This window comes from Macaca fascicularis, chromosome 4 (genome assembly GCF_037993035.2).
Source record: "Macaca fascicularis isolate 582-1 chromosome 4, T2T-MFA8v1.1".
NCBI lineage: Eukaryota > Metazoa > Chordata > Mammalia > Primates > Cercopithecidae > Macaca > Macaca fascicularis.
The window spans coordinates 155,335,776-155,624,133 of record NC_088378.1 but is presented as its reverse complement, the minus strand read 5'-3'; the positions used below and the strand labels follow the sequence as shown (position 1 = coordinate 155,624,133).

At 42.4% G+C, this 288,358-nt stretch overlaps 2 protein-coding genes and 1 pseudogene across 5 annotated transcripts in view; 2 read left to right on the top strand and 1 right to left on the bottom strand.

The window, feature by feature from the left end:
* The window catches only part of RBM24 (RNA binding motif protein 24), a 13,241-nt gene extending 12,175 nt beyond the window's left edge, over nt 1-1,066 (top strand). For all 3 annotated transcript variants that reach the window (XM_005553966.5, XM_074038822.1, XM_074038821.1), the window contains one exon: nt 1-1,066. This exon is cut by the window's left edge and continues 1,050 nt beyond it. The gene's annotated coding sequence lies outside the window, so the exon portion shown is untranslated.
* A 120,234-nt stretch (nt 1,067-121,300) lies between these two features.
* Nucleotides 121,301-287,900, top strand: CAP2 (cyclase associated actin cytoskeleton regulatory protein 2). Of its 2 annotated transcripts, XM_005553965.4 has the most exons (13): nt 121,301-121,452; nt 151,176-151,297; nt 156,238-156,338; nt 191,800-191,877; nt 237,567-237,710; nt 238,032-238,117; nt 244,474-244,579; nt 270,065-270,254; nt 271,778-271,953; nt 273,671-273,794; nt 273,898-273,980; nt 281,552-281,692; nt 286,481-287,900. In XM_005553965.4, exons 2-13 carry the CDS (start codon nt 151,177-151,179, stop codon nt 286,562-286,564), a joined length of 1,434 nt encoding a protein of 477 aa, XP_005554022.3. In that variant the 5' UTR covers nt 121,301-121,452; nt 151,176; the 3' UTR covers nt 286,565-287,900. The 2 variants fall into 2 exon arrangements, with proteins under 2 accessions (XP_005554022.3, XP_045246477.2); XM_045390542.2 differs by lacking the exon at nt 191,800-191,877.
* On the bottom strand, nt 262,407-263,322 carry LOC107129619 (large ribosomal subunit protein uL30 pseudogene; annotated as a pseudogene).
* Nucleotides 287,901-288,358: the final 458 nt, after the last annotated feature.

The window sequence follows — 288,358 nt, the reverse complement described above, 5'->3', positions numbered from 1 at the left end:
AATAACACACAGTTCTGGAAAGAACACATCACTTGTGCTTGTTTGATGAGCTTGTCACATTCTAATCCCTCTCCCCATCCTGTTTCAATTTTGGGAAACTTGTATCTGCTGGTGTCAGCAACTCTGATTCTGAAATAGGATCCGGCTTTTACTACAACAGCCTTCTCTTTCTATTTATTGTGTCGACTCGTGGCTTATGAATAAAGGCAGGCAAAGTTTGCAGAACTGTCTTAAGGACATTTATTTTTTTTCCCTTTTTAAGTAATTTTACACTTTTTAGTATCTATTTCAGAGTCATATTTAAAACTATTTATTAGTGACTACAGTACATGAGACAACAAGGTTACTGAGATTACAATTCTTCAAAGGTTAATGATAATGTGGTTTATACTGTGCCTTAATAGTAATGCTATTTAAGATATTTATTTTTAAGTTTTACTATGCTGCACTCTAAAGAAAGGAACTTTAGATGTGACACTGTAAAATTATGTATTCATCTCATGGCATAAATTATTTAGTAGGTCTAGATGTAGCGTATTAAATATTAACCTATTCAACTAAAGATGTTGACTTGGATTTATTTAAATTCATATGTGCACTGTATAAGAGAGTACTCTTACATTAACACATTTTAGTTTAGTTTTTAGATTTTTTTTCAAACAGTATATATTGCTAGTTTCATGCTTCCTCCTCTGATTTTGCCTGTGTAGATCTCATTTATCGGTAATTCATTAGTTTAACACTATTCTTACATAGTCTTTAAATGCTGCTTTACATTTTTCTTCTGAAACTGCAATACTTGCAATTTTTATTCTTAAACTAAATTGAATACTATTTTACACTGTATTGGATTTTTATACTTGAACAATTTCATACAAGGGAAGACAGGTTAGCATTTTTATGGACTTTCTCCATTATCACTGGATTTACTTTAAGTATTCCCATACTAGACAGTGTTATGTAGACATGACTCTCCTGTGCAAATTATTTATTCGTTGTGTATATTGCTTTATAACATTTCAGATCTTCTAATCTATTCACTTGTATTAAATATAATTTTTAAAAACTTCTGTTGCATTGGCTGTTTCTAATTCTGTAGTAAAGGTGAATGATTTCTCTTTTGAACTTGAATTAATAGCCATGATTGATATGTAACATTTTCAGTGAGCATAATCCTCTCCTCAATGTCCTGGTTTTGTGCCTTTAAAGTAAGTTTCACTAACTCAATTATCTACCTTATACTTAGCAAATGATATAGGTCATCCCCTATCCCACCAGGGGAGACCTAAGGGACTTCATGTCACTGAAAACTGGTTAGCTGAAAGACGCCTTGGAAGGCGTGGGCCAGTAGTAGAGAAGACTAGTCAGAAGCGGGACCAGCCCAGTGGTGCTGGGGTCAGGTAAACTGAGATTTGAGCTGGACTCCCACTTTTCAGCAGTGCGAGTGAAGCCAATTGCTCTTTGAAATTCACTTGTTTTTGAGACGGAGTCACCCTCTGTTGCCCAGGCTGGAGTGCAGTTGGTGCAATCTTGGCTCACTGCAACCTTCACCTCCTGGATTTACGCCATTCCCCTGCCTCAGCCTCCCGAGTAGCTGGGACTACAGGCACCCGCCACCATGCCCGGCTAATTTTTTGTATTTTTAGTAGAGACCGGGTTTCACCGTGTTAGCCAGGATGGTCTCGATCTCCTGACCTCGTGATCTGCCTGCCTCAGCCCCCCAAAGTGCTGGAATTATAGGCGTGAGCCACCGCACCCGGTCTGTAATTCACTTTTTAAATGCATTCCTCATCTATAATAATGTGACAATAATACTTGTCTTGCATGGTTATTTAAATATTAAATTTAAAAAGCATACCAACTGCTTGCCACAGCGCCAGATATATATAGTAAGTAAATATGTAATAGTGGCTGGGCGTGGTGGCTCACGCCTGTAATACCAGCACTTTGGGAGACCAAGATGGGCGGATCATGAGATCAGGAGATTGAGACCATCCTCGCTAACACGGTGAAACCCCATCTCTACTAAAACTACAAAAAATTAGCTGGGCGTGGTGGCACGCGCCTGTAGTCCCAGCTACTCGGGAGGCTGGGGCAGGAGAATCGCTTGAACTCAGGAGGCAGAGGTTGTAGTGAGTAGAGATCGTGCCACACTGCACTCCAGCCTGGGCGACAGAGCAAGACTCTGTCTCAAAAAAATATATACATATATATATATATGTATATATATGTATATGTAGTAGCAATTGTTGTGAGGCCCAGGAGTAGTAGCTAACCAGAGGAAGTCACCTATTGGGATGTTTTAATTTATATCCACAATGATGTGGTAATATCTGATGAGGTATGTGTTAGAACATCAAATGAGTGTCATATTGACTGTCTGGAGGTGTATGTTACACTAATTATGGAGTGGATTGGGGTTGGGTTTTCGGGGGGTTTTGTTTTGTTTCGTTTGTCTTAAGACGGAGTCTTGCTGTGTCACCCCAGCTGGAGTGCAGTGGCATGATCTCGGCTCACTGCAAGCTCTGCCTTCCAGGTTCAAGTGACTCTCATGCCTCAGCCTCTCAAATAGCTGGATTACAGGCACCTGCCACCACGCCCAACTAATTTTTGTGTTTTCAATAGAGATAGGGTTTCACCATGTTGGCCAGGCTGGTCTCAAACTCCTGACCTCAGGGATATGCCGGCCTCAGCCTCCCAAAGTGTTGGAATTACAGGTGTGAACCACCGCACCCATCCTGGAAAGGATTGCTTATTGATTTCTTGGTCCTGATATTTCCCAAATCCATGAAACCTTTTCTTGAACTCTCATTAATTTTCAATAATTATAAGCAAGAGACAGCAGTAATAACAGATTCCATATCATAGTTTCCATTTCACATCATAACTGTTAGCCTATTTAGACCTATCAGCAACCTTAAACTTTTAATTTTCCAAGGAAAAATAGTTACCAGCCTGTCTCCAGGGACAGAGATGACTGTACCCCAAGGTAGTATCTAGGACCACTAAAATAATTTCTAAGCTACTGAATTCAGTCAATGCATCAATGGCTATTTCATTCCAAAAGATGTGCTTTAATTTTTCAGATTTGTGGAAGGTCACTTTTGTCCTCAATGAGCTGTCTATTGCTGAACTTGAAAATGAAGCAGTTTTGATTTATTGATAAAAAAAATAGGTCAGGCAGTTCTGGGAAGAGCTTGTCAAAAATAGGCGACTCAGAAAAGCCAAAAGTCCACCTACCCCAGGCTGTACCTTTCTTCCTGATCTGCAGCAGTAGCAATATTAGCAGTTATAGAGAGCAAGATTTTTACTTGATAATGCTAACGCTAAAGCATACATTTTCTTTATTTTCTTTTTTTCTCTTTTTAAGATGGTCTCGCTTTGTTACCCAGGCTGGAGTGCAGTGTCATGATCGTGGCTCTCTGCAGCCTCAACATCTCAGGCTCAAGGAATCCTCCTACTTCAGCCTCCCAAGTAGCTGGGGGTACAGGTGTGCACCCACATGCCCAGCTCATTTTTTATTTTATATTATTTATTTATTTATTTATTTTGAGACAAAGTCTTGCTCTGTTATCCAGGCTGGAATGCAATGGTGAGATCTCGGCTCACTGCAACCTCCACCTCCTGGATTCAAGCAATTCTCCTGCCTCAGCCTCCTGAGAAGCTGGGACTACAGGCGCCCGCCACCACGCCTGACTAATTTTTGTATTTTTAGTAGATTCGGGGTTTCACCATGTTGGTCAGGCTGGTCTTGAACTCCTGACCTTGTGATCCGCCCGCCTTGTCCTCCCAAAGCACTGGGATTACAGGCATGAGCCACCGCACCCGGCCCATTTTTTATTTTTTGTAGAGACAGGTTCTCATGACACTGTCCAGGCTGGTCTTGAACTCCTGGATTCAAGCGATCCTCCCACTTTAGAAACCTTCCAAAGTGCTGGGATTATATGCCCAGCCAAGAATACATTTCTAAAAAGAAACAAATGGAATTTTTTAATATCTAATAGGAAGGAGAGAATAGCCGTGACATAATGATCGGTCAGGCACGCTACTTGTAGAGTTAGAGAAAGTAATGGGGCTGAAATCCAAAGTGCTGGGTGAGTCCTGGCTTCATTACTTATCATCAGGATGATCTTAAACCCTTCTAAACTGATAAAATGTGGGTTGATAGTAGTCAGCATAGTTGTTCCATCTACTTCTCAGGTTATACTCATTGAATAAATTAAGGGAGATGAGAGCATTTTAGAAGTTCTAAAGCATTGAGCAAGCATTATTATACCAAGGAAATATGTACAATATTAATTTGGTAACTGATCTCAATTGTCTCATTAAATGACCTTTCCAAAAGAGGACAAAATCATATCTCATGTTATCTTTATTCTATTCCAACCAAGGAACAGCTAAACTGACTGTACAATAAAAGCAGCACAAAAATAACGTTGAAAGATGGAGAGATTACCCAGATAAGGGAAAGAGAAGTAGATGAGATTATGGAATACATTTCTCTCACAAGGGAACTATATTTAGTTCTTTCCTCACTCCTGTCAAATATTGTTCTTCTTAATTCCCTCTGAGGCTTGAAAGCGTTCATTAAGATGACAGCTTGAGGTTTGGAGGGGCAGAGGTGAAGAGGAACCAAAAAATAAATAAATGCGTTTTCATGCTTACTTTTGTCCTCTCTTCTACTTCCAGAGTTCCAGGCTGTTTCCATGGAAATTCTAACTTTGTTTTGCTTAAGCACTTGGTACAGAAGAGGTTTCATTTTGAGTATTTGTTCTGAGTTGAATTTTAGAAGTTCAATCATGATTTTAGCTAAATCATTTACATTTCAAGCTTTGAAGTCCCAATTGTAAATCAAACCAAGAAATGAGACAATGCCTATATAAGCCCTTTAGAACTTGTAGGTAGGCGCGGTGGCTCAAGCCTGTAATCCCAGCACTTTGGGAGGCCGAGACGAGCGGATCACGAAGTCAGGAGATCGAGACCATCCTGGCTAACACGGTGAAACCCCGTCTCTATTAAAAAATACAAAAAACTAGCCGGGCGAGGTGGCGGGCACCTGTAGTCCCAGCTACTCAGGAGGCTGAGGCAGGAGAATGGCATAAACCCGGGAGGCGGAGCTTGCAGTGAGCTGAGATCCGGCCACTGCACTCCCGCCTGGGCGACAGAGCGAGACTCCATCTCAAAAAAAAAAAAAAAAAAAGAATTTGTAGGTAAGAAAAATGATACAGATTTACAACTTTGATATAAAATAATTCTATCTTATTACACAGTATTTGGTCCTTCTTGATCAACTTCTTCAGAGAGAAAGTCTATGAAGTCCCTGTGTCTTCTGTCATTTGTCCCCTGGAAGCCAAATACCATTCCTTTTTTATATCCAAGAGGCTACCACTAAGCTATTAATATATGTTAAGTGAGTTGGAGGGTACACATTGTTTTCCATTCCGCCACTATTAGAGGTAATTCCAATTACATTATAACATGGATTGAGTACAAATCGTTACTTCTTTTCATTTAATACCTCAGATAATGTGTTCATAAAAGGGCAAATATCAAACTGACTTCCAAAATGAGTTCTAAATGCAAAAACATAGTTTTGCCAAGTAGGAAATTACCTTTTAGCTCTATTTTTAAATGATGGTTATCTGACAGTCCCAACCAGGTATGAACTTACTTTTTAAATACTCCTGGCTCTGCCGCCTGTCCTGCAGATGCCTCAAGGTGAGGCAAAAAAGATACAGTGGATGCTGCATGGAGAGTCTTAGGACAGGCATTTTTCGTTCTGCATTCACTTGCGTTCATTTTGAAATTTGAGGAAAAGGTAGTGTGAAAAGTATGTAGAAGAAAATCATTTAAAAAGGGAGAGCAAAAATCAAAAGCATCTCCTAAAAATAGGCAAAAGAAGGTGAGACGAAGAAGTGAGAGTCACGTGGGCTGGATCACGTGAGGCCAGGACTTGCCACTGAGGGGATCATGTAGGGAAGCAAGGGGTGGTCATTTGCTGAGTGGCAGGAGACTTCATCTGATGATGGGGGGTGGAGGATCACTCAAAGGACAGTAAATAGATACAGTGTTTCCTTCTGTTTTCTAATAAAATAGGAAGGTAACAACTGAGTTCTTTTTTTAATTTTATTTTTAATTGACAAATAATAATTGCATATATTTATGGGGTATGATGTGATGTTTCTGTACATGTGTACATTGTGGTATGATCAAATCAGGCTAATGAACATAGCCCTCACCTCACATACTTATCATTTCTTTGTGGTGAGAGCATTTCATTTATTTTATTTTTTATTTTATTTTTGAGACAGGGCCTTGCTCTGTCACCCAGGCTGGACTGCCGTGTCACCATTATGGCTCACCGCAGCCTCAACTTTCTGGGTTCAAGCGATCTTCTCACCTTAGCCTTCAGACTAGCTGGGACTACCGGCACACAGCACCATGCCCGGATAATTTTTTTTCTTTTTGTATTTTTTGTAGAGACAGGGTTTCACCATGTTGCCCAGGCTTGTCTTGAACTCCTGGGTTCAGGTAATCCACCTGTCTTGGCCTCCCAAAGTGCTAGGATTACAGGTGGCGTTCACCACCATGCCCGGCCAGATGAGAACATTAAAAATCCACCCTTAGCAATTTAGAAATATACAACACATTACTATTAATCGTAACCATATTGCTATGCAATAGATCACCAGAACATATTCCTCCTGTTCAACTGCAACTTTGTACTCTTTAACCAGCATTTTCTATTTTTCCATCCAACCCCCTCCCACCCTACTCCGCAGCATCTGGTAACCACTATTCTACTTTCTACTTCTGTAAGTTAAACTGTTTTAGATTCCAGATATAGGTAAGATCATGTGACATTTGTCTTTCTGTACCTGGCTTATTTTACTGAGCATAATATCCTCTATATTCGTCCATGTTGCTGCAAAAGACAGAATTTCCCCTTTTTAAAGGCTGAATAGTATTCGTGTGTGTGTGTGTGTGTATGTGTGGACACACACACTATTTTTTAAATCCACTCATCCATTGATGGGCACTTAGGTTGTTTCCATGTCCTGGCTGTTGTGAATAATGCAATGAACATGAAGTCACAGATATCTTTTCAACATTTCAATGCCTTTGACTATATATCCAAAAGCAGGATTGCTGGATCACATGGTAGTTCTATTTTTAGTTACCAGTTGAGTTCTCCAACCATGCTTATAAAGGTTTAGGCTTTTTTTAATGGAGTGTATTCTTTGTAACTGAAAACTTTTAGAAACCATTATGGCACCTCTAGTAGGTTAAGCTAGAGCTCAGTAATGGACATTGGGCCTCCAGGGACAGGCAACGTTGGCATTCTTTTATCTATTGTCACTTCCCATTTCAAGCAGGCAAGTGAGTGGAAAGAGAGGGGAAAGATTAAAGAAAAGGTGTGCACCTTGCTCTCCGGTATACTTTGAATCAATGTATTAAAGGCATTTGTGGCTGGGAAACTCGAGCCCTTCACATCTGTATTTGCCCTGCTGTGCTGCCTCTGACTTGATACTGGCCTACTCCTGTCAGTGGGCTTTGGGAGAAATGGAAAGTGCAATGGGATGTAAAAAAGAGGCCTGCGCCTCTAACCACCTACCTTGTGCCAGGTACTTGTATTTAATCCTCATGATAGTGGTCGGTAGGTAATAGTATCCCCCATTTTTCAAAGAAAAAAAGCCTGCCCACTGTCACAGTGTCAGTATGGTGCAGAACCTGGATTTCAAGATGGTGTGCTGTTAGTCCTTTTGTGTGGTTATAAAGGGATACCTGAGACTGAGTAATTTATAAAGAAAGGAGGTTTATGGCCGGGCACGGTGGCTCATGCCTGTAATCCCAGCACTTTGGGAGGCTGAGGCAGGCGGATCACGATGTCAGGAGATCGAGACCATCCTTGCTAACACAGTGAAAGCCTGTCTCTACTAAACATACAAAAGCAAAATTAGCCGGGCATGGTGGCAGGTGCCCATAGTCCCAGCTACTCAGGAGGCTGAGGCAGGAGAATAGCTTGAACCTGAGAGGTGGAGCTTGCAGTGAGCTGAGATCACGCCACTGCACTCCAGCCTAGGCAACAAAGCGAGACTCTGTCTCAAAAAAAAAAAAAAAGAATTTATTTGGCTCATGGTTCTGCAAGCTGTACATGAAGTACAGTGCAGATATCTGCTTCCAGTGAGGGCATCAGGAAGCTTCCAATTGTGGTGGAAGACATAGGGGGAGCCAGTGCATCCCACGGCAAGAGTGGGTGTAAGAGGAGTGTGGGGAGGTGCCAGGCCCTTATAAACAACCAGATCTCGCGTGAGCTCATAAGGTGAGAACTCACTCATTACCATGAGGACAGCACCACCATTCATGAGGGACCAGCCCCTATGATATAATTACCTCCCACTAGGCCCACCAACATTGGAGGTCATATTTCAACATGAGATTTGGAGGGGACAAGCATCCAAACCATATCAGGTGACCTGAAACCAAATCCCACATGCACACCACCTCACTGCACTGCTTTTGACCACTCCTTTTTCTAGTAAATTCTATGAGTTTCCATTGCTGTTCCTTAAGTAGAGCCATTGGTTCTCTGTCTTCAGCCTCCTGTTACACATGAGCAGGCAATGCTGATTTAGTGGAGAGAAAATGCCTACTTGTAGGTTGGAATTTTGGGAGAGGATGGAGACAGAAGATTCCAGGGGAGCTGAAGCAGCCTTCAGGATTGCCCTAAACACATTTGATTTATTCTCGATCACAGTTGAATCTATCCTTTTGACCTTCAGCCTAACTTCTAACTACTTTTGTGCCCACTTATCACTGGGTAATTATATTTTAAAAAACATTATTCCAATGCAAATTTTCCACACCATGTCTTCTTCATCAATAGTACTTTGTTTCTTTCTTTCTTTCTTTTTTTTTTTTTTCTTTTTTTTGAGATGGAGTCTTGCTCTGTCTTCCAGGCTGGAGTGCAGTGGCGCAATCTCAGCTCACTGCAAGCTCCGCCTCCCAGGTTCACGCCATTCTCCTGCCTCAGCCTCCCAAGTAGCTGGGACTACAGGCACCCAACACCATGCCCGGCTAATTTTTTGTATTTTTAGTAGAGACGGGGTTTCACCATGTTAGTCAGGATGGTCTTGATCTCCTGACCTCATGATCCACCTGCCTCAGCCTCCCAAAGTTCTGGGATTACAGGTGTGAGCCACCACGCCCGGCCTCAAATTTGTATTTTTTTTTAGAGACAGAGTCTCACTATATTGCCCAGGCTGGTCTCAAACTCCTGGGCTCAAGCTATCTTCCTGCCTTGGCCTCCCAAAATCCTGGGATTACAGGTGGGAGCCAGCACATCCAGCCTTGCTTTCATTTTGAAAGAGTCATTCTGTGTTATAGATCAATATTTGAGACGGAATATTAGTTGTAATAACATCAGTTGAACACCCTTCTCTCTCTCTTTTTTTTTTTTTTTTAACCATTGTTACTCCTTTACTTTAAATATCCTGACTTTTGGCTACCATTTACTGAGAACCCATTTGTGCCAGACGCCGAATGCACTGGCTTACATCCCCTTACAGCCTCACAGCAGGCCTGGAATTGTCATCTTCATTTTACAGAGTTAATGTAATTTGCCCAAAGTCACAACTCAAGATGGTAGAAATGTGAGTTGAAATGGGGATCTGTCTGATGGCAAAGAGTAACTGCCCCTGGATTATTTTAGTGTCTTTTTCTACGTCACTAGGAATTGTCCTAGAAATTCTAAGGAAAGCTAAATAAACATGCCTTCAATTCTGGGGTCAAGACCAAATCTAAGGACTGTGTGGCGAATTGTAGACATGATCAAAACCGTTAATAAGGATCACAGAACAGAAACATCTCCATGCTCATTTTCTCTCATTTCTGTTGGCAACATTTGATCAGTGATAATACTAAGGATCGTTATGAGTAGTTGTCTTGGCCTCAATCCACTTGTGCCTTTGTGGGGAAAATATACTAATACTGTGATTTACTATGACGAACTCCTATAAAATTGAATAAGAGTATATCAGTTTATGTCAAAGAATATCAAGTAATCATAAACTTTTAATAAACATCGACTATTTTAATAATAACAACTTTGGATTTAAATAGACAATATAGTTACTACAGATGTATGGTTCAAGTCATCTACCACTAATTGCTTGCTTGACTCCTTTAAAACTCAGAGGAAGAGAAAATGTACATACACACAGTGAAATGCTGTTCAAGCTGGGTGCTGAGGCTCACGTCTGAAATCAGCACTTTGGGAGGCCGAGGCGGGCAGATCATGAGGTCAAGAGATTGAGACCATCCTAAAAATTAGCTGGGCGTGGTGGCGCGTGCCTGTTGTAGTCCCAGCTACTTGGGAGGCTGAGGCAGGAGAATTGTTTGAACCTGGGAGGCGGAGGTTTCAGTAAGCTGAGATTGCGCCACTGTACTCCAGCCTGGCGACAGAGTGAGACTCCGTGTCAAAAAAAAAAAATTAGCTGGGAGTGGTGGCATGTGCCTGGAGTCCCAGTTACTTGGGAGGCTGAGGTGAGAGGATCACTTGAGCCCTGGAGGCGAAGGTTGCAGTGAGCCAAGATCATGCCACTGAACTCCAGCCTGGGCAGCAGAGCCAGATCCCATCTCAAAAAGGGAAATAAAAGGACAGGAAAGGAGAGAGGAGGGGAGGGGAGGAGGGGACAGAGGGGGGATGGGGGAGGGAGGAGGTAGCGAGGGAGAGGGCAGGGGAGAAAGGAGAAGGTAAGGAGAAAGTAAAGGAAAGGAGAAAGGGAAGGGGAAAGGAAAAAGGGAAAGGGAAGGGAAAAGGGAAGGAGAAGGGAAAAGGGAAGGCGAAGGAAAAAGGGAAGGAGAAGGGAAAAGGGAGGGAAAGGAATGCTATTCAGCCATAACAAAAATGAAATCCTGTAATTTGCTGCAACATGGATGGAACTGGAGATCGCTATGTTAAGTGAAATAAGCCAAGCAAAGAAAGACAAATATTGCATGTTCTCATTCATATATGGGAGCTTAAAAAGTTGGTTTCATGGAGGTGGAGCATAAAATGATAGTTATCAGCGGCTGGGAAGGGTGTAGGGGGATGAAAAGAAGTTGATTAATGGGTACAAACATATAGTTAGATAGAAGGAATAAGTCCCAGCGTTCCATAGCACAGTAGGGTGACTATCATTAACAATTTATTGTATATTTCAAAATAGCTAGAAAAGAAGATGTGAAATGTTCCCAATACAAAGAAATGATGAATGTTGCAGGTGATGAATATGCTGAGAAGCCACCGTAGAAAAATACCCTGATTTGATCATTACACATTGTATGCAGGTATCAAAGTATAACATGTACCCCATAAATAGGTACAATTACTATATAGCAATAAAAAAATTTAGTCTGGGCACAGTGGTTCACTCTTATAATCCCAGCACTTTAGGAGGCCAAGGTGGGAGGATTGTTTGAGCCCAGGGGTTAGAGACCAGTCTGGGCCACATAGAAGGTCTCGTTTACAAAACATTTTAAAAATTAGCCAGGCATGGTTACGCCCACCTGTAGTCCCAGTTACTCAGGAGGCTGAGGCGAGAGGATCACTTGAGCTTGGGAAGTCGAGGCTGCAGTGAACTGTGATCGTGCCACTGCACTCCAGCCTGGGCGACGCAGCAAGACCTTTCCTCAAAATTAAATTAAAAACAAATTTTTAAGATTTTTTTTTTTTTTTTTTTTTGAGATGTAGTCTTGCTCTATCACCAGGCTGGAGTGCAGTGGCACGATCTCAGCTCACTACAACCTCCGCCTCTCGGGTTCAAGCAATTCCCTTGCCTCAGCCTCCCTAGTAGCTGGGACTACAGGCACACGCCCCCACACCCAGCTAATTTTTTGTATTTTACTAGAGGCGGGGTTTCACCATGTTATCCAGGATGGTCTCGATCTTCTGACCTCGTGATTCGCCCGCCTTAGCCTCCCAAAGTGCTGGGATTACAGGTGTGAGCCACTGCACCTGGCCAGAAATTGTTTTTAAACCGAGAGAAGATGAAGGAGAAAAGGAGATTTGAATTCGTAATGGCAGAAGCAGGACCCATCGTGGCTTAGGAATGACCAAGTGAGAGCCTGGCACAGTATCCTAACTCCTAAGAGAGTTTGAGGAGTAAAACTGCCTGGTAAAAGGAGTCCTTTTACCAGGACTTGTCCTTTAAGTGCACATATTGAACGTCTATGTCCGGCGCATACCGAGAATCTTGATCATTCACACTTTCGTAACAGCTGCATTTCTTATCATCTTTGGCATAGTTCTTCAGCGTGCACAAAGCTTCTTATCTCGCCCACAGTCCCTCTCTAGACCAGTGTCTCTTTCAGCTGCTTAGAGGCCACGTCCCTTAAATCTCCCAGCTGTCTTTCTTACCTCTTAGCCCTTGCTTCCTTTATCTGTATTTTTAAAAAATTCTTTCCCAGCTGCCACTTTTGGCACAGTGGTGGTCTCTCAGTTCTCTCAGAATGAGACATTTCGGCAAGATGATGTGGAGAAGAAACATAACCATTATAACAATGCATTTTCAAAATTAGCCCTGAAGTTCTATCAAGAAAAAAATGTCATCCCAGCTTTCTTACAACCTGTGCATGAATCAACCTCATGCATTTCTGAAAGGATGAGACATCCCGGAGGCTTGTGCACAGAAATGCAAGCAAGAACCACAAGACAGCCGGGCGCGGTGGCTCACGCCTGTAATCCCAGCACTTTGGGAGGCCGAGGCGGGCGGATCACAAGGTCAGGAGATCGAGACCACGGTGAAACCCCGTCTCTACTAAAAATACAAAAAATTAGCCGGGCGCGGTTGTGGGCGCCTGTAGTCCCAGCTACTCGGGAGGCTGAGGCAGGAGAATGGCGTGAACCCGGGAGGCGGAGCTTGCAGTAAGCCGAGATCGCGCCACTGCACTCCAGCCTGGGCGACAGAGCGAGACTCCGTCTCAAAAAAAAAAAAAAAAAGAACCACAAGACACTGAATTGTCCAAAATAAGAGATTTTTCTCCTTAGAAATGCAGATTCTCTGTGGCTACAGCCTCACTGAGTTTCTGTAACGCTCTCAGTTGGACCCAATGCTAACCAGCATCCCCACTGTGCACAGATATGTAAATGCTAGAAGCTGGAGAAAAAATTCATTCTATTGGAAACTATTTGGCTTCACTTGGCTACTGCCAATAATACCTCTAGTGGATTCCAAGCTTCTGTACTAAATGTTATTGTCACTGCACAGGGTAATTGTTTGTTTGTTTGTTTGTTTGTTTGTTTTGAGACAGAGTGTCGCCCTGCTGCCCAGGTTGGAGTGCAATGGCGCGATCTTGGCTCACTGCAACCTCCACCTCCTGGATTCAAGCGATTCTCCTGCCTCAGACTCCCCAGTAGCTGGATTACAGGTGTGCACTAGCATGCCCAGCTAATTTTTGTATTTTTAGTAGAGACAGGGTTTCGCCCTGTTGGCCAGGCTGGTCTTGAACTCCTGACCTAAGGTGATCTGCCTGCTTCAGCTTCCCAAAGTGCTGGGATTATAGGCGTGAGCCACTGCACCCAGCCAAGCCCAAGGTAATTCTTACAAGAGAATTTCGGTGGTTCTGCAGCGTTACCAGTTTTTCTTTTTTTTTTTTTTTTTTTTTTTTTTTTTGAGACGGAGTCTCACTCTGTCGCCCAGGCTGGAGTGCAGTGGCACAATCTCGGCTCACTGCAAGCTCCACCTCCCAGGTTCATGCCGTTCTCCCTCCTCAACCTCCCAAGTAGCTGGGACTATAGGTGCCCACCACCACGCCTGGCTAATTTTTTGTATTTTTAGTAAAGACCAGGTTTCACCACGTTAGCCAGGATGGTGTCGATCTCCTGACCTCATTATCTGCCCGCCTCGGCCTCCCAAAGTGCTGGGATTACAGGCGTGTGCCACCACGCCCAGACTAGATTTTCTTAATGTGATGAGTTCTGAGTGATTAAGAGATATAGTATATCAGTATTTGAGGATTTTTATAACTATGCAGTAAGTCTTGAGGATCTCTGCAAAGCAGAGAGGGGGAATTTGGAATGGCACACTGCCAGGCACTGCAAAGAGTTTTTGGCTTAGTAATCGTCACTCCTTCATTCCCATTCAAGAAAATGCTCAAAAAAATACACATGTCTTGGGTAATATACTTGCTCCCTTTGGGGTTGACCAATCTTGCGCTTTCCATATTAATCCAGGAAATTTGAACAAATTTGTTGAAATATCTTCGTGTTGCCAGTATACCATTAAGACAAATTATTCTCCCAAAGAATGATATCAACCAATGTTAAAGGTAAATCTCTTCATTGTACAGAAATACATACCCACCATGCTATAAAGTAAGTTGAAACTTTTTTTTTTTTTTTGAGACAGAGTTTCGCTCTTGTTGCCCAGGCTAACGTGCAATGGAGCGATCTCCGATCACTACAACCTCCGCCTTCCAGGTTCAAGCAATTATCCTGTCTCAGCCTCCCAAGCAGCTGGGACTATAGGCGCTGGCCACCATGCCTGGCTAATTTTTGTATTTTTTAGTAGAGATGGGGTTTCATCATGTTGGCCAGGCTGGTCCTGAACTCCTGACCTCAGGTAATCCATCCGCCTTGGCCTCCCAAAGTGCTGGGATTACAGGTGTGAGCCACCGCGCCTGGCAGAAAGTTTTTATATATTCAATGAAGTCCAGGTTCTTGGGGTAAAGGGAAAATCAGCAGCTAAGATCTATCTAAGCTGTGTTTAGTCATTGGGAGCATCTTCTCAAGCAAAATCAATCACCACATCTGAACTTATTCTGAAGAAATCTGCATTGATTATAGTCTACCTAAAGGAGCAGCTGAACTGACACACAGCATATGCATCTCCAAGTTGCAACGGGAAAATTCAAATCTTAGTATTGCTAATTAGATAACAGTTCAGCTCCTGATAGAAATAGCTTGTATTAAAAGCCTAGAGGTTCTGTAACTGTAAAAGATAAACTGGTGTTGGGCTGGGCATGGTGGTTCACGCCTGTAATCCCAACACTTCGGGAGGCCAAGGCAGGCGGATCACCGGAGGTTGGCAGTTGAGAACAACCTGACCAACATGGAGAAACCCAGTCTCTACTAAAAATACAAAATTAGCTGGGCGTGGTGGTGTACGCCTGTAATCCCAGCTACTCCCGAGGCTGAGGCAGGAGAATTGCTTGAATCTGGGAGGCAGAGGTTGCAGTGAGCCGAGATCGCGCTGTTGCACTCCAGCCTGGGAAACAAGAGCGAAACTCCGTCTCAAGAAAACAAAAAAAGATAAACTGGTGTCATATTTGAGATCCTCTGATTCCAGAAGTTTGTAATCTAACTGATTTGGCTCAGACCTTCATAGCCCTGGGGCAGACAAATGATACCGTGAGTACAGTCTACAAATTAAAATTTTTAAATGAAAATTGCTATAATTTCTCATTTCTAGAATCGTGCTTTGTCTTTTTGTCATAATAGTGTTCTCCCTTCCTGTTCTAATACAAAGATATCAATACTAAAATCTAGCCTTTGCTGGGCACTGCCGGGCATTTCCTCTGTATAAAAAGCACAGTGCACATTGCTGGGATTTTGCTTCTGTGGAATAGCCAGTCTGCAACTCCTAACATGTCGTTGACGTTCTTAATTTTTACTAGGTCTTTGAATAACTGAGTTTTTCAAATCTCTGTTAGAATAAAGTAGGAGTAACTAAAATGGTGGAAGCTGGTTTTCTTTTTTTTTCTGAGACGGAGTCTTGCTCTGTCACCCGGGCTCTGTCACCCAGGCTGAGATTGTGCCACTGCAGTGGCAGCTCACTGAAAGCTCTGCCTCCCAGATTCACGCCATTCTCCTGCCTCAGCCTCCTGAGTAGCTGGGACTATAGGCGCCCGCCACCGCACCCGGCTACTTTTTTTTTTTTTTTTTTTTGTATTTTTAGTAGAGATGGGGTTTCACCTTGTTAAACAGGATGGTCTCAATCTCCTGACCTCGTGATCCGCCCGCCTCAGCCTCCCAAAGTGCTGGGATTACAGCTGTGAGCTACTGCGCCCAGCTGAAGCTGGTTTCTTAAAATTAAAATTTTCACTATTTTATAGATCACTTATCTTTCTTATTATCATCCCAGACGAATTATTTGCAATGGTAATGGTAAAATTTTAATCATTTTCACGAACTCAGGTCGAGTGAGATACACCTAGTATGTTTATAGAGTCTTCTTTTTTTCAGACACAGAAGAGATATTAGTTAACACTGATATGGATCCAAGCATAAAAGCTGTAGAAAGGCTACAGGAACATGCATGTGCATCAGAGAGTGAGGCAAGGTATTCGCTAAGGGTGGCAAAATAAAAATAGCATGCAACATGGTATAAAGAATCATAAATTTAAACAAAGAGAAGCATTGAACTATTTAATTGTTCCAGTCACTTACTGAGGTATCATAAACCACCCCCAAACTTGATATTATAAAAATAAAAACAGGCTGGGCGTGGCAGTTCATGCCTGTAATCCCAGCACTTTGGGAGGCCGAGGCAGGTGGATCACTTGAGGTCAGGAATTTGAGACCAGCTCGGCCAATGTGGCAAAATCCCATCTCTACTGAAAATGCAAAAATTAGCTGGGCGTGGTGGCACACACTTGTAATTCCAAATGCCCTGGAGGCTAAGGCAGGAGAATCACTTGTACCGAGGAGGCAGAGGCTGCAGTGAGCTGAGATTGCTCCACTATACTCCAGCCTGGGCAACAGAGTGAGACTCTACTTCAAAAAAAAAATAGAAACAGCAGTTCTCTTTTTTTTTTTTTTTCGTTTGAGACGGAGTTTCGCTCTCGTTGTCCAGGCTAGAGTACAATGGCGTGATCTTGGCTCACTACAGCTTCTACCTCTTGAGTTCAAATGATTCTCCTGCCTCAGCCTCCCGAGTAGCTGGAATTACAGGTGCGCACCATTATACCCGGCTAATTTTTGTGTTTTTAGTAGAGACAGGGTTTCACCATGTTGGCCAGGCTGGTCTCGAACTCCTGACCTCAGGTAATCCGCCTGCTTCGGCCTCCCAAAGTGCTGAGATTACAGGCATAAGCCACCACACCCAGTTTTCTTTCTTTTTTCTTCTCTTCTCTTTCGATGGAGTCTCGCTGTGATGCCCAGGCTGGAGTGTAGTGGTGTGATCTCAGCTCACTACAACCTCCGCCTCCCAGGTTCAAGCGATTCTCATGCCTCAGCCTCTCCAGTAGCTGGGAATATAGGCCTGTGCCACCAAAGCCGGCTAATTTTTTTTTTGTATTTTTAGTAGAGACCATGTTGGCCAGGCTGGTCTCGAACTCCTGACCTCAGATGATCTACCCACCTCAGCCTCCCAAACTGCTGGGATTCCAGGCAAGAGCCACCGCGGCTGGCCAGAAACAGCAGTTTTCTTCAGCTTGCTGCCTATGGATCAGAACTTCAGAAAGGGCATAGTGGGGACATATCTTCTCTGCTCTTTAGTGTTTACTCTGCAATCAGTGGGATGATTAGAATGGCTGAGAGGACTCAAATGCCTGGTGGCCTGAACTGCTGGGGCTGGAAGATCACTTCCACAATAGCATCTCAACATCATGGCCCCAGGGTTGTTAGACAACTTCTCACAGGACAGTCCAGAACTCCAAGAGCAAATGTTTCCCATCAGCAAGGTGGAAGCTGCACATCCTCTCCCGGCCGGGCCTGAGAAGTTACATAGCATCACTTCTGCCACATTCTATCAATTCCAAGTGAGACCCAACCCAAACTCAATGGCAGGGACTTTGACCCCACCTTTTGGTAAAAAGAATAAGAGGTATTTGATGTCATCTTAAAACCACCGTATTAACAAAGTTTTTTTTTTCCCCCCCAATATAAATTCATTTATCATTAATGCTTTTTTCATCCCAATGTCTAATTTATAAAATATAAGTTCTCTTCCTCTTTCTGTGGCTGTTGTTTATTTGTGAATAATAGGAATTGGTGCGTTAAGTTATGAGTGACAGAGCCCCTGGATGTATCTGTGCAAGAGTTTACTTCTTAGTATCAGATGTATTACAGATTCCTTTTTTTTTTTTTTTTTTTTTGAGATGGAGTCTTGCTCTGTTGCCCAGGCTGGAGTGCAGTGGCGTGATCCTGGCTCACTGCAATCTTTGCCTCCCAAATGCAAGCGATTTTTCTGCCTCAGCCTCCCGAGTAGCTGGGATTACAGGTGCCCGCCACCATGCCCAGATAATTTTTGTATTTTTAGTAGAGATGGGGTTTCACCATCTTGGCCAGGCTGCTTTTGAACTCCTGACCTCAGGTGATCTGCCCACCTCGGCCTCCCAAAATGCTGGGATTACAGGTGTGAGCCACTGTGCTTGGCCTACTGATTAGCTTTAATAATAAAACAGAAATGCAAATGTTAGTAGGATATGTTAAATAGTTAATATATGTAACTCATCGCCCAGCTTTTTAGAAGACTGACGCTTTTTCTAAACCTGATAATTAACTTGCCAGATACTAGGATGGGAGTCCAAATTCCTAGAGTTGTGATATACACCAGAGGAAAAATAGCCAGATCTAAGGAGCACAGAGGAAATCCTGACAATACAGGGTAGGAGCCCAGGCTCAGAGGAAGCCAGCAGGCTGTATGATGAGAGGAGCCCTGGACTGGCAAGCTAGAGGCTCCAAGTTCAATTCATGCTCCACCAGTATTCACCCTTATGTGCTGGGGCAAGTCTATTTCTTTGTCTTCAGTTTCTTCAAAGAGTTTGGGCTAGGTAACCTCAGGAGTCCCTTCCTTCAGTTATAATAACACTACAATTTTAGTTCAAGTCCCTCCTACTACACTCCTATCAGAGGAGCTTTTAAAGCATGTATGAAAAGAAGATAGGAAAAATGATTAAACAAGCATTCCTTTGGTAACCTACTTTATCTTACAATAGACCTGGTGCTTTGTGCATTTCAGTGCATTTTTGCATGTAATAAAATGCCTAAATGAAGAAAGACGTGAGAAAGAGCTTGAAGAGAAGGTATTTTAATGCAACCAGCTTACAATCAGGATTTGGGGTCCAGCGAGAGCTTCCCAGCCAACCTGAGGGACATCCAGCAATGATGTCTGTCTAGAACAATGAAAATAATTGCCAGTGTCCCTCCCCTCCTTTTTCAAGCTCACCTGATACCTCTGCTATTCACTCAGCCTGAGAAAAGGCGCTCTGCCTTTGAGCAGCAGCTTGAACGACAGCCACCCTCACATTGCCTTGGGCGGGCACACACGTGGGCTGCTATACGGAGACATCTGTGCCCGCTGAAGTGACGCTGAGGAGCTCTGTTGTGTTTGTCTAGGATGACAGGAGGCCTTGCCTAACAGTGAGCTCCATCAATAATCTATGGCCCTGTGGAGAAAGAACCCTATTAATAAGACATGTTGCTGTTTGGAGAAGACAGAGCCAATGAGGCCCTCGTATCAGGGAAACAGAATACACTCAGCGTGACGCAGCACTCCCTGAACTTTCCAGTTACATCACCCGATAGCTGAGATCAGAAGCAATTTTAGAAGATACATTCAACATACTAATGCCCTTTCGGCCAGCCTAGTTCAGTAAGGTCAAAGTCTGGTCAAAAACACACTTTGACCTGAGGTTTGCTTGTTTGTTTGTCTTTAAGACTGATCAAGAGCACTGAGTTATTTTGGCACACTGGGCTTGTTATCAGGTCACTGTTTAAGTATAGAAATGTTTATCTGGGTGGTTTTAGAGATAATATGGAAGACTGAAAATCATCCGAATTCCCAATATATTTTCCATTCCATTTAAAGCTCATAATCTTCTAGGTCTGCCCAGTTCTTCTTTATGGCAACAGTTAATTATTAATCCTCCCTTACTTTTAGGTTCTAATTTAAGAGTGCATTAATAGATTGCTCACTTGGTATTTTGCCAAAATCATGGCAGGACAAATTCGTTAGCATATGATGGCTAGAAGCATGGACTTGGAGGCAGACTGACCTGGGACGGGGTCTAGGCTCTACCACTTGCCAGCTGTGTGATCTCAGGAGAGTTACACACCCTCTCTGAGTCTCCATTCCTTCTCTGTCATGGGGAAAATGTCTCATAAAATGATAATGTAAAGCATAGAGCAAAGCAAATAATAAGCATTCAATAAAGAGTAGGTTTTTGTTTTTGTTGTTGTTTTTGAGATGCAGTTTCACTCTTGTCGCCCAGGTGGGAGTGCAATGGTGCGATCCTGGCCCACTGCAACCTCTGCCTCCCAGATTCAGGAAATTCTCCTGCCTCAGCCTCCCAAGTAGGTGAAATTACAGGCATGTGCCACCAGGCCCAGCTAATTTTGTATTTTTAATAGAGATGGTGTTTCTCCATACTGGTCAGGCTGGTCTCAAACTCCCGACCTCAGGTGATCCACCCACCTCGGCCTCCCAAAGTGCTGGGATTATAGGCGTAAGCCACTGCACCAGGCCGCATTGCTTATTAAGTATCTAAGAGAACATGCCAGGCAGGCAGTTTGATCCACCAGTGTTGAGTTTAGCAGAGATGTCAGGGTCTGAGACAAAACTGTGAGAACTGTTGTAATCATTAGAGCTATTCACCCATATATGTATATATATATATATATATTTTTTTTTTTTTTGAGTTGGAGTCTTGCTCTTGTTGTCCAGGCTAGAGTGCAGTGGCAAGATGTCAGCTCACTGCAACCTCCGCCTCCCAGGTTCAAGCGATTCTCCTGCCTCAGCCTCCCATGTAGCTGGGATTACAGGTGTGTGCCACCACACCCAGCTAATTTTTGTATTTTTAGTAGAGACAGGGTTTCGCCATGCTGGTCAAAGTGGTCTTGAACTCCTGACCTCAGGTGATCCACCTGCCTCAGCCTCCCAAAGTGCTGCGATATTTCTAGTTCACTCCTTCCATTATGGTAGGACCGTCTTGTCTGCCCCCTTAAAGTCAGGCAGAGCCATGTGACTTGCCATAGCCAATGAAATGAAGGTGGAAGTGACTGTCTCACTTCAGGCAGAATCCTTAAGCCTTAAGAGTATGGGCCGGTCACGGTGGCTTACACCTGTAATCCCAGCACTTTGGGAGGCCAAGGGCAGGGAGGGCGGGTCACCTGAGGTTGGAGTTTGAGACCAGCCTGACCAACGTGGAGAAACCCGTCTCTTCTAAAAATACTAAAAATACAAAATTAGCCAGGCATGGTGGTGGGCACCTGTAATCCCAACTACTTGGGAGACTGAGGCAGGAGAATCGCTTGAACCCTGGAGGCTGCAGTTGTGGTGAGCCAAGATCGTGCCATTGTACTCCAGCCTGGGTAACAAGAGCAAAACTCCGTCTCAAAAAAAAAAAACAAAAAAAACAAAAAAAAACTAGAGTATGATTCTCGGCCAGGCGCAATGGCTCACGCCTGTAATCCCAGCACTTTGGGAGGCCAAGGCAGTTGGATCACAAAGTCAGGAGTTCAAGACCAGCCTGGCCAAGATGGTGAAACCCTTTCTCTACGCAAAAAATTAGCCGGGCGTAGGGGTGGGCACCTGTAATCCCAGCTACTCAGCAGGCTAAGGCAGATAATTGCTTGAATCAGGGAGGCCGAGGTTGCAGTGAGCCAAGATTGCACCACACACTCCAGCCTGGGCGACAGAGCAATATTCCATCTCAAAAAAAAAAAAAAAGAGTATGATTCACCATATCCCTGAGCAACCATGATGAACAGATACCCCTGTTGATTCATGACGGACATTTTACAGTGAAAGAGAAACATCTTTGTGGTTCTAAATGACTGAGATTTGAGGGTAGTTTGCAGAAAAATCTAGCCTATTGTGTATGAGTCCTAAAGATGGGAATGTATTTAAATGCTTGGAACTGGATGAGATCCCCTTCAGCATGAGCATTAATGACAATGAGAAGGAACTGAGCCCTTAGCATTTCAGCTGTCAACACTGAAAGGTAAGGAAGAAAGGGGAATTCCAGGGAAGGTGATTGCTAGGGAACGAATGTTTGTGTCCCTGCAAGTTTGTATGCTGACAGTCTAATCCCCAATATGATAGAATTAAGAGGTGGGCCTTTGGGAGGTGATTAGATCGCAAGGGTGGACCCCTTATGAATGGGATTAGTGCCCTTATAAAAATAGGCTCCAGAGGCAGGTGCAGTGACTCATGTTTGTAATCCCAGCACTTTGGGAAGCTGAGGTAGGAGGATCACTTGAGGCCAGGAGTTCAAGACCAGCCTAGGCAACATAGGGACATTTGTCTCTACAAAAAATAAAATAATTAGCCGGGCAGGGTGGTGTGCAACTGTAGTCCCAGCTACTTGGGAGGCTGAGGCAGGTGGATCACTTGAGCTCAGAAGATCGAAGCTGCAGAGAGCTGTGATCATGCCACCACACCCCAGCTTGGCAGACAGAGTCTCTGTCTCAAAAAGAGAGAGAGAGAGAGAGAAGCTCCAGAAAGCTGCCTCACGATAGAAGGCGCTGTCTATGAGGAACTGGACACCAAGTCTGCCAGTGTCTTGATCTGGAATATCTCAGCCTCCCGTGAGAAATAAACTTCTGTTGTTTCTTAGCTACAAGGCAATTCTTATGCTTCAGCCACCTGAGTAGCTGGGATTACAGGCATGTGCTACCACGCCAGGCTAATTTTTGTATTTTTAGTAGAAATAGGGTTTCACCATGTTGGCCATGCATTATGGCATTTTGTTACAGAAGCCTGAACAGACTAAGGCAGACACTGAGGAGTCGCTAAGGAAAAGTGAGAGGTCGAGTGAAGAAGTTGCCTCAAGAAGGAGGAAGTAGTCAACTGTGTCAAATGCTATGATAGGCTAAGAAAGATGAGAACGGGGAAGTAAACACGGGATTTGGCAATACGGGTGTTAGTGTGACTTTGAAGAGAAAGATTCTGTGAAGGGATGGGAGCAAAAGTTGGCTCATGTTGGTTTCATGAATGAATGAGATAAAGAGAAAGGAGATGGCAAGTGCAGACAAGACAGGCAAAGAGAAATTTTCCATTAAGGGAAACAGGGGATGGAGGGGATGAAAGGAGGGCAATTTAAGATAGAAGATTGTAGTGTGTTTATATAAGAAGAAGAATTAGCCAGGAGAGTGAAAATATTGATGATGCAGGAGCATAGACAACTGCAGGAGCAATGTCATTGACAGGCAGAGGGGATGGTCTGGGGTTCACCTGGAGAGGCTGGAATGTCGTCCAGGTAAGAGAGAAGACAAACTGTAAGGGCACAGATGTAGGTAGGTTGGTAAGTGTGACTGGGAGGTACAAGTTCTCTTTTGATTCATTCATTTTTTTTTTCTTTTTCTTTTTTTTTCTTTGAAACAGAGTCTTGCTCTATTGCCCAGGATAGAGTGCAATATAACTCAGCTTACTGCAACCTCTACCCGCCGGGTCCAAGCAATTCTCATGCCTCAGCCACCTGAGTAGCTGGGATTACATGCACTACCATGCCAGGTTAATTTTTGTATTTTTAGTAGAAATGGGGTTTCACCATGTTGGCCACGCTGGTCTCGAACTCCTGACCTCAGGTGATCGTGCCTGCCTTTGCCTCCCAAAGTGCTGGGATTACAAGTGTGAGCCACAGGACTTGGCCAAGGTCAATTTTTTTCTTTTCTTTTTTTTTTTTTTTTTTGAGATGGAGTCTCACTCTGTCGCCCAGGCTGGAGTGCAATGGCGCAATCGTGGCTCACTGCAAGCTCCACCTCCTGGGTTCAGGCCATTCTCCTGCCTCAGCCTCCCAAGGAGCTGGGACTACAGGCACCCGCCACCACGCCTGGCTAATTTTTTTGTATTTTTAGTAGAGATAGGGTTTCACCGTGTTAGCCAGGATGCTCTCGATCTCCTGACCTCGTGATCCGCCCGCCTTGGCCTCCCAAAGTTCTGGGATTATAGGCGTGAGCCACCATGCCTGGCCTTTTTTTTTTTTTTTTTTTGAGACATTCTCACTCTATCGCCCAGGCTGGAGTGCAGTGGAGCAATCTCAGCTCACTACAGCCTCCACCTCCCGGGTTGCAAAGATTCTTATGCCTCAGCCTCTCAAGTATAGGCATGTGCCACCATGGCGGCTAATTTTTGTATGTATATATTTTTAAGTAGAGATGGAGTTTCACTCTGTTGGCCAGGCTGGTCTCAAACTCCTGGCCTCAAGTGGTCAGCCCATCTCAGCTTCCCAGAGTGCTGGGATTACAGGTGTGAGCCATCACGCCCGGCCTTGGTCCAATTTTTAAATGAAATCAGAAGTAGTCATTAGGTGAGATGAGGATAGCAAAGGTAAGGAAGGTTCTGCATGTTCTGCAAGGTTTTGCATGCTCTGGCTTCTCCCTGCCACCTCCCTGAGCTCATGTCCTACCACTCTCCCGTTTATTTTCTCCACACTAGCTGTACTTTCTTCCTTGCACTTCCTTGATCATAGCAAGCACACTTCTGCCTCAAGAACTTTTTGCACATTCAGTTCCTTCTGCCCAGGATGATCTTCCTTCAAATGTCCACATGGCGTATTCCCTTACATCCTCTTGTTCCCATTCAAATGCCATCTTATCAAAGAAACCTCCCAGACTGGCCCATCAAAAATACTGCCCCCTCCTTCTCACCTCTGTCACTATCTCTTTTTCTACTGTATTCTATGTCCTTATATTTATCACCTATCTGAAAAGTATATTTACTTGCTTATTTATTTTCAACTGCACCCAGAATTTAAACTTCAAGAGTACCAGAAATATGTGTTTTGAAGAGGGAGGATGAGATCTAAAATAAAAGTCCTGGAGTATGGGAGCGATAAGGGAAATGGAACAGGAATACCTGGCAGCTCTTAAGGACCTACCAAGGCCAGAGACTTAAAATGCTGTATCTTTTTTAAACGAACCAATATTTAGAATTTTTTTTTCTTTTTTTTTTGAGATGGAGTCTCGCTCTGTCCCCCAGGCTGGAGTACAGTGGCGCCATCTCAGCTCACTGCAAGCTCTGCCTTCCGGGTTCACGCCATTCTCCTGCCTCAGCCTCCCAAGTAGCTGGGACTACAGGCGCCCGCCACCACGCCCGGCTAGTTTTTTGTATTTTTAGTAGAGACGGGATTTCACCGTGTTAACCAGGATGGTCTCGATCTCCCGACCTCGTGATCCGCCTGCCTCACCCTCCAGAGTGCTGGGATTACAGGCATGAGCCACCGTGCCCGGCCCTAGAATTATTTTTTTTACCTGAAAAAAAAAAATTAGCTTTATAAACAAACAGGAGAGGTTTTTTTGGTTTTGTTTTGTTTTGTTTTTTAAAAAGCTATAAGATGCCTAAGGAAATGCTTTAGGTTGTCACCCAAGTGGAGTTGCAGAATGTGTCCCAAAAGCCCCAAAGCCTGATATCTCAGCTAACTTCTTTGCTCCCAAGGTACCTTTTCACACCCATCTCATTCACTTCCTGTTGGACGCTGGTGTTTTCTTTTAAAGAAATTCAAAGGAGCAGTCTGGGACAAGGAAGAGACTTTTCTACTCTCACTGCAAAAAGCTAAACAACCTTAAAAAAATTTTTAAAGCTGCCATTGCTTATAGCTTTTTGGGTCTGTCTGTGTAAAGCTGAGGGTTTGATTTGTCTTTTTTAGAATGGGACACTCTTTGCTCTAATACATCTTATTATATATAAGTTTAGTTTTATCACAGTTGTAACTAACCTAAAAGTGTAACAAGACAGAAATTGTCTCACTTGCTGAGGGAGAAAATGTGTTCTCTGGAATAAAGAGCCCCTGGTCGGTCTAGTTGGGGTGATAGTCATATAAACAATTATAATATATTCTGTTATAATAGCAGCTTGCAAAAGTTCCAGAGGTGTAAGGTAATGTTGTCTTCTTCCCAGGACCTAACTTGAGTTTCCTTGCCTATGAAAGATATGCTTTTGGTGATCCTGGCCAAGCCCCCTCTAATTTTTTTTAAATTAAGGCCTTGCATTTCTTTGTATGGAAGATTCAGCCTAACATTACTGATCAGCCCTCAAAGGTATACAATGTGAACAGGTTCCCAAATCTCAGGGGCCTATAACAGCTTGAATTTTGCTCATACTACAAGTCCAGCATGACTGGCTGCCACTCTGCTTCATGTCATCTTCTTAGAGACTCAGGATAATCCAGCACAAACTTCCTGGGATGGGGCTGGTCAGTGACGGTGGAAAGCAATTCAGCAAAGCACAAACTGCCCTTCAACTCTTGCGTCGATGTGATCCACATCACTTCTCATATTCCACTGGCAAAAGCAATTTTCATGCCAAGCCTGACTTGAATGGACTGGGAAAGTCGACTCTTCTCCCAGGGAGGACAAACAAGCAGACATTGGTCAACAGCAGTACAGTCTACCAAAGAAACTTCCCCTGCTCTCCCCAGAAAGAGTTCATCACTGTTTTTTTACACTTCTATCACTTTTGCATGACTCTGTGATAACAGAGGATATTATAATTGTTTACATCGCTATTGTAAGGGATAATTGGAAGGACAACCGAGAAAGGAATGAGGCCAGTAGACCCAAGTTCAGGCAAGCTGATATACTGTCAGTCCTGCCAGGCTACCTTTGACAAAAGCAGAGGAGGCAGCCCCGCTTACAGGCTATAGCAGGGTTTTATAAGGCGTAGAACTGGGTCAGGGTGAAGGAAAAATAAAAAAAAGTGGGGGGGAGGGTGGTCCTTTGTGCCAGGTGTCTGACCGCTTCCTGGAGATGTTTTTCTTGCCAGTTCTCTTATGCAAGGTATATGTCTTAACTGCATGCTGGAACAGCTGGCCTCCGGTCAAACAGTTACAGGTGGATTTGGGGTAGGGGGTTTTACTTTTTGGCCCTTGGGGCTTAGGTCTGTGGGAGGGGTAAACCGTTCAGTTGGGTGGACCCTAACATTCCAGCCTTTTAATAGATGACAGAGAAGGGGCGTTGATTTCATCAGACTGCTTCAAGCTGAGAGGAGGCGGTGGCTAGGGGAAAGGCTGGAAGGTAGGGGTTGGCTTTGGTTTTGAAACTGTTGATACTCCTGGAGTAACATCATGTCATATATGGTTCCGTGGGCAAAAGCTCAGATACGATTCTCTAAAAGCTGGGTGAAGAGGCATATTAAGCAAGGCCCGAAGATTAGGAGAAGAAAAAGGATTATAGTGGGTACAAGGAGAGGGAGTAGCCAGGGGGCCCAGGTGCTGAGAGACCAAGAGGGCCAAGAAGGCCAGGTAGAGGAGCTGCTTTCCCTGATCTTTGGGGCTCGATCTTTTGAGTTTTTTACTGCATCCTGAACTAAGCCTGACTGGTTAAAATAAAAGCAGCATTCTTCGTCTAGGAAAATGCAGAGTTCTCCTTTGTCAGCGGTCAGTAGGTCGAGACCTCTGTGATTTTGTAAGGCGACTGCCGCTAGGGAGTCTAGCTGAGCTTGTAAGGTGGATATGGAAGTTGCAAGGTCATCTATACCATCTGATAGGCCTTTTGATAAGATTTTATGGTGATAAGAGGAGGTTGCGATTCCTGCTACTCCTGTGCCTGCAGCCACTGTGGTGCCTAGGCCTACGAGTAGTGGGATAAGCTGTATGGCCCAGTGCCTGCGGTGTGGGATTTGAGTATTTAGGGTTTGGAGGGGCGGGTTTTCTCCTGGAGCTATGCCTGTTTTAGGGCTGAGGAAGACCAGTGTACAGGTGCCTGTCCAGTTGGTGGGGAGACAGAGGTAGGTGGAGGTGCTGCATAGAAAAAATACGCCTTGGCTGGGGAGGCAGAATTGGAAATGTATGGCAAAAAGGGAGTGTAAAAGGTTGTTCTCTGAGCGGCAGGTGTGGAGGGAGGAGGCTAGAGCCACTCGGTTAGGGGTTGAAGAGGGTGTGTTGAGGTGAGCTGGCTGGCTCCTACTGTTGATTTTTCTAAGTGTAGAAAGAAGCGTTTTGTGTTAATAAGTAGTTCGTTTGAGGGTGTGTTAGGCAGTGGAATTTCCACGCATTCGGAAGTGGGGACAGGGTCTAGACAAGCGCTCCACCCTGCGATTTCTGAGCAGGGCCTGTGTCGGTTATTGCAGAATCCTGATGTTTTTCCCGTGACTTGGGTCTGAGGGGGGTTGGAAAGTTTGAGAACTTGTGTGGGGTTTGTTACTGTTGTTCGGATGCCTGTTGGAGGAGTGAGTGTTAGGCTATAGTTGCATAAGCTAGAGAAGAGGGTGCCTAGGGGGACTCCTGAGGAAAGTTCACGTTTTATGCATAGGGATGCGTGTTGGCTGAGTTTTAGTAAGTGCTCCTAAGATAACCTTGTGTTTTGAAGTATGTGCGGGAAGACTGAGTTTGCGACCTTTGAGTGCATTTACTCCTCTGAAACCTTGGTAGCGGGGGTGGAGGGTTATACTGGTGAGAACCCAGTGTTTGAGGGGAACTGGGAAGGCATCCTTTCATATGGTTTCTGAGGGATGTACACAGAACCAGCAGGCCTTGGCCAGGGAGGGGTTAGTTTGATTGAGTATCGTATGTGCCTATTGAATGGTGCGCTGAAAGTGGAGCAGTAGTGAGAAGGAGGGGAGAAGGAGTAGCTAGAGAGCAAGTGTAAAGGTAAAGAATTCGGCTTCATCTGGAGTGAATTCCTGTAAATCCCCTTGAAATAGAAGATCGGTGATCCAATCAAGGAATGCCGTGAGGGTGGGATGTTCTGGGTAGGACAATGAGATGTTTTCTGTGATGCAGTGAAGGAAGAGGGTGAAACGGCAGGATGGGCAAAGACAGGACATTAGGGAGGGGCAACTATTTGTTGGTGGCTGCTATACCTGCTATAAGGAGGATTAGGAAGCAAAAGGTTACAGATATTGAGATTTTTTGTTTGAAACTCCACCCAGGAAGCGAGACAGCATATAGTCCTATGGCAAAGAGTAGAGTAAGTAGGGTGATTCCTGCAAGCGCAGCATAATGGATGATTTCCATTAATAAGGGTTTGGATACTTAATAGTAAAGGATGACAACTTATCTGTTATGGTTCATGGGGAAAGAGTTGGGATCGGAGGAAAAGGACCCGAGACATTTTTCAATTTGGGAGAAGTCAGAGATAGAGAAGGGAACATGGATGCAAATGATGCCTTCGGCTCCAGCCACCTCTCGGAGGGGAAGTATGGGGGCTGGTTGTTGGGCATGCTGAGTTCAAGAGTGGGTATGAGGTGGAGATGGGGATGAATCAGAGTCAGAAGCTGGGTGGTTGGAGCCGGGGGGAAAGAAGGAGCGCAGGAGCGGGAGCATAGGGCGGAGGGTCGTGATGATCGGGCAGAGGATTACTATGTTGAAGGGGCAGGGGGAAGTCGGCAGGGTCAAAGGAGGAGGAATCATCAGAAGAAAGGGAAGCTGAGGATGCGTCTTGCCTGGAGTGGGTGAGGAGGATTTGGAAAGCGGAACAGGACTGACAAAGGGAGGGGCGGCTATGGAGGGCAAAAAAGGCCTGAACATAAGGGATTTCAGACCACTTTCCATTGTGATGGCAAAAGTTGTCTAGGTCCCTGAGGATGTTAAAATCGAATGTGCCATTTTCAGGCCATTGAGAGCCATTGTCCAATTTATACTGAGGCCAGGCTGTGTTACAATAAAAGATGAGCCTTTTTGGGCGAATTTCGGAATGGAGGCCAAGGGCATTAAGATTGTGGAGGAGATATCCGAGGGGGCATGTCTTTGAGGGAGTGGACTGAGAGGCTCCCATGGTAGAATGAGTGGGGGAGGGGTGGAGATGGAAGACTTGGCCAGAGACTAGAAGGATGGGAGAAGGTGTCCTCTCTCCCACAGTTCAAGTCAGAGAGGTGCGATAATCCCCCGTTCAGGCATCCCTGAAAGGGAGATACCAAGGGCCTAGAGACCCTTGGTCTAGCACTGGGTCTTTCAGGAAAGGAGAAGCAGACAAGGGTTCCGATGGAAGGCAGAAGTCTCCTTTACTCACCCCTGAGGCAGTCTTGCTGTAGGATGTGTTTGCCAGCTATGGAGAAGAGTAGGAGATCCCGTGGATCTTTGAGCAGGTTTGGGAAGGGGGAGTTTGACCCCAGGGAAGGGAGGGAAAGAAAGGGAGAAAGGGAGGTTGAATTCTACCACCTTCCTGGGTTTCAGCACCGAGATGTAAGGGATAATTGGAAGGACAGCTGACAAAGGAATGAAGCCAATAGACCCAAGTTCAGGCAAGCTGATTTATTGTCAGTCCTGCTGGGCTACCTCTTGACAAAAACAGAGGAGGCAGCCCCACTTACAGGCTATAGCAGGGTTTTATAGGGCGTAGAACTGAGTCAGGATGAAGGAAAAAGAAAAAAGGGGGGGTCCTTTGTGCCAGGTGTCTGACCGCTTCCTGGAGATGTTTTTCGTGCGTTTTGTTACGCAAGGTAGACGTCTTAACTGTATCCTGGAACAGCTGGCCTCCAGTCAGAGTTACAGGTGGATTTGGGGTAGGGGATTTTACTTTTCAGCCTTTGGGGCTTAGGTCTATGGGATAGGGAAACAGTCCAGTTGGGTGGACCCTAATAACTATCACCCCAACTACACCAGGAACACACTTTAAGGATGAGGACTGCCTTTTATTGTTTTGTCACCTATACAGTACCTGGCACATGGTAGATACAATGTCGAATTAAATAGGATTGGATGGATTGATTAGGACTGGATGAATTGAATAGGATTAGGTGGAGTGTATTGGACTGAACTGGAGTAAAACAGAGAATCTGGGCTGGGTGTGGTGGTTCACGCCTGTAATCCCAGCACTTTGGGAGACCGAAGCAGGTGGATCACTTGAGGCCAGGAGTTTGAGACCATCCTGGTCAACATGGCAAAACCCTGTCTCTACTAAAAATACAAAAATTAGCTGGGCATGGTGGCGCATGCTTGTAATACCAGCTACTTGGGAGGCTGAGGTGGGAGAATCGCTTGAGCCCAGGAGGCAGAGATTGCAATGAGCCAAGATTGCGCCACTGTCCTCCAGGCTGGCGACAGAGTGAGACTCCATCTCAAAAAAAAAAAAAAAAAAAAAAACACAAAACAACAGGGCTAGGCACGGTGGTTCACGCCTGTAATCCCAGCACTTTGGGAGGCCGAGGCGGGTGGATCATGAGGTCAGGTGATCGAGACCAGCCTGGCCAACATCGCAAAACCCTGTCTCTACTAAAAATACAAAAATTAGCTGGGCATGGTGGTGCATGCCTGTAATCCCAGCTACTTGGGAGGCTGAGGGAGAACTGCTTGAGTCCAGGAGGTGGAAGCTGTGGTGAGCCAAGATCGCGCCACTACACTCCAGCCTGGGTGACAGAGCAAGACTCCATCTCAAAAAATAGAAATAAACAGAGTATCTGAATCCATCTGTTGGCGTGCTGTATGAATATAAGCCTGGATAGAAAATAGCGTAAGGCAAAATTAGTCTAGATGAGACTTTGGATATAGAGATCTGCTTGTCCAATGGTGATGCTTTACTGATGAGAAAATTAAAGCCCAGGTAGAAGTGATGGCTGGTCTGACAACACGTGCAGAGTTGGTAAAGAACTCGGCCTCCAGTTCCCTGGTTTCATGCTCTTTCCATCATTGCCTGAGGCCTCTTTTGTAACAACAACAACAACAACAACACAATCACCATCTGACGTTTATTTACTTATCCACTTATAAAATATATATTCTAAGTAAAAATACAAATTCAAAAAAAATGATAAACAAAAGCCAACCTCCTCATATCTTGCCTCCACCCCAGCTCTGGACAAATAACTACTGTTGGGCCAGGGACAGTGGCTCACGCCTATAATCCCAGCACTTTGGGAGGCCAAGGCAGGCGGATCACCTGAGGTCGGGAGTTCAAGACCAGCCTGGTCAACATGGAGAAACTCTGTCTCTACTAAAAACACAAAATTCGCCAGGTGTGGGGGAGCACGCCTGTAATCCCAGGTACTCAGGAGACTGACGCAGGAGAATTGCTTGAATCCGGAAGACGGAGGTTGTGGTGAGCCGAGATCATGCCATTGCACTCTAGCCTGGGCAAAAAAAGCGAAACTCTATCTCAACAAAAAAACCACTGTTGACACCTGCTTGTGTGTCTTACAGGAATTTTCCATTCATGAACAGCATATATATATACACACACACACACATATACACACATATATACACACACATACACACACACACATATATATACACACACATATATACACACACATATACACATATATACACACACATACACATATACACACACATACACATATATACACACATGTATATATACACACATATACACATATATACACACATATATATACACACACACATATATATACACACTCACACACACATATATATGTGGTTATTATTATCTTTTGAGAGAGTCTTGCTCTGTCACCCAGGCTGGAATGCAGTGGTGCAATCTCGGCTGACTGCAACCTCCACCTCCCCGGTTCAAGCAATTCTCCTGCCTCAGCCTCCCGAGTAGCTGGGACTACAGGTGCACATCACCACGCCTGGCTAATTTTTGTATTTTTAGTAGAGACAGAGTTTTACCATGTTGGTCAGGCTGGTATTGAACTCCTGACTTCGTGATCCACCCGCCTTGGCCTCCCAAAGTGCTGGGATTACAGGCGTGAGTCACTGCGCCCGGCCTGTGGTTATTTTTTATTCAAATCACATAACACATATGGTTATGCCCTTTTATTATTTTACCCAGCAATATATCCTGAACACTTTTAATAGAATCCAGAGTCTACACCCTTGTTTAATGGCTGCATGATATTCTGTTATAAGCACCATCATTTATATAGCTAGTTATTAGTATATATTTAAACATTTGTCTTTTAATATCACAAAGGAGGCTTGGCGCAGTGACTCAAGCCTGTAATCCCAACACTTTGGGAGGCCAAGGTGGGAAGATCACTTGAGCCCAGGAAATCAGCCTGGGCAATATAGCGAAACTGCATTACAAAATACACACACAAAAAAATAGCCAGATATGGTGACTCGAACCTATAGTCCCAGCTACAAGGCAAACAGGTGAGAAGATTGCTTGAGCCCCGGGTGGTCAAGGCTGCAGTGAACTGTGATTGCACCACTGCACTCCAGCCTGAGCAACAGAGTCAGTCCCTGTTTTAAAACAATACATATCACAAAGGATGGAAATATGTCACCAATGTGCCCAAGACTCCCTCGTTTACATCTCAAGCCTTCACCTCTCCCCTAGATTCTTATAGGCCCTAACTACTTGGTATCTTCGTTTTTAATACCTAATAGACATCAAAAACTTAACTTATCCAGAAGAATGGAAGACAATTCTTTTTTTTTTTTTAATTTTTATTTTTGAGACAGAGTCTCGCTCTGTCACCCAGGCTGGAGTGCAGTGGCATGATCTCGGCTCACCGCAACCTCTGCATCCCAGGTTCAAGCAACTCTCCTGCCTCAGCCTCCCCGAGTAGCTGGGACTACAGGCACGTGCCACTGCACCCAGCTAATGTTTGTATTTTTAGTAGAGACAGGGCTTCGCCATGTTGGCCAGTCTGGTCTCGAACTCCTGACTTCAGGTGATCCACCCGCCTCGGCCTCCCAAAGTGCTAAGATTACAAGTGTGATTCACTGCACTTGGCCCAGAAGAGAATTCTTGTCTGTCCCCACCAAATCTTTCCTTTCTTAATATCCCTCTTTTCAATTAATGGCACCTCCATCCATCCAGTAATACAGACTAAAATATTAATATGAGCAGTCATTCTTATTGCCTATGTTTTCCTCTACTCACATACCCAATTTCTCATTGGCTTCACAACGTGTCCTAAATTCCCCTACTTTCTCTGATCTCCACTGCTCTCTCACTAGGCTAAGCTCTTCCCACGCTTCCCCTGGTCTACTGCAATTGCCTCCTGGCTGGTTTGTTTCTCTGCTTCTGCTTTTTACCCTGTAGCTCCATTCACTACCAAGTAGCTAGAGTGCTCTGTTGCTTCCTTATTGTAGGTACACAAGTGTATCCAATGTATAAATTCTAGGTTAAGAATTATAAAAACAAACACCAAACACACCCATCACCCAGTTTAGCAAAGAGACTCTCACCAATACATAAGCTTTTTTTTTTTTTCCTGAGATGGAGTCTCGCTGTCGCCAGGCTGGAGTGCAAAGGCGTGGTCTTGGCTCACTGCAACCTCCACCTCCCAGATACAAGAGATTCTTCTGCCTCAGTTTCCCGAGTATCTGGGATTACAGACGCCCACCACCACGCTGGGATAATTTTTGTATTTTTAGCAGAGACGGGGTTTCACCATGTTGGCCAAGCTGGTCTTGAATTCCTGACCTTGTGATCCACCCAACTTGGCCTCCCAAAGTGCTGGGATTACAGGCATGAGCCACTGTGCCTGGTCACCGGTACATAGTCTTGAAGCTCCCCTACCCCTTTGCAAATGCCCTTCTTCAATCATATACCCACCCTCCCCACAAAGGTAGCCACTTTATTGATTTTCATGCTCCCAACTCACTGTTTTTTACTGTTTTTACCACCTATGTAATTTTCCCTACAACAGTAGAGTAACTAATCTTCAGCAAGATTTCCGGTTCTCAGTTCCTTCTGGACACCCACAAATTTGCTATTAGGCATAATCATCTGAATTGAGAAATGAAATGTGAGCAGAAGTGACACATATGAAAATGTAGGCTGGGCATGGTGGCTCACATCTGTAATCCCAACACTTTGGGAGGCCGAGGTGGGAGAATTGTTAGTGAAACATCAGAGGTCCCGTCTGGGTCCCGCTGTTGGCTGCACAATGCTGAGACCAGCTCGGTGGGGGAGACCCTAACCCAGAGGAATTAAAGACACACACACAGAAATATAAAGGTGTGAAGTAGGGAATCAGGGGTCTCACAACCTTCAGAGCTGAAAGCCCCGAACAGAGATTTACTCACATATTTATTAACAGCAAACCAGTCATTAGCATTGTTTCTATAGATATTAAATTAACTAAAAGTATCCCTTATGGGAAACGAAGGGATGGGCCGAATTAATTGCAGCAGGAACATGCCCTTAAGACACAGATCGGTCATGCTTTTGTTTGTGGCTTAAGAATGCCTTTAAGCAGTTTTCCGCCCTGGGCGGGCGAGGTGTTCCTTGCCCTCATTCCCATAAACCCACAACCTTCCAGCTTGGGCCTAACGCCATTATGGACATGTCACAGTGCTGCAGAGATTTGATGGCCAGTCTTGGGACCAGTTTATGGCCAGATTTGGGGGGCTTGCTCCCAACAGCACAGCAAGGCAGTCGCTGAAATGACAAATATTGCCAGGGAAGAAGGCTTTAATCAGGTGCAGCAGAGGAGATGGGAGCTCATCTCAATCCATCTCCCTTAGCTTCTAAAACTAGGGATTTACATAGCAGGGAAGAAATGTAACAATGTATAAGAAAACAGGAACTAGGGAGGGGCAAGGAAGCAATCATGATGAATGAGGGGTCTGGCATCTCATTGTCTGGATGCGATCATCTGGTGAGTTTCAGTTCTATGCTTTTCTTCGGAGACACCTGAAGGTCCTTTCCTGAGGAAGGAACTCAGATAAAACAAATGTAAGCTTCAAGCTTAAGACCAGAGTCAATATCTATCTTTGCCCCCCCCCCCCAAAAAAATGATCTTGGGACTATTGGGTGGGTTTCAGAGTCACTTGAGACGAAGAGTTAAACACCAGCCTGGGCAACATAGCAATACCCTCTCTCTACAAAAGAAAAAACAAAAAAAAAAACGGTGGTGTTTGCCTGTAATCCCAGCTACTCAGGAGGCTGAGGCAGGAGGATCATCTGAGCTTAGGAGTTTCAGGCTGCAGTGAGCTGTGATTGTGCCACTGCACTACAGCCTGGGTGACAGAACCAGACTGTCTCAAAAATAGAAAATAAAATGTAATGATTTTAAATTAAGTCTTGAATATAGTTTCATAAAGTATTTCATAAAGTATATTATTCTAAGTTTACAATTGAGTTTTTCTAATAACTTTAAAGATATTTTTTTTTTTTTGAGATGGAGTCTCACTCTATCGCCCAAGCTCCACCTCCTGGGTTCAGGCCATTCTCCTGCCTCAGCCTCCCCAGTAGCTGGGACTACAGGCGCCCACCACCACTCCCGGCTAATTTTTTGTATTTTTAGTAGAGACGGAGTTTCACCGTGTTAGCCAGGATGGTGTCGATCTCCTGACCTCGTGTTCCACCCGCCTCTGCCTCCCAAAGTGCTGGGATTACAGGCCTGAGCCACTGCTCCTGGCCACATTCAAGATATTTTTCTCTTGTCTCCTGGCTTCTAATGTTGCAGTAAAGAAGTCAGCTACAAATCTAATTGCCGTTTCTTTATGGTGAGTCATCTTTTCTCTCTGGCTGCTTTAAAAATATTCTCTTATATTTGGTTTCCTGCAGTTTTACTTAGTTATGCTGAGGTGTGGATTTTTTTTTTCTTTTTTCTTTTTTTTGTTTTGAGATGGAGTCTCCCTCTGTTGCCCAGGCTGGAGAGCAATGGTGCAATCTCGGCGCACTACAAGCTCCGCCTCCCAGGTTCACGCGATTCTCCTGCCTCAGCCTCCTGAGTAGCTGGGACGACTACAGGTGCCTGCTACCATGCCCGGCTAATTTTTTTTTTTGTATATTTAGTAGAGATGGGGTTTCACTATGTTAGCCAGGATGGTCTCGACCTGCTGACCTCGTGATCTGCCCACCTCGGCCTCCCCAAGTGCTGGGATTACAGGTGTGAACCACCGGGCCCGGCCGAGGTATGGATTTTTAAAAAATTTATCCTGCTTGGAATTTTATAGGAGTCCTTAGTCTAAGAATTGCTATCTTTGAATAATTCTGTTCTCAGCTCTCAACATTCATCTCTCAAAATATTTCCTCCTCCCATTCTCTGTCTTTCAAAACTCTGATTTGAGGCATGTTGAACCCCCCTTTCTATCTTCCTTGATTCTTGTTTTTTTTTTTTTTTTTTTGAAACGGAGTTTCGCTCTCATTGCCCAGGCTGGAGTGCAATGGCGCAATCTCGGCTCAGTGCAACCTCTGCCTCCCCGGTTCAAGCTCCTGCCTCAGCCTCCTGAGTAGCTGGGATTACAGGCGTCCGCTACCACACCCAGCTAGTTTTTTTGTATTTTTAGTAGAGATAGGGTTTCGCCATGTTGGTCAGGCTGGTTTGAACTCCTGACCTCAGGTGATCCACCCGCCTCGGTCTCCCAAAGTGCTGGGATTACAGGCGTGAGCCACCGCACCTGGCCTCTTCCTTGACTCTTAACCTCTTGCTATGGTATCTATCTCAGCCTCTCTGAGCTGCAGTTTGGATATCTTCTAGTTAACTAATATTCTTTCCAGTTTCTAATCTGCTGGTCATCCACTGAGTTTTAAACTTACATTACTGTGTTATACTTTTTATTTATTTATTTAATATTTATTTACTAATTTATTTACTTTTTAGAGACAAGGTCTTACTCTGGTCTCCCAGGCTGGAGTGAAGGGGCATGATCAAAGCTCACTATAAACTCGAACTTCCGATCTGAAGCCATTCTCCTGCCTCAGCCTCTGGAATAGGCGGTACTACAGGCGTGCAACACCATGCCTGGTTAATTTTTAAGTTTTTTGTAGAGATGAGATCGCACCCTGTTGCCCAGGTTGGTGTCGAACTCCTGGCTTCAAGCCATCCACCCACCCTGGCCTCACTAAGTGCTGAGGTTACAGATGTGAGCCACAGCTCCTGGCCATAAAATTTTTAATTCTAGATGACTTTTTTTATCTAATCTGCTTGATTAAATTTTATAGTCTTTTATTTCTTACTGAGGATGATAAGCCTCTTGTATTTATTTAAACACATTAAACATATGCTGTCTGATGATTCAAATACCTGAGGTTGGCCGGGCGTGTGGCTCATGCCTGTGATCCCAGGATTTTGGGAGGCCAAAGTGGGTGGATCACTGAGGTCAGCAGTTCGAGACCAGCCTGGCCGACATGGCAGAACCCCATCTCTTACTAAAAATCCAAAAAAAATTAGCCGGTACTCATACCGCACGCCTGTAATCCCGGGTACTTGGAGGGGGAGGCAGGAGAATCGCTTGAACCCAGGAAGTGGAGGTTGTGGTGAGCCAAGACTGTGCCACTGCACTCCAGCCTGGGTGACAGAGTGAGACTCTGTCTCAAGAAAAACAACAACAAAAAACAAAACAAACAAAAACCTGAGGTCTTTGTGTGTGTTTTCAATTCATTGTTTCCACTGGCTCCCATTTATGGCCACTTTTTTCCTTATGTTCTGAGGGATTTCTGCTTGTGAGCGCCTTCTCTTCCGAGAATCCTTTATCTAAGAGGATCCTTTTGGGCCTTGGGTTGAACCAGCATTCTTGTTGCATTTGTTTCTCCCAATTGCCTTATAGGCACTAATAACCGAGGACAATTTAACTTAAATTTTTCCTTTAGGGTAATATGAATTAGTTTTTGCTTTCCATTGACTTCTATCAAAGTTAAGACTGACACATTTCCAATACCTTCTTTTGTTCCATTAATTTATCATGAAAACTTTTATTTTTTCTCACCTATGTATTCATCCCTCTATTCATCCATCACTCCATTATGTTTTTTGATGCATTTGAAAATACAAGTCACCCCTAAGCCCTTCAGCACACATATAATTAATTGAGTTAATATTTCTTTATGGTTTTTTTCTTTTCTTTATGGAGTATAAGATGTAAATGCAATGAAATGCAAAGTCCTTTTTTTTTTTTTTTTTTTTTTGATACGGAGTCTCACTCTGTTGCCCAGGCTAGAGTGCAATGGCATGATCTCAGCTCACTGCAACCTTCACCTCCTGGGTTCAAGCGGTTCTCCTGCCTCAGCCTCCAGAGTAGCTGGAATTACAGGCATGCAGCACCATGCCCAGCTAATTTTTGTATTTTGTATTTTTCGTCATATTGGCCAGGTAGGTCTCAAACTCCTGACCTCAGGTGATCCACCTGCCTCAGCCTCCAGACTGCTGAGATGACAGGCCTGAGCTACTATGCCCAGACTGCTTTTTTTTTTTTTTTTACTTGAGACAGAGTTTTACTCTGTCACCCAGGTTGAGGTACAGTGGCATGATCTCAGCTCATTGCCACCTCTGCCTCCCAGGTTCAAGTGATTCTCCTGCCTCAGCCTCCCAAGTAGCTGGGACTACAGGTGTGTGCCACCACGCTCGGCGAATTTTTTTTTTTTTTTTTTTTTTTTTTTTTTTTTAGCAGAGACAGGGTTTCACCATGTTGGCCAGGCTGGTCTCAAATTTCTGACCTCAAGTGATCCGCCCACCTTAGCCTCCCAAAGTATTGGAATTACAAGTATAAGCCACAGCACCCAGCCAGAATGCACAAATCGTAAGTTTACCATTATAAAAGTTTCAGTCTTATGAAGATATAGAACGTCAACATAACCCGAGAAAGTTTTCTCATGCCCCCTCCCAGAGTCAGTCCCATGTCCCCTGCTTCCAACAACTAGAGGCATCAATTGTTCTGATTATTATTTTTTTATTTTTGAAATGGAGTCTTGCTCTGTTGCCCAGGCTGGAGTACAGTGGCACGATCTCAGCTCACTGCAAGCTCCGCCCCCCGGGTTCACGCCATTCTCCTGTCTCAGCCTCCCAAGTAGCTGGGACTACAGGCACCTGCCACCACGTGGGCCTGGCTAATTTTTTTTTTTAATTATTATTTTTATTTTTAGTAGAGACGGGGTTTCACCATGTTAGCCAGGATGCTCTTGATCTCCTGACCTCGTGACCTACCCGCCTTGGCCTCCCAAAGTGCTGGGATTACAGGCATGAGCCACCGCACCTGGCAGCCTATTCTGATTTTTTTTTTTCTTCTCAGTTTAGCTTGTTCTAGAATTTCATACACATCTAATCAGACAGTCTGTGTTCTACTGTGTGAGGCTTCTTTCATTCAGCATAATTTTAAAAAATTTATCCATGTTGTTGTATGTATCAGTATCTAATTCCTTTTTATTGCTGGCTAGTATTCTATTGTATATGTATATACCACAGTTTATTTATCCAGTCTTGTGTTGATGAACACTGGGCCCACTTCCAGTTTAGGGTTGTTATAAACAAAGCAGCTGTGAACATTTCCATACAAGTCATTTTTTTGAACATAGGTTTTCATTTTTCTTGGGTAAAGCCCTCAGGAGTAGAGTTGCTGGGTCACAGGGTAGGATTATGTTTAATTTTGTGGAAAACTGCCAGACCATCTTCCAAACTATTTTATAGTATTTTATACTTTCATCAACACTGTATGGAAACGTCTGCTTTCTCTTTCTGCACTGTAGCTTTATTTCTCATGCACTTCATAAGATGCATGCCTTTGAGAGCTGAGCTTTATATGGGGATTTTCTAATCAACTCCCACATTGGATGGGCCTGAGACTTCATTCCCTTCTTGTGTGCCCTGAGTGTCCATCAACGTTTTGCTACAGTTCACTGTAATTGAGAAAATACCCTTAGGATGAAAGCCAGTTTCAGGAATATGCTTCCTAGGATTCCTGTTTTTATTTCATTTTGTCATTTGCAAATTCTTCACGTGTTTGCCAGATCTTTGAAATGTTAAAAATATATAATTATTCACAATTTTTAGTTGTTTTCCATGAAAGAGTCATTTGAGAAATCTAGTCTGCCATGCTATCATAATGAGAAGTCTGCAGAATATACTTTTAAAAAGTAGATCAGGCTGGGCACAGTGGCCCACGCCTACAATCCCAGCACCTTGGGAGGCCAAGGTGGACAGATCGCTTGAGGTCAGGAGTTCGAGACCAGCCTGGCCAACATGGCGAAACCCCATCTCTACTAAAATACAAAAATTAGTGGGGCGTGGTAGTGGGCACCTGTAATCCCAGCTGCTTGGGAGGCTGAGGCAGGAGAATCACCTGAACCTGGGAGGTGGAGGTTGCAGCGAACTGAGATCACTCCACTGCACTTCAGCCTGGGCAACAGAGTGAGACGCCATCTCAAAAAAAAAAAAAAAAGTAGATAAGATCATCTCATACCTCTGATTAAAGTTTTCTGATGATTTCATCTGGCACTTAGAACAAAACCTCAGCTTCCTGGCCGGGCATGGCGGCTCACGCCTGTAATTCCAGCACTTTGGGAGGCCTAGGCGGGTGGATCACCTGAGGTCAGGAGTTTGAGACCAGTCTGGCCAACATGGTCAAACTCCGTCTCTACTAAAGATACAAAAAATTAGCCAGGAGTGGTGGCACACGCCTGTAATTCCAGCTACTTGGAAGGCTGAGACAGAAGAATCGCTTGAATCCAGGAAGCAGAGATTGCAGTGAACCAAGATTGTGCCATTGCGCTCCAGCCTAGGCGACAGGGTGAGACTCCGTCTCAAGAAAACAACAAAACAAAAAAAAGAAACACAAAAAATCTCAGCTTCCTATTTTGATCTTTATGATATGCTTATGCTTACTTCCAGGTCATCTTAAAACATTGCCCTCTTGCTATGTTCTTCCTGCTGATCCTCAAACACACCTTCTCTCCATCTTGGGGCAATAATTCCTCCATGAAGCTGCCTCTGTTTTTCATGTTTAATGCTTCAGAGAGACTTTTACTGACTTTGCCACCAAAAGTAGACCTCCCCCAATACCACTCCTTATCCAAATAGTCTATATTCTCATAGCTCTTGTGACCATAAGAAATTGTGTTATTATTTACCTATTTATTTGCTTGTTGTCTGTCTTGCTCTCTAAGAGAATGTAAATTCTATGAGAGCAGACACTGTTTCTTTCATTTCACTACTGTTTCCCCAGTACCTAAAATTGCACTTGTAACTTAGAAGGGTCTCAATGAACGGTTGTTAAATGAATGAATGAATGAATTCTGTAGCGACTAACCTTGCACACATATATAACATATATTTATGAACTGCTAAGTGTAGTCATGCCTGAATATGTAAATACTAATTTTTTTTTTTTTTTTTTTTGAGACAGAGTCTTGCTCTGTCGCCCAGGCTGGAGTACAGTGGCGCGATCTCAGCTCACCGCAAGCTCTGCCTCCCGGGTTCACGCCATTCTCCTGCCTCAGCCTCCCATGTAGCTGGGACTACAGGTGCTCCACCACCACGCCCGGCTTTTCTTTTTCTTTTTTTTTTTCAAGTAGAGACAGGGTTTCACCATGTTAGCCAGGATGGTCTTGATCTCCTGATCTCCTAGTCCGCCCGCCTCGGCAGGCAATTACAGGCGTGAGCCATGGCACCCGGCCTAAATTTTTATTTTAAAGAATAAATTGCTGTAGGTTTATGTCTCCTTTACATGGTATTATTGGAATTCTTGAAAAATTTATGTGTATAGGCATACCGTGAAGATGTTGCAGGCTCAGTTTCAGACCTGTGCAATAAAGATATCACAATAAAGGGAATATTGCAATAAAGCAAGAGTCACACACATTTTTTCTTTTCCAATGCATACCAGAGTTACGTTTACACTATACCATAGTCTATTAAGTGTGTAATAGTATTATGTCTAAAAAAAAAACCAATGTGGGCCAGGTGCAGAGACTCATGCCTGTAGTCTCAGCACTTTGGGAGGCTGAGGCAGGTGAATCACCTGAGGTCAGAAGTTCAAGACCAGCCTGGTCAACACGGTGAAATCCCGTCTCTACTAAATATACAAAAATTAGCCAGGTGTGGTGCTGGGCACCTGTAATCCCAGCTACTTGGGAGGCTGAGGCAGGAGAATGGCATGAACCCAGACGGCAGAGGTTGCAGTGAGCCGAGATTGCGCCATTGTGCTTCACCCTGGGAGGCAAGACCGAAACTTCGTCTCAAAAAACAAAACAAAAAACGATGTACATACCTTAATTTAATAACGCTTTGTTGCTAGAAAAACTTCTGGCACAGAGACATAAAATGAGCACAAGCCGTTGGAAAAATAGCATTAAGTGGCTTGCTCAACACACGTTTTCCATAATCCTTCAATTTGTAAAAAGTGCAGTATCTGCAAAGCACTTTATAAAGAGAAGTGCAATAAAACAAGGTGTGGCTCGTATTACCTATACATTGCAGAAGTGATACTAAGTATTTATTTTAAAAGGAGATGCTGGTTTTCAAAGGGTTGAGAACCACTGTCCTAAGTGCTGATGATTCTCTGTCCTCCAAGCACCAACCCATATTTGTCTGACATTCTACTGGACAGTCTACCCTCAGATATGGCATGGCATTCTAAGTTCAACACCTCCAAAACAAAACTCATCATCTGACTCCACAAAACTTCCTCCTTGTGCTTGGCTCCCAGGTGTTAAGCTTTTGCCTACTATCCCCATGCCCACCATCATTTAATCAGTTGTCAAATAGTATCTTTGTACCTGCTTGACACCACTTGCAGTTGCCTATTCCTTTTCTTCCCCGTTACCATGTTGTAGTTTACATGCTCATCATCTTGCCCCTGGTACCTTGAAACATTCTCTGGAGTCTTCTGCTGCCCTATGCCACTCTTATTTACTCTCTAAATAGCATTTATAGTATGTATGTCAATGCACAGCCTGTTGTGGGACTTTTCAGCCTCAATAGGCGCATGAGCCAATTCCCCTAATCTCCTCTCATGTATCTATCTATCTATCTATAATCTATCCATCTTTCTATTTATGTCCCACTGGTTCCATCTCTCCAAAGGACCATTACTAATACAGATTTTGTTACCAGGAGTGGTACTAGAGGAACAGAATTTTCTCTTTTTTTGAGATGGAGTTTCGCTCTTCTTGCCCAGGCTGGAGGGCAATGGCGCGATCTCGGCTCACTGTAACCTCCACCTTCCAGGTTCAAGCGATTCTCCTGCCTCAGCCTCCCAACTAGCTGGGATTACAGACTGCACCACTACACCTGGCTAATTTTGTATTTTTAGTGGAGATGGGGTTTCTCCATATTGGTCAGGCTGGTCTCGATCTCCCAACCTCAGGTGATCCACCTGCCTCAGCCTCCCAAAGCACTGTGATTACAGGCGTGAGCCACCACGCCCTGTGGGAGAACATAATTTTAAGGAAAAGTTTCCCAAATTGGTTCTGGGGTTTCTGGAAGTGGCTCCTTAATTCGATTAGACCTAAAAATGCTAAGGAGACTACTTCTAGTAGTACAGAGGGCACTGATAGTCCACGGCCTGTTTTGGAGATATGCAAAATAAATGCATTTGATACTCATAATTTACTACTTATAAGAGGCAAAGAATTTAATGACTCTATACATAATATTCTCAAAACATTTGTGGAAAACCAAGGAATATAATTGTGTCTGGAATTGGTTCCTTCCTGTTGGTTCTTGGTCTCGCTGACCTCAAGCATGAAGCTGCAGTGAGTGTTACAGAGAGGGAGTCTCGCTCTGTCGCCCAGGCTGGAGTGCAGTGGCGAATCTTAGCTCACTGCAAGCTCCACCTTCCGGTTTACAACATTCTCCTGCCTCAGCTGTCCGAGTAGCTGGGACTAGAGGCGCCTGCCACCACACCCGGCTAGTTTTTTGAGTTTTTTTTAGTAAAGACAAGGTTTCACCGTCTTTGCCAAGATGGTCTCGATCTCCTGACCTCGTGATCCGCCCGTCTTGGCCTCCCAAAGTGCTGGGATTATAGGCTTGACCTATTGCACCTGGTCTGTTACACTTCTTAAAGATGGTGTATCCACAGTTTGTTCCTTCAAATGTTCAGATATGTCCGGAGTTTCTTGTTTCTGGTGGGTTCATGGTCTTGCTGAATGAAGCCACAGGCTTTCACAGTGAATGTTACAGTTCTTAAAATGGTGCATCTGGAGTTGTTCGTTCCTCCCAGTGGGTTCATGGTCACACTGGTTTCATGAGTGAAGCTGCAGACCTTTGCAGTGAGTGTTACAGCTCATACAGTAGTGCAGACCTAAACAGTGAGCAGCAGCAAGATTTATTGCACAGAGCTAAACAACAAAGCCTCCCAAGCATACAACGTGACCAAACAGCAGTGGATTGCCACTGCCTGCTCAAGCAGCCAACTTTTATTCCCTTATTTGGCCCCACCCACATCCTGCCGATTGGTCCATTTTACAGAGAGCTGATTGGTCCATTTTACAGAGTGCTGATTGGTGCATTTTTACAGAGCACTGATTGGTGTGTTTACAAACCTTTACCAGAGCACTGATTGGTGCATTTACAATCCTTTAGCTAGACAGAAAAGTTTTTCAAGTCCCCACCTGACCCAGAAGCCCAGCCAGCTTCACCTCTCATAATGATGTTGGTTGGTTACTCCTAGTGTCACTGGATAGAGTGATGAAGGAAATGGATGATCTCCCGGATTGGATTCCCTGGCTCCCAGTTCACATAAGTGACTTAAGAGTTTCTAGGTGTGTCCTGAGTCAGAATCTTCTCTCCTGTAACTACAGGTCTGAAATTGCCAAAAATCAAACACAAACCCTCATCACATGACTGGCTGAATTGCAAGGAAAGCTGAACTCTCAGCCTCACAGACTACTGTTAAAGTGGGGGCATTGATTAGGAGACAGTGGAGTTCTGCAAATTGTGATGAAGACGTGTAGGAAGACCCCGATGAACCTGATAAGTCTCACTGGCCAGAAGTGACCTCCCCATTTCTACTCCCACCCTCAGAGGCAGCAGTGTCCGCACACACAGTGGTATCAACTTTTCTGCTCCCTCTGAGGGGTTTAACCAGAAATAGTAATGGCTTCCCCTGAGGCAGTAGCCATACAAGATAATGCTGATTCTCCTCAGGACCCAACCCCACCACGCTTTTTTGCTTCTAGAACTGTAACTAGAGTTTCAGTTACAAGTAGATGTAACAAGTTTCCTCAGGACCCTAAGGGCGAAATACCAAGTGTGAGTCAGGAGGAGGTGTGCTACACTCCAAAAGGGCTACTTGAGTTTTCTAATTTATAAAGCAGAAATATGGAGAACACGTGTGGGAATGGATATTAAGGGTGTGGGATAATGGTGGAGGGAACCCACAGTTGGATCAGGCTGAAATTTATTAATATGAACCCACTAAGCAGAGATTCTGCATTTAATGTTGCAGCTCAGGAGTAAGAATGGTGCTAACAGTTTGTTTGGCAGAAACATGAATCAAAAGACGTCCCATCAACAGCAAGTTAGAAATGGCCGATGTCCTGTGGTTTACCATAGAGGAAGGGATTCGAAGGTTGATAATGCTAGAGTGAATTTGCCATGTGAAACCTCACCCACATTAGGAGGGCCCAGAAGACATGCCTTTCACCAATGCCTTGAGAAATAGATTTGTAAGGAGAGCCTCCAAATCCCTAGAGCTCTGTGACTGCTCTTCTCTGTAAACCATACCTTACAGTGGGAACTGTAGTCACTTAATTGAAAAACATAAATGCAATGGTAATAATTAGATTCCAAGATGGTAGGTCCCAAGTGCTGGCATTCAATGGTCAAAGGCAGTGTAGGGGTAGTTACTGTAAAAACAACAGAGGCAAGGCAACAATTGCCACCCTACCTACCTTTCTCTCTCTTAGATGGGCAGAGATGACTCACGTAGTTCCTTTTATAAAGAATCCATGATCCCACTTCACTCTACCATCATAACCTAGTCACCCCCTCATTAGGCCCCACCTCCCAACACTGTTGTATTGGAGATTAAGTTTCCAACTCTACCATCATAACCTAGTCACCCCCTCATTAGGCCCCACCTCCCAACACTGTTGCATTGGAGATTAAGTTTCCAACACATGCTTTTGGAGGGACATTCAAACCTTAGCTCAGATGTAATGGAATTACTGCATCTGTCATGGGTCGAGTAATTTAAGCTTGGAAAACCCCCCAAAACACTACAATCCTTATTTAGTGTTGTGAAACTCACAATCTTGTGAGAAAATGATGGTATCACAGAACGTTAGAACTGGAAGAGACTTTTGAATTTTAATCCAGTCCATCATTTTACAGAAGAGGAAATGGAGTAGAGGCCACACCCTGAAGGCAAGTTGTAGTAGAACTGGACTAGAACCTAAATTCCCTAGAACACTAGAACACACACACACACGTGCCTGCACACACACAGTAAGAGACTGCAGTAAGTGCATGCAGCCTTACTGGTTAGCCAGTAAATGAAACCCTATTTAAAAACTGGGAAATGCAGCTGGGTGCAGTGGCTCACGCCTGTAATCCCAACACATCGGGAGGCTGAGGCAGGCAGATTTCTTGAGGTCAGGAGTTCGAGACCAGCCTGGCCAACATGGTGAAACCCTATTTCTACTAAAAATACAAAACTTAGCTGGGTGTGGTGGTGCATGCCTGTGGTCCCAGCTCTTCGGGAGGCTGAGACAGGAGAATTGCTTGAACCCAGGAAATGGGAGGCTGTGATGAGCTGAGATTGCACTCCAGCCTGGGTGACAGAGTGAGACTTCACCTCAAAATAAATAAATAAATAAAATAACAAAAACTGGGAAATATTAGTGAAGTGATTGAGATCAATGTGCAGCCTTGGATAAGTAACTTAAATTCTTTGTGCCTCTGTTTCCTCACTTATAAAATAGGGATGAAAATGGCTGCCTTTAGGGTGTTCTGGGAAAGATCAATGATGTATGTAAAACTAGGGATGCTTTTGGTTGCAAGGAACACAAAATCCAATTGATAGTGTTCTAAACAAATAAGGGTTGATTTTTGTCCTATTAAGAGCATGGAGGGGCCAGGCACGGTGGCTTACGCCTGTAACCCCAGCACTTTGGGAGGCTGAGGCAGGCGGATCACGAGGTCAGGAGATAGAGATCATCCTGGCTAACACAGTGAAACCCCGTCTCTACCAAAAATACAAAAATATTAGCCAGGCGTGGTGGCAGGCACCTATAGTCCCAGCTACTCAGGAGGCTGAGACAGGAGAATGGTGTGAAACCGGGAGGCAGAGCTTGCAGTGAGCCGAGATCGCACCACTGCACTCTGCAGCCTGGGCGACAAAGTGAGACTCCATCTCAAAAAAAAAAAAAAAGAGCATGGAAGTAGGTGGCTGCTGGCATTTATTAGTCCAATGGCATGAGTCCCTGAAAGTTCCTTGGCCTTTCCTTTATGCTTGTGGCTTCATGATGTCCAAATAATGTGAACGTTCCAGATGTCATGTTTGCATTCACAGTAGGAATAAGAGGAAACGAAGAAAGACTCTCCTAGGCACATCTGTCCCTTGTCCTGGGGACAACAGTTTCACCTAGACATGCCCCAGAAGGATTCTGCTTATGTCTCATGGACCCAGTGCCATCATGTCATTACCCCTAGCAAGATGAAAAGCTATAGGAAGCTAAATGTTTGGCTGTTAAGCCTCCGCAGTGGGGATGGCAAGGGAAAGGGGGTCGGGAATAGCTTTTTAGTAGCCAATGAATGGGACCTGCCATAAGAAACTATCATATAAGAGGCCTATTAAAGGGCTGTTTTTGGAATTTTAAGTAAACCTTTGAAGCTTGCCATGAACCTCTCCAGGCATTTTGACCTTCAACAATGGACTTTCATTACAAAGAGTTAACAAGAAAGCATGAGCTGGTTTTGGTGTGCAGTTTGTAGCTCCATCTCATCACTTACTTTTCACATTTTATGGATTTCTTGAAATTGCCCTGGGATTATGGGAATTTGGTGACTCAGGTCATGAACTGCATTATTTTGGCTTTAGCCTTCAAGGTAAAGATCTGATATTAAGCTGGTCTTTATATCTATTTTTAATGTCTTGGATTTGGAGGTAAAGGCGATTGGATGAAACCCCCAAACGCATTCAAGGTTGTGAAATAATGAAAATGTAAGTGGAGGCACGAAGATTCAATGTGTTCTTTATCATCCTTCGCAGCTTAAGTAAAATCACTGACTATACTCCGAGTCAAAAATAATTCAGGATTTAATTGGCAAAGGTATTTTAAGGTTCTGTCTTTTTCTATTTTTCTCCTGCCCTGGTAAAGCTATGAGTTATGTTGTAAGCACTGAGCATCTTGAAATAGTAGTTACTAAGACAACGTATTAAATTAAGAATTAATTGGATTTTTAAAAATTCTCCTGTGTGTACATACAAACATATTGGTATTTTGGTTCTCATTTTACTTTGGCACAATATCCTCCTAAAGAGAAGCCCATATATTCTTTGGATTCTGAAAATTATCATTTTCACACCTCCATAAGCAAATAGAATCCTTTTAACATATAAAGGATCTCCTTCCTAGGGAAAAGTTACTTATTACATACTTGTTAGTAGGTCTCCAGGCTGGCTTCCACCAAATTTTAATAAATCATTGCGTTTTCTATAAGTTGATTCCCCAGTTCTCATGATTATTTGCCGATAATGTCCAGGTGTGTTTTCCATGTGCTTTCCTTAATTCATCGTGAAAACATGAGATTCCTCTAAAGTGGTAAATTATGCATCTCAAATCTGAGATCTGTAAGCGCTGGCAAGTGCTACTGGTGATATGAACTAAGTAGTCCAGTATCCTGTTGCAGTTGTCTACGAAACGGAAACAAATGTAAGCTTTCCTGTCAATGCAGAAGGTTAGGATCAGAAGGCATCTTAAAGAGCACAAAACACATCCTATTTATGTTACAAAGAACCAAAGCATAGATTTTTGTGGGGTCTTTGTGTTGTTTTTTGTTTGTTTGGGGGAACAAGGTCTTGCTCCATCACCCAGGCTGGAGTGTATGACCTCAGCTCATTGCAGTCTCAACCTCCCCGGCTCAAGCAATCCTCCTACCTCAGCCTCCCGAGTAGCTGGGACCACAGGCACAGGCTACTACACCTGACTAATTTTTGTACTTTTTGTAGACATGGAGTTTCCCCATGTTGCCCAGGCTGGTCTTGAACTCCTGGGGTCAAGCAATCGCCCACCTTGGCCTCCCAAAGTGCTGGGATTACCGGCGTGAGCTACTAGGCACCCATCCTGCATATCTTTCAATAGAGATAGTATGGCAATACGCTTCTTTCGTAGCCTTCATTCCCTGCCTCTGCTGGATGTGAGGCACTATGCTAGATCTTGGGGATACAAAAGGGACTCAGATACAACCTATCCCTAAAGAGCTCATGATATTAGGAACCTGCAAGAGGAATGAGAAAGGGGAAGGGCCCTGCTTTACATAGACGTCATCTCTGCGCCTCTAAGAGACAGAAAGGTAGGAAGGGTGGTGATTTACATTAAATGAAGCCTCTTCTCTTGTTCATTCCGTCTTCTCTAAGCAATCTTGAGCAGAAGGCAAAGTGATAGCTTTATGTTCGGAAGACTGAGAAAACAAATTTTGACTCAGCTGTTTAGCCCTTTGCATCTCAATTTCTTTACCTGTAAATAAGGATGATAGTAATACCCATCCTCTAGAATTATGACAATGTACATAGTAAAATAGAGCCCCTAACCATGTACATTTTGGGGGGAGGAGAATGTACTATTCTCCAGGTGGACTTCAGTGCATTTGATTTTCCTTATGTTTATCCAGCCTACTTATTCTCCCTCAAACAATTTGCCCTTCAAGGCTAAGACACAACTTCCATCAACACCTTTCCTCTTGTGCCTCTCAGATCTGGTGGCTTCCAGGGCTGCTGGCAACACAAACCCCTTAGAAATCACAAGAGTGAAGCATAGGTTAGGGGTGTGGGGTTGGGGTGGCTCAGTAGGGTGTGTGGAGTAGGGAGACGGAAGGAAGGTTGTAGCTGCAATCATTACAGGTTCCTCAGCTGTGATTGGGGTGTGGCTGCCAGCTCTTCTGTCTCTAAAACAGACGATGAATAGAGAGCCTTTAGCCTCAGCACTCAGGGTTTCCACTCCATCCTCACTTCTCATCTCCCACCACGAGGGCACCAACCAGGGCTTCTTTAGCATGGTTTAGGCAAGTGCCATGCCCTCCACTTAGAATAATTGGGCACTTCATAATTCTTTTTATTGTAAATAATGATGATGTTCTTCATTTTAGAAAGAATACATGTTATTTTTAATCAGAATAAGAAAAATATTGAAATACATTTTTTATTATTTTGAAGCTTCACCATCTTTTAAATGCAAGCATGTCAGTGAATTGTTGAAATAAGTTTTGAATTTTTTTGTGTTTTTTGAGACAAAGTCTCGCTCTGTCACCAGGCTGGAATGCAGTGGCACAATCTTGGCTCACGGCAACCTCCACCTCCCAGGTTCAAGCGATTCTCCTGCCTCAGCCTCCTGAGTAGCTAGGACTACAGGCGCATGCCACCACACCCAGCTAATTTTTCGTATTTTTCGTAGAGACGGGGTTTCACAGTGTTGGCCAGGATGGTCTTGATCTCTTGACCTCGTGATCCACCTGACTTGGCCTCCCAAAGTGCTGGGATTACAGGCGTGAGTCACCACGCCTGGATGAAATTTTATTTTTTTTATTAGCTTAGTGCGTGGTTCCTGCCTGTAGTCCCAGCTACTTGGGAGGCTGAGGCAGGAGGACCACTTAAGCCCAGAAGTTTGAGGCTACAATGAACTACGTTCATGCCACTGTACTCTAGACTGGACGACAAGTGAGACCTTGTCTCTAAAAATAAAACATAAAAATAAAGAAAGAAAAAATTCACAAAATAGCAAAAAATTTTGAGTTTAATGATTTGCTAAAATTAAATCAATGAATATCAGTATTTCATCACCACTGTCTCATGAAAACTGGTTTTTTTTTGGCTCAAGCTTTTAAGCATCACAATAATAATAGTTGTATTCAGAAAATTCATTTGCATCATTTCAGGTATGTTGGTTAGATATATATATTGTTTATATTTAGTATGATATTATTTTTAATACCCATAAAGTTGGGAAACAGTGAATAAATATTGTCAAGGACATTTTTGATCTGTAATCATAATAAATTAATACTAGTACTATATGCTTTCTGGCCATTGTGAAATACAAAAATAAATGCCCTCAAACTGTTGACAGTCTAGGTGGGGAAACAACTCTTTCATTGCTGCAAGAAACTGACCTCATTGTCCTGCTAGCAACTACTGACTGTGGTCCAAGATTTTTTTTTTTTTTTTTAAGATGGAGTCTCGCTCTTTTGCGTAGGCTGGAGTCCAGTAGCGGGATCTCAGCTCACTGCAATGTCCGCCTCCCGGGTTCAAGCCATTCTCTTGTCTCAGCTTCCCAAGTAGCTGGGACTACAGGTGCGTGCCACCACACCTGGCTAAATTTTTGTATTTTTGGTAGAGACGGGGTTTTACCATGTTAGCCAGGATAGTCTTAATCTCCTGACCTTGTGATCCACCTGCCTCAGCCTCCCAAAGTGCTGGGATTATAGGCATGAGCCACCGTGCCTGGCCAGTCCAAGATTTTTTTTTAAAAGACATCTTAGCCTGGCACAGTGGCTCATGGCTCTAATCTCAGCACTTTGAGGGACCGAGGCAGGAGGATTGCTCGAGGCCAGGAGTTTGAGACCAGCCGGGACAACATAGCGAGACCTAGTCTCTAAAAAAAATTTAAAAATTAGTCAGGTGTGCTGGCACACACCTATGGCCCCAGCGACTCAGGAGGCTGAAGAGGGATGATCGCTTTAGCCTGGAAGGTCAAAGCTACAGTAAGCTATGATCACACCAGTGCACTCCAGCCTGGGTGACAGAGTGAGACTTGTCAAAAAAAAAAAAAAAAAAGACTGAACTCACAAATCAACTCCGTTGTGGAGGTGGTCAAATTATAGAAGAAACAGTTGCACACTTACCACTAGTTCTGTGGTCTTTGTCTCTGGTGCTCCACCATACACCACCTTCTCAAGGATAAATGTGCACTGCTGAGACTTTGTCCTGCTCACACACTGAGACGTAGAATAAAGGAAATCATTCACATGGGTCAGCCATTTGGGGCTTTTAAATGATCAGATTATTTACCTATAGAAAATTTTACCCTGAATTACCTAAATATCTGCCTCGGTTCTTTCATTCATTTTATAAGTGTACCCACAGGCGAAGACTGAGTCATAGTTAAAAGAATGTTTGTTTATCTACTTATGTGGTACACTAAAACAGGGAGGCATCTTTATCCAAATCTGAGTTGCTTGGCAACTGAATCAGTTTTCCATTTCTAGTTAACCAGCTGTGAATGGAGCCTTACAGAGTCCAAGAATCACACTAATACTCACGTATTCATGGGAGGCCTAGAACCTAGACCTAGAAGGTCAGTAACTGAGCTACAATCTCGATAGAATCTATATTTCATGTATTTATAAAGCCATAGGCTCCCAGATGTGAAAGAGGTCTTAAATGTATCGGAAAAGGCCTTACCTTTTTTTGGAGACGGAGTCTTGCTCTGTCGCCCAGGCTGGAGTGCAGTGGCACAATCTTGGCTCACTACCACCTCTGCCTCCCGAGTTCAAGTGATTCTCCTGTCTCAGCCTCCTGAATAGCTGAGATTACAGGTGCCCAACACCACGCCCAGCTAATTTTTGTAATTTTAGTAGAGATGGGTTTTCACCATGTTCGGCAGGCTGGTCTCGAACTCCTGACCTCGTGATCTGCCTGCCTTGGCCTCCCAAAGTGCTGGGATTACAGGCGTGAGCCGCCATGCCTGGCCAGAAGAGGCCTTACATATTAATCTAAGTGCCATCCTGTAGTTAACTTTACTGTGGAGTTATGGGCCAACCTCTGCATGGACATCTGCCAAGTTTAGTTCTAGCATACTCTAGTTTTACAGATGATGAGGTTTCAAACTACTAACCATGTGCCCATTTCAACATTTTTTTGTTTTTTTTTAAAAGGACATGCATTATATGTTTTCAATGAAGAGAATCACTATTGCTTATTCCATCTTTGGACAGTTTTTACTCATAAAAATTACTTCTTATAATGAGACAAAATCTGTCTATTAATTCTCCCAATCGTAGTTTATCTGTTGGTGCCTTATAGATCAAATGTAATACCTTTCCCATAAGACAGCCCAGCAACGTGTTATCCTCATCTAAGTTTTTCCTTCAAGCTAAATTTTCCCAGTTTCTTCAATGAAAACTCACACATAGTGTCAAGTCCCTTCACTACTCTGATCAGTCGTCTCTCAACTCAAATTCATTTTTGCATATTGTTTTTGAACCAGGACTCTAGAAGTAGAATGCAACCTTTCAGAAATGACAGAGTGAGTTGGGACCATGCACTAACTTGAATTATCCCATTGTCTTGTGAATGCAATTTAAGATTGCATGAGCCTGTAATCCCAGCACTTTGGTAGGCTGAGACAGGTGGAACACGAGGTCAGGAGATCGAGACCATCCTGGCTAACACGGTGAAACCCCGTCTCTACTAAAAAAAATACAAAAAACTAGCCGGGCGAGGTGGCGGGCGCCTGTAGTCCCAGCTACTCGGGAGGCTGAGGCAGGAGAATGGCGTAAACCCGGGAGGCGGAGCTTGCAGTGAGCTGAGATCCGGCCACTGCACTCCAGCCTGGGCGACGGAGCGAGACTCCGTTTCAAAAAAAAAAAAAGATTGCATGATCTGCTTGATACAAACAATCTCTAAAGTTGATAGGTATTGGGTTTACTGAAGACGAAAACCTCTGTCACTTAAACATAGTCTCCTTCACCATGTTCATATGCTTTCGGAATTTTTTGGACCCAAAACAAGGCCTTAAATTTATCCTGCTAAATTTCATTCTATTCAATTCTGTCCCTCATGTCAATATATCAAAATCTCTAGATTCTTTCCTACCTATATCCTTTCTTTCAGCTCAGTGTCTTGCAAATATATGATGTGCCACACCTTTTATACCTTTACCCAAGTAGATGACAAAAAAATTTAAGTAGATAACAAGGATAGAGTCTTATGCTGTCTTGAAACTCACTGCTAGCGATCCATTAATCTACTCCTTGATTATTGCCACTGAAGCAGTTGCTAATCCTTACCTCTAGCCCATACTCTATCTTTATGAGGAACAAACCATGAAGAACCTTACCAAATACCTCGCAGGAACCAGAAAAAGAGAAATAAAACATGTTGGCTACCTCCTGCCTTCAGTTATCTTTATATCACCTCATTTAATGAATTTGTGTGTTTTTAAAGAAAGATTTAGTAAGTACCTACTATATGTCAGGTGCTATCCTAGGCTCTGGGTATATGCAGCAAAACTTCTTTTTGTTTTTTGTTTTTTGGTATTATCATACATTCAAGTATTATCCTCATTTTGCAGAGTAAGACAATGAGACTCAGAAATGTGAACTACCTCACAAAGTGAATAAGTAAGTGAATACATACCTCACAAAGTGAATCCAAAGTGGAACAGCATCAGAGCCAGGATCCAAACTTAACCACGTAAATTTCTTTTTCACTGATGGATTTAATCTCTGAAGTGCACACCTGCTATAGCTACCTAATCCTCAGTCACTTCAGTTTTTCAACTTTTGCCTTCTATGCATAATAACTTTTCTTTCTTTCTTTTTTTTTTTGTTTGTTTTGTTTTGTTTGTTTGTTTGAGACAGAGTCTTGCTCTATCACCCACGCTGGAGTGCAGTGGCGTGATCTCAGCTCACTGCAACCTCCACCTACTGAGTTCAAGCGATTCTCCTGCCTCAGCCTCCCAAGTAGCTGAGACTACAGGCACGTGCCACTGCGCTCAGCTAATTTTTGTATTTTTAATAGAGACAGGGTTTCACCATGTTAGCCAGGCTGCGTCTCAAACTCCTGACCTTGTGATCTGCCTGCCTCAGCCTCCCAAAGTGCTGGGATTACAGGCATGAGCCACCGCGTTCGGCCCAATTTTTTCTTTATTATAATCTCTGTCCATAAAGTTTGTATCTTAACCCTAAGTAGTGAATAATGATGGGAATTATATGCATCACAGTAAATTGATAGGAAAAATATTTGGGACAACCGGGCTACTGGTTTATAAGGAATCACTAGTCTTCTGTGTTTTCCCTGATGCAACTCATTTTCTGGTTCTATTGTTATCCCCTTACCATGCATCCACCTCCCTCAAAATGAACAAAATCTCCCAAATTTTCAAGTCTCTTTGTTCCTCTCAGAAACAATCGTAGAAGATTGGTAAGGTGAAGCATATTCAATTTCATATCTATAAGTAATAAAATGTGCCTTAATTATAGTGAGTTGTTGTCCATATCATAACCCAAAGTCATGCCTTGGAGAAGAGGATGAAGGCTGAAGATTTCCAGGGCTAGCTTTCAGTTCCCAAAGAAACACTAAAGTTGTGTTTAATGCAAAAGATACCGGCAAAGCAGTTCAGAATCTCATATATCTCTTTATTCTTTTTAAAAAACATTTTTGAGACAGGATCTCACTCTGTTGCCCAGGCTGGAGTGCAGTGGTGTGATCATGACTCGCTGCAGCTTCGAACTCCTGGGCTCAAGTGATCTGCCCACCTCGGCCTCCCTGGGACTGCAGGCACATGCCACCAAGTCCAGTTAATTTTATTTATTTATATTTTTTGTAGAGATGGTGGTCTAACTAGGTTGTTCAGGCTGTTCTCACACTCCTGATCTCAAGCAATCCTCCTGCCTCAGCCTCCCAAAGTGCTGGGATTACAGGTGTGAGCCACCATGTGTGGCCTTATTTGTCTTTGTTCTTTTAGGTGACAAAATTAAGTTTATGTCCTTCATCTTTCTCAATTATTCTTTTTTTCCCCTAACAAAAATCATAATTAACTAGATTTTTTTTTTTTTTTTTGAGACAGAGTCTCGCTCTGTCGCCAGGCTGGAGTGCAGTGGTGTGATCTCAGCTCACTGCAACATCTGCCTCCCAGGTTCAAGCGATTCTCCTGCCTCAGTCTCCCAAGTAGCTGGGACTACAGGCACGTACCACCATGCCCAGCTAATTTTTGTATTTTTAGTAGAGACGTGGTTTCACCATGTTGGCCAGGATGGTCTCTGTCTCTTGACCTTGTGATCCGCCTGGCTCGGCCTCCCAAAGTGCTGGGATTACAGACTTAAGCCACCACGCCCAGCCTAACTAGATTTTTTTAAAGTAACTGAAAATTGGGTCAATTTTTTTTAGTAAAAGTAAGAGGCATAACAAAAAGGAAGCCTCCTGAATTTCCAAGTCTCTTTGTGCCTCTCAGAAACAGTTGTAGATAATAGTTACCTGCATGCTCCTGCAGACCTAATTCTCTATGCACATATGTATATATATGTGTATATTTTTTGGACATCTTTCCATATTAGACAGGGCAACTTGTCACATTCTTTTTAATACGTTCATTATATACTCCTGTACAAATGTAGTACTATATTTGATTTAACTAGATTCTTACTGATGCATATTTGGCACTTTTCCAAATCTTCACAATGAAAAGCAATTATTTTAACTTAACTGATCAATTCAAAGTATACTTATAAGGCACATACTAAATGCCAAGCTGTGTTCTAAGCACTTTATAAAAGTGCGCTCATTTAATCTCTAAAACAATCCATTGAGGTAGGTTCTAATATTATCATCCCTGTTATACAGATGAGAACACCGAGGATGGAGTGACAGTCAGGTAGGCCGGGCGCTGTGGCTCAAGCCTGTAATCCCAACACTTTGGGAGGCCAAGACGGGCGGATCACAAGGTCAGGAGATCAAGACCATCCTGGCTAACACGGTGAAACCCCGTCTCTACTAAAAAATACAAAAAAACTAGCCGGGCGAGGTGGCGGGCACCTGTAGTCCCAGCTACTCAGGAGGCTGAGGCAGGAGAGTGGCTTAAACCCAGGAGGCGGAGCTTGAGGTGAGCTGAGATCCGGCCACTGCACTCCAGCCTGGGCAACAGAGCGAGACTCCGTCTCAAAAAAAAAAAAAAAAAAAAGACAGAATTCAACCTTGTTCTGGCTCAGCACTCCATGCCAAACTTTAGTAGGCTTTCATACCTCTCTGTTGCTGCAACACAATTGTCTATTCCCGAAGTAGATCAGCTGCTAGGCGTAAGGAATGAAAGATGCTTTTAGTAGCCAACATTAGCAATGCTGTGAAAAAAACTAGAAAAGAAGATTTAAAAAGTGATAGAATGGATCAAGACAGCCACTCCCATTCCACCCTACCACACCCATTCCAGCAACCTCTGCAAAGATTTTTAAAAGGTAGGCAGACCAAATTCCCCTGCAAATGTGATAAATTTCCCTGCAAACATGAAATCGCTTCTACCAGACACATTGAGGGAGTGGAGGTGGCAGCTCAAAGAGCTCTGGCTTTTAAATTCTGCAGAAAGACAGTACATACACGAATGCAATTTTGTACAAAGCTTCACTGGAGTTCATGATTTTAAGTTAAGGGTAAACACATTCTAATCAAAGCCTTTTAAAAGAATTTGTCTCAAGAAACCTTTTTATCAGAGCTATTTTCAGTCAGAAGAGAAACAGTTTTGTTGCTGTGAAGCTCAAAAGCCAAATGCATTAAATTCTTTTTCCCAGATGCAAAGCAGTTGGTTCTCTGGTGCCAATTTTTGTATTTCTTAAGAATGGCAGCCGGGCGCGGTGGCTCACGCCTGTAATCCCAGCACTTTGGGAGGCTGAGGCAGATGGATCACAAGGTCAGGAGATCGAGACCATCCTGGCTAACACAGTGAAACCCCATCTCTACTGAAAATACAAAAAATTAGCTGGGCATGGTGGCAGGCACCTATAGTCCCAGCTACTCAGGAGGCTGAGGCAGAAGAATGGCGTGAACCCGGGAAGTGGAGCTTGCAGTGAGCCGAGATTGTGCCACTGTACTCCAGCCTGGGCGACAGAGTGAGAGTCCATCTCAAAAAAAAAAAAAAAAAGAATGGCATTGCAAGCTGCCAGTGGTAATACTGTTTGAATCTCAATACTGGTAATACTGTTTGAATCTCAAAAGCCTTGAGAACCCTGCCAATGTTTTGGGTTTTAAACTTGACAAAGCCAGCCCTCCCATTCCCAAGGGGTAAATATGAAACATAACTTTCAGTTCCTCTGTACATACAATGCTAATTAGCTCAGTGCTCTAATTTTATTTCTGGCCTTTGGTACAGCTGAAGCTTTGCTGGTGTATTAGTAACAACATAAATGTTTGCACATTTCTGAGAGTCTGTGTCTCTGAATCACCTTGAGAGAAATAGCTTTGATCAGAGCATGAGAGCTACATTTCAACAATTTCTTTACTGTGTTGATGTTATTGGTGGTAAAAGCAGAATTTGAACTTTAGGATGAAAAAAATAAAAAAATAAAAAAATAGAGGATAAATAAAAGAGAGGGAGCTCCTGCAAAGTATATGCAACTCTTAGATTAGGCAGTCCAAAGAGAAAAAATGCAGAAAATTAATGGCTCACTTGGGAGACACAAATTAATTTGATGATCTGATAAAAGAAAAAAATGGCTGGGCGCGGTGGCTCAAGCCTGTAATCCCAGCACTTTGGGAGGCCGAGGCGGACGGATCACGAGGTCAGGAGATCGAAACCATCCTGGCTAACACGGTGAAACCCCGTCTCTACTAAAAATACAAAAAACTAGCCGGGCGCGGTGGCGGGCGCCTGTAGTCCCAGCTACTCGGGAGGCTGAGGCAGGAGAATGGCGTAAACGCGGGAGGCGGAGCTTGCAGTGAGCTGAGATCCGGCCACTGCACTCCAGCCTGGGTGACAGAGCAAGACTCCGTCTCAAAAAAAAAAAAAAAAGAAAAAGAAAAAAATAACATTTTCTTAGATTTAGAAGAATTTACATTTTCAGAAATGTCGAAAATCTTTGAAATGTTTCTTGACATTTCGTTTGACAACCCCAGAGGTCAGACCCGCTGAGGGTTCAAAGGCTGTTGGCCTCCCACTTCCATCTGATTGTCCCCATATCTGATATGTTCTCTCCCGTCTAGTGTGCTGTCATTATACCACATGAGACACACACTCCAAGAGGGGATTTGAGCTCTCAATAGCCATTTTCTTCTGCTCTTGCAAGTGAAAGATGAATCCTCACATCCAAAAATTAAATATACATCATTGCTGTGTTTGGAATGACATTCCATAAGTCTACATACACATCAGAAATACAAACTAAGAGAATGATAATTACCAAGGCCTGGGAAGAGTGGTGGGATGGAGATGAACAGAGTATGATTAATGGGTACAAACATACGGTTAGATAGAAAGAATAAGTTCCAGTGTTCGACAGCACAGTAGGATGACTATAGTTAATAATTCATTGTGTATTTCAAAATAGCTAGAAGAGAAGATATGAAAATGTGAAGGACCTCTTCAAGGAGAAGTACAAACCACTGCTCAACAAAATAAAAGAGGACACAAACAAATGGAAGAACATTCCATGCTCATGGATAGGAAGAATCAATATCATGAAAACGGCCATGCTCCCCAAGGTAATTTATAGATTCAATGCCATCCCCATCAAGCTACCAATGACTTTCTTCACAGAATTGGTAAAAACTACTTTAAAGTTAAGTTCATATGGAGCCAAAAAAGAGCCCACATTGCCAAGTCAATCCTAAGCCAAAAGAACAAAGCTGGAGTCATCACATTACCTGATTTCAAACTATACTACAAAGCTACAGTAACCAAAACAGCATGGTACTGGTACCAAAACAGAGATATAGACCAGTGGAACAGAACAGAGCCCTCAGAAATAATACCACAAATCTACAACCATCTGATCTTTGACAAAATCTGATCTTTGACAAAACCTGACAAAAACAAGAAATGGGGAAAGGATTCCCTATTTAATACATTTAAGTGCTGGGAAAACTGGCTAGCCATATATAGAAAGCTGAAACTGGATCCCTTCCTTACACTTTATACAAAAATTAATTCAAGACATATTAAAGATTTAAATGTTAGACCTAAAACCATAAAAGCCCTAGACGAAAACCGAGGCAATACCATTCAGGACATAGGCATGGGCAAGGACTTCATGTCTGAAACAGCAAAAGCAATGGCAACAAAAGCCAAAATTGACAAATGGGATCTAATTAAACTAAAGAGCTTCTGCACATCAAAAGAAACTACCATCAGAGTGAACACGCAACCTACAGAATGGGAGAAAATTGTTGCAATCTACTCATCTGACAAAGGGCTAATATCCAGAATCTACAAAGAACCTCAAACAAATTTACAAGAAAAAAACAAACCCATCAAAAAGTGGGCAAAGGATATGAACAGATACTTCTCAAAAAAGACATTTATGCAGCCAACAGACACATGAAAAAGTGCTCATCATCACTTGTCATCAGAGAAATGCAAATCAAAACCACAATAAGATACCATCTCACACCAATTAGAATAGTGATCATTAAAAAGTCAGGAAACGACAGGTGCTGGAGAGGATGTGGAGAAACAGGAACACTTTTACACTGTTGGTGGAACTGTAAACTAGTTCAACCATTGTGGAAGGCAGTGTTGTGATTCCTCAAGGATCTAGAACTAGAAATACCATTTGACCCAGCCATTCCATTACTGGGTATATACCCAAAGGATTATAAATCATGCTGCTATAAAGACACATGCACACATATGTTTATTGCAGCACTATTCAGCAAAGACGTGGAACCAACCCAAATGTACATCAATGATAGACTTGATTAAGAAAATGTGGCACATATACACCATGGAATACTAAGCAGCCATAAAAAAGGATGAGTTCATGTCCTTTGTAGGGACATGGATGAAGCTGGAAACCATCATTCTCAGCAACCTATAGCAAGGACAAAAAAACCAAACACTGCATGTTCTCACTCATAGGTAGGAATTAAACAATGATAACACTTGGACACAGGAAGGGGAACATCACACACCAGGGCCTGTTGTGGGGTGGGGGGAGGGGGGATGGATAGCATTAGGAGATATACTTAATGTAAATGATGAGTTAATGGGTGCAACACACCAACATGGCACATGTATACATATGTAACAAACCTGCACATTGTGCACATGTACCCTAGAACTTAAAGTATAAAAAAAAAAAAAAAAAAGATGTGAAATGTTCTCAACACAAAGAAATGATAAATGTTTGAGGCAAGATATCCTAAATACTCTGATTTGATCATTACACATTGTATGCATGTATCAAAATATAACATTTACCCATAAATATGCACAATTATATATCAATGAAAAATTTTTTTTTGCTTGAGGGTAATGGTTCACACCTGTAATCCCAGCACTTTGTAAGCCAAGGTGGGAGGATCGCTTGAGCTCAGGAGTTCGAGACCACTTGGGCAAAATGGCGAAATCCCATCTCTACAAAAAATACAAAAATTAACCGGACTTGGTGTCATGTGCCTGTAGTTTCAGTTACTCAAGAGGTTGAAGTGGGAGGATCATGGGTCACCTGAGCCCAGGAGGTCGAGGCTGGAGTTAGCTATGGTGGCGCCACTGCAGTCAAGCCTGGGTGACAGAGCCAGACCCTGTCTTAAAAAAAAAGACAAAAGAAGCATTTGTTTTTTCTTGGTTTTATATCATCTATGTAGAAAACGTGTGAAAGACTTTGAAATATACCAAAAGATTACTGAGTGACTTCAATGGAAAACAGTGTTCTGCTTGTGGTGTGCCCTTGGGTTATCTGGTTCTATGGAGCATGTGTCTTTCATTGTCTTTGAGCTATCTTACAACTCTGCCAGTTACAGATAAAAGATTTTGCAAACATTTTTGTCAATAGACCTGCAAATAAATTCCACCTGGTGGAGACACAACTGATTTATCCACCCTGCAGAAATAGCCAGTTTTGCATCTATTTGGAAATTTATTTCATGGCATATATATATATATATCTTATATATATATATATATATATAATATATATATATAATATATAAGATATATATATATATCTTCTTTTCAAATTCCATTTGGAATCAGTTATAAAAAATCTTATTTTTCATTGAATTGATTTCATTTTGAGGCTTCTTTTAAAATTTCAATCAGTACCTCCTTGAAGTAAGTGGAAACATTTGTGTCATCCTTGTAATATTTGAATAATCCAGAACAGACAGAAGACCAGAAGTTTATAGGAATAGAATTTGTTAACTTTTTACAGAACCTACAGCTAACAGGAAATAGAAGGCAGAGACTCAGGGAGGAGGATGAAGTTTTGTTCTATCTAATGGTGAACCATAGCATACCGTGCCTCCACAGCAATCCCTTTACCTCTGACTTTTATAACAGAAAACAAACAAAAAAAAGACATTTCATTAAATTTTCAAACAAGGTGAAGCTAGAAAAAAATAGCTAATTGTTTGGATGATAAAACTGGGCATTCAAAAATATTTTGACTGTCTGGAAACATTGAATCACATCTCAAAGAATGAATATCAATTGGTATAAATGTAAAGTCCTACCTTTATGTTTAAAAATCCAATTACATGAGTAAAAAATGGGGGAAAATATGGTTTTCTTGCTTGTTTATTTTTTGTTTGTATTTTTTCTTTCTCTTTTCTTTTTCTTTGAGATGGTGTCTCGCTCTGTCGCCAGGCTGGAGTGCAGTGGCAATCTCGGCTCACTGCAACCTATACCTCCTGGGTTCAAGCGAGTCTCTTGCCTCAGGCTCCTGAGCAGCTGGGACTACAGGCGCGTGCCACCATGCTCAGCTAATTTTTGTATTTTTAGTAGAGACGGGGTTTCACCATGTTGGCCAGGATGGTCTCGATCTCTTGACCCCGTGATCTGCCCACCTTGGCCTTCCAAAGTGCTGGGATTATAGGCATGAGCCACTGCGTCCTGTCGAAAATATGGTTTAATAAAATCCCATTTGATAAGACAGAGATTTTAGCTGAATGACATTCCAAATGGTTGCCATAGACTTGTGTTTTTTATGGAGACGAGTCTCACTTTTGCCCAGTCTTGCCCAGGCTGGTCTCAAACTCCTGAGCTCAGGCAGTCTGCTCACCTTGGCCTCCCAAAGTGCTAGGATGACAGGTGGGAGCCACCGTGCCAAGCCTTTTTTTTTTTTTTTGGAGACAGAGTCTCTCTGTTGCCCAGGCTGGAGTGCAGTGGTGCCATGTCGGCTCACTGCAGCCTCTGCCTCCTGGGTTCAAGCAATTCTCCTGCCTCAGCCTCCTACAGGCGCCTGCCACCATGCCTGACTAATTTTTGTATTTTTAGTAGAGACGGGATTTCACCATGTTGGCCAGACTGTTCTGTAACTGCTGATCTAAGGTGATCCGCCCACCTCGGCCTCCCAAAGTGCTGGGATTACAAGCGTGAGCCACCACGCCCGGCCACCATAGATACTTGATTACAGACTCCATCCAAACACAGCATTAGCTCCTGGTCAATCAAAGCCCATGTGTCTTGCTGCATTTGGTACTGAACAATTTAAGGATATACTGGTAAATACAGATACAGAACATCCAGATAAGTGCACCAAGATATGGAAAGGGCTTTATAAACCATATCATATGAGAGTCATTGTGGAAGAAATTTTGAGTGATTGGATTGCAGGAGATTTAGGAGATAGAGGTAGGATGCCAGTTGAAAGAAGATTCCTACAGATCTATACTAGGACCAAACAGTGGAATTTGCATAAAAACAAATTTTAGGTCACTATAAGGAAAAATTTGAAGTTGGAGCCCCTGTGGAGAGTCCCCACCAGGGCACTACCTAGCAGAGCTGTGGGAACAGGAATAGTGCTCTCCAGACCCCAGAATTACAGAGCAACCAGCAGCATTTAATCTCAGCCTGGAAGAAACACAGGCATTGGACTCTAATCACGAAATCAGCCTCATGGGCTGTGCCCAGCAAACCCATGGAAACTGGCTGCCCAAAACCTTGGGAGCCTTCCTCTCGTACCAGTGTGCCCAGGATGTGGAGTGTGGAGTCAAGCTAGCTCATTTTGCAGCTTTAAGATTTAATGTCTACCGTGCTGAGTTTCAGACTTGCGTGGGGCCTGTGTTACCTCTTTCTTTTGGCTGAGTTCTCCCTTTGGAATAGGAATGGTTATCCAATGCTTGTATAATCATTGTGTCTTACAAGTAAATAACTTGTTTTTTATTTTACAGGCTCACAACTGTAAGGAACTAGGCCTTGAGTCTCAGATGAGACTTTGGACTTCAGACTTTGGGTTGATGCTGGAACAAGTTGACTTTGGGGACTATCAGGATGGAATAATTGTATTTTGCAATGAGAGAAGAGTATGAGTTTTGGGAGGGCCAGGGATAAAATGCTATGGTTTGGATATTTGAGGCTTCCAAATCTCATGCTAAAATTTGATCTCCAGTATTAGAGGTGGGGCCTAATAGGGTGTGTTTGGGTCATGTGGGCAGATATCTCTGAATGGCTTGGTACAGTCCTTGTGGTAATGAGTTGAGTTCTTGCTCTATCAGTTTCCATGGGAGCAGATTGTTAAAAAGTCTGTCACTTCCCTCTTTCTCTCTCACCATGTGATCTGTGCACATATGCCAGCTCCCCTTCTCCTTCCACCAGGAGGGAACCAGCCTGAGGTCCTCGCTAGAAGCTAATGCTGGTGCCATGCTTCTTGTACAGCTTGCAGCACCATAGGCCAAATAAACCTCTTTTCTTATAAGTTACCCAGCCTCAGGTATTCCTTTATAGCAACATACATGGACTAAGACAAAAGCCAATACTGGGATCCTAAATATGTTCATTTGTGTAACATGAATTCATAATCTACTTGTGATTCTTAATGTTTAAAACCCAGATATGATATCATTTCTTTAACAAATTATTTTAGTTATTTGAATAATTCAACCAAGAATGATAGTCTTTTGGTAGGCACAGGAGGTATAATAGGTGGCCCAAGGGTTTTCTGCCTCACTGAACATGGTACATATATCTTTATTAAAGGTACCTCCCCAAATTCCAAGCCTGAAAAAGATGATGAACTTCTAGTCAAGAATAATCTGATTGAAGATAAAATAGAATTGTATACCTGAAGAAGATCGGATTCTTGTGTCCAATGTCATTCTTAATCTCGTAGGGACTCATTCGACTCAATCTACTCTGCACTCATTCACATTTCTACCTTTGCCACAATTATTTAAGGCTACCTAGCATCAGGATGACTGATACCACTGGGGATGCTGATAGTAGTGGTATAGCAATTCCTCTACAACACTTGTATGCCTTGACAGTAATTTCTGGTACTGTTCAGGAAATAAAAGTCCTCACCTCCCAGGCAATAAGGACTGGAGCTGTAGAAACATTTTCTGTCCTGGACCTTACCCTACAGTGAAGGATTTTACTTTGCCCTATACCAGCCACCAATGTCAATGGGATATTTCCCACCAAAGAGTTTCTTCCATGTAGCACTGGCTCCAAAGTACTGCACCAAGAATTTATTCTCGTTTTGTTTTGTTTTTGAGACAGAGTCTTACTCTGTCACCCAGACCGGAGTGCAGTGGTTCAATCTTGTCTCACTGCAAGCTCTGCCTCCCAGGTTCGAGTGATTCTCCTGCCTCAGGCTCCCTAGTAGCTGGGACTACAGGTGCGTGCCACCACGCCTGGCTAATTTTTTGTATTTTTTAGTAGTGACAGGGTTTCTGTGTTAGCCAGGATGGTCTCGGTCTCCTGACCTCGTGATCCACATGCCTTGGCCTCCCACAATGCTGAGATTACAGGTGTGAGGAACTGTGCACAGCCAAATATATTCTTAACCCCGCCATCAGATTACTCATGCAAATATTTTCACAGCTTAATTTTTTTAAGACATAAAAATTGCTACTGGCTACCTTGATTGTGTTGTTGGTGGTGGTGGTGGTGGCGGTGGTGGTGGTTGTTAAGTGTTAAGTTAGGGAGAAAAACAACATACAAGTGAAAAAGCAAATGGATCCATTGCATCATTCATGGGGGAAATTTGTTTCTGGGTGTGTATTGTAGTCAACTCTAAAAATTGATGCAAGTGGTCAGAGGTATGCTAGTAGTTATTTAAGTACTCTCCAGGAAAAAAAAAAATAACTGATTTGCCATATAGGTGCCCATCAACAGAGGATTGGATTTTTAAAAATGTAAATATACCTCATGGAATACTAAGCAACCGTAAACAAGAATGAAATCATGTCCTTCACAGCAATATGGATGCAGCTGGAGGCCATTACCCTAAGCAAATTAACACAGGGACAGAAAACCAAATACCACATGTTCTCATTCCTAAGGGAGAGCTGAACACTGGGTGCAGACAGACACAAAGATGGGAACAATAGACACTGGGGACTACTAGATGGGGAGGGAGGGAAGTGGGGACTGAAAAACTACCATAGTGAGTACTATGCTCACTCCTTAGGTGATGGGATCAGTCATGCCTCAAACATCAGCATTGCTCAATATACCAGCGTAACAAACATGCACATGTACCACTTGAATCTAAAATAAAATTTGACATTTTAAAAAACTAAGAAAATAAGTGATTTGTAACATTTTCCAATTTCTGTGGTAAAACTACTTCCACAGTGCTCAATTTCAAGCTACTAAAATGGACACCATTGAACTCAGGGTTGAGAAGAGAAATGCTAATAGGCCCTTATGAGTCAAGTGAGCCCCCTCAATTGGAAGTGAGGGGACAAATTTTGGCAGGTACTTAGAGGAAAAACTGCCTGTGACATTTGACTCCTGGAGTGAATCATTTTTCATAAAAGATTTTGTAGAGTTATTTAAGGCTGGTTTGGACCTGGCATATTAAAATAAAGCAGTATTTGTTTATTTTTTCTGTCTTTTTGCCAACTATTTTGATCAGCTGTCCAAATTTGCTTTCTCTCTGAAAAGTATTTTAAGAATGAGAATTGCATCTATTCTAATATTTATCTTGAAGTGCTTCCCATCATTGTGAAGTTTAATCTGTATTTTTATATCAGGAAGAAACTTTAATAACAAAGCTATGTGGTCGTAAGAAGAAATATAATTTTATATCTTTTTTTTTTCTTTTTTTTGAGATGGAGTCTCGCTGTTTCGCCCAGGCTGGAGTGCAATGGTGTGATCTTGGCTCACTGCAACCTCCGCATCCCGGGTTCACACCGTTTCCCTGCTGCAGCCTCCCAAGTAGCTGGGACTACAGGTCCGTGCCCCCATATCCTTCTAGTTTTTGTATTTTTGGTAGAGACCAGGTTTTACCCTATTGGTCAGGCTGGTCTCGAACTCCTAACCTCAGGTGATCCACCTGCCTCAGCCTCCCAAAGTGCTGGGATTACAGGCCTGAGCCACCGTGCCCAGCCAATTTTGTCTTTAGAATTATTCAAATACCAGTGATACTCCTTCCTCCATAAATACACACACAGTTTGATCCCATTTAATATAATGACATCTGTTGTTTAAGGTTGATAATAATTTGGAGGTAAAGAAAAGAGTGGCAGGCTAGGCGCGGTGGCTCAGGCCTGTAATCCAGCACTTTGGGAGGCTGACATGGGTCAATCACAAGGTCAGGAGATCGAGACCATCCTGTCTAACACAGTGAAACCCAGTCTCTACTAAAAATACAAAAAAATTAGCCAGGCATGGTGGCAGGTGCCTGTAGTTCCAGCTACTAGGGAGGCTGAGGCAGGAGAATGGCTTGAACCCCACAGGCAGAGGTTGCAGTGAACCGAGATTGTGCCACTGCACTCCAGCCTGGGCCACAGATTGAGACTCCGTCTCAAAAAAAAAAAAAAAAAAAGAGTGGCAAAAATTCTTGGCTCAATATTCCATTCCCAACCCCTTCTTCCTTGTCTTCCTGAAAAGAACCTGGAAAACTAAACTTTCTAAGAATCCTCTGTAGCTAGACTTGACAATCCCGTGTTTAACAGGTCTGTCCAATACCATGCAAGTCGAAGCCTACTTGGGGATTATAGGAATGTTTTCCTGGCAAAAAGAAACAGACACAACTGTCCGCATCTACTCTCTATCTTCTCCTTTTATTCTGAATTGAATGTGAGGATAATGCCTAGATCAGTGTCAGCTTAGATCATGGGGCAGCTAGCATGATAATAAAAGCTAACACCATGGGATGGCAAATTAGAAAGAGAGATTAGTCGAACCCCGATAACATTGTCAAATCATTGACCAGAATAGAGTGTCTACATCTAGACAATTCATTATGTGAAAAAACACCCCTCTTTCCCCTATTTTTTAAACCTTCATGGAAGTATAATATTTATTTATTTATTTATTTATGTAGAGATGGACTCTCGCTCTGTCGCCCAGGCTGGAGTGCAGTGACGCAATCTCGTCTCACTGCAAGCTCCGCCTCCCGGGTTCACCTCATTCTCCTGCCTCAGCCTCCCGAGTAGCTGGGATTACAGGTGCTGCCACCATGCCCGGCTAATTTTTTTGTATTTTAGTAGAGACAGGGTTTCACCGTGTTAGCCAGGATGGTCTCGATCTCCTGACCTCGTGATCCACCTGCCTCTGCCTCCCAAAGTGCTGGGATTACAGACTTGAGCCATCGCACCTGACCACAAAGTCAATGAGTTTTGTTTTATTTATTTATTTATTTATTTATTTATTTATTTATTTGGAGATGGAATCTCACGCTGTCGCCCAGGCTGGAGTGCAGTGACATGATCTTCGCGCACTGCAACCTCTGCCTCCCAGCTTCAAGCAATGCTCCCACCTCAGCCTTCCAAGTAGCTAAGACCACAGGCGTGAGCCACCTCACCCGGCTAATTTTTGTATTTTTTGTAGAGACAAAGTTTTACCGTGTTGGCCAGGCTGATCTTGAACTCCTGGCCTCAAGTGATCCGCCCACGTTGGCCTCCCAAAGTGTGGGATTACAGGCGTGAGTCACCATGCCTGGTTAAGTTGCATAAATTTATAAAGTTTTGCAACCATCATAATCCACTTTTTCCTTAAAGTTAATTTTCAGTCAAGCCCCATTACCACCACTAGCCTTTGGCAAACACTGATCGGCTTTGTGTCTCTCAACTTGCCTTTTCTGGAGATTCCATATAAATAGAATCATACAGCTTTTAGTCTCACATCTGGCTTCTTTCATTTACAGTAATGCTTTTGAGGTTCACCTATGCTGTGACATGTACCAGTATTTTACTCCTTTTTAATGTGGAATACTATTTTATTTGTATAGATATACCTTAATTTTTTTTATCCATTTGTCTATTGATTGATAATTGTGTTTTCAGCTTGAGTCTATTACCAAAAATGCTGATATAAATATTCATGTATAAGTCTTGACGTGAACTTGCGTTTGCATTTCTCTTGGAGAGATTCCTAGGAGTAAAATAGGGGGATCACATGGTACATTTATGTCTAACTTTTACAGAAATTGACTAACTGTCTTCCAAAATGACTGTAGTATTTTATATTCCCACTAGCAATGTATGAGAGTTTCCAGTCTTTCTCCATACTTGCCAATATTTCATATTATTTGTCTTTATAAATATAGCCATTCTTAGTAAGTATATAGTGGCTTTTTTTTTTTTTTTCCTTTTTTTTTATTTTGAGACAGAGTCTCTATCGCCCAGGTTGGAGTGCAGTGGTGCAATCTGGGCTCACTGCAACCTCCACCTCCTGGGTTCAAGTGATCCTCCCAACTCAGCCTCCCAAGTATCTAGGACCACAGATGTGCACCACCACACCTGACTAATTTTTTGTATTTTTGGTACAGAGGGGCATTTGCCATCTTGCCCAGGCTGGTCCTGAGCTCCTGAAGTCAAGTGATCCGCCTGCCTTGGCCTCCCAAAGTGCTGAGATTACAGGCATGAGCCACGGCCCCAGCCTAGTGGCATCTTGCTATACTTTCAATTTTCATTTCCCTAATAACTAATGATGTTGAACACTTTTCCATGTGCTTATTAGTCATTCACATGTCTTCTTTGGTAAATGTCTGTTCAAGTCTTTTGTCCATTTTTACTTTAAAAATTTTGTATTGATTTTTATTTTTTTGAGATGGGGTATCACTCTGTCACCCAGACTGGAGTCTAGTGGCGTAATCACAGCTCAGTTCAGCCCCGACCTTCCAGACTCAAGTGATCCTCCCACCCTCAACTTCCAGAGTAGCTGGAACTATAGGCATGCACCATACATGCCCAGCTAATTTTTAAAAAAATGTTTTGTAGAGACAGGGTTTCGCTATGTTGCCCAGGATAGTCTCAGACACTCTTGGACTCACACAGTCCTCCTGCCTTGGCCTCCCAAAGTGTTGGGATTACAAATGTGAGCCACCTTGCCTTGCCCAGTCCATTTTTAATTGAGTTGTTTGTCTTATTTTTGAGCTGTAAGAGGTGTTTGTTTGTTTGTTTGAGACAAAGTCCCACACTGTCGCCCGGGCTGGAGTGCAAAGGTGTGATCTCGGATCACTGCAACCTCTGCCTCCCGGGTTCAAGTGATTCTCCTGCCTCAGTCTCCCGAGTAGCTGGAATTACAGGTGCCCGCCACCATGCCTGGCTAATTTGTTGTATTTTTAATATAGACAGGGTTTCACTATGTTGGCCAGGCTGGTCTTGAACTCCTGACCTCGTGATCTGCCCACCTCGGCCTCCCAAAATGTTGGGATTACAGTGTGAGCTGCTGTGCTGGCCACTGTAAGAGTTTTTTTATAGATTCTAGGTACATGTCTCTGAGATATATGATTTGCAAATGTTTCTCTGTGGCTTGTCTTTTTATTCTCTTAATGTTGTTTTTGAGGCACAAGGTTTTTATTTTAATGAAATCCAACTTATTGATTTGGATCAATGGGAGGTTTTTTATTTCTACTATATGGACACACAATTGATTTTTGTATATTGATAGTGTATCCTGAAAACTAGCTAACATAGTTTATTAATTCTCTTTTTTTGTGGATTTTAAAGAATTTTCTACATAGAGAAATAAACACAGATAAACAGTTTTATTTCTTTCTTTCCAACCTAGACTGTATGCATTTTTTGTTTTTGTTTGTTTGCTTGCTTTTTAACTTGCTGCAGTGACTAGAGAATATATTGAAGAATATATTGTTGAACAAAAGCAGTGAGAGTGGATATCCCTGCTTTTCCCCTGATTTTAGGGGGAATGTTTTCACTCTTTCACTATTTAATATGATTTTAGCTATAGGTTTATCATAGATCCCTGTTATCATGTTGAGGAAATTCCCTTCTATTTCTAGTTTGTTGAGATTTTTAAATTTATGTGTGGGTGTTGATATTTTTCATATGCTTTTTCTTCTTCAATTGAGATAGTCATGTGATTTTTGCTCCTTACTATTCTATTAATATGGTATATTACATTAATTGATTTTTTTAGGTGTTGAACCAACCTTGCATTCCTGAAATACATCACATTTGTTCATGATGTATAACCTTTTTAATACACTTGAATTCTGTTCCTGAATTCACTTTTCTAATATTTTGTGAAATTTTTTTTCAAGTATGTACATGATACTGGCTAATCTTCTTTTCTTGTGATTGAGCTATCTGGCTTTGTTATCAGGGTAATACTAGTCTCATAGCATGAGTTTAAAGGTGTTCCCTCCCTCTCTGTTTTCTAATAGTTTTGTGAAAACTGGTATTACTTTAAGTATTTAATAAAATTCACCAATGAAGCCACTTGGACCTGAGCATTTCTTTGTAGGAATACAGTTATTTCTAATTACGAATTAGATTTCTATTAGAAATTACTGGTGCAATTTCTCTTTTTGTTTTAGGTATATTCAGATTTTCTATTTCTTCCTCAATTAGTTTTTGGAATTTGTGTCATTCTGCAACTCTCTCCCCACCTGCCCAGTTTCAAAGTTTGTCTAATTAGTTAGCATAATACTGCTTATAATATTCTTTATACTCTTTCAAGTGTTGATAGAGTCATTGTGATAGCCTCTCTTTTGTTCCTGATTTTGGTAATGTGTGTTTTCTCTCTTATTTTCTTTGTCAATCTACTTAAGGGTTTGTTAGTTTTATTGTATTTTTGATTTTCTCTATTTTGTTGGGGGGTGGTTTCTATGTCAGTGATTTTCATTCTAATCTTTCTTATTTCCTTCTTATGCTTGCTCTGGGTTTAGTTTTCTCTTATTTTTCTAGTTTTTTAAGTTGGAGGCTTAGGTTATAGATTTGTGAACTTTCTTCTTTTCTGATACTAGCTTTGCTGCAGATTTGATGATATTTCTTAATGAATTCAGTTTAAAATTACCAAGCAAAACAGTACTTATGTGTAAAGTTTATACCATGGTAAGATCATTTTGACAGCAACTAATGTTTAAATTACAAATAATATCAAAATGCTTTGCATATCTTCTGTGCTGGCAAAAGCTAAAATAAGAAAGAAGATCTGCATTAATATGCTAATTTTCAGCAGATGTAGTTTCTGATCTTAAACTATGAGATAAGAATCTGATAGGATTCTATAAATGCCTTTCAAGCAATGAATATGGTCTGTGTTTGTTATTTGATACCTATATTTGGCAGTACCTGTCTGTGTAAAAAGCCATTTTCAAAGGTGAAATACAGAAAGTCTCATTACAGATCAGCATAAACATAAGAACATTTGCAGTTGACTTTGATTTTAGGGAATACTAAATTTGAACCCTAATTAAGCAAAATGTCATCTCAGAAAAAGAACTGCATACTTGTGATTAGACCTGTATTACAAAAAGTTCTTAATTATTATGATTATATTTTGAATTTCATTGATGAAAAATGCATGAAAATTTATTTTCTCATATTATATAGATATGTACATAAGATCCTTGATTGCTTCTTGGCCTGCAAAACCTAAAATATTTATGATTTGGCACCTGACAATAAGAGTTTGCCAGCCCCTGCCTAAGATAATATCTGCCTAACAAATTAAAATTTTATCCCAGGCCGGGCGCGGTGGCTCAAGCCTGTAATCCCAGCACTTTGGGAGGCTGAGACGGGCGGATCACGAGGTCAGGAGATCGAGACCATCCTGGCTAATATGGTGAAACCCCGTCTTTACTAAAAAATACAAAAAACTAGCCGGGCGAGGTGGTGGGCGCCTGTAGTCCTAGCTACTCGGGAGGCTGAGGCAGAAGAATGGCGTAAACCCGGGAGGCGGAGCTTGCAGTGAGCTGAGATCCGGCCACTGCACTCCAGCCTGGGCGACAAAGCGAGACTCCGTCTCAAAAAAAAAAAAAAAAAATTTATCCCATCTGGGAAATGATAACATCTCTAGCACCTCTAGTATTTTTCATACACAATGTCTGGCATTCAAAGAAAAATAACTAAGTATTTTTAGCAATAAAATCAAATTACCAAAAGCCAAGAGAAAAAAACAGACAATAGAAACAGAAAGATATGTATTATAGATACTGGAGTTATCCAATATAAATTTTATTCAAGCAAGTACATATATATTATATATAATATATTTATACTAATATATAATATAATATGTTATAATATATAATATAATATTTATAATACTATTTATAATATAATTTATATTTATTAATTTATAATACAATATAATCCCAATTTATACAATAATTTATAATATAATTTATTAATATAAATATAACAATCATTATACATAATATACTATATATTATATATATTAGCAGAATCTTTTGAAATTTATTTCAATAATTTTGGGGAACAAGTGGTTTTTGGTTACATGGATAAATTCTTTGGTGGTGAGTTCTGAGAGATTTTGGTGCACCCATCATGCAAGCAATGTACACTGTACCCAATATGTAGTCTTTTTTTTTTTTTGAGACAGAGTCTCCTTCTGTCACCCAGGCTGGAGGTCAGTGGCGCGGCTCACTGCAATCTCCGCCTCCCAGGTTCAAGCAATTCTCCTGCCTCAGTCTCCTGAGTAGCTGGGACTACAGGAACGTGCCACCACATCTGGCTAATTTGTTTGTATTTTTAGTAGAGATGGGGTTTCACCATGTTAGGTTGGTCTCGATCTCCTGACCTCATGATACACCTGCCTCAGCCTCCCAAAGTGCTGGGATTACAGGCATGAGCCACCATGCCCGGCCATGCCCGGCATATGTAGTCTTTTATCCCTCATCCCCCTCCCACCCTTCCCCCCGAGTCCCCAAAGTCCATTATATCATTCTTATGCCTTTGCTTTTTCATAACTTAGCTCCCACTTACAAGTGAGAACATATGATGTTTGGTTTTCTATTCCTGAGTTATTACACTTAGAATAATGGGCTCCAACTCATCCAATTTGCTATGAATGTCATTTCATTCCTTTTTATGGCTGAGTAGGATTCCATGATGTATACATACCACAATTTTTTTTTTTTTTTTTTTTTTTTTGAGATGGAGTTTCGTTCTTGTTGCCCAGGCTGGAGTGCAATGGCATGATCTTGGCTCACTGCAACTTCCACCTCCTGGTTTCAAGCAATTCTCCTGACTCAGGCTCCTGAGTAGCTGGGATTACAGGCACCTGCCACCACACCTGGCTAATTTTTGTATTTTTAGTAGATATGGGATTTCACCACGTTGGCCAGGCTGGTCTTGAACTTCTGACCTCAGGCGACCAGCCCACCTTGGCCTCCCAAAGTTCTGGGATTATAGGCATGAGCCACTGCACCTGGCCTATACTACATTTTTTTAATCCACTCATTGGTTGATGGGCATTTTGCAATTGTGAATTGTGCTGCTATAAACATGCATGTGCAAGTGTCTTTTTCAAACAAGTCATATAATGACTTGTTTTCCTGTGGGTAGATACCCAGTAGTGGGATTGCTGAATTGAATGGTAGTTCTACTTTAAGTTCTTTTTTTTTTTTTTTTTTTTTTTGAGACGGAGTCTCGCTTCTGTCACCCAGGCTGGAGTGCAGTGGCCGGATCTCAGCTCACTGCAAGCTCCGCCTCCCGGGTTCACGCCATTCTCCTGCCTCAGCCTCCCGAGTAGCTGGGACTACAGGCGCCTGCCACCTCGCCCGGCTAAGTTTTTGTATTTTTAGTAGAGACGGGGTTTCACTGTGTTACCCAGGATGGTCTCGATCTCCTGACCTCATGATCCGCCCGTCTCGGCCTCCCAAAGTGCTGGGATTACAGGCTTGAGCCACCGCGCCCGGCCTACTTTAAGTTCTTTAAGGAATCTTCATACTGTTTTTCTTAGTGGTTGTAGTAGTTCACAGTGCCACCAGCAGTGTAAAAGTATTCCCTTTTCACCTCATCCATGCCAACATCTATTTTTCTCTTTCTTAATTATAGTCATTCCTGCAGGAGTAAGGTGCTATCTCATTGTGGTTTTAATTTGCATTTGCCTGATAATTAGTGATGCTGGGCATTTTTTCCTATGTTTGTTGGCCTTTTGTATATCTTCTTTTGAGAATTGTCTATTCATGTTCTTTGCCTACTTTTTGATGGGATTATTTGGTTTTTTCTTGCTGATCTGTTTGAGTTCCTTGTAGATTCTGGATATTAGTTCTTTGCTGAATATATAGTTTGTGAATATTTTTTTTCCCATAAGAATATATTTTTTGGAAAACAGTGAAAAATAGATAATTTTTTTCAGACAATTGGCATATATGAGAAAATTTCCCAACTATCACAAAATCTACAAGAAAGAATAATACTTTTGTTAGTAATTTGTGGTATATCACCATAATGCTCTTTTCCAACTTTTTGGTCTGCTTACCCTTTCATTATTTCTTTTTTTTTTGAGACGGAGTCTCGCTCTGTCACCCAGTCTGGGGTGTGGTGGCCGGATCTCAGCTCACTGCAAGCTCCGCCTTCTGGGTTTATGCCATTCTCCTGCCTCAGCCTCCCGAGTAGCTGGGACTACAGGCACCCACCACCTCGCCCGGCTAATTTTTTGTATTTTTTAGTAGAGACGGGGTTTCACCATGTTAGCCAGGATGGTCTCGATCTCCTGACCTCATGATCCGCCCGTCTCGGCCTCCCAAAGTGCTGGGATTACAGGCTTGAGCCACTGCGCCTGGCCACCCTTTCATTTCTTTGCATAAGAATAATTTATAATACTATTATATATGGAGACAATAGCTGGATTATTCAGTCTTTCCTCTAACATGATTGTTCATTTCCCGCATTAGTAGTAATTTTGGGTGCCATTTCCTCAGAAAGCATCAGATTTTGTCAGGGTAAACTGTGTGAAATACATTAAGATACAATTGAGTACAGGGGCCGGGTGCGGTGGCTCACACCTGTAATCCCAGCACTTTGGGAGGCCAAGATGGGCGGATCAGGAGTTCGAGACCAGCCTGACCTACGTGGTGAAACCCCTACTCTACGAAAAATACAAAAATTAGTCAGGTGTGGTTGTATGCACCTGTAGTCCCAGCTACTCGGGAGGCTGAGGCCGCAGAATTGCTTGAACCCAGGAGGAAGAGGAGGTTGCAGTGAGCCAAGATTGTGCCATTGCCCTCCCGCCAGGGCAGCAGAGCAAGACTCCATCTCAAAAAATATAAAAAGAAAGAAAAAAATACAGTTGAGTACACTGGGATACATAAAAATTTGTGACTTCTTACACAGACATACTTGCTCTTTATGGCATTGCTATTGGTTTGTGTTCTACAAATGTAGAAATTCTTGATAAATTTTATTTTACACAATTTCCATCAGAGAAAAAAATCCATAGTTGTATGTACTGTGTAACTGAGTATATTCATGACAGGAGAGAACTTTAGTATGGATTAGATGTTAATGGAAACCAAATCTTCCATTTATAATTTTTATTTTATTTTATTTTTTTTTTTTTTATTTTGAGACAGGATCTCACTCTGTCACCAGGCTGGAGTACAGTGGCACGATCATGGCTCACTGCAGCCTTGACCTCCTGGGCTCAGGTGATGCTCCCACCTCAGCCTCCCACGTAGCTGAGACTACAGGTACACACCACCACACCCAGCTTTTTTTTTTTTTTTCATTTTTTGTAGAGACAAGGTTTCACCATGTTGCCTAGTCCAGCGTCGAACTCCCAAACTCAAGCAATCTACCTACCTTGACATCCCAAAGTGTTAGGATTACAGGAGTGAGCCACCATGCCAGGCCTCATTTATAATTTTTAAACGTTTGATATTTGGAAGAATTTTCCACAGACTGTTTTTGCCTCTCTACATTTCAATCTTTATTTTTCCTCCACTATATATTTGCTCCTAGTTTTGTCTAAACTATGATATGTTCACGTAGTGATACAATCTCTGGCTCCACACCTTTGTGTCATGAGGAATGGTGATTTAGCACAGTGAACAGTAGAAATATTCCTAAAATTTATTCCTACATCAGAACAGCTACCAATGATTTACCTATAAATGAAAGTGACTATAAACCACATAAATATATCCTTGTAAACCTAAATCAAATGTATCCCTAGGTCAACTTCTTCCTGGCTAGATCCCAAAATTGAATATCACCACCCTTCCTTCCTTGAAAAGCTGGCACAGGTGTGTCAAGCAATGACTTCATCAGTCCTACAAGCTAGAAAAGTAGAGAAAATATGCCTTTAGAGCAGCATTGTCAAAGAGAAATGTAACGTGAGCCATGTATGTACATTTAATTCTAAAGTAGCCACATTTTAAGTAAAACAGGAAAAAGATTGAAATTAATTTTAATATGCTTTATTTAGCCTAGTACACTCTAAATATTATTTCAACATGTAATGAAATTAATTTTTTGTGAAATTGATTTTTGAGATGACTTTTTTGTACAAAATCTTTGAAGAAAGTTGTAATGGAGAGAAAGTTGGAATGGAAAGAGACAATGGCCTTAACTTATTGTGTTGAAAATATCTTATTTTTAAAAGGTTACAAAAATATATTTCTTTGTGAGTACATTGACTGGAACTCCAGCCAGGGACTTGGAAGGAACTGAGGCAAATGAAATGTCCTGAAGCTTAAGCTTCATTAGCTAGAAGGATAAAGGAGAAACAAATATTATTGGCAAAACCACAATTACTTTTGCACCAACCTAATAACAACAGTTATGCACTGGAGACTGGGGAGCTGAGAAGACAGAGGTCAAGGATAGAAAAGAAACACTCTACCATTTGCCTTTTATCATTCTGATGTTTGTGATGCCTATTAAAAATTAAATTTAGGCTGGGCACGGTGGCTCACACTTGGGAGGCTGAGGCAGGTGGATCACCTGAGGTCAAGAGTTTGAGACCAGTCTGGCCAACGTGGTGAAACCCTGTCTCTATTAAAATACAATGATTAGCCAGGCATGGTGGCGGGCACCTGTAATCCCCACTACTCAGGAGGCTGAGGCAGTAGAATTGCTTGAACCCAGGAGGCAGAGGTTGCAGTGAGCAGAGATCACGCCACTGTACTCCAGCCTGGGTGACACAGTGAGACTCTGTCTCAAAAATAATAATAATAAAATAAAAGTAAATGTTTTGAGGCCAAATATTACCAATTGTAAATGAGTGGCAAATACATTAGGCACTAAGTAAACACTGTTAGAAGCCTAACTAAAAAAAAAAAAAAAAGTCGGGAGCTGACAACCAGTGAATAAAGCATCTATCCAAGAATTCTGAGGGCTATCCATAGACCCTAAATACCAAACAAGTAGTAGGAGTAGTAGGATAATCATTCCATTTATCATCAACCCCCAGTCTCTCTCTCCTTCACAAATATTACACTGAAATATATCTAAGTATAGCATAATTCAATTCTTAATTTTATTTTATGGATGCAAAAATTCTGCTAATATTAATCCAGAAAGTAGAGAACTTTAAAGCTGCGCTGTGGCCCTAGCCTCATTTGTCTCCTAAGCACATAAAACATGGCTAGTACAAATTGAGATGTGCTATAGGTGTAAAATACCAACTGTATTCAAAGATTTTGTACAAAAAATTAATTTGATTACATGTTGAAATAATGTTTGGAATGTACTAGGCTAAACACAATTTATTAAAATTAATTTTATCCTTTTTCCTGTTTTTTTTTTTTTTTTTTTCTTGAGACAGAGTCTTGCTGTGTCACCAGGCTGGAGTGCAATGGTGTGATCTCGGCTCACTACAACCTCCACCTCCCTGATTCAAGTAATCAAGTAATTCTCCTGCCTCAGCCTCCTCAGTAGCTGGGACTACAGATGCACGCCACCACGCCGAGCTAATTTTTGTATTTTTAGTAAAGACGGAGTTTCACCATATTGGCCAGGCTGGTCTCAAACTCCTGACCTCAGTTAATCTGCCCTTCTCGTCCTCCCAAAGTGCTGGGATTACAGGCGTGAACCACTGCGCCCAGCCTCTTTTTCCTGCTTTATCTAAAATGTGGCTGCTTCAAAAATTAAATGTACATACGTGGCTCACGTTACATTTCTCTTTGACAATGCTGCTCTAAAGGCATATTTCCTCTGCTTTTCTAGTTTGTAGGACTGATGAAGACATCGCTTGACACACCTGTGCCAGCTTTATCATTTTTGAAAAGAAAGTTAAATTTCAAAATACCAAGAACAAAAAAACCTCCCAGAATGAGAAAATTACATATCTATCACTGTAATTGAATAGATCTATTAAAGTGTTATATAATTACATTGTTTCACAAGTTTGAAATCATCTCAAGAATTCTCTTTAAAGTAATAAGTAGTTTCTCCAAATAGTTCATTCTAGTTTTTTTATTACCAACACCCTTTATACCTCTCTCAAATATCTTAAATTATATAAAATGAGAATGATGAATTTTTATAATCTTTAGAAAATAATCTTATAAGGAAAAATTTATAAGCAAGCAAAAAAAGACATACAAAATCTGATTGTTTTTAAGGAGTCAGATTCATTCATTACAGTAAATAGTGTACTGGCTTACCCTTCAATATCAGTCTACAGCTAAAAGACTTGGCTTGGCGTGGTGGTTCACACCCCAGCACTTTGGGAGGCCAAGGTAGGCAGATCGTGAGGTCAGGAGTTCGAAACTAGCCTGACCAACATGGTGAAACTCTGTGTCTACTAAAAATACAAGAATTAGCCAGGCGTGGTGGTGTATGCCTGTAATCCCAACTACCCAGGAGGCTGAGGCAGGAGAACTGCTTGAACCCAGGAGTTGGAGATTGCAGTGAGCCGAGATCCTGCCACTGCATTCTAGCCTGGGCAACAGAGCAAGACTCTGTCTCAAACACAAACAAACAAACCCTTAAGGCAGGGTGCTTCAACATATAAAAATTAATTATGATAATATACTACATTAACAGAATGAAGGAAAAAAAGCTACATGGTCATCTCAATTGATGTAGCAAAAGCATTCGACAGGCCGGGCGGGGTGGCTCAAGCCTGTAATCCCAGCACTTTGGGAGGCCGAGACGGGTGGATCATGAGGTCAGGAGATCGAGACCATCCTGACTAACATGGTGAAACCCCGTCTCTACTAAAAAATACAAAAAACTAGCCGGGCGTGGTGGCGGGCGCCTGTACTCCCAGTTACTCGGGAGGCTGAGGCAGGAGAATGGCGTGAACACGGGAGGCGGAGCTTGCAGTGAGCCGAGATCCGGCCACTGCACTCCAGCCTAGGCGACAGAGCGAGACTCCGTCTCAAAAAAAAAAAAAAAACACACATTCGACAAATTCAGCACCCTTTCATGACAAAAATACACTCAACAAATTAGAAATAGAAAAAAACTAGATGCTGGGCATGGAGGCTTATACCTGTAATCCTAGAGCTTTGGGAAGCTAATGAGGGAGGGTCACCTGATCCCAGGAGTTTAAGACCAGCCTAGGCAACATAGTGAGACCCCATCTCTACAAAAAGTTTAAAAAAAAAAAATCGGCGGGGCACAGTGGCTCACGCCTGTAATCCTAGCACTCTGGGAGGCCGAGGCGGGCAGAGCATGAGGTTAGGAGATCAAGCCCACGATGAAACCTCATCTCTACTAAAAAAAAATACAAAAATACAAAAAATTAGCCAGACGTGGTGGCGGCGCCTGTAGTCCCAGCTACTTGGGAGGCTGAGGCAGGAGAATGGCATGAACCCGGGAGGCGGAGCTTGCAGTGAGCTGAGATCGCGCCACTGCACTCCAGCCTGGGAGACAGAGCGAGACTCCGTCTCAAAAAAAAAAAAAAAAAAAAAAAAAAATCAACCACATTTGGTGGGGTACACCTATAATCCCAGCTACTTGGGGAACTGAAGCAGGAGGATCTCTTGAGCCTGGGAGGTCGAGGCTGCAGTGAGCAATGATGGTGCCACTGCACTCCAGCCTGGGCAACAGAGCTAGACTCTGTTTCAAAAAAAAAACAAAACAAAGAAAAGTACCTCAAAATAATAAAGCCCATATATAAAAAACCAACAGCCAGCATCACACTCAATGGGGAAAGTCTGAAAACTTTTCCTCTAAGATCAGGAAAAAGACAAGGATACCCACTTTTGTCATTTGTATTGAATATGGTACCAGTAGTTCTAGTCTAGAGCAATTGGCAAGAAAAAGAAACAAAAGGCATTCAAATAATGAAGAAGTAAAATTCTCTCTGTTCACAGACAACATGATCTTATGTCTATAAAACCCTAAATGTTTCATCAAAAAAACCTATTAGAACTAATAAATGAGTTTAGTAAAGTTGCAGGATACACGTTCAACACTCAAAAATTGGTTGCATTTCTATACATTAACAACGAATTATCTGAAAAGAAAATTTAGAAAACAATTCCATTTATAACAGCATTGAAAAGAATAAAATACTCAGGATAAACTTAACAAAGGAGACAAAATATGTGTACTCTTAAAAACCACAAAATGTTACTGAAAGAAATTAAAGACACCAATAAATAGAAAGACATTCCATGTTCAGCCGGCTCACGCCTGTAATTCCAGAAATTTGGGAAGCCAAGGCGGGCAGATCACAAGGTCAGAAGATCGAGACCATCCTGGCTAACACGGTGAAACCCTGTCTCTATTAAAAAGAAAAAAAAAAAAATAGCAGGGCGTGGTGGCAGGCGCCTACAGTCGCAGCTACTCAGGAAGCTGAGACAGGAGAATGGCGTGAACCCGGGAGGCGGGGCTTGCAGTGAGCCGAGATTGCAGCCCTGCACTCCAACCTGGGTGACAGAGTGAGATTCCGTCTCAAAAAAAAAAAAAAAAAAAAAAAAGACATGCCATGTTCATGGACTGGAAGACTTAATATTGATAAGATCTCTACCTGAAGTGATCTACAGGTTCAATGCAGTCTCAATACAAATCCCAGCATTGTTTCTTCAAAAAAAAAAAAAAAAAAAAAAATTCGTACAGAAATCTCGAGAGACCCAGAATAGCCAAAACAATCCTGAAAAATATGAAGTTGAAGGTTCCCTACTTCACTATTTCAAAACTTACTACAAACCTACAGTAATCAAAACAGTGTGATACTGGCATAAAGACAGATATGTAAACCAATGGAATAGAATTAACAGCCAAGAAATAAACCCTTGCATATATGGCCAAATAATTTTTGACAAAGGTGCCATTTAATGGGGAGAAGATTTTTTTTTTCAATAAATGCTGGAAAAACAGAATATCCAGAAGAAAAAAAAAGTTACACTATCCCTTATACAGAAATCAACTCGAAATAAACTAAAAACCTAACAGCAGAAGCTAAAACTATAAAACTCATAGAAAAAAATACATAGGGGGAAATCTTAACGACATTGAATATGATAATGATTTTTTAGATATGACACAAAAAGCATAGGCAACAAATGAAAAAATAGGTAAGCTGGACTTTATCAAAATTCAGAATTTCATGCATAAAAGGACACCACTAGCAGAGTAAAAAGGAAACCCACAGAAAGGGAGAAAATATGTGCAAATCATATATCTGGTAAAGGATATCTGGACTATGTAAATAACTCCTACAACTCAACAACAGTAACAAAAAGCGACCCAGTAAAAAAATACACCAAGGACTTCAGTACATATTTCTCCAAAGAAGATATACTAATGGCCAATAAGCACATGAAAAATTGCTCAACAGCACTAATCATCAGGGAAATGCAAATTAAAACCACAATGAGATATCACTTCACACACACTAGAATGGTCACTTTTAAAAAGAAAGAAAATAACAAAGGTTGATGAGGATATGGAGACATTGAAACTCTTATGCACTGTTAGCGGGAATGTAAAATTGTGCAGCCATTCTAGAAAATGGTATGGCTATTTCTTCAAAAAATTAAACATAAAATTACCACAAAATCCAGAAATTCCACTTCTGTATATATAGCCAACAAAAATGAAAGCAGGGACTCAAACAGAAAGATATACACCCATGTTTATAGCAGTATTATTATTATTATTTTTTTTTTTTTTTGAGACAGAGTCTTACTCTGTTGCCCAGGCTAGAGTGCAATGGTGCGATCTTAGCTCATTGCAACCTCCGCCTCCCAGGTTCAAGCGATTATTCTGCCTCAGCCTCCCTAGTAGCTGGGAACTACAGGCGCACACCACAACACCCAGCTAATTTTTGTATTTTTAGTAGAGACAGGGTTTCACCATGTTGGCCAGGATGATCTTGATCTACTGACCTCATGATCCACCCATCTTGGCCCCCCAAAGTGCTGGGATTACAGGCATGAACCACCATGCCCGGCCAGCAGTATTATTCTTAATAGCCAAAAGGTGGAAGTGACCAAGTGTCATTCAATGGATAAATGAATAAATAAAATATTATATATACATACAATGAAATACTATTCAATCTTAAAAGAAAAGGAAATTAAGGCGTATGCTACAATACAGATGAAACTTGAAAACATTATGTTAAGTAAAATAAGTACATCACGAAAGGACAAATATTGTATGATTCCATTCACATGAGGTACCTAGGGTAGTCCTATTCATGGAGACAGAAAGTAGAATGGTGGTTGCCAAGGACTAGGGGAGGAGAGAACAAGGAATTAGTGTTTAACAGGTAAGAATCTCAGTTGGAGAAATGAGAAAGTTCTGGAGAGTGATGCTGGTGATGGTCGCACAATGTGAATGTACTTAATTGTACACTTAAAATGGTTAGCCTGATAAAATTTATATTTTGTGTATTTTACCACACAAAAACTTACTTGGGGAAAAATTGTAGGCTTTTAAGAAATTCTAGTATCTTTCATTTTAAATTGTCTTGAGTCTACTTTTAAGCAAAAGTAAAGCAGTGGTTTCAAACCTCATTTTAAAAAAATTCATGCTAATCACTGGTGATATTAGCAATTGCTTATATCCTGAGTGCAACCAATTTAGAACACGATTTCGGTTATCTGCTTGAAGAGCTGATTAGGAAAGTGGAAGGGATCATGACAAACTCAGCAGAAACCCCTCAAACATTCTTTTCTTGGTATAGTAATGGCAAGAGTCACATGACCAGCATACTTCAGTGTGGCAAGACCAATCACTTGTTGAGAGATTGCCTGAAAATCATGTAAGGCTCTCTTAGAAATTAGCATTATCTACTTCTATTTGGTGGCATATTTTTTTCATGTACTTAGGAGCTTCATTTGGGTGCATTTACAGAAACTGGAAAAAGTAGCAGTTAAAAAAATTTGGTTGGGTGCGGTGGTTTACGCCTGTAATCCCAGCACTTTGGGAGGCCAAGGTGGGTGGATCACCTGAGGTCAGGAGTTCAAGACCAGCCTGACCAACATGGTGAAACCCCATCTCTATTAAAAATACAAAAATAAATTAGCCTGGCATGGTGGCAGATGCCTGTAGTTCCAGTTACTTAGGAGGCTGAGGCAGGAGAATTGCTTGAACCCAGGAGGCAGAGGTTGCAGTGAGCCAAGATTGTGCCACTGCACTCCAACCTGGGCAACAAGAGTGAAACTCTGTGTCAGAAAAAAAAAAAAAAAAATTAAGATGGTTACACTTTTAGTGATTTAAAGAGCTAAGATTTTTTTCCAGGCTACATTGTGTTTTTTTCTTCAGATAAACTTATTAAAATTGAAATACAATTCATATATCATAAAACAAACCTACTGAGTGTACAATTCAGAAGTCTTTATTATATTCAGGAAATTGTGCATCACCACTATCCAATTCTAGGGCATTTTCATCAAACCCAAAAGAAACTCCATACCCATTAACAGTCATTTAATTTTGTCCCTCCCTGAGCCCCAGGGAACCACCAATTTTCTTTCTGTCCGGATTTGCCTACTATGGACATTTTACATAAATGGAATCATACAAATGTGGTATTCTGTGTCTGACTTCTTTCACTTAGCCTCATGTTTTCAAAGTTCATCTGTGTTGTATCCTATATTAGTACTTCATTTCTTTTCAGGGCTGAATAATAATATATGGTTGTATGACTGTATCACAATTTGTTTATCTACTCACCCATGGTTAGATACCTGGGCTGTTTTGGATATTGTGAATAATGTTGCTATGAAAATTAGCACACAAGGTTTTTTTTGTTTCTTTTTTTTTTTTTTTTTTTTTTTTTGAGATGGAGTCTTGTTCTGTCACCCAGGCTGGAGTGCAGGGATGTGATCTCAGCTCACTGCAACCTCCACCTCCTGGGTTCAAGCGATTCTCCTGCCCCAGCCTCCTGAGTAGCTGGGATTACAGGCACATGCCACCACTCCTGGCTAATTTTTGTGTTTTTAGTAGAGAAGGGGTTTTGCCATGTTGGTCAGGCTGATCTCAAACTCCTGACCTCGTGACCTTCCCTCCTCGGCCTCCCAAAGTGCTAGGATTACAGGCATGAGCCACCATGCCCAGCCAGCATATAAGTTTTTATCTGGCCATATGTCTTCACTTCTCTTCAGTAGATACCTAGGAGTGGAATGGCTTGGTCATGGGGCAAATCTATGTTTAACATTTTGAAGAACTGCCAAACTGTTTCCAAAAGTGGTTGCACCATTTTACATTCCCAACAGCAATGTATGAGATTTTTAATTTTTTTATATTTTCACCAACACTTGTTATTGTCTGTCTTTTTATTTTAGCCATCCTAGTGGGTGCACAGTGGCATTTTGTTGTGGTTTGATTTGAATTTCCTTAAAGACTGATGATATTGGGTATCTTTCCATGTGTTTATGGACAATTGGTATATCTTCTCTAGAGAAATACCTATTCAAATCCTTTGCCCATTTTTAATTATTTTATTTGTCTTTTAGTGTTGGATTATAAGATTTTTTTGTATATAGATACTAGACCTTTATTACATATATGACTTGCAGATATTTTTTGCTATTCTTTGTGTTCTTTTCACTTTCTCATTAGTGTTCTTTGAGGGTTTTAATTTTGATAGAGTCTAATTTATCTATTTTTGCTTTTGTTGCTTGTACTTTTGGTGTCAAAAGTGAGAAACTTGCCTAATCCAAGGTCAGAAAAAATTTACACTTATTATTTTGTTAGCAAAACTGCAGGGGTTTGGTCTAGGTTTGGCTGCTTGCTGCACAGAAGGCCAATCACTGAGACAAGGAGTATTGCCAGGGAAGAAGACTTTAATCAGGTGATACAGTTGAGAAGATGGGAGATCAGTCTCAAATTCACCTCTTTAACCAATTAAAATCAGGGGTGGGGCGGAGCAAGATGGCCGAATAGGAACAGCTCCAGAAGACCGGTGATTTCTGCATTTTCAACTGAGGTACTGGGTTCATCTCACTGAGGAGTGCCGGATGATCAGTGCTGGTCAGCTGCTGCAGCCCGACCAGCGAGAGCTGAAGCAGGGCGAGGCATTGCCTCACCTGGGAAGCGCAAGGGGGAAGGGAATCCCTTTTCCTAGCCAGGGGAACTGAGACACACAACACCTGGAAAATCGGGTAACTCCCACCCCAATACTGCGCTTTAAGCAAACAGGCACACCAGGAGATCATATCCCACACCTGGCCGGGAGGGTCCCACACCCACGGAGCCTCCCTCATTGCTAGCACAGCAGTCTGTGATCTACCGGCAAGGCAGCAGCGAGGCTGGGGGAGGGGCGCCCGCCATTGCTGAGGCTTAAGTAGGTAAACAAAGCTGCTGGGAAGCTCGAACTGGGTGGAGCTCACAGCAGCTCAAGGAAACCTGCCTGTCTCTGTAGACTCCACCTCTGGGGACAGGGCACAGTAAACAATAACAAACGCAGCAGAAACCTCTGCAGACGCAAACGACTCTGTCTGACAGCTTTGAAGAGAGCAGTGGATCTCCCAACACGGAGGTTGAGATCTGAGAAGGGACAGACTCCCTGCTCAAGTGGGTCCCTGACCCCTGAGTAGCCTAACTGGGAGACATCCCCCACTAGGGGCAGTCTGACACCCCACACCTCACAGGGTGGAGTACACCCCTGAGAGGAAGCTTCCAAAGCAAGAATCAGACAGGTACACTCGCTGTTCAGAAATATTCTATCTTCTGCAGCCTCTGCTGCTGATACCCAGGCAAACAGGGTCTGGAGTGGACTTCAAGCAATCTCCAACAGACCTACAGCTGAGGGTCCTGACTGTTAGAAGGAAAACTATCAAACAGGAAGGACACCTACACCAAAACCCCATCAGTACATCACCATCATCAAAGACCAGAGGCAGATAAAACCACAAAGATGGGGAAAAAGCAGGGCAGAAAAGCTGGAAATTCAAAAAATAAGAGCGCATCTCCCCCGGCAAAGGAGCGCAGCTCATCGCCAGCAACGGATCAAAGCTGGACGGAGAATGACTTTGATGAGATGAGAGAAGAAGGCTTCAGTCCATCAAATTTCTCAGAGCTAAAGGAGGAATTACGTACCCAGCACAAAGAAACTAAAAATCTTGAAAAAAAAGTGGAAGAATTGATGGCTAGAGTAATTAATGCAGAGAAGGTCATAAACGAAATGAAAGAGATGAAAACCATGACACGAGAAATACGTGACAAATGCACAAGCTTCAGTAACCAACTCGATCAACTGGAAGAAAGAGTATCAGCGATTGAGGATCAAATGAATGAAATGAAGCGAGAAGAGAAACCAAAAGAAAAAAGAAGAAAAAGAAATGAACAAAGCCTGCAAGAAGTATGGGATTATGTAAAAAGACCAAATCTACGTCTGATTGGGGTGCCTGAAAGTGAGGGGGAAAATGGAACCAAGTTGGAAAACACTCTTCAGGATATCATCCAGGAGAACTTCCCCAACCTAGTAGGGCAGACCAACATTCAAATCCAGGAAATACAGAGAATGCCACAAAGATACTCCTCGAGAAGAGCAACTCCAAGACACATAATTGCCAGATTCACCAAAGTTGAAATGAAGGAAAAAATCTTAAGGGCAGCCAGAGAGAAAGGTCGGGTTACCCACAAAGGGAAGCCCATCAGACTAACAGCAGATCTCTCGGCAGAAACTCTACAAGCCAGAAGAGAGTGGGGGCCAATATTCAACATTCTTAAAGAAAAGAATTTTCAACCCAGAATTTCATATCCAGCCAAACTAAGTTTCATAAGTGAAGGAGAAATAAAATCCTTTACAGATAAGCAAATGCTTAGAGATTTTGTCACCACTAGGCCTGCCTTACAAGAGACCCTGAAGGAAGCACTAAACATGGAAAGGAACAACCGGTACCAGCCATTGCAAAAACATGCCAAAATGTAAAGACCATCGAGGCTAGGAAGAAACTGCATCAACTAACAAGCAAAATAACCAGTTAATATCATAATGGCAGGATCAAGTTCACACATAACAATCTTAACCTTAAATGTAAATGGACTAAATGCTCCAATTAAAAGACACAGACTGGCAAACTGGATAAAGAGTCAAGACCCATCAGTCTGCTGTATTCAGGAGACCCATCTCACACACAGAGACATACATAGGCTCAAAATAAAGGGATGGAGGAAGATTTACCAAGCAAATGGAGAACAAAAAAAAGCAGGCGTTGCAATACTAGTCTCTGATAAAACAGACTTTAAACCATCAAAGATCAAAAGAGACAAAGAAGGCCATTATATAATGGTAAAGGGATCAATTCAACAGGAAGAGCTAACTATCCTAAATATATATGCACCCAATACAGGAGCACCCAGATTCATAAAGCAAGTCCTTAGAGACTTACAAAGAGACTTAGACTCCCATACAATAATAATGGGAGACTTCAACACTGCACTGTCAACATTAGACAGATCAACGAGACAGAAAGTTAACAAGGATATCCAGGAATTGAACTCATCTCTGCAGCAAGCAGACCTAATAGACATCTATAGAACTCTCCACCCCAAATCAACAGAATATACATTCTTCTCAGCACCACATTGTACTTACTCCAAAATTGACCACGTAATTGGAAGTAAAGCACTCCTCAGCAAATGTACAAGAACAGAAATTATAACAAACTGTCTCTCAGACCACAGTGCAATCAAACTAGAACTGAGGACTAAGAAACTCAATCAAAACCGCTCAACTACATGGAAACTGAACAACCTGCTCCTGAATGACTACTGGGTACATAACGAAATGAAGGCAGAAATAAAGATGTTCTTTGAAACCAATGAGAACAAAGATACAACATACCAGAATCTCTGGGACACATTTAAAGCAGTGTGTAGAGGGAAATTTATAGCACTAAATGCCCACAAGAGAAAGCAGGAAAGATCTAAAATTGACACTCTAACATTGCAATTAAAAGAACTAGAGAAGCAAGAGCAAACACATTCGAAAGCTAGCAGAAGGCAAGAAATAACTAAGATCAGAGCAGAACTGAAGGAGATAGAGACACAAAAAACCCTCCAAAAAATCAATGAATCCAGGAGTTGGTTTTTTGAAAAGATCAACAAAATTGACAGACCACTAGCAAGACTAATAAAGAAGAAAAGAGAGAAGAATCAAATTGACACAATTAAAAATGATAAAGGGGATATCACCACCGACCCCACAGAAATACAAACTACCATCAGAGAATACTATAAACACCTCTACGCAAATAAACTGGAAAATCTAGAAGAAATGGATAATTTCCTGGACACTTACACTCTTCCAAGACTAAACCAGGAAGAAGTTGAATCCCTGAATAGACCAATAGCAGGCTCTGAAATTGAGGCAATAATTAATAGCCTACCAACCAAAAAAAGTCCAGGACCAGATGGATTTACAGCTGAATTCTACCAGAGGTACAAGGAGGAGTTGGTACCATTCCTTCTGAAACTATTCCAATCAATAGAAAAAGAGGGAATCCTCCCTAACTCATTTTATGAGGCCAACATCATCCTGATACCAAAGCCTGGCAGAGACACAACAAAAAAAGAGAATTTTAGACCAATATCCCTGATGAACATCGATGCAAAAATCCTCAATAAAATACTGGCAAACCGGATTCAGCAACACATCAAAAAGCTTATCCACCATGATCAAGTGGGCTTCATCCCTGGGATGCAAGGCTGGTTCAACATTCGCAAATCAATAAACATAATCCAGCATATAAACAGAACCAAAGACAAGAACCACATGATTATCTCAATAGATGCAGAAAAGGCTTTTGACAAAATTCAACAGCCCTTCATGCTAAAAACGCTCAATAAATTCGGTATTGATGGAACGTACCTCAAAATAATAAGAGCTATTTATGACAAACCCACAGCCAATATCATACTGAATGGGCAAAAACTGGAAAAATTCCCTTTGAAAACTGGCACAAGACAGGGATGCCCTCTCTCACCACTCCTATTCAACATAGTGTTGGAAGTTCTGGCTAGGGCAATTAGGCAAGAGAAAGAAATCAAGGGTATTCAGTTAGGAAAAGAAGAAGTCAAACTGTCCCCGTTTGCAGATGACATGATTGTATATTTAGAAAACCCCATTGTCTCAGCCCAAAATCTCCTTAAGCTGATAAGCAACTTCAGCAAAGTCTCAGGATACAAAATTAATGTGCAAAAATCACAAGCATTCTTATACACCAGTAACAGACAAACAGAGAGCCAAATCCGGAATGAACTTCCATTCACAATTGCTTCAAAGTGAATAAAATACCTAGGAATCCAACTTACAAGGGATGTAAAGGACCTCTTCAAGGAGAACTACAAACCACTGCTCAGTGAAATAAAAGAGGACACAAACAAATGGAAGAACATACCATGCTCATGGATAGGAAGAATCAATATCGTGAAAATGGCCATACTGCCCAAAGTAATTTATAGATTCAATGCCATCCCCATCAAGCTACCAATGAGTTTCTTCACAGAATTGGAAAAAACTGCTTTAAAGTTCATATGCAACCAAAAAAGAGCCCGCATCTCCAAGACAATCCTAAGTCAAAAGAACAAAGCTGGAGGCATCACGCTACCTGACTTCAAACTATACTACAAGGCTACAGTAACCAAAACAGCATGGTACTGTTACCAAAACAGAGATATAGACCAATGGAACAGAATAGAGTCCTCAGAAATAATACCACACATCTACAGCCATCTGATCTTTGACAAACCTGAGAGAAACAAGAAATGGGGAAAGGATTCCCTATTTAATAAATGGTGCTGGGAAAATTGGCTAGCCATAAGTAGAAAGCTGAAACTGGATCCTTTCCTTACTCCTTATACGAAAATTAATTCAAGATGGATTAGAGACTTAAATGTTAGACCTAATACCATAAAAATCCTAGAGGAAAACCTAGGTAGTACCATTCAGGACATAGGCATGGGCAAAGACTTCATGTCTAAAACACCGAAAGCAACAGCAGCAAAAGCCAAAATTGACAAATGGGATCTAATTAAACTAAAGAGCTTCTGCACAGCAAAAGAAACTACCATCAGAGTGAACAGGCAACCTACAGAATGGGAGAAAATTTTTGCAATCTACTCATTTGACAAAGGGCTAATATCCAGAACCTACAAAGAACTCAAACAAATTTACAAGAAAAAAACAAACAACCCCATCAAAAAGTGGGCAAAGGATATGAACAGACATTTCTCAAAAGAAGACATTCATACAGCCAACAGACACATGAAAAAATGCTCATCATCACTGGCCATCAGAGAAATGCAAATCAAAACCACAATGAGATACCATCTCACACCAGTTAGAATGGCGATCATTAAAAAGTCAGGAAACAACAGGTGCTGGAGAGGATGTGGAGAAATAGGAACACTTTTACACTGTTGGTGGGATTGTAAACTAGTTCAACCATTATGGAAAAGAGTATGGCGATTCCTCAAGGATCTAGAACTAGATGTACCATATGACCCAGCCATCCCATTACTGGGTATATACCCAAAGGATTATAAATTATGCTGCTATAAAGACACATGCACACGTATGTTTATTGCAGCACTATTCACAACAGCAAAAACTTGGAATCAACCCAAATGTCCATCAGTGACAGATTGGATTAAGAAAATGTGGCACATATACACCATGGAATACTATGCAGCCATAAAAAAGGATGAGTTTGTGTCCTTTGTAGGGACATGGATGCAGCTGGAAACCATCATTCTTAGCAAACTATCACAGGAACAGAAAACCAAACACCGCGTGTTCTCACTCATAGGTGGGAACTGAACAATGAGATCACTTGGACTCAGGAAGGGGAACATCACACACCGGGGCCTATCATGGGGAGGGGGGAGGGGGGAGGGATTGCATTGGGACTTATACCTGATGTAAATGACGAGTTGATGGGTGCAGCACACCAACATGGCACAAGTATACATATGTAACAAACCTGCACGTTATGCACATGTACCCTACAACTTAAAGTATAATAATAATAAATTAAAAATAAATAAATAAATAAAAATAAAATAAAATCAGGGGTTTATATAGCAGGGAAGAAATGTAACTATATGCTGGAAAACAGGAATAAAGGAAGGGTAAGGAAGAGGAGTTGGTCAACAGGAAGTAGGCAGTTGCTTAGGCAATCATGATGGGTGAGGTGTCTGGGCTTTCATTGTCCAAATGCAGTGATCTGGTAAGCTTCAGTTCCTTGATACTATCTGGGAGGTTGATGTTTGGTTTCCTAAGAAAGGAACTCAGATAAGGCAAATGTAACTTTCTCAGGTTTCAAGACTGGGATGGTCAATTTCTATGTTTATTCAAAAGAAACCATAAACATCTGTTTTATAAGACAATTGAGTCAGTTTCATTTCCTTTCCTTTTCTTTTTTTTTTTTTTTTTAAGGTAGAGTTTTGCTCTGTCACCCAGGCTGGAGTGCAGTGGCGCGATCTCAGCTCACTGCAACCTCCGCCTCCTGGGTTCGAGCAATTCTCCACTCAGCCTCCCAAGTAACTGGGATTACAGGTGCCCACTACCATGCTCAGCTAATTTTTTTATTTTTAGTAGAGACAGGGTCTCACCATGTTAGCCAGGCTGGTCTCTAACTCCCAACTTCAGGTGATCTGCCCACCTCGGCCTCCCAAAGTGCTGGGATTACAAGCATGAGCCACAGTTTCATTTTCTTCTAAGAGTTGTGTAGTTTTAGATCTTACATTTAGGTCTTTGACCTATTTTGAGTTAATTTTTGTATATGGTGTGTTTTTTTTAAGTCCAAATTCATTCTTTTGCATATTTTTATCCAGACATTTCACTACCATTTGTTGAAAAGACTATTCTTTCTCCATTGAATTGTCAAAAATCAATTGTCCCCAGCCTGGGCAACATAAGCAAACAAAGAAACAAACAAAAACTTTTAAAATTAGCCAAGCGTGGTGGCTGTACTACTCAGGAGGAAGAGGTGGGAGGGTTGCTTGAGCTGGGGAGTTCAAGGCTGCAGTGAGCTGAGATTGCACCAAGCATGGGCAACAGAGCAAGACTCTGTCTCAAAAAAATAAAAATAAAAATAAAAATAAATTGCTCATAAATGTAACAGTTTATTTCTGGACTGCAATTCCACTCCACTGATTTATCTAGCCTTATGCCAGTACCACACTGTCTTGATTTCTGTCACTTTTTAGTAAGTTTTGAAATCAAGAAGTGTATGTACTCCAACTTTGCTCTTCTTTTTTAAGATTGTTTTGACTATTCTGGGTCCGTTGCAATTCCAGAAGAATTTTAGAATCAGCTTGTCAATTTCTCCAAAAAAGACAGTTGACATTCTGATAGGGGCTGTGTTCAATTTGTAAATCTATTTGTGGAGTATTGCTATCCCAACAATATTAAGTCTTTTTATCTGTGAATATGGTATGTCTTTCCATTTATTAGATCTTCTGCAATTTTTTTTTTCTTTTTCTTTCTTTCTTTTTTTGACATAAGGTCTCACTGTGTTGCCTAGGCTGGAGTGCAGTGGTGCAATCATAGCTCACTGTAGCCTCAACTTCCCAAGCTCAAGTGATCCTCCTGCCTCAGTCTCCTGTGCAATTTCTTTCAGTAATGTTTTGTAGTTTTCACTGTATAAATATTGCACTTTTTTTGTTAAATTTACTCCTAAGTATTTGATTTTTGATGCTATTTGAATTATTTTCTTAATTTTATTTTCAGATTTTCCATTGCTAGAAGTAAAATAGAAATAAAATTTACTTTTTATATATTAATACTGTATCCTTCAACCTTGCTAAAATGCATTAGCTCTAATAGTTTTTTTGTGTATATCCCTAGGTTTTGTCACGTACAACATCATGTCATCTTCAAGTAGAGATAGGTGTACTTTTTTTTTTAATCTAGATGTCATTTTTTCTTGTCCAATTGTCCTAGTTATAATCTTCAATACAATGTTGAACAGAAATGGTGAGAACTGACATCTTTTTTTCCTCCCTGATCTTAGGGAGAAAATTTTTAGTCTTTCACCATTATGTATAATGCCAGCTGTGATTCTTATAAGGTGAGGATGTTTCCTTCTATTTCTAGTTCTTAAAATGTTTTTCTAAAATCATTAAAGGCAGTTGGATTTAGTCAAGTGCTTTTCCTGTGTCTATGGAGATGACTGTGTTCTTTTTGCTCTTTGTTCTATTCATGTTGGTCTATTACATAATTTTTTTAATGTTTAAACAAGTTTAGATACCTGGAATAAATAACTCATGGTTATACATGTTGGTGGATTCAGTTTGCTAGTATTGGTTGGGGATATTCATCTGTAGTTCTCTTCTTTGTGTGTGATGTCTTTGTCTGCTTCTCTATTTCATTTATTTCTGCTCCACATTATTTTCTTCCTTCTCTTCGCTTTGCATAAAGGAAGGACTCCTCCTTCCTAGGCCTCCCAAAGTGTTGGCTTACAGGCATGAGCCGCTGCACCCAGCCACTGTTCAAGTCTTCTATTTCCTTTCTGTTTCCTTGCAGTTGTTCTCTTCATTATTGAAAGTGGAGTGTTGAATTATCCAACCACTATTTGTTGAATCATCTTTCTCCCTTACATGCTGTCAGATTTTGCCTCATATATTTTGGGAGTCTACTGCTGGGTGTAATATGTTTATAACTGTTATATCTGCTTGATAATTGACACTTTCGTTATTAGGAAATACCCTCCCTCTTTTTTTTTTTTTTTTTTTTTTTGAGATGGAGTCTTGCTCTGTCACCCAGGCTGGAGTGCAGTGGTGTGATCTTAGCTCACTGCAACCTCCGCCTCCCAAGTTTAAGGAATTCTCTGCTTCAGCCTCCCGAATAGCTGGGATTACAGGCATGTGCCACCACACCCAGCTAATTTTTTGTATTTTTAGTAGAGACGAAGTTTCACCATCTTGGCCAGGCTGGTCTTGAACTCCTGACCTCGTGATCCACCCACCTCAGCCTCCCAAAGTACTGGGATTACAGGCGTGAGCCACCGTGCCTGGCCGGTTCTCCTTTTTCTTTAGTAATCTTTTTTGCCTTAAATCTATTTTGTCTGTTATTAGTATAGTCATGACAGCTGCTATACTATTCATGCTATGTTATGCATAATGTATTATGCTATGCTATACACAAATATATATATATTATATGTATATATGCAATACCTTATGCTACACATAACATGTACATGTACGTATACATAAATATACACCTATATACATACCTATATATTATGCTATGCTATAAACAGCTGGTTACTGTCTGCACAGTATTTCTTCCCTATCCTTTTATTTTCAAACTATTTGTGTATTCAGATCCTGTTGTACAAGAAAGCATATAGTTGGATCATTTAAAAAACCCATTTTGCCAATATCTGCCTTTGATTGGACTGTTTAATCCATATACATTAATGTAATCACTGATAATATAGAATTTATGTCTGTTAATTTGCCTTTGTATCTACACGTTTTTTGTGCTTTTTTACTCCTGTATCATCCATCACTGACTTCTTTTGCATTAAATAGATATTTTTGTGTTGCATTTTAATTTCTCTTCACTATACATATTTTTAATTATTTTCTTAGTACTTACTCTAGGACTTATCATTAACCTCTCAATTTATCCAAATCTAGTTTGGTTTAATACAAACTTAATTTCAATAGCCTACACAAGTTTTGCTCCTCTATAGATCCATGCCTTATTTGTGCTGTTTTAACAATAGCACATCTCTATATATTATAGATCTGTCAACACACACAAATTTATGATTATTGCTTTACACAGTTGTCTTTTAAATAAAAGAATGTTTAAAAAATCAAAAAAGTTGTCTTTCATATTTACCTATGCAGTTACCTTTCTTGGAGACCTTTATTTCTTCATGTGGATTTGAATCACTTCCTGTCTGGTGTCCCTTCATCTCAGTCTGAAGGATTCCCTTTAGCATCCTTTTTTTTTTTTTTTTTTTTTTGAGATGGAGACTTGCTCTGTCACCCAGGCTAGAGTGCAGTGGTGCAGTCTCTGCTCATTGCAAACTCCGCCTCCCCGGTTCACGCCATTCTCCTGCCTCAGCCTCCCGAGTAGCTGGGACTACAGGTGCCCACAACCACGCCTGGCTAATTTTTTTGTATTTTTAGTAGAGACAGGTTTCACCGTGTTAGCTAGGATGGTCTTGATCTCCTGACCTCATGATTGGCTCGCCTTGACCTCCCAAAGTGCTGGGATTACAGGCTTGAGCCAGCATGCCCAGCCCCCTTTAGCATCTCTGGTAGGGCAGGTCTACTAGTGATGAACTCCCTTTCCTTTGATTTATCTGGGAATGCTCTATTTTTTTTTTTTTTTTTTTTTTTTCATTTTTGAAAGACATAGAATTCTTGGTTGACTGCCTTTCTTTCACCCACTTTAAATGTATCATCTCATTGCCTCCTGGCCTTCATGTGTTTTGATGCGAAATCTCATTGAGGATCCCTGTGTGTGATGAGTCAATCTTTCATGCTGTTTTCAAAATTCTTTGTCTTTTGCTTTAGATACTTTAAATATAATGTGCCCAGGTTTGGATCTCTTTGAGTCTGTCTATGTGGAGCTTCAAACATGTGTAGTTAATGTTTTTTCTTAAATTTGGAAGGTTTTCACCCATTGTTTCTTCAGATATTTTCTCTGTTCCTTTTTCTCTTTCTCCTCTCTTTCTGGACCTCACATTATATGTGTATCAGTTCACTTCAAGGTATCCCACAGGTCTCTAAGAATCTTTATTTTTAGTCATTCTTATTTTCTATTTGTTTCTCACTGTATAATCTCATTTGACCTATCTTCAAATTTGCTGCTTGCTCAAATCTGCTGTTGAGTTCCTTTAGTGAATTTTTTACTTTAGCTAGTGTACTTTTCAACTCTGAAATTGCTATTTAATTCTTTTTTACTTTATTTCTGTTTTTCTCATCCTCCCCAACAGCTGTACTCCAGAGAGGTGGTTTGTGGGGACTTTAGGGCTGGGGTGAGGTGATGAGGGCAGCAGTGGGTGGGAGCTGCATGGAGGAGGTAGAGGGATGCTGGCAACAGCAGCAATCTAGTTTTTAAAAATATATTTTCTGTCTCTTTATTGATATTCTCTAATGAGACATCATTCTCATACTTTCCTTTTAGTCCCTTAGACATGGCTCCCTTTAGTTCTTTGACAACATAGTTAAAACAGTAATTGAAAGTCTGCATAGTAATTCCAAAATTTGGGCTTTCTCAATGACTGTTTATTTTGACTACTTTTTTTCCTGTGTATGGGCCACACTTTTCTGTTTTTTGTTTGTTTGTTTGTTTTTGCATTATGTAATTTTCTATTGAAAACTGGACATTTAAAATAATATAACATGGGGCCAGGCTCAGTGGCTTATGCCTGTAATCCCAGCACTTTGAGAAGGGGAAGCTGAGGTGGGCAGATCACCTTAGGTCAGGAGTTTGAGACCAGCCTGGCTAACATGGTGAAACTCCATCTCTACTGAAAATACAAAAATTAGCTGGGTATGTTGGTGCATGTCTGTAATCCCAGCTACTCAGGAGGCTGAGGCAGGAGAATTGCTTGAACCCAGGAGGCGGAGGTTGCAGTGAGCCGAGATCATGCCACTGTACTCCAGCCTGGGCAACAGAGCGAGATTTGACCTCAATAAAAATAATAATAAGAGTAATGATAAAAGCATGGCAACTCCAGACATTAGGTTCTCTCTGTTTCCCAGATTTGTTATTGTTGTTCTCTATGGGTTTTCTGTTTGTATGTTTATTGACTTTTCAAAATTAATTTCGTAAAGTCTGTATTCTTTGTCATGCATGGCCACTGAAGTTTGTTCTTGGTCCACTTAGTAGCAGCTAATGATTCTACATGGATTTCCTAAATGCCAAGAACCAACAAGTCTCCCAGTCTTTGCTGGGGGAGGCCTCTCTATGTGCACATTGAAGCATACCTTCTTCATATCCTGCTTGCACAGAGCCTCATGTGCAGCCATAGGTGACAGCTTAGGGCCTTCTCAGGTCTTTCCTGAGTGCGCACAGAGCTCTGAGCATGTGCAGTGTTTCCTATGCAGGCATATGGCCTTCTAGATTCCCAAGACTATGTCAGAGCTTTCCAAAGTGTCCATAGACGGCTCATTCCCCAGTTTTTCCTTTTAAGCTTTTCGTTACCCTATCGTTCACCCCAACAGTTATCTACCATCTCAGGCAGCTGCTATTTTAAACAATTGCTGCTGATTGTTTTTGTCAAATAACTTTAGGAGAAATTATGTTCTCGCTGGGAAAGTTCCAAATCAGGTCAAATAAAGACAAGATTCATGAGTGGGACCTTGAGAGAATCACCAGACAGGTTAAATAATGACCATTCTCTAGGAACAGAGCTTTGATGGTGCACCAATCCCATTTTATCCCTCCAGTGCCTGCCAAGCACTGTTTTCACTGTGAGTTTGGGCTGCTGGTTTTTAAGATCACCACAGAGCTGAGGTGATGAAAGTGGGAATAGAGAAAATTAAATTGCCACAAAGCTCAGTATTTTTACCAGATGTGACCACTTTTCCTGAAGAAAAACTCCCCTCTGATTGCTGCAAGCCTTCAGTTATTGTTAATTTTGAGTTCTGAAAAAGTTGATTTTGAATTTTTTCCCAGTGTTCTAATTACTTTTATTGAGGGGAGGATTTTTAGAGGTCCTTACTCTGCCATTGCCACCAGTATTCAATTCATTTTTTACTGTACTACAAAATTAGTTAATCAATAACAAGCATTTCAATTAGAAACCAATATTTTGGATATTTGGCTCTAAATTAAGTCCTCAAGTTGCTAAAGTACTATATAAACCCCCTTAGAACTAAGATAACAAATAGACATTCCCTACATATATTTTTCTCGAATGGAAATTTCTTTCTAGATCTTTAATTTCTTAGTTTTTATCTTTTTTTAATATTTATTTATTTATTTAGCGACAGGGTTTCTCTATGTTGCCCAGATTGGCGTTGAACTCCAGGGCTCAAGTGATCCTCCCACATCAGCCTCCTGAGTAGCTGGAACTACAGGTGTGTGCCACCGCCCCCAGCTAGATCTTCCATTTTAAAGTTTAATGACACTTCACTAAAATTTAAATATTCCTGAATGGCAGCATTGATATGCATTCACTTGATTTAGATACTCCCTTTCTTCCATTTGTTGGACCTCAGTAGTCTAGGTCTTAGCCCTCACCTCTGTGGCTTCGTTGTTGCCATTCTTGTCACTGAACAAGAGATAAACGAGCCAAGGCTCTGAACTGACTCACAGTGGGAAAGATATCATTGTTCTGGCAAGGATCCCGATTCTGGGCTAAGAATCAAGTGCCCATTCTATTTATCTCTTTTTGGAGTTCTTTTTACCTACCATCAACAATTTTCTAAATTTGGTTCAATTTCCATAACCCTTTAGAGGTTGCATTCCACCACCTCCTCTTCTCCCCTTTAACAGTGAATTAAAAGTGTGACCTGTTAATTAACAAGTTGCAGGACTGTTTTCCTCTCTCAGCCTTCCTCCTCTTGCTTCCTCAGTAGAGCTCTTTTATTATGAGCAATTGCTCTTTCATCCCTCACTGGATTGGCTTAGTTATAAGGAAGGCATGTATAAATTTCTCATTCTGAGAGCTGCTCTTTCTAAGGTGCTTGGACCACTTATTTTTCCATGAAATGTTTTCTTGTCTTGGTTTTTATAATGTTGCTCTGCTCTCTCCTGGTTCTTTTTTTATCGTAATACTATATTTCCCTTTCCTTTCCTCGTTGATCTTCCAAATTTGAAAGAAGGACTTTCCCAAGGTCCAGTCCTCCATTACTTACCTTGCCTCCCTTTGTGCTTAGAGCTCACTGACTCCAGAGATCCAGACTTCGGAGATCTTATGTGGTGTCATGCCAATTACCATTTCTTCAGCAATATCTTAAGGAACCTCCATTTCTGTCCCAGAACATGCTCCTGAGCTCAGATTTATACTTTTAATTGTCTGTTACACATGTCCACTTGGCTGTTCTCTATTCCTTTCAAATTTAGCAGAGCTAAGTCAACTCATCACCTTGTCCTCTTCTCCACTAATCCTATCTCATCATAGTTAACCTCTTGATTTTTCTATTTATGTTTATGATGTCATAATTTTCTCAATCCTTTGGATTTCAGAGCTAGAAAAACATAAAAAAAAATTTTGTAAATCTCTGTGGCTATTGGTCCTTAATACATAGTATTTTAGTTTTCTTGATTCTTCTTACAAAGTTTACTTCTTGTTTCATCTTTTTGCTGGGAGATTGGCAGTATCTAATACAAATTACAATGTACATATTTTTTGACTCAACAATTATATTTAAAAGAATTTATCATACAACTTTATACAGCTGGGAAAAGATTTATACATACAGGTGTGTTAATTTCAACATTAGTGAAATAGGAAAAGTTTGGAAATAAAAATACCTACAAATGAGTGACTGGGTCTGTATGTACCAATATGATAAGATATCTAAGACATTCTGTTGCATTAAAAAAATCGAGTAATAATACTACATGCATGCTATTATTTCATTTTGTAAAACAACAAAAAAAAGATGTACACATAGCACACATACATACTTTTATATACATAGGCATTTTTTGTGTAATTTATTTTTCCCCATTTATTTATTTATTTATTTATTTTGAGACAGAGTCTTGCTCTGTCACCAGGCTGGAGTGCAGTGGTGTGATCTCGGCTCACTGCAATCTCCAGCTCCCGAGTTCTAGCGATTCTCCTGCCTCAGCCTCCCGAGTACCTGGAATAACAGGCGTATGCTGCCACGCCCAGCTAATTTTTTTTTTGTATTTTAGTAGAGATGGGGTTGCACCGTGTTGCTTAGGCTGGTCTCCAACTCCTGAGCTCAGGCAATCCACCTGCTTCGGCCTCCCAAAGTGCTAAGATTACAGGCATGAGCCACCACGCCTGGCCTATTTTTCCCCATTTAAAAAATTAAGGTAGTCAGCTGGGCGTGGTGGCTCACGCCTGTAAGCCCAGCACTTTGGGAAGTCGAGGCGGATAGATCACGAGGTCAGAAGATCGAGACCATCCTGGCCAACATGGTGAAACCCCGTCTCTACTAAAAATACAAAAATTAGCCGGATGTAGTGGCGGGTGCCTGTAGTCCCTGCTACTCGGGAGGGTGAGGCAGGAGAATCTTTTGAACCAGGGAAGCAGAGGTTGCAGTGTACTGAGATTGTGCCACTGCACTCCAGCCTGGCAACAGAGCAAGACTCCATCTCAAAAATAATAATAATAATAAGGTAGTCCAGGCATGGTGGCGCATACCTGTAATCCCAGCACTTTGGTAGGCAAGGTAGGAGGATTGCCTGAGCTCAGGATTTCACGACTAGCCTGGGCAATAAAGCAAGACCCCCATCTCTACTTAAGAAAGAAAAAAATTAACTGGGCATGGTGGTGCCCACCTGCAGTCCCAGCTACTTGGAAGGCTAAGGTGACAGGATTACTGGAGCTGGGGAAGTTGAGGCTGCAGTGAGCCCTGAACGTGTGCCACTGCACACGATTGTGTGCACACTAAAAAAGGTATAATTTACGTACAAGAACATCCACCTGTTAGCATCCAGTTTTGAGTGTTTTCACAAATGCATACATGTGCAATCACCTTCACAATCAGCACACAGTGCAGTTCCATCTCTCCAGAAAACTGGCTTGTGCAACTTTGTGATCTACTCCAGTCTTCATCCTCAACCCCTGGAAGCCTTTGATGTGTTTTCTGTCCTATATATAGTCATGCTTTGCTTAGCAACAGGGATACAGTCTGAGAAATGTGACTAGGCGACGTTGTCATTGTGCGAACCTCATAGAATGTACTTACACAAACGTAGATGGTATATGACACACGTACACTATATGGTGTAGCCCACTGCTCTGAGGCTACAAACCTGTACAACATGCTACTGTACTTCATACTATAGGCAATTGTAACATCATGGCAAGCAATTGTGTCTCTAAATAAATTTAAACATAGAAAAGGTACAGTAAAAACATGGCATAAAGGATAACAAATGACACACCTATATAGTGCATTTACCAATGGAGCTTGCAGGCCTGGAAGTTGCTCTGGGTGAATCAGTGAGTGAGAGGTGAGTGAATGTGAAGGCCTAGGACATTACTGGACATTACTTTAGACTTTATAAACACTGTACATTTAGGTTACACTAAATTTATAAACAATATCTTTCTTTTTACCATAATGAATTAACTTTAGCTTACTGTAACCCTTTTACTTTATAAACTTTTAGATTTTTAAAAACTTGTTAACTCTGGCCAGACGTGGTGGCTCAGGCCTGTAATCCCAGCACTTTCCGAGGCAGGTGGATCATGAGGTCAGGTGATCGAGACCATCCTGGCTAACATGGTGAAATCCCATCTCTACTAAAAATACAAAAACTTAGCCGACTGTGGTGGCAGGCCTCTGTAGTCCCAGCTACTCGGGAGGCTGAGGCAGGAGAATGGCCTGAACCCAGGAGGCAGAGGTTGCAGCGAGCTGAGATTGCACCACTGCACTCCAGCCTGGGTGACAGAGCAAGACTTCATCTCAAAAACAAAAACAAACTAACAAAAAAACAAACAGAAACTTGTTAAGTCTTTTTAACTAACACCGTTTAAAACACAAACACATTTTACAGCTGTATAAAAATGTTTTCGGCCAGGCACGGTGGCTTACGCCTGTAATCCCAGCACTTTGGGAGGCCATGGCTGGCGGATCACGAGGTCAGGAGATAGAGACCATCCTGGCTAACATGATGAAACCCCATCTCTACTAAAAATACAAAAAATATTAGCCAGGCATAATGGCACGCGCCTGTAGTCCCAGCTACTCGGGAGGCTGAGGCAGGAGAATCGCTTGAATCTTGGAGGCAGAAGTTGCAGTGAGCCGAGATTGCACCACAGCACTCCAGCCTGGGTGACAGAGCGAGACTCCGTCTTAAAGAAAAAAAAAAAAAATTCTAGGCTGAGCATGATGGCTCACACCTATAACACCAGCACTTTGAGAGGCAAAGGCAGGTGGATTGCTTGAGTCCAGGAGTTCAAAACCAGCCTGGGTGACCTGGCAAAACTCTGTTTCTACAAAAAATAAAAAAATTAGTTGGGCATGGTGGTGTGTGCCTGTAGTCCCAGCTACTCAAGAAGCTGAGGCAGGGAGGCTGTGGTGAGAGGATTATTTAAGCCCAGGAGGTGGAGGCTGCAATCCAGCCTGGGTGACAGACTGAGACCTCATCTCAAAATAAATAAATCATATTTTCTTTCATTATATCCTTATTTTATAAGCTTTTTTCTATTTAAAAAATTTATTTTGCAAACATTGTGTATCAACAAAAAATGAATTTTTTTCTTTTACTTTTTAAACTTTTTTGTTAGAAACTAAGATATAAAACACACACATAAGGCTAGGCCTACACGGGGTCGGGATCATCAGTATCACTATCTTCCACGTCCACTTGTCCCCCTGGAAGGTCTTCAGAGGCAAAAACAAAACAAAACAAAACAAAACAAAAAAAAACCAAAAACATGCGTGGAGCTGTCAACCCCTATGAGAACAATGCCTTCTTCTGGAATCCCACGTGAAGGACCTGCCTGAAGCTCTTCTTGAGGATTGGATTTGTTCACACCAGCATCATGCTGTTGTGCTAAATTACAGCTGCTACAAAGTCACTAGTAATTTTTCAGCTCCATTATAATCTCAGGGACCATTATCATGTATGGGGTCTGTCTTTGATACAATTGTTATTTGATACAATTTGATACAATTGTTATACCAACCAGGACTGTAGATTTCGTTTACCAGAATGTCATAGAAATGGAACACAGTAGACAGCCTTGTAAGTCTTGCTTCTTTAAGTTAGCATATTTAGGCTCATCCCTCTCATTGGCTGTATCAGTAGTTTATTTTAACCACACAGTAGCATTTCATCTTATAGATATGCCACAGTTTATTCCCCAGTTGAGGGTAATTTGTGTGATTTTCAAATTATAGCCATTTTGAATTTTTGAATAAAATCACTGTAAACATTTGTGTACAGGTTTCTGTGTAAACATAATTTTTTCTTCCACTTGGGTAAATATCAAGGGGTAGGATTAATGGATCATATTAAGTATATGTTGAACCTTATAAGAAATTTGCCCAATTTCTTCCTAAAGAGGCTGTACTAGTTTGCTTTCTCACCATCAGTGTTTGTAGGTTCTAGTTATTTCACATCTTCTCCAGCAGTTACTATTTTCAGGGGTTTTTTTTTTCTTATATTATTTATTATTTTTATTTTTATTTTGAGATAGAGTCTTACTCTGTCGCCCCGGCTGGAGTGCAGTGGTGCAATCTCTGCTCACTGCAAGCTCCATCTCCTGGGTTCACGCCATTCTCCTGCCTCAGCCTCTTCAATAGCTGGGACTACAGGGGCCCGCCAACATGCCTGGCTAATTTTTTTGTAGTTTTAGTAGAGACAGGGTTTCACCATGTTAGCCAGGATGGTCTCGATCTCCTGACCTTGTGATCCACCCGCCTTGGCCTCCCAAAGTGCTGGGATTACAGGTGTGAGCCACCGTGCCCGGCCTTTTTTTTTTATTATTTATTTTTGATTTCAGCCATTCTAAAGGGTGACGTCTCACTGTGGTTGTAATTTACATTTCCCTAAGGGCAGATGTGGAGCATCTTTACTTGTGCTTAATTTATGCATAGGCATCCTTAAGACACATACACACACACACAATCATGATTGTGTACAGTGTCACCAGGGGAAGTATTTGCAGTAGCTGGGGATGGAAGACTTTTACATTGCACCTTCTACTCTTCTTTATGTGGTACTAAAATTTTGTCAAACGCATGTTAATTTTGAAATTTTAAAAAGTTAACCTTAAAAAAAGTTTCCTCCTATAGATAAAACCATCTCTGTGCTTTATGAATTCTCTAATAGGTCTTCATATGCAAAATATGAGGAGAGTAGATTACTCAGATAACCACAGTGTAATCTAGGATTCAAAGGCCATTGTGTTCAATTCTAGAAAAAGTTCTTTTCCATCCATTTCTTCTTTGTAACTCCCTAGTTCAGACGTCATCATAAGATAAGACAATGTTATTTATTTCACCTATTTCAAAAATCCATAACCCACCACTTTGATCCCTTTAATAAGAAAAATGTCCGGGCATGGTGGCTCACACCTGTAATCCCAGCACTTTGGGAGGCCAAGGTGGTCGGATCACCTGAGGTCAGGAATTCCAGACCAGCCTGGCCAACACGCCAAAACCTCTTCTCTACTAAAGACACAAAAACTAGCCAGGTATGGTGGCACGTGCCTGTGGTTCCAGCCACTTGGGAGGGTGAGGCAGGAGAATTGCTTGAACCTGGGAGGTGGAGGTTGCAGTGAGACAAGATGGTGCTACTGCACTCCAGCCTGGTTATCAGCACAAGATTCTGTCTCAAAAGAAGAAGAAGAAAAAAAAGCATAGACGGGGAGCAATATAAAATTTTAATTTTAATTTCAAAATTGAACCCTAACCACAAAGAGATACCATAACACACCTATTAGAATGTCTGACATTGGAACACTTGAACATAACAAGCATGGTTGAGGATATAGAACAACTGGAATTCACATACAAGACTGGTGGGAATTGGAAATGGTACAACCAATTTGGAAAGCTTTTTGGCAGTTTCTTTAAAAGTTTCAGCCAGGTGCAGTGGCTCACACTTGTAATCCCAGCTACTCGGGAGGCTAAGGCAGGAAGATCACTCGAACCTAGGAGGTGGAGGTTGCAGTGAGCTGAGATCACACCATTGCACTCCAGCCTGGGTGACAGAGCGAGACTCTGTCTCAAAGAAAAAAAGAAAAAAAAAAAAACCACAGTTTCAAAATACTCCTACCATATGACCCAGTTATTCCCCTCCTAGATGTTTACTGGAGAGAAAGAAAATCATACATCCAAATACTTGTACACAAACGTTGATAGTAGCCTTATTTGTAGTAATTCCAGACTGGAACAATTCGCCATCAGCATGTGGATGAATAAACAATATGAGATACAGCCATAAAATGGAATACTACTCAGCAACTCAAAATAATGAATATGGATAAATCACGAAATAATAATGTTGAGTGAAAGAAGGCAGCCAAAACATGAATACAAACAGTATGGTTCCCCATATATAAAATTCAAGAATGTGAAAACGAACCTATAATGACAGAAAGTGCATCCGTGGGTGCCTGGGGATGGGAGAGGGAGCACAAAGGATGTGGGAACAGGATTACAAAGAGGCTCAAGGAAACTTTTGGGGACAATGGATGTATTCATTATCATGATGCTGGTGATGGCTTCTAGGTGCATACAGATGTCAACACTTAAATTATCTAATTTAAATACGTACAGTTTATTTTATGACAATTATGCTTTAATAAAACCTGCTATAAGATTATGCTTTACTCATGCCTGTAATCACAGCACTTTGGGAGGCCGAGATGGGCAGATCATGAGGTCAGGTGATAGAGACCATCCTGGCTAACACGGTGAAACCCCGTCTCTACTAAAAATAAAAAAAAATTATCTGGGCTTGGTGGCGGGCGCTTGTGGTCCCAGCTACTCGGGAGGCTGAGGCAGGAGAATGGTGTGAAGGTGGGAGGCGGAGCTTGCAGTGAGCAGAGATCACACCACTGCACTCCAGCCTGGGCGACAGAGCGAGACTCTATCTCAAAACAAACAAACAAACAACAAACAAATAAAAAATTATGCTTTAATGAAACCTGAACCTTAACAATATCTGCCAAGTGTTTGACTTCCTTATACAAAATTAATAAACAAGAAGCCCTCCTGATGGCTTTAGACTATAGGCCTGTGGGGGTTTTTTGTTGCTTTTGTTGTTGTTTGAAACAGAATCTTGCCCTGTCACCCAGGCTAAAGTGCAGTGGCATGAATATGGCTCACTGCAGCCTTGACATCCCAGACCCAAGGGCTCCTCCCACCACAACCTCCCAGGTAGCTGGGACTACAGGCGTGTGCCACCACTCCCGGCTAATTTTTATATTTTTTATAGAAAAAGGTTTTCTCCATGCTGTCCAGGCTAGTTTCGAACTCCTAGGTTCAAGTGATCTACCCTCTTTGGTCTCCCAAAGTGCTGGGATTATAGGCATAAGCCACTGTGCCTGGCCCAGGCCTGTGTTTTTTTAAATCTTTGAAGCATGAGATAATGGTGATGAGGAGGATGAAGAAGTGCTGGAGATGGATGGAGTGGCAGAACCCTTTGCTCCTCAACTGTTTCTCCTACAACCTATTGGTCAGCTAAATGCTGTAGTGTCCAAAACAGAAGCCACCAGCCACGTGTCCATTGAGCACTTGGAATGTGGCTAATGAGGAGTTAAATATTTTATTTTATTTTATTCAATTCATTAATTGAACTAATTTAAAATTTAATTATGATAGCAACATGTCTAGTGGCTGCCATGTTGAACAGAACAACTATAAAGCACTTCTTGCTGGAAGTCTCTTTATCATTGTTCTGTCCCTGTCCAACTGCTATTTAATTTAATTTATTTATTTTTGGGGGCAGGGTCTGGCTCTGTTGCCAGACTGAAGTGCAGTGGTGCAATCATAGCTCACTGCAGCCTCAATCTCCCAGCTCAAGCAATCCTCCTCCCTCAGCCTCCCAAGTAGTTGGGACTACAGGTGCATGCTACCACACTCAGCTAATTTTTGTATTTTTTGTAGATACAGGGTCTCACCATGTTTCCCAGGTTGATCTCAAACTTCTAACCTCAAGCAATCCATCCACCTCAGCCTCCCAAAGTGCCTGGATTACAGGCGTGAGCCATGCACCTGGCCCTGCTATTTTAGTTTTTTGTATCCTCACAAAGAAGTAGAGGAGACTTCTGTGAGGGATAAAGTGGGGGGACAGAGGGAAAAGCACACCTGAACTCCTCCACCAACTTGGACATGAACACCTCCATCATCACAGAAAGTTCTTTTGGCGGCCGGGCATGGTGGCTCACGCCTGTAATCCCAACACTTTGGGAGGCCAACGCAGGTGGATCACCTGAAGTCAGGAGTTCCAGACCAGCCTAGCCAACATGGCGAAACCCTGTCTCTACTAAAAATACAAAAATTAGCCCGGTGTGGCGGCTCACTCCTGTAATCCCAGCTACGTGGGAGACTGAGGCAGGGGAATCACTTGAATCCAGGAGGCGGAGGTTGCAGTAAGCCGAGATCACGCCACTGCACTCCAGCTTGGGTGACAGAGCGAGACTCCATCTCAAAAAAAGAAGAAGAAGAAGAAAAAGAAAGTTATCTTGGCCCCTGCTGCTCTTGGTTTGCTGACCATGTTTGAACATGATAGATTTGAACCAACATGAGAAATGAAATTTGCTGTCTGCTTACTTCCAAAGCCAAGAACTGAAGAATGATTGAACTGCACTGACTGCATATCTTAAAATACACAGAGCAAATGCTACCATGAGTCAGCCAAGATCAAGCCCCGCTCCAGAATGCAGACTGTTCATCATTGCTCCAGAAACCAGGGAAAAGACCAGATCTGGGACTTCAGGCACTAGGGATGGATTATATGTGGAGAGTTGAAGAACTACAGAATGTACTCTTACATAATGGCTAAGGTTTCTCCGCTGATAAATGCCAACTTTCCAGTGGACCATGGAAAATTGTCTATTTTGGGCCTCTCTGTGGGAGGCCATGGAGCTCTTACTCATGTTGTGAAGAATCCTGGAAAGTGCAAATCTATGGCAGCATTTGCTCCAGTTTGCAACCAGTTATCTGTTTTTGGAGGGTGGAGGTGCGGATGGGGCAAAAATCTCTCAATGGATATTTGAAATCAGATCACAAAAATAAAAGGCTTATGGTGCTGCCATTCTTAGAAAGCTCTATTCAGGTTCTGGTTAGAGGTAATCAAGGAAATGATGTTGAAACATTTCAGCAACATAGCTACTTCCTTACACCAACTGTTTGTAGATTTCAAGAGGCTTATAATTACAGTTACTTTTCTTTGCAGTCTTCATTAATGACATCAGACTTCATGCAAAATACCTGAAGCAGGAAATATCAAGACACTGAAGTCTCCTCTGAATTATATATTAGAATAAGGGAAAATGCAGTTATTGTATTTGAAAATATGAGTTTTTGTGAACCTAAAATATCTTCATTCACAGTAGAATCATCTTCCAAATAAATGTACATAATACAAACAACAAAAAAAGTTCAAATGTATACTCATGGTTTTAGAAAGTGCATCAACCTTCAAAATGTTTGAATGACCCCATCCAGTTACTTAGGCTTTTCTACAGTTCCTTTGTTTATTTATTTACTTATTTTTATTGATTGAGATGGAGTTTTGCTCTTGTTGCCCAGGCTGGAGTGCAATGGTGCGATCTTGCTCACTGCAACCTCCGTCTCCTGGGTTCAAGCGATTCTCCTGCCTCAGCCTCCCAAGTAGCTGGGATTACAAGCATACACCACCATGCTCAGTTAATTTTTTAAAATATTTTTAGTAGAGATGAGGTTTCACCTTGTTGGCCAGGCTTGTTTTGAACTCTGGACCTCATGTGATCTGCCCGCCTTGACCTCCCGAAGCGTTAGGATTACAGGCGTGAGCCACTGCACCTGGCCTGCTTTATTTATTTATTTATTTATTTATTTATTTATTTATTTATTTATTTTTAGATGCAGATTCTCTCTCTGTCACCCAGGTTGGAGCGCAGTGGCGTGATCACAGCTCATTGCAGACTCAACCTCTAGGGCGTAAGTGATCCTCCCACCTCAGCCTCTGGAGTAGCTGGGACCACAGACACTGTGCCATTGCATCTTGCTATTTTTCTTTTTTTATCTTCTGAATCTCCCTCCGTTGCCCGGGCCAGTCTTGAACTCCTGGGTCCAAGCAGTCCTCCCACCTTGGCCTTCCAAAGTGCTGGGATTATAGGGATGAGCCACCTCGCCCAGCCAATTGCTTTTTTAAAATGTGGAGCAGATAGGTCTTACTTTACAGATTTCTTTGACACTTTTTTTAAAGTTGTAGTAAATTATTCACGATTTGGCTGAAGATGAGTGTTGTTGCATAATGAATTTTCGCTACTGCATATGTGAGAAGTAAGAAATTAATCACTTTTTTTCTTTTTTTTTTTTGAGACGGAGTCTCACTCTGTCACCAGACTGGAGTGCAAGTGGTGTGATCTCGGCTCACTGCAACCTCTGCCTCCCAGGTTCATGTGATTCTCCTGCCTCAGCCTCCTGAGTGACTGGGACTACAGACATGCACCACCACGCCCAGCTAATTTTTGTATTTTTAGTAGAGACAGGGTTTCACCATGTTGGCCAGGAGGGTCTTAAGCTCCTGACCTCGTGATCTGCCCGCCTCAGCCTCCCCAAGTGTTGGGATTATAGGTGTGAGCCACTGCACCTGGCCCATCTTTTTTTTTTTTTTTTTTTTTTTGTAGAGTCAACTTAGATTTAAGACCCCAGAATTTTTCTTCTTCATTAGGTCAGAAACTGGAAATATCAACTTTATTCCATTCTGTGCCATAGAATTCTCTCTCTTCCCAGATACTGCCCCTCTTCCCAGGCATTTTGCAGGGGTGCCATTGAATTTATTTCGTCACTGCTAGGAGAAATCCACAGAATTGTAGTTAGGTGGCTACTAAAGTTTCAAAAATGCAGAATTTTACCCATTAATGCTTTTATTCTTCTTAAAACATGAAATTAAAAAGGTAGCCTCACTAGACTCTTTCAATTTAAATTCAAGATTACTTTCAGCGAGATCCACCATGTGGTCATGGATGGTCGAGTTGAAAGATTTTGTTCCAGCCGGGCCCTGGTTCCATGGGCCAGTGATGCCTGCAGCCCGGCCAGCCATGCTCACCACCCCAGCACTGTGGGCTGTCTTGGTTCTGTCTGTCCTTACTGGCCACATAGCATATTCTGCCTTTCCTGCTGCCTGCTCCTGGGCCTGCCTGCACGTGAACATGGCTGTGGGGATCCATGGCTATCCCTACTTCTTTTGTCTCAGTCACTGTGCCTCCAGTTTGCCAAGCGTCCTGCTCTTATGAATCCCTGGAAAGTAGAAGCCTGGGGAAAGAGCCAACACCAAGGAGGGCCCCAGCTCCCTTCTTCACACCACCGTTCCACTCACTATTAACAGATTTGATGGGGCCCATAGAACTTCTGGAATGGTATGAGTGAACATATGCTCTCTCTAAAGCATAGAAAACCCAGCTGCTTCTGGTCTAGTACCATATGAGATCTTATTCAAAAGAATAGGAGTGGCTGGGCATGGTGGCTCATGCCTGTAATTCCAACACTTTGGGAGGTTGAGGCAGCAGGATCACTTGAGGCCAGGAGTTTGAGACCAGCCTGGGCAACAGAGTGAGACCTCGTCACTACAAAAATTAAAAAAATTAGCATAGTACATGCCAGTAGTCCTAGCTACTTGGGAGGCTGAAGTAAGAGGATTGCTTGGGCCCAGGAGTTCAAGGCTACTGTGAGCTATGATCCCACCATTGCACACTACCCAGGGTAACAGCATGAAACCCCATTAAAAAAAAAAAAAAAGGAAAGAAGGGAGGGAGGGAGGGAAAAAGGGAGGAAGGGAAGGAAGGAAGGCCAGGTGTGGTGGCTCATGCTTGTAATCCCAGCACTTTGGGAAGCCAAGACAGGTCGATCGATTGAGCCCAGCAGTTTGAGAATAGCCTGGCCAACATGGCAAAACTCCATCTCTACAAAAAATACAAAAATCAGCTGGGAGTGATGGCACACGCTTGTAGTCCCAGTTACTCGGGAGGCTGAGGAAGGAGGATTGCTTGAGCCTGGGAGGTAGAGATTGCAGTGAGCCAAGATTGCACCACTGCACTCCAGCCTGGGTGACAGAGTGAGACCTTGTCTCACAAATAAAATAAAATAAAAATTTAAAGACTTGAATAATTTTTTATTTATTATTTATTTATTTATTTATTTATTTATTTTGAGATGGAGTCTCTCTCTGTGGCCCAGGCTGGAGTACAGTGGCGCGATCTCAGCTCACTGAAAGCTCCGCCTCCCAGGTTCACACCATTCTCCCGCCTCAGCCTCCCGAATAGCTGGGACTACAGGCGCCCTCCACCACGCCTGGCTAATTTTTTTGTATTTTTAGTAGAGACGAGGTTTCACTGTGTTAGCCAGGATGGTCTCAATCTCCTGACCTTGTGATCCACCCGTCTTGGCTTCCCAAAGTGCTGGGATTACAGGCGTGAGCCACCGCGCCCGGCCAAGGCTTGAATAAATTTTAAGAGAAAGAAAGAGAAAGGAAGGGAGGGGGAGGGAGGGGAGGAGAGAAGAAGGGAAGGGAAGCGGAGGGAAGGGGAGGGGAGGGGAGGGAGAGAAGGAAGGAAGGAAGGAAGGAAGGAAGGAAGGAAGGAAGGAAGGAAGGAAGGAAGGTAGGGAGGGCAGGATGGCAGAAGCTAATTAAGATATAGTTGACAAATAAAAATTATATACAGACACTCCTTGATTTACAGTGAGGCTATGTCCCAATAAACCCACCGTAAGTTGAAAATATTGTGAATGGAGAATGCATTGAATACCCCGGATAAACCTATGGTGAAGTCAAACATCCTAAGTCAGGACTATCTGTGTATTTACCCAAAGTGTACAATGTGATGTTTCTACATATGCATACATTGTGAAATGGTTACATCAAGCTAGTGAACATACCCATACCTCACATACTTACTTTTTGTTGTGGGGACATTGAAGATGTACCTTCTTAGCAATTTGCAAGTATATAATACACTATTATTAACTGTGGTCACCATGCTACACAATACATCTCCAGAACTTGCTCCTCCTCTCTAACTGAAACTTTGTACCCTTTGACCAACATCTCTCCACGCCCCACTCTGGCCCCTGGCAACCACCATTCTACTCTCTGCTTCTGAGTTCAACCTTTTGAGATTCCATAAACTGAGTCTTTATTGTAGCCTCAGATATTTTTGCGTGAGCACTGATGAGATGACTACCCCAGAGCCTGCATGGTGTAATCAAAGTGTGCATGCTGATACATTTCCTTAATTCAGGAATTTCCCCCGTGTGATCAAGTTCTCATGTCGGCAGCTGAGAAAGCCACTGACAGCTGGGGAGCTATTTTATCCTTTAGTCACAAGATGATAGAGATAATCTTGGATGGGAAGTGTGGGGGAGAGTAGGAGGAGAATGCTCGTTGCTCTGACCAGAATTGGTAAGGGGGCTCCTAGAGCTTCCTTTCCTGTAGACTCAGCATCTAAATAACTCATGATGTTATCCCGTACATTCAATGAGAAACAACTGCATCAGAGCAACAAAACACTTGAGGTATCAGAAAGAAGGATCAGGTTTTAAAAAATCAGCCTTATTGTTATTTTTAAGGATCATTGCAAAAATATTTCATCCAGATTGCACTGTTGCCAAAAACTGAGGAACCCGTAACACTCTAATAGAGTACTGTTTTTCAAGCATGAGGTCTGGCCAGGACAGTTACTCAAAGTTAATCCCTCTTGTTTTGGTCATCAACAAAACAATGACTGTGGAACTAAAACAGGCAGAAACTTGGTTATCTAGAGTTGGTCTTTGTAAAACGTTTGTACGTACCCTGACTAGGAATCTCCCTGATCGCAGGGAGAGTTTCTGTTTCAGAATTTTCTACTTGCTGTCTTAGAGATTCCATGGAATTACAGATTAATCCATTCTTTATTTTGTATATTTTAAACATTATAAATACTCTGTATTTAATGGTACTAGGTATATAATATGCACAATATATACAATATCCAATTCATAATACACCACTGACTTTCATTTATTGTTTAAAATTGCTTTTGGACAATCAAAGTTTCTTCTAGGCAATGCATATTTTCCCTATTTTTTCCTAAGTGTTATGTGTCACAATATTCAGTTTGAGTGACATTTATTGAGAGCCTTCTATGTGCCAGGTGTGTGACATTTGGGCATTTGTTTCACTTCAAAGGGGGCTGTTAATTTCGGCTAAGTTCTGGGCAGCCTTCTCTACACCTCTCAGTTTTCTTTCTTTGCCCTTGCCCGCTGCCCCATTTCTAGCAATAGTGTAAAAACTTACGTTCTGCCATGATTAAATGAGAGGGGCAGGATTCCACTCAATAGTCTCAATTTTATCTTTAAAATTGAAATCTAATTTTTTTTTTTTTTTTTTTTAACGGAGTCTCGCTCTGTAGACTAGGCCCAGGCCAGAGTGCAATGGCATGATCTCTGCTCACTGCAACCTCTGCCTCCTGGGATCACAGAATTCTCCTGCCTCAGCCTCCCAAGTAGCTATGATTACAGGCACCTGCCACCATGCCTAGCTTATTTTTGTATTTTTAGTAGAAATGGAGTTTCGCCATGTTGGCCAGGCTGGTCTCAAACTCCTGGCCTCAGGTGATCCACCTGCCTCGGCCTCCCAAAGTGCTGGGATTACAGGCGTGAGCCACCACGCCCGGCCTGAAATCTAATTCTTGATTACAACTATAGATTATGGCTTCTCTTTTAACTTACAACTACAAAATACACCACATAGAAGAGATATGAAGAGAAATGAAAGAATACACAAATACATGCTGTTAGGATGATGTGATATTTTTATCTGTTCTATATTTTCATTAAAGATTCTATGGAGAATAAATAAACTTGCTTTCTTACTCATAAAACCTAACCATTGGCCTCAGGCAATTTCACCCTCTGAAGCCTTCTTTATATTCAGAGTACAAGTGTTAAATATCATATTCGTAGCTTTTTCTGGGTTCAAGTCGGCCTACAGGTCTCTTACATTCTCTCGAATAATTTCTCTTCCTCAGACTGTCTCTAAACTTTGACGTCTGGCTTTTCTCTTATTAATTCTGCTATCAAAACCATTACCGTATTTCTTCTCAATAACTGGGATTTTTATAAAAACGTGTTCAATGCTTTTGGCAATCGTTTTATTTCCCACACTGTTTAAGATAAACTTGCCAGCCGGGCGCGGTGGCTCACGCCTGTAATTCCAGCGCTTTGGGAGGTCGAGGCGGGCGGATCATGAAATCAGGAGATCAACACCATCCTGGCTAACACAGTGAAACCCCGTCTCTACTAAAAATACAAAAAATTAGCCGGGCGTGGTGTTGGGCACCTGTAGTCCAGGAGGCTGAGGAAGGAGCATGGTGTGAACCCAGGAGGCGGAGCTTCCAGTGAGCCGAGATGGTGCCACTGCACTCCAGCCTGGGTGACAGAGCGAGACTCCGTCTCAAAACAAAACAAAACAAAACAAAAAGATAAACTTGCCTATTTCTCTATAAGTCCCAACTTTAAATCTGGATTTGTTTCATTAAGCAAACTAATAAAACTGTTGACTGACCACTGATTGCATATCATGTACGAACTGTCCTTGTTCAGGAACACTAAGTATAGCTGTGCTGGTGGCTTACGGATGATATTTGCTAACATGTAACAAGAGGAAGACACACTGGGAGCAGCCCTTTCCTTAGGATTGAGTAATGACGTAAAAGACATTTGAGATATCTATGACCTTGCTTTTAGGCATTTACAGATCGGTAGGGAACCCTTAAGAAACAGAAAACAGAAGAAATTTAAGGTAGTAATTTATTTCTAATTTAACGAATAGACTGTAAATTTCAAAGGTATTTAAGGAAGAAAGAGATGAAAGTGGACTGAAGCATTCAGGTACAGTTCTAAAAGTCAGTGGCATTTAAAAAAGATGATTATGTTTGTTAAGATCAGTGGTCTTATCTATTTTTAGTTACATAAATTTTTTATGTGGGGACAATCTTATCCACAAGGTAGATTATTAGAGACACACACAGTGGTTTGAGTGGTGTCAGGCACCTCCTTCCTCTTCTCAAATACCTTCTTCTAACCGACCCCAACTTCACTGCCTGAAAATTGAGTTAAGGCACGGCTATCATAAGATGGTCTTTCAAAAAGGAAGATATTCCCGAAAGGCTAAACATACCAAACACGATCTATCCAGATGATTCTGATGAATGAGGCTGTTCGTGCCTCAGCTCAAACAGTTTAAGACAGGCCCTCAGGAGAAGATTTGGAGAAGAGACCACAGAAGCCGGGATGCCATCTGATACAGCAGCCTGTGGTTTTGCTTTCTTTGGTTCAGTTATCCATGGTCATCTGCAGTCTGAAGATATTAAATGGAAGATTCCATAAATACACAATTTTAAATTTCAAACTGTGCTCCATTCTGAGTAGGGTGATGAAATCTCAAGCCATCCTGTTCCATCCTGTCCATTTGTGAATCATCCCTTTGCCCAGTATATTTATGCTGTTTAACAAGCTTGTCCAACTTGGGGCCTGTGAGCCACACGTGGCCTAGGATGCCTTTGAACGTGGCCCAACACACAAATTCGTAAACTTTCTTGAAGTATTATTTTTTATATATATTTTTTTTTTTTTTTTTTTTTAGCTCATCAGCTATCATTAGTATTTTATGTGTGGCCCAAGACAATTCTTCTTCTTCTACTGTGGCCCAGGGAAACCAAAAGATTGGATACCCCTGCTGTCCAGGTTATCTGCCTGTTGACATCATCGGCTCCTGCATCCAACCATAGCCATGGCAATGACTCCATGATCCAGTGTCACTGATATGGTTTGGATCTGTGTTCCTACCCAAATCTCATGTTGAATTGTTATCCCCAATGCTGGAGGTGGGGTTTGGTGGGAGGCGATTGGAGCATGAGGGCAGTTTCACATGGTTTGGCACCATCCTCCCTTGGTGCTGTCCTTGTGATAGTGAGTTCTCGTGAGATCTGGTTGTTTAAAAGTGTGTGGCACCTCCCCCTTCCCCTTGCTCCGGCTCCTGCCACTTAGGATGCCTCACTCTTCCTTTGCCTTCCACCATGATTGAAAGCTCCCTGAGTCCTCCCTAGAAGCAGAAGCTGCTATGCTTCCTGTACAGCCTGCAGAACCATAAGACAATTAAACCTCATTTTTAAATAAATTACCCAGTCTTGGGCATTTGTTTACAGCAATGCAAGAATAAACTGATAAAATCACCCAAAGCAGATGACTCGTCTTCTGACATAATCATCAGAAGATGAATAGCAACCTAAAGCGCCATCACAATGCCTACGTCATTCACCTCAGCTCATTAAATCCCACAGGCATTTTATCATCTCACATCACCACAAGAAGAAGAAGGGCGAGCATAGTACAATGAGATATTTGAAGAGAGGGAGAACGACTACATTCACATAACTTTTACAACATTATATTGTTATAATGTTCTATTTTATTATTGTTATCATTGATCTCTTACTGTACCTAATTTATAAATTCAACTTATCATAGGTACATATGTATAGGAAAAAACATACTTTATAGAGGTTTCAATATGAATCTGTGGTTTCAGGAATCCACTGGGGGTCTTTGAACATATCCCTTGTGGATACAGGGGAACTACTGTACTATATAAGCTTTATAGACAATGAATTTTGAGGTCCTGGGTCACCTCCTCTGTTGAGATTCTAGCAAAGTCCCTTATATAAAAGAGTTCATTAAAAAGTTGTATTTTGTATAAACAAAGGTAAAAGAGCAGTAGAATCATTCTAACCATAGGTTTCTCCTTTTTCCCCTGAGTCTACTGTGTTATCAGCCCCTGAGTTCAGCCTTGGCTGTTGCAATTGGAGTGTAATCCATGAAGACAAACTCAGTGCAGCGGAGGTGGCTAACAATGCAAGGACAAGGCACAAGGTGGAAGAAGAGACCAGAATACTTTTAGCAATGACAAGGAAGGAGACATCAACTCAAAATAAATATACAGGGCAAAGGAGATGATGGGAGACATTTTGAGACAGAGGGGAGAAAAGTTGAAGGAGTAAAAGTTAACACAGTTATCAGCCTCCTTGTTTAGCACATCATGAGATCATCAGCTAATGAGACAGGCAGGTTTGGGCTGGAATCTCCAGGGAAACTGAAAAGAGTTTAAAAAGCCCAGCTACTGTCCTCTTCTTTCCAATTCCACTACCTTCTGACCTAATCCTGTGAAAGAAAATGTTATCAACAAATACGTAGTCAATGATCTTCATGTGTCTGGCCTGAGAAAACAGCCATTAACCAAACAGACCTAATCCCTACTTTATTGGAATGTATAGGTCTAGTTGGAAAATATGGACAATAAGTATCAAAGAGTTGTGAGGAAGAAGCGTTCACTGGGGGCTAGTCCTTCTGGGGAGACATCGTATAGCAGACCGATGCTATGACAGACAGGGCTAGTTAAGGGAAGAGTTCAGGCTTCAAGTTGAGACTCATTACTTTCCCCTCCAGACTAGCTAATTATTTCTTAGTGGATTTCCCGGCCTCCTGTCTCTTTCCAGTCCTATATGCCACCACCAAATTAATGATTGTTATCATGATTATGCTCAAAAATGGTCAATAGTCCCCCAGTGCCTACTATTTAGGCTTCAAACATTTTAGGCTAAGATTGAAGGCATCTACCAGCCAGGGCCTAACCTTCCTTCCATACCTGGCTTCCACAACCCTCCATTCCAGCTAAACTCACAGACTGTCCTTCATACATGCCATCCTTTATTACCTCTCCACTTTTGTCCCTGCCCATCATCTTGAGGGTTTTTCCTCCACGATCCACTCTTAATGTCTCATTTCCTCATGAAGACTCAACTCTCATGCCCATCAGAAAGTGTTCTCTGATTCCCAGTCTAGAAGCAACCTCTCTCTCATCTGAACATCCATGGAAATTTGTTAATACCTCTTTTAGAATTTTTTTAATGACATTCCTTGAACTGTGGTTATTTTTATACTCTTCACATCTTCCTATTATATTATCAACCTAAAGACAGGATTTGTGGCTCATCCACTCTTACACTCCATAATACTTTATACTCCAATAAAAAATAGATTTAGCTAAGGAAATACTCTGCTAATGTTTGTTGAAGTTAGTGCTAAAAAAAAAAAAAAGTCATATCGAATGGACGTTTGGAACTTCCCTGTGATCCTGCACACATTGATTCTTATGGATATATATTTTTTTTCTGCATTTCTGGAACACAAATGTTCTAAATGCATACATACTTCATCCATCCATCCATTCATTATTTAATATACGCATGTTGAATGCTGGCCATATGCAAGGTATCCACAGGATAGGGAGGGTGCTGGCTCTGGCTTTATGCAGTGTACGCACTCATTGATCAATGTTTCTGTCATTTTCTTTCCCTTCTTTCCAGACAAAAGGAAGCAAAGACTCGCTGCACCTCATTACTGTCAGCAGAGAGCAATGTGTAATTGGAATGACCTTTGTATAAGTGGTGACCTATGGGGTCAGAATAAGCCTTATAATGTACAGAACCAAATTATGTGCAATTTTAAAATCGACAGAGAATATTGGCCTTTTAGAAATTCATCTCATATTTATTGTTTGGAGATTTTACTTTCAGAAGATGTCAATTACATTTCCCCTCTTTTTTTCTCTTCTCTGCAATTATTTTCCTGGCATTCATTCAATAAAGAGCTTCAAGTCACTTTTTTAGATTGAAATCAACTTTGATGAAAATTGAAAATCAATGCTTTCCTTCTAATGACGTTAAGAGAAAAGCCTCCAATTTTGTAATTATAATCAATATATAAAGGGGAAGTGGCCGCAAATACACTGAACATCTTAAGAAGTCGAGTGGGTTTGGTTACTTTAATTTTTAAATAATCAGGACATTTTAAAAGTTGCTGTTTATAAAATACTTTTTAAAAATGTTACTACACGCACTATGAGTGCACCCAGTCTTGATGCCTCGTTAAAGCGTTAGCTGTCTAGCTCCTCCTCCGTGAGCCTTTCTCCTCATACTGGGTCTGGGGACACACATGCCGTCTCTTTATTTCTGAGGATCCGTTACCCATTTCTCTGCACAAGTCTTCGGGGATCCGATCTATCTGTGCCTCCTTCAGCCAGGAGCCTCCGGATCTTTCCAGACTTCTTTGCAGTACTGCCTCATGTACTGAATCCATTTCTCTCATAGCCTGGCGCTTGGCAGGCAGGCTGGCGTTCCCTGGCTCTGCCTTCCCCATCTCCCTGTCTTTTCTCCCACGGCCCATCTGCCCCTCCTTTCCTCCACCCCCTTCTCCTCTCTGCTCCCCTTTATTTCCACTCCCCACCCGCGTGGCTTTGCCCTCCCTCTCCCCCCTCAGCTCGTCTGTATTTGGAGCTCCGGAAGCTGCCGGCGACTCTCCCCTGGAGCAGCGTGACTGACACCGGCTCCTATTCAGCTGGGAGGAGGGAGAGGGGAGGAGAAGGGGAGGGCCGCGGGAGGAGGGTGCGAGTGGCCGACCACGGATTTGCATTGCCGAGGACTGGACCCCAGGGCAGCGAAGCAGGTAATCCTGCAGCGGTCGAGGCCAGGCGAGGCGGGGAGGGGTCGGGGTGCAGGTGCGGGGGGCGCCTGGCGGCGGGCGCTGGCAAGTTGCGTCCGATGGGTAGGGTGGAGAAGCGGCCGGTACGCGGTGGCCGTGGCGGTGGCGGCAGCGCGCGGGGAATAAAGGCGGCGCGGGCGCGGGGGTCGGGGCGCGGGGCGCGGGGACCGGGGCGGGGGGACCGGGATGCGGGCGCGGGCGCACTCCCATCTGGGTCAGCGGAGCGGCGCGCCCTGCCCCCGCCTCCCCAGCTCCGGCGTCCTGGCCGCTCGGAAGGCGGGGTGCGGGCGGGAGCGGCCCGGGGTTGGCGGGCGGCCGCGGCCTCCCCACCCAGCGCCACCGCCCGCCCCGCCGCTCTAACTTTGGGGGGTCTCGTCCGCCCGGCTGTGAGTCTTCCAGGGGGGTGGGGTGGGAGTCGTTGCGCCGGCTCTGACCAGAGCCACCTCGATCAGAAAGTGCTGGAAAGAAACAGACCTGGCTTCCCCTCTGCAGAACCTGACTTGAGGCGATGAGTCACTTCTGAAAAATGCAGAGGCAACTGAGACTGGGGGAACGGCTCGGAAAAACGGCACCCGCCGCTGGCTCTCTGACTGCTTTGGGTAGAGGGGTGTTCATGGAAGTAGCCAGCCTATCATCACTTTTAGGGCCAAAAATCAACCTGCAGATGGCCTTTTCTTTATTCTCATCAGAGTGGTGTTCGCTGCAAGTTGTAGCAATATTTGAATGGATGCATTCTTAAAAATGAGTATGTATGGATTACTGCATTTAGGAAATTGAACCAGGACTAGGTCCAAACAGCCAGAGTGGAGATGAACACTTGGTAAGAAGATCTAGGGCCTTTGGTTTTATAGTCATGGAAATACAGAAGCTTCTGGGACTTGAGCACTGTAGTTTACTGAGTACTCCTGTTTCTTTACTGCTTCTGTAGATTTCATTTAAGCAATGTTCCTTAGAATTCTTGGTAAACTATCTAAGCCCACTTAGTGTAAAATTACAACCGTAGAGTGAACTTTAGAGAATTGGATTGATCGTTACTAGCGTCTAATTAGACTGCAAGCCTCTCGAGAGCAAGGATGGGTTGTTTGGTAGTTCCTACAGCACCAAACAGTATTTGGCTCACAGCATGTGATAGATGGACAATAAAAGTGTGTAAAATAGTTAATTCAGTACCTTAAGTGTAGATGGAGCATGACTTCTTGAATATACTGCATATTTTGCAAGGAAAGGCGACTTCTTCTTGAATGCCGACATTTAAAAAAATTCTTAATAACATTACAATAGAAGTCAATAAATACTTCTTAAGGATAAAGAGAAAAAGAAGTTACCTATCAGGAATCAGGAAAGTGATTATCAAGGTGGTCTTTGCTAGTAGGAAGTAGGTTTTTGTTCCCCATCGTTAATGTGAGAAGTAATTTAATTTGTTGATACAGGATAGGGTTTCGTAAACCTTTGAGTTAAGAGCTAGATAGTAAACACGTAGGTTGTGCAAGCTGTATAGTCTCTTTAGCAACTACTCAGTTCCACGGTTATAGTTTGAAAGCAGCTAAAGACAATACCTGTAGGTTGTGTTTCACTTTATTTACAGACATTGAACCTTGAACTTTTAACCAGTAACAAAATATTCGGTTTTTTTCCAGGCATTAAAAAATGTAAAAACTATTCTTAGCTTGAGGGAGGAGCAGAAAACACAAGAGAGAGGGGAATGGATTTGTCCTTCTAGTAGTAGTTTGCTACTCCCACTGCTTGACTCTGTGCTAGAATCAGGAGAGGAACCTTTTGAAAGGATTAATGGGCCACATTCTCTTGAGTGCCTGTTACAGCTTGGTAGTTAAGTTAAATACCCTCCAGAAAAGCATTAACTTATTTTGAGCATTATGGTGTTTTGTTTTGTTTTGAATATTTCCTAACATCTTTATGCATGAGGTTTGTTTTGTTTTTAATTTATTATGTAACATTTTATACATAAAAATAATATGCTAAGTCTAGGTAAGTTATGAACATTATAGTCAACTGCACAACTGTGAACCCATCACTAGGTTTATAAACTAGGGCTTAAGAACTAGACAGTTGTGAAAAGATAGCTCATAGAATGGGAGGAAATATTTAGGAATCGTGTATCTGATAAGGGACTTGTATCCACAACATATAAAGAGTTCTTACAGCTCAATAATAAAAAGAAAAATAATCCAATTTAAAAATGGGCAAAGGATCTGACTAGCTATCTACCGAGAAGATATACAAATGGCTAATAAACCCATGAAAAGATGCTCAACATCATTATTCATCAGGGGAATGCAAATCAAAACCATGATGGGATACCACTTTATACTCACGAGCATGGCTATAATCAAAAAGTCAGATAATAACAAATGCTGGTGAAGATGTGGAGGAATTGGAACCTTTGTACACTGCTGATGGGAATATAAGATGGTGCCCTCACTTTGGAAAAGTTTGGCAGTTCTTCAAATTAAACATAGAGCTACCGTATGACCTAGCAATTCCATTGTGAATATATGTCCAGGAGAAATTAAAACATATGCTCACAAAAAAACCTGTACACAGATGTTGACAGCAACACTATTCGTAATAACCAAGAGGTGGAAACAAACCAAATGACTATCAGTTGATGAATGGGTAAATAAAAGGTGGTATATCCATTCAGTGAGATATCATTTGGCCATAAAAAGGAGTGGAGTACGGATGCAAGCTACGACATGGATGAATCTTGAAAACATTATGCTAAGTGAAAGAAGCCAGTCAAAATATCACGTACTGTATGATCTAGTCATATGAAAACATCCAGACCAAGGAAATGTATAGAGCTGGAAAGTAGATTTTTTTGTTGCTTAGGGCTGAAGGGGTTGGAGGTGGGTTGGGTAGGGAAGTGATAGATAAAGGTCACAGGGTTTCCTTTTTAAGCTGAAACATGAAAATATCCTCTAATTGACTGTAGTGATAGTTGCACATATCTGTAAATACACTAAAAACCATTGATTTGTACACCTTAAATGGGTGAATTCTGTGGTATGTAAATTACATCTCAATAAAATTGTTAAAGAAAATAAACAGAAGACTGGGGGAGGAAGTACTAGATTGTTAGCATCCTGTTGCATCTTTGTTTTTCCTCTGTGCCTGCTCTCATGTCCCTCCCAACCCTGAATTTTGTGTTAATCATTCCCTGGTTTATTGTAAAACAGTTTTATCACATGTATGTATTCCGAAACAATAGTGTTTAGGTGTGTTTTTTGATTTATAAAAAAAGGTATTTATAATCTCACATTCTTTCTTGAGATGGAATCTGTCGCCCAGACTGGAATGGAGTGGCACAGTCTCAGCTCACTGCAACTTCCGCCTCTCAGGTTCAGGCGATTGTCCTGCCTCAGCCTCCTGAGTAGCTGGGATTACAAGCACATGCCACCACACCTGGCTAATTTTTGTGTTTTTAGTAGAGAAGAGGTTTCACCACGTTGGCCAGGCTGGTCTCAAACTCCTGACCTCAGGTAATCTGCCCTTCTCGGCCTCCCAAAGTACTGGGATTACAAGCGTGAGCCACGGCACCCAGCCTGACCTCGCATTCTTAAAATTCAACATTAGGTCATTAAGAATTACCCACATTGGGCCGGGCGTGGTGGCTCACTCCTGTAATCCCAACACTTTGGGAGGCCGAGGCAGGCGGATCACGATGTCAGGAGATTGAGACCATCCTGGCTAACACGGTGAAACCCCGTCTCTACTAAAAAGTACAAAAAATTAGCCGGGCGTGGTGGCAGGCGCCTATAGTCCCAGCTACTCTGGAGGCTGAGGCAGGACAATCGCCTGAACCTGAGAGGCGGAAGTTGCAGTGAGCTGAGACTGTGCCACTCCATTCCAGTCTGGGCGACAGATTCCATCTCAAGAAAGAATGCGAGATTATAAATACCTTTTTTTATAAATCAAAAAACACACCTAAACACTATTGTTTCGGAATACATACATGTGATAAAACTGTTTTACAATAAACCAGGAGAATGGTGTGAACCCAGGAAGCGGAGCTTGCAGTGAGCGGAGATGGCGCCACTGCACTCCAACCCGGGCGACAGAGCGAGACTCCATATCAAAAAGAAAAGAATTACCCATGTTGTTGCATGTAGGTATGTAATATTTCTTGGCAAATATTCCATGATTTATTTCACCATTCTCGTTGACAGGCATTTGGGTTGCTTCCCATGTTTTGCTATTACAAAGAATGCTGCTTTGGAGACTTTTTTCCATGTGTCTTGGCACATATGCGCAAGAGCTCTTTGGTGTGAATGTGCCATGTATTTTAATGGCAAAACAACAACAACAAAAAAACCTGATTCTCCTTTGACTTACACATTGATGGCATGTAACCACTTACTCATTTCCCCAAACCAAGATAAAATGACTAGATCTGACATTGTGACTTCTCATCCTATTTACATTCTAGTTGTAAATGTATTTCCCAATGTTTTGAGAAGTGTGGAAAATCTAAAATTTCACAGCTGAATTTCACAGCAGAACCTTTTAACCCGGTCACTCATGGGCATCTTCATCTCCTTATATCACCTGGGTTTAGGATGGGAGGGAGGACAACTTTATTATTACATCAAAGGAACATTAATCAAAGTACATGAGTGGTTACTAAACCTCACTAAAAGTTGCCTTGTATTGTATATCCTGCTGGGTGGTCTAGTATTTCCGATATGATTTAGTTAGGTAATTCTGGTAACAGTGAGCCTTGGGCAGATCTAGATCTGTCGTTGACTTAGGCTGTGAGCTTTTGCCGTTCATTCAGGATATTTCTCCTTCAACTTAGAAGGGGGAAAGCACCTTAAAGTCTGAACAAATCTTTATGATTGAACTTAGAAGGGGGAAAGCACCTTAAAGTCTGAACAAATCTTTATGAGTAATTTTAAAATTGCTGCTAACTGGAGACGGAGTCTCGCTCTGTCGCCCAGGCTGGAGTGCAGTGGCCGGATCTCAGCTCACTGCAAGCTCCGCCTCCCAGGTTCATGCCATTCTCCTGCCTCAGCCTCCCGAGTAGCTGGGACTACAGGCGCCCGCCACCTCGCCCGGCTAGTTTTTTGTATTTTTTAGTAGAGACAGGGTTTCACTGGGTTAGCCAGGATGGTCTCAATCTCCTGACCTCATGATCCGCCCGTCTTGGCCTCCCAAAGTGCTAGGATTACAGGCTTGAGCCACCGCGCCCGGCCTGTTTTAAACTTTTTTTTTGAGACGGAGTCTCACTGTGTTGCCCAGGCTGGGGTGCAGTGGCACAATCTCAGCTCACTGCAAGCTCCGCCTCCTGGGTTAACGCCATTCTCCTGCCTGAGCCTCCCAAGTAGCCGGGATTACAGGCGCCCGCCACCACGCCCAGCTAATTTTTTTGTGTTTTTAGTAGAGACGGAGTTTCACCGTGTTAGCCAAGATGGTCTGGATCTCCTGACCTCGTGATCCACCCACCTCAGCCTCCCAAAGTGCTGGAATTACAGGTGTGAGCCACCGCATCTGGCCCAATTTTAAACATTTTTAAGCATACTATTCAGTGGCATTAAACTCATTCTCACTGTTGTGCAACCATTACTATTGTCCATCTCCAGAACTTTTTCATCACCCAAAACTGAAACTTTGTACCCACTAAACATAACTCTGGATTCTCCTCTTCCCCAATCCATGGAAACCACCATTCTACTCTCTGTCCCTGAATTTGCCTATTCTAAGTACCTTATACAATATTTGTCCTTTTGCTACATGAACTTTTGTTTGTTTGTTTTTGAGATGGATTCTCGCTCTGTCACTCACCCAGGCTGGAGTGCAGTGGCGCCATCTCGGCTTGCTGCAACCTCCGCCTGCCGGATTCAAGCGATTCTCGTGCCTCAGCCTCCCCAGTAGCTGGGATTACAGGCACGTGCCACCACCCAGCTAATTTTTGTATTTTTAGTAGAGACAGGGTTTCATCATGTTGGCCAGGCTGGTCTCGAACTTCTGACCTCAGGTAATGCACCTGCCTCGGCCTCCCAAAGTGCTGGGATTATAGGGATGAGCCACCACACCCGGCCTACATGAGCTTTTATATCCGGGGAAATTCCATCTTGTTTTGTTTCTCTCTTTAATAGACACTTCTCCCACTTTAGGAAAATATGGCTTCTTTCACTGAGAAATTATGTGAAGGGATTGTTTCCCTTTCAGTGTACAGCCCTATACAGAAAAGGACATAGAATGTTGTCTAAAACCAGAAGAAGAAATTATGACTATTATGAATGGCGTCTTCATCTACCCTGTCAAGTTAATTAGGCATCTAATAATCCTGGCTTCTCATTGAACACTTAGCCACCTGCAGAAGCTGCACTAGCCCCTGATTCTTAAAATTTCGCATTTACCTGATACATGAATGAAGTAAATCACCTTTGATGTTCCTATCAGGCCTCAGCTTTTCAGAATTTAAAGGCCATTCTGCAATATAGAAGTCTGATCTAAAATCTCTTTTGTTTTGACGGGAAGGGGTATTCTGAGAGGCTGAAGGAGGGTTCCAAGAGGCTGAACATAGAAGGGAGTTAACCTAAATGGCAGTTCTGAAGAGGAAGATGGTTCCTGGAGAAGTTAGATGCTGGAGACACCAAAGACAGACCTGTAGTGGCCGGGCACGGTGGCTCACGCCTGTAATCCGAGCACTTTGGGAGGCCAAGGCGGGTGATCACGAGGTCAGGAGATCGAGACCATGCTGGCTAACATGGTGAAACCCCGTCTCTATTAAAAATACAAAAAAAAAAAAAAAAAAAAATTAGCCGAGCATGGTGTCACGTGCCTGTAGTCCCAGCTACTCGGGAGGCTGAGGCAGGAGAATCACCTGAACCCAGGAGGCGGAGGTTGTAGTGAGCTGAGATCGCACCACTGCACTCCAGTGTGGGTGACAGAGTGAGACTCCATCTCAAAAACACACACACACACAAAACAGACCTGTAGTATGTAGACAGCTTTGTTGTCCCATTATTGTGCACAGTTTAATGAGAAAATAACCTCTGTTACTTTGCATCATTCCATTTGGAAATCCAGAGAAATTCTGGGATCCATTGGTTGACTTACTCCCTCTATGTTGAGTGACTGCTGTATCCCTAGCATCTAGGAATGCAAAAATGAAGATCGGTGAAAGAAGACAGAATGAATAGAAGATGACACTTAAGCTGTAAACATAAGTCTCAAAGAATCTATTCTGATGATTATCATCATTTCCTACTTTGTTTCTATTTAGTTTTAGTCAGAGAAGAATCACTGGATTCTTGGCCGGGCGCGGTGGCTCACACCTGTAATCCTAGCACTTTGGGAGGCAGAGGCCGGTGAATCACGAGGTCAGGAGATCGAGACCATCCTGGCTAACACAGTGAAACCCCAGCTCTACTAAAAATATAAAAAAAATTAGCTGGGTGTGGTAGCAGGTGCCTGTAGTCCCAGCTACTCAGGAGGCTGAGGCAGGAGAATGGCGTGAACCTGGGAGGCAGAGCTTACAGTGAGCCGGGATCACCCCACTGCACTGAAACCTGGGTAACAGAGCGAGACTCCGTTTAAAAAAAAAAAAAAAAAAAGAATCACTGGATTCTTGTGAAAATGAATTATTTTATCCTAAGGCAACAAGAGCAGTTAAATTGGACCACACTAAGAAAATGAGATGATCAGATTTTTCAGAACCAGGTAAAAGAGGCTTCCAGATGGTGGATGTATAGTTCAGTCTGGTTATAATGTGATGCACTGGAGGTGGAGGCATCCATTTGTAATCTTAGTTTGGAAGCTGCTATGGGCTGAATGTTTATGTCCTCCCAAAATTCATATGTTGAAATCCTCACTGCCATTGTGATGGTATTAGGAGTGGAAGGCCTTGGGAGGCGAATAGGTCCTGGGGTAGAGCACTCATGAATGGACTGGTGCCCTTATGAAAGAGAACCAAGAGAGACCCTTTGCTCCTTTCACCAAGTAAGGACACAGCAAGAAAGTGCCATCTGTGAGCCAGAAAGTGGGCCTTGATCTGCATTGATCTTGGACTTCCCAACCTCCAGAGCTGTGAGAAACAAATTTCTGTTGTTTATAAGCTATCCAGTCTGTGGTGTTTTTTTATAGCAGCCTGAAAGGAACTAACATAGTAACCTATGTATTACCCAAACTGTGCAAGTGATAGATCAATATGATATGTGTGATCTTTCCATCGAATGCGTACTGTCCTGGTATTGCTACTCACCCCCTCCACTGGCAGGAAAAACAAATGTCTGGCCTAATGAGTTAGGTTGGTTGATGGACAGGTTCAACTAATTGGTTACTTGACATGAGGTAGGCTAAATGCAGATAGTCTTTCTCTCAGCGGTCACGCTAGAAGCTGTGGCTAGAGATTTTCAGGGTACAATGCAGATCCACAATTCTTTAGGCAATTTTAAGTTTACATTTTTATTTCTCCTCCATTTGAATGTCTTCTCTGTTTCTTAGTACTTCTCTCTGTGTTCAAAGTTTCCACTGTAGACAACCCTCCACTCCCCCTCCTTCCATCTTGCTTCAGAACAGCCTCTCTCTTCTTTAGGAATTCACTCCCCTCAATGCCTTTCTGAATAGAAGGTGGACAATTATCTAATTGAAAGTCTTCAGTAATTGAAAACTTTAAAAAGAGGCTTGTTAATAGTGTGAGTCTCTATATAATATACAATTGGGATGGAACTCTTTTTTATGCTTCTTATTTTGGTTCAGCAATCTTTAAACTGTGTGCATTTGCTATATGCAAAGGCTTCCCAAAGGTACATATGCACAAGTGTTTTGAGAATATAAATGTCCAAATCCTCCTCTTCCATATGTGCTTTTTCCTAAGACTAATCTTGATGACAATGGACCTGTAATGGAGACATAAGTTCTCTTTCTCCTCTGCTTTTCCATAATCACCTTTCTCTCACTTTCCTCGTAAAAAGCGTATGTCTACCCCATTTTCCTAATCCATTTTACTAAATGGTTTATGGCTAACCCATTTTAATAAATTGCTTTACCTAAGGATGTAAAACTCTAGGGGATGGGGAGGGCAAGAAAGGGGGAAATTTCTGAATATAAATTTCTTTGCAAGGGTGAGAAAGCAAATGACTCTATTGTCTGAGCAGAGACCCTTTTGCCAATCACGTGTTTTCTAAATCTATCTTAAAAAACAAAAAGCGAAGGCCAATCTAATCAAATTGTAAACCGATATTAAAGGATAAACTCTAAAAGAGAATGAAATTTTGACTCTCATACAAATAAAAAATAGACATTTTCAAACTTATTTAAAATATGAGAGAGCCAGAAAGGTCTTCCAGTCAATTTAAAGGAGATCATTTATAAGAATGCTGGAATGAATTTCCTTAATACATATAAAACTGGCTTCTTCTACAATGGGAGAGGGAAGGTGATTGGACTTCCACAGGATAAAGTTTATTTGCATGTCTGTATGACTTGCTTTACTATCAGATTTCTGCAAGTTAACATATCTTTACAGAGTTGTAAAATAGCTTAGTCAATGGCAATGAATGACAGAGGTGACCCAGATGAACAAGTATTAGGGTACTCATGAAATTTGTCTTCTCAGTTTTTCCTTACACTGACACTTAAAATCAGTTTTTTGTTTGTTTGTTTTTTGAGACCGAGTCTTACTCTGTCACCCAGGCTGGAGGGCAGCGGTGCGATCTCGGCTCACTGCAAGCTCTGTCTCCCGGGTTCACGCCATTCTCCTGCCTCAGCCTCCCAAGTAGCTGGGACTACAGGCACCCGCCACCACGCCTGTCGAAATTTTTTGTATTTTTAGTAGAGACCGGGTTTCACCATGTTAGCCAGGATGGTCTCGATCTGCTGACCTTGTGATCCGCCTGCCTCGGCCTCCCAAAGTGCTGAGATTACAGGCGTGAGCCACCGCAGCCGGCCTAAAATAAGTTTTGATATTTCACTACCATGTGATGTTGAAGGAGTTCAAAAAATTAAGTGACATTTCTATAACAAAATTCCTCCCTTTCCATCTCCTTATTATGTTTCCCAGCATTACATTGATAAAAACAAAAAAATCAGAATCAAATTGATGCTCAACCTTCACTCATTTTATTTTTATTTTATTATTATTATTTTTTATTGAGATGGAGTCTTGCTCTGTCACCCAGGCTGGAGTGCAGTGGCACGATCTTGGCTCACTGCAAGCTCTGCCTCCTGGGTTCAAGTGATTCTCATACATCAGCCTCCTGGCTAGCTCGGACTACAGGCGCTAGCCACCATGCCTGGCTAACTTTTTTGTACTTTTAGTAGAGAAGGGGTTTCGTCATGTTGGCCAGGCTCGTCTCAAACTCCTGACCTCAGGTGATCCTCCCGCCTCAGCCTCCCAAAGTGCTGAGATTACTGGTGTGAGCCACTGCACCCAGCCACCTTGACTCATTTTAATAAATATGTACATCCAATATCCATAAAGTAATGAAGAATGAAAGTGTTCAAAAGAGAGAGATTTCCAATAAAGTTGCTTTTTATTTACTTTTAGTAATTATTTCTCAAAATTTGTAATATTTGTGTTGTTTTCTAAGTAGTGTCCTACTAATAGTAACAATGGTATCAGAATAGCTTTTTTTAAAAAAAGTTTTGACCATTGAATTAGAATTTAAATTTAAATAATGTTTTTGATGCAGAAAAGTATGGTAGACTAATGAGTAAAATATACCAAAGTGTAAAATATACTAAATCATAAAATACGTAAAATTAGGATAAACTTCTGTAGCGCACGAAGCGTGGAAATATAAGTTCAGGGAGAAAATGGAATTATGCAAAAGTTGTGACTATTATAAGAGCAGCCTGTTCCTGTATTCTTTTAAAATGAGTAAGAATGAATTTCATTGGACATAGAAGATAGTTTTATATGTCAGTATTTACAGTGTTGGAAGTTACATTCTTTGCAACTATTCACATTTTGGTGACAGTTTCTATATGCCAATCTAAAAATGTGCAAGAGGCTTTTACAAAATTCTTTTAGGGTATATACAAGTAAAAGAATTGAAGACTCCTGTTGTAGCTCACCCTGCTGCTATTTTCTGACCAAAAACCAACGGTCAGTAATTGTGGCAAAACCTTTCTAGTTCAGTACTAGTAAATGAACCAATTCATTAATTGACGTAGTTCTAGTGACTCCTTGTTTTACTGGATGTCCCTAAGGAAGACATTTAAGAATGAAGGTCTTGGTCGGTCACGGTGGCTCGCGCCTGTAATCCCCCGCACTTTGAGAGGCTGAGGCAGGTGGATCACGAGGTCAGGCATTCGAGACCAGCCTGGCCAACATAGTGAAACTCCATCTCTATTAAAAATGCAAAAAATGGCTGGGTGGTGGCTTATGCCTGTAATCCCAGCAATTTGGGAGGCCAAGGTGGGCAGATCACGAAGTCAGGAGATCAAGACCATCCTGGCTAACACGGTGAAACCGCGTCTCTACTAAAAATACAAAAAATTAGCTGGGCGTGGTGGTGCGTGCCTGTAGTCCCAGCTACTCTGGAGGCTGAGACAGGAGAATGGCATGAACCCAGGAGGCGGAGCTTGCAGTGAGCAGAGATCAGGCCACGGCACTCCAGCCTGGGAGATAGAGTGAGACTCCATCTAAAAAAAAAAAAAAATTAGCTGGACGTGGTGGCACACACCTATAATCCCAGCTACTCCGGAGGCTGAGACAGGAGAATGGCATGAACCCGGGAGGCGGAGGTTGCATTGAGCCAAGATCACACCACTGCACTCCAACCTGGGTGACGGTGTGAGACTTCATCTCAAAAAAAAAAAAAAGAATTAAAGGTCTTGGTACTTACGACACCTCTCAAAAAAGGATAACAGCCATTACATTTTATTTATTTCTTTGTAGGCAGTTATATCTTTACTTTATTCATCTTTATTGTTCTCCTCTTTGGAGGTACTCACTGTAAGGTATTGTGTGAGTGTGGGTGTATAACAGACAGAAGACAGACAGACAGCACTACAGTATTCCCCTCTTATCCATGAGGGATATGTTCTAAGACCCCCTGCTGATGCCTGAAAGCATGGATAGTACCAAGTCCTATATAGACCACGTTTTTTCCTATACACACCGACTGTGATAAAGTTTAATATATAAGGCCAGGTGCGGTGGTGCACGCCTTCCAGCACTTTGGAAGGCCAAGGGGGGTGGATCACCTGAGGTCAGGAGTTTGAGATCAGCCTGGCCAACATGGTGAAACCCCAACTCTATTAAAAATACAAAAATTAGCCAGGTGTGGTGTCAGACGCTTGTAATCCCAGCCACTTGCGAGGCTGAGGCAGGAGAATCTCTTGAACCCGGGAGGCAGAGGTTGCAGTGAGCTAAGATCACACCACTGCACTCCAGCCTGGGCGACAGAGTGAGACTCCGTCTCAAAATTTAAAAAAGTTTAATGTATAAATTAGGCATAGTAAGAGATTAACAGTAATAACTAGTAATAAACTAGAACATTATTGCCATATCCTATAATAAAGGTTATGTGAATGTACGGTCTCTCTCAAAATATCTTACTGTACTGTGCTCACCTATATTTGGGCCATGGTTGACCATGGGTAACTGAAACTATAGACAGTGAAACTGGGAAAAGGGCAACTACTCTATTTGGATCTGTAAATGTATAGCTTTCACCAAGTTTGGAAGTTTTTGGTCATGATTTCTTCTTCTGTTTTGTTTATTATTATTATTATTTTATTTGAAACAAAAAAGCATAAGGTTTTGTTTTTTTGAAACAGGGTCTCACTCTGTCACTCAGGCTGGAAGGCAGTGGCACAATCTTGGCTCACTACAGCCTCGATCTCCTGGGCTCAAGTGATCCTCCTGTCTCAGCTTCCTAAGTAGCTGGGACTACAAGTGCACACCACCACACTCAACTAATTTTTAAGTTTTTTGTAGAGACGAGGTCTCCCTATGTCGCCCAGGCTGGTCTTGAACTCCTGGGCTCAAGTGATCCCCCTGCCCCAGCCTCTGAAAGTGCTGGGATTACTGGTGTGAGTGACTGCGCCCAGCCCGAGCAGTGGTTTATATCTATTTCAGTTTGCAAAGCCTTTGGGACCGTCCCACACATGCACAGCTCAGGGACTTGTGCTGGTTCATACACAGAGCCAGGGCATCCCCTTCTTTAGCTCTCTCCTCTCTGGGATTCTCGCCACTCACCTCTACCCCAAGATCCTTTTTTCCTGTTCTTCTGGAAGGATTGAATTTATTTTAAAGTTTACGCTGCTTATGCTGCTGTAGTACAGTTCTCTAAGACTTGGGGCCATCCTTAGGACATAGTAGCAAGAGGAATAAAATACCAGGAATTCTCCCCATACTCTGTGGACCACGAGGTCCCCTGTTCCCCTACTTTTCTGTCAGTAAGCGCATATTTCTTTCTTTTTTGCGGGCGGTGGGGGGTGGGGGCGGAGTCTTGTTCTGTCACCCAGGTTGGGATGTCAGTGGTGCGATCTCGGCTCACTGCAACCTCCGCCTCCCGGGTTCAAGCAATTCTCCTCCTCAGCCTCCTGCATAGCTGGGATTACAGGCGCGTGCCACCACACCCGGCTAATTTTTGTATTTTTAGTAGAGACAGGGTTTCACCATGTTGGTCAGGCTGGTCTCAAACTCCTGACTTTGTGATCCGCCTGCCTCGGCTTCCCAAAGTGCTGGGATTACAGGTGTGAGTAACCGCGCCTGGCCCAGGTTTCTTTTGAACAAACCTTCAGGTGCCTGTGCTTCTGCTCACTGTTCTGCCACACAGTTCTGTGACTACAGCCACGTTTGGGAGAGAAAAATGCAAACAAAACCCAAAACCTGGGCTTTCCTCACACTCTTCTGTTAGTCAGGGCCCCCTTTCCAGTTCCTCTGGCCAAAAGGAGGGGGTTCTGTTGGAGTGTTTATTACCTGCACCCCCACACAATTCTGACTTCGGGTTGACCCTGAAGAAGAAAATAAGAAGAAAACCCAGCGTTTTACTCCCAAATGGGTTCCCTTTTCAATTTTGATTCTTCTCAATTCATGTACTATTGTTTTGTCTTTTGGAATCAGATAGTTGCCTTTTGTGTTTTGAACACTGTTTGGAGAGAGGCTGAAATGGGCTTTCGTCCTCCTTGAGTATCCCTGGTAGCCCCGTCCTCTTTTTGAAGCTTTCTCTTGTTTCCTTTTTCTTCTGTTTCTTCCACACCATTCTTTTCTCTCCACTTTACCCACTTTCTCCGTTTTCCCTTTTACTTTGGGCTCCCAGGTTCAAAGAGCAAAAAAAGAAGAACCTGCAGTATTTTTTTAGTGGTCAACAACACAGCTGAAAACTCTGATTGTGTTGAAGTAGTAAATTGACGCTGGGTGTGGTGGCTCATGTCTGTAATCTTAGCACTTTGGGAGACTGAGTCAGGAGGATCATTTGAGCCCAGGAGTTCAAGGTTACAGTGAGCTATGATTGTGCCATTGCACTCCAGCCTGGGCAACTGAGTCCTGTCTTTAAAAAAAAAAAAAAAAATGGCCAGATGCAGTGCCTCACGCCTGTAATCCCAGCACTTTGGGATTACAGGCAGGTGGATCACTTGAGGTCAGGAGTTCAAGACCAACCTTGCCAACGTGGTGAAACCCCATCTTTACCAAAAAATACAAAAATTAGCCAGGTGTGGTAGCGCATGCCTGTAATCCCAGCCACTCAGGAGGCGGAGGCAGGAGAATCCGTTGAACCTGGGAGGTGGAAGTTGCAGTCAGCTGAGATCCTGCCACTGCACTCCAGCCTGGGTGACAGAAGAAGACTTGGTCTCAAAAACAAACAAAAAAAAATCAAAGTCAAGTGTGAAAGTAGACCCAGGAAGCTAGAGACACATGCTTCTTCAAGGGGGCTGGAGGAATGCTTGGGCCTTCTCCAAGGGGGCTGGAAGAATGCTTGGGCCACATTGATCACCTGGCTATTTTATTTTACATCAGATGATCACACTTGGATTTGTTAGTAACTTCTATTCATAAAACTGGCTCAGCACTTAAGAACTGATCTTTAAGGTTTTTCTTTTTTCATTTTCTTTTAAGAGAGTTGCTGAATCTATTATTTAATTGCATATAATTACAATGAATGCTGGTAAATTTTACAAGGAATTTCAACAAACCTTATTATTCATTGTCTAAGTCCATTAGTATTGCTGTAAAGGATACCTGAGACTAATTTATAAAGATAAGAGGTTTATTTGGCTCACAGTTCTGCAGGCTGTACAAGAAACATCTGCTTCTAGCAAAGGCCTCAGGCTGCTTCCATTCGTGGATTAAGTTGAAGGGAAGCTGGAATGCGCAGATTACATGGCGAGAGAAGCAGCAGGAGGAGAGGAGAGGTGCCAGGGCTCTTTTTTTTCTTGTCACTCTATAGCTCACAAGTGGATGCCAGCCTCTTATTAACAACCAGCTCCCTTGGGAACGAATAGAGCAAGAACTCACTACTGTGAGAATGGCACCAAGCCATTCATGAGGGATCCGCCCCCATGACCCTAACACCTCCCACCTCCCACCTCCCACCTCCCACCTCCCATTAGGCTCTACCTGGGGATCAGATTTCAACATAAGTTGGAGGGAGTCAAACAAAGCAAACCATAGCACTTACCATTCCAGAGAGATAAGACATTCTTCACATTGAAATGACAGAATTTAATAAAGTAAAACATTTCTAGTCATGAGAAGTGACTGACTATATAAAATCATAGCCTCTTTTATGCTTTCAGTCCATGGTCCTTTTGATATCCCTCTGGTTGCAGTCTGCAGTGATTTTGCAGTGTGTTTGTTCTGTGGTGTGGTTTGAGAAGTGTGGTGTGGTTTGAGAAGTGTGGTGTGGTTTGAGAAGTGTGGTGTGTGAGGCGGGGCGTGGTGGCTCATGCCTGTGTGGGCGGAGGATTACTTAGGTGCAGAGGCAAGAGACTGAAGACACAAACTATTTCAGTATAATAAAGACAATAGTTAGAATAAGAATAGTCATAATACAAATTAGACATAGAGATGATCATGAACGATTATCAATTATTATAAACATTATTAATCGTTAGCTTTTAATATTACTCCTTGTTGCATTACTAATACAACCTAGGAATAACCGGTGGGTATGGGGTCAGGTGCTAAAGGGACATTGTGAGAAGTGACCAAGAAGACAAGAGGTGAACCTTCTATCACACCCGCATAAGGGCTGCTTGAGGGCTCCTTGGTCAAACGGTAACACCAGTGTCTGGGAAGGCACCCGTTACTTAGCAGACCACAAAAGGGAGTCTCCTTTCCTTGGAGGAGTCAGGGAACACGCTGCTCCACCAGCTTCTTGTGGAAGGCTGGATATTATCCAGGCCTGCCCGCAGTCATCCGGAGGCCTAAACCCCTCCCTGTGGTGCTCTGCTTCCATGGTCACGCTCCTTGTCGACTTTCATGCTCCTCCCATACTCCTGATTCCTCTTTAAAGTTCATAGTAGATAGTGGTAGAAAAAAATAGTGAAAGTCTTAAAGTCTTTGATCTTTCTTGTAAGTGCAGAGAAGAAAACGCTGACGTATGCTGCCGTCTCTCTGCTTCGGCTACCTAAAAGGGAAGGGCCCCCTGTCCTGTGATCACATGACTTGCTTCACCTTGTCAATCACTTAGAAGATTCACCCTCCTTACCCTGCCCACTTGTCTTGTAAGCAGTAAATATCAGGGAGTGTAGCCGTTCGGGGCCATCACCTGTCTCTACGTCTTGGTGGTAGTGGTCCCCCGGGCCCAGCTGTCTTTTTTTCTATCTCTTTGTCTTGTGTCTTTATTTCTACGATCTCTCTTCTCCACACATGAGGAGAAAAACCCACAGGCCCTGTAGGGCTAGTCCCTATATACCTGTAATTCCAGCACTTTGGGAGGCTGAGGCAGGCGGATCACCTGAGGTCAGGAGTTCGAGACCAGCCTAGCCAACATGGTGAAACCCCATCTCTACTAAAAATACAAAAATTAGCCAGGTGGGTGCCTGTAATCCCAGCTACTCAGGTGGCTGGGGCAGGAGAATCACTTGAACCCAGGAAGTGAAAGTTGTGGTGAGCCAAGATCATGCCAGTGCACTCCAGCCTAGGTGACAGAGTAAGACTCTGTCTCAAAAAAGAAGTGTGGTATGTGAGGTGTTACCGTCATTGTGTCTGGAAGATGGAAGAGGTGGTGACACTTGCCATGATAATTCAGGGACTGAGCACTCACTGGGTACAGATTGCAGTGATGAGTGTGGTGGACCATTCAGAGGGAAATTATAATAATGACATGTAGGCATCACTTTATAGTTGCAAAGCTCACTTCATGGTCTCCTTTCACCTTCCCAAGAATCCTGGCATGTATTATTATTGGGTAGATAATACTTAAGTCATATTTCTAGAAGTCCCCTGAGCTTTAGGTCCCTACTTGTAACTGCCAACTGTAGGCACTTCTAATGCAGATCCTGTAACTCTGAACTCCTCTGCCCTGGGCACTCCCTATCTCTGTTTTGATTGGCACCACCTTCCCTGAAGCAAAACGTCTAAGATAGCCTAGCTTCTCCCTTTTCCTCCAAATCCTCAACCATTTAATCTTTTCCCAAATCTTGCCTAATTTAAACTTCCCTTAGATCTTCCTTAACCTGCTGTCACTTTCTTAGTAAATTCCCAACTCCCCTCCCAGCCCTCTCTACCACCCCTTCTAACTACTCATCAATCCCTTGTTTCCCATGCTCTGTTAGATAGCTCCTGGCGCATAATGAATGTTCCATCAATATTTACTCGTCATTCATGCTTCCATGCCTTTGCATATGCAAGGCACAGGCGCTGGGATGCCTTTACTTATTTTTCTTCTGAATACCATCCTCTCATCTTTGAGACTTAATTTGGTTCCTGTCATAACTTTGGTAGCCTCTCTACTTCCCAGGGCTCAGTTGCATGTCTACCTTTGTTGAGCTCCCCTTCCCATGTGCTCCCACTGCTTTCCTGCACACCTCTGTTATAGTAATTCTCGAAGTGTGGGCCCCTTCTACTCTGAAGAGTGCTTCTTAAAAAGGCAGATTCCTGGGAATACCGAGAACTACTGCATCAGTATTGTTGAGAGTGAGGCCCAGGAGCCTGCATTTAGGAAGCCTCACCTCTCCCCCAGTGATTCTTACACAGAGGAAGAAGAGTGGTGAGAATCAGTGTTTTATTCTCTCACCTGCCTTGGCCCCTACAACTAGTTCCAGGAGTGGGGAGTAGGGCCACTTAGAGTAGTCTCCGGGTAAGTTTCACCACCACTTCTGACCGTTGGGAGATGAGAACAGCAAAGTTACTCAGATTTAATGGTTTTTAACTGAATCTTTACAAAGAGGCACAATCCTTTTTCATTTGTTTGTTTTTAAACCTTTTTTGAGTTATAATTTTATATGTCATAAAATTGACCCATTTTAAATGTCCTAACCTACTTTCTGTCTCTATAGATTAGCCTTTCCTGGATATTATAAATGGAATCATACAATACACAGTCTTCTTGTCTACCTTTCATTTAGCGTAATGTTTTTGAAGTTCACTTGTTTTGTAGCATGTATCACTATTTCATTCTTTTTTTTTTTTTTTTTTTGAGACGGAGTCTCGCTCTGCCACCCAGGCTGGAGTGCAGTGGCCGGATCTCAGCTCACTGCAAGCTCCGCCTCCCGGGTTCACGCCATTCTCCTGCCTCAGCCTCCCGAGTACCTGGGACTACAGGCGCCCGCCACTGCGCCCGGCTAGTTTTTTGTATTTTTTAGTAGAGACGGGGTTTCACCGTGTTAGCCAGGATGGTCTCGATCTCCTGACCTCGTGATCCGCCCGTCTCGGCCTCCCAAAGTACTGGGATTACAGGCTTGAGCCACCGTGCCCGGCCTATTTCATTCTTTTTAATGGCTGAATAATACTCTGTTATAATACATATGTATTTTTTTGCTTTGCCATTCACTGGTTAATGGACATTTGGATTGTTTCCATTTTTTGGTCATTATGAACAGTGCTGCTACGACATTTGTGCACAAGTCTTTGTGCAGACATATATTTTTATTTCTTTTGAGTGAAATAGAGTGGAATGGCTGGTTCATATGACAAATATGTGTTTAACTTTTGAAGAAACTTCCAAACAGTTTAAACCAACTGCACCGTTTTCCACATTCACCAGCAATGTGTGGGTTCCAATTCCTTCGTATTCTCACCAGCACTTTTTATTATCTGTCCCTTAGTTTGTAACCATCCTAGTGTGTGTGAAGTGGTATCTGATTGGAGTCTTGATTTGTATTTTCCTAATGACTACTGATGTTGAGCCCTTTCACACGTGCTCTCGGCCATTTGCCGGTCTTCTCTGGAAAGATGTCTATTTAGATATTTTGCTGATTATTAAACTGGCATATTTGTCTTCTTATTGAGTGTGAAAGTTTTTTATATATTCTGGATATAAGGGGAGTAATATATTTACTTGATGGAGGGAAAAAAGGTTCACAATCCCCCTGCCCAGTCTGTAGTGGCTTCACAATCCCCCTGCCCAGTCTGTAGTGGCTTCACAATCCTCCTGCCCAGTCTGTAGTGGCTTCACAATCCCCCTGCCCAGTCTGTAGTGGCCTGGCCAGCAGGGTCTCCATGGCTCTTCTTTTCTCAGTGCCAGGGTGTTGCCCTTAGGGGACTCCTAGAAGCAGTTCTTTGAACTCTACCTCGTCCATGGTGTAAACAAGAGCAAAGGGGCAACGTGGGGACACAGGAATAGAAAAAGCTTCCTCAACTGCATAGGTGCTTAGAAATGGCCATAGAGGGGCTTGGGGAATGAGCTCCTCTTCAGTGAAGGGTTTCTTTTTCTTTTTTTTTTTTTTTGAGACAGAGTCTCTCTCTGTTGCCCAGGCTGGAGTGCAGGGGCAGTGGCGCAATCTCCACTCACTGTAAGCTCTGCCTCCTGGGTTCACACCATTCTCCTGCCTCAGCCTCCCGTGTAGCTGGGACTACAGGTGCCCGCCACTGCACCCGGCTAATTTTTGTATTTTTAGTAGAGACGGGGTTTCACCATGTTAGCCAGGATGGTCTCGATCTCCTGACCTCGTGATCCGCCCGTCTCGGCCTCCCAAAGTGCTGGGATTACAGGCGTGAGCCACCGCGCCAGGCCTAGTGAAGGGTTTCTATCTCGTGTTCAGCTAAGCGAGTTTCCACTCCGTGATAGGGGAATAGCATAGGGTTTATCCTGGTCCTGCTCAGCATTCAGAGTCTTTTATTTTATGGCTCTGCCTTACTCAGCCCCATCACCCCAAGTCAGCGCACAGAGCCAGCCCGGGGTGTACTTAGCCTTCCCCATGGCCTCAGTTCTCACTGGGCTCCCTCTTGCCTCAGTAGCCCGGTTCCCTGTGGCCCAGTGCCATGGACAGCTGGCCGGGCCCCAGTGGCTGAACTGTCTACTCCTCAAGGAGATGGTGCCTTGAGAACACAGTCTGTGTCTCATCCACCTGTGTAGCCCCAAGCCAGTACTGAACGTAGCCCAAAACACCTTTGCAGACAATTTTCTTAAGCCACTGAATGAAGAAGAAGGAATGAATTCGTATATGGGAAATAGGAAAACTGAGACTCAGACAGATTAAGTAGTCTGTCTACTAGAAGACTCAAGACCTCCAGAATCACGTGGGTTGTCACGTGATGAAGGGACTGGGTCTCAAATTAAGGTTCTCTGATCCCCAGAGTGCTTTTTCCACTACATCAAGTTATGGGTCCTAGCCTTTTATCTTCAGACATCTCAACTTAGAGGACAAATGCTTAAACTACGAGGCTGATCAGAGATGGTTCTGAGGGGTGATACCACCAGAGTGGAGGGGGCAAATGGGATGGCAAGGTAATTGTATGTGTGGTTTCCATAGAGATGTTAGGGAATAAATATTTCTAATTTCAACTTAGAGGAGGCATATTTATATACAAGGCAAATTAGGGATGGCTCTGAGGGGTGATACCGCCACAGTGGAGGGAGAAAATGGGATGGCGAGGAAATTGTATATGTGGTTTCGATGGTCGATGGAGATGTAAATACCTTTCCGGAGATGACTCTGATTTGTGAGACACTGCAAGATCTCTTGGAGGAGCTGGGATTTGGGGAGTGAAAGTAGCAGTGCTAGGAAGAACCTTGGAGGCAGCTGAATCATGGCACAGGAGAGGGATAGGATAGGACGTATTTGGGACTTGGGGAGTTGTCCCTGTAGCATGTGGGTATCTCAGGAGCCTGGGAATTGTAGCTAGAGAGCTGGGGTGAGATCCTTCTGAAGGTCAGGCTGAAGCATTTTTCTCCTGTGGTGAGACCTGATTAGAGGCTCTAGAGGAGTCAGTTGGCTAACCAGGATCTCATATATGTTTTCTCCAGTTTCATGAAACATTGAGAGTGTTCCTTTTCTTATATAACTCTCTGGTCTCAGCTATTCTGATTTCACCATCTCAAAAATCAGAGACTCTTGAAACATCTTTGCAATAAAAAGAAAATGGTGCTTTTTGTTTGCTGTTTGGCGAGAAGCTGTCTCCAGAAATGCTCTATAGGAGAGTAAGCAAAAGACACGAAGGCGGGCACTTTGGCAACGTGAATGTATCTCTTAGTCAAACAGCTCCCTGGCTTGACTGAGCAGGGTTTGCTTTCAGCCCCCTCACACTACAGTAGGGCAGGAAACGTTTTTTGATCAGCCTTGGTTTTCTAGATATGAGCCTTGTGCCTAGCAGATAGTGGGAACTGACTGATTTGAGTGAATGAAACAAACATATTCAATGAGCCAGTTAATGAATGAATGAATACTGTGATGGTGTGTTTCTCCTATACATAGCATTACCCAATTAGTAATAGTGAATCACAAGGTTACTTCTCCTAGTGCTTGGTAGTTTCCTGGGAAAGAAAAAAAAGTCACTGATATGGTTACAGTAAAGAGAATTTAACGATTGGCCAGGCACAGTGGCTCACGCCTGTAATTCCAGCACTTTGGGAGACCGAGGCGGGCAGATCACACGAGGTCAGGAGTTCGAGACCACCCTGGCCAACATGGCAAAACCCCGTCTCTACTAAAAATACAAAAATTAGCCTGGCGTGGTGTTGGGCGCCTGTAATTCTAGCTACTTGGGAGGCTGAGGCAGGAGAATCACTTGAACCCAGGAGGCGGAGATTGCAGTGAGCCAAGATCACGCCACTGCACTCCAGCCTGGGTGACAGAGTGAGACTCTGTCTCAAAAAAAAAGAAAAAAAAGAGTTTAACAATTTAGGACGGTCTGATTTGATGGTAGTTTACCAAATATTTTAAATTTTGATGGACCTATAGAAAAATTAGCCCATTGTAACTTTATTTTTTGCAGAGAGTTCACATATAAACCAGTTGCCTAGCCTCACTATGAGAAAATGTTTGAAAGTCTCCAGTTTCCTGTCACTTCAAGTCTATTTCCTTTTTTTTCTTTATTTCTTAAAAAAAAAAAAAAAAAAAACACTTAAAAATGGGGTACATGTGCAGAACGTGCAGATTTGCTACACAGGTATATGTGTACCGTGGTTTGCTGCACCTATTGACCCGTCCTCCAGGTTCCCTCCCCTCAGTCCTCACCTCCCAGTGGGCCCTGGTGTGTGTTGTTCCTCTCTCTGTGTTCATGTGTTCTCAGTGTTCAACCCCCACCTATGAGTGAGAACACGTGGTGTTTGGTTTTCTGTTCCTGCATTAGTTTGCTGAGGATAATGACTTCTAGCTTCTTCCATGTCCCTGCAAAGACATGATCTCATTCCTTTTTATGGCTGCATAGTATTCTATAGTGTATATGTACCACATTTTCTTTTTCTAGTCTATCATCGATGGGCATTTGGATTGGTTCCATGTCTTTGTTACTGTAAATAGTGCTGCAATAAACATATGTATGCATGTGTCTTTATAGCAGAATGATTTATAATCCTTTGGGTCTATACCCAGTAATGGGATTGCTGAGTCAAATGGTATTTCTGGTTCTAGATCCTTGAGGAATCGCCATACTGTCTTCCACAGTGGTTGAACTAATTTACATTCCCACCAACAGTGTAAAAGTGTTTCTGTTTCTCCACAGTCTCACCAGCATCTATTGTTTCCTGACTTTTTAATAATCACCATTCTGACTAGCGTGAGATGGTATCTCATTGTGGTTTTGATTTGCGTTTCTCTGATGATCAGTAATGTTGAGCTTTTTAAAATATGTTTTTTGGCCACGTAAATGTCTTCTTTTGAGAAAAGTCTGTTTCCTATTTAATACTAGGTTCATGATCTTCAGAAGCCCTTGGATCTGGGTCTCCCTTTCGGAATTGGAAGAGAAACACTCACTACCATTATTTCTGTATTTTTGGCCTAGTGAAGAGAACTTTCAGCTAGCAATCAGGAAACCTGAAAGACCCACTTGTTTTATTAACATGAAAACGTTATCCAAGTAGCATTATCTCTTACTTGTTTTGTGAACTTGTTGTGAGGAATTTACAAAATCCTTTAGAAAATGTGGAGTTTTAACACAATTTGAAATCCTGAAGAAAAAGGAGCCATGGAAGAGACCCAAAGGCTTACATTAGAGGGAGCAAGTGTGCTCTTTCAAGTCATGGGAGGAAGCCACTGTGGTTCCAAGTAGGAAAAACCAATCTAGCGTCTTCTTTTAAATGAAAATTTCTCCTATGAAAATCTGGCTTTCAGCCTGATCTGGGATGGTGCCAGTGAGTGGGTAGGCAAGGAAAAGGCAGCGAGAGGTAGCTAATTAATTAGTCAATCAAAAAGTATTTATAGATTCTCTAGGTATAGGGCACCATGCTGGACTCAGTGGGAGATGCAAAGAAGAGTAAGATCCAACCTCAGCCCCTGAAAAGCTTGCAGCCGGTCTCCTTGGGAGACAAGGTGTACATGTGCTGACAGGAAAGAAAGCACAAGGCAGGTTTTTAATTGGGCAGTATGTCTCACAGATGCAAAATAGGTAATCCAGGCAAATAGGGTGTTATTCTAGGCTTATCACCATTTACATTGTGCCATGGAGTGTCAATGTTCAAAGCATCTATGAAAGCTGCTTTTGTAACTGGTTCCATTGAGCTAGTTAGGGCTTAACAGACCCTTCACCACTGAGCATAAGATGGGTTGGGTGAAGAAAATATGACGGATGAAGGAGTGCTGCTGTTTTGCAGAAATGACCCCAAAGAGATTGGGCCTTCACCCTTTGCTGTTTAGAAGCAAAAGAGTCGTTGTAAAAATGTTCAGAGGGAAAATATGTGATGAAAAACATGAATTACATACCACAATTTTCATTTTATGGTAACCGCACCTTCATGTAGACTTGAGAAAACTCTTTTAAACATGTTGGAGGAATAAGTACATGGACAGAGGAAAATGAAATGTTGGGGACAAAAATAAGGCTATACTGACCTGAAGTTTTCCGTTAGTCATTTCCATTGACCAGATCTTCTAGATGACTGCCTGACATTCCAAATATAACTATTCCCGCTGACAGCAAAATGAGATGGAATGACTTAATAGCGGCAGCTAACGTTTATTATTGACCATGTTCCAGACTTTCTCTACCTTTATACTTCATGGCAACCCTGTGTATAGTATACCTCCTGGCTCAGATGCAAAGAGTCATAATTGTGTTAACTCTGGATACTGATCACACAAAAATTGTGATATAACACTATTGGGAGGACAAGACAATAGGCAATGTGCATGTAGGTAGTAGTGGAGACTGAGCAAGGAAAAAGTAAACCCTTGTATTTTTGGTGGGAACTCAGTAGATAATGCCCCAAACTGAAGAAAACCAAATAAGACACAGAGATAGAGTCATGTTATTTAGAGATAAGGGGGAGGTGGGGGGTGATTATCAAAGACACAGTTAAAATAATTGAAAATGATTGGCACTTATGACACAGAATGGAAGAGTGTAGAACTATTGATTCTTTAAATTATGTGCATGTTTAGCTTTGATAAAAATAAAAATTAGACTGGGCGCCATGGCTCATGCCTATAATCCCTTTACTTTGGGAACCTGAGATGGGCGAATTACTTGAGCCCGAGAGTTCGAGACCAGCTTGGACAACATAAGGAGACACTGTCCCTGCAAAAACTAAATTTAGAAAATTAGCCAGATGTGGTGGCATGCCCTGTAATCCTAGTTACTAGAGAGGATCTTTGGTGGGAGGATCCCTTGAGCCCAGGAGGTGGAGGCTGCAGTGAGCTATGACTGTGCCACTGCACTCCAGCCTGAGAAATAGAGTGAGACCCTGTCTCAAAACAAAATCAAAAAACCTTGAAAAGTGAGGGGAAAATTCAAATAAGAAAAAAAAAAAAAAGACCAAAAAGGAGGATGGGTGCACTTCTCATTATAATGACACTCAAAACAGAATACCAAAAAAAAAAAAAAAAAAAATTAATTCAAAACAAAGAATTAAGATTAATCTCAAGTACAAGTTTTCAAAACCTGATTTTTTTTTTTTTCTGAGACAGAGTCTCATTTTTTCACCCAGGCTGCAATGCAGTGGGGGTGAACATGGCTCACTGCAGCCTCAACCTCCCAGGCTCAAGAGATCCTTCTGCCTCAGTCGTCCAAGTAACTGGGACTATAGGCATGTGCCACCACAACCAGCTAATTTTTCAATTTTATGTAGAGATGGGTTTCGCTATGTTGCCCAGGCTGGTCTAGAACTCTTGGACTCTAGCAATCCACCCGCCTCCGCCTCCCAAAGTGCTGGGATTACAGGCATGAGCCACCGGACCCAGCCCCTAAAACAAATCGTGAAAAAGAGAAAGTTGTGCGATGTTATGTTCCTTCCTCTTTTTTCCCCACACACACTCACACTCTGGTCAGGTGTTTCTGTGTATCCTCTGGCCTTTCCTTGCCGTCGGCTTCTACTTGAATAGGATGACTAGCGATGATCTGGAGGACCAAGTTTGAGCTGTGTCATCTAACCCAGTCGCTTTATTCTCCAGCTGTGAATCTGGCTTCTCTTTGTTCCTCACTGGGTTCTTAGAATAGCTTCTTTCCTACCATCTTGCTGTATCCTCCTATTCTGCTGGCCTCCTGAACCAAACTCCTCGGTCTATCCCCCTGGCTCTGACTCATTCCTTACCCTGACCTTGCTGTCTGTATTTGCTTTGACTACCCTATGAGTTTCCTCAACCTAATTCTTAATTCCTGGCTGCCACCTCCTTGTCAAAACTTGGCTAAATCCACTTTGGAATGCTAAGGCGGATGGGACTGCCTGGGAAGAATTTGGAGAATCTGCAGGTCTGCTCTTTCCTCATTCTTGAGAGCCAGGCTAGTGGCTGAGGCTATATGGAGAGAGAAAGGGAGAGAGGCAGAGAGAGTTTGGAGAGAAGAGGGCATGATCATGCCGACCATCCTGGGCCCCATCAGTCTCCTTGGGAATGCTAATATGTCTCCTGGTATAGTCTTTCTTTTATTTATTCTTCATTTTATCTTAGAAACTGTTCTGAAAGTTTTAAACCCAGAGACATCTCTCCAACTTCCTTGCATGAGCTGTATTTTGACCACTTTAGAGACTGTGGCAGAATTTCAGTCTTGCTCGTGGTGATTTTACATGGAGTGACATCTGAGTCGCTTTTCGACTGCATTCCACACCAATCTGTCCAGCCCTGCAGCTTGTGGGCTGACTCCTGTTGTCTTTCAACATACGGAGCACTATGAGATAGTGCGAGTTTGGGTCTTGTCAGGGAGTCTGATTAAGCCACAGTCAGAGACGGCAGTCCTAAGTGTGAAATGTAACAGGCCTTCTCAAGACAGCTTCATCTGTGAACTGCTGGAGGTGGCTGGTGCCATTCTGTTAGGAATAGGAGCTTGCTAACAAAGCAAACATTTTTTTTTCTGTCGCGGGCTAGGTCTATGGTGGTAACATTTGGCAAGTTGAGTAACAGGGAACATAGATAACTGTGAACAGATGGGCAACTATTAAAAGATTTCAGGGGCTTTCATCATTTCTCAAATGGCCTTCACCCACCTACAGGATACCCAGTTCCCTTGCAAGAGGATTACGTAAAGGATTCAATTACATTTCTCTTTCCTTTTTTTTTTTTTCTTCAATTGCGATGGAAGCACAAGCTCTGACGTGAAGAGGAAAAGAATAGATGAGAAATTTCTAATTTTGAATCCCCTTAGGATTAGATGCTGATTTCAGCTGTGCAGAGAACACTGCCCCATATTTTGCAAGAGTAACTGTTGCCAGTTTCAGGAGAGATGACTTTCCAAAATAGACAGTAAACTCCGCCCTCCACAGCCGATGACCATCTGACATTCAGACAGAATTACAGAGGTATATAAGCTTTTGAAACTTTTATAACCTTGCTTTTGAAAAACGGCAGTGGCACGTCATCACTGCGTTTAAGCTCAAAACTGATGGACTACAAAACACATAAGAGAAATGTATTGCCTGGTCCCCTGCAGAAACATAAAATATTTATCCATCTGAGAGCAATTAAATGTATTTCCCCCTGCTTTAGGACAGCAGTGTCTCTGATTCAGAAGCATGCTGTTCCTCTTTTGCTCAGAATGATGCTTGGAAGGTTCTCAAGAGGGAGAAGAATTCCAGGCACTGATTAAGAGGAGGCATGTTGTCTTCTCTTAAGGGGCAGCAGCCTGATTTTGCCAAAAGCAGTCATAAGTTGATGTGGCCGGGGTTAAGGTGGCTATAAGCTAGATCTCAGGAATCTGAACAAATTAGATTGGGTGTCATTCCTCAGAGGTTGCCTTAATGACATATAGATTCTAGGGCCAATAATCTTAATATAAGTTTACAATTTTAGTGGGTACTTACCCTATGCACAGTCATTTAATTTTCTGTTTGGAAGCAGGAAGCATGGATACCCTGCCCCCTCGCCATTTTTTTTTTCTTCTAGACAGTGTCTTGCTCTGTCACCCAGGCTGAAGTGCAGTGGTGTGATCTCAGCTCACTGCAACCTCCACCTCCTGGGTTCAAGCAATTCTCCTGCCTCAGTCTCCCGAATAATTGTGTTTACAGGTACCTGCCACCATGCCCGGCTAACCTTTTTATTTTTATTATTTTATTTTATTATTTTATTTATTTTTGAGATACAGTCTCTCTCTGTTGCCAGCCTAGAGTGCAGTGGCACAATCTCAGCTCACTGCAACCTCCGCCTCCCAGGCTCAAGTGATTCTCCTGCCTCAGCCTCCCGAGTAGCTGGGATTACAGGCATGTGCCACCATGCCCAGCTAATTTTTGTATCTTTGGTAGAGATGGGGTTTCACCAGGTAGGCCAGGCTGGTCTCGAACTCCTGACCTCATGATCCGCCTCTCTCAGCCTCCCAAAGTGCTGGGATTACAGGCGTGAGCCACCGCACCTGGTCACCCTGCCCCATTTTTATCTCCAGTCCTCTAATCAGCTTCAGTCCCTATTTATCCCAGCCAAGAGTACTGGGTAACTGAAGATCCCTGTCTCTACAAACCACCCCACCGAAGACTAAATTTTGCTTAAACATAACCAGCAGCCTTATAAAAGGAAAATAACCATTTGTCATATTTTAAGTTAAAACCCTACATTCAGAATAATTATAATTTAAAATAATTCAGCAACAGAAACACCAAAACAAACCAATCAGTAATAAGTGCAAAACAATTAGCTCTTGGAGGTGATGGCCTCTTTGCCTGCTAAATGATGCTCAGGTTCATAAACTCAGTTCTCCTGGATTGGGCTGTTTGGTTTTATGTAATTGAGTAAACAAGGATTATCAGTGGGTTTAGTCTCCTTGGAGAATTTTACTTTAACAGAAGGAATTATTGAAAATACTGAAAATATGTTCCCACCATTAGCAGAAGAAGAGCTGGCAATATTAATTTTTCCATATATGTTTTGTAGGCTTTTAAAAAGTAAGTACTGCACATAGATTGTGTCATATAACAAAGAAGCATCCACACAGGCACTTGGAAGCAGTATAAAGGGAGTGAATATTTGTGTATTACATACTGGGCTTGTAATAATCACTAATGGAATAGAAAATAAGCTCAATATAATGCTGATTTTTTTTTTTTGTTCCAAGATTTAGGTTCTTTTGAATTTCACATATTTTTCTGATATTTAGAAATACTCTTTAGATAAATAAAAGACGCATGCACACACATTTATAGCAGCACAGTTTGCCATAGCAAAGATACGGAACCAACCTAAGTCCCCATCAACCAATGAATGGATAAAGAAAATGTGGTGTATATGCACTATGCAATACTAGTCAGTCAAAGACAGGAACAAAATAAGGTCTTTTACATTAACTTGGATGGAGCTGGAGGCCATTATTCTAAGTGAAGTAGCTCAGGAATGGAAAACCAAATATCCTATGTTCCTCACTTATAAGTGGGAGCTAAGCTATGAGGATGCAAAGGCATAAGAATGATATAATGGACTTTGGGGACCTGGGGAAGGATGGGAGGGGGATGAGGGATAAAATACTACACATTGGGTACAGTGTACACTGCTCGGGTGATGGGTGCACCCAAACCTCAGAAATCACCACTAAAGAACTTATCCATGTAACCAAAAACCACTTGTACCCACCCCCAAAACTGCTGAAATTAAAAAACAACAATAATACATACAATTTCTTGGTTACAAAAATAAAAATAAAGCCATCCCCAGTGATTGTGTCTTCCTCCTTGCTGTTGTTGAGACTGATGGTGTTGGTTTGCTTATTCTCCCTGATGCTCATGCAGCCTCCCTTTGTGCCTGTGCTTTTCCAGAATGGCCAACATGCAGGGACTAGTGGAAAGACTGGAACGAGCTGTCAGCCGCCTGGAGTCGCTGTCTGCAGAGTCCCACAGGCCCCCTGGGGACTGCGGGGAAGTCAATGGTGTCAGTGGAGGTAGGGTCACAAACTGTTGTCATTCCTGGTCTTCTTGTGGGTCACTTCATTTTGTTTCCATCATTTCACTCTCAAGGAACATTTCTATTATCCTTCAGCTTCCTTACCCCTTCCATTGTATGTGACCATAACATTAACCAGAGGCAAGCAATCCTGAAAAAGAGAAAGGAAGAAAATCTTTCAACCCACAATCCACAAAAATTATCAGTATCTGTGCCTTTTAGAGACAGGGTCTCGCCTTATCACCCAGGCTGGAGTGCAGTGGTGCAGTCATAGCTCACAGTGACCTCAAACTCCTGGGCTCAAGCCATCTCCCCACCTCGGCCTCCCAAAGTGCTGGGATTACAGGTGTGAGCCACTGTGCCCAGCCTCAGTGCCTCTTAAGAGCATATTCATCTTTCGTTTAGTGTTCATACTGCTGTCCGGCACTCAATGACTAAATATATTATCTACATAATTATCAAAAAAGAAACTAATGTTCTTGATTAGAATGTAAATTGGAAGGAATTATCATTCTGTAGATTTTCATTTTAAAGAGAACAAATCACTAAATTTAGGAACTCAAGTTTTGAAGGAAGCTAGTGTTATGCAAAGACAAATATGACTGTGATGTAACATAGCTACGTCATGGTGTTTTACCTTTGCCTATTCCTAACCAAATATGGTGTTTTTTTTCGTGTGTTTTTTTTTTTTGTTTTTTGTTTTTTTTTTTGAGATGGAGTCTCGCTCTGTCGCCCAGGCTGGAGTACAGTGGCATGATCTCGGCTCACTACAACCTCCGCTTCCCGGATTCAAGTGATTCTCCTGCCTTAGTCTCCCGGGTAGCTGGGACTACAGGTGCCTGCCACCACGCCCAGCTAATTTTTTGTATTTTTAATAGAGACGGGGTTTCACCATGTTAGCCAGGATGGTCTCGATCTCCTGACTTCATGATCCGCCTGCCTCGTCCTCTCAAAGTACTGGGATTACAGGCGTGAACCACCATACCCGGCCAACCAAATATGCTTTTAAAACTATATCCTAATGCCATACTGTAAAACATTTTTTAATTATATAATCAAAACTAAAAAGTTGGCTACTTTCTCAAAAAGGGTACCACATATGGCAAACTCTCCAAGTTATCTACAATAATTTTTCCAATTCCTTCTTGAATAAGGGACAAAGAAAAATTACAAATAATTTACTTAATAATTTTTTTTAACAAATAAAGGACAACCAATTAAATTTGAATTTCAGATAAAGAACACTTTTTGGGGGGTTATAAAGATGTCCCAAATACTGCATGGGCTATACTGCGTGTTATGCACCTACATCTAACATTTATTCATTGCTTATCTGAAATTCAAATTGAACCAGGCAATCTGCACTTAATATGGCAACTCTGTTCTTGTCACGTGGGCTCTTCCTCCTTATCTGACCCATATGGAATCCTGTCAGGTTTTTTTGGGCTGAGAAAAGCCATGGGGAAGAAGGGACTTCAGAAAAAGCTTTCACCAGGGAAGACCTACATTGGTGCTTCTAGAGTTTCAGGCGAATTTGGACCCGTGCCTGTATTACATACCATGGGACAGAAATTACTGTGTGAGCACAAATGTGCTGGCTGGTTTATTTCCCCCCTGAACATAATGAAAATTAAAATGCTTTGAATGAATTGAAAGGGGGTGTTGTTTTAAGGAAGGCTGCCAGGAGCCTGTAAGTTTTTTCCGCTCCAACTGAGACACATCTATGATTTCACTTTAAGCCTCTTTTTGTTAACTGTATACAGTTGGCATATGAGATTCAATAAACCTTATTTGTAAGAAAATATTTTCATCCTCTCTTCAATAACTTTGTTTCATTATACTGTTGGCATCAGGTGATTAAAGACATTTCTCTAAACTACTGACCACAAATGTTAAGCCTTTGTTTTGTGAATACACAAAACAAAGTTAAAATCCAACTACCAGGAGATTATTTAGTATTATTGAGTAAAGAAAAAAAACTCAATAATTTGAACCTCACTTATTCAAAGAGGTACTAGACTGAACTTGGTACTTTGTAAAAAAAGATTTTTTTCTAGGAAAATTAATAGGCTTAGAATTAGAGGGTATGTAATTAAATTATTTAAATTATTTAAGTGTTTAAACAAATATTTTTCTCATATAACAAATCATTCCAGACCAGTTATTAAAGCAAAGCTCTTCTAAAACAACTTAGCCCACAATTTACTATCCTACTTGAAATGAAGTAGGATAATTAGTAAATTGTCTGAATGATATCCATCCTTAAAACATTTTACTAATGCTAAATAACACCATTTCCATTTCTTCTTAATTAGTAAGTTTTGACAATTTTCTAAATTCTACTTTTGACAAATCCGCAGAACAACCTTTTACCTTACTTGTAAATATCATTATGACAATGTTATAGCAAAAGTTAAGTTTTTTTTTACTTTAAAAGAAACTTTTGGCCAGGAGTAATGGCTCCTGCCTGTAATCCCAGCACTTTTGGAGGCTGAGGCAGGCAGGAGATCGAGACCATTCTGGTTAACACAGTGAAACCCCGTCTCTACTAAAAGTACAAAAAATTAGCCAGGCGTGGTGGCGGGCGCCTGTAGTCCCAGCTACTCGGGAGGCTGAGGCAGGAGAATGGCGTGAACCCGGGAGGCAGAGCTTGCAGTGAGCCGAGATCACCCCACTGCACTCCAGCCTGGGCGACAGAGCGAGACTACATCTCAAAAAAAAAAGAAACTTTTAGAAGGAACATAATCCCTTACAAATTCATAATAGGCATAGATCAAAAGACCACTCTATTTTGATACTGGTATTATGATGTGCTTTAGAAGGTGAGTGCTTTTTGTTTTTCTCTGATGACAATCGGGTAAGTCCAGGTCAACGGTTGAAGAAATATTTTTGCGTTTTTACAATGTGACAAACACCATGCTAGGTGCAAGAAAATTGAAGATGAATTATCCGCAGTCCTGATGCTCCAGAATCTTTGGTCTCAATGCATTACTATTCAGGGCCCCAAATTCTTTGATTAAGGGATGCTCAAAGGATGCAGTTTGGAGAGAAAGACAGGTCTGCCTGCAGGAGGTGTGAACAGAGCTGAACGATGAAAGGAAATTGGAACATATTCCCTTTTATCATTTGTACCTTCTGCTCTGTCAGAAGAGGACTCTGACACATTTCTGAAACTTTCTCCCACTTTAAATACTCAGCAGAGACCGCACCCCACCTCCCCCGCCCCTCACCCCGTGCCCCGCCTGGGGCGTCTTCCATAGCAACAAACAGGTTTATCTGTTTCCAAAGGGATCCATAAGGAGCCTTTGGGCTTGTGTCCTTCTTATGTTCCAGAAGTTGTTACATACTGTGCTGTGAACTTTAAGGTAACTTACTCAGCTTCAACATCTAGCTTCAGCATCCTGCTCAGAAGTTACAACACACCTGCAGAGCCGTAAATAACATTTCCATCACCCTTTGGGCCTGTGGAAATGGGTAATTGGGAAAAAGAAAAAGAAAGACACTCACCTAATAGTTTTGTGAGCATGGATGATGTATTTGTACAACATGAGGAAAGGAATCCTAGGTTTTGGTTAGAGTTTTCATAGTTTCTCAGTATTGTATTTCTTAATATTAGGGACATGAAGTCAGGGACTTACATTTTTTTTCTGTTAATTAAAAGGCAAGGAAGGAAATGCAGAGCACACCTGTTGGGCAGTTGCCACCTGAGCTTTGCCAGTAATTTGGCAGCTCTGAACCCAACGGGTATGGCCTCAGCAGTCAGTTTCACTCCCACTGTGGTTGTCCTCCCGCCCCCTGGGGGTGAAGAAGGAAGAAAAGGAGTGAAATCAGCTTTCTTTTCCTCCTTGCCCAGAGTTCATTATTACCTTCTGACTGTCCTCGGTAATCTTGGGATTGTAAGGTCATTACAGCACCTGAGCAGGTGGCTATGGAGGAAGGGCCACTGGCTTTGAATGAATCGGCTGGGTTCAGGTTTTGGATCTGCCTTTTGTTTGGTCTGTAACTGTGGCCCAGTCAAGTGCTGTGTTTGCAAGCCATTTCCTCATCTGTAACATTGCAATGGTGCTACCTACCTCCCTGGGTTCGGAGGGAGTGAAATGAAATTATGTAGCGTCTTTACTCAGGAGGATGAAAAATAGCAAAACAGTGTTTTCCGGAGCTGTTGAGAAATGTTTAATAAACATTGATTGAGATCCAGGCATGGTGGCTCACGCCTGTAATCCCAGCACTTTGGGAGGCCTAGGTGGGTTGATCACTTGAGCCCAGGAGTTCGAAACCAGCCTGACCAACATGGAGAGACAAAAATTAGCCGGGCATGGTGGCACACTTCTGTGGTTTCAGCTACTTGGGAGGCTGAGACTGGAGAATCACTTGAACCCAGGAGATGGAGGTTGCAGTGAGCCAAGATCACGCCACTGTACTCCAGCACAGCCTGGGTGATAGAGAGTGAGACCCTGTCTCAAGGAACAAATAACAAAAACACTGATTGAGTGAAGGAATGACTTAGCGAATGAATTAGTGAGAATGACATTGATGATATTAAACTTCCATATTGCCTATGGCAAGACAGTCCCAGGTTTTCTTTTCTTCTTTTTTTTCTTGAGACGGAGTCTCGCTCCGTCACTCAGGCTGGAGTGCAGTGGCGCGATCTCGACTCACTGAGATCACCTCCACCTCCCAGGTTCTAGCGATTCTCCTGCCTCAGCCTCCCAAGTAGCTGGGATTACAGGTGCCCACCACCACGCCCAGCTAATTTTTGTATATTTATAGAGACGGGCTTCACCATGTTGTCCAGGCTGGTCTTGAACTCCTGACCTCAGGCGATCTGCCCGCCTTGGCCTCCCTAAGTGCTGGGATTACAGGTGTGAGCCACCGCGCCAGCTAGTCCCAGGTTTTCATTCAACTGCCAGGGAATAACAAAATGCTCCTTTCCCCAAGGTGTGGCACCCTCCGTGGAAGCCTTTGACAAGCTGATGAACAGTATGGTGGCCGAGTTTTTAAAGAACAGTAGGATCCTTGCTGGGGATGTGGAGACCCACGTAAGTACTTTCCTCCCCTGTTCTCAGTGGAGTTTAAACTTACCAGCCCAGCCTCTGACAACTCTAAACAGCCTGAGGAGATCTTTATTTGTTTTTTTACTCTGGCTAGGCAGATGGTGGCTAAAACATTCATTTGCCCATTTATTCATTAAATTGTTCCTTCAACGCCTATGGATAGAGCCTTGCCCGGCACTGTTCTGGAAGCTAGAAGCATGGGGATGAACAAGATAGGCCACATCCTGCTCTCACAGAACTTCCACTTTAGTCTGGGAAACAGATGATATATACAAATATATAAACGAATTCAGGTAGTGTTAAGTACGAAAAGAATAAGAAAGCAGGGTCATGATTTAGAGTGCTGGAAGCAGGGATACTGCTTGAGATAGGAAGGTGTATCTGAGGTGACACTGAGCAGAGACCTGATGAAGAGAGGTAGTGAGCTGTGGAGAGATGTGGGGAAGAGAGTTCCAGGCAGAGGGAACAGCAAGAGCAAAGGCTCAGAGCAAGCGTGGTGTGTTCCCAGCAGAACAGAACGTCTGGGAGAAGATAAGGGAGAAGGATAACAAGGGCTCAGAGTACAACATGCTCTTCTCGTCACAGTGAGGGACTTGGCTCTCCTTCCCACTGTGATGGGAAGCCACCTGGGGTCACCGGGCAGAGGACTCAGGGTGATTTGATTTATGCTTTAAAAAAGTTCCCCTGGTTGAGCTGACTCAGTCACCAGCCACCCTTCTTCTTTCTCTAAAATGCGGCCTGAGGATATCACCTCACATCCATTGGGATGGCTACTATCCAAAGAACAGGAATTAACAAGTACTGGTTAGGATGGGGAGAAGCTGGAGCCTCTATGCACTGTTGGTGGGAATGTAAAGTGGTGCAGGCATGGTGGAAAACAGAATGTTGGCTCCTCAAAAAAAAAAAAAAAAAAAAAAAAAAAGAACTACCATATGATCCAACAATTTCACTTTTATGTATATCCCCCAAATTTAAAAGCAGCATCTCCAAGAGACACCCATGTTCATAGCAGCATTATTCACAATAACCACGAGGTGGAAGCAACTCCAGTGGGCACTGACAGATGCACTAAATGTGGTCTTTACATACAATGGAATATTATTCACCCTTGAAAAGGAAGGAAATGCCGTTACATGTTGTAATATGGATGAACCTTGAGGACATGATGCTAAGTGAAATAAGCCAGATACAAAAAGACAAATACTGTATGATTCCACTTATTTGCAGTACCTGGGGTGGTCAAATTTGTGGAGATAAAGTAGAATGGTGTTTGCCAGAGGCTGGAGGGAGCAGAGAATAGGAAATTGTTCAATGAGTGCAGAGTTTCAGTATTCCAAGATTAAAAAGTTCTGGAGATTGTACAACAATATGAATATACTTAACACTACTGAGCTATACACTGACAATGGTTAAGATGGTAAATTTTATGTTATGTGTATCTTACTCTAATTTTGAACAAAGTACAGCCTGAGGAAAAGCAAAAACACAGAGTTTGATAATCTCTGGATTGGAAGAGAACTTTAAAGCTACCTAAGCTAGCCTGCCAGTTTTAGACACTTTTCGTATTTTAAAACATATTAGCATCATCTCCGGGGTTAGTCATTGTTTGCATGCATTTAGTGAAAATCTAATGTGATAGCCAAACCAATTAAAAACATAAAAAGACATTTATCACTGGATTCTTCTTTTTCTTTGACCTTTGTTTCTCACTAAGGATTGAATTCCAAATCCACCTACCTATAGATTTCTCAGCAACAGCACAATCCTGGCAAAACCATTGTCAGTATAGATTCACAGAAAATCTGATTCTTCAATAAAGTTGTGGTTTGGGGCTTAAAAAAAAAAGTATAAAGGGATTCTCTCTTTGCTCCCCTCCCAATTAGACATCATATGCAACACACAACACCAGTCTCCCAGGGGATCCAGTGACTCTGGTTATGCCAGAGGCTCCAAGATTGTAATTAAATAGGTGCTTATCTCATCATATTGCAATGTATTTGTTTGCCACATCTGAGAAAAACAAAGATACTTCTCCATTTCTGTTGAAGTATACCCCTTGGTGAAAGAGACAAGCCTTGATATATATGAGTTCTGGAAAAACCTGGGCACTAAGAAGCGTCCGCATCAAATGTATCCCACAGCTCTATCGTTACTACTCTAGTCTGTTCTTTTCCTCAGTGTTTTTGTTTACAAGAAACCTTGTATGCAGCAAGAGAGTGGCTGAGCCTCTCATATTCTGAGACATGATAACTCCTGAATGCTAGCATACACAAAGGAATATTATCTGTAATACACTGAAAAAGATGCTTGAGTGATTGATGAACATTTTCTCTCTTCAACACTATCACAGTAATCATTGTATCACTATGGTTACTATTAATTAATGTCAACATTAGGCTTCTGAGGTACACAGTACATTATAACTCATTAGGAGTATCTCAAAAATTCTAGATAGAAACTTTTTATAGGAGAATAATGAGGCCTATAAATAAGTGCATTTAACTTTGCATTTTTTAAAAAGGATTTGTGTGCTGTCTTCAAATTGCACAGTAAACAGTCCCTTTAAGTTCTTTTTAGAACAAAGTGAGATATAAAGTGTAGCTTGATTAATATTAAGTTTTTCATCTCTTCATTCATCAGGCTGTAAACAGGATGACTCAGATGAAGGAATATTCTCAATAACGAATATGTAATGCTTAAGGAAATGTTACGTTCTCACTAGTTTTTAAAAAATAGAGGAAAGGAAGGAAAAGAATAAAAGAGGGAAGGAAGAAAGACAAGCAAGAAAGAGAGAAAGAAAGAAACACTTGTCATCTGAAAGTTTAGACTCCAGCTCTACAACACAAAGAAAAGTACAGGCAGCTATAGTCCATCTGCCCATGACTTTAATACTTTGAACATGCTGTTTATTTTTTCTCTGGCTTATAGAACCATGTGTCATTGGCATTAAGCTTGCAGCTGTTGCCTCTCACATCAGCCAGAAGTGGGGGCTGAACTTTATTCCAAGAACACACCTGTTGCCTAGAAAAAAAGCCCTCACATACCTGATTGTACAGGATGGAAATTTGAGAGTGACACAAATGTGCATCATGTTAAATCCTGTGCCTGGGCTTAAAAGCCATTTCACAGATACCAGTAAGGAATAAGGGCAGCCAAGCTATGATTTAACGTCTGTCTCGATGTGTTGGCTGCTGGTTGGGTTTAATTTACTGAACACTCAATAGTCTATTGACAGAACGGACCACAAAAAAGGGGAACTAATAGCTACAATTAGGTATCTCTGCTGAACCGAAGAGCATAACAGGTTTAGAAAAGATTAGATCTTGTAAAGCCTTCTTGTGTGCAACCTAAACCAAAGGACTTGTTTAAACTACTCTTCAACCCAAGAACCATGACACAGCTTGCACCCCTTTTAAAAAACAATAGATAATTGTATGCATAATTGCATACATGCATGATTTTATAATAGATGTTGGGTAAATAGAGTTCTCAATGTCAAGAAGCAGATCCTCTAGAAACTGGGCCTATATAAGACCTAGCCCTTGGTTGGACATCATTTATCCATAAATAGATTTATGTGATTTGGGTTTTTTTTTTTTTTTTTTTTTGAGACAAGAGTCTCGCTCTGTTGCCCAGGCATGAGTGCAATGGTGTGATCTCAGCTCACTGCAACTTCCGCCTCCCGGGTTCAAGCGTTTCTCCTGTCTCAGCCTCCCAAGTAGCTGGGATTACAGGTGTGTGCCACCACACCTGGCTAATTTTTGTATTTTTAGCAGAGATGGGGTTTCACTATGTTGGCCAGTCCAGTCTTGAACTCCTGACCTTGTGATCTGCCCTCCTGAGCCTCCCAAAGTGCTAGGATTATAGGTGTGAGCCACTGCACCTGGTCATTAGGGTTGTGTTTTTTTTTTGTTTTTTTTTTGAGACAGAATCTCGCTCTGTCACCCAGGCTGGAGTGCAGTGGCATGATCTTGGCTCACTACAAGCTCCGTTTCCTGGGTTCATGCCATTCTCCTGCCTCAGCTTCCCCAGTAGCTGGGATTTCAGGTGCCCACCACCATGCCCGGCTAATTTTTTTGTATTTTTAGTAGAGACAGGGTTTCAAAGTGTTAGCCAGGATGGTCTCGATCTCCTGACCTCGTGATCAGCCAGTCCGCCCGCCTCCGCCTCCCAAAGTGCTGGGATTGCAGGCGTGAGCCACCGTGCCCTGCCCATTGGGGGTTATTTTTTAACAAAGCTATCCTATTGTTAGGAGTCATGGTGGAACTGATCTCAGGTCTATTTCTAATTGATGTGACAAATGTGAAGCAGCTGCACATCATAGCTTTTCCTAACCCAAGTCCTTTTTGGAGATTTCTAAAACTTACATTTTAAATGTTTCTGGGAATCTGGAATATTTATTTCCTGTTCTTGATTGAAGTGGATTTAAAAAACTGTTATTACCACATGCTCTCACTAGTAAGTGGGAGCTAAACATTGAGAACACATGGTCACAAAGAAGGGGATAACAGACAGTGGGCCAACTGGGTGGTGGAGGGTGGAAAAAGGGTGAGGATCAGAAAGTACCTGTGGGGTGCTATGCTCATCACTCGGGCGATGAAATAATCTGTACACCAAACCTCCGTGACACAAATTTACCTACATAACAAACCTGTATGTGTACCCCGGAACCTAAACTAGAAGTTTAAAAAAAGATAGCATTTAAAAAAATAATTCTTACTAATTATTTAAAATGAAAGAACCACAATTTGAACAAAAGGGCAATAAAATTCAACTAAACATAACACACATAAAGCATACTATGATTAAATCACATGCCGCACAATATTCTGTCCTTGAGTTCCCTGACTTCTATAAAGGATGAACATGATCAGAAAGTTATTAGAGCCTCACTTTTGATGGGTCACGGTCACTATGCTAGATGTCCCTAGTCTTTACCATTTATTTAAATCATCTACAAAATAGGTTGCTCATTTTGTACCATGCTGTTCAGTTAATGAGTTCAAAGAGTGGCAAAAAGAGAAGTCCCTCTTCCTCTGACTTGCACTGGCAGTTTGTATTAATATTTGGAGTTAGAGTGGCCTTGCTTTTGACAGCATGACCTTGAGCTAGTCCCTTCATCTCCTTAACGAGGCAGGACGACATAATTTATCAGGGCCTCTGGCTCCCAATAGCCCATGCACCTGACTCATCAGTTCTCTCAGCCTGAAAGCATGAGGGAGCCATTCGGTTTCCAAATGAAGAGCTTGCAATAGTGTGGCCTCACCACCATTATAAAGAGCATCTTCAGCCATGCCAGGGAAGATACCCTGAGAAACAAGCAGAAGGAACCACGTCAGAAAAAGGATACACAGAACACTAAAGACAAAACGTCTTTCCGCTCTCCTGTGGTATAGATGAACATCTGGCTCCTTCATCTAAAAGGACCTGTAGGCCTCTACCAATCTGTGCTTTCTGGTCCTACGAGTTGTCACATCTTCCTTTACCTGAATCTTATCTCTGAAACATATAATAACCTTACATCTGGAATATATAGTACAAAATATCTGCATGTGTATTTTACGGATGGTATCTTGTATTCTTTCAGTTCTTTCAATTCTCGAAAACATTTATGGATCATTTGTACTCATTTAAAAAGTGACCATTTACATTTTTGGTGCTTTAGAATCTGTGTCTATACAGGATCCCCATCCCAAAAAATCTTATCAGAAGCACCACTTTGGGGCTGACTCAGCAAACCAGCCCATTCCACGTCGATCTCCTCACCTCCCCACTCTGCCTGCAGCCAACTAGCTCTCCCCATGAACTTCCAGTTTCCTGTTCACTGTTTTAATTTGAACATTAATTTTTATTACCACTAGATGTAGAATATCTTGGCAATTGCAAGCCCGAAGAATCTGTATGTGTTTCAGTTTCACCAAATGACAGATATCCAAAAAATGACTTGCATCAAGAATTCTGCCTCTGGGTTTCATCCAGGCTTTAAATCGGGCATCTTCTTTCTTACTGTCTTAGTCATTAACGATAGCCAGAATTTTTAGAGAAGGAAGCATTTAAAAGTCATCCATTCCAGTTATCCACCCATCCACCCCCTTGGCTTGCTTGCTTGTTTTCTCTCTTTTTTTCTTGCTTCCTTCTTCCCTTCCTTTCTTCTCCCTCTTTTCTTTCTTTTCCTTTCTTTCCATATATTTTCATCCTTCTTTCCTTCCCTACTTCCTTCTCTCCCTTTTTCCCTCGTTTTTCTTCCTCCCTTCCTTACTTCTCCCTTTCTTTCTTTGCTTTTATTTTCTTTTTCTTCCTTTGTTCCCTCCTTTCTCCTCCCTCCCTTCCTTCCATCTCTGTCTGTCTGTCTTTCTGTCTTCTACAGAGAAGAAAACTGCAAATTAGAGAGGCTAGGTGATGTGTGTGGTATGTTAAAGACCTCAGCAATGCTGTGGCAGAGCCAGGAATCTAGTCTCCAGAGTCTCTGTCTGTCACCTTGGCAGGCGCCTACTTTAACCTGCAGTAGGGTGGCCCCATCACCATTCTAAAAAGCATCTTCAGCCATGCCAGGGAAAACACCATGAGAAGCAAGCAGAAGGAACCATGTCAGAAAAAGGATACACAGAACACCGAAGATAACACATCTTCTCTTCTTGCCCTCCTGTGGTAATAGACGAACATCTGACTCCTTCATCTAAAAGGACTCTAGGCCTCCACGTGTCTGTGCTTTCAGGTCCTACAAGTTGTCATGGCAGCTGTGTCTCCCGCCACCCTTGTGGTAATTGACTGCCTGGTGAGAAGCAAGACCGCAATGACCTGCCTCCTTCCTCACTCCCTCTTTCTAGAAGAGGAGGATGGGTCTCCACGACCAGGCTCAGGCCCAGGGCAGAGGAGAGGGTGGAAGGCTACTGTGCCTCTTAGTGACCAGGAGAATGCTGCCTCCGGGACAGAACTCTGTCTCTCTGGATCTTCATTTCTGCTCCTTTGCACTGGCCTGGGCTCGGCCTGGTCATTACTCACTATGCTGTTGGCACCAAATTAGCAGAATTCAGAAAACTCACAGATAGATCAGCCTCTGTTATCATGTCTTCCCAAGAACGGGAAGTTTTATTCTCAGCACTGAACACATAGTTTACTACCAAACATGCTTCAATCCACAGCCCATCTCCTGCTAAATTTCAGGCCTTAACTGGACATCCCTGTGACTCCTTTTTTACTTAAAGTTTGTTTCTAGAGCACGCAATCTCCATCTATCTCACTGAACATCCTGATTTCATAAACACACTTAGAGCTTTGGGGACTGACCAATAAGAAACCGGACTTGAAATCAAAACCAGACTTCAAAGGGCCACCAGGCCTCACCAACCACAGGATTGCCCCGTCTACTCTACCAATGAAAAAAGTCATCACCAAGATACCTTGCTAAAACAACGAATCAGATTCCATGAGTCTCTAAGGTTAAGATGATACCTGCCCTTTTTCTTTTTCCTGGACAGCAAATGTGCTTTCTGCCGAACTCTTGCTTCAGTGTTTTTCTTTCTGCTTTTTTAGTAATTTAATTTTTTTTTTTTTTTTTTTTTTTTTTTTTTTTTTTTTTTGAGACGGAGTCTCACTCTGTCACTTAGGCTGGAGTGCAATGGTGCGATCTCAGATCACTGCAACTTCCCCTCCCAGGTTCAAGCGATTGTCCTGCCTCAGCCTCCTGAGTAGCTGGGACTATAGACCTGCACCACCAAGCCGGGCTAATTTTTGTGTTTTTAGTAGAGACGGGGTTTTGCTATGTTGGCCAGGCTGGTCTCGAATTCCTGACCTCAAGTGATCCGCCTGCCTCGGCCTCCCAAAGTGCTGGGACTACAGGCGTGAGCCATTGCACCCGGCCTGATCTAATTTTTTGAGTAAATGTTTGCATGGGTTAAAAAATTGAAGCCAGGAAAAGCACTGCATGTACTTTGTATACTAATGTACGTGTTCATCCCATTGCCCGCCATACCCCTGAAGGTGACGAGTTTTCTAGTTACTTATGTATCCTTCCAGTGTTTATTTTTGAAAATACATTTATTCTTATTTTCCTTTTATGACTAGACGGTCACCTCATTATATACACAGCTTTGCACCTTGTTTTCTTCACTTAATATATTCTGGAGATCTTTTCTGTGAGTCCATCGAGCTTCTTCACTGTTTATTACAGCTTCAAAACACTCCTCTGTGTAGATTATCACTGTTTATTTGACCAGGCCCCTGTTGCTGGACGTTGGGATGTTTCTAATCTTTTGCTACAGTGCATAAGCATGTATGCACAGAATTATCTGTATACACAAGTATATCTGAGGATAAATTCTCCAAAATGGGATTCTTGGGTGTACCAGTTAGGGTCCTGGAAGGATACTCATGGATAGATCCTGTGAGTCTCTAAGGTTAAGATGATTAAACTCTTAATCTTGGCATGGTCAAACTAGGGACTTTTTCTTTCTTTCTTTCTCTTTCTTTTCTTTTCTTTTTTTTTTTTTTGAGATAGAGTCTCACTCTGTCACCCAGGCTGGAGCACAGCAGTGCAATTTCGGCTCACTGCAACCTCTGCCTCCTGGGTTCAAGTGATTCTCCTGCCTCAGCCTCCCAAGTAGCTGGGATTATAGGTGCGTGCCACCCTCCCAACTAATTTGTTTTTTCTTTTGTGTTTTTAGTAGAGACAGGGTTTTACCATGTTGGCCAGGCTGGTCTTGAACTCCTGACTTCAAGTGGTCTGCCCACTTTGGCCTCCCAAAGTGCTGGGATTATAGGCATGAGCCACCGCGCCTAGCCCAAACAAGGGAATTTGAGGAGAGTTTAATAAAGGGACTATTTCCAAAGCTGTGAGCCGGCAGTCAGGAAACAAGAAATCATAAAGTACCCAGGACTACCAGTCACAGGAATCACTGCTACACCGAGGTTTGGAGAGGAAGAGAGAGAGGCGAGTATCAGAACCTTCCGCAGAGAGACACAGCCACGCGATGGAGACCAGCAGGAAGAACCAGGGGAATAAAGGCCACCTTCCGCTTGCCTCCCTTGCTCCAGTCTCCTGTCAAGCCTTCCACTGAACCCAGTGAGAATCCAGGAGCCAAGGAACCTGTGGATGTTGATGCCTTCTAGGTCAGGGGTCCCCAACCCTGTTCAGAACCAGGCTGCACAGCAGGAGGTGAGTGGCGGGCAAGCTTCATCTGTACTTACAGCCCCTCCCCATCCCTCATTTTACTGCCTGAGCTCCGCCTTCTGTCAGATCAGTGGAGGCATTAGATTCTCAGAAGAGCATAAACCCTATGGTGAACTGCACATTCGAGGGATCTAGGTTTTGTGCTCCTTATTAGAATCTAATGCTTTATGATCTGTCACTGTCTCCCATCACCCCCAGATGAGACTGTCTAGTTACAGGAAAACAAGCTCAGGGCTCCCACAGATTCTACATTACGGTGAGTTGTATAATTATTTCGTGATATGTTACAATGTAATAAGAATAGAAATAAAGTGCACGATAAATGTAATGCATTTGAGTCACCCCCAAATCATCCTCCTGCTCTGTCTGTGGAAAAATTGTCTTCCATGAAATTGACCCCTGATGCCAAAAAGGTTGGGGACTGCTGGTCTAGGTGGTTGGCCTGGAGCACAGAGCAGGGTGCAGCAGGGTAGAGAGTGGGTCTAGAGCAGCAGAACAGGGATGGGCAGGATGCTGGGTGATGAGAAGGGCATTGTGCTTTTGAGATCGATTGTAAACTGCCTTCCATGGGGAATATGCCTGTTATACTTTCATCAGCAATGGATGAGTGTGTCTCTTTCCCCAGACTCACCTACAGAGGGGGACGTCAGTGGAGTTTTGCCAGTCCGATAGGTGACAAATGGTATTTCTGTGTCGTTTTCAATTTGTATTTTTCTTACGATGAGTGAGGTTGAGCACCTTTTCATATGTTTAAGAGTCATAGGCTGGGCACGGTGGCTCATGCTTGTAATCCCAGCACTCTGGGAGGCCGAGGTGGGTAGATCACAAGGTCAAGCATTCGAGACCAGCCTGCTAACACAGTGAAACCCTGTCTCTACTAAAAACACAAAAATTAGCTGGGCGTGGTGGCGCACACCTCTAATCCCAGCTACTCGGGAGGCTGAGGCAGGAGAATTGCTTGAACCCAGGAAGTAGAGGTTGCAGTGGGCCGAGATTGTGCCACTGCACCCCAGCCTGGGTGACAAAGTGAGACTCCATCTTGAAAAAAAACAAAAAAAGACATTGCTTATGTTTTTTGTTTTTTTTTTGTTTTTTTTTGTTTTTTTTTTTACCACCCAGAAATTTTTTTACGTAGGAGAATTCATTATAAACATATCTTTTTTTTTTTTCTTTTATGGCTTCTAGATTGTGAGTTGTCATTTAAAAGGCTTTTTCTGCTGGGTGTGGTGGCTTACGCCTCAAATCCCAGCACTTTGGGAGGCCAAGGCAGGCAGATCACGATGTCAGGCATTCAAGACCAGCCTGACAAACATGGTGAAACCCCGTCTCTAGTAAAAATAAGAAAATTAGCCGGGCGTGGTGGTGCGCACCTGTAATCCCAGCTACTTGGGAGGCTGGGGCAGGAGAATCGCTTGAACCTGGGAACTGGAGGTTGTAGTGAATTGAGATTATGCCATTGCACTCCAGCCTGGGCTACCGAGCAAGACTCCATCTTAAAGAAAAAAAAGAGAGAGAGAAAAAAAAAGAGAGGAAAAAAGCCTTTTTCTTCTAACACTTTCATGGCTTCATTTTTGACACATAATTTGGATCCACATTTGAGTTTATCTTGGCGAATGATGTAAGGCATGGATCCAACTTTTTTTTTTTCCCGATAGGTTCCTGCAATTCCCATCACTATCATTAATCAGTCCATTTCCCCCATGGATCTAAATGCTGCCTTTATCACATGCTGAACACCTGTAGGTCTTCAGGTCTGTTTTTGGACTTTCTGTTCATTCCATTGTACTGCTCATGTCTCAGTTCCAACTGCTTTAGTCACTGAGGATTTAGAGCAGCAGTACTCAACCTTTTGGGCACCGGGGACTGGTTTCATGGAAGAGTTTTTCCATGGACCAGGGAGAGGGATTACATTTTATTTCTATTATTATTACATACTCATCAGAAGATAGAGTCAATGAGAGCCCTGAGCTTATTTTCCTGCAACTAGACAGTCCCATTTAGGGGTGATGGGAGACAGTGACAAATCATCAGGCATTAGATTCTCATAAGACGCATGCAACCTAGATCCCTCGCATGCCCTGTTCACAATAGGGTTCACGCTTCTATGAGAATCTAATGCCATTGCCGATCTCACAGGCGGTGGAGCTCAGGCGGTAACGCAAGCGATGGGGAGTGGCTATAAATATAGACAAAACTCCACTTACTTGCTGGCTGGCTTGCTCACTGCTCACCTCCTGCTGTGCACCCCACTTCCTAACAGGCCATGGACCAGTACCAGTCTGTGTGTCCTGGGGGTTGGGGACCCCTGATTTAGAGTATGCTTCATGTGTAATAGAGTTAATTCCCCCCATGGCTTTTCCTATCCAGAGTTCTCCTGGATGGTCTTGCTTGTCTTTGCCTTTTTATTTAAAATCAGCTTGTCTGTTTCTGGAAGAAAAATGTTGGAGTTTTTATTGGAATTGGTTAAAATTATGAATTAGTATTAAAATGTTCACATCTGTGTGATGTTGAGTCTTCCTGTCCAAAACCAGGATATGTCTCTCCATTGAATCAAGTCCACTTTTGTATCCTTCAGGAGTTCTATCAAGTTTTTCTTCAGAGTTTTGGCATGATTCTTGAGTTTATTTTGGAGGACAGGGGTTGTTATTTTTAGTAAATGCGCTAATTTTGTCTATATATTTTTGAATTGGTTGTTCGTGTATGTGAAGGCTGCTGATTTCTCTGTGTTAATTTTGTGCCTGGCTACCTTTCTGAAGTTCACTTTTGTTGTTGTTTATTGGAGCTTTTCAGTTGATTATCCAGCACTTTTTAAGTATATAGTTATTTGCAAATAGTAATTATTGACCTCTTCCTTTTTATACCTTTCATGTCTTTTTATTTACTATTACCTTTAAGGTAGTATTTAAAAAATATTGACACAGGCTTATCTTTTAGCAGGAATGCCAGCCCATTAAGTATCATGCTTGTTTTGGGCTGAAAAAAGTGTGTGTATGTGTGTGTGTGTGTGTGTGCATGTACGTGTGGTCATTTTAATGTTCAAATCTGTATCTCCCATTTTCAAGCAAGAAGATTATTGAAATTTTTTCTTTTTTTTTTTTTTTTTTTTTTGAGACGGAGTCCCGCTGTGTTGCCCAGGGTGGAGTGCAGTGGCCAGATCTCAGCTCACTGCAAGCTCCGCCTCCCGGGTTTTTACGCCATTCTCCTGCCTCAGCCTCCCGAGTAGCCGGGACTACAGGCGCCCACCACCTCGCCCGGCTAGTTTTTTGTATTATTTAGTAGAGACGGGGTTTCACCGTGTTAGCCAGGATGGTCTCGAACTCCTGACCTCGTGATCCGCCCGTCTCGGCCTCCCAAAGTGCTGGGATTACAGGCTTGAGCCACCGCGCCCGGCCGAAATTTTTTCAAAGGTCTTTTTCAGCATCTATAGAGATGCTAAAAATATAACTTTTCTTCTTAGATCTTTTAATACATTAATTATATTAATATGTTAATATTTCTTCATATTTCTTCATATTGAGTCTTTCTTACATTTCAGGAGGCTATTTAGTTACATTGAAGTGACCATTCTAAACTTTATTTCATGTTTCTTTTAAGATGTTTAAGGAATTTCACATGTGGCAAAGGAAAATATGAAATTTTCTCAGTCATGTGAACTAATTTGTTCAAGAAAAATATGCTGCCTTTGAAAACTCCTTATGTACTTTTAAGCTTTATTATTAATATATTATTAAATATCAAGTGCATTTTAAAATACTTTTTTAGCCTTAAGACCATTATATGTACACAGTACAGGCTTATTTCAGATCCTCTGTCCAAATGAAACAAAATTGTCCTTTTTTGTTTGAGACAGGGTCTCACTCCCTTTGCCCAGGCTGGGGTGCAGTGGCACGATCAAGGCTCACTGCAGCCTCAACTTCCTGGGGGCAGGTGATTCTGCCACCTCAGCCTCCTGAGTAGCTGGGACTATAGGTGCACACCACCACGCTCAGCTAATTTTTCATATTTTTAGTAGAGATAGGGTTTCACCATGTTGCTCAGGCTGGTCTCGAACTCCTGGGCTCAAGCAGTCCTCCCACCTTGGCCTCCCAAAGTGTTGGGATTACGAGAGCGAGCCACGGTGCCTGGCCTTAAAAATACACATTTTCTATCATAGATTCATAGGTAAACTATGGCCAACAGATTTGAAACGTGTAGCTGTTGAGAAAAACAGTTCAAATTAACTTTATAATGCATTTTTTTCTGTTATGTACGTAACCTACACTTTTCAAATTTAAAATTTTAAAAAAACAGCAACAATAACGTGTAGGAATTGTAATGAACTCTTGTTGCGTTCATTTCTTTGCATAACTCGTTATTGCCTGTACCAACCAATTAAGCAGGAAGAGGAAGAACCTCCACAATGTCATTAGCCTTTCCTGGCCTGTTTTCAGTAGCAGATACTTTAGGGGCAATTACATTCTTTGGTCGAGTCAATCGGGCAAAGCTGAGTCCTCACTGGAGTTGCTGAATGTGAAAAAGAGTCCTCTACTCCACAGAGCTCATGACACAATGATTGGAATACTGCGCTAGGGGAAGGAAACCTGGGTTTTACCTCCAAGTTGACCTTGAACTTAGTGTACAGCTGTGGATGGGTTCTTCATTCTCTGGGTCTTTTGAATCTGCACATGGTGATGTTCGCCACCAGGAAACCTGTGGAGCACCTGCCCTGGTTCTTCCTTTCTGTTCTACATTCACTGACACAAGCAAAATGGAACAGACAACATGTGCAGGGGTGAATTTGTGAGCATGCCTAGGGCTGCTGTGCTTGGGGTGAATCACATTACCCTCGGGTGCCTCTGCACTTATACCTGGGAGAAAACTGATTGGGTCTCACATGCATGATATGGCTCTGTGGAAATGCACGGCATGTATCTACAGCTCAGTCCATGCCAGAAGTTCCTGAGAGTTGGCTGGGTGTGGTGGCTCAGGCCTGTAATCCCAGCATTTTTAGAGGCCAAGTGGGTAGAATTGCTTGAGGCCAGGAGTTCAAGACCAGCCTGAGCAATATAATGAGACCCCATCACTTTTTTTTTGAGACAGAGTCACTCTGTCGCCCAGGCTGGAGTGCGGTGGCATGATCTCGGCTCACCGAAACCTCTGCCTCCTGGGTTCAAGTGATTCTCCTGCCTCAGCCTCCCGAGTAGCTGGGATTACAGTTGCCCACCACCACGCCCGGCTAATTTTTGTATTTTTAGTAGAGATGGGATTTCACCATGTTGGCCAGGCTGGTCTTGAACTCCTGACCTCAAGTGATCCACCCGCCTCAGCTTCCCAAAGTGCTGGGATTACAGGCGTGAACCACAGTGCCCAGCCTTTTTTTTTTCTTTTTTTCTTTTTTCTTTTTTCTTTTTTTTTTTTTGAGACAATATCACTCTGTCACCCAGGCTGGAGTGCAGTGGCAGCATCTTGGCTCACTGCAACCTCTGCCTCCTGGGTTCAAACGATCCTTGTGCCTCAGCATCCCAAGTAGCTGGGATTACAGATGTGAGCCACCATGCCAGGCTAATTTTTGTGTGTTTAGTAAAGGCAGGGTTTCACCATGTTGACCAAGCTGGTCTGAAACTCCTGACCTCAAGTAATCCACCACCTCGGCCTCCCAAAGTGCTGGGATTACAGGCATGAGCCACTGGGCCCAGCTGACCCCATCACTATTAACAAAATAAGATTCTTGAGAGTAACCAGCAACTTTCTTTCTAACATTTTCTCCTCAAAAATACCCTTTCATTAGCTGAGCATGGTGGCATGCACCTGTAGCCCTGGCTTCTCGAGAGACTGAAGCGGGAGGATCATTTTAGCCCAGGAGTTCTAGGCTGCAGTGGTCCATGATCACGGTACTGCACTCCAACCTGGGTGACAGAGGAGGTTCTGTCTTAAAAAAAAAGAAGAAAAAAATATGCTTTTAGAGGATTGTTTCCAATGTCCTGAATTAATCATGTAACTGAATACTGCAGAATATATGTTCTTTGTCTTGCCTCTTGCTTTGCCGCCTTTTTTCCCTATCCTTCCTTCTTTCTAAAACTATGCCCATGTAATTGGAAATTTGTTGTTGTTTTCTATCTAGACGTTGGGATAACTCTATTCTTTGCCTGGAGGCTGCTTCAGCAATACTTTTGTCCAGAGGAATGACCTCTTTACATGCTGATTTCATTTAGCTTATCTTGTTATTTCTATTCATGCACCCATTCCCACAAAACACACACACACGCGCGCGCGCGCGCGCACCCACTCCCTCAACTCATCTATGAATTCCTCATGAAATTGTATTAGCTACATGTAAGAAAAAACAGTCTCAGTCAAATGTATGGGCACACTGGCTAAAGCATCACTCTGATTCTAGGGAATGTGTTTGCAGATTTATCATATTACTCTGCATAAAACAAGTACAAAATATGTTTTCCAACCTTCAGTATTTTTTTTTCTTTTCTGGTTGTCTTTACATTGTGGCTTAACACTGTTAGTTTTAAAACATGCCAGATTTTACACACACACACACACACCCACATGTTATAACACATTACACACCACGTCTTTTTCATGTATCAAATATAAGATGTTTAGTGATATAAGAGAACTCACATGTGTTTGCAGTACAAATCCTTTCCCTTTTAGAAAACCCTTTAAAAAAATATCTTATATAGTGAGGTACTTGGAATGCTGATACTTGACTTTAAATTGCTGTAGTTAAAACAAATTAATATATGGGCAAAGTAGCATGATTTATAACTTTGGGCCCACCTGTTGAGAGTTGGGGTTTATTACAAGGTTCCAGAATTATGCTGTTTTCTTCCAGCCCTCTGTCTGTCTAGCACTGTGCCCATAATAGTTAATAAGTGTTTTCTAAATAAATAAGTGAAAACAAGTATTTAAATGGATGAATCAAATTATTAAGGAACAATGGAATCAATGGACAGATGAATTTACTGTGGCTGACAGCTTGAATCAAGCCAAACCTAGACCACAGTTAAAAAGTAAATCATCAGCTAGGTGCGGTGGCTCACGCCTGTAATCCCAGCATTTTGGGAGGCTGAGGTGGGTGGATCACGAGGTCAAGAGATCAAGACCATCCTGGCCAACATGGTGAACCCCATCTCTACTAAAACTACAAAAATTAGCTGGGCATGGTGGCTTGCGCCTGTAGTCCCAGCTTCTCAAGAGGCTGAGGCAGGAGAATTGCTTGATCCCAGAAGGCAGAGGTTGCAGTGAGCCGAGATCGTGCCACTGCACTCCAGCCTGGCGACAGAGCAAGACTCTGTCTAAAAAAAAAAAAAAAAAAATCATCACGGTCAGGTTTTAAGTCATGAAATTAGCAAGTGAAATATTGAGAAACATAGATTATTATCAACACCTGTGAAAAGAAGGGGAAAAATACATAGACTGTATAGACTGTTAGATTGCCATGTCTCTATAGATTTTTGTTTGTCTCTCTACACACACACACACACACACACACACACACACACACACACAGAGTCCTGAATTTATCACAGCTGTGACAGTTTATCCAGTACCTCCTTCATTCCCTTTATTCTCGTTGCTCTTTTGTAGTTGAGGAAAGTGGGCCACTGAAAGACTGGGGCTCTGAGGCAATTTAAGAAAATGAGACAAAGATTTATAAGTAACCAGAAAATTCATCAATATATTGACTTGTACTCATTGCCAATAGAAACACCTTGAGCTCCATCTGAGACAAGATATTTATGTGAACCTTACACATAAGTATTTTAAGTATTTTATTTTGTACTTATAAGTATTTTATTATTTATTTATTTTGAAACAGAGCCTTACTCTGCCACTCAGACTGGAGTGCAGTGGTGCAATCTCAGCTCACTGCAACCTCCACCTTCCTGGTTGAAGTAATTCTCTTGCCTCAGCCTCCCAAGTAGCTGGGATTACAGGCGTATGCCACCACGCCCAGCTAATTTTTGTATTTTTAGTAAAGAGGGGGTTTCACCGTGTTGGCCAGGCTCATCTTGAACTGCTGACCTGAGGTGATCCACCCACCTCAGCCTCCCAAAGTGCTGGGATTGCAGGCATGAGCCACCACACCCAGCCTCTATAAATATTTTAAACTGAAGATCAGGTTAAGAAATAGAATTTTGTTTGGTTTTCCAGTTTGGATTGGGCTGTGGCGTGTTGATTCCCCCTCAGTGGTTAACATTCAAAATGATAGAGATTGGGCAAGAAATGACTTTGGAGTCTGAAAGGATAAGTTGGGAAATTAAACTTTTGGTGGGGACTTTACTGTGTATTTCTAATAATCAAATCTCTGTGGTTTCAAGAGTTTTCGGCTGTATTTATACCATTGTAAACATCTGGATGGAAAGTGAAAAATTAAGTTGATTATCTCAATATACACAAATACAGGCAGTCCCAAACTTTTCAGGGAGATCCCCTCTCCCCAAAGCTCATTTGTAAATTATTTCTTAGAAACTTGGAAGGCATTTTCCTATAGACATTTCCCATAGACCATGTGTGGTTGGGCTCCCATGGAAAGATATCTAACAGCACCACTGCATGCGCTGTGCACAGAGGCTGCAGCTCAAAAACTATTCCCTAACGGTTTGTACCATGCAATAAGTACAGAAATTATGAGTTACACTTTGAAAACTCGTATAGCAGTGCAACAGAGGAATTAAGTCTGCTGAATCTAGTAATTGAAATAACTTAGACTTCTACTATACTTTGTATTTCAGCTTTTTAAATTTCATTTTTCTAGTACTGCCTTTTTACTTATTTTACAAAGGTATCAGTCTGTGATAGATGAGACATTATGAAGAAAAACCTTCTCTATTGGTTACTGAGCAGTACTTACATAATGCAAAATACCAAAACATTTATTTCCCCATGCTTTTAGTTAAATGAAACAAGAAAATGATAACACAAAATGAAAAATAGTCGTTTGTTATGAATGCTGATACCTGGGGGAATGTGAGTTTAATTAGAGAAAGTCAAAGACATAATAGGGATTTCTATGTGTACTTTCAGCTGACTTTGGGTCTGATTCCTTTCTATTTTCGATAACAAACAAGATTTTTCTTTTTTCTTTATATGAGTGTATAGTTATGCTGCTTTGGTGCTTAGCAACCATTATTAGGGTTACCTTGGAATTCATAAGTGGGACAAAAAGACAGGAAAAGAGATTTTCTGAGGATTACCAAGCAGGAATTGAAAGAAGGAAGAGTAGGGAGGTGGTATATGCACTTAAGAGAGATTTGTCTTGTTAAATATAAAGTCTGGAGGCATATTCATTGAATTACTGACAGTGGTCACCCTTGGAATAAAATCCTTGGAATCAAGATATTGCCTGAAAGGCAGTTCACCGCGCAGCAAAAAACAAAGTAAAGAGAAAATGTGGGCACCAGCTGGTGCCACCAGTCCTTCACAGCTTGGCTGCAGGGCAGCCTAGAGGTCAGGGGTCCCAGCTACCTGGGAATCCATGGGGAATGAGGAACCAGTGTTTAGCAAGGACCTTCCATGGTTGAGTGATCATAGTGAGTTCTCAATGCAGATGAGTTGATATTGGGTGGACCTGGTTCATGAATGAACAAAATCTGGTTCTTAGCTTTTTTTTTTTTTTTTTTAAGAGGCAGAGTCTTGCTCTGTCCCCCAGGCTGGAGTGCGGTGGCATGATCATAGTTCACTGCAGCCTCAAACTCCTGGGCTCAAGAGATCCTCCCACCTCAGGCTCCCAAGTAACTGGGACCACAGGCAGCTAATTAAAAAAAAAAAAAAAAAAGTTTGTAGAGACAGGGGGAATCTCACTATGCTGCCCAGGCTGGTATTGAACTCGTGGTCTCAAGCAGTCCTCCCACCATGGCCTCCCAAAATACTGGCATTAGAGACATGAGCCATCATGACTGGCCCTTAGCTAAATTTTAGTCACTAGGGATCAACTTTCTTTTCCTGCCTTATTTTCATTTTCCATATTAGTAAGAGAGGCAATTTTTTTAAAAGGGGGAAGGAAAACTAGCATCTGTAGAGGGTCTGCTAGGTATCAGGCCCTAGGCACAGCAATCAACAAACATTACTTCCTTAATCATTAGGAGAACTTTGTTTGTTTGTTTTTCTGAGACCGAGTCTTGCTCTGTCATCCAAGCTGGAGTGCAATGGCGTGATCTTGGCTCACTGCAACCTCCGCCACCTGGGTTCAAGCAATTGTCCCACCCCAGCCTCCGGAGTAGCTGGGATTACAGGCACTCGCCATCATGCCTGGCTAACTTTTGTGGGTTTTTTTGTTTTGTTTTTGTTTTTGTTTTTGTTTTTTTTGAGACGGAGTCTCGCTCTGTCGCCCAGGCTGGAGTGCAGTGGCGCGATCTCAGCTCACTGCAAGCTCCGCCTCCTGGGTTTACGCCATTCTCCTGCCTCAGCCTCCCTAGTAGCTGGGACTACAGGCGCCCGCCACCTCGCCCGGCTAGTTTTTTGTACTTTTTAGTAGAGACGGGGTTTCACCGTGTTAGCCAGGATGGTCTCGATCTCCTGACCTCGTGATCCGCCTGTCTCGGCCTCCCAAAGTGCTGGGATTACAGGCTTGAGCCACCGCGCCCGGCCTAACTTTTGTATTTTTGAAGAGACTGGGTTTCACCATGTTGGCCAGGCTGGTCTTGGACTCCTGACCTCAGGTGATCCACCTGCCTTGGCCTCCCAAAGTGCTGGGATTACAGGCTTGAGCCACCACGCCTGGCCAAGAGTTTTTAATATATCTTTTGAGGTAATGAAACCATGCCTCAGAAAGGTTGGGTAAGTTGGGAATGGTTATGTGTAGTAAGGGGTAGAGTTGAATTCGATCCCAGGCCTATCAGAAGCTCATGTTTGTGGTTTCTCTACTACATTACAATGCTTTACAATAATTTCAGTCCTTCATTATTAAACAGTAGTTACTGAGCTTCTGTTGTAATAAAGGTGCTTCTATATGGGCACCTACTGGCTTATTCCTCTGGAATACGTTTTCTACATGGGGACACAAGGCATATATACATACATGAAAACTTAGATCAGAATATGACTTAAATAACACAAGTGAAAGGATAATGCCATAATGCTTAGTGTCACATTAGTGGATTCCAATATAAGGAGTACCTTGTTGTCTCTGATTTTTCTGAGTGGTCTTAGTAGCCAAGTGTCCTTTCTTTGTGAAGACCCAAGATTCATCAACCATGAAGGATTTGCTGGTTCTCTAAGTCAAAAGATTTGGCTTAAATATGTTGATAAAGTGCTTTAGATTCCTTAAGTGATAGAAAAACAAGTTAGAGAATTTGGAGAGGAGCCAATCTGCCAAGTGTTTTGTGGCTATACAATGATTGAATTTGAAAATGCAGTTTATTCAGGAGAATGGTTTTGTTCAGAATATAAACTTCTAACAATATTCATGCCCGTCAGAAAAGCAAATGGATTTAAACATGCAATGGTGTTTTCTTTCTTTTCCTATTCCCATGCCCTGAGAACTACTCACTGTTCTAAATTCTTTCCAGTCTTTGATCTTTTAAAATATAAATTGCAATAATAAATTATTTAGAAGAGTTCAATGTTGGGCTTTTTAAGTTACAATGATTGGTCTTACATTATAGATTTTGCAGACTTTTCTGCACATACTGTTTCTGTAACCTGCTTATTTCACTTAGACTATGTCTTCTGGACCTCTTTCCATGTCAATGAGTTGAAGTCTACATTATCTTTTTTATTTTATTTTATTTGTTTTGAAACAAAGTCACTCTGTTACCCAGGCTGGATTACAGGGATGCGATCTCAGCTCACTGCAACCTCCATTTCCCAGGTTCAAGCGATTCTCCTGCCTCAGCCTCCTGAGGAGCTGAAATTACAGACACCCACCACCACACCAGGCTAATTTTTCTATGTTTAGTAAAGACAGGGTTTCACCATGTTGGCCAGGCTGGTCTTGAACTCCTGACCTCAAGTGATCCGCCCACCTTGGCCTCCCAAAGTGCTGGGATTACAGGTGTGACCCACAGCACCCAGCCTACATCACCATTTTTAATGACTGTATAGTATTTCTTCATGTGTTACACCATAATTGATTTAAACAATAAAAATTGTATGTAGGTGAAGTAATGTATGTACAAGAATTTAGGGCTTGGACTAAGGTGACACAAGTGAACCTTGCAGGGTGTGACCTAAAGAGAGACCACCTCTTAAATTCCATACCATGGGCTTCTTGCTAGCTCTACCCTGGTCCTATCCCTGCAAGGATGGTCATCTAGTAGTATTTATAATCATTTAAAAAACTAGTTTCATTTGACTTGTTTTCAGTTTTGACCCTATTGCAAACCACATTGCAGTTAGAAGCCTTGTACTATTATTTTATTATTATTATTATTTTTGAGATGCATTTTCACTCTTGTTGCCCCAGGCTGAAGTGCAATGGTGCAATCTCAGCACACTGCAACCTCTGCCTCTTGGGTTCAAGCAATTCTTCTGCCTCAGCCTCCCAACTAGCTGGGATTACAGGTGCCCATCACCACGCTTGGCTGATTTTTTGTATTTTTTGTAGAGACGGGATTTCACCATGTTGGCCAGGCTGGTCTCAAACTCCTGACCTCAGGTGATCCACCCACCTCGGCCTCCCAAAGTGCTGGGATTACAAGCATGAGCCACCGTGCCCAGCCAATTATTTTATAGTTATATAATTATTTTCTCAAGGAAAATTCCTACAATTAGAAATGCCTGGCCAGTGGCAAGTGGTCCCTAATTTTATTGCCAAATTATTCTTCCACATATATGTTGTACTGATTCATATTCTCACAGTGTCTTAAATGCTTTAGGCTATTTGGTGATAATTATGAACTAGGAAAATAGGAGTTTTAGGGAAATGGTGCTTGATTTGAAAGCACATTAATATTCATGACATTGTTTAAAAATACTTTGCTGTCTGCTGAATAAGCAGGAAAATAAAAACAACCCACATAAATCATCCTTTTTGCGAAAGAAAACCATTTATCAGTTCTACCTTTTTTTAATTTTAAGATGGAGTATCGCACTCTCACCCAGGCTGGAGTGCAGTGGTGCAATCTCGGCTCACTGCAAGCTCCTCCTCCTGGGTTCACGCCATTCTCCTGCCTCAGCCTCCCGAGTAGCTGGGACTACAGGCGCCCACCACCATGCCCGGCTAATTTTTTTCATTTTTAGTAGAGACAGGGTTTCACCGTGTTAGCCAGGATGGTCTTGATCTCCTGACCTCATGACCCGCCCTCCTCGGCCTCCCAAAGTGCTGGGATTACAGGCGTGAGCCACCGTGCCTGGTTCCAGTTCTATCTTTGATCTATTTGATGTACCAAGAAATTTGTTTAAATTGCCTCTTTAGGGTTGGATATGACGTATTTTGGATGGAGTTGGTGGGGCATTGAGGTCACCTTAACTGAAACCAATAATGCAGCTGAAATATGTAATAGAAGATTCTAGGTCTGGATGTGGAAAAGACACATTGGAGCTGTTTCTTAGTGTTAGAACTGTGCACTGATGTAAATACTTTTGTGAGCTGGAAGTTGCCAAGGCAACAGTCCTATTAATGAAGAATAAACCTCATTTATTATCAGTGCCTGAATAATTATTTTTTAAATAAATGTACCTAGTGGTCTAACATTGACATTCTCAATCTACCTACTCATCTTTCCTTCCCAGATTGCAAAACTATTTAGCCTTATTCAATAAGCATGCCTCCTTTCTCCGCCAATGAGAGTAAAATCATTGAAAAAAATCAGTAAACTGTAAGGGCACTAAAAATGCTAATTTTTAACAATTACCTAATGTAAAATTATTGCCCTTTTGATTTGTGCTTTGGCTAAGGCAGAGCCTGAAATCAACTGTGATTTGGTTGGTATTTGAGCAGGCCAGAGTCTTTAAATTAACTTGTCTTTACGATTTAATGGAATATTGCCAACATATTTGTTAAGTAAGTGGAGTGTGACATTACTGCTTCCTTCCTCCCGTCAGACTGTAAATTTAGACTCCATTTTATTGAGCGCACATGGACACTTCAGAAAGGCAGCTGTGGCTGAGTTGTAGCCTTTATGAAATCTCTTGTCTTGAGGAGCCCGAGAATTGTGTTAAGGGAGATAGTGGTTCCAAATGACTGAGGACCAAGCAGTCTACTTTCTGGATTTTAGAGAAAAGGAAATCTTCTATCCAAAATAAAATAAAACAAAAATACATTCCCCTTTTCATTTTCTTTTTTGTGAAAATGCTTCTTGTGTTTTGTCAAGCGAACCAAATGGGAAAACTTACCTTTTCAACCATGGGTCATATCAACAAACCTCCTGTCCAGGTTGGATGTTTGCTGTCTGTGCCACACAGTTCACACCTCATCACTTACTATTCACATGCACTAATGATTCTGTGTTCCTGTCTAGTTTCCCCTGATTTATATCTAATGTAGCATCTCAGCACATAGTAGGTATTCAGAAAATACCAGAAAATATGTATATATAATGTATATTATATATATTTACATTATAAATATAAATATATATTATATATATTATATTATAAATATAAATATATATTATATATTATATTATAAATATATATTATATATTATAAATATAAATATATATTATATATATTATATTATAAATATAAATATATATTATATATATTATATTATAAATACAAATATATATATATATAGAGAGAGAGAGAGAGAGTCTTGCTCTGTCACCCAGGCTGGAGTGCAGTGGTATGATCTCTGCTCACTGCAACCTCCGCCTCCCGGGTTCAAGCGATTCTCCTGCCTCCACCTCCCAAGTAGCTGGGATTACAGGCGCCCGCCACCATACCCAGCTAATTTTTGTATTTTTAGTAGAGACGGGGTTTCTCCATGTTGGCCAAGCTGGTCTCAAACTCCTGACTGCAGGTGATCCACCTGCCTCAGCCTCCCAAAGTGCTGGGATTACAGGCGTGAGCCACCACGCCCTGCCTAGAAAATAATTTTTGATTGTAAAATTGTGTAATAAGTTTCTGTTTCACTCAGGTCTTTTCAACAGATTTTTTTTTCTGATAATGAAAAAAATATTTGGCATAAGAAAAATGAACAATCCATATTTGAAAAAGAGAACAAAAAACATTCAGAATCCCACTACTCGAAGGTCACCTCCACTGATACCATGGCGTGTTTATTTCATAAGAACATTTTTTCAAAGTCTAAAGAAGCTAATCATTGTACAGTCTGTTTTCTCCTTGATAAGATAGAATCACAGTGTAATCTGTGCTGGCTGTGTGTATAGGGCAAGTGACACCTGCCAAGCACTAGCAGGGTACAGGTAGTTCAGATGAGATATTAAAATGCCAACCAATGATGGGACCAGTCACAGACCAAAAAAAGCTGGCCCTTCTGTCTCACCATGGCAATTTCAGATTCAACCACAAATAGCAGGCAATCTGATTTCTCGTTTCTTAACTCTTAGCTTTAGACAGTGTTACTGACAAAACAGATTTTTACCCTCAGAATAAGTTTTAGCACAAGCAGACGTATACTTTCTTTGCTGATGGCACTTCTGGCTTGCTTCTTTGTGCCCTTTCCTAATGGCACACTAGGAAGAGAGTAATTTCCCAAACTAATCAGGCAAAATAGGAAACAGTCCATGGGAACCCAGGAAGTCATAGCAAAGAAACATTCCATACTTCTTTATTTTATTCTTGGCTATGACAGCACAAAGGGGGCAGTTTGGATGTTGGTTTAACGCCCCCCTCCATCTCTGTGACACCTCCAACCATCCCCAAATAAATATGCTAAAAATAACAACAATAAGCACAAAGAATAAAATCTTATGTAGTTAGTATAAGCATCTTTGGAGGACTTTGCTATTTTTCATAAGCAGCAGCAATCCAAGTAACAACAGTGCACTTACCAGTTTCTTAGTGACCTCCCATATCACAGTTTCACTGTCCTTTCCCCCAGATAACTGTCTCTAAGCCCATCTTACATAGGTATTTATCACACTCACCCTCACCTCACTGGTAGTCTCCCCACACATGTCAGTTCATGGGGAGATGAACTGGAATGGAAATCCCATAACATTGACTGAATAAGTCCTTTCTAGTTTTTTTTTAAAAGTGGGGGAGGGGGCCACCTATTTTAACTCACAGGACTGATAGCAAAAGTTGGGAAGATACAGGGATGTTATGGCTTCTCCATCAACTACTTATAAATCAACATTGGTTGGGTTTAACTTTTAACAATTTATACTCCGTTCAAATCCTGACCATGTTGTTCCATGCATTCTTCCATCTACTCAGCAGATCTTGAGCACCTGTTGTGTGGCAGGCAATGGGTAGAGTGGAAACTGGGATTTCAAGGCGAGGTGGGACTTTGAAGTAGAGACTTGGAAGAATGCTAGAGGGAGCAGACTAGGACAAAACCAATGATGGCATGGAACACTACTGATGACTTTGGAGAACTCTATTGAGGTCTAGATGGTGTAGACTAAGGAACTGCGTTTTTCCTGCCTTACCACTATTGATTCATTACATGATTGGTATCACTTGGAACTGTGTATCAGGGAAAAGACAAATGCCTGTGAGATCCATCTGCGTCTTGTTTTTGAAGATGGTCATATGCCCCATCTGTTGTTCTTTGAGCCTTTTAGTAAAATCAGCTCCCATACTTAATTTTCAGTCATGTTGCCTTGACCACGGTGAATGGAATCCTTATCAAATGGTAAATACATGTAAGTTGTCTGCTCTATGCAAAACCCCATGCTAGGCTCAGCAGAGGATACAGAAGAAGGGAATAGGAAATCTTGGCTCTTTAGGGATGGAGAGTGCCATTGAGGAAGCAGTGAAGACACTATTCCCACAAAGTTAACCCACAGTGGTAATTAGTATGGGATTAGAGAGAGGGCAGTAGGCTCAGGTCAGTAGACCCGACTCTAATCCTACATTTGTCCACCAATCTTGGGAAATTCACTAACCTCTCCAGGTCTTGATTTCTTTTTTGGAGAGGCAGAGACCTGTTTCTGGGTAAATAAATATATTTATTGTCTCAGGGCTCTTTCTTTTTTTATTCTTTCTTTCTTTTCTTTTTTTTTTCCTTCCTTGCCCAGGCTGGAGTGCCATGGCATGATCACAGCTCACTGCAGCCTCAGCCTCCTGGGCTCAAGCAATCCTCCCGCCTCCGCCTCCCGAGTAGCTGAAACTACAGGCATGTGCCACCATGCCGGGCTAATTTTTTAATTTTTGTAGAGACGGGGTTTTGCCATGTTGCCCAGGCTGGTCTCAAACTCCTAGGCTGAAGCAATCCACCCACCTCAGCCTCCCAAACTACTGGGATTACAGGCATGAGCCACTGCGTCCGGCTCAGGGCTCCTTCAAGCAGATCCCTGGGATACGTGGAGACCACCCCGACTGGAGCAGAGGGTACTTGGAGAGGAGTCGTGGCCATGACGCTAGAAGATGAGGGTCCAATTGTGCAGGACTTTGGAGGCCAGGCAAAATGCTAGACTCCTCCAAGCCCTTTCTACTAAAGGAGAGCTCTTGAAGTGATTATAAAAACGTAAGTGTCCAGGCGCTGGCTGAGTAGGGATGTGATGAGGCATTCTGCCCTCGCCTGCAGCCTCTGCTCCCAAACACCATTAGCACAGTTTTGCCCTGGAGTCTTGTTTTCTTTCGTTTCACTCTTCTTTTGTCATCTCCCATTACCATGGCTGCCCTGTGCTCGGCAGAGAGGCAAAGTGCTCACGTGGCTGCTTTATAAATACTTTTGGGTGGTAATAGTTCCCATGACTGGCTTAACACTGCCCACTTGTCTTCTTCCATTAGGTAAGTGGTAGTAGCTCTGAAGTCAGTCTTGCTTGATATGTTTCAAAAGAACATTGGCTTGACGCAGTTATATCCAGCTCTCGTGATCTGCATTGTTTTCATTTTCTTTTGCCAAACTTTTCCATTTTCTATGCTTCAAGTCTCTCCCTGGGCAATAGAAGAGAACTTGGGAAGAATCAGGATTTAGGAATTCTTGCTTCAGCTTTGCCACTTGGGCAGAGAGCTTTATTTTTTTCTAGATGTTCATCCCTTCACTTAAAAAAATGCAAGGATTGGCCGGGCGCGGTGGCTCAAGCCTGTAATCCCAGCACTTTGGGAGGCCGAGACGGGAGGATCATGAGGTCAGGAGATCGAGACCATCTTGGCTAACACAGCGAAACCCCGTCTCTACTAAAAAATACAAAAAACTAGCCGGGCGAGGTGGTGGGCACCTGTAGTCCCAGCTACTCGGGAGGCTGAGACAGGAGAATGGCGTAAACCCGGGAGGCGGAGCTTGCAGTGAGCCGAGATCCGGCCACTGCACTCCAGCCTGGGCGACAGCGCGAGACTCCGTCTCAAAAAAAAAAAAAAAAAAAACAAGGATTGAATGAAATGAGCCCCTTCGGACGGTATGAGTGCATGGTTTTGTTACAGCAGGTTGTGAGTCAGACATGAGCAGGGCAGGAGGGCCCCCGCTCCAGGAACGTCAGGCCACCATCAGGTGATGGTCCAGAGGTTGTTAACTGTCTCGCTAAAATAATAATTAGTCGCAGCTGGCACCAGGGAAAGGCAGTCTCCCAATAAATAGGAAAAACCTGAAACTGGTGATAAGTTCCCGATAAGATCTAAGGAGTTGGGTGAGCAGACTCAAGCACGAGCACTAAGAGGCAAAATGGTGGAGTTTAACTGGTATATGACCTTCCTCTAGGAATGCTCAACTGCTAAGAGAAAAAAAATGCCTCAAGTGAGCATGCGCACAACTTAAATAACACACCGCATGTGGTCCCTCCCAAGGGCTGGCAGGTGTGCATACGGACAGCCCACCCCAAAGGAAGAATCAGAGAAGAGACACAGACCCAGGAAGAATGCCAGCATGTAGAACCCCAAATCAAAGGGCAAATCACACACTTGAAACTCTCAAGTCACCCGCTGGGTCCTCTTTCAAGTGTACTTTACTTCCTTTCATTCCTGCTCTAAACTTTTTTCTTTTTTTTTTTTTTTTTGAGATGGAGTCTTGCTCTGTCGTCCAGGCTGGAGTGCAGTGGCGTTATCTCGGCTCAAGTCAAGCTCCGCCTCCTGGGTTCATTTCATTCTCCTGCCTCAGCCTCCCAAGCAGCTGGGACTACAGGCTCCTGCCACCACTCCCGGCTAATTTTTTGTATTTTTAGTAGAGACGGGGTTTCACTGTGTTAGCCAGGATGGTCTCGATCTCCTGACCTCGTGAACTGCCCGCCTCGACCTCCCAAAGTGCTGGGATTACAGGCGTGAGCCACCACTCCCAGCCTAAACTTTTTAATAAACTTTCCCTCCTGCTCTCAAACTTGCCTCAGTACCTCTCTCTGCCTGTGCCCCTCAGTCCCTCTCTCTGCCTGTGCCCCTCAGTACCTCTCTCTGCCTGTGCCCCTCAGTCGAATTCTTTCTTATGAGGAAGCAAGAACTGCACGGTTGCTGCAGACTTGTACAGATTCACTGCTGCTAATGGTTTTGTAGTGGATGCCCTCTGAGCTGTTTTGTTAATTCAGCTGCTAATGAAAATGGAATAGAAATGAGAGACAAAATATATGAGGGATCATTTAGGCCAGTGGTTTTGAAAGTGCAGTGTCCAGACTTGAAGCATCAGCCTCACCTGAGAACTTGTTAGAAATGCAAATTCTTGGGCCAACTCAAATCTACTGAATCAGAAACTCCAGAGATGCGACTCAACAGTCTGTTTTAAGAAAGCCTCCAGTTGATTTTGATGGACACTCAGAACCACTGGTTCAAGTCTTCTGCAAGGTGCATAATATGTCAACTCATATCTTTCTTAATCTGTGTTTACAGGGTTGGTGCTTATGTTCACATTTACAAAATCAAGCATCTTCAGTCTTGTTTTAAGCAAAATCACGAAATGGGTGAAATTTGTCTTTGGCATTCTGTTACCTCTTTTGGGGGCTCATTTGTTGTCTCAGTTTCATCTGTCAGGTTCTTCTTTAACTCTTCATTGGCAGAAAATCTAGCGACTTTTCCTTTAGAGTACAGTATAGGCCCCTAAACAACAAATCTGAAAACACAGTGTCTCTATGAAAAACAGGGCATCAGTAGACTAACTGGGGAGGTATGTGAGGATGGCATTGGCAATAGGGCCTGCAAATTGCACTGAGTATACAGATGCCTATTCCCCCATCTTTAGAGGAAGAGGGGCCCCATCCCTTGGCTGTCTAGTTCTCAAGAAGAGGGCTGATGCAGTTTCAGAAGGATCTGGAAATGCCTTTAGCACAAGCACCCAGGCTGGATGCTTTTTCCATCTTCCAAGTATTGCCTGTGGCTTTTCCCCCTGTTGTGCCTGTTCATTTTGCCATCCACATGGGACTTTGCAGCCTGTAGTGCTTCCAGTGAAACAATGCAAAGCTTTGATGAGTATCCAGAAATTAACTGGGCTTCCCTAGGGAGCCAGCTGTCTTTCCTGAGGGGATTAGATAGAAGTAAGTCATATTTCGCTAGTGTCTACTGACTGCCAAGGCTAGTTTTAAACTGATTTCTGAAATTCATTCCCCTATTCTTCGTCCTAAGACCACACAGCAATAGATGTTCCACCAGGCTGTCTGAGAACCCCGGTTACTGGTGTGATAAGTGGTAAAGTTCAAACAGAATGCACAGATTTGACCTTGCCAAAATTATCCCTTTCCTCTCTGCACACACATGCTCACAGGCAGATAGATGCACATGTTCACCCACAAAGGTTGCCCAGGCTTTCTGAGCCCTGCACACATGTGATGGACAAACTCAGCAAAACCCCTCGATTATTTGTCATTACTGAAAACCCCTACGTTTGGCTTTTTCTTTCACAGTGTTTTGAACTGCCTGAGTGAGCCAAATTCTCCCTTTCAAGTTACCAGACTCAGCAGGTTCAGTAAAATTGCTCCTAAATAGGATGCTGTCTGGTTGAAGGGACTCATGGAACTTTCCAGAAGGAAGAAGCAAGTGGATCGGAAGTTGGAATGAAAGTCCTTTGACATGTGGACTGATGAGGCTAAAAATGAGTGTGGATTAGGGTCTGCTAATTATACCCAGAGTTCCAGGAAGCTGAAAGAGGTGCACAGTCAAATTCTCAGAAAGGTTTTGTCTACATAAGCAAAATGGAAGGGAGAGTTGAAGCAGATATCTCAATATCGGGCCATTCTCCACCCCAACCTCAACTTCTATTGTTCCCATGAAACACCATTTGGAGGAAGAGACTAATTAATGAAATTGGCCATCTTTGCTTATCAGACCTGCCAGAAAATTGCTCTATTAGCAACAGGCTAAATGTTATTACTAGGGAAAGTAAAAAGGCTAATGATCATGCTCATCTTGGGATAACTACAAAAATATTGTTAATGCCACCTCTGAGCTACAATTTTAACTGCAGAAGTCAGACCATCCAAATTACTGTTTCCACAGCAACTACAATTCAGTCGGTTCTGCAAAGCTTGTCATAGATGAGGACGTTACCTCTATATTATCGTTGCTGGGGAAAAGTGCACTTATTTTATTTATAGCCAAGCTGTGCAAAGTTGTATTTTGTAGTCTTTTATTTGGAAACGTGGTCATTAGAGACCGACAAAAGTCCTTCTGAATCACTGAAATATATGTTTTGATACATGGAAAAATACTGCATAGCTCAGAGCTTCCCATTCACAATGTCATAATGGCCTCCAGGACAGTGAAATTTGAAAGCCCTCTATTCTTCCCTAATGAATATCCAAAATTTGAGATCTTGAGCAATATAGTCCCAGCAATCAGGCTACCAGGACAAAGAGAAAGAAGATGGTGTACTCCAAAATGGCTTTGAGAAAAACATATACTAATTTAAACATTCAGGAGACTTATACCTATTGTGTTAATGATGATTGAATTTGTGATTTTAATGTAAATAGTCTACAAATCTTGGTTTGATTTCAAGCATTTTCTTCTCAGTGGGAAAAAATATCCTTGGATGAGAAGTGACAAGAATGTTAGAAGCAAGAATAAGGTGTTCGTTCATTTCAGTTATATTTTGGAACATTTGTCAGATGCCAAAACGTTAATATGAAGTGGTTTGACAAAAACTAGTCATTTTCCGTTAGTTAACACATTTACCCTTCCAGCCCAGAAAGTTATCTGATATTGACACGGGGATGAAATTAACCTAATCCTCCGGTTGTTATTTTGTTGTTTTGGTATCTGTTTTTGAAAATGTATTAAGCAAGTTCTTGCCTATCTATTAGAGAAGTCAGTCATATCCAAGATTGCAGAGAGATAGAAACTGCCCATAAACAGATGTGGAGCTAAAAAGGAAGAGATTAAAAATGAAATTAGGTATAGAAGAATATAAACTCATGACCAAATAAAACCGAATCACAGAATTTTTCTCTCCCCAAAAAGGAGCAAAAAAAAAAAAAAAAAAAAAAGAGTTAAAGAAAAACACCTCACTAATAGTAAGCAGACAAAAAACCCATAACCTAAAGCAATACATTTTAGTAACTGATGACTGAGTGGCTTTTGATTTCTAACCCTGCCTCCAACCCCCCTTAAAGACATTCCTTAGGGGTAATGATATCAGGAAAGGAGAATACGAAGCAAGAAAAAAAACACTGTGGACTGCTTCTGTTTATAGATGTAAAGCCCTCATGTCTAGGTTCTGAATTGGAGAACTGATCTAAAGTCGCAAGGGACCACTCCATCCGAATGTTGTGTGTTCCAAGTACGTGGAGTGAATCCTGGTTTGGGGTATTTAGCAAATTCCCAGAAGAATGAGCAGCACTTGAAGACACAAATAAAGATGACATCACCTCAGCCAGATTCTTCCTCTTCCTGTTCTAGCAGGCGTTGAAGAATAGAGAGCAGAAAGCATTTAGCCCCCAGATTCTTGCTTGAAAGGGCAAAGAAGCTGATCTCCAATATGATGGCAAGGAATCACCCACATTTTATTAGAAAAATTAAAATATCTGAAAAAATTAAAATACGTGCAAAATGGAAAGATCCAGTGTGGCAGCTACAAGTACTGCGTCAGAAAGGAGGCTGGCATGCAAAGTAGAAAGATGTGGGCTTGAAGAAGACGGGACTTAAGGAACAGAAACAGGTTCCTCACAATGACTTAATAAGAAGATAACTTGTACTCTTAGAATTTAACAAAGTATAAAAAGTATTTTTAAAATAGCCTAAAGACAAGGTGATAAAACAAGAATGAAATGAAAAGGGAGATTTAAAGTCTGACAAATCAAGAATTAAACACATTAATGCAAAAATGATATATAAATTAGAAATGGTAACATATATGAGACCTGTTGAAAATTTGTTTACTAACAATATGAAAAGTATTCTTATAATCACAGAGAATACAGATAACAGACAAGGAGATTAAAGACAGACTCTAAGAGATATTAAGACATTCAAATATTCTACACTATGAGGATAATTGGGTCCCTGAATAGAGACTCTAACAAAAGGAACAGAAGAGACACTGAAAGATATAATAAAATTTCCCAGAAATGAAGAAAGGACCAAGTCTATTCCAGGAAATATACTATGGAATGCTCAAAACGCAAACATATCTTAGTTAAGCTATTAAACCTCAAGGATAAAGAAATAATTCTTGAGATACCAAATCAGAATAAGTCAATTTCCTACAAGGGAGAAAAAAAATCAAGCTAGTCTCAGACATCACTATTGCCACAGCTGGGGCCACGCTCTCTGAAAATAGAGAGAGAAAATCACTCAAGGTTATTATATCCCATCAAGATGTTGTTAAAATATAAAGACAACAGGGAGACATGCTTCAACCTGAAAGAACTAAAACAACTTTGAGACCTTGTTGAAGAAAATACGCAATAACGAATGTCCAGCCAATTAAAAAAAAATAAAAATAACTCAGAAACGGAGAAGTTAAGGTGAGAATCATTAGGTTTGCTTAAATGCAGAACTAATACTTAATAACTATGTACACTAATATTACAGATCAAATATGAATGCTATCAGTTTGGAGAAAATAAAAATAATAACTAAAAACTATGGAAGATAGGGATCAGAGATGGAAAAAGTGTAAGTACTTATGTTCTCATCTTTCCCAGCAAGAAGTCAATCAATACTATCTAGAATTATAACATGTCTTTTAGAATGCAACACATAATTACCCCAATCTCAACATTTTATAATCTTTTTTTTTAACCTTAGAATGATCATTTAGGACATAAAAACTATTATGGTACAGAAAGTTTTCTTTGAAGTTTAACAGTTCTTTTTCATTTTCATCTCTACTATTCAATCATAATTAAAATGTATGCTTTTTTTGTTCAATGACTAGTGGTTAAAATTTTTAATTTTAAAAGTAAAATATTTTTTAAAAAGAAAAAAGTGTAGCACTAGGTATGACCCCATTTTATAAGTCTCTCTGCATATATTCTTAAAAGGTGGTTACAATGATGTTCATTTAATGATTATTTCTAGGTTGTGAGGCATTTTTTTAAAACTTTAATCTTTGCTGGGTGTGGTGGCTCATGCCTGTAATCCCAGCACTTTGGGAGACCAAGAGAGGAGGATCGCTTGAGCCCAGGAGTTTGAGACCAGCCTGGACAACATAGCAAGAACTCATCTCTACTAAAAAATGTAAAAATTAGTCGAGTGTGGTAGTGTGCACCTGTGGCCCCAACTACTCAGGAGGCTGAGGCAGGAGGATTGCTTGAGCCCAAGAGTTGAAGGCTGCAGTGAACTAAGATTACACCACTGCACTGCAGCCTGTGTGACAGAGTGAGATCCTGTCTCTAAAACAGACAAAAAAAGAAAACAAACAAACAACAACAACAACAAAAACCCTGTAATCTTTGAAACATTTTTTTTTTTGAGACGTAGTCTCCCTCTGTCACCCAGTCTGAAGTGCAATGGCACAGTCTCAGCTCGCTGCAGCATCCGCCACCCAAGTTCACATGATTCTTCTGCCTCAGCCTCCCAGATAGCTGGGACTACAGGCGTGCACCACTATGCATGGGTAATTTTTGTATTTTTAGTAGAGACGGGGGTTTCAACATGTTGACCAATCTGGTCTCGAACTCCTGACCTCAGGTGACCCACCCACCTCAGCCTCCCAAAGTGCCGAGATTACAGGCATAAGCCACCATGCCTTGTCTAATCTTTGAAACTTTCCGTATTACAAAAAAAAAAAAAAAAATTATTCCAAGTCAGTATCCTTTATCTTAAAAGAATAACTGCATGAATTTTCTTAAAAACTAGAAAAAAATGCCAAAATGGTTAATTATGGGTGATCTGGATATTTTTTCTTGGTACACTTCTGTAATTTGTTTAATTTTAAAAATTAACATAACAAAGAAAAAAGAACCCAAAAAAAACAAAATTAACAAATTAGTTGAATGAATCAAGGGTGAAGGTAAGAGAATATGTGTTTGAGGGCATTCCTGCTTGCACGTCTCCTTATGGGGTGTTGAGTCCAGGTGGGGCCCCCTCTACCAGGGCCCAGATGGCACTAAAATCTCTCCTGGGCTCATCTTAATGATTAGAAGCCACTGGCTTTCATTGAGCATATCTAAATGGGGATGGTTTAAAGGACAATTCTCTTTCCTCCCGAAGGTGTAGAATAGAATTTGGGCATATGTGAAAGAGGATAAGAGAGAGACAGCCTTTGAAAACAAGTGCACTTTGGGGCTCCAACATTTTTTAACAACTTTATTGAAGTATAATTCACATGTCATAATATTCACCTTCTTAAAGTGTATGATTCAGTATATTCACCAAGTTTTGAAACCATCATCACTGTCTATTTCCCGAACATTTTCACCACCCCCAAAGGAAACCCCATACCCACTAGCAGTTCACTCCCCATTCCTCCCTCCCAGCAGCCCCAGCACCCACTCATCTGTAGTGGTTTCTGTCTCTATTGATTTGCTTCTCCTGGACATTTTATATAAATGAGATCATACAAATGTACTCTTTTGCAACTGGCTTCATTCACTCAGCATAATGTTTTCAAGGGTCACCTGTGTCGTAGCAGGTGTCAGTACCTCGTCTGTTTTTCATGCTGAATAATATTCTCTTGTATGGATCAATCGCATATTGTTTATTGGTTCACGAGTTGATGGATATTCGGGTTGTTCCCATGTTTTGGTTATTATATGATGCTGTTATGAACATTCATTTACAAGTTTTTGTGTGAAGATATATTTTCATTTTTCTTGGGTATATACCTACGGGTGGAATTGCCTGATTATATGGTAACAATTTTTAGGAATCAAACATGGAAACTGCCATCTTCCTCTTTGTTCCCAGGCAGAAATGGTGCACAGCGCTTTCCAGGCCCAGCGGTCTTTCCTTCTGATGGCCTCTCAGTACCAGCAACCCCACGAGGTAAGACAGTGTCCTGAGAGGGAAGGTGTCCCAAGGTATGGGCAGTGTAAGATGGAAAACAAGGAGGCAACAGAAGCATTTATTATAGTTGACCTCCTCAAAATGAGACTTAGAGCACATGTAGGTTCTGTCTGTAATCTGGATCCTGGTCTAGAACAATTCTTCTGTCTCATAATCTCATTAATAGCAGACAAGTTTTTTGTTTTTTTTTTTAAGTATGCCATTTGCGAAAAAAAGAAGAAAGAAAGCAATGTGTTCTCTTACTACTAATATGTCATTATGGTCAAATTCTTACTGTAACAAATGAACATTACCAGTTTAAAAGGTGAGTTGACTTGTATCATCTTTATACTAGTCTCACAACCTTTTATAATCACGGAAGTGTTTATAACTAATTTTTAGCCCAGATTTTGAGCTGCTTTGTTGTCAAAAACTGTTCACATCTATGATCATCTCTAACCTCCATGTATGGATTTTATTAGCTCCTATTTCCTAAGTAGCATAGATGGGCTAAACCGGTGGTTAAGTGTTTTGTGTTTATGGGTCGTCTACGGAGCTTCGTTGCAGTTTCTGGTTCATCAGGCCTGGATTGTGTCCCAAGATTCTGCTTTTTAATAAGCTCCTGGGTGAGGCCTATGCTGCTGATCCTCATTCTCAAAACACCAAAATTGGAAAGAATTTTCATGAGTCTTTAAGAACTTAGGCATAGTCCACTTCGCCTTTCTCTTCCATCATAAATATGAATGAACTTTTCTTAGGTTAAAGATATTTAGAGGTGTTAGAGGATCTGATGCTAACTGCAATTATATTACCAATGTAGTAATTTTAACAACTTTTAATCTATTGTAAAATTACCAAGTAAGGCCCATGGTAAATTTTAATACAGAAGGAATAAAATTGTGGGAACAGATGTTAAGAGCAAAGTAATGGTTGGCGGAGGTCCATCTCATTCCCTAGGCCCTGTAAATTTCCCACTCTCTCTTTTTTTTTTTTTTTTGGAAACTGAGTCTTGCTCTGTCACCCAGGCTGGAGTGCAGTGGCCGGATCTCAGCTCACTGCAAGCTCCGCCTCCTGGGTTTACACCATTCTCCTGCCTCAGCCTCCCGAGTAGCTGGGACTACAGGCACCCGCCACCTCGCCTGGCTAGTTTTTTGTATTTTTTATTAAAGACGGGGTTTCACCGTGTTAGCCAGGATGGTCTCGATCTTCTGACCTTGTGATCCGCCCGTCTTGGCCTCCCAAAATGCTGGGATTACAGGCTTGAGCCACCGCCCCCGGCCAAATTTCCCACTCTCTAAACCAAAGCGTAGTCACCACCTGCCCAAACTACTGACATTGTATCATGCAAATAACTGCATTCCCTCTACCAAGGGTTCATAATGACAACTTTTGACTATGCTAATTGTGTCACAAATGAAATTATTCATTAAAAAGTAGTCCTACTACTGGCATACTTTGCTATATCAGAAAAAAATAAAAATTGTTCTTTTGGCTAAATATTCTGCATTTGAAATTTAGTAACATTTATATAAGTAAAAAATAAATTGAGTATACGTTATGATACAATAGCTTAAATGTAATAGCTCACTTTGAATTATAAAACAAACTCCTGAAATTGAAAAATTTGAGCTAAGAATCCTGGGAATCCAGAACTTTCACCTTCAGGGGATGACACTCAGCTCCATAAAGGGGCGAGACCTGAGACCCGAGACCCTCCCTGGAATGGTCGTTTCCAGCCATGTTTGTGCAGTAGAATCACCTGCAAAATTTTTTAAAAATACCAGTACCCAGGTCCCAACCCAAGAGTCTCTGACTTCATTGGTCTGAGGAGTGGCCTGGGCTTTGAGATTTCTATGGGCTTCATGGGTTATTCGGACTTCCAACCAGAGCTGTCAGCCCCCACCTGAGATGGATATGTCACCTCCCTCCACATGAAAGGAGTGAGCTCACAGCCTAGGTAGGAGGCTCTGTAGGGGTGAAAATATTCCGTGTTCCATCATGGATGCATTGTCCTCCGTGGTCTTCTCAATCTCTGCTTTGCAGAAGAGCAAAGTGAAACTGGGAAATCACAAAGTGATGTGTTGTAGATTCGGCCTTAGCCTGCCTTTTCTGTGAAGTGGGAGGAGAGTTGGTCCAATTGAGATTCTCAGGTAGAAGAAGAACTGTGACTTTCCTCACTGGGTTACCACTCCATCCCTTCCCTAAGCCTCAGAACAAGAGGCCTCTCCAATGGCTTTGCAGGCCTTAGACAAAAAAGCCACTCACTAGACATGGATGAAAATGTGAGTGAATGAACAATGAATGAAGGCGTTGGGTCTGTGGCATTCCAGCATGAGCCAGGGTCAGGGACACTGTGTGGCTTAGCATGTGGCTGTGCAGATTCTTGGTCATATCTACAGTTTCCCTTTCTTACTTACTCTACTGCATCCTCTCTCTTTTTTTATCTTTTCTTTTTTTAAAGATGGATTCTTGCTCTTGCTCTGTCACCCAGGCTGGAGTGCAGTGGTGCAATCCTAGCTCATTGCAGCCTCGAACTCATGGGCTCAAGTGATCCTCCCACCTCAGCCTCCTGAGTTGTTATTACAGGCGTGAACCACTGTGCCTGGCTCTATTGAATTCTTGATAAAGGGGAGGGAAACTGGTTCCCAGGAAGGCACGCACTGGAAATGCCTGGCAGCACTTACCACAGTGCTCCATGTGCAGTAAGGCCTGGACCAGGACCAGCAAAATGCCGAGCAGGCTTATGATGCCTACCTCCCTTCCTGGCCCTTCCCTCTACTTCCCTTTCCTCTTTATTCAGAACACCATCCTACGACTTCCACCTGAGAGAAAAGCAGACCTGAGAGATTCCCACATGTTGTTCGGAACCCCTGTCCACTCCAGTGGGGGTGGTACAGGCTCATGAGGCTGAAGAGAAGTCCCACAACCAGCAAACGAGACCTCGGGTTTTATTGGGGACTTGCATACAGGGGAGAGAGTCCAGTAGCAGAGGGCTGGACAGGAGAACTACAACCACTTGCGAAAGGCATGTAATTTACGTAGCATTTTCACGTAACATCCTCCATCTAACAACCTCCACCTGATAACCTTCATTTAACCTAAAACAAAAGGCCTCCATCCCCCCACATGGCCGGTGTTCCACGGCATTCCCCGGGAAGCACCAGGGACTCAAATGTTCCTCATAGAAGAGCAATGGATCTCCAGGTTGGCCACTCCCAGATTCTTTAGTTGCAAACTCTGAACACACATTCAGGTGGATCTGCCATACAAGATCACTCTCAGGGTGTGCTCAAGTCATTGCTGTCAACTGCGCCTGTCACACAATCGCCACAGTGGTGAAAACAGTCTATGGCCAGACCTTGATCCACCCAGTATGCATTCTAGAAGATGCATCTTAAAGATGAGTATCATAATGCAGATCATATTTTCTCATAGGAACAATTATTGTAACCATTTGTGTCTTACTGTCCTCCTCCTTTCAGGAGGAAGAGAATTAACTGCTGTAATTTCAGCTCTCATTGACACACAGCAGCGATTCTCCACCCTTAGCGTGCATGACAGTTCCCTGCAGGGTTGTCAAAACTCAGATTGCTGGGCCCCACTTACAGAGCTTCTAATTCAGTAGGTCTTGGTTGAGTCCCAAGACTCTGCTGTTCTAAAAAGTCCCCAGATGATGTGATACTCCTGGTCCAGAGACCGCACTTTGGATCCTGTGCTGTATGGATGGCTCTCACTGTTATAATTTGAGCTCAGATTTATTTCAGGTGCTTCCGAATTTCATTTCCAACTGTCTCTAGACCACTGCTTCTCAAACTTCAGTATTGATTTGAATCATCTGGAGATCTTGTTAAAGTGCAGAGTCTGATTCAGTTGGTCTCAAGTGGGGCGCAAGAGTCTGTAGTTCTAACAGGCTCCCCAGCGATGCTGGTGCTGCTGATTTCTCACTACACATTGAGCAGCAAGACTTCAGTCATTACCATCCAAAATCTCAGCAAGCACAGAATCCCTTGGTGGTCAAATCTCAAATTCATATTCTCTTCATATTCTCTTCTCCTACCATTTCTATAGCAAAGTACACCGTGTTATGCTGTAGTAACAAACATCTCTAAAATCTTAGTGATGGATAACCACAGAGGTTTATTTCTTGTGCATACTATATAGCTATCTGTTGCAAGTCAGTTCAATATCTAGTGGATGAGTTACTAAATAATGACTCATATAATTATTTACTTAGCGTTGTAACAGGGCTCTGAGAGAAAAGATTATAGAATGAATCTTCAATAGGAGTTTTGGGCATTGGGGAGGGAAGATCTTTTAGGGCTGGAGGACCTTCCAGGGAGTCCCTTGGATCCTGCTAATGAATGCAAGTGACCACTCTTGCTGCCACAGCATAAGGCAAAATTAAACCAACATTAGTGTTCGGTTGTGGCTCATGTCAGCCTTGTGAGACCCTGAGCAGAGAACCTAGCTCTGCCTTGGCCCAGAATTCTGACCTACAGAAACTGTGAGATGATAAATGGATATTGTTTTAAGCCACTAAGTTGTGGTAATTTGTAATACAGCAATAGAAAACTAATAGGGATTCTCTCAATTCCCTTGTTGCTGAACTCTAAGGTAATGAATTTTCTTAAACTTTTTGTGGGTACATAGTAGGCATATGTATTTATGGGGTTCATGAAATGATTTGATACAGACATGCTGTACATAATAACCACATCATGGGGAATGGGGTATCTATCCCCTCAAACATTTATCCTTTGTGTTGCAAACAACACGATTATACTCTTAACTTTTCTTTTCTTTCTTTTTTTTTTTTTTTTGAGACGGAATATTGCTCTGTCACCCAGGCTGGAGTGCAGTGGCGCTGTCTTGGCTCACGGCAACTTCAGCCTCCTGGGTTCAAGCGATTCTCCTGCTTCAGCCTCCTGAGTAGCTGGGATTATAGGCACGTGCTACCACACCCAGCTAATTTTTGTATTTTTTAGAAGAGACAGGGTTTCACCATGTTGGTCAGGCTGGTCTTGAACTCCTGAACTCATGATCCACCTGCCTTGGCCTCCCAAAGTGCTGGAATTACAGGCATGAGCCACAGTGCCTGGCCTATTCTTCATTATTTTAAAATGTGCAATTATTATTGACTACAGTCACCCTGTAATGCTATCAAATAGTAGGCCTTATTCATTCTTTCTAACTACTATTTTCATACCTATTAACCATCCCCACCTCCCCACCTCAGCTCCCCCACTACCCTTCCCAGCCTTTGGTAACCATCCCTCTACTCTGCATGTCAATGATTTCACTTCTTTTAATTTTTAGATCCCGTAAGTAAGTGTGAACATGCAATGTTTGTCTTTCTGTGCCTGGCTTATTTCATGTAACATAAAAATCTCCAGTTCTATCCATGTTGAATTTTTTTTTTTTTATAAGACCTCGGGCCACAGACCAGAATGTGCCCTTCAGTTCCTCCACCTTCACTCTTCCATCTATCCTGGCAGAAGCAAGATAAGGGATTCATTGACAGCCCTGATTGACAGTGGTGACCCCCAATTTCAAATTTCCTTTCTCACTTTGGCAATGAGGAAACAGGTCCCTTGCATTCTCTAATACTAGGACATTCCAACATTTCAGCCTTGACCCACAGAAAAAAGGATATTTTACTCCCCCACCCAGTTTCACAAAACATATTCTTACCATGTACACTGCATTCTGACATTTTTCTTCTAGTCTATTCTGTGCTGTGGTCATGACCCACTGAACTGATCTTAAGATGCACTAGTGGTCACATCTTGCAGTTCAGAATCATCTTTCTCATTTATTTATTACATGCTCATGACATAAAGCACATTATGAAACATTTGCAAAACATCTCAGCTTTTCCTGTCTCCCCTTGTTGTATTTTACATAAATAATCTTTGGGCAAAAGAATGGCCCAGTTCTTATAGTACTTACAGGTTTTTTGTTTTTTGTTTTTTTTGTTTTTTTTTGAGACAGTCTCATTCTGTCACCCAGGCTGGAGTGCAGTGGTGCGATCTTGGCTCACTGCAAGCTCTGCCTCCTGGGATCACGCCATTCTCCTGCCTCTGGGCTGGGACTACAGGCGCCCACCACCACGCCCGGCTAATTTTTTGTATTTTTAGTAGAGACAGGGTTTCACCGTGTTAGCCAGGATGGTCTCGATCTCCTGACCTCATGATCCGCCTGCCTTGGCCTCCCAGAGTTCTGGGATTACAGGCGTGACCACCGTGCCTGGCCCCGTACTTATAGTTCTTATAGTCTAGAATTTGTCAAGCCCATCCTCTTCCAGTTGATGGAAGGATTCTCACATGGAAAATGGACAAGAAGCCCCCACCCTGGCTTAGACTATCATTCAGGGAATTCCTGGGAGGTCTCCCACTGACATCCCACCAGTCTAGCCCTGAGTAGTTTGCAGGAGCAAGAAGGGAAGCACCCGGAGGGTGGAGAACTGCAGCTCATGGGCCATAAGTGCAGCAGGCTTTCTGCTGCCTTCACACTTTCCCTGTTTTCTCCAGCATTTCTTGTGCTGCTAAGACCTGACAGTGAAGTGATCTCTGTGTGTGTGTGTGTGTGTGTGTGTGTGTGTGTGTGTGTGTGTGTATTTGCATGGAATCAGTATGCACCTGCACATAGAGAAAAAATTAATCTTAAGTTTTTCAACTTCAGGGAAGATGATTTATGGTCACTGACTGCCCGGTTGGTTTTATTCTATCTAGGAAGTCTGAGCTCTGTATTCCTCCATAAGGGAGAGAGAGAGCGTTGCTACTATCCTCCCTCTCCTTTTCTTGTCTTTATTAGAACTTGTACTTTAAAAGGAAATAGTGCCTTCCTGTGCATAAAGCAGGCATCTAAAACTGATTCTCTTTCCTTTCATTGTTTATAGAATCTGAAAAACTAGAAGGAGAAGGAGGGGTAGCGACCCCTCTTGGCCATTCCTCCCTCTCTTGAGTGAATACACGTGCCCAGCACTTTCTCAATAAGGATTTTCTAAGGCATGGAGCAGTCATCGAATTTGTTAATAATTTGTTCACATTAAGCAAAAAAGCCTAGCGGCAGTGATCTTAGGACTTAAGCTAATTATTTAGATGCATGAGAGATCCAGATTATTAGTGGGCATAAATATGTTCGGGATTTTAATAAAACATATTAATTTGTGAGGGTGGTCAAGAGTAGAAACTTTGGACTTGGGCCTACTTGGATTTGAATTTCACATTTTGTCCTCATTAGCTCTGCTAATCCAAATGCAAGAAAAACAAATTCATCTGTGTCTTCTAAGTTTGTGAATCTTCTATCTTTTTCTCGGTGTCAACTGGAGAATTAACTTGGTAATCCACTGACCCACTCTAACCAAAACAACTTGTCAAGTTACCCACCTGGGGGAAGGCAGTTAAACTTTCTCAGCCCATGTTTTCTTGTCGTTAAAACAGGGATAACATATCATTCCTACCTCAAAGGATTATTGGGAGGATTAAATGAGAAAAGGCCACGAGGGTCATGTGACTGACTAGAAAAGTTTATTATTAGTCAATGTTGTCTGATTGCTTTAGCAAAAAGTCCCCAAATCTCAAAGGCTTAAGAGAGGAGATTTTTTTTTTCTTGCTCACATAAGATCTGCTCCTGTGTTTTTGGTTGCCAGTCTTCCACATGGTCGTTCAAGGACCAGGCTTCTTCCATCTTGGGGCACCCAACTCCTCTTAAGTCCTCAGCCATTGAATTGGAAAAGAATGCAGGAATGTTTTATGGGCCGGGCTTGGAAATGGCCTAGGGCACCTCACCTTCATTCAGCCTTCTGGTCATTCCTAGCTGCAAAGGAGACTGGGGAATTTAACCCACCTCTATGCCTGGAAGGAAGAAGTAACAGATTTGGTGAGCATTTGGCCAGTCCACCAGAGCGAGTCACTTGGTTTGGCTAAAATGAGCTCTCTCTCTGTGGAAATGTATTATCTTTCCAAAAACTCATAGGGATTTTCCAGACTAATACCCCATTTCTCTAGCCATCCAGGGAAAGACAAGAAAGACTTTGAAATCTAACAGCTGAATTTTTATTGCACTTGAGTATAAATATATGTATCTATGTATGTATATAATATTTCAAAATTTCTTTTAATTACAGTGAGTTTATCCTTTTTACCTATAAAATGTTTTACTAAACTATAAGGTGTCAAGTTACTGTACAGTATTTTAAAGTGCCAAACAAAGTAGTCATGTGACTGATCTCAGAGCATACCTTGGGTAAATTACTTGGTGCTAGTGGCAGGTCTAGAAATTGCAAAGGAAAAGCAAACGAAGGAGCACAGAGCCAAACTCCCAAGTGTTTCTAAGTCCATGCCCAGAAAATGTCATAGCATTGCTCAATCAGAATTGCTGAATCTTCCTGAAAGATTTGGCCATGATTAGTGCTGCTAAGTTCTGTTGTCAAGGGCCATATGACAGATAACATAATGCAATAAAGTAATTCTGGCCCTAATGTAAAATGAAATGTCTTTTTTGAAATATTGCTGTGAAGTTGGGTTTTTCTTAATACAAAGGCATCAAGAAGATATTCTGTTGAGTATCTACTGTTAATTATATGTGCACAGCAAGGATTTTTAATGGATTTTTAAATATCTGTTTCATTGATCTTGGAAACAGAAAAAAACTACAAGAGAAGTAAAAGGTAAAAACGTTTCACTCTTTGTATCACGCTCAGTTACGTTTCCGTTTAGCCATGGTATTTCCCGGTGGTCTGGAGTGACAGTTTCAGGAAGGAGTAGCACCTTCGAATCTAAACCAGTGACTCACTTTATGGCCTTTTCCAAATTACCTCGATAGTCTCACTTCATAAATATGCGTAAGTTTCTGCTACAGTTGATAGTGCTGAATGGGTTAGTTTTCTTCACCACCAACTCAAAAGCACCCAAAGGCAATATATGCTTTTAATTTCTGGAGAAGCATATTAGTTTAAGTTCCACTAAAATATCTGCTTAGATATAATTTATGTAGTATAGGTAAAAACCAGTTGCATTCTGATACTTACAAGATTGCTTTTATGTAAACAGCAACTTTCTGAGTAGCAGAAGGTGGAGAAGTGAGGCAAAAAGAAGCCTTTTTCCTTTTCCTATGGGCCTTCCAATGGCAGGAGAATTACCTTGGTCATTACATGGTGGCTAGCGGGTGAGGGCTGCTGCCCGTGCTGGATGTAGATGCTGGTTAACACACAATAAAACACCAGGGAAGGAAGGTGAGGCGGAGATTTGTGTGATATCATCAGGGTCTGCTTGAGTTGACAGCCTGAAGCTACCCAGTCAGGGCTGAATCCCAACAGGAAAGCTAATCATTAGTTTATCAGGATGCAGAGAGGGAGGTAATCAGAAAAGAGAGTAATTCTGTCATTCTTCTGCCCAGACTGTTTGCTTTAGCAACATAAAGCTGTGGGTGAGCCTGTGAGCTGTGACTATGAGTTGGTAGCTTTATAGGTATTTAGAAACCCAGGACTGTGGAGGCAGAAGGGATTTGCTAAGATCCTGTCCTGTTGGAACATCACTCATGGTGACCTTTTTTTTTTTTTTTTTTTAATCTGATAAGGCACATTAGCTCATCTCTCTTTGTATAAGACATGAATTAGATAATGAATGGCTGCCCAGAGGAAGTGAGGTGGTTATCGCACCCTGGGGATTCGGGAGATTATCCGGGGGGTAAAGGTTAATAAAGAAGGATAATATCCTTTGTTTGATCAACTGCTCCATACTAAGTTCGTTAGAATTCCAGACTGCCTTGGTGGCAAATGCTACATAAACGATAAAGCTGTGTATGTACTAATATTTGACTAGGGAATTTTTTATTCTCCATTGTAGTTAAATATTGAGATCACTTTGTGTTTTTAGTAAAATATCAATGATATATCATTTTCCACTGTGAGGTTAAATATTTGCTTGCTTAACCACCATCGATCGGATATAAAAAGTTGTAAGTGTTGCAAGTTTTTTTCTCTCATGACCTGAATCAAAAAGTAATTGAGGAAGAGGTCACTGTGTCATTCAACAAAATCTTTTTAAAAGCCAAACGTATTTTGACCTTTTATTTAGATTTGCTACTTGTTCATTGTTTCAGCAGCCTTCACTTAGATCCTCTTTGCCGGACATAGCTTCTATCATCTGTACAAAGCTGTATATGCGAAAATTGAAGGCAAGGAGAAGGTAATTCCAGCTGGCATTCCAGTCTGGATCTGCTGTCATAAATTACTTAGCAGAGGGCATGGTTCGTTGCTTTTTATGGTCGTGTTCTATATTTGTATGTGCTGGGGGGGTGGATCACATGACAAAACCATCATTTGATATTAGTGTTTATGTGCCCCAACCAGTGAGGGCTCGATTGAAGCTTCACTGTGCAGTACTTTTAATGTGTACGTTTAGCTCTTAATTGAAAATGCAGACACTTCCATAAGTACTAAAACTACAAATAATCTAAATAAATTTTACATAATTGTCTTTAGGAGAAGACAAACTACTGTACACCAAGCTAATTCAAATACACTGTGCCGTCCAGAGATTTTAAAACATAAAATTTTGAACAAGCCTAGTCAGCATTGCCAGAATAATGAAGACCAAAGTTTACCATTTTGCGTTTTTTAGTCCCTCCCCTCATTAGCTGATGTCTGTTTATTTAAGAGGAAAGACATTTTTCAAACTAATCGAGAAAGAGGAAAAAAACACAGTTTTGTTGTTGTTGTTGTTGTTCTATTCTCCAAATCCCTTAAATCCCTTCCCCTAGTGCAGCTTCATACTTAAGTTTATAGTGGCAAACACCTCGAAAATGACCTTCTTGTTTGATTATTTTTTTTCCCATAAACTAATCAGGAAAAAAAAGATGGTCTGGTCAGGTTTTGGTGCATCCACTGCTTTGAGAACTAGTGTTTCCATATCTGGAATCGTTTGTTAGATAAATTTGCCTGTAAGTAGTTGCTTCAGATCTTTGTCAGGTCTTGTTCATCTTACATACTGCAGCCCTCTTTAATTTCCTCAACTCCATTAATTTATTTTTCAAGCTTTTCTTTCACTAAGCATTTATTGCATGCCTACTCTATAGTAGTCAGGGCACTTAGCACATCTACATCTATTATTTCATTTGTGTGAGAACATACTTTGGAAAATAAGGTCAGGGTGATGTTATTTGAACTTCCTCAGCACCTATGTAGTAGTCTCTGTCAAACTACAAGTAACTTCTAAAATCACTGTGTTATTTTAGAAACACTTCTACTGTTATTTTTTGTGCATGTTTTCCATCCCCTCAACAAGATTTGCAGAGCCTCAGGGATCTTTAGGGTTGATGTCTCTCTGCTTTTCTGACATATTGTGGTCTTCATAATATTTTTTATTAGATGCCAAGTTTGACGAGAAGAGAGGCTCGGGTTCTGAGTCACTTGTTTTGTTTGAGGAATAAAAGCTAGGTTCGGCCAGGCGCGGTGGCTCACACCTGTAATCCCAGCACTTTGGGAGTCCGAGGCAGGCAGATCACAAGGTCAGGAGTTTGAGACCAGCCTGACCAATATGGTGAAACCCTGTCTCTACTAAAAATACAAAAATTAACCGGGTGTGGTGACGTGCGTCTGTAATCCCAGCAACTCAGGAGGCTGAGGCAGGAGAATAGGTTGAACCTGGGAGGCCGAGGTTGCAGTGAGCTGAGATCATGCCACTGCACTCCAGCCTGGGCAAAAGAGCAAGACTCCGTCTCAAAAAAAAAAAGGAAAAAAAGAAAGAAAAGCTAGGTTCATGGATCACAGTGGTGCAGGGAAGGGAACCGAGTGAAGGAGGGACATTGTTATTTGGTGATGCTGTTATCTTTTACTGAAAAGGAACTTGATATTTGGAGGTGTATTTGGTAAGGACTTCGTTATCAGTTGACAGCATAACTGGTAACATGTAAGTCCTGGATCAGCCTTGAAAGAGTATTCCTTATGGGAAATGGAAAGATTAGAGAAGAACAAGCGAGATGGTGTTGGTGAGGCATTTCATTTCAAAGGTTTGTTTCTCTTACACCCCCTTTTACTAAATGAATGCCTTTGAGGGGACCACGGAATGGTTCATTTCTAGATGTGTGGCGCTAACGAAGAGAAATGACGGCAACCAGATTTGGGTGACAGATGTCGCTCAAGCCTTCAATGATTATAGAATATAGGTTCTGGGAAGAATGTGCTGATTAAATTCACATGGGCTGTGGAGATCCAGCTGGCCTGATATTTAAATGCTGCTGAAAAATGTTCCAATTAGATGGATTCTTCCCTGTGCAGAGTTTTCATGTAAATTGTGAAAAACGGTACTTTCTTGAGGCAATGAAATGGTTGTGAATGTCCAATGTCAGTCCTCCGACGATTGTAATTATGCAGCTTGAACTACAGAAACTGCAGCGCAGAAGAACTTCAGGGTTTATCCTGGCTGTGTGCAGATGGACTCTCTATATAGAATAATGACCAACACAGCACACAAATTGGATTTAAATGACTTGAACAACAGGAGTCCCATCATTTTCTTTGGCTGAATATCCTATAGTTGAATGTGTACAGGATTCCTCTTGGATAGTCATAATTGGATTATATTTCCCATAGGAGCAGGGTTGTAATTTGAAGCTTCGTATTTTACCAGCTTGACAGCAAATTAAGCACAGAGAGGACAAACTATACATCATACAAACCAAGATACAACTAAAACCTTTCTAATTATTTAAAATGGGAAAATATGGCTCCACATCCTGTAAAGCGGTTAAAATATACTGTTCACGTTGATTATAAGAGATGCTAATGAATTCTAACTGCAACACAGTTCATAAAAAAAGTATATATCATAACTTACCTATCTGAAGTTGATGATGGATGGTCATAGTAAATAATCATCAATAATACTTTTATTTGACTCTTTAGAATTTGAAATGTCTTTTCATAGAAAAGCACTGGGCCACCCACATTTTAAAAATATTTTTTGTGATTAAGTGAGAACTCTTGTCTTTTCCTCTCTTGACAGCGTTTCTCTGGCCTGGACAGATATGTTCAAAATCATTCTATAATTCTCTAATACCACGCTTGAGATTGGATTATCTTTTTCAAAAGTAGCAACCAAAGAATCACAGCATTCTGAGGCTGCACGTGCACTGGGGAGGGCTCCCTTGGCACTCGTCTTCTCATTCAACTTTTCTTTGTTCTTCCATCTCCCAAGGCTTAAATGGGAACAGGAGACAGACAAGAACAATGGGAAGTATGTGAGGAGAGAGGGGAGAGAAAGATAATCCTGTCCCTGTGGCTTGTCAGTTAGAAGTGAGGGAGGGAGCTGTGAGCTGAGCACGTGGCTATGCACTTAGAACTTTTTCCCACAATACTTCTCTGAACCACTTTGAACCACTTTGGTCTTATTTTCTTCCTTCTTTTCTTTTCTTTTCTTTTTTTTTTTTTTTGAGACAGAGTCTCGCTCTGTTGCCCAGGCCGGAGTGCAGTGGCGCAATCTCGGCTCACTGCAACCTCCGCCTCCTGGGTTCAAGTGATTCTCCTGCCTCAACCTCCTGAGTAGCTGGGACTACAGGTGCGTGGTCACACCCGGCTAATATTTTGTATTTTTAGTAGAGATGGGGTTTCATCATGTTGGCCATACTGGTCTCGATCTCCTGACCTCAGTTGATCCACCCGCGTTGGCCTCCCAAAGTACTGGGATTACGGGCGTGAGCCACCACGCCTGGCCTTATTTTCTTCTTTCTTTCTCCATCTTTTGCAGCCTCCAAGGCAGGGAAGCTGAAGTGTAGCTGTTAATCAGTAACAAGGCAGTAATGAAGGAATGGAACTGTGAGATGTAGGGCTGCCTGCACTGTTACAGCATGTCATCTGGCCACTTTCATTTCCTTGATTCATTTTTGTACCTTTATTTCGAATCAGGTTACCCTAAACTCAGTTGTTTCCCTTACATTGACTCTTGATGCTCTTAGGTTTTCCCAGTCTCCAGATCAGTTTATGTGCTGACTCAGGTAGTGAATAATCACTGAAATGACTGCCAGTAAGTACCAGGGAGAAGCTCATAGAATAGAATATGACTATTCAGTACTTCTGACGGGGAATGCCCAGCTTCGTGACCAGTGCTCATAACGAGTGCTCAACAAGAGACAAAAATGAGTAAACCATCCAAAACCAGCCAGACCCCAGAGATTTTAGATGATTAAGATCTTTTCCCAAGATCACTTATTAAATGAGTCTCTGAAAACCTCCTCTTGTCTTTCTGTTTGTGGAAAGTCAACCCTAATTACTTTTTACAGTAAGAGAAACTCAAGGAGTCTGGAAGAGGGTTTTCTCCCCATACTTAGGGGATGCACAGAGGAGATTCATACTTAACAAGATCATCATCAAGACCTCCCCATAATTATCTCCTGACCTATGGATTGCTTATGAAAAAAATATTGTTCCCATGTAGATAAGGAATAGCATAGATCTTTGTGATAAATTTTGGGAAAAGATCTATTTTTCTTGAAAAGAACCTGTGATTTAAATGTAGTCCTGTCATTTAGGTTGTTTCATGTAACTGTTAGTTTTTTCTTAATGATTACAATTTTTAACTTTGTTTCTGTTCTTTGTTTAGTTGTTCTTCCAGTATGTCCTAAACAGAGTTTTTTTTTAAATTTTTTTTTTTTTTTGAGATGGAGTCTCGCTCATCGCCCAGGCTGGAGTGTAGTGGTGCGATCTCGGCTCACCGCAAGCTCTGCCTCCCGGGTTCATGCCATTCTCCTGCCTCAGCCTCCCAAAGAGCTGGGACTACAGGCGCCCGCCGCCACGCCCTGCTAATTTTTTGTATTTTTAGTACAGATGGGGTTTCACCGTGTTAGCCAGGATGGTCTCGATCTCGTGACCTTGTGATCCACCCGTCTTGGCCCCCCAAAGTGCTGGGATTACAGGCGTGAGCCACTGCGCCCGGCCCCTAAACAGTTTTAACTTTATTACTAATTTTACTTCTTGCATTTTTCCACATTTCATATATATGATATATATATAATATATATAAAATATATTGTATATCATTAATAATAATTATGTATAATGTATAAAATTTTATGTTGCTTGGGGCATAAACTTTACTCTTTTAGATAGTATCTGTTGCAATCCTATAGAGACCCTTCAATTGCTTTTTTCTCTTGAGACAAGGTCTTGCTGTATTACCCAGGCTGGAGTGCAGTATCGTGATCTTAGCTCACTGCAACCACCACCTCCCAGGTTCAAGTGATCCTTCCACCTCAGCCTCTTGAGTAGCTGGGACCACAGCCTTGCACCACTACACTTGACTTTTTTTTTTTTTTTTTTAATTTTTCATAGAGACAGGGTCTCGCTATGTTGGCCAGGCTGGTCTCGAACTCCTGAGCTTAAGCAATCCACCCACCTCAGCCTCCCAAAGTGCTGAGATTACAGGCATGAGCCACCGCACTGAGCCTCTCAATTACTTTTTATTCAGAATACTTTTTTAATCTGATAACATTATAAGTATCCCTTTTCGTGTTGTTGATGCGACCTCCTATCTTCCTTGGAACCTTATCTAATCAATCGTTTCTTTCTTTCTCTCCCTACTGGATCCTTCTGTTTAGTCTGCAAACCAAATCAATGTTCTCTGTTTTAAAAAAACAAACAAACAAAACAAAAACAACTTCCTTCACTGCCTAAAATGTCTCTGTCCTCCTCTTTACTGCCAGCCTTCTTAGGAACACACTGTCCTCCCTGATCTCATGTCCTCACTTCCCTGTCACTTTTTAATCTCCTGTCCTCTGTCTTTCCTCCTTATCATTTGACAAAAAAAAGACTTTCCCAGTGTCCTGTTCGCTTCCTAATTGTCCTCATTCCATTCAGCCTCCTTGAAGAATTTTTACCACTGACCATCACCCTCAAAGTTTTTCCTTCTCTTGGGTAATAAAACTATGCTTTCTGTCTGTTTTACTTCATTTCTTTCTCTGATTTCTCTTCCTCTATCCCTTAGCTGTACATATTCCTTTAGGATTCATTCTATGTCGTCAGAAGAGGACTTTCTCAAACCTGGTCTCTCCCCTGTCAGTTTCATCGATTCCTATGGTGGGGTCCGTCACTCATCTGCTCCTGATGCCCACTGTATGTTTCCAGCTGAAGCCTCTTGCTCCACGGCCCTGGGCCTGGGTGTCCTCCAGGAGCTCAAATGCAGTGCGTCTGTACCACACACACCTCCCCCAAATGCTGGGCTCCCTCCTCCTTCTTTCTCCCAGTTGATAGAACCTCAAGCCACCCTGTCTCGTGAACTAGAACTCCTAAGTCCTTGTGACTTCTCCTTTCCTTCACCTCTCACATCCAGCCGATCTCTGAGTCCTGACAATGCCCTAACCAGGGGAATCTATGGGATGTGAAAACTTCATTCCCATTTGCGCTAATTTGGAAAGGAAAGGAGGATGAGAGGGAAGAAGAGGAGAAGGGAGGACAGAAGTAAAAATGAAGGAAGGGAAGGAGGAAGGAAAGAAGGAGGGAAAAAAGGAGGGGGTAGAAGAAAGAAAGAGAGAAGAGAAAAAGATGGCCTGCTTTTTAATTTTTTGAATATAAGGGTATTACAAGCTTGCTTTTTAAAAGTCTATGAAATGAAGAAAAGACAAAGAAGAAAAACCATCCCACCAGTCTCTGACAGACACTGCAGTATGGCCTCTTCATCCAGTCTCTGCCTCGAAGCTTCCCCTCCTGCAGTCTGTCTTCCATTCTTATCATCATAACTGTTGCTACAAAACAAAGCAAACAAGCAGAAAACAAATTGAATCAGGAATCCTGCCATAATCCATTGCCTATGCAATCTATTCCAGACTGCAGAGGATGACATTCAAGGCCCTTTGCAACTTACTCCAGCCTCTGATTCCTCTCCTCCAAAACTTCTCCTCCGCAGCAGGTCCATTAGCCCAATCACATTGGACAACCCAAGTGCTACGAACATGTATAATGTGTCTTTGTTCATGCAAGGGCCCACAATGTCCATCCTTCTCTTCCTAATCTGTATATTTTTCATTTTAACAGATGTAGTGTATTCCATAATTTGATTAGCTGGTCTTGGAGACACCAAGAACTGCTTTCTCTAAAAGCTCAAAGGCTAATGAGGGCAAAAGATAAACTTAAACATGGTATATTGTAATAAGGGCATTGTAATAAGTACTGAGCTGGTGGGGAGCCCTAGGTAGCAGTCCTGAATGCTGCATAGGGATTGGGGAGTTGGAGAAGAGGTCACAAGGAAGGGGCCCCTTAAACTGGGACTTGCAAGAGAAGCAGGACTCATGCATGAGAAACTGCGCCTGACAAATGGAAGCGCCTGAAGTGTCTTTGCTCTGGTATTCACACAAACAGATTCAATCTCACAGTCCATTCTCCCCCACCCCATCTGCCAAGATGACTTGGTGCTAAATATGTTTTTTTTTTTTTTTTAGACAGAGTTTGCTCTTTTTGCCCAGGCTGGAGTGCAGTGGCATGATCTCGGCTCACTGCAACCTCCACCTCCTGATTTCTAGTGATTCGCCTCCCGCCTGAGTAGCTGGGATTACAGGTGCCTGCCACCACACCACCACACCTGGCTAATTTTGGTTGCTTTTTTTTTTTTTTTTTTTTTTTTTTTAATAGAGACAGGGTTTCACCATGTTGGCCAGGCTGGTCTCGAGCTCCTGACCTCAGGTGACCTCAGCTTCCCAAAGTGCTGGGATTACAGGCGTGAGCCACTGCACCCAGCATAAATATGTATGTTTTTTAAACAAGATTGTTGACTTTTATTTTTTAATCCAGTCAATTACTTTTTAATTCTTTTTAATAACCAAGTTTAGGCTGTTCACACATGCTTTTTGATATGTTATTTGTCCTGAAGCCCAAGTATCTTTATTGTAGTAGTTCTTGCTTTCTCTTTTCATTTCTGTGGTTTTTATGGCAGATTTTTAACTCCTTATTTCTTTCTGAACTTGGCCAAAGGATAAACTTAAGTAGTCTGATGTTAACATTTTAACAATAATATATTCCAGAAAAAACATTTTAACTGCTTCTGTTTATTTCAATTAACTAAGTAAACTTGGGATTCTTTTCCGGGAAACAAAAAGAATCTTTTGTTCCTCTTCAGGTGTTCATTATTTGCAGTTATTATCTGAGATCCTTTTTGAGATTCTGCTAATACCTGATAGTTCCAAGATTATATCTGCTAATTTAATAACCATTTCCATTATATTCTATTAATCCTTGCATAACATTCTGATTCATTTGTTTCTCAAATATGTCCTTATAAATCTCTGTCTAGTTTTGTTTACAGTGGCAAAATGGATATGTTTCTTTGTGATACACTGTTCATATTTTTAATTGGTCAATTTTTCTAAGTCTGAAAATCTCCTCCTCTGCTTTCAAAGAGCAAAATGACCCTGGGCAAGTGCCTTCTCTTGACCTTGTCGTAGCTTCTCCACCCCGTCCTCTCCTCCTCCAAAGTGTAAGGAGAGAAATCTAATTACCATTCCATGTCATTAAATGCCAACTCTCTTTACCTGTGATCACTTTAAAGCTTTGACTTGGGCTTTCTATTTCTTTAAGGTGACAGACATGCATATGGAGGGGAGTTCGGGCATGGGAAGTCACCCACCACTGAGTGAGTGGCTTTCTCTGGATTCTCATGATGTTCATACCAAAACTCTATTTCAGTTCAATAAATTTTCTGTTATCTCTGTTCCTAATTTTATACTCATCACAATCCTTTCCTTTCTGTCCTTCAAAGCTTGAGCTTCCTATTCTGTTTTGTAGGTGTATTCGTCAGCTAGGGCTGCTGGAGCAAAATAACACAAAGTTAGTGGCTTAAACAACAGAAGCGTATTCTTTCATAGTTCTGGAAGTTAGAAGTCAAGGCGTAGGCCGGGCGCAGTGGCTCACTCCTGTAATCCCAGCACTTTGGGAGGCCAAGGCAGGCAGATCACGAGGTCAGGAGATCGAGACCATCTTGGCTAACACAGTGAAACCCCATCTCTACTAAAAATACAAAAAATTAGCTGGGCATGGTGGCGTGCGCCTGTAGTCCCAGCTACTTGGGAGGCTGAGGCAGGAGAATCGCTTGAACCTGGGAGGCAGAAGTTGCAGTGAGCCGAGATTGTGCCACTGCACTCCAGACTGGTGACAGAGCGAGACTCAAAAAAAAAAAAAAGTCGAGGCATGGGCAAGGCCACACTCCCTCAGATGGCCCAAGGGAAGAATCTCTTCTGGGACTCCCTCCTGGCTTCTTGTGGGTTGCTGGCAATCTGGTGTTTCTTGGCTTGTAAATGCATCATACTTCGTCTTTATGTTCACATAGTTTCTCCCTGTGTGTCTGCCTCTGTGTCTACATTTCCCCTTTCCATAGGGACACCTAGTCGTACAGGACTAGGGGCCGTCCCTACTGCAGTACGACCTCATCTTAACCAATTACATCTGCAACAACCCTATTTCCAAATACGGTCACATTCTGAAGTACTTAGGATTAGGACATCATCATATCAATTAGTGGGGGGACACCACTCAGCCCGTAACACTAGATTTGTCAGGCATTGTTCTACTGTTATTATCTGTGTAATGCAGGCGTCATTTGGGCCAGTTGTTCTAGCTTGTCCTGGCTTATGCTATCACATATTCCTCTGTACCAGTAACTGCTTCTTCTCTCTCTCTCTTTGGAAGCTTTCATCGTGAGCCCATTCAGACCTGCTCAGGTGGAGAGTTCCAAGCCCGTTTGCCCTTTTAAGTTGCAAAAGTGTTTTTTCATAAGAGTCAGGCTGCCAATTGGTGAGATTTCATTTATTCGATTTCTTTATTGTTTATGAAGCCTATCATACTGTGTGTGTTGTGTCTTATTTTCTTATTTCCTAAAATCTTACAGATAACAATACAAGGAGGGATTATCATCTGTAAAACTCCTTCCCAAGAGTGCAGGGTACATAGATAGCATTCAGCAATTTTCTTGAATTCTTTTTTTCCTCCATTGTTTTCCTGTCTAATTTTTGTGGACAGTCATATGAAAATCTCGGCAACTTCCTGAGACTTCACATGCACACGTAGAACTCACATAAAAGTGAAGGAGTGACATTGGTGTGCATTTGGCCACATTCCAGGGAAACATACCCAGATTAGACCAGCTCCTCAGGGTGCAGACCAGGTGACGTCAGAGGACACAGTTGGACTGGGATTCATTCTTACAATGGGATAAGGCAGGGCTTAGGCCCCTGTGAGAAAGAACCAAGTACTGGTTCCTAAAGGTATGAAAGACAGGAATGCAAACCCTCATGGAGCCCCAGGGCCCCTTGATAGAGAATTCTCACATGCCCAGCTCCACCACTGCACCACAAAGCCTTCCAGAAGCCCAACCATCAAGGCTGCTGAGAGATTCCTGTCCCTGGCATGGCTGATAGGGGTGTTTTCACACGAGGAGCCACCAGCCCACTGTTCAATGATAAGAAGCGCTCATGAACTCTGCACAAGAGCACCCTGAAAAAACCCCGAGGAGCTTGCCCTAGAAATAGCCCCACTGGTTCGCTCCTGTGTGCTTCTTGTCTGTTTCTGGTCACTTCTGCTTGGAGTTGTGTGAGTCCAGTAAGAAGAGTCCCGGAGAGCAGAGTGGTGACTGCTACACTCCCAAGCTTATGTCCTTGGTCTGCCAGCCTGAGATGAGAACTATTTTTGCAGATCAAAATGAAAGACCACGGACTCCATTTTTTTTTTTTTTTTGCAGACCAAAATCAAAGATGGATGAACTCTATTTTTTTTTGGCAGATCAAAATCAAAGATGATGGGCTCCATTCATTTCCTTTCCAGAGCTCTTTCCTGATAGCGAAGATGTTGTGGGCAGAGAAAGATAGAAAAGAATCATTTCTATAGCGGTTTCGCGAGTCTGCGTCTGTGTATTCGATGCTTGGGTGGGGCTCCCCCTTCCTAGGCAAGGCCTTGTCACAAGCTCCTGTGTCATGAATTGTTGGAACCCGCAGCCTGGCTCAAATGACCACAGGGGTGCCTCTTTGTCAGACATACGCTGTGCATCTGGCGGCATCATGAGGGTAATGTGATATGGCTCACAATTTTAATTTTAACAAAAAAATACATCTGTCAGGCTCATTTCAGCTGACAGGATAAATATCATATTTCATTGCCAGTCTGTAAACACCTCACTTTTCATCTCTATCTAACATGTTTCCTGGGTGGTTTACAAATTGAAAACTCAAATGGAATACATTTGGGGCTGAGCACGTGTGCTCTGTCAGTCAAGTCTGGGGGTAGTGTTTTTATGGAGCCAGGTCCATGCAAGCAACACATAGGTGGCTGACCAGGAAATGTGACAGTGGCAGATTTGTCTTAGGTAGAATTGTCTTGAGTAAGAAAACCCAGTGGAGAAAGTGGTTTTGAGACTGTTGGGCAGCTGCCTTGGACACCTGGAGCCGTTTCTCTTACAGATGAAGATGCATTGTGTTATTGTCTCAGGATCCTCGTCCTGTTGCTTCTCTGGCCACAAACTGTTCTTCACCAAAGATGATTTTATTTCACTGTCTTTGAAAATCGTTCTTTATAGGTAGAATATGAAGATTCTCTAAAGTGATTCCAAAATGCAAAACTCAAACACTATTGTTCGATTTCTTTACTTGCAACAAGAGAGTAGAAAGGACAGTATTTGTGTTGTGATGCTGGGTCGCTCAGCAGGGAGAGAATTTGAGATAAGTAGAATGGCAAATAGAAATAGTGAAATAACTAGATTCCCAGTCCCGAGGGTTGTTTTTCTCAGTCCTGTTATAAACAGTACTGATGGCATTTTATGTGAATATTTATGAGGGACCTTTTAATTAAAGGATCTCAAAATTCTCTTATCACCTGTTAGTTAATTTTCACAATGTCGTGCTAGGACGCGTGGGTAGTAATGTTACATGCCACGTACAGATGGAGAGATCAAAGCCCGCAGATGTTCACTTACAGAACTTGCCAAGAACCTGCAGTGATCAACTGGGCTTTTTCCAACCTGGGGCACCAGCCTCTGGTTACCGGTGCCACCCAGCTTTCCCAGGCTTGGTAACCAGTGAGAATCAGGTCTAGGGCTAGCTGGGAAATGACAGGAGTGGTGATTTTGGACTCACCCTCACCCTTTCCTGCCATGCGAACTCCCACCTCCCACCCACTCATCTTCCTTTCTTGTCAATCCGTTTATTACTCCGGGCTGATTTCCACTGACCCCGGAAAAGGATTAATTGATAACTACAGGGGTTAGTAATTATTGACAAGGTCACACTTTTCTGAAAAGTATATGCATTTTCAAATGGAAATCTAAACGCTAGCCAGGTCTTCCCAGGCTTGGCTTGCTGCTGTCCTGCTTCAATTACTCTTTTCCTTCATTGTTAGGAACCAGAGATGCGTAAGAACCTTCTATAGAAGTAGCCCTCAAACTACATCTCCACGGCAGGTTCTGTCAAGCCATCACTTAGTGCAGAGGCTTCTGAGGATGAGGAGGGGAAGGACGGAATGGAAGAAGGACATCTTGTTTGTGTTCCCCAAATCCATAGCACTATAACTCTGAAAGGGTGAAGCAGTGAACATTGAGTGTACCAATTCTGAAAGCCTAAAGTCCCTCATACACAACAATCACCTATAATATATTTGTGGCCAAACAATGTTCCAAAAACCAGTAAAATAAGCGTGGCATGGTGTCATGCACCTGTAGTCCCAGCTATTTGGGAGGCTGAGGTGGGAGGATCCCTTGAGCCTAGGAGTTTGAGGCCGGCCTGGGCAACATAGCAAGACCCAGTCTCTCAAGAATATACATTAAACAAACCAATGAGATAGAAAAACTCTACAAAATCTTGGGAAGTAGCATTCAAGGAAGTTGTGACAGTTGATAATTTAAGCTCAAGTAAATTTTCTCAGGGGAAAAACCTAGATAAACAACTGACAGCGTGTCAGGTGTGGTGGCTTATGCCTGTAATCCCAGCACTGGGAGGCTAAGGCGGGCAGATAATTTGAGCCCAGGAATTCAAGACCAGCCTGGGCAACATGACAAAACCCTGTCTCTACTAAAAATACAAAAAAATTAGCCCAGCATGGTGGCGTGTGCCTGTAGTCCCGGCTACTCAGGACTGAGGTGGGAGGATCACTTGACCCCAGGAGGTCCAGGCTGCAGTAAGCCGAGATCACACCACTGCACTCCAGACCGGGTGACTGAGCAAGACCCTGTCTCAATAAATAAATAAATAAATAAATAAATAAATAAATAAATAACTGACAGTGTTTAAGCATGGCCAGGATTATCATAAGATGACCAAGATTATTATTTAGAAATCAGCCTCCAAATACCATCAATGCGATGTTTAAAGGCTAGGGATGTAAACATGTTTTCTCTTACCCACTCTATTACTGTAACCCAAAGGCAAACTGAAGTCACCCTTCCGCTTAGGATCCAGTAAGATGTGCTGGAACCCTCATTCCGTGTCCTGGGGACATGCCAGGATATCTGGAAGTGCTTGTGCAGCACACTGTCACGGTCGCCCCGGCTTCCAGGCCAGGCCGCTGCGGAGGACTCAGCTGTGTCTTTTCTGCTCATGGAGCCCCGTGGTTCTCCTTGATTGCATTGGCAGGAGGCAGTTGCAGTTTTAAATAGCAACCTCCAAGCAAGGAACTCAGAATCATCCTCTGTGTCCCCCACTGCCATCACGTGTCTTGCTCACCTCATTCATTAACTCAGCACTTAATTGCTGAGCACGTACTATGTGCCAGGTGCTGAAGATACTGAAGAAAAGAAGCCATCCTAGTGCCTGCTGGAAGCCTTGTCCCTTACCTGCCTTTCAGAGCCGTGTCCTTCTCCCATCCCCCTTGCTGTGGACTTCCCCACTCCCTCATCAAGACCCTGAGAAACACTCCCGACTGGTGTCTGCTGGGACTTGGTGCCGTTCCCCTGCCCCTGCCTCTGACTCTCTCCTCCCTGACAGGTCGGTTATTCTAAACTTCCAACTAGGCCACTGTTCTGCATTAAATCCTCCCAGAGCTCCCCAAGAGCAAATGCCTGTCTGGCTCAGCAGCCTCATCGCCCAGAATGCCCCCAGCTGGGTTTGTTTGTCCTTTTGTTTGTCTGTTTGTTTGTTTCTGAGATGGAGTTTTGCTCTTGTCACCGGGGCTAGAGTGTAGTGGCACCAACTCAGCTCACTGCAACCTCCGCCTTCTGGGTTCAAGCGATTTTCCTGCCTCGGCCTCCTGAGTACCTGGGATTACAGGCACCCGCCACCACGCCCGGCTAATTTTTGTATTTTCGGTAGAGTTGGGGGTTTCACCATGTTGGCCAGCCTGGTCTCAAACTTCTGGCCTCAGGTGATCCGCCCGCCTCGGCCTCCCAAAATGCTGGGATTTCAGGCGTGAGCCACCGCACCTGGCCCAGTTTTTGTTTTGTTTTGTTTTGTTTTGAGACAGGGTCCTTCACTGTTATCTAGGCTGGAGTGCAGTGGTTCCATCATGGCTCACTGCAGCCTCGAACTCCTGGGCTCAAGTGGTCCTCCCACCTCAGCCTCCCTAGTAGCTGGGACTACAGGTGTGTGCCACTATGCCTAGCTAGTTTTGTTTGTTTGTTTGTTTGTTTGTTTTGTAGAGACAGAGTCTTGCTTTGTTGCCCAGTCTGATCTCAAACTCCTGGGCTCAAGTGATCCTCCCGCCTCAGCCCCTCAAGTAGCAGGGATGCCCAGTTAGTTTTATGTTTATTTTTGTAGAGATGAAGTCTCACTCTACTGTCCTGGCTGGTCTTGAACTTCTGGACTCAAGTGATCCTCCCACCTTGGCCTCCCAAAGAGCTGGGATTACAGGCATGAGCCACCACGTCCGACCTGATTCTTATTCCATGCCGTTCAGGAAAATTTGTTCTTTCCTGAGGATAGCCTGGCTTTGTGTTCTTTTTGGTATTTTTGTCTGCCGTTCTCTCAACCTTTCCCTTCAGATTTCTTCTTACCTGTAAGTAATAAGCAAACACTTCCCCTCTGGATTGTCCCACCTGGTGCCAGCCGCAGTCAGACTAGCGGCCTCCCAAGCCCTCGATGGCTTGGTCCCACAGCCCCCCTGTAACCGTTCGTTCATGTGACCATCTCATTCATCTTTGAATAGCTTAGGGCCAGGAATATGGTCATTGAGATAAATTTAGTCATTTATTGTAATTCTTCAGTGAATTTCATATCTCGTTTTTTAAAAAACCCATTCATATCACAAGCCCACATTCGGCTCAGAGATAAATGTTAAATCGGCCTAAACCTCAGTGTCCTCTGCTGAAAAATGAGGATAATAATACTGAATTACAAAGTCACTAAGAGAATTAGCATCTATCTTTGTGGAAGCCATAGTTTCAATCACATCAGAGCCTCTCCTTATAGAGCCGCAGTTTGTGTTAGTTCTGTTGTCATCACAGTTTGCACGCCGAGTTAGCACACTTAGCCTTGAATTATACCCTCTGGACATCTAAGGGATTCATGAACGTGGTGCACCTGCTGCTTCATATCTGTTCCATGAGGTGGATATTATTCTCTCAGTTATTAATGGGCAGAGTCAAGACTAAAATCCAAGACTGACTCTGATGCCCATGCTGTGTGGGAACTCCACTGTGCTGAGGGGTCTGTGCTGGCAGGACATCCTACCACTGGCAGTTTTGCCTTTGGCCCACTCCTCCAAACACAGGAAAATACTTCCACCAGAAAGTCTGCAAACTAACTTTCCTTCCAAAATTAATAAAATTGATGGCCACCATGAGTCACAAGAAAAACTACCTTTCAAGAAAATCAGGCCGGGCGCGGTGGCTCACGCCTGTAATCCCAGCACTTTGGGAGGCTGAGGCAGGCACATCACAAGGTCAGGAGTTCAAGACCAGCCTGGTCAACATGGTGAAACCCCGTCTCTACTGAAAATACAAAAATTAGCTGGGTGTGGTGGCACGTGCCTGTAATCTCAGCTACTCGGGAGACTGAGGCAGAAGAATTGCTTGAGCATGGTAGGCGGAGGCTGCAGTGAGCCGAGATTGTGCCACTGCACTCCAGCCTGGGCAACAGAGCAAGACTCTGTCTCAAAAAACACCAAAAGAAAAAACAAAAACTCAGAACAGTAACTACCATTCAGTACAGTTTCCAACAAGCAACAGTGTTAAGTCCTCAGAGTCCCACATGGTGCCCCAAAGGGTGTTGAATGACTGAATGTCCCACAGTTGGCATTACCCAGTGTCACCTACCATCACAGGGAGTGTTCAGTTGCTACTACACTCTTCCGTGCGTCTCTCTGCTTGCCTATTGGATTAGCTTCTCGAAATGTGTTGCCTTGCCGCTTACTACCTGGGGTTTTGCGTCCATTCTCTCATTTAACAAACACTAGTTGAGATTCTATTTGCCAGATCCTGGTCTGGAGCTGGGAAAACTGTAGTGAGCAAAACAGATCTGCCCTGCTGGAGTTTGTAATCTACTAGGTCCATCATGATAGTTGTGCCGTTTAGCCAGATCTTGAGTTCTCCATGGGGGTGCTAACGTCCTCCAAAAGGGCATTTTGGAAATGCGTGAGCGTCTTTTTGGGTTGTCAGATACAGGAGGTTTCTCTTGGCATTTGGTGGGCAGGGGCCACAGACGCCAGAAGCTCAGCAACACACAACACAATACATTATCCCTCCTCCTAGTTGACTCTCACCCGCGACGTATGCACGTAGGTGAAAAACATTTTTAATCATCTGAGCTCAGAAGCTAATTTCATTCCATATTCTATATTAATATGCATAGTAATTTTATACATATCCTAAATTACCCTGGAATGCAGCTGCAGTGCAAATTGAGGGAAGATGAGACTATGTTTTGTTCTGAAATTTGCCATATGTTATTTGCCATGTCAGAAAATGGCATCTGCAGATATCTCCAAAAGACTTCTTGTATTTGAGTTGCTAAATCACTCACCTGTATGAGTCCACACTGTGGCTGTCTCTTCCTGCAGGATTCTATGTGCACTTGCAGCTTTGAGACTACATCATATCTTCCTGGTGGCGTTGTGGCCAAACATTTACGTCTTGAAATTGCTTTCCTTTTTTTTTTTTTTTTTTTTTGAGATGGAGTCTCGCTCTGTCGCCCAGGCTGGAGTGCAGTGGCGCAATCTCAGCTCACTGCAAGCTCCGCCTCCCGGGTTCACACCATTCTCCTGCCTCAGCCTCCCGAGTAGCTGGGACTACAGGCGCCCGCCACCTCGCCCGGCTAGTTTTTCGTATTTTTTAGTAGAGACGGGGTTTCACCGTGTTAGCCAGGATGGTCTCGATCTCCTGACCTCGTAATCTGCCCGTCTCAGCCTCCCAAAGTGCTGGGATTACAGGCTTGAGCCACCGCGCCCGGCCAATTGCTTTCCTTTTATTTCTCCTTTATTTTACAATTAGACACCATATGGATTTCCTTCTTTTTTTAATCTTTTATTATTATTATTATTATTTAAGTTCTAGGGTACATGTGCACAACGTGCAGGTTTGTTACATATGTATACATGTGCCATGTTGGTGTGCTGCACCCATTAACTCGTCATTTACGTTACCTATATTTCCTAATGCTATCCCTCCCCACTCCCCCCACCTCACAACAGGCCCCAGTGTGTGATGTTCCCCTTCCTGATATGGATTTCTTAAAGTGATGTGTACATGTAGTTTATATTATCTGTGAATTTCTTTCAGGCAGAAAAGAGGATTATAAAACACTTGCAATTTTAAAATGGAGTATTGAGTTGGGTGGGGTATAAGTCACAAAGCTAGGTGTTCCTGCCATGTCAACAGCACTCCTTTGCGGGCAGAGGTCCTGCCCATGAGTTTTCGGTTGTAGTCCTAAGATTCTGCATGGGTCCAATCAGAACAAACAGAATGACAGCCTTGGAGTAGGATCCTGGAGGCCTCCTACTAGGCCAGGGTTGCTGGAGTGTGGGGACTTTGAGGAGTCCTGGAAGAGAGACTGGGGCAGCCAGGGTAACAGGGGGTACCCAAAGGGCTTGGAAAGTGGCTGTTTGCCAACCACTACAAAGGATCGTGGTGCCTTAACAGCTGGTGAAGCTGCCCTTGTGCCCTTTGGCTGAATGTCAGCTGTCACTCAACCCTCCTGCTGACATGTCTGTTTCCCATGCAAGTAAACTTCAGGCTGTGCCCATAGCTCCACTGGGTAAACAAGAGGACATGTGCTACTAAAAGAAATCTGTCTCTCTTTCACTCTTCTTCTGCCTTGAGCTGGTAGAAACTCAGTGTCATTAACTTCATGCCCCAGAAATGTGAGTTTCTGATCCTGGGGTTCTTCTAGCACCCTTGCACTGAACTTGAACAGCCTTTCCCAAAGACTGTCCCCCAATGTCCCAGAGATCGTCAGAGTGCCCCATCTGTTCTCCACCTTTTCCAGTATGTCCCAGGGTCATGTAAGTAAATTGCCTGAGATTCTCAAAAAGAGATGACCTAAGTTTCCACCCCATTCAAAAGGGCCTGCATTGTAAGCACATCCTTCTTACCGCATACCGTGGACACCGCGTTCTCAGCTGCTTCATCAACTACAGTGTTTAACTCAGCAATAATTAGTCCATTTTGTCCAGCTATCCATGATATGCTTTTTCTTCAGTATTTGAGGACAGTAAAATTGCTTGAATAATTACAATAATAGCAGCTGTCATTTTTAGGCCTCTATTACGTGTCAGACATGATGCACATATTGTATTATGTAATCGTCATCAGAACCTTACAGATGACATAGGAAGAATACTGGGGCTCGGACTGGTGTGAACGATACGGTTTAAACCCAGATGTTTCCTGTTCTGAAGCCAATGCTTTTTCTGTTTTGCCTGAGTATTAGCTGTGGGAGCCAGACATATCTGGGTCCAAATCTCAGTTCTAGCCAGATGATCTTGGGCAAGTGACTAAGTATTTCTTGATCTTGTTCCCTCACTCATAAAACAGGGATAATAATGCTGATGTTTCCACCAAAGTTTTATGATGTTTACATAATATATAGAATACAAAGTACAGTGCCTGATTTGTAGTAAGCAATCAGTAAATTTTCATTTCTTCCCTCCCCACAAACTGATCTTGACATGATAGTCATCCCATAGGACTCTCACAGATTTCTATGGGCTTCCTAGCATGACCTGCTGATGAGGACCAAATAAATCCCATTGTCTATCCAGCTCAGCTGCTCTTGGCCCCAGCCTTGTCCCTGTGTTTATTCTGGAAGGAGTACTTAATGTGCCAGGAGGAAGGAAAGGGTTTGACCTTACTGGTCTTTGCAGGAACTGTGTTTTGTACTTTGCGGTACCCATATGTGATGCTGGAAAGGTACATTTTTTAGAAATTCAGAGAAATCTTCTATAATCAACAATGGGAAATGGTTGTCTATTTTTTTCTCTATATAAATTTCCCAACTTATTGTGATGTTTGCCAGTGGTGGGGTGTGTGTAGTTTGATTTTAACTTTGTATTTTGGGGTCACCAAAAAAACACACCAAGATACAAGTATGTCTATGGGCTGAAAGTGAGAAGCAGCAGAACTGAGGGAAGGTAACTGAAAGAGAAAAACAGGATTGATGAGGCACCAGAGGGTCCAGCAGGTACATGGAACTGCAGCTGGCAGGCTTTATTCTGTGCTGCCAATCAGCAGAAGGCATATTATTCTGGACTATGTGCTGGCATCCAAAGTGGCTGGAATTGCAAGTGAACTTTAGCCTATGCGTGGCTGAATTCAGGTCAGCCAGTTGGGGGGAAAAGCAGCTTTTATCCCTGTCCACTTCCTGATGTCTCCTCATTGATGTTCCATACTCTGTTCTGATCAGCTGCTAGCATGTGACAGGCTGACTGGATCCAACAGCATCAACCAAATGTTCAGTCAAACATTGTAGTCAGCTAAATATTTTCACATAAGCCTTTTACATCAATCAAATCTCCCCTGCTCCTCTGACTCCTTCGTGACTGCTTCACTCCTTTTCTTCATGTACTGTATCTTTAATATGTCTGTTGTTTACTGTCTGTTTACTGCTTGTAAACCCCAAAGGAACGACCCGTTTTCCCCACTTATGTATCTCAAGTCCCTAGGACTATGCCTGGCACCTAGTAGGTGCTCAATAAATATTATAACAGATAAAAGGAACAAGAAAACATGAGGTCAGAGTTAGTGGACATCAGGCAGAAAAAACTGTTTATGAAGGAAAACAGAGGAGGACATAAAAGGCAATATCTGATCATTTTATTCACATATGAATAAAAAATTTGTATCAAAACAAGATAAACTCTTACCATCTTTAGAGAGGTACATTTTATTTCTGCTACCCAGATTTTTATTTGTCACTTCAGTGTTAGTTTGTGTATTCATTCCTTTGTTCATCCATTCCTGTTACATGACACTGTGTTTAGTATAAAAATGCAAGCTAAACCACCAGCATCCACTCACATAACCCAAATAAGCCATTTTAAATAATGCACCTCTCTCCCACCTCAATTTGTTAAAATATGGTAGAGATGAAACCAAGGCTAAAGGTTATTTCTCTCTACAGGCCAACAAGTTTTAGGATATAATGAGTAATTGACCTGGGAAATTAAACAAAAATAATTTTACTGCCAACCACAGACTGTACCCATAATCGAGGCTGGCTGTCTCACAGACTTTCGCTGCTGGCCAGAGTGAATGACTCAGCACAAGTCAACCCCAGGAGAGAAACAATACAGAGCTCACCCCTGGCTGACTGAGGGCCCGAAGCGCCATTCTTGTAGGTGAGGAACAGAGCATGTATACGTTGTGTTGTTCTGAATTGGAACCGAATTGTACTGAATACAGGAACATATAGCACATTTATGAATCATGTGTACTGGATTGAAAATGTGAGAAGATTCTCCCAAGCAAAGGCACACTGAGGAGTGGAGACCAGAAAGGAACTGAGCTGAGGGGGCAAAAAAAAAAAAAAAGCCAACCCATCGCAGCCGCACTGCACTGCAGATATTACGGATCAGTTGTGGCCCCTGGGAACGCCTGTTTGAGGACGGTCGAAACACTATGTCTAAATCGGAGCTCCTGGTCTTTCTGCTAAAGCCTGCTCCTTCTGCCTTTTCCCCATCTCAGCTGATGGCGACGCCATCCTTCTAGTTGTTCGGGTCAGAGACCAAGGAGTCATTCCTGACTCCTCATTTGCTTTGGTACGCCACATCTGGTCTGAAATCTACTTTTCACAATCTCCACTACATTCACTCTGGCCTGAGCTACCTTAATCTCTTGTCGGAATTATTGCGGTAGTCTCGGGTACGACGTCCCTAGTTCTGCGTTTACCCTCCAATAATCTATTCTCAGTACAGCAGCCAGAGCGATCCTTAGAAAAGAAAACCACATCACGTTATTCCTCTGCTCAAAACTCCATGATTATCTCCGCTTCATTCAGGATAAAAGCCAAAATCCTTTCAGCAACTCCCATGATTGGTGCCCCAACACCCTGTCATTTTCTCTCTGACTTCAAACCCTGGCCTTTTCTCCCTCGGTCACTCCATTCCAGCTACATGGGTTCTGCTTGCTCCTTAAACACTGGAGGCACATTCCTATCTTGTGATCTTTGTGGTGGCTGTTTCCTCTCTCTGGGGAGCCCTTCCTGCAGATGTCTACATGGCTAATGCCACTTCCAGATATTTATTCAAATATCACCTTCTCAGTGAGACCTGCGCTGGCCATCCTATTTTAAATGGGAACCCACCCCCACCCCATATGTATTTCTGATCCTCCTCACTAGGTTCTACCTTTTTCCCTCCATGGTTTTTAACAGTTAACATGCTATATAATTTAATTATTTATTATAATTATTTCTCTGGGTCTCTCTTCCCCTGTGATGGTTAATTTTATGTCGACTTGACTGGGCCCTGGGATGTCCAGATATTTGGATGAGTATTATTCTGGGTGTTTTTGGATGAGATTAACATTTAAATAAGTAGACTGAGTAAAGTAGATTGCGCTTCCTAATCAGTTGGAGTGCCTCATCCAAACAGTTGGAGGTCTGAATAGAACAAAAGTCTGACCCTCTCTTAAGTAAGAGAGAATTTTTACTGACAGCCTTCGAGCTGGGACATTGGGTGTTTGTTTGTTTTGTTTTTCCCCTGCCTTTGGACTCGAATTGAAAGATCATTGGCTCTTCCTGTATCTCCAGCCTGCCAGCCTTCAGACTTAGACTGAAACTTACACCATTGGCTCTCCTGGGTCTCCAGCCAACTGACTGCAGATCTTGGGACTTGCCAGTCTCCATAATCACAGCCAATTCCTTGCCATAAATAAATAAATAAATAAACAAGTCCTATTTGTTATGTTTCCCTGGAGAACCCTGACTAATACATGCCCGTCGCCACTTAAACAAAAGAGGGCAGGGACATCAGAGTACTGTCTGTGTTGTTTACTGCTGTACCCCAGAACCTGGACCAGCTCTGGCACATAAAAGTCACAAGTATATATTTGTTGAATAAATGAAGAAACAAATGAACCAGCAGGTAACAAAATAACTCTCTTTACACATAATAGTGGGCAAAATTCCTCTTCATTTTATTACACAGTCATGATTTATAAGCTTTACATCTAAGAACTGAGTCAAAAATCAAAGAATGGTCCTTCCAGCACATGCCTCATAGAAAGTAGTTCTGGTTGTACATCACATTTTATGCTGGATTTATACACACCATTAGCCACACTTTTCCTTTGGGGTCAATGTCGAAATCCAGGCTCAGCAGTCTACAAGCACTGATAAGACTTGGAGTCCATGAGATTTATGGCATATGGAGCTATGGGACTCCTCTGGACTTGGCAGTGGCCAAAAATCTTGGACAACAAAGAAGCATCTCAGCTCAAGCCTTGAAGATGAAAGATCATTGGCTATGAGTGTGCACTGCAAAAGAAAAAGCCTGCAATTTAGTGACTTTTTTCCTTAAAAAGCCTGCTTTTTCACACAAGTGTAGGTGCACGAAAGAGGAAGCAAGAAAATACAGAGAAAGGACAGGAAAGAGACTGTAACTGTCAACGGTGGGAGTTGTTAGAAGTGGGGACAGGGCTGGCCAAAAAATGACCTGCAGAAAAGACAGCAACAGAGGACAGAATCCCAGTGCAGCGGGGGATGGCTATGCCAGCAGCCCACCCAGAGATGATTATAGCTCCCGAAAGCAACTGCTGTACATGTGTGCGTGTGTGTGTGTGTGTGTGTGTGTGTGGTAAGTGAGGGAAAACAGGCTGCTTAACTCCTGATAAATGCCCTTGAAAGCATCTCTATGGTTATAAGTCAGACAACCAGAGAGGAAGGGGCAAATGAATACACAGTGGACAGCCCAGCAGGCCTCCATGAAACCCTGAAGCTACCCCACAGGCCTCTTACAGCAGCATTTCCCTGGGTCTGTTCACAGAATACCAGTTCCTTAGAAAACTGTGGGTGAAATTAAAAGCTCCATGGATCAAAAAGCTTGAAAAGTATCAGGTTAAGCAAAGTTAAGTAAGTTTCTTTAGTACCTTGTTCAGTATTCTGAAGTGAATTGTGGGCCTCCAAAAGTGGGCGCGCCATATGCAGAATCCTCCCAACCCTGTTGACTAGGAAGCACGGCTCATGTTGAGCTACTCACCAAATGGGCTAGTGCTCTATGGGATGCATTGCTCTGTTTTCTCTTTTTTTTTGTTGTGTGTGTGTGTGTGTGTGTAGAGATGCGGTTTCACTCTATTGCCGAGGCGGGTCTCAAACTTCTGGGTTGAAGCTATCTGCCCACTTCAGCCTCCCAAAGTGCTGAGATTATAGGCGTGAGCCACCACGCCCCGCTGTTTGCTCCTAAGAATAACAAACAATGGAATTTTAGGAAGATGATGTTACCCTTAAAAGACAAAGCACATTTCAGATTAAGGATCATTGGAGCTAAGTATCCCTGGCTTGGTACAATAATGGCTCATCTACCCTGTGGGATATCTTAACACTCAGGGGAGTTAGTGAAATTCTTTGCATCTGCTGAGTTTGAGGTGGAAACTGTAGGTTTACATCCTCTCAGCCACATTCTACATAAATTAATCTCAGATGAAAAGATCTGGCCCTGTCTCTATCATGGACCACTTACAAAGGGAGAGACAGTGACCCAGCAAATTCAATTGACTGGGCTGGGAACTTTCAAATGGCGGATTGGATAGTTTGAGATTTATCATTAGAAAGTAGAAAGAACAGATGAAGACCAATCAGCATGGTACTTGGCATATAGTCAATGTGTGTCTGGAATTGGTGGGTTCTTGCTGACTTCAAGAATGAAGCTGCGGACCCTCGTGGTGAGTGTTACAGCTCTTATAGGTAACTTGTCTGGAGTTGTTCATTCTTTCTGGTGGGTTCATGCTCTCTCTGGCCTCAGGAGTGAAACTGTAGACCTTCGCAGTGAGTGTTACAGTTCATACAGGTAGCATGGACCCAAAGAGTAAGCAGCAGCAGCAAGATTTATTGTGAAAAGTGAAAGAACAAAGCTTCCACACCCTGGAAGAGTACTCCAAGTGCGTTACTGCTACTGGGTCAGGCAGCCTGCTTTTATTCCCTTATCTGACCCCACCCACATCCTGCTGATTGGTTCATTTTACAGAGAGCTGATTGGTCCGTTTTGACAGGGTGCGGATTGGTGCATTTACAAACCTTGAGCTAGACAGAGTGCTGATTGATGCATTTACAACCCTTTAGCCAGACACAAAAGTTCTCCAAGTCCCCACTAGATTAGCTAGACACAGAGCACTGAGTGGTGCTTTTACAAACCTTGAGCTAGACACAGGGTGCTGATTGGTGCGTTTACAATCCTTTAGCTAGACACAGAGTGTTAGAAAAGTTCTCCAAGTGCCCACTAGATTAGCTAGACACAGAGCACTGATGGGTGCATTTACAAACCTTGAGCTAGACACAGGGTGCTGATTGGTGCATTTACAAACCTTAAGCTAGACATAAAACTTCTCCAAGTCCCCACCCGACTCGGAAGCCCAGCTGGCTTCCCCTAATGGACCCCTGGCAGCCAGTCCCGCTCCACACCCCTGCACTCCTCAGCCCTTGGGTGGTCTATGGGACCCAGTGCCGAGGAGCAGGGGGCCATGCCCCCGGAGGCTCAGGCCACACGGGAGCCCACCAGGGGAGCAGGGGAGGTCTTGGGCATGGCGGGCTGCAGGTCCAGAGCACTGCCCCATGGGGAGGTGGCTGAGGCCTGGTGAGAATTTGAGTGTGGCGCGGGCGGGCTGGCAGTGCTGGGGGACCAGGCCCGGGTGTTAAGCCCCTCACTGCCTGGGGCACTGGCGCCAGCTGGCCGCTCCAAGTGTGGGACCCGCAGAGCCCGTGCCCACCCAGAACTCACGCTGGCCCGCCAGCACCACACGCAGCCCTGGTTCCTGCCTGCACCTCTCCCTCCACACCTCCCCCCAAACGGGGAGACAGCTCCGGCCTCGGCCAGCCCAGAGAGGGGCTCCCACAGTGCAGCAACGGGCTGAAGGCCTCCACAAGTGCAGCCAGAGTGGACACCGAGGCCAAGGAGGCACTGAGAGTGACCAAGGGCTGCTAGCACATTGTCACCTCTCAAATGCACATCAAATGTTGACAGAATGAAAAATGAATTGCCGTTGAGAAAAATTTTTTCTTACTATATCAGAGAACTAATTTCTGATCACTGTACATTGTCATAGATTTATAAAGCTGGTGAATTCAAATGGTTTCAGCAGTTTTCTCCAATTTTTGTCCCTAGGGATTACTAGTGAATTCCCTCTGGGTTTAAGTAAAGCACAAGTGAGACCTTCTGCTCCTTGGCTTTTATGTGCAGAATCTCACAAAGTGAAATTATAGGTGATTATAAAATTCATCACTGTCAGAAGCCAGATGATACCTCCCAGATAGTGTAAGAGTTGGTATCTTCTCAGCTGAACCAGTAAGCTGTAATAAGAACAAAATACAAAATGAGATTCTTCTTAGCCACCTGATCTGTTCTCTTATACTTATTGTAGACAACTAGGTTAAGCTTTGGTTTTCAACTTAATTTTCTCTCCAAAATGTCTGGTTTCTCTCTGCAGCAATTTTGTATGTCGCTATTTGTCATTGCCTGGTATTGATCCATTACTTCCTTCCTGGATCTCAGTTCAGCTAATCCCATGCCCCTGCCATGAATCCAGCATTTTCTGGAACTCGTGTTGTCAAGTCCCTTTATACAAGGGAAATACACTAGAGCCTCCTCTGTCTCCCATATTCGTTAGTTAGCTGCACACTGATGCATGAATGGAAAAGATATGTTTTCTCTGACTGGACTGTTAGCTTTCTGCACTACCAGTCAAGTATCTTATCAAAACAACTATAATGAAAACTATGAATCTCAACCTGAGGGAACAGTTAATGTGAACGGTTTTCTTGTTTGTTTATTTTGTTCTGTTTTTATGGTCTCCCAAGCCCTGGTGTTGCATTAAGATTCAGGATATGAGCTATTGTGAGGCTAGTGTAACATCGCGGATCCTTGTGTTAAACGTTTACATTTCCATTCAACTTGACTTTTCCTCTCACATAACCTATCCTTTGAAAAAGTGTCAAACATTGACAGCATAGAGAAAATTGTGGCCCACACGTCATGTCAACAGAACTGTGTTCTTGTTCTGATGTGTAACTTGTAGGTTTTAGAGTGAGCACACCCTCAAATTCTGCAGCACAAAATCTAGAAATGATGAGAGATGGGAATCACATCTGTGAACAATGGCAAAGACAAAGAATAGCAAGTGGGAAGTGACCAAAAAAAAATGTCTACTGTTCATTGTGTCAGTGGCCCCAAAATCCTAGAGAAAGCTTTGAATGATTCTGACAAGTTAAAATATATTGATAATGACAGTGTAGATTATTATCTATCTGAAGGGTACAAAAATGGCTTCAGAGAAGGCTTTTTAGCCTATGATTTGCCAAACACTTTTGCAGAAAAGACATTATATTAAAAATGCCCAATTTGCAACTGCAAGTGTATTGTTCTACCTTTATAGAGCAGTAGAACAATCTCATGTCAAATTTCAGTGCTGCCCTGGAGGTCTTATCTAAGTAGTTCTATGTCCCAGGCTCCAGATCTCTTCCTTTCTAGTTCTTCTGAAGATGTCAGTAAAGGGGCATCATAATGATGATCCTGGGCCCCCATGAAAAATTAAATTAAATTATAGATGGGAGCCTGTCATTATTATTATCTGTTTTTCTGTGTGACTAAAATAGCTTGATTTTTTTTGTTTTTTGTTTTTTGTTTTTTCAGATGGAGTCTTGCTCTGTTGCCCAGGCTGGAGTGCAGTGGCACGATCTCAGCTCACTGCAAGCCCCGCCTCCTGGGTTCACGCCTGCGTCAGCCTCACGAGTAGCTGGGACTACAGGTGCCCGCCACCATGCCTGGCTAATTTTTCTGTATTTTTAGTAGAGGTGGGGTTTCACTGTGTTAGCCAGGATGGTCTCCATCTCCTAACCTTGTGATCCACCCGCCTTGGCCTCCCAACATGCTGTGATTACAGGTGTGAGCCACCATACCCGGCCAGCTTGCTTTAAAAACAAAAACTATTACTGAAAAAAAAAATGTGCCAATGAGGTTGTTGAAAGATTAGCATTAAAAATTAAAGTAGGGGCTGGGCACAGTGGCTCACACCTGTAATCCCAGCACTTTGAGAGGCCGAAGCGGGTGGATCATTTGAGGTCAGGAGTTTGAAACCAGCCTGGTCAACATGGTGAAAGCCCGTCTTTACTAAAAATACCAAAATTAGCTGGTCATGGTGGCACACGCCTGTAATCCCAGCAACTCAGGAGGCTGAGGCAGGAGAATTGCTTGAACCTGGTGGGTGGAGGTTGCAGTGAGCCGAGATCACACCATTGCACTCCAGCCTGGGTGACAGAGTGAGACTCCATCTCAAAAAAAAAAAAAAAAAAAAATTAAAGTAGAGGTTTATGCATGTTAAAAAGCTTGTCTCTTGAGATACCAAGACAATGTAACTATCCAAAGCAATGTATTCTCTGGAAGACCAAGTCACCAGGTTTCATATTCTTGAAGAATGATCTTTAAAGAATATAAGCAAATATAGCTTGGGCATGGTGGCTCATGCCTGTAATCCCAGCACTTTGAGAGGCTGGGGTGGGAGGATTGCTTGAGCCCAGGAGTTCAAGACCAGCCTGGGCACAACATAGGGAGACCCGGTCTCCTCAAAAAAATCAAAAACTTAGCCAGGGCTGGTGGCACATGCCTGTGGTTCCAGCTACCTGGGAGGGTGAAGCTGGAGGATCTCTTGAACCCGGGAGGTTGAGGCTGCAGTGAGCCAAGATTGCACCACTACACTCCAACCTAGGTGACAGAGTGAGACCCTGTCACAAATAAATAAATAAAAACATAAGCAAATATAGTATATAAGGAACATAAAGTTTAGCAATCCTAAAATAAGGAACATATATGAACCATCAAGTCTTACAAAGATGTAAAAATATTTCCCAAGGAATCTATTATTATTCAATATAATGGCAACTGTTGTAAAATCGTGTACATGATGAGTGGTGCTCACTAGGTTTTGCAAACATTTTAGATTGTTTAAATTGTACAAGTGTTTTTAAAAGTGTCTCCATGGACGTATTCTGAAATCTCCAAAATGTTCCTGGACAGTAAAAAATTTTTATTTAATGGGACTCAACAAGAAGGAAACTAGCCTAAGGAAACACCTACAATTGCAGCGAAGCAAAAGTTAACTCAATTGAACATTTCTGATTTGTAAACAATTGCTTCTGACTTTAAATGGTGAAAATAATTGCTTCAATTATTAGAATGTGTCCAAATATATATATGTGTGTGTCCAATATATATATACATATATATATTATTATTTTTTTATTTTTTTGGAGACAGAGTCTCACTCCGTTGCCCAGGCTGGAGTGCAGTGGCACGATCTCGGCTCACTGCAACCTCCACCTCCCGGGTTCAAGCGATTCTCCTGCCTCAGCCTCCCGAAATACTATTCCTGATTTGGATAACCTTTGCTTGAGAAAACTTTATTCTTCTTCACCTGGGTAATTTATTCTGGCAACTTCTGAATGTGTTTTCCTAAAGCTTCTTCCCTAATTGGAAGGAGGTTTAATATTTTTTGACACATGCAAACTTAACAGCCCCTATGTGAAATATTTTCTACTTTTGAAGGTGTGAAACTGGTTAAACTGTTTTAAAACTTTTCCCTTAATTGCAAAGGAAATATATGTACATGTTAGAAGACTTAGAATATATAGATAAGCCAATAAAATTAAAGTTCTATGTTGACACTTTTTGATGTATATCTTTCCATATATTTTCTGTGCCGTGCACTTACACACATACACACATGCATCCAAATGAAATAAACTGGTGAAACTTTGCACAAAAATATGTAAGCGAAAGTAATAATGATTGGTATTTGGCAGTGTGGTTTACTAACGCATACTGCTTGATATGAGTTTTCTTGGAATTTTAAATGTAGATGGAACCCAAACCTTTTTAAAATTTTACTTTAATGCTATTAAGTTTGTTTGAGTTGTAGTGGTAATGCAAATGTCATTACCTTGAAATCATTCCTTCTCAAATGATAGAGTTCTCACAGTACATGCCAGGAATGTATTGATGGGATTTTATTTGTATGCTTGTTTGTTTTCATGGAACTATTTGAATTAAACTCTTAGAATCATTCTTGATAGTTTGAATCGCCATTACTTAAAAAGTAATTATTATTATTTCTGAAAATATTTCCAATAATTATATCTACACTTGATATTAACTAAAAGGCCGAGAAGCAATGAATAATTACATCTACAGGAAAAAAAAAAACCAACACCAACTTTTAGCACTGCTTTTTTTCCATGTGGTGGAATGCAGAATGTTTATTGTTTACTTATGTTTTACATCTATATTTTTTGGTGTTTCACAAAGAGCATATATTGGTTTTTATAATCAGAAAAAGAATTTCATTACAAAGAAGTAACATGACTGAACCGTTTTCTACCTGATACAGAACTACATGAGAACCATGGGTTCCAGAAATAACAGGCCTATTTTGTTTTACTCAGTGATACATCTTTGAGGTCAAACTCCCAGAGTTTGTGCCATCTCTTACAAAACAGCATGAGTGGGAATTTGGTTTTCCTTTTTGGGTAAAGTTTCTACAAAGCTTGCTGATAAAGCTCATTTTACTTTTGCAAAACAATTCCCTTACTTTGGGAGATAAACGGAGATGAAGCTGATAACGGGACTCAGTGCTTCAACTTTAAAGCAGAAGCTAGGGTCATAAAGACATGGAGTCCTAAAATACTCTTCCAAAGTACAGTCGCCTCCAGCTAAGATAACCCTTGGAAACGTTTGATGAAAACGTGCAGTTTATTCATGCATCTCTTCCATGTTGGCCATTTCCACCTTCTTCTGTCAAAGCCACAGAAACTAGGGGTAGGCCAGGGAGCATGTTCAGCTCATCTTCACATGAATTCTGAGAAATTGTTGAGAATCAAAGAAACCTTAGTGAGACATTAACAAAAAGTAATCTGAGTGACACCTATGTAAAAGTCATTGCAAAGCACACTAGCTGCTAGACATATCCGGGGAGCTACCACCAATGCACTCCCTTGACAGAAAGCCAGGACACCTCTTAGATGAGCTCCTTCTTTAGTGGAAAACCCTTATGTAATTTTAATTGACATCAGTGCAAATCAGCCTGTATTGAATGAGTGTGCCTAATATATGCTTAATACTGAAACAGGTTGAAGTACCTCTCATAGACCCCCCATTGACTTTTCGTCTGACATCCCACACAACCAGCTTTGATGGAAGTCACACCATCACTCTGATGTTCTCTTCTATTTTTGATTCCAGCCTTGAAAGTCAGGATGAACTGGTGAAGATAAGACTTCTTTAAAGTACAGGAGAAGTCTATTGGCACAGAATAAAAGCAGTAATGTTTATTAGAGTTGTGCAAATAGCTGTTGTACTTAGTTCTCTCAACATTGCTTTTTTTTTAATGATGACAATTCTTCACATAATTGCCAAACTAAAGCAAAAGAAAACTTTCTCAATCTTTATGATGCTTTCATCAGATAACCAATATAAAGTATCTTCGAGAAGACTCTGTCTCCTCAGACTTTAGTTTGTTCTCGGGAAGTTAGAGATAAACAAAAATGGCCTTAATAAATCTCTCTAATGTTATAAATATACAGTTTCTGGGTTTTTTCCCCTTGGGGCAGTGGGCCAGGTATCATCAACAATTCAGATATTCTGGCCTTTCTCAAAAATGTCATTACATTAAGAACATTGTGACTTAGCCAATTGTTGGAGAAAATTAGGATGCTTTTTAGTAGTTCTGCCATCATTAAAAATCAGCTGCCTTCTGGGGAAACTGATGCCACACCCTTGATCAGGTGTTGAATTTGAACTGAAAAGAATCCCCCAGAGAAGGAGATGTTTGCTTTCTAAGAATGAAGCTCCAGGGAGGGTATTTAAAACTGATGTTTGGCAACCATTAACGAACAAGTATGCCATAATTGTGTTTGGGGCCAGGAGTGTTTAGAGGGGTTTTTGTTTGTTCTATTGTTGAGGGTTTGGAGGGAAGGGGTTGAAGGTGTTTGCTTTCCCTGAACTGCCATTACCCCTGCATTGGTTTGATAGGGCTGCCCTAACAAAGTACCACAGACATGTAGATTAGAAACAACAGAAATTCCTCACAGTTCTGGAGGCTGGAAGTCCAGGATCAAGGTGACGGCAGGGTTGGTGTCTCCCCACGCTTCTCTCCTTGGCTTGTAGATGCTGCCTTTTCCCTGTGTCTTCATGTGGTCTTCCCTCTGTGTGTGTCTGTGTCCTCATCTCCTTTTCTTATAAAGACACCAGTCAGGCCAGATGCCATAGCTCACGCCTGTAATCCCAGTACTTTGGGAGGCCGAGGCGGGCAGATCACAGTTTGAGACCAGCCTGGCCAACATGGTGAAACCCCATCTCTTCTAACAATACAAAAATTAGCTGGGTGTGGTGGTGTGTGCCTGTAATCCCAGCTACTTGGGAGGATAAGGCAGGAGAATTGCTGGAACCCGGAAGGTGGAGGTTGCAGTGAGCCGAGATCGTGCCACTGCACTCCAGCCTAGGCGACAAGAGCAAAACTCTAGCTCAAAAAAAGAAAAAAAAAAAAAAAGACACCAGTTGTATTGGATTGAAGCCCACCCTAATGACCTCATTTTAATGTAATCATTTCTTTAAAGACCCTATCTCCAAATATGGTTGCATTCCAACCATATTTAAGATCCTTTCTCCAAATATGGTACTGAGGGTTAAGGCTTCAGCATATGAATTTGGTTGGGGGGCGGGTGGACAGAGTGCAGCCCCTAACAACTCTGATTCAAGGTCTTTTCACCAAATCCATAAGCCCTTTGCTTTGTAGTGGTCAGAAGGGAAAGAGAGGAGACAGGAAGATATTCATGGCTTTTCCACAAGAACTGACTAGCTTCTGCAGCAAATGTTTTTGTTTTTCCCCTCCTTTAGTACGGGATAGCTAAAAAGTCCACTGGGAACCTTGAGAGCACTTTGCTTTCTCTCCCTGTATTTCTTTGTTTCCCCCAAACAGAAGGGTGCCTCCGTCCCTCAGCATATGTTAATTAGGAAACCGCTCTCCTTGTGTTTGCATTTAAGAGATGGGAAGGAGCTAGTCAGTGAACTTGGCCAATGAGAGGCTCTGTAACTGGCAGATACCTTGGAGATCACCAGCCACCTGTTGTGCACCCACAGTATACCTGACCCTTTACCAAGCACGACACGTTCTCTCATTTACTCCTCCTAATATCCCTGTGAAGCAGGTGCTGTTGTCAACCCTAGCTTGCAGATGGGACAAGGGAATCTTGGACAAGTTTGGTAATTGATATAAAGTCCCAGAGCTGAGCATACTGTGGAGCAAGGATTTGAACCCAAGAAGTCTCCTGCTAGAACCTGTGCTCTCAATCTCTTCTTAACACCTTTCCCTAGTCGTATTGGCAGAGAAGAAACCTGTATGTAGAGAACTAACCATATTTTCCTCAGCACCCAGTATCAAGAATTGTCTCAGGGCCTCCCCAGAGACCTAGGTTCTAGCTCCAGCTCCACTAATCATTGCTGGCTGGTCTTGACATAGTAAATTAACCTCTCTGAGCTTGTATTCCATATGTAAAATAGGAGAATTGGATTACGGCCATGTTTCTCAAACTTTTAGGCTAGATCCATAAAAAGAAATACATTTTATTTGGCAACCCAGTACACACACACATGCACACACACACACACACACACACTTCATAGCCAAAACAAGAGTTTGATACCAAAATATCCATCCTTATTATATGTGAATGTCCTCTGATCTTTTCTATTCTAATCTATTTTCATGATTTTTAAATGCTAATTGTGACCTATTCTACTGGATTTGTCAAAAAGCTGAACTAGGTGACCCAGTTTAGACTCCTGGAATCCTAAAATCCTGTTAACCTATGTAGATGCCTGTTTGGAGCTTCTCATATCTTAAACGCATATTTATTTTAAACAAATGAATATCACATATTACAGGGGACAACATCCTTTTTACCTCTGGTATAAGTTAACTGCATCATGGAAATTATAATAATTACTTCTATTTATTGTGTACCTCCCATGTGCCAGGGCTTTAAAATGCAGTATCTCCTGTAGCCTGTAGGTGGTAGGTATTATCTCTGATTTATAGATGAGGAAACTAAGGATCTGATTAAGTAATTTGCTCAAGGCCCCGTAGGCACCAAAGTTTTTTGAACCAAGGCCATTCTAATTCCAGAGCCCTTACATTCAACCTTCTTTTCAGAGGAGGGGATATAAAGGGGTTTAGAAGGAGAGGTAAAGTCTAAAAGCTACCGCAGCTGCTCATAATTTATTTCCTAATGGTTTGCTGTCCCTGGCAGAAATGACTGTCCTCTGGGGTGTGAAGCCACTGCTGCAGCAATGATTGAAATCACCTGGGAAGCTTAAACAATTCCCCCTGCCCTCACCCAGGCCACCCAAGGACCAGTTAAGTCAGAATTGCTAGGGGTGGAACCCAGGCCTCAGTGGTTTTTAAAGCCCCCAGGGTGGTTCTAATGTGTAGCCAAGGCTGGGAACCATTGCTCTGAAATCTCAGAAATTAAAGCGCTGTAAGGAGCTTTTCTATTTTACCTCCTGCAAACAAGATTTACTAAAATACTGCTTAAAACTCTTTAACTGCTCCCACAGAGCTGAAGTACAGGGTCTTTGCTGTTTCTTTGGAGCACGCACAAAAATCTGATAAACAACCTTGTATCTGCTTTTCAACACCTAGAGAAATTAGAGAATGCTAAGGATGTAGATGAGGAGATGTTTAAAGCAACTGTGGTATTCTGGAGAATCTAGCTCCGAGATACTTCATAACTCAGCTCACGTCATTTTGTTGTTTTTTTTTATTTTTATTTATTTACATATTTTTTTCAGACAGAGTCTCACTCTGGTGCCAGGCTGGAGTACAGTGGTGAGTCACAGCTCACTGCAGTCTCAGATTCCTGGGTAATTCTAATTCTCCCAGGATTGGAGCCTCCTTAATAACTGGAACTACAGGTGCACACCACCACAGCCACCTCATTTTTAAAATTTTTTTGTAGAAGTGGGGTCTTGCTGTGTTGTCTGGGCTGGTCTCGAACTCCTGGCCCCAAGCAGTCCTCCCGCCTCAGCCTCACAAAATGGTGGAATTACAGGTATGAGCCACCACACCCAGCCAGCTCATGTATTTCTGAAAGTCATTTTTGTATAAATGGAGAAGTCAATTGTTGAATTTGCAGAATTGAGTGTGACCTGTGGCCATAGGCCAAGTGGACTGGGGACAATGTAGAATGCTAACAAAGACTAAAGTCACTATAAATATGATAAGCCATCACATTTTCTTAAAAAGGGCCGGGCGCGGTGGCTCACGGCTGTAATCCCAGTACTTTGGGAGGCCGAGGTGGGTGGATCATTTGAGGTCAGGAGTTCAAGACCAGCCTGGCCAACCCCGCCTCTGCTAAAAATAAAATTAACTGGGCGTAGTGGCAGGCACCTGTAGTCCCAGCTACTTGGGAGGTTGAGGCAGGAGAGTCACCTGCCTTGGGAGGCGGAGGTCGCAGTGAGCCAGTATCATGCCACCGCATTCCAGCCTGGGACAGAGTGAGACTCCGTCTCAAAAAAAAAAAAAAAAAAAGGGCAGGGGGGCCTCGGTGAAAGATTTCCACTTTTTCACATGGATTATGGTAACTATGGTGAAACCAGGAAGCCTCTCCCAAAGCATTTTCCCACAGGAGCAGGATGATGTCATTTTACTAACCTTCCAGTCTTACCCAACTTTATACCGGGGTTATTGCAGTGTGTAATCTATTTGCCATTTGAAATATAAATGATCAACACTCAATTTCACTGTCTTCCGTGAAGGAGTCTTCAAAATGGGGACTGTGCTATACTGCTGGGTTTTTTCCACATCTCAAGCCGCAGCATTAATAATGTTAAAAATATCTGCAATTTTCATACTTCAGACAGTAAAAGCACAGCATTACCATAACCAAGAACAAATGCGTGCTATTCTCAAAGATGATTATATGTTTCTTTTAGACCCCTTGACAGATGGCAAGTCCTGAATTCTCCTGCTTAGGCCAACATGGATAGAGGTGCTATGCGTCTGCTCTGTCTGTAGTAACAGCCCCCGATGTTTGATTGCTTCCAGAATGATGTGGCCACACTTCTGAAACCCATATCGGAAAAGATTCAGGAAATCCAAACATTCAGAGAGAGAAACCGGGGGAGTAACATGTTTAATCATCTTTCGGCCGTCAGCGAAAGCATCCCTGCCCTTGGATGGATAGCTGTGGTGAGTCTAGATGGAATGTTGCCTCTTCACCTCATCACACTTTTGGAGTATTTAGGAGAACTCGTAGCTTAGTTACCTTCACGCTCCTTGCACTGAAGGAAGCTGGCCGAATGCATCTGCTTTCTCCTACCCTGTTTAAAGTTCAGTGCTTTCTGTTCTGAGATACTGTAGAAAGTGTTTTTATCAACCTTTACAGAGCAACATTTGCCTCCCACTTTCAAGTCCACACGTCTCCATTGCTTTTCTTCTTCTTTAAGGCATTTTCTTTCTTATCCTATTTTTTTTTCCTTCTATGCTTGGGTGACGGTCCTGTTTTCTCAGTCCCCCAAACCCGGTCCTTATGTCAAGGAGATGAATGACGCTGCCACCTTTTACACTAACAGGGTCTTAAAGGACTACAAACACAGGTACGTACCTTACTTTACTCACCAAATTTTCAGTTGATTACTTGTTAGACATTTGTCCCTAAAACTCAGTGCAGTTAACTACTGATTCCTTTTCAAGGCTCTACACTAATGTACTGTAAACTTTAAAGGAAAATCTAATCTTTGCAGATAAAGTCAAGTGGAAAGTGTAATCAATTATCCAGATAATATATGTGTTTTAGAAAGTCTGCCTCAGTTCACTTATAATGAATAAACTCTCCCCAATTGAATGTATGTCACTATCTTATGTATTCCCACAATAATCAGAGAGCTTGGTGATGGAGCAACCCTGTATGGTGCAGAACCTTTACATGGATCAAAGTAGAGTTGGAGGGTGAGCTATAGACGAGAGGAGGAATCAGGAAATGAAGTGTGAATCAAGAACAGAATGAGATGAAACAACAAACCAGAGCAGTGAGAAGGAAATCGGAGACTCAGTTAATATGAAATACAACTGGGGTGGATACAGAGACACCTGTAAGACCAGCAGCCATTCAGAGCGCTGCTGAAAGTATAGATGAGTCTAAACCAAGGGGCTTTGCCTGGTGAACCAGCGTGAAAGGACCTTGCATTCGACAGCACAAGTAGTAGATCCCAGAGTAACTTAAACTGGAGTCAGAATAGAAAATAGGCCCAAACTGAAAGCTCTGACAATGGCAGAGCTGAAGAAATATCCAGGAAAATGTGTCCTAAACCATTTAAGGGATATCATGAGATTCCTCCCCCTCTGATAAGGTCATGCCTTGTACTCTATAAACAGTTGGCTAAATGTGATGTGGCTGGTGCCTAGGAACTAAGGGAAGGGATGAGGCAAATACAAGAGCAGCAAGGTTCTACCTGCATCTGGCCCTGGACTCCAGCGTGGATCTCCCTCTGAGCTCTTAGATGGCAGCAACAGAAGTGACCATTGGTCAGCAAATGCAGAGGCACCTGGAGACGTCTCATGTGTTGACCCAGACTGTTCAGGTGGAAGGAAATTAAAGAACCTGTATTACTGGATTATTGCTTCAATTCACGTTTTTTTTTTTTTGGTTTTTTGGTTTTTTGAGGCAGAGTCTCGCCCTGTTGCCAGGCTGGAGTACAGTGGCATGATCCTGGCTCACTGCAATCTCCACCTCCCAGGTTCAAGCAATTCTCCTGCCTCAACCTCCCAAGTAGCTGGGACTACAGGCATGCACCACCACGCCCAGCTAATTTTTGTATATTTAGTAGAGACAGGGTTTCACCATGTTAGCCAGGATAGTCTCAATCTCTTGACCTCGTGATCCACCCGCCTCAGCCTCCCAAAGTGTTGAGATTACAGACATGAACCACTGTGCCTGGCCTCAATTCACCCCTTTGTTTTACTAATGCAGATGTGAAAATTAGAACCAGAGGAAAAGGGTCTACAACAATGTAAGACAAATTTTATAGGGAATATAGAAAAATTGCGTAAAATATATAAATAAATGCCTAGTATACTCCAGGCCATTAATTAATATTACATATTCAAAATTTTCATCAGTCTTTCTTTTGTAGATTTTCTAAATTTTAAAAACATTGAGTAGATACAAAAGAATATTTATAAAATATACATAAGGTGTAAAGGATTACAATACAAAAAAATACATATACATCCATCCCTCAGGTTAAGAAATATGTAACAATATTTTTTTACTATAAAAAGCAGGCCGGGAGTGGTGGCTCACACCTATAATCCCAGCACTGTGGAAGGCTGAGACAGGTGGATCACTTGAGGTCAGGAGTTCATGACCATCCTGGCCAACATGGTGAAACCCTGTCTCTACTAAAAATACAAAAATTAGCCGAGTATGGTGGCATGCACCTGTCGTCCCAGCTACTCAGGAGGCTGAGGCAGGAGAATTGCTTGAACCCGGGAGGCAGAGGTTGCAGTGAGCTGAGATTGTGCCACTGCACTCCAGCCTGGGTGACAAAGTGAGACTCCATCTCAAAAAAAAAAAAAAAAAGCAGCTATACCCAACAATTCCATTCCTAGGTATGTTTCCAAAAGAAATGAAAACGTATGTTCACCCAAAATCTTGTACACAATATTCATTGCAGCATTATTCATAATAGCCAATAGGTGGGAACAATCCAAATGTTCATCAGCTGATGAATGAATAAATAAAATATGGTATATCTACACAATGGAATATTATTTGGCCATGAAAAAAAAATGGAGTATTGATACTTCATTCTTTTATTCAGGCAGCAGCATGGATGAACCCTGAAAATATTGTGCTAAGTGAAAGTAGGACTGGGGAAATTTAGGGAAAACTTAAACTTTTAAAAGTTTAAGATTTTTTTTTTAAGTTTCAAGTAATTACTCCCTTTTGGGGAATAATTGCTAATGGGTATAGGGTTTCTTTTGGGAGTGACAAATATGTACTAAAATTGATTGTGGTGGTGATGGCTCAACTCTGCTGAGCTAAACTATGGAATTGCATACTGGAAATGGCTAAAGTATATGGGATGTGAATTATATTTCAATAAAGCTATTATATTTTAAAAAACAAAAAGAAAAACAACCATCACATTCCCCTCACATAATTTAATTGTTCCATGTTGCTTTTAGGAAGAGGAGCTTTAGCAGACAGAACTCCTAATTCCAGGGTCTTCAGTGCACCGCTTTTCCTCTTAGGGGCTCTGCCCACCCCGAGAAAACTTTGGTTAAAACAATTGTGCTCAGTGACAGACTTTTTGCATCAAGGCAATTGTGCCCAATGATACGCCTCCAAATGTTGCCGTGTTTTATTAGAGACTTTAGGAGTGCGCGGCACGCATGAGAAAGGCATCAGAAATGCAAGATGGCCTGTTCTTCTGACATAAAAATGACATTTCAGAAAAGAGCAAGTTTCAGTTGCCAAACCTGGATATCATATGACAGCATGAACATACACCCATAGTGACTTCTTTTGTTCCAGATATACAGGCACACACCTACACATGCCAGTTCAGGACAGCTCAAGCACTACCTAAGTTTATGCCTTTTTACATTCCACCCTTGGAGACTATTTTAATTGGTATCTCAGTTCATCAGCTCCTGTCCTTCTCCCAGTCCCTCCCTGAGTATATGTTGGGGCTATGGGTGTGAGGGGTTCTCCCCAGGTAGCAGCATAGTCAAATGGGTTGGGTTTTCTATATACTTTTGTTCACAAAGAGAGTTCAGTATTTGCCCCTCAGTGTTAACTCTAGCAATTAAGTAGAAAATGTACTTCCAGTAGTACCAAAGACGACTCAGTTCAGCTCAGTGGACCACCTCAAGACTGTACAAGAAGCCGAAGAAACGCAGCTGGAGGTGCAAATGCATTCGTTTTACTGCTAGGAGTAGTCAAAGCACTCCCAGGTCACCCTTGAGCTTCTGAAAGCGGACTAAGCAGCATACTCCACACCACACAACACCCATTTACTGGTGGACTCAAGCCCGCCGTGCCGTCTCTGTGTCGTAGTTATTTGTGAGTCACTGCTGCCCACTGGGCAGATAGGACCGAAGGTAGAGGAATAAAAAGGCAGACTTCCTTGAGGTTTAAACAGGACTGTGAGCCGTGGAGTCTGTATCTGTGCAACACTTACCACCAGCTTGACTGCTCATTGGCTGTTTTTCTCTTTTTTTGTTTTTTTTTGTTTTTTTTGAGATGGAGTCTCACTCTGTCACCTAGGCTGGAGTGCAGTGGCGTGATCTCGGCCCACTGCAATCTCCGCCTCCCGGGTTCAAGCAGTTCTCCTGCCTCAGCCTCCCGAGTAGCTGGGACTACAGGCAAGCACCACCATGCCCAGCTAATTTTTTTTGCATTTTCAGTGGAGACGGAGTTTCGCCATGTTGGTCAGGCTGGTCTCAAACTCCTAACCGCAAATGATCTACTCGCTTCAGCCTCCCAAAGTACTGGGATTATAGGCGTGAGCCACCCCGCCCGGCCTGGCTCTTTCAATATATGAATAGAGCGAGTCATTTATTTTAGCTTGATAGAGGTGTGGCCTCTCTGAGTCATAATCATTAAAATTCACATTCCCCTACCATAGCTTCTTCCAGAGTATATGAAAACTGAAGATAGTTTTGCAGCTCCCAATGTGTATTTGGGTCCTGCTCAATTTGTTACCTCTTAAAGACTGACTTCAGGTAAAAGAGCACCATACTCTTAGTCCTTATCACAAGTTTTGCTAGAACGTTGTTCAAGTCAAAATAATACTGCATTGGTTAAAAAAAAAAAAAAAAAAAAAAAAGAACTTGCCCATATAGACTTGGACTTCATCCATTGTTAAATTCTTTAATAGAAAATAACTGAATCAGACATGGTGGCTCATGCCTGTGATCCCAGCTCTTTGGGAGGCTGAGGAGGGAGGATAGCTTGAGTCCAGGAGTTCAAGACCAGCCTGGGCAACATAGTGAGACCCCCCCATCTCTACCAAAAGATTTTAAAAATTAGCTGGGCATGGTGGTGCACATCTGTAGTCCCAGCTACTTGGGAGGCTGAGGTGGGAGGATCACTTGAGCCCAGGAGGTTGAGGCTATAGCAAGCTATGATCTCACCTTTGCACTCCAGCCTGGGCAACAGAGCAAGACCCTGTCTCTAAAAAAAAAAGAAAAGAAAGTATACTGAATGTCAACATGCAATTTCTATAATGTCTACAAACATACGTGTGTGTTATATGTACATACACATACAAACATAGACATATGTGTGTACATTTATGTTGAAGTAATGTTCAAGCTCTAATAACAGCTATGTGTATACTGCTTCCTATGCACAAGGCACTGTACTAAGACCCTTACAAGACCCCACAGACTTAGGAAACTAACGGGAGAAACCGTTGGAGCTACACTTAGTTTTTGAGTTTTGACTGTGAAGGTGAGATAAAGCGACAATGAGATTTTTCATACATTTGATGAATATAATCAGTACATCTAAAAATGTAGAACTAAACCACACTCACATTTTTTCTATTTGTGGAGTGAATAATTATGACTTCGGTTCCCAATTTCACTCTTTCTAAATGGCATGCCTTAATACAATAGGATTCTAAACATGCTGGTGGTACTTTAGGGCTTTTCAAGGAAAACAAAATATGTCTAGAGACAAGTCATTATTACAAGAGCTTTAATAATAGAGATTTCCATTCGTGATTATCTTCAGATTAATGGCCCAGGAACATAATTAAATTTTTCTTAACTCAAATGTCATCATTTTTGCATTACCTTGACTTCTATAAGTGAGAAAATATTATGGGTAAAAATTCCCAAAAGGAAACGCAACTATTTTTACCTATCTATAAGTTTAATATTTCTAACAATTCTTTCAATCTTTTATGTTAATCCCGTTATAAAAGGTAAGCATTTTACTAGCCCTTGGTTCAGTAAAATAGAGATAAAAATACTGGTGATGCCCTGCCTGGTTTGTATTGTCATTCAAAATATTAAATTAAGGGAATTTCAATAAATGTCCCTTTAAAAGTAAGGGGTGTTACCTGTTTGTAAGAGATCAATTTTCTTCCTATACCAAAGTCTTTGTCAGTCATAATGACTGAAATTCTCCAATTTGATTACAGTTTTTGTTTTGTTTTGTTTTGTTTGAGATTGAGTCTAGCTCTTGTCCCCCAGGCTGGAGTTCAATGGCGCGATATCCTCTCATGGCAACCTCCATCTCCCGGGTTCAAGCGATTCTCCTGCCTCAGCATCCCAAGTAGCTGGGGGATTACAGGCACGTGCCACCAGGCCCGGCTAATTTTTGTATTTGTAGTAGAGACGGGGTTTCACCATATTGGCCACGCTGGTCTTGAACTCCTGACCTCGTGATCCAGCTGCCTCAGCCTCCCAAACTGCTGGGATTACAGGCGTGAGCCACTGCGCCTGGCCTGATTACACTTTTAACCAAATAATTCAACAGAATTATGAGAAAATGAACCCAATGCTGTTTTTCTTTTTTTTTCTTTTTAATACCATTCTCATTCCTGGGAGCGTATTGTCTCTCATTTTGCATCAGAAGCAGCACAGAAAGAAACAGCCTCCATGCTACGCCCCCTTCACATGAGTGCTGACAGGGACAGTGCGAGGACACCCTACTCAAGTCAGCTTAGCTCTGTCGGGTCCCCTCTCTGTGGTCCCTCTGCTCCATACCCGGAGCTCAGGGCATCCGGTCACCTGCCGCCTCCCCTCAGGAGAGTGCTGGGCCAGCTTCCTCCCAGGGTTCCCTTCTGAAGCGCTTCATGGTGACCAGGCTGCAAGGACAATTACTTCAGGCTCCAGGGGCCCTAGTCACTAGATAACTGTGTGCCCCACAATCTTTTTAAAATTTTCTTTTAGATCCTAACTCTGCTTTCTTCCACTCTCTTTCACAACAAAGTGATTTGCGTCATGTGGATTGGGTGAAGTCATATTTGAACATTTGGAGTGAGCTTCAAGCATACATCAAGGAACACCACACCACGGGCCTCACATGGAGCAAAACAGTGAGTACCTGGCCCTCCTCCACCTGTGTAAAAAAAGTCCATAAATATATATACACCCGGTGGCCCAGTAATCTCACACCTTAAAACTTACCTCAAGGAAAACATAAGATTAAATGTCCATGCAGAGGGCCAGGCGCGGTGGCTCACGCCTGTAATCCCAGCACTTTGGGAGGCTGAGCTGGGCAGATCATTGAGGTCAGGAGTTCAAGACCAGCCTGGCAAACATAGCAAAACGCTGTCTCTACTAAAAATGTAAAAATTAGCCAGGCATGGTAATGCAAGTCTGTAATTCCAGCTACTCAGGAGGCTGAGACATGAGAATTGCTTGAACCCAGGAGGCAGAGGCTGCAGTAAGCCGAGATTGCACACTGCACTCCAGCCTAGGCGACAGAGCAAAACTCTGTCAAAAAAAAATGCCCATGTAGAAACTGTTTATAGAAATGTGATTTGTTGTAGGAGAAATTTCGGAACTGCCTACATAACATAGAAAAGAAAATGGCTAGCCAGGCGCGGTGGCTCACGCCTGTAATTCCAGCACTTTGGGAGGCCGAAGTGGGTGGATCACCAGAGGTCAGGAGTTAAAGACCAGCCTGGTCAACATGGTGAAACCCCATCTCTACTAAAAATACAAAAATTAGCTGGGTGTGATGGCGCATGCCTATAATCCCAGCTACTTGGGAGGCTGAGGCAGGAGAATCGCTTGAACCCGGGAGGCAGAGGTTGCAGTGCACCAAGATCGTGCCACTGCACTCCAGCCTGGGCAACAGAGCAAGACTCTATCTCCAAAAAAAAAATAATAATAATAATAATAATAATAATAATGTGTGATAGAAGTTGAAGGGAACAAGAAGGTTTGGAGACAGGTGTACACGGAAAGCTATGCAGCCATAAAACAGAACAAAAATCACGTCCTTTGCAGCAACGTGGAAGCCTCTAGAGACCATTCTCCTTTCCATTAGAAATTAATGTTACAGTGGACTTAGGGGACTTGAGGGAAAGGGTGGAAGGGGGCTGAGGGATAAAAGACTACAAATTGGGTACAGTGTACACTGCTCGATTGATGGGTGCACCAAAGTCTCACAAATTACCACTAAAGAACTTACTCATGTAACCAGGAATTAACGCAGGAACAGAAAGCCAAATACCACGTGTTACCACTTACAAGTGGAAGCTAATTAATGGGTACACATGGACATAAAGATGGGAACAACAGACACTGGGGACTACTAGAGATAGGATGGAGGGAGGAGTCCAAGGACTGAAAAATTACTTACTGGGTACCGTGCCCACTACCTGGGTGACGGGATCATTCACACCCCCAAACCTCAGCATCACACAACATACCCACGTAACAAACCTGCACATATATCCCCTGAACCGAAAGTAAAGGTTGAAATTACTCAAAAAAAAAAAAAAAAAAGGAAGACAGATGTAATTTTAATGAGGAGGAATTATGATTAAAATGTCCTTTAAATGTTCTTAACTTCTGTCTTAGTGTTCTAAAGTGTATTGAATAGTATTTTTGAATACCTAGGTGATCCTAGGACTTTGGTATCTTAGTAGCAGCATAAGATCCCAGCCTGTGTCTGTTCCCACTTTAATTCCTATGTGAGATGTTGCACTGACCTTTGCCCCTTTCGGCTTTATCTCTTACATTCTCTCCCATGTTTCACCGTGTGTTCCAGCAACCCCTCACTCCTTGTGGTATCCTGAACAAAGTCAGTGCTTGGATTGCACCAAATGAAACGGATGTTGTTTCAAAATTTACCAGACTCATATTGTGTAACCTTTATTGCAATGTCCTGAGCCTATATCCTGCTGTATAACCTAACTTCCCCCGGGGAAGTGCCCCTACCTCTTCTGCAAGGCTCACCTCACACATCACCTCTTTAAGAAACTTCCATTGATCTCCATCAGCTCCCCATCTGGGTTGGGTGGCTCTGCGCTCTGTCTGCCTCCTTTGTATCTTGAGTATACCTCAGTCATATCCTTGGCATATGGAATGGTACTTTACTGTGTGCTTTGGGGACTCTCCCACTAGACTGGAAACTCATCTCTGTCTCCAGCCCCAGTGTAGTGCCTGGCACAGAGTAAGTTTACAGTAAATGGTTTGAACTAAACGATCAGTGAGGGGACTCTTAAGAGTGTTTCTTGCCCTTTTGAGTCTCTGCACTTGCTTCTCATGGAAACTCCTTTCTGTTAGAACTTAATGTTACGGTGGACTTAGGGGACTTGAGGGAAAGGGTGGGAGGGGGCTGAGGGATGAAAGACTACAAATTGGGTACAGTGTACACTGCTCGGGTGATGGGTGCCCCAAAGTCTCACAAATTACCACTAAAGAACTTACTCATGTAACCAGACACCATCTCTTCCCCAAAAACTTATGGAAATCAGAATAAAATAAAGAAATTAATGTTAACTTGAATGAAACAGCTTCTTTGTGAATTCCATTCAGAGGTAAAACTCTCACTGTCCTGAAAGCAGTACCCCAGCACCTAACCCCAGCACCTAACCCTCAGTGCTGGATATCCCCGTCAGTATAGTAAGCAGGCTTCATGCTAAAGCAGAGTTTGTGGTTTTTCAAAAGAGTGTGGGGGCTTCTACATTTGTTTTCCAACACTTATACAAATGTTAACTTTGACCCTTCAAGATCGATGTTTCTTTTTATATTCTACTTTGCCTGTTTTCTCCATAGCACTGAAATGTACAGTGCAAGATACAACTAAGTGGGTTAATTTTTTTTTCTGCCCACAACATTGTGACTTTTGAGAAGAGAGTTCAAAAACACGTGAAGGGTTTTAATAAGTAAGGCTATGTGTGAATATGGATGGGTGTTTATGTAGACTCATTGGAATTATTTTTTATCGATTTCCAATGAGATTGTGTTTTGTTGTAGAGCCATGCATCATAAGGAGAAAGTGTCACATCTTTACCATGGAGATAGATCATTATTAGAGAATAGTAAAATGAAAATCAGGAGCCCTTGACTCTATTATTATTTCATGGTAGATAAATGCCAGAGGAATGAGAATCTGTTTATGGAAAATAGTGTCAACAAATGCTAGCCTGTTAATTCTCTAATGGTGCCCATGGAAAATGAATAGAAAATTACTTTTAAATGGTTTGAATACCTTTAATGCAATGTACTAAGCTGAGTAATTGTGTTTATGAATATAGAAGAGTTGATTATTAATTACAGAAAAATATAAATGTCGTTGTTTTCCTTTGTTCTAAAGTGAATACTTATTTCATTATGTTCAAGCTTCATAAAACAATACTTTCTCTTACCATGTACCACACATTCGGATATTTTATTTTTTATTTCATTTTTTATAAAATTCTGGCTGAGACCCAATAAATTGATTTCATGACCCCACTAGTGAGTCACATCTCACATTTTTAAAAATGTGTTATAAGCTGGGTGTGGTGGCTCACGCTTGTAATCCCAGCACTTTGGAAGGCTGAGGCGGGTGGATCACCTGAGGTCAGGAGTTTGAGACTAGCCCGGCCAACGTAGCAAAACACCGTCTCTACTAAAAATACAAAAATTAGTCAGGCATGGTGACGGGCACCTGTAATCCCAGTTACTTGGGAGGCTGAGGCAGGAGAATTGCTTGAACCCGGGAGGCGGTGGTTGTAGCAAGCTGAGATCGTGCCACTGCACTTCAGCCTGGGCAGCAGAGCGAGACTTGGTCTCAAAATAAATAAATAAATAGTTATAAAACATAAGTGTTACATTTATACAAAATAAATGTGATCCATAGAGCACATCAGGCATCATGGATTGCCATGACAGCTGTTATTTATGTTATAGATATTACGTGCTCACACAATATGCCAGGGGAAAATTCTATTCAAAATGGTAAAAGCAAAGCATCTGCTTCACTTCTTTAATGGAAGAGCAAAGTGATAAAGTTTTGGTCAGATATTAAAAATGACTAAAGATATTGTGTCAAGCCTTAAAACATATGCCTAGAAATATATTTCCTGATTTTTTGTCTTATTCTTCCAAGTTTTGGGCAGCTATTAAAAAATATATTATAACAATTATATTTTTGAATTTTAAAATTAAATTTCTTTTAAATTATTAAAAACTACTTAAAGATTCCAAAGCATAGTCCATAGCATCAATTAAACTAATTTCTCTTGTCTTACTATGGCCTGTCAACATTCCAGCAAAATGAAGAATAAAGAGTTATAGCCAGAGTTGCAGCATTCTTGCAGAGAAGAGAAAGGACTACTAGAATCATCTGATTGAATGGTCTTTGGGAGGGGAAAATAAAACAAGATCATTTCATTTGTTTGCCCACTGATCACAACTCTGTAAAAACTACATATTTATAAAATGATAAATATCATGAAAGAACATAGAAAGATGTGGTGTTGATGTTCATGGACACCACAGTATTCAGAGATTTTTTTAAATTTAATTTAATTTAATTTTTTTTTTTTTTTTTTGAGGCAAGGTATCACTGTGTCACCCAGGCTGGAATGCAGTGGCATGATCATGGCTCACTGCAACCTTGACCTCTTGAACTCTAATGATCCTCCTGCCTCAGCCTCCTAAGCAGCTGGGACTACAGGCCTGCACCACCACCCCTGGCTAATCTTTTTATTTTTTTGTAGAGACAGAGTTTTGCCATGTTGCCCAAGCTAGTCTCGAACTCCTCAGCTCGAGGAATTTGCTCGCCTCGGCCTCACAAAGTGCTGGGATTACAGGCATGAGCCACCGCATCCGGCCCAGAGGTTTTTTTTTTAAAAAAAAAAAAAACCCATTCCATCTTAACAGACACAGTCCATTGCACAAAACTCCTACTTGCACCATGAAAAGTTTATGATGACTTAACATCTCATGTACTTTCAGTAATTGTTGTTTTTTTCTATTTTCAAATCGGATTTTGAGATTTGCACTCTATGGGGTTTTTAGTAACTGACAGCATGCTGTTTGAGACCCGGCCTGACTCTACAAAAATCATCCTTCCCTGAGTTAACAGTTGGAGCTGAAAGTCCCTGATCCCATCTCCTAACCTCTGCCTCCAGACCGCAGCTGTGTCAGGCAACTGCTGCCCTGTTCAGTTGTCAGGGTGAAATGCCAAACTTTGAGGCCAGTGGTTGGAAGAGAGTCTACGTGTGTGTGTGAGTGTGCCGGGGTGGGGTGCGGGTGAGTTGGGTGGGAGGAAGCAGCTGTGGAGCAATCTGTCTGGAATGTCTTCTTACATTTACCGTAATAAATGGAACGTTGTCATTTCTATGAGCTTTTTTCCAACATGAAGGCAGCTGTTAGCTAGAAAGACCCCACACCAGAAGCTACTTGCCGTTTTCAGTTAGTTTCATCCTTGCAACTGGACCTCTTTTTCTTATGAGTTTGTGTCATGTCCTCAGTGCTAAGTTTCAAATGCACTTTGTTGAATAAATTGATCTTTTGGCACAAACCCAATAGCAACACTGTTACTTAGGATCCCTCGCAGTTGGTCAGATCTGTAATATTCCTTGGCAGTTCCTTCAAATCAGATAACTAAAGCCGAAAGACTAAGGCCTGGTCTTTACACTTACAATTACTGAAATAATTGATTTTTTTCCTGCAAAACTGTTCATTTCTGTGAATCTATAATTACAGACAATTATTCTGTTCTAAAAAAGTTCTGTTCAAAAAATTCTGCTCAGAAAAACGTCATGTAAAGAATTCTATGAGTAGAATAAATATGATCATTTTATTAACTTTCGGATGTTAAACTTGTTGACATATTTCTGTCCTTTCCTGTATTTTTGCATTACTTTAGCTTTGGGAACAAATAGAATATAATTATTTGTAGAGTAGAATAAAGCTGCACATGGATAAATGCATATACAGTGTTAGGTAATAGTGATGTAGTTCTATTTTTGTTGTTGTTGTTACTGCTTTTTGTTTTGTTTTGTTTTGATACAGGATTTCCCTCTGATGCCCAGGCTGGAGTACAGTGGCACGATTGCAGCTCACTGCAGCCTTGACCTCCTGGACTCAAGAGATCCTCCTGCCTCAGCCTCCTAAGTAGCTGAGACCACAGGCGTGCACCAACATGCCCGGCTAATTTTTATATTTTTTTTGTAGAGATGTGATTTCACCATGTTGCCCAGGCTCGTCTCAAACTCCTGGGCTCAAGTGATCCACCTGTCTTGGTCTCCCTAAGTGCTAGGATGATAAGCATGAGCCACTGCACCCAGCCAATGTAAGTCTTAATAATACAGGTTTTAAAAATCCATCCTATACACTATCATCCATCCTAGCCTCTCCTGAACCTCCAGGAAAATGCAAGTAGTTGGGGGCGGTTACAATTATAGACAAGGTGGTGTTTCATGTTTCCCAAAGCAAAAACACTTTAGGATCACTTATTTTCCTCTAGTTAGGTGTTTCTTTTCTTTCTGTTTCTTGGTGTCAAGGCCAAATGGTCTGTTAACAAAGCGAAAGTTTAATAGCTTACTTTTGATCAAATTAAAACTCAGCCAGAAGGTATCCTGACTTCTTATAAATAATGTAGACTCCGTGGCATGTCATTAAATATGAATATGTATGCCTTGTATGTTTTCAAGTCTTCAGGCCTCTCTGCCTTCCTCTTGCTGTTTACAAGAGAAAACTGTCCTGAAGCTTTTATATCCAAATGTTCATTTAGAACTTGTGCCAAACCCACACCTTAGGGCGATTAATCAAAGTGAATGGGCAGAGTCTCAGATGATGCGTTGGTTGTCCGATGACAAAGCTCACTATTCTCCTCTATGGCTCTTCCCCCGGAGTGACTCTGGCCAGTGCACCTGACCACAGCTGCTTCGTTCTACTTAGTTAAGTTTGGCCTTCTAGGTCCTTTTTGGGGCTCTGGGTGGCCAGTTACTTTCATTCTCCTATGGAAGGGTTCCACATTGCTCAGCAGGGGTTAGAATGTCATCAACTAACATAGGAGCCTCAAATGCCCAAATAGATAATAAAGTTAGGTTGGAAGTGGCTGTGTGTTCAGCTTGACAAGAGACCACATAATTAAACCAATATGGCTTAAGCATCTACTGTGAACCGAGTTCTGGGCAAGGGGCTAAGAATACAAAGATGGATAGATGGCATTGTGGACACAATTCCTGTCCATGGAAATGCACGTTCTAGCTGAAGAAGATAAGCAATGCACCATAATAGAATGGGGGAGCAGCGTGCTAGGGAAACACACAAGGCATGACGCTTGCATATACCAGGACAACGTGGAAGGCATGGCCCATCCTGTAGTGCAGCGTGGTTCTGGGGCCAACAGCAACCTGGGCACTTGTTAGAAAGCTCAAGCCCCTTGACTGGATGCGGTAGCTCACGCCTGTAATCCCAGCACCTCAGGAGGCTGAGGCGGGTGGATCACCTAAGGTCGGGAGTTTGAGACCAGTGTGGCCAACATGGTGAAAACCTGTCTCTACTAAAAATACAAAAATTAGCTGGGCGTGGTGGTGCAGACCTGTAATCCTAGCTACTCAGGAGGCTGAGGCAGGAGAATCGCTTGAACCTGGGAGGCAGAGTTTGCAGTGAGCCGGGATTGCACCACTGCACTCTAGCCTGGGTGACAGAGAAAGGCTCTGTCTCAAAAAAAAAAAAAAAAAGGAAATCTCAGGCTCTCGGGCCCCACCTCAGTCCTCCCGAATCAAAACCTACTTTTCAACAGGATTCCCAGGTAATTTATATGCACGGTGAAGTTTGGAAAGCACTGCTCTGCTGTATTTAAGTTGGGCCAAAGGAGTTGTCATAGGGAAATCATTCACTTTTACGTGTTCATTTATTTAGTAATTCACTTCCTTGGTAACTATTTATTGGCTGCTTACCATGTGCCAAGCACATACCAGGCATTATATGTATACTACGGTTCTTCCGTGAGGCAGCAGGGATTTTATTATGATGCATCAATAAATAACAACAATACAAAGCTAGGTTGGAACATAAGCCTTGTGAATTAGACTCCTTCCCGGGTGGACAGGAAGAGCCACAAGAGGGTTGACACTTGATTTGGATCTCGAGGGCGAGCAGGAGTTCCCTAGGCAAACAGTAAAGGGAAGGGCAGTTTTGGAGCAGAGAATTCAGCATGTGTATGTAAGACACGAACGGTGTACTTTGAGAGAAGGGCTGGTGGTTTCGCAGAGCTGAATGTGGCAAAAGGTGAGGCCAGAAAGGCAGGTTGGGGCCAGATGGTGAAATCTTTGTGCATCATGCTGAGAAGGTGGGGCCTGTGGTGTTTGAAGTTGTTTCCTTTGCCATAGGTTTTGTTGTTTGTTTTTTGGTTTTGAGACAGAGTCTCACTCCGTCGCCAGGCTGGAGTGCACTGGCACCATCTCGGCACACTGCAACCTCCGCCTCCCGGGTTCAGGTGATTCTCCTGCCTCAGCCTCCTGAGTAGCTGGGATTACAGCCATATGCCACCATGCCTGGCTAATACCTCAGGTGATCCACCCACCTCGGCCTCCCAAAGTGCTGGGATTACAGGCGTGAGCCACCGTACCCGGCCTGCATGGGTTCTTTAGCAGAAAGCAACACACTGTGAAAAATGACTTATGATTTGCATAAGATAGATGGAGAGGGGAAGAGATTAGAGGCCCTGCTACGTGTTGGGAGACTTTAGCAGATAGCTGGAGGTAGTTAGTATGTGACCTAGAGTGTGACAATGGCAATGCAAAGAGATGGCATGGCCACTGAGTTGGAGGACAAGGGACATAAAATCTAACACAAAATTTCCAATCTGGAAGTCTGGGAGAGAATCGTGGTAATATAAAAATAGGGAAATCACAAGGAGGAGCCAGTAGAGAAGGAAGGAAAAATCTTCACCTGGGGTTTAACCGCATTGTGTTTGAGGTTCGGGAGGTATAGGAGAGGCGTCCAGACACGTGTTGTCAGGAGGTGAGATTCAGATCTGGAATTCACTGAAGGGGGAGACCCAGATGTACGTGTTGGGAGTCATCTACCTAGAAATGACCAGCAGAAAAATAAGATGGTTAAAAGAGAGAGAGTGAGATCAAGGATAAAACCTTGGAAAACACCATTATTTCAAGAATGGGGTAAACGAATCAAGGAGACAAGAGCTAGGAGAACTAGAAGAATGGAGGGTCTTCCCATTCCATTTCATTTATCACAGTGACAGTGTTCATGTGTCCAGCTCCTAGAATCCCCTTCCTCTTTCTTCCTTACGTCAAATCCTGTCCATCCTTCCGGGTCTACTGAAACAGCCCTCACTCAAGAAGCTTCTCTGGGCTGGGCGCGGTGGCTCATGCCTGTAATCCCAGCACCTTTGGGAGGGCACACAAAGCTATAGGAAAAACAGGCTGGCCAGTGATACCAACTATAGTAAGCCATGGTGAAAAGGATTAGACAAAGGCTGTCATCAGCCATGATTACCATGTTATTAGTAACCAAGAGCAGTCTCTGGAGGACTGGAGGCAGATGCAGTTTTCCAGAACTAAGGAGTAAGAAGTTTTTGTAATCAAAGTACTTTGGGAGGTTGAGGCGGTTGGATCACAAGGTCAAGAGATCAAGACCATCCTGGCCAACATGGTGAAACCCCGTCTCTACTAAAAATACAAAAATTAGCTGGGCGTGGTGGCACATGACTGTAGTCCCAGCTCCTTGGAGGCTGAGGCAGGAGAATGGCTTGAACCCAGGAGGCAGAAGTTGCAGTGAGCCGAGATCGCGCCACTGCACTCCAGCCTGGTGACAGAGCGAGACTCTGTCTCAAAAAAGAAAAAAAAAAAAAGGAGTAAGAAGTTTTCCTGTAATGATCTCTTGATTATTTCTGGACCAGTTGTCTAATTTGATGGATTATTTCTTATGGCTTCAATTTCTGCCTTTTGAAATTTGGGGTATTTGTGAATTTTCATTTTAATCTGTGCTATATCTTCAATAGAATAAGTTTAGGTGAAAAAGAGTCAAATATTTCCAATTTCACACACAGTCATTAAGAGCTGTACTGTGAAGCTCTAAGTAAATGTGTTTATATATATATATATATATATATATATATATATATATATATACACACACACACACACACATTTTTTTTTTTTTTTTTGAGACAGAGTCTCGCACTGTCACCCAAGCTGGAGTGCAATGGTGCGATCTCGGCTCACTGCAACCTCTGCCTCCCGGGTTGAAGCAATTCTCCTGCCACAGCCTCCGGAGTAGCTGGGATTACAGGCGCCCGCCACCATGCCCGGCTAATTTTTTGTACTTTTAGTAGAGATGGGATTTCACTATGTTGGCCAGGTTGGTCTGGAACTCCTGACCTCATGATTTGCCCGCCTCGGCTTCCCAAAGTCCTGGGATTATAGGCGTGAGCCACTGCACCAGGCTGTAAATGTGTTATGTTTAGAACTGTTTTTATTATCTCATAAATACCTTTGAGTTTTAGTATCAGTTGATAATGATGCAGGGAAGGTCAACCCCAAAAGTGGGGCTTAGCTGAGAGAGTTCTTGGTGTCGCCAGGCAGGAATTCAAGGGTGAGCCAGCGATGTTAGACGGCAGCTTCTATGGCAGCAGCAGTGTGCAGCAGCAGCAGAGGAACCAAAGGAGCTGTGCCCAGAGTAGCAGCTCAGTGACCATTCTGCCATCATATTTATACTCACTTTTAATTATATGCAAATTAAGGGATGGGTTATTCAGAAAGTTCCAGAAAAGAGCTGATAACTTCCAGGTCATTGCCATGGAAAGGGGTAGTTAGTAACTTCCAGGTGTTGCCACGACGCTGGTCAACTGACATGGCCCTGGGGGGCATGTCTTCTGGAGAGGTGCTTTCACCCGTTTCCCCCATTGCAGCAAGTCTTCAGTCTGGTTTGGCATTCAAGCCCTGCCCATCCCCAGTCAAGGCCTGCCTCATACCTCAATAAGAATCCATAAATATTTTAGAGTATTTTTTTTTTTGAGATGGAGTTTTACTCTTGTCACCCAGGCTAGAGTGTAGTGATAGCATGATCTCAGCTCACTGCAACCTCTGCTTCCCATGTTCAAGCAATTCTCCTGCCTCAGCCTCCCTAGTAGCTGAGATTACAGGCGCGCACCACCATGCCTGGCTAATTTTTGTGCTTCTTTTTTAATAGAAATGGGGTTTCACCATTTGGCCAGGCTGGTCTCAAAATCCTGACCTCAGGTGATCCTCCCACCTTGGCCTCCCAAAGTGCTGGGATTACAGGCATGAGCCACCGCGCCTGGCCATTTTAGAGTATTTAAATCTCTCTCCATCAATCAAAATAGTAGTAGCTTTTAAAGCTGCCTACTTTAATGGTCAATATTATTTTATTTACCAGAACTTTTTCATAACCAAGAATTCAAAACTCTCTATACCTAAGGGCTAGCAAGTTAATATACATTTCTAATTTATTTAAACCATCATCCTGGGAAAAATTGTTCATTTAAAATTCCTTAATTCATGGTGTTGAAGGCAGTGGTGCAACTGAGTGCGTCCTGTTGCCCATTCTTTCCTCCAATCCCTCTTAGGAACATCAGAAGGTGGTGGTTTCGTGGGGCAGGCAGAGATGCTTCCCAGAGCAAAATGGGGTCATTGGGTATGAGGAGACCTTGAGTGACCCCAGCTGCCAGCACCCCGTATTGTTATTTGTCAGTGAGATGCCACACTCTGCGTCTAACTGCCCAGCCTTTGCTCCACAGTCCGCCCCCACTTCCCGAGATGGAGCCTCCCAGCAGTCACTGCCACAGCTGAGTGATTTGCTCCATCTCGATGTCCCTCCCAAGCCTGGAGTAAGAAAGGGCAACAGCAGATGAAGCCCTTGGCCCATCTCTTTGGGGTCATTCAGGAGTGGCAAATAATCTTTCTTTAACAATGAATTTTATCTTGTCACATGGCCAGACTCCATTGAGACCCTCTTCCAAGTGGGATCAATTCGAGTAATACTCTTTTCAGTTCAAAGGAGCAGAGTATAAAGGCATAAGTGAGTATTTGGTGCACATGTTTTCATAAACAGGTCTGAAGGCAACCAAAAAGACATTTTTCTCAGTGGTAGTTGTTTCATGAAAGAAGTCTGTAGCATCCGAAGATCATGCTTTGAAAGATGACGCTGATGTGGATCTGTAAGTTCTTATGTGATTGTTAACAATTCCATTTCATTTATCATAATGACAGTGTTCATGTCCCCAGCTCCTAGAATCCCCTTCCTCTTTCTTCCTTACATCAAATCCTGTCCATCCTTCAAGGTCTACTGAAACAGTCCTCACTCAAGAAGCTTCTCTGGGCTGGGCACGGTGGCTCATGCCTGTAATCCCAGCACCTTTGGGAGGCCGAGTCAGGTGGATCACTTGAGGCCAGGAGTTTCAGACCAGCCTGGCCAATATGACGAAACCCCGTCTCTACTAAAAATAGGAAAATTAGGCAGGCGCCGTGGCACATGCCTGTAATCCCAGTTACTCGGGAGGCTGAGGCAGAGAATCACTTGAACCTGGGAGATGGAGGCTGCAGTGAGCGTAGATCACACACTGCACTCCTGCACTCCAGCCTGGGTGACAGAGGGAGACTCCATCTCAAAAAAAAAAAAAAGAAGCAGCAGCAGCTTCTCTAACCTCTGCTTATCACCATGTCCGCCACAAGCTGGAAGTTATCCTTCCGTCCTCAGCAGCTGCATAGCACTTCTTATACTCTCCATTTCTTTTGTGATGCTTAGCATTTCCTACCTTATACAGCAGTTGTTTTCTCATTCAGTAACATGTTTATGAAGCACTTACCATGTTTCAGGCACTGTGCCACATTGAAACATGGAATTCCCTCCTAAGAGAGTTCTTAAAACCCTACAAAAGGAGGAAAGACACATTTTGGTTGAGGCTTGAAGGCTGTGTTTTCCAGATAGTCAACTGGGCAAGAGCCTTCCAAACTAAGCACACCCTGAGCAAAGACTCACAGACTGGGAGCCAAGTGCCTGCCACGTCTGGGAACACAGAAGTGTCCTGTCTTCCTAAGCTATCAGCTCATTGAATGCAGGCTCCATTTCCAATTCAGCCTGGGATCAGTAGCAGTGACTGGTACCCTGGTACTGGGACAGCAGTGACTTGAAAACAGATAGGATTCAAACACATTTGCTAAATCAACTGTATTCATTTGTCATCATAATGAAATTTCCAAAGCGTTAGTCCATTAACTATAGATGGTGTCTGTTTTTCAAAAGATACATAAAAATGTGTCTTTTATTTTTATTTTTATTTTTATTTTGACGGAGCTTTGCTGTGTCGCCCAGCCTGGAGTGCAGCGGTGTGATCTCAGCTCACTGCAACCACCATCTTTCAGGTTCAAGCTATTCTCCTGCCTCAGCCTCAAGAGCAGCTAGGATTACAGGCATGAGCCACCACGCCCAGCTAATTTTTATATTTTTAGTAGAGACAGGGTTTCACTATGTTAGCCAGGCTGGTCTCAAACTCCTGACCTCAGGTGATCCGACCTTCTCTGCCTCCCAAAGTGCTGGAATTACAGGCGTGAGCCACCGCATCCAGCCAAAATGTGTCTTTTCTTTTGTCCAGTGATAGGAATGGAATGGACAATGTATTTTATTACAGGAACACCCATCGGCTGCCCACACCTCCTCTGCTGCTGTTCCTTGTCACTCACTGCCTTTCGTTCTCAGTTGGTATAAACTCAGGAAACACAAGGTGATATTAACTTAAGCAAAAACTATTTTCTTAAAAAGGGAAATGGGGGAAGGTGCAGATTATCTTCTAAAGGTAAAACAAACCCTTCATAAAATAGAACACACAGGCTGGGTGCAGTGGCTCACGGCTGTAATTCCAACACTTTGGGAGGCTGAGGTGGGCAGATCCCCTGAGGTTAGGAATTCAAGGCCAGCCTGGCCAACATGGTGAAACTCTGTCTCTACTAAAAATACAAAATTACCTGGGCATGATGGCACATGCCTGTAGTCCCAGCTACCTGGGAGACGGAGGCAGGAGAATCGCTGGAACCCAGGAGGCGGAGATTGCAGTGAGCTGAGATCATGCCACTGCACTCCAGCCTAGGTGACAGAGCAAGACTCTGTCTCAAAAAAAAAAATAGAACACACAAGCAAGCCCTGGCTATGGTTTTTTGGTCCAGTCTGCACCCTTGATGCAAAGTGAGCATCCCTAAATAAACAAAATGCATATATAATATGGAGCCAAAGGTAACTGATCCTTCTAACAGCTATTATTTTGCCTTAACCCTCACCTCTACTATCTACTAAGTATGGATAATTGGAGAAAGTACAATTGTTTCTGTATTCCCCTGAAATCTGAAAGAAAAAACCCCGAATTTAGTGGTAGTTCAGACTTAGGTCCTTCTGGCCAAATGGAGTAGCTGTCCAGCTAATTCAAGCCACATGTCCCTCTTGGTCTTTATATAACTGTTGGCCCTCTAGAGTTTGTTTCTTTGATGAGTATACTTTGCTATCTTTAACCCTGGAAAGTTTTCCCATGGAAAATTTAATTTTATCTTTCTTTTTTATGAGAAATTGTATTCTCAAGCTGGCAGACAAGAAGGAAAGACAATCTGGAAATTCCAGATTTGATCTAAATATCAGCAAAGCCAAACTAATAATTATGGCCACATATCAAGGCAATTTATGCAGAATATCTGGATCACTTGAGCATATTAGATTGTGTTCATTATATTCTCTTTCTTTTTCTTTTCTTTTTTTTTTTTTTTTTTTTTGAGACAAAGTCTTGCTCTGTCACCCAGGCTAGAGTGCAGTGGCACGATCTCTGCTCATTGCAATCTCACCTCCCGGGATCAAGCAATTCTTGTGCCTCAGCTTTCTGAGTAGCTGGGATTACAGGTTTGTGCCACCATTCCCGGCTAATTTTTACATATTTTATAGAGATGGGGTTTCATCATGTTGGCATGTTGGCCAGGCTGGTCTCAAACTCCTAACCTCAAGCGAGCCACCTGCCTGGGCCTCCCAAAGTGCTAGGATTACAGGTGTGAGCCACCGTGCCCGGCCGTGTGTTCGTTATATTCTTCTGGACTCTGCTCTGAGGGCTTGGTCTGCTTTTATCAAAAATTTTTACTTTGGGCATGTTAGAACAGAAATCACCACCTAACGTTTTTTGAAGGGCCACATCTGGGTATACAGGTAGCGGTTTGACTACCCATACAGGCATTCTGTTTTTGACTTCACTACCGTATTTAATAAATTACCTGAGATATTCAACACTTTATTGTAAAACAGTCTTGGTGTTAGATGGTTTTGCCCAACCGTGGACTAATGTAAGTGTTCTGAGCACTTTTACGTTAGGCTAGGCTAAGCTATGAGGTTCAATAGATTAGGTGTATTAAATGCATGTTTGACTCTTACAATGTTTTCAACTTATAATAGGTTTATGGGATGAAACCCCATTAGTATAAGTCAAGGAGCATCTGCATAAATTAAGAGAAAAACAAACATAAAAACACTAAGTCACTGGTTTACAGGTACTAATATAGACAACACATGTTTTTCCCAGGCTGTTTTCTGATTTTAAGCTGTTGTTACTTCTCCAAAGCAACTTTGCTTTCTGTTCTGTCTTTTTTTCATCTACTGCCAAAGCTCAGATCTTTCCAGAGATCATTCCATCAGAGGAATGACATACAGGGACCACAGGAGGGTGGGAGGAGTGGAGAATCATGAAACCATCAACGAAACCATGAGATCTGAGTTTTTATGACCTTTCCCCTCGTTTTTGTATCTTGGGATAAGAGTGTTTGGAGCTTTGCCTCTGAAGAAAATGGATCCAAATGGGCCCCACAATTCCTTCATATTTGTGGGACCGTCTTTTTATTTCGACTGTATTTAAGTACCATTAGTACTTTCATGGAAATCTGAAATTCCAGTAGTGTTCTGTTTTCCCCAAATTGACTTTTTAAAAATGATTAATAAACATATATTTAAAATATTATATAGCACTTCACTGTGATATTATTAACAATTCTGTGTTCTTGGTAAGGCCCCTAGAAACTTTGTTTTTATTGACAGAAGTCTCAAAATTCTAAGAAGTGGAGCCGGGAGCAGTGGCTCATGCCTGTAATTCTAGCACTTTGGGAGGCCAAGGCAGGAGGATCACTTGAGCCCAGGAGTTTGAAACCAGCCTGGGCAATGTGGTGAGACCCCATCTCTACAAAAAAAAGAAGTTTTAATTCCAATAAGTGATAAAAATAAGAGAATGGAGACAAAAATCATAAATTCAATTCAGTTACACTCACATTATACAGGATGATCATCTTTTAGTTTATGTGCAGCCTTTTTACTTGACGATAGTTGTCTTCTAATAAAAGTGTGCTATAAATATGAATGTAAAATTTGCAAGTTATTATGGAAATTAACAAATTTGGAAAGGTATCAGTTTCGCTAAGTTACCGATCAGTGTACATCTTGCATAAAATAGAAAGAAATTAGTTTTGACATTGAAAATATAAACACACCCTGGCTGGGTGCGGTGGCTCACGCCTGTAATCCCAGCACTTTGGGAGGCCAAGGAGGGTGGATCACGAGGTCAGGAGATCGAGACCATTCTGGCTGACATGGTAAAACCCCATCTCTACTAAAAAAACAAAAAATTAGCCAGGCGTGGTGGCGGGCGCCTGTAGTCCCAGCTGCTCGGGAGGCTGAGGCAGGAGAATGGCGTGAACCTGGGAGGCGGAGCTTGTAGTGAGCCGAGATTGCACCACTGCACTCCAGCCTGGGCGACAGAGCAAGAATCCATCTCCAAAAAAAAAAAAAATATATATATATATACACACACACACACACACACACACACACACACACATATATGTATAAACAAACCCTACAATATGAATTTGCAAAGGAAGACCATCTGATTTATGTGTATAAAACATTATGCCATTTCTAAAACTGGTAGTTCTTTCTTTTAATCACTCCCTCCTATTATGCTATATGAGAGGCTTATCATCCTCATAGTTTATGTTCCATATTATACAAGGCCATTTGGGATTCTTTGTTTTTGGAAAAATTAATAAACAGTATTTTATTAAAATGTTCAGTTGTCACTTTGGGAGGCCGAGGTGGGAGGCCCTCTTGAGCCCAGGAGTTCGAGACCAGCTTGGGCAACATAGTGAGACAAAAAAAAAAGTTCAGTTGCAAAGCAGTTAGTCTCTATAGTTGTAGCATGAAGATGTAAGTGTACTTGTGATTGAAATGGCTTTGCGATTTTGAAACTGCTTTTAGTTTTTGAGACAGGGTCTCTGCCTCCCAGCTAGAGTGCAGTGGTGCCATCATAGCTCACTGCGGCTCAATCTTCCGAGCTCAAGCAATCCTCCCACCTCAGCCTCCCAGCTGCCAGGTAGCTGAGACCACAGGTACATAACCACTGCACTCGGCTAATTTTTTTGACTTTTAGTAGAGACAGGATCTCACTATGTTGCCTATGCTGATCTCTTAACTCCTGAGCTCAAGTGACCCTCCCACCTCAGCCTCTCAAAGTACTGGGATTACCTTACTTTACGGGGATATGCTACTGCACTGGGCCTAAACTGCTTTTAAAGTATATAATTGGACACCTGTAAGTTGTCACTGCTACCTAGAGATCATTAATGGTAAGCCGGGTGGTTAATGGGCCAGGATGGTTCAGAGATGGGCAGTTAAAGAGAATCTAACTGAGAAACAGAAGGGAATGTATGTTTGTGTCCATGAAGGAGAGTTCGAGGAAGGGCTCATAAAGGAAGGATGAGGGAGAGGAAACACCCATGAACAGTGCCACGGCATGTCAGCTGTTTCATTGTGTGGCTTTATGTACAATCTCCACAAATATGTAAAGACAGGTGGCTCACAACAGTACTACCACTAAGCTAGCTTTATGGAAGAAACATCTTAACAAAAGTTGTGCTGCGAGCAACGTTATCCACCTGTTCCAAGAGACTGTCAGGTGATATTTTGATTTTTTTTGGTCTCCGCTTTTCTTTTTTTTTTTTTCAATTTGAGAGCAGGTACTGTTTATTAACCGACCAGCTTAGAAAAATAATCGTGGTAGACACCTTTGTTCATTCTTCTAGTAAGCCTGTTGATCTGGTCCTCCCTGTTCCCAGCATCTCCACCTTCTACAAAATGGGTGGTCTTTTTCTTCATTCCTCCTCGTGGAGAAGATCATTTGAAGGGCCACAGGAAGTTACTTGCTTCTTTGAAGCATTTTCCAACAGTATAGATCCCATGAATCAGATCCTCCCTGCAGATGATGCCATATTTACCGAGAGATCAAGCCATCAAAGCGTCGTCTGTCAAAGCAACTCACTTCTTACTGATTTTGCCATAACCACGCTTGTAGATTAGTTCATTTACTGACTTCAGACTTGGGTGCTCCCATGCAATGTATGGTTCTACAATCCTCAGCATGTTAATTGAAGCCTTGTTGAGCTCCACAAAGGTTCCATTGAAGATTTGACGAAGGGAAGAAGCTGCAACACCTTTCGGACCTTTGGGCTCACATCATTGATACCTCTGATCCTGATGACAAACGCCAATTTGGGTTCTGCAGATACATAGAAGTTGCCAGCTTTTCTTGCCATCCTCACCATTCGAATTTCAGTTCTGTACATCTGCCTAAATTCCTTGTGATAGTGCTTTGCTTTTTCATAGATAAGCTTCCTCCTTGCCTTTCGAAGCATCTTTTGGGCCAACTTCTTTCTCAGGCGCTTGATCTTCAGCTCTGCGAAATTCCTCCACTTTTTCTTAAGGGTTTCTGGCACAGCAGGAACCTTCTTCTTCTCTTCTACACCCTCCATGGTTCCAGCCAGAAAAAGAGTGGTCTCTGCTTTTTAAAAATGGGTAAGAACACTAATAGGTTGTCTGACCTGTACTTAAAGTTGGAGATCAATATTGTCTATATACATTCCCCCCATGCTTAAGGCAGTTCGCTTCTCCTGTTAGGATAAAGATATCTGCAAATCACCCAGGCCATCCCGAGGAGAGCTGATCACTTCCACCTTTGCACCCCAGCATCCTTCATTCATGTGATGTGTGACTCATATCACACGGCATCTACAATTACTTCTTCATGCATTTGCCACCCCCACTAGATTATGAGCTTCTGAAAAAGCGGAATGTATGCCTGCTTCCTCATCGAGTACCCCATTCCCAGCAAGGTAGCCCTTGGTAAATGTTTGTTTAGTGGACTGACAAAGCAGCCTTAATTATTCAATTCCCTTTCAATCCAACTATAAATAGTTAGATTCTACACAAACCAAATCCTCTTCTACCCCTATTGTTGGGTTTGAAATTTTTGAGGCAGAGTCTTGCTCTGTCCCCCAGGCAGGAGTGAAGTGGCACGATCTGGGCTCACTGCAACCTCCACCTCCCGGGTTCAAGTGATTCTCCTGCCTCAGCCTCCTGAGTAGCTGGGATTACAGGTGTGTGCCACCACGCCCGGCTAATTTTTGTATTTTTAGTAGAGACAGGGTTTCATCATGTTGGCCAGGCTGGTCTCGAACTCCTGACCTTGGGTGATCTGCCAACCTCGGCCTCCCAAAGTGTTGGGATTATAGGCGTGAGCCACCATGCCCAGCTGGGTTTGAAAAATCTTAGAGTTTAGGTAGAGCGCAGTGGTTCACGCCTGTAATCCCAGCACTTTGGGAGGCCAAGGCAGGTGAATCATTTGAGGCCAGGGGTTTGAGACCAGCCTGACCAACATGTTGAAACCCCTTCTCTACTAAAAATTCAAAAAAATTAGCCAGGCATGGTGGCAGGCACCTGTAATCCCAGCCTACTGGGAGACTGAGGCGGGCATAACACCTGAGGTTGGGAGTTCAAGACTAACCTGACCAACATGAAGAAACCCCATCTCTACTAAAAATACAAAAAATTAGCCGGGTATGGTGGTGCATGCCTGTAATCCCAGCTACCCGGGAGGCTGAGGCAGCAGAATCACTTGAACCCGGGAGGCAGAGGTTGCGGTGAGCCTAGATCATGCCATTGCACTCCAGCCTGGGCAACAAGAGTGAAACTCCATCTCAACTCCCACCCCTCCAAAAAAAAAAAAAAGAACTTGGAAGTGTTTTCCCTTTCAAAATAAAATCTAAAGTAATAAAGCGATTAGTATTTCAAGAAGTAATATTTATTGAAAACAAATTTTGATGTACGTTAGTATACAACTACATTAAATAGAGTATACTTATATGTTATATATAGTATATGTATCCAAAAAAATCACAAACCTTCCACATGGTGCATATCGGTTTCATTATTTTATAGCTACAGTTCATATATTTAAAAATAGAGGAGGCAGCTGTTCCCAGGACAGCTGAAATTAACTTAGAGAAAGGGATTTGCAGCACAGTAGCTTTTAAAAAAGTCTTTGTGCCAAAAAAAAGTATATAATTGAATATCTGCTCTGAAAATTAATCTTAATAGACCTTAAATGCAGCATTTTTAGGTGTTGTGCTGTGTTCTTGCAACAGAAGTGAACTTTTGTACTCTGAATATGGGCATTTAAAATCATAGATGTGTAGCTTTTCTTTTCTTTCCTTTTTTTTTTTTTTTTTTTTTTTGAGACAGAGTCTCCCTCTGTCACCAGGCTGAAGTACAGGGGCATGATCTCAGCTCACTGCAACCTCTGCCTCCTGGGTTCAAGCGATTCTCCTGCCTCAGCCTTCCCAGCAGCTGGGACAACAGGCATGTGCACCACGCCCAGCTAATTTTTGTATTTTTAGTAAAGACAGGATTTCACCCTGTTGGCCATGATGGTCTCCATCTCCTGACCTCATGATCCACCCACCTTGGCCTCCCAAAGTACTGGGATTGCAGGCATGAGCCACTGCGCCCAGCCTCATTTTTTTAAGTTGTGAGCCATGGTTACAATGACTCCAATAGAATGTACTTTTTCATTATTCACAGTCTGAGGCTCTAAGATACTTAAGTGGCTTATTTCATCAACATAACAAGGTTGTTTTTTCAAAAAAGCATTTGTGTATGGATCACTGCTCCTTAACTAAGGTTAAGTCTGCCTCAAGGTTAAGTCTGCACTCAAGGCTGCAGGCTCTCATCTGATCCTTTTCTTCTTATCCAGTCTAGACAACCTGGTACCTCACCTCTGCCATGAGAGTCTATCTGTAAAAGGAAATCACCCTGAAGGGTTGTGTTGTTCCGTCTCTAGTCTCCAGAAGACAGGTCACAACCCTATCTCAGAACAACTTGAGCCCTAGATGGAGAGTCAAGATCTGGGTACATGTACCCCACTACTGCAACCCAGTGGGTACTCAGGAAAAATGAACGAGGCAAGAGGCCAGTTTCTAGAAGCAGGACACAGAGTCACAACAAAACCAGCATCAAGGGTGACATAATTGTCAAAGCACAAGACATCTTATATTCCCGTAGGATCAAGACTGGTTCCAGAGGTGCTGTAGGAGCTCAGTCAAGTGCTAAAAGGCATCAGGGGGATGCAGCAAGGGGTTGTGGAGATAAAAACTGAGCCAGATATTGCACCAATTCCCAATACTTCTTTCATATGTATTCTAGCCAGAGGCCCACAGGCTGCACTACCTATGAGTCAAGGTAGCCCCTACCTTCCTTTAATTTGGCTAATGACTTTTTTTTTTTTTTTTGAGATGGAGTCTCACTCTTGTCACCCAGGCTGGAGTGCAGTGGCGTGATCTCAGTTCACTGCAACCTCTGCCTCGCAGGTTCAAGTGATTCTCCTGAGCAGCTGGGATTACAGGTGCTCACCACCACGCCCTGCTAAATTTTGTACTTTTAGTAGAGACAGGGTTTCGCCATGTTGGCCATGCTGGTCTTGAACTCCTGACCTCAGGTGATCCACCAGCCTCAGCCTCCCAAAGTGCTGGGATTACAGGCGTGAGCCACCGCGCCCGGCCATGACTTTTTCTTTTTAAGTCCAAATATAGCATAAAAGATTTCCCTGAAGAAAGAAAGCTTTAGAATCAAGCAGATATGTGATTCAGTAATGTCTTTACCATTGACTGGCCATTTAATATTGAATTTAAACAGCCTTTCTGATTTCCTGCCATATTTTCTGCTAAACAGATATTTCAATGTAGTCCCAGTAATATGGTTGTCATAATTAAGATTAATTTCAGCATATAGGAAAGAATGGTTATTCCCAAACTTGTCTACAGATTGGAATCACCTAGGGAAGGTCAAAAAATACAGATGCCTATGCCCCTGCCTCCTCCACCCGCAAGAGTATTTCTGTGACACAGTCTAGTCCTCTTTGGAATTTTTGGCCTCCCTAAATGCTGGGATTATAGGCGTGAGCCACCACACCCGACTAATTTTTGTATTTTTAGTAGAGACAGTGTTTCACCATGTTGGCTAGGCTGGTCTTGAACTCCTGACCTCAGGTGATCCACCCGCCTCGACCACCCAAAGTGCTGGGACTACATACAGGTGTGAACCTCCACGCCCAGCCTCCTCTCTGTTTTCTCTTGGGACATCTGAAGATGGTGTCAGGCTGTGATTCCACTTGTGGCCAGACATAGGAGAATGTAGAAAGCTCCCGTGCCATGTGCTGTAATCTCCCACAGAATGAGAAGAGAAGGGGGCAAAGATGAGTGACTCTGCAAGGGGCAGCTCACGGAGACCCAGTGAAGGCAACATCTAAGCAGTTTCATTCCGAGTCCACCGCACGGTAAAGCCCCTGAATGCTAATTGAAAAGTAACCTTGGAAACAAGAGCCTGGTATTGTACTCTTGCAGGGGCCGATATGGGAATGAGCCAGGACATACAAAGGATTAGTCCAAGACGGAGTTTCAACTGGTCCTGAGTTCCCTTATTTTTTGGCTTTTATTTTCAACTTTGTAGCATTAAATCCTTTGTCTCCTATTCCTGGGCCAGCCATCTGAATGTATCAAAGTTCCAAAAAGTTGAATCTGTGGCTTTTTAGTTTCAGTGTCCTTTAATGGCTCTTGGAGAGAGAGTCTGAATTCTGAGAGCCAGGGAACCATCTAAATCATTCTAAGATTTAGAAGCCAGCATCGTCTCCCCTTTCCACAAAATAGGACTATAAAGCTGCAGTGTTTCAGATGTTGGGGGAGGGGGCTGTCCCTTCACCAGCTGTATGAGTTATGATGTGCTTATGAATAAAAGTAATACTTGGTGGTTCTCAGTGTCTGAAGACTAGAATACTGTTTGATGTCCAAAGCTTATATTATACTCTCTTTCTGATTCAGAGCAAATTCACAAATTTTATCCCAGTAACAGAGAAAACATTTCAAATACTGGTGAGGAAAATGGTCAGTCTCAGGAACTGTGAAATCATTTTCTACTTGACCTAAGAAACCTGATGGAATTAGGCTGCTCTTTATTAGAAACAACGACCATTGCAAATTAAATCTTCAGGAGATGAGGCCTCCAGCCTGCAGGGTTTCTAAAACATGCATTCTGAATAAGACAATAATATTTTATTTTCAGGGTAATTCTACGCTTAATAGGAATTATATAAGTACTTTGAAAATAGCGTGTTTTTTTGTTTGTTTTGCTTTGAGACAGGGTCTCACTCTTTTCCAGGCTGGGGTACAGTGGCGTGATCTCGTCTCACTGCAACCTCTGCCCCCCAGGCTTAGGTGATCCTCCCACCTCAGCCTCCACAGTAGCTGGGACTACAGGCATGCATCACCATGCTCAGCTAATTTTTTTGTATTTTTTGTAGAGACAGGGTCTCACTTTGTTGCCCAGGCTGGTTTCAAACTCCTGGGCTCAAGCGATCCAAGCAATCTACCCTCCTCGACTTCCCAAAGTGCTTAGATTCCAGGCGTGAGCCACCATGCCCGAGCCAGCATGTTTTGTTTTGTTTTTAACTGAAAACTACTATAGATTAAGAATCCCTGATTTTGATACTGCATAATAGTAAGTTGTTTATGACAATAAGGATATTCCGTTTTCGTGAATATTTGGCACTTAACGTAATGTTTTACCTTTCACATTTGATATTGAAAATTGATGAGTCCAAGCCACATTTCCATTACTCCCAATTTTTTAAGCTTCCTGACTATTGGATTTGTTTATAATTCCCTATTATGAGGTACACAGTTCTACTTGAGGGTTTAAAAGTATAACAGGGCCAGGCACAGTGGCTCACACCTGTAATCCCTGCAGTTTGGGAGGCTGAGGCGGGTGGATAATTTGAGGTCAGGAGTTTGAGACCAGACTGGCCAACATGGCAAAACCCTGTCTTTACTAAAGATACAAAAATTAGCTGGGCTTGGTGGCGCATATCTGTAATCCCAGCTACTCGGGAGGCTGAGGCAGGAGAATCGCTTAAACCTGGGAGGCAGAGGTTGTAGGGAGCCGAGATCACGCCACTGCCGTCCAGCCTGGGCAACAGAACAAGACTCCATCTCAAAAATGAATAAATAAATAAAAGCAAAACAGTATATAGGCCAAGTTTGCTGTATATTTGTGTTTCTATCTACCAGTTCTAAGTTCTGTGAAAATATCATCTATGGGGTCCATAAAAACTGGCACTTTGGGAGACCAGGGTAGGAGGATTACTTAAGGTGTTCAAGACCAGCCTGGGCAACATAGTGCGACCTCATCTCTACAAAAAAAAAAATAAATAAATAAAAATCAGCCAGTCAGAGTGGCACGTGCCTGTTGTCCCAGCTATTCAGGAGGCTGAGGCAGGAGAATCGCTTGAGCTCAGGAGTTTGAGGCTGCAGTGAGCTATGTTCACGCCACTGCACACAGCCTGGGCAATAGAGTGAGACCCTGTCTCCTTAAAAAAAAAAAAAAAAAAAGCAAAACTGAACTAAAGCAAGTCCCTCTCTTGTCTATCACGTCGTATTGCCATTTGAATTTGTTAGGCTTTCACACTGAAAACAAAGGTTGTGCTTTACATAGCAGTGAACATAAGAATAACCATAGCTCTTGGATCAGGAAGAATTTAATTTTCAGTTGATTCACTAACAGCCAACAGTTGATGAAAAGTCATATGGATCCTGGACCCTCATTACCTTTGGGTTGGACAAGCATCCCGGTCACATATGGTCCTTGTTTGGGGGTCAGTTTGAGGCAGGCGTATTTGGAAAATCAGGTCCAGAGAGTTTCTGTATCTCTCTCTTCCACTGCTCAAAAAGGTTCGGAAGCATCCAATCACCGCTGAATGTTTTTACCCTCCCCCACACCCCATTGGTGGTTACAGTTTCCAGTGTCTCAAAAGAGCTAATCGTTTTATCGGTTGGATCACTTTTTTCTTGTGATTCTAAACTGGCCAAGCCCCGGTGTCATTTAGATCCTGAGCCTTGGACCTGGACTTGGGAGTATGGCTCGTTTGCCTCTGATTTGGCAGCAGGGCTCATCACCACACAGATCCTACTGACAGGGCCACACAGCTAAGTCATGTTCCATGTTCCCAAGCTGGAGCTGCCATGGTTCAGACCCTCCCAAACAGACCCATGATGCACAGGTGTGCCCTCTGGGAGCCTTTGCTGAGGCTTCAACCCCACTCCCTCATCGGCAGCAGGTTTTGACTCACTTGGGCAAAATCCCAGCAAGGGCACAGTCTCAATGTAATGCTGTGTCTTCTCTCTTCTCAGGGTCCTGTAGCATCCACAGTATCAGCGTTTTCTGTCCTCTCCTCTGGGCCTGGCCTTCCTCCACCCCCTCCTCCCCCGCCTCCTCCAGGGCCACCTCCACTTTTCGAGAATGAAGGCAAAAAAGAGGAGTCTTCTCCTTCACGCTCAGCTTTATTTGCCCAGCTTAACCAGGGAGAAGCAATTACGAAAGGTGAGAGAGAAAACAAGACCTGGAAGCTGCCTCCCTTTCCCTCTGGCTCCCAGACACAGTGAGCTGCCGGAGCCCCAGAGACGGATGCATCACTCCATCCCTGCCTCCAGCATGCAGGGAGAGGGGCCGCTGGTGCTGGGAAGACAGGAGCCTGCCATGTTCCTTATGTCCATGCAGAGGGGCTCAGGGGGTCACTGTGTAGACCAGAAAGAAGAACTCAGAGACTCTGGGTTCTAAATGGATCACTGTGCTGCATCCTTGCTTTAGCCCTCGGTGCTTGCACATCATCATTTACAACCAAGGCATCAAGATCAAGTGAAATAAAAATAGCAGGCTGGGCATGCTGGCTCATGCCTGTAATCACAGCACTTTGAGAGGCCAAGGTGGGCCGATTGCTTGAGCCCAGGAGTTCAAGACCAGCCTGGGCAACACAGTGAGACTCCGTATTTACCAAAAATAAACAGAAATTAGCTGGGCATTGTGGCAGACACCTGCAGTTCTAGCTACTAAGGAATCTGAGGTGGGAGAATTGCTTGAGTCCAGGAGGTGGAGGCTGCAGTGAGCTGGAGTGCACTACTGCACTCCAGCCTGGGTGACAGAGTGAGACCTTGTCTCTAAATAAATAAAAGTAAATAAATAAAAATGGCAAACATTAGCTCCTCTGTCCTGAAGCAGTGTTCAGGCTTGTCAAAGAATTATATCCCACTATACCGGGCTTGGAGCTAAGAATCCAAAATTCTAAATTTTTCTCTGGCTCCAACTGGCTCTGCTATGCCCTGTGAAACTCATTTGCAAAGTAAAGGAATGGATTCATAAAGTCAATTCCATATTCTGATATATACTCACTGGAATGCCCTAACCTTTTAGGCTGTGTCTAGAGAATGATTTAGCCATAAGAGAAGAAGTAAGATGTGATCCTTTTTCGTCAGGTATTTGCTCTTTGCAGGATTTTTATCTATCATTTTATATCTCAACAGAAGAGGTTCCTCAAATTAAAAAAAAAAAAAAAATACTTGGCCGGTGCAGTGGCTCACGCCTATAATCCCAGCACTTTGGGAGGCCAGCGGGGGCAGATCACCTGAGGTCAGGAGTTCGAGGACCAGCGTGGCCAACATGGTGAAACCCTGTGTCTACTAAAAATACAAAAATTAGCCAAGCGTGATGGTGCATGCCTGTAATCCCAACTACTCAGGAGGCTGAGGCAGGAGGATCGCTTGAACCCGGGAGGCAGAGGTTGCAGGGAGCTGAGATCGCACCACTGCACTCCAGCCTGGGTGACAGAGGGAGACTCCATGTCCAGAAAAAAAAAAAAAAAAACAAAAAAAAACTTACAGTGCTTCCATCAACTGTAAACTTGTACAGGACTCAGCTCCTGCATGCTGACTTGGACAAAGCACTAGACTGTTTTGAAAGTTGCATTACCAAAAGTTCTTATGCTCTTTCTTTACAGCATGTTCATCTAGCAAATTAGAGACATCTCCCTTTGCATAAAATAAATGTGTCCATGTGTGTTGTCCTCCTAGGGCTCCGCCATGTCACAGATGACCAGAAGACATACAAAAATCCCAGCCTGCGTGCTCAAGGAGGGCAAACTCGATCTCCTACCAAAAGTCACACTCCAAGTCCCACATCTCCTAAATCTCATCCTTCTCAGAAACATGCCCCAGTGTTGGAGTTGGAAGGAAAGAAATGGAGAGTGGTAAGTGAAGCATTTTAACCTTTATTTTCCTGACACGTGCCAATGAAAGGAGCAACAGTCAAACCATTTACCAAGATCTGAAGGATTTCTTTTTTAAAAATTTTTTTATTGATACATAACATTTGTACATATTTATGGGGTACCTGTGATATTTTGTTATATGCATAGAATGTATAACGATTGGCCAGGTTCAGTGGCTCATGTCTGTAATCCTGGCGCTTTGGGAGGGCTGAGGTGGGAGGATCACCTGAGCTCAGGAGTTCGAGACCAGCCTGGCCAACATGGTGAAACCCTATCTCTACTAAAAATACAAAAATTAGCCAGGCATGGTGGCACGCGCCTGTAATCCCAGCTACTTGAGAGACTGAGACAGGAGAATCACTTGAACCCGGGAGGCAGAGGTTGCAGCGAGCTGAGATCATGCTACTGCACTCCAGCCTGGGTGACAGAGTGAGACCCTGTCTCAAAAAAAAAAGAAGGGGTAATGATCAAGTCAGGATATTTGGGGTGTCCATTACCTTGAGTATTTGTCATTTCTATGTGGTAGGAACATTTCAAGGCCTCTTTTCTAGCTATTTTGAAATATATAAGACAGTGCTGTTAACTACAGTTACCCTACTCTGCTATCGAAAGTTAGGATTTATTCCTTCTGACTATATATTTGTACCTATTAACCACCTAAGTGAAGTGGCAGAGGCAAAAACCACTGGCTAGAGTAGAAACCAGGGCGTTTCTGAATGCTTCCATAAACTTTATTTTCACAGGTTCTCATGCATTCTTTTCTTCAACTTTTGAAATTATTTTGTAAGTGGTAGTAAAATACACGTAACATAAAATGGACTATTCACTGTGTTTAAGTGTCCAGTTCAGTGGCATTAAGTCTGTTCACATGGTTGTGCTGCCATCACCACCACCCAGCACAGAACTCTTTTCATCTTGCAGAACCAAGAGTCTGTACCCTTAACCAATAGCTCCCTATTTCTCCCCCTGCACCCCTCCCAGCCCCTGGCAATTACCATTCTACTTTCTGTCTCTGTGGATTTAGCTATTCTTTCTCTAAGCTTTTAATCAGGCAGCAAGACAGACTGTTAATCTATGGAACTGGGAAGTCTGCCCCACTCTCACGTGCTGGGAGATGTTTCGTCCGGTCCCACAGATAGAGGGATTGATTCCTCTGTACCCTACTGCTGCCACCCCGCACTGTCTGGGCTAACTGTGTGAGCAGGACGCAGACACTTCAAATGGGAGTGAAAGCTGGTGTCTCCTGTTGATCTGGAGGGCTTCCCTAAAGATGAAGGACCAGAGTCCCTGGAGAGTTGTCATCGCCTTGAAAACACACGGGGCTTAGACCACTGCTGTGACCCTTCACCAGCCTGTTTGCCCAACTCCTGTTTGACACAGCAGGTTTTGCTGCAGCATCGAGTCCAGACTTGGCATCAAGGTCTCAACAAAAAGCTCTCACATCCCTGCTCCAGCCTCCCACCTGCTAGGGTGCCTGATGCCTGATGTTTACAAAGAGATACTGACGTGCTTCCAAGAAGTGGTTCCGTGTTTCCCATCCTAACAATGAGAGTAAGACCTGTGGTTTCATCCATAAGGAGATGGTTCCGAACGAATATACTGCGAAGCCATACTTCATGCTGAGCTCGTAGCAATTTCAGTGTGCAGTGGATTCCGTTTATGTATCCTTATGTATTTGTATTTGTCTTAATTCTAGGAGTACCAAGAGGACAGGAATGACCTTGTGATTTCAGAGACTGAGCTGAAACAAGTGGCTTACATTTTCAAATGCGAAAAATCAACTCTTCAGATAAAAGGGAAAGTAAACTCCATTATAATTGGTAGGGCAGAATTATGGCTCTATGGTTATTTATGATGTTATAGAAACAAGCTGTATGTATTTAGTGGAGTTGTTTTTTTGGTGTGTTTTTTTCTCCCCCCTAGACAACTGTAAGAAGCTCGGCCTGGTGTTTGACAATGTGGTGGGCATTGTGGAAGTGATCAACTCCCAGGACATTCAAATCCAGGTAAGCAGAGCCTTTCCAACCATGCTGTAAGCTATGGCCTTGCACAGACCATCCACTCCGCCTATAAGAAGCAGCCTTGCGGCCAGGCGGGTGGCTCACGCCTGTAATCCCAGCAATTTGGGAGGCCAAGGTGGGCGATCACAAGGTCAGGAGAGCGAGACCATCCTGGTTAACATGGTGAAACCCCGTCTCTACTAAAAATACAAAAACAAAATTAGTGGGGCGCGGTGGCGGGCACCTGTAGTCCCAGCTACTCGGGAGGCTGAGGCGTGAGAATGGCGTGAACCTGGGACGCGGAGCTTGCAGTGAGCTGAGATCGCGCCACTGCGCTCCAGCCTGGGCGGCAGAGCAAGACTCCCCAGTGGCCACCTAAAATACTCTTATTCCTGTTCCCTCTGGACACAGCTCTATCATCACCCACTTGATAGACCCCTCTCTTACTTCTCAGTGTTAGTTCTGTCTTTTCAATCTCTTCTAACAGATCCCATTTTGTGTTTCCATTACTGGCATACCATCTCATTTCAAGGACAGCTAACTGGCCAGCATGGTGCCTCACGCCTGTAATCCCAACACTTTGGGAGGCCAAGGCAGGTGGATCACTGAGGTCAGGAGTTTGAGAGCAGCCTGGCCAACATGGTGAAACCCCATCTATATTGAAACTACAAAAATTAGCTGGGTGTGGTGGTGGGTGCCTGTAGTCCCAGCTACTTGGGAGGCTGAGGCAGGAGAATCGCTTGAACCTGGGAGGCAGAGGTTGCAGTGAACTGAGATCGCACCACTGCACTCCAGCCTGGGCAACAGAGAGAGACTCCATCTCAAAAAAAAAAAAAAAGAAGAGAGAGAGCTAACTATTCTTTATAGCCCCAGAAACTTGCACAGTACCTGTACATAGTAGGCGTCCAGTAAATGTTTGATGAGTATGATTTGAGTGAATCAACTAATGCATAAATAAAAATACTGTGAGACTCTCCTAGTATGATTAGCACCATTCCAAAGAGAACTTTTTTCTCAGGAAAAATTGGTCCTGGATCACGAGGAGGAAGTTTTTCTAAAGAATCAGTGAGATCATCAGAAAAACAACCTGGGAAGTAGAGTTGGAGTTGAATTTGCAAAACAGAAGAAAATCTGTGAATTTAAATCTTTAATCATTTTGATTTAGCCAAATGGAATTTTATAGTATGCCAAAATCTAAAGGACTTCTTGGTTTTGGCCAATTATAACTTCTATCTTTTTTTTTTTTTTTTTTTTTTTTGAGACAGGGTCTTGCTTGAGCCCAGACTGGAGTACAGTGTGGTGATCACAGCTTACTGCAGCCTCAAACTCCTGGGCTCCATTGATTCTCCCACTTCAGCCTCCTGAGTAGCCAGGACTACAGGAGTGTGCCACTATCCCTAGCTAATCTTTTGTAGAGACAGGGCATAGCTCTGCTGCCCAGGCTAGTCTCGAACTCCTGGGCTCAAGCAATAACCTATGCAATAAGATAATGATTGAGAGAGATAAAACTGGAAAAGGAAGAGATAAAAATGTCCTTATTTCCCAACAAAATAAATGCGTTTATATAAAACCCAAGAGATTCAAGAAACTATAAAACTGAAAAAATATTCAGCAAGATGGTAGGATATGATATGAACAGGCAAAAATCAATAGCATTTCTTTCTACCACAAATAAGTTTTAGAAAATGCAATAGAGGTTGAGCGCGGTGGCTCATACCTGTAATCCCAGCACTTTGGGAGGCCGAGGTTGGTGGATCATGAGGTCAGGAGATTGAGACCATCTTGGCTAACACGGTGAAACCCCATTTCTACTAAAAATACAAAAAAATAGCTCGGCATGGTGGCGGGCGCCTGTAGTCTCAGCTACTCAGGAGGCTGAAGCCGGAGAATCGCTTGAACCCAGGAGGCGGAGGTTGCGGTGAGCCAAGATCGCACCACTGCACTCCAGCCTGGCAATAGAGCTAGACTCTGTCTCAAAAAAAAAAAAAAGAAAAGAAAAGAAAAGAAAAGAAAGAAAGAAAGAAAAGAAAATGTAATGGAAAATAAGGTTGAAATAGCTATTTTGTTGCTAGGTGCAACAAAACTGTAGGTACCTAGCAAAAAAAAAGTAAACAGAAATGGGAGATAGTTACAAAGAATGCAAGAGTGGTGTTGTAAGTCAGTGAACAGGAACACAACACTATCAGTGGTCTCAGTTATTTAATGTGAGTTTAATGAAATTCAGCTCAAAATCTCAACAGAGTTTTAAATGAAAAAATGGTCTTAAAATTCATTTGGAAAACAAATGGACAAGAATAGCTAAAACTGTGAAAGATGAATAAGGTGAAGGGAATTGCATGCCTGATATTGACTCATTGTAAAGTGCTATATTGTTAGTGGTATACAAAAATAGATAAATGAAACAGACTAGTGAGCCCTGAAATCGATAGATGCATAGATGGAAATTTGTATTTTAAGGCAATTGATTATCCGTGTGGGAAAAAAATACACTGAATTCTACCTCACATCCTACATAAAAGTAAAATGCTAATTGTGAAAAACAAATACTTTTAAACTTTGATAATAACATGTAGAAGAAAAATTTTATGCCTCAGAGTAGGAAATAAATTAATTAGGGTCAAAAAGCACAAACCATAAAGAAAGGACTGGTCATTTTAACTACATCAAAATTTAAATTATATGTTTAGCAGAAGACATAACGTGAAGCTGAAAGACAAGCCATGGACTGAAGAAAGATATTTGCAATGCAGATAATCAAAAAGGATTTGTATCTAGAATTTATAAAGAACTTAAATCAATAAGAAAAAGGCTGCTGGGTACAGTGGCTCATGCCTTAAACCCAGCACTTTGGGAGGCTGAGGTGGGCGGATCACCTGCGTTTGGGAGTTTGAGACCAGCTTGACCAACATGGAGAAGTCCCGTCTCTACTGAAAATGCAAAATTAGCTGGGCATGGTAGTGCATGCCTATAATCCCAGATACTCAGGAGGCTGAAGCAGGAGAATCGCTTGAACCCAGGAGACAGAGGTTGCGGTGAGCCAAGAATCGTGCCATTGCATTCCAGCCTGGGCAACAAGAGTGAAACAAGAAAGAAAGAGAGAAGGGGGCAAGGGAAGGGAGAGAGGGAGGGAGGGAGGGAGGGAGGGAGCCAAGAATCATGCCATTGCATTCCAGCCTGGGCAACAAGAGCGAAACAAGAAAGAGAGAGAAGAGGGGCAGGAGAAGGGAGGGAGAGAGGGAGGGAGGGAGGGAAAGAGGGAGGGAAGGAGGAAGGAAGGAAGGAAGGAAGGAAGGAAGGAAGGAAGGAAGGAAGGAAGGAAGGGGCGAACAATCTAATAGAAAAATGGGCACAGAATATTAAGGCAATTCAGACAAAAAAGAAAGCGGTTGATAAATGTATGAAAATACTTATAACCTACCTAACTAGTAGAAGTATAGATACCAATTAATACCACATTTAGTGATGTCTTCTCACACTCATCCATTTTGCATTCAGGCTGTCCTTACTTTGCATGGTGCTAGGTTAACTGAATCTTATCAATTTGAGGACTGCCTACATACTAAAGTCTGATGCTATAGGATTGCTAAGGAGGTGAAACAATGAGAACCCTGATACATCAATGTTGGGGGAGTAAATCTGTGACATTCACTGCAATGCAAATTGGCAGCATCTAAGAAAGTCACATTCAAAGTCTGTGACTGAGTAATTTCACTCTCAGTGTATACACTAAAGAAGCCCCAGTACATGTGCCAAGGAGACACATGTGAAAATGTTTATTGCAATATTATTCATAATGGCAATAAAAACAATTTAAATGTCCACCAGTTGGTAAGTTAATAAACCCTCCCAATAGGATACCAGTTGGTAGTTTAACTAGTATAGCAGCTAAAATGAACCGGCCAGGCACAGTGGCTCACACCGGTAATCCCAGCACTTTGGGAGGCTGAAGCGGGTGGATCACCTGAGGTCAGGCGCTCGAGACTAGCCTGGCCAACATGGTGAAACCCCGTCTCTACTAACAATACAAAAATTAACTGGGCATGGTGGCGGTCACCTGTAATCCCAGCTACTCTGGAGGCTGAGGCAGGAGAATCAGTTGAACCCAGCAGGTGGAGGTTGCAGTGAGCCGAAATTGCGCCATTGCATTCCAGCCTGGGCGACAAAAGCAAGACTCCATCTAAAAAGAAAAAAATGAGGCCGGGCGCGGTGGCTCAAGCCTGTAATCCCAGCACTTTGGGAGGCCGAGATGGGCGGATCACGAGGTCAGGAGATTGAGACCATCCTGTAACCCGGTGAAACCCCGTCTCTACTAAAAAAATACAAAAAACTAGCCAGGCGAGGTGGCGGGCGCCTGTAGTCCCAGCTACTCGGGAGGCTGAGGCAGGAGAATGGCGTGAACCCGGGAGGTGGAGCTTGCAGTGAGCTGAGATCCGGCCACTGCACTCCAGCCTGGGCGACAGAGCGAGACTCTGTCTCAAAAAAAAAAAAAAAAAAAAAAAATGAACTACAGTTACATGTATAAAAATAGGTAAATCTCAAAAACAACATTGAGCAATAAAGGCAAATTATAGAATTGCAGGCTATGTATAATGTATCCATTTATTAAAAAATTTAAAACATGCAAAACTCATATTAAATATGCTTATGAGAGCTCCAGATGGCCGTCCCAGGCAACTCACGTGATGGACAGACCTGGTGAATGACAAACACAAAATTCAGAACAGGAGTTACATCTAGGGAGGGAAGGAAGAAGGTAAATGAGGTGTTGGATGGTACAGACTGGAGGCTTCAACTATATTGCCAGATTTTAATCCAAAAAAAAAAAGCTAATAAGCCAAAATGTAATAGTCTATAAAGCTATTTGGTGGTTGGACATATATGTACTTATGTATGTGTTATATAATTTCTATATGTTTCTATGTTTGAAATATATCATAATTTTTAAGGATACAGACATGCGTTATAAAAATACCCTCTGAAAGGATAAACCATGGGGGACTGGAAACTTGGCCATGTGGCTCAGAGACAAGAGAAAGACATTTTACTGAATGATTTTTGAACTTTTGAATGTTCAAACCAAGTGAATATCGCGACCTATTTAAAACACTTGATACATTGTTTTAAAAGGGTTTGGTCACAATGGAACCAGAAGGTAGATGAACAGTTACCTGGGGGTGGGGATGGGGATTGACTATAAATGGGCATTAGGGATATTTGGGGGCTAATAGAAATGTTCTCAAACTGGATTGTAGTGATGATTGCACAGCTCTGTAAATTTATTCAATATCATTGGATTGTACACTTAAAGTGGGTGAATTTGGTCAGATGTGGTGGCTCACACCTGTAATCCCTCCTTTGGGAGACTGAGGTGGGTGGATCACCTGAGCTCAGGAGTTCGAGACCAGCCTAGCTGACACTGTGAAACCCAGTCTCTAATAAAAATACAAAAATCAGCTGGGCGTGGTGGCACACAACTGCAATCCCAGCTACTCGGGAGGCTAAGGCAGGAGAATCACTTGAACCCAGGAAGTGGAGTTTGCAGTGAGCTGAGATCATGCCACTGCACTCCAGCCTGGGTGACAGAGCAAGACTCCATCTCAAAAAAATAAAAAATAATTAAATTAAATTAAATGGGTGAATTTTATGTTTGCAGATTTCACTTCAATAATACTAAAATATTGAAAAGGGTGGGGAAGGGGAATGGATGAAAGTTCATATGATTTGGCCCAGCATTCCTATTTTTGGCAAACTATCCTAAGATGATAGTACAAATTATGGGGGAGAGAAAAGACTAAGATAATCAATGGAAATTTGTAAAATTGTATGGAGAGAGAAATTCATGAAAAACAATATTAATGCAGAAACATGTATTAAATGCACGTCACCCATCGCTCAGCAGAGGAGCTATTCTTTGGCCCGGCTCTCCTGATAAGAAACAATCTCTGCTGTCAATGTTTTCACAGGTCACCAGGGAAGAAAGACATGTTTACTACATACCCAAATGCAGTACTGCCCAAAATGCTGTGGAAATTAAATTCTGACATACCAGAAGCATTCTTAAAATTCCAGTACACATAGAGCATCCCTAGTCAAAAAATCCAAAATCTGGCCAGGCCCAGTGGCTCATACCTGTAATCCCAGCCCTTTGGGAGTCCAGGGCAAGCAGGTCAGGAGTTTGAGACCAGCCTGGCCAACATTGTGAAACCCCATCTCTATTAAAAATACAAAAAATCAGCCGGGCATGGTGGTGCACACCTGTAATCCCAGATCCTTGGGAGGCTGAGGCAGAAGAATCGCTTGAACCCCAGAGGTGGAGGTTGCAGTGAGCTGAGATGGCACCATTGCACTCTAGCCTGAGTGACAGAGCGAAATTCTGTCTCAAAAAAATAAAAATAAACACAAAATTTAGAAAGGACATCTAGAAATCACCAAAACATGACTGCAGACACATTCTTGAAATACAGATATAGGTGCCGTGTTATTATTTGTGATAGAGCCCTATGTGTACCTGTCCTTGAACTACCCCTGCCTATTTTATTTTTCCACTGGGGCTCAATTCCAACTTAGTGTTCAGTTTCTATGAAGAGAGAGGAGGAACCAGAGAAGTAGAGTGACCTGGCCAGACTCCCCACAAGGAATTCTTTACATCACTTGCACCATCAACAGGAGTTGCTCCCGGTTTGCCATCCAGCCTTTTCTCCACTGTGAAAGAGGAGATGTCTTTATCGCTTTAATTACCATGATAAGAAGGAAAATTAAAGAGTTGTAATATGGTCTTTGGGGGAACAGTCTGCCCTTATGGAGATTTTGGGGGGATGTCTGAAAACGGATTGTTGGAAGAGAAATTTAAAACCGATCAGAACTTTTATAGCACTTCGATATTTATAAACAATACAAAGGATCACCTCCTCTTTTGTATGATCCTATTTATCTATATAATGAGTATCCTGAGCCAAGCCCCCAGTTTTGGCTCCTGAAATGAATACATTTCAAAATACCTAGACATTCATCTCATGTAAGCCTCAAATTCAGCCACTGAGATTTTTATCCGGCAAAGGACTTTTGTGGAAAGAATGGTAGTGTTTCTTATTTAAGTTCAGGAAAAAATCTACTCAGTTTTTACTCAAGAATAGTTTTACTTGTAAGTGACAACTTTAGAACTTGTTTTAATCCTAGTTTCGTAGAGATTTGTCAAAAGTAAAATTTCAAGCAAATGAATGTGAATACATCTTGTTTCCTTTATCATGAAATCAAATACATGTTTCAAATCCACTAACACGGTTGTGAGGCTTTTTCTGAACATCTAGCCACTGTTCCCAAATTAATCCCTTAATTTTGTCTCAGGAAAGAGACCCTGAGGTTTGAGAATCCCCTTGTGTGGTCTTTTCATTCTGTCCCCGAATGCCACCTATCCTATTCTGCCTGAAGGCTTTGCCATTAACCCACCTCCCCAGCTCTGACCCAGTAAATCCTAATGTTTGGTTAAACCCAAGCTAAAGCCAAGAGATTGTATTTATTCAAGGGCATTGTGATTTCTGCTTCTTTGCTTTGGTCCCAGATATTTTTTCCTATTTCAGGTAATGGGGAGAGTGCCAACAATTTCCATTAATAAGACAGAAGGTTGCCACATATACCTCAGTGAAGATGCATTAGACTGTGAGATCGTGAGCGCCAAGTCATCTGAAATGAACATACTTATCCCTCAGGATGGTGATTATGTAAGTACCTTTCAAACGGCTGTCAAGAATTTTTCTGGAGCCTTCATTATTAACATTCTTAGAGATTGAGTAATCAACCACCAACCTGCAAGCTTTATTTGTAGCATAATTCACAGGCAGGAGAGGAATTCAGGGAGCTGTCTTCCGCATCTCTTCCCGCCTATTAGCTTCTTGACTGTACTCACTCCTGGATTTCCGATTCTCAAGGTAGTGTACTAATAATTCATTTAATGGACCGGTGTTTATCAAATAGCACAGCGTGCATCTGAGTTCGTATTATGTAGGACTAAATATTTTCCTTTGCTCTGGTGGAGGTGAAAGGAAAGAAGGACAAATACCTCGGAGAAAAAATGTGAGGACAGAGAAAAGACAATAAGTAGGGCTATTTGTGCAGCTATGCTTCAGTGAGAGGTTAAGTGTAAGAATCAGGAAGTTTTATGAAAATGCCAGTCCCCCAATCTTCCACCTGAGGTTGGATTCAGGAGGCCTGGAGTGAGGCCCAGGAATCTGATTTTTAACAAGCATATCCATTAAGTCCATCCAATGGCCCTTCTGAGAAACACTAGTCTAAGAGACTTGGCCACTATTTATTTTCTCAGCTTTCTCTCCTCAACAAAGCACCTTCTCAAAGAAGCATACGCATATTCTCACGCTTTGAAAAGGGAGTATGAATAAATAAGTGCATTTCCTGGCTCATGAAGTGTGATGGATCTGCTAGTTGCTACTTGGAAGTGGGGAGATCAATAGAGAAGGCCAAGCACGGTGACTCACCCCGTAATCCCAGCACTTCGGGAGGCTGAGTGGGGCAGATCATTTGAGGTCAGGAGTTTGAGACCAGCCTGGCCAACACGGCAAAAACCCATCTCAACTAAAAATACAAAAATTAGCCATGTGAATCCCAGCTACTTGGGAGGCTGAGGCAGGAGAATCGCTTGAACCCAAGAGGCGGAAGTTACAGTGAGCCAAGATTGCGCCATTGCACTCCAACCTGGGCGACACAGCGAGACTCAGTCTCCAAAAAAAACCAAAAACCAAAAAACAAACAAACCAAAAACACAAAATTCCCTCTAAGTCTGCCAGTGCAGGGAGCCAGTGAACCAGAGAAGGACGGGAGAAAACGTAACTTAGCAGGCAAACATCTGGAAGAGGCGCTCCCTCAGCCTGAGGGGTCAGTCGCCAGGGCCTACGCAGCAATCGACACACAGGCTGATCTCCTCCGGCAGACAGCGCAACTGCTGACACATTCTCCCTTCCACACCTGGCAGTAACTTCTTCAGCTCTGCTCAGCCACGTGTCATACATTACAGGCTAGAATTCATCATTTCAGTTTAAAAAACAAAACTCGGCAAGCCTCAGGCCATGCTTCACTAGTAAGTGTGTATGGACAGTCTAACCCTGAGATAGAGAAGACTCCTCTCTTGGGTTCTCCACCTAAAAAAATTCCTGGAGAGCTGATGCCAACAGCTTCAGAGTAGCAGAGCCAAAAATTGGAGGGAGCCCTGGGCTTTATAGTCGTTTAAGCAGAAGGCTCAGCTGCATGGGACTGGATCTGCTAAGAAAAGCAGTGGGGTTTGGATGAACACTGCAGACTAATGAAGCTGGAATCTGTGGGCATGGGACCCAGGCATCTGTAATTGTTAAAGCTTCCCAGGCAGTTCCAGTGGGGAGCCAGCATTAAGATCCACCGGCCTAAAGGATGAGTGTAAGTCAAAACCTGAGCATTCATGCTAAAAACCAAGGTCTTGGCCGGGTATGGTGGCTCACGCCTGTAATCCCAGCACTTTGGGAGGCTGAGGCGGGCAGATCACAAGCTCAGGAGATCAAGACCATCCTGGCCAACACAGTGAAACCCCGGCTCTACTAAAAATGCAAAAAATTAGCTGGATGTGGTGGTGGGCACCTGTAGTCCCAGCTCCTCGAGAGGCTGAAGCAGGAGAGTCACTTGAATCTGGGAGGCAGAGGTTGCAGTGAGCCGAGATCATGCCGCTGCACTCCAGCCTGGGCGACAGAGCAAGACTCCATCTAAAAAAAAAAAAAAAAAAAAAAAAAACGAGATCTTGCCTCTTATAGGTCAAGTACCTTGTGGCCCTCTTCATGTGTTCTTGGTTGGAGCTGGTAGGGAACAACACAGAGGACCTGCCGTGGGCATTGTGGTGTAGGAATGAATGGAGGGGATGTTTCGTCTTGAAAGAAGTTGGTCTCCAGAGAAGACCCGTTAGCATATTACTAACCCCTCACTGCCAGGAACAGATTTGGGGCAGCTATAGTGCAATTACTATCAAAGAGGTGGCTTCATCTGGCACATTCTCTGCTTGGCCTGGTTCTTGAGAACAAACACCAAGCCTCGTCTACCCATCTAGAAGAGCCCCAGAAGGAATATTGGCTACACAAACACACACACGTTATTCAGATTGTGGGTTCTTTACTTCAAGATTTTTCCATTGCAGATTTTACTCAAGAAGAATACATCACTCATTATAGCAAGGGCTTTGCCTTTATTTTATTTATTTGTTTGTTTGTTTGTTTTTTCGAGACAGGGTCTTGCCCTGTTGCCCAGACTGGAGTGCAGTGGTGCGATCATGGCTCACTGCAGCCTTGACCCCCCTGGGCTCAATCGATCTTCCTGCCTCAGCCTCTCAAGTAGCTGGGACTACAGGCATGTGCCACCACACCCTGCTAATTTTTGTATGTTTTGTAGAAACAGTATCCCTGAGGACAGGCAGAGACAAAGGAGAGGGTGGGATTACCATCCCCACTCCTGGGAATCCTCTGCAACTCTGCCAAAAGAGATGCCAAATCAGAGTGGCTCGTCAGCAGCACTACACTGTGTAAGGCTTGTCCTTATACAGTGGGGTCTCGCTATGTGGCCCAGGCTGGTCCTGTACTTCTGGGCTCAGATGATCTGCTGGCATCAGCCTCGCAAAGTGCTGGGATTACAGGTGTCAGCCACCATGCCTGGCCCAGGCCTTTCCTTTTGAATGAATGAATGACTTCATCCCAAAGAAACAGTTGGATCCTACATCTAGAAAGATAAGTACCCATGTGTGTTCCGTGAAAACACCACGGCTTGCGAGCATGGGCATCACTTATCAGACACATGAGGTTTCAACAAGCACTGCATGGACTGGAAGTCCGAAGAGGCCCAGAAGCCAGGTCCAAGGCCTCCTTGCCTTGGAGAGGTTTTTTATCTTCTTCTGAAAGTCTTCGGTCCTTCTTCCTTGCCTTGGAGGAGGTCTTCTATCCTCTTCTGAAATGACTGGAGAATCACTAAGAATCACTGTCTGGGAAAGGAGTGTGTTGACTCAGACTACTTTTATTTTTACTATTCTCTATTATTCTTTGTGTGTATGTGTTTGTATGTGTATTTTCCAATGGGAAAAGTAGAGTGCCTTGGTGAAGGGTAACAAACGTGTATATAACCCTAAGCTCATTTTTACAATTTATCAAAGAGTAGAGAGCTACCTCTGGGATAAAACCTTTCCACTCCATGTGATTGGAACCAGCAGCATTGGCATCACCTGGGAGCTTGTTGGAAATGCAGTTTCTCATTCCATTCCCCAGACCCACTGAATTAGAATCTGCATTTTCATAAGATCCTGAATCAGAATCTGCATGTTTTTTTTTTTTTTTTTTTCCGAGACAGAGTTTTGCTCTCATTGCCCAGGCTGGAGTGCTGTGGCGTGATCTCGGCTCACTGCAACCTCTGCTTCCTGAGTTCAAGCGATTCTCCTGCCTCAGCCTCCCGAGTAGCTGGGATTATAGGCATGCACCACCACGCCTGGCTAATTTTGTATTTTTAGTAGAGACAGGGTTTCTCCATGTTGGTCAGGCTGGTCTTGAACTCCCAACCTCAGGTGATCCGCCCACCTCGGCCTCCCAAAGTGCTGGGATTACAGGCATGAGTCACCAAGCCCAGCCAGGGAGAATCTGCATTTTAATAAGATCCTGGGTCAGAATCTGCATTTTAGTATTATTATTATTATTATTTATTTTTATTTATTTATTTGGAGACGGAGTTTTCACTCTTGTTGCCCAGACTGGAGTCCAGTGGCATGATCTCGGCTCACTGCAACCTCTGCCTCTCAGGTTCAAGCGATTCTCCTGCCTCAGCCTCCCGAGTGGCTGGGACTATAGGCGCATGCCACCACTCCTGGCTAATTTTTTGTATTTTTTTAGTAGAGATAGGGTTTCACCATGTTGGCCAGGCTGGTCTTGAATTTCTGACCTCAGGTGATCCACCCGCCTTGGCCTCCCAGAGTTATGAGATTACAGGCGTGAGCCACTGTGCCCAGCCAGAATCTGCATTTTCATAAGATCCTAGTTGATTCATGTGCATGTTGAAGTTTAGTGGAGAGTAGTGGGTAAAATAGAGCCCAGATTTGAATTCTGACTGTGCTGTTACTGGCCACATCTTTTAGGGCCAGTTGCTTAATCTTTCAGGCCTCTGTTTCCTGCAGATGGCATCCCCAAGAACTCCTAGCTCATAGGGTTATTATAGGAGATCTGCCGAGTTCATCTTTGTCCAGTGCTTAGAAGGATGCCTGGTTCGCTCTAAATGATGCTTTTAGCTTTAATGATGATACTGACTTGAAGTCACAGAACTGACACGTGACATATGCAAGTCTCCACGTGACAAAGACCTCCCCATGACGCAGCTTGCAATTCGATCGAATTTCTTTGCCTATCATGTGGCAAAAATCAGCCTCCCCATCTGTTTGCAAAAGGAAGCTTTCGTTTAAATAACTTCATTGTAGTTTAAATAACTTTGTTCTTCTTGCCTATTTCCAGAGAGAATTTCCCGTTCCTGAACAGTTCAAGACAGCATGGGATGGATCCAAGTTAATCACTGAACCTGCAGAAATTATGGCCTAACTTCCCGAGAGACCGAACTCCCTCACCTGAATCCCCCCCTATCAAACAAACAAAAAAGCAGCAGTAAAGAGCTAGAAGTTGCAGTAGCACCTACTGCTTTAGCTTTGGCCTCCAACAATTCTGTGCTGTAGACACAGCACTGTTTCTGGCACGCCTCGTGGGCATTTTGAAATATTTAACGTTTCCTCATGATTTGCCTTTGTGTGTGATTTTAGTTCCACATGATGACTTGTGAACATTATGGATTTAAAGGGAAAAAAAAAAGAATTCTGTTCCCCTCATATCATGAACACAGTAACTGATAGATAAAAAGACTGCATGATTCACTTTTACACTTATATTTCATTGCTAGTTAAAAAATAAAACCTTTGAGAATCTAAGATGTACATTTTTACCTTTTAGGCAATTTCAATATAATGTAGAAGTAGTAGTATGCCCTGAAAAATGTACACATTTTTTCTTATTGTTACCACATGTTCACCTTTATCAGCGTGGATACTGTCAGCATGAGTACATATTTCAACCCACACTTTTAAAAGACCTAAGAGTTTATATTAAGGACCAAATTCAGTTTCTTGGTCCTTAGAAGACCTATATTCTCTGTAGTTACTGAAAACTGAAAGTAAATTCTAGTTATTCATCTTACATATTTTTCCACCATGTCATTTGAAAACTTACTTTTCTTCTGCATAAGAGATTCTTATGCCAAAACATTAATCAGAAGAAGTCATTTTTTTGCTACGTAATACCTCGCAACTTTGCTTTAAAATCAAGCTCAGTTATTATTTTCCAAGTTTGAACATGTTAAATATCAGATGCCTTGTAAATTATGTCTTTAATGTTTTATTATAGACTAATTTCCTCTTTTCCATCTGCCAGACTTGCTAACTAGCCTCAAAAATGAACATGAAAAAGCCATACATGTATTATTTCTCCAAAAACCTAAGGCATTATCTGTTGGTTTGGCTTGCTGCTCCTATTTTGTAGTCTTGATAGTAGAAGCTTCTTTAGCATAAGAGTAGCTATTATATTCCTTTTTATCTTTTCAGTACATAGTGCTGAAAAATCTGCAATTTCTTGGATCACATTTAATGAATTACAGTATAATGCTTGGCGGGCCCAGTACAAGCATATATAGCGTGCCTATTACAGCCTTTGGAATACATCGTTTTCATTTTTTAAATATCTTCTATATCCATATAGTATTCGAATTATTAATGCTCATGTACCAAGGTTTTGCTATGAAAGTTTTGTCTGTATGAATAATGTGGCTTTAGTAAATCATTTTTCAACTGTAAACTTATTCTGAAATAAAGTAAAATTCTAATTGTTTAAATACTGTGATGAATTCTGGATGTTAAAATGATTTTTTTCCTACTTTGATTTGCCCCTTGCTCATGTGTCATACTTAGAAAAGACAGCTGAGTCCTTCTGTTTGAATTAGAGAATTTATCCAGCATGCCATCAGCTTCCCTGATGAATGAGGTCTGCTTTGAGATAGATATCAGATAAAGCCGTTTGCAATTGGATTGACTGTCAGAAAATTCTAGAATTCAGTTTTGTAAATCAAGTCCTCTTCACTGAGAAAATCCTCCTCATAGATCTTTGTTAATGTAAACATCCCAGGACATAAGTGATTTTAATAAATGCCATATATACCTTATAAACATATAATCATAAATAACATAAATGTATAAGTAAACTCCTAAAAGAAAAAAAACTGAGAAGACCCTAAAATGGGTATATTATATATCCATAATATAGTGATAATTTTGTATTGCGATATAAATGCAC

Excerpts from the sequence above, each read along its gene's own strand:
- CAP2 (XM_005553965.4), top strand. The coding sequence starts at position 151,177 with ATGGCCAACATGCAGGGACTAGTGGAAAGACTGGAACGAGCTGTCAGC. Across the intron at positions 270,255-271,777 it reads GGGAGAAGCAATTACGAAAG|GGCTCCGCCATGTCACAGAT; the intron begins GTGAGAGAGAAA and ends TTGTCCTCCTAG. Across the intron at positions 271,954-273,670 it reads AAGGAAAGAAATGGAGAGTG|GAGTACCAAGAGGACAGGAA; the intron begins GTAAGTGAAGCA and ends TCTTAATTCTAG.